The following is a 288,358-nucleotide window of genomic DNA, read 5'->3' as shown; positions in this document are numbered from 1 at the left end:
TGGAAAGCACAGAAATCCAAGCTTAATACTAATGGTAACAAGTATGATATTTTGATTGGGTTTTCTGTGCTTGTGAATATCAAGGAGCCCATATTATTTAAAAGTAGAGTCCTTCATTTTCTCTCATGTTAATAGCAGACGGTCGTAGCACAAACACAGTTCATCAAAGCTTTCTGTTGAGAGGAGCCATGTTAAAGCAATAGTGGGTCAAGCAGCAAACAGAGCCAAATTACACAAGGTGTTTTTGATCATGGCTTCTTTCTTGAGCAAAGAATGGCAACACATACATAGGATATCAGAGGTTGGAACAACCTTCCAATCGCAAAACTGAAATTCTGATCTGTTTAAGGTATTTTTTCTATAATTATGATAGTTCAAAAAATAATAATAATTATTATGATAGTTCACAAAATCAAAATCCAAACACCCAAATTTATGTCTGTATCTATGATATTTGGGAGCATATTTAGTATACCAGTGATAATAAAAACCAGGAACTCATAAATATGATTGTATTTAATAAAAATTTAAGCTATCTGGGTGTCTGGGTGGCACAGTCAGTTAAGCATCTAACTCTTGCTTTTCGGCTCAGGTCATGATCCTAGGGTCATGAGATCGAGCCCCGTGTTGGGGGCCACACTCAGCACAAGGTCTGCATGTGATTCTCTCTCTCTCCATCTCCCTCTGTCCCTCTCACTTGTGCACGCACACACTCTCTCTCTTTCCTCCCTTCTCAAAATAAGTTTTAAAAAAGCCTTAAAAATTAAAAAACTAAAAATAAGAGCTATAAATCAATATCAGTTATGCTAGAATACAGGTTTTATGAAAAACTATGATTATATCTCTTTTTTTCTTACTTCATTCAAATAATTTAAGCTTTTACTATATAAATTTATAATTTAGCTTCATAAAAGCAACAAATTAATTTCTTTTGTTTGGATTTCTGAAGTCTCTGTTTAAAGAGAAAACAAGTTGGTGCAAGCAATTTAACTCCATTTTTTCTCAAAATAGTAAAACCATTTTTCACCTACAGAATTTCAAGAGGATTCTCCTTATAGAGTTAACTCATCCTATGCAACTGCTCCCATCGACTTTGTAGCCAGTGACAATGTGACTATCTAAGTATTCTAATGATTCCTGATGGGAACCAAATTTAGCTACCGTTCAGCTTTTCACTATTCTGACACTTTATTTTGAATCAAAAATAAAAGTACAATCTGTTTTTCTGACCTGAGCAGACACAAATAATTCATAAGTTCAAAAAGCTAATTTTAATATTAAATATAAATATATACAGATACATATATTTAGTTTTTGTGTATATTCAGGTTGTCTTAAAAATAAGATGGAAAACAATCTGCAAGAATTGTTTCTTCTATCTGTTTTGATAAAGCTTGTAAATAACACTATACTCATGAAAAATTTCAATCGCATAAGGTTTCTAGTTTGACATTTAGGCAAGATAAAGGCTCCACATTCTTTACTAAATAGCTGAAAATTCCTTTCCACTTCTCAAAAGGATGGAAGGAAAGAAGGAAGCAAAAATGAATCTTATTACAAAAGCTAGCACAAATCAGTAAACTATTTAGGTAGTGTAATACTTCTGAGAGTAAACAGATATTGTAGAAAAAGAGGAGAGGCTATTGTTCAAAAATTAAGAGTCATAAGGAAGTTTACTTTCTTTGTCAATAAGTGTCTACAAAGTGGCTTCAATGTGCCAGACACTGTCCTAGAAGCTGGTGAAACAGCAATGAACCACATATATAAAATTTCTCTCATAATAGAGCTTGTATCCTACTGGGAAAGGCAGATAATTAACTATTTAAACCAATATAAAATGCAATGGTAGGGAGTAATAAAAGCTAGGAGAAAAAATAAGCAAGGCATGGGATAGTGAGATGTGGGCAAGGAGATTTTGGTGAGTAGGTTGGTCAAGGATGGCTTCCAGCAGAAGTGACCTGTCTCCAAAGACCTGGAAGATGGGGAGAGTGCCAGAGGAGCATCTAGCAGATCATTCCAGGAAGGGGAAAGAAGAAAACCAAGGTAGTGATTTTCTCTTGATCACTCACATATGATTCACATGCCAGCCTTCTCCAGCTCTTACTGACCCACTCAATTTTTATCAGCTTTTTAATAATAATTTCTTACTGAAGAATGGCTATGTTTTCAGTGCATTAAAATGTACATCATATAAATGTGCCCTCTTTTTAATAATGTTTATTTAAGGGAAAGGATCTTGGAGACAAAGCAGTTCATACTCTCATATTACAGATGTGGAAACTAAGTTCCAGAAAGGCTCTATGGTCTGCCTACTGTCACATAACTAGTGGATAGCAGAACCAGAAGTAAGTGTAAATCTTAGCCTGACACATCACAATCTCTCTTGCCTTATAGTTATTTGCATCTATCTCATTTCCTCAAATTGACTCTGAGTTTCCTAGGAATAAAGAAAAAAAAACATGTGTGTATATGTAAATGTATGCATATATACATATATATGTATATGGATATGGTCCAGAAGGATGCCTTTCATACAACTGTTTGGCAATTAATACCTCATGAACAAATATTCTTCTAAGTAAGCCATTTTTCAAAATCCCCTCAGATTTCTTTAAATCTTACATTATCTCTTTGGTAAACTTATTTTGTCTCTCTTACTGGAATTCTTCAAGAAACTGATAAGGATCTATTTCGCTTACTATTCTGTAAGTGCCGATAGGATTAAGCATGGTTCTTGCCAAATGGTTCATGATCTAAATTAGAAATAAAGATAGAATATAAACACAGAGGAATACAGTAACATGTTCATTTCATGCCTGGATAGTCCTGCTGAATAATATGTAATTTTGACAGTAAACCCTTAAGGAAGAAACTATATTTACTGTAGAGACCTGAACACGTCTTTGGCATGAAATAATCAATACTGCTAACTCCCTAAATTTAGGTAATATGCTCTCAATAAAACACACTGATCTTTGTTGATTGCTATATATGCTATTAATACACATTTTCTTACAAACAATATTAGGCTTACTATACTTATAACACATATAAATCCAAATTGGGGCTACAAAGGCTATTATCACTTGATCCCTATAATTTGTCAATAATAACAAAATACACTGTTATATGGCATGGGAATATATCACTGGGATAGTTGACAGTTGTTAAAGAAAGTTATTCCTAAAGTTGTTCTTCCTTTATACAAACAATATAAAAAATAATTAAATCCTTGCAGAAAGACAGCAATAAAAAAAAAAAAAAAATGACCTGGTTTCTGTGCCCAAGTTCCCAGTGCTCTGCAGAGCATAAGTTAAAAGTCTCAGCTTTTCCACCGTGCAATTCAGAGAATGTGGTGGGAACAGAATTTGAAGGCAACTCAGCTGGAAAATATCTTAGATGAAATATTTTTATCGAGCACTTTTCTCATGTGAATTTGCTTCTAGTTTGGTATATACCAGTCACCAGAACATGGCATTCATTTTACCTCATGTCTTGAGGATTTTTTTTTATTAATCAACAAACCGCCATATATGCCAGCAGCACAAAAGCAAAAAACAAAGCAACCATGTTTAACAGGAGCTATATCTGTTATAAGGTCAGTAGACAAGAGTCATATTTTAATATTCTCAAAGGTCGTGTCCTATGATAAAATAACAATGAGGAAAACTGCTTAAGGCTCTCTGCCCAGTTGGCTTTCTTCTCAAAATCAGATTCATTATTACCCCTAAGGATTCATTTCTATTTTTTAAAGATACATGTCAAGTTTGATAGCTTTTTATTCAAAGTGAATAATAACAACCTAAATATTAAAAGCATGTTTTCCCCCAGATGTGCTGATGTCTCAATAGGTTTGTTTTAATATCAAGGAAAAACAAAGCACACAAACTGCTTATCAAATTAACAGCCTGTAGAACTGACGTCCTGAAGAAAACAGCAGCCTATCTAGTAGGTGTCATCTGATCAAAAATATTTCATATATACAAAAAAAGAAAGTTAAGAGAACTGTATGAAAATATGATAGCCAGAAAAACAACCAATCTAGAAATTAACTCCTTAAATGATAAAACAAAATTAAATTAGTTATCTTGAACCCATTAAAAGTCTACATTCCAGAGCAGTGATTCTGAATTGCTCTCAAATTTCATTGTTCTGGGATAGGGGCCAGGTATCAAGATTTTTTTTTTTTTTAATTCCATAGGTGACTCTAATGTGCAGAGATGGGAATCAGTATACTATATTAACAAGAAAAACTAAAATAGAAAATGGGATCTAATTCCAAATAATTTCTCAGAATACAACCATAAAGCAAAAAGGAAAATAAAAAAGAGCCTTATAAATCTAATCCTGTTCATCCAAATCATCATTTAACTTTACTTAACACTGATCACCAACTAATCAGATCCAGTAGAGGTGAATCTTCCAAAGTGCAGCCAATACTATACCCTCCAGGCCCATCACAATCCCATAAACTCCCTCCCACAGAGTACTAAGGAATGTTTTTCTCTCATTTGTTGTTGTTCTATCTGGACTGTATCTGGCTTCAAAATTGCCAGAGATCACACAAGACACAAAAGAGATGGTCGTTCTACACTTATTTATGATGATGATGCTGGTACAGTCTTAGAAGCCCTTCCTAGAAGATTAGCCTACAAAGAGGAGGTCGTCTCTGATGAAAATTTGTCACATTTTTTCAAAATTACTTGAGGTAAAGACTCCTGTGTTTTTCCAAAAACCCAGAATTTCTCATTATTTTAACAGTCACCAAGATTCAAAGATAGGCAGGGAAGAATGAATTAATCAAGATGTAGACTTTCACTTCTTTTTTTTCCATAGCTTTATTGAGGTATAATTAATGTGAAAAGTACATATTTGATGTATACAATTTGATGAGTTTGGACAAGTGTATATACCTATGATGCCATAATCAACGTAAAAAACCCATCCATCAGGATGCCTGGGTGGCTCAGCGGTTAAGCGTCTGTCTTCAGCTCAGGGTGTGATCCCAGGGTCTGGGATCGAGTCTTGCATCAGGCTTCTTGTGGAGAGCCTACTTCTCCCTCTGCCTATGTCTCTGCCTCTCTCTCTCTGTCATAAATAAATAAACCTTTAAAACAAAACAAAAACAACCATCCATAGCTTCCAAAAGTTTCCTTTGTCCCTTTGTTGTTGTTGTTGTTGTTGTTGTTGTTTTTGGGGGGGTGTTTGTTTTATAGTGAGTACTCTTAACATGAGCTCTATTCTCTTTATGAATTTTAAGTGCATTTTTAAATACCGTATGTTTGGGGATCCCTGGGTGGCTCAGCGGTTTGGCCCCTGCCTTTGGCCCGGGGTGTGATCCTGGGGTCCAGGGATCTAGTCCCGTGTCGGGCTCCCTGCATGGTGCCCGCTTCTCTCTTTGCCTCTCTCTCTCTCTCTCTCTCTTTCTCTCTCTCTCTGCCTATCATGAATAAATTTAAAAAAATCTTTTAAACAAAATAAATAAATAAATACATACATACATACATACATACATACATACCATATGTTTAACCATAGGCAATATGTTGAAGAACAGATCTCTAGAACTCATTCATCTTCTATAACTTTAATACCCCTTGAACAAGAATCCTCCATTTCCACTTCCCTTGGAAATCACCATTCTACTCTCTGCTTCTATGAGTTTGACTATCTTATATTCCTTCTCTAAGTGGCATCATGCAGTATTCGTCCTTTGACTGACTTATTTCACTTAGCATAATGTCTCCCAGATTTATCCATGTTGTCACAAATGATAGAATTCTTCTTTTTTAACGCTGAATATTATTCCATTGTATATTTTCCACATTTTCTTTACTCATTAATTCTTTAATGGATATTTGGATTATTTCCTTATTTACGCTATTGTGCATAATGGTACAATGAGCTTTGAAGTGCAGAAATCTCTTTGAGATTTCAATTATCTTGAATATATATATCCATAAGTGTAATTCCTAAATCACATGGTAGTTCTGTTTTTAATTTGGGGGACTACATCAAACTAAAAAGCTTCTGCAGAGTAAAAGAAACAATCAACTGAGGAAAAAAGGCAATCTACAAAATGGAAGAAAACATTTGCAGACCATATATCTGGTAAAGGATAAATATCTGAAATAATAGCAAAAAAGTTAACTCAATCGCAAAAAAATACGTAAACAAATTAAAAAATAACCTGATCAAAAATGGGCAAAAGACTCAAATAGACATTTTTAAAAGAGGACATACAGAAGGCCAACAGTGTATGAAAAGGTGCTCAACATCAGTAATCATTAGGGAAATGCAAATCAAAATCACAATAAAATAACATTACATCTGTAGGATGACTATTATCGCACGCACACACAGACATATACAAAAGGTAGCAAGTAAACAAATGTAGATGAGGTTGTAGAGAAATTGGAGTCCTTGTATACTGTTAGTGGGTCTATAAGATGGTGTAGCCACTATGAAAACAGATCTACACCTGATACCAATGAGCCTATAATTTCTCTATGTAGTCACAAAAAGAAAAGAAAAAGAGAAATAGACTGGGTCAGAACTTCATCCTTTAAACCTCATTTTAGAATTAGTAAATAATTCCCCTTCAATTTAGTCAGAAAACACATCGTCTGCTGTTATCCCTTTTCTACAAAGAAATAGGAATATTGTATTTTCATGATGGGGTCTATGTGGCTCATAAAGATACGTGTGTCAAAAACAGTCTTCAGAGAAAGATAACTGAACAGAAGGACACAAGAGGTGGGGGTGGGAATGAGAAGAAACCTTGATTTATATTTTTTGTCCATTTCCACATTGTAAAAACTTCCATCATGGCAGAGCTCAAGCTTCCCAATATGATGTCAACCAATTAACATAATTCTGAAAATGCAATAATTGGTTCTGGTGAGCCAATACATGGGGATTTCAGCACATTGCTGTGTATTAGTTTCCAGTTTGTTTTACCTAATTCTCCCTTGTATACATCCTAAAAGCTTGATCCTATTGAAGTAATCTTTCTCCACTCACAAATGCTAAAATATATTAAGATTATATTCTATGGGAAGACATGACTTGAAGGAGAAACTCTCCAGTCAAGATTCATACCCTTTATTTTATGCTACTTGCCCCATTTCTAGTCCCTCAGAGGAATCACATTTAGAATCTCATTCTTAAGATAAATTTGAACTTGGTCGTTTTAATTTGGACATAATATTGTGGTATTATATTGTGCAAAATGTTGTCAGATTTCTAATCCTAGCTTTGCAGGTCCAGGATTTTGTAGCCCTGAAGGAAAAATCGCAATGCCCATGCAATCTTCAGTAGATTGCTATTAATGAAGGAAGTATTCTCCGTCAAGCAGGGGCAATGTTACTATTAACAGTGGAAAGTGCAGGAATGACATTCCAGAATCTCTCATTAGGAATTAGAAAGGGCAGAAGGATATTTTGTAACATAAATTACAATACAGATCAATTATATGACCCTATGAAATTTAGCAATCAATAACCAAAAGTTTATTTATATAAATTACATAAATAAATATAAATTAAAAATCATATTTTAAAAAGATTTGTTTATTTGAGAGACAGAGTGTGAGTGCATGTGTGAGCAGGGGGAGGGGCAGAGGAAGAGGGAGAGAGAGAATCTTAAGTAAGCTCCATGCCCAGCGCAGACCCCACAATGGGCTTGATCTCACAACCCTGAGGTCATGACCTGAGCTAAAATCAAGAGTTGGAGGCTTAACTGACCGAGCCATCCAAGTGTACTAAAATAAAGCATATTTTTAACAAATTCTTTTTGAAGTCAGGGAGGAACTTCCATTTCCTTGGATGTTATATAAGTTAGCCCATTCTCAGTAGGTACTGGAGGAACACTAAGAGAAAAAGGAGATCAAGAAAGGACATTTAACATTTGTTAGTTGATGAGATCTGGTTGTGACTGGTCACTTTAGTTATCTTTTAATATATTCTTTGAGTCTCCTCAGGAGGGACATGAGAACTTAGGAGAGAGAGGTATTTTCCCCAAATTTTTAGATAATCTCTTGTCATTTGTCCCCTCCCAAACACATCTAGTCATAGATACTAGGAGAGCGTCACTCACCTAGTAAAAGAGGGAAAAAATACTGAGGGAGGAGAACCATTCTACTATACCTGGAACAGAGATGTATTCGTTGCAGGCTAATATAGGGCAAAACACAGTTATTAGATAAAGCAAAAACCTGATCTTATATTGGGTTTGGGGGAAGCACAGAGTCCAGAGATTGGCCAAGTTTTAAAAATGTGAGTATAAAGGTACTGGCTAACTTTCAGTGTGTTTAGTGATTGGCTAGCTTTCAGAAACATGGATACAAGCGCAAGGCTGCTGATTGTTTAGGAAGGGTGTACAACCAGTTTTGTGGTTCCTTGCTGACAACTTGGTACTAGAACCAAACAATTGCTTCTTGTACTTCCTTTCATGAACTTGAAGAACAGGAACACCTCAGTCTCAATCAGAACAGTGACTGTTTCAATCTATTATAGAATTTCTGACAAGTAATACTTTCCTATTACATTTTATAAGAAAATATGTTGTCTTAAGAAATAAATTTTTACCTCATTAATAAACACTAATTAGTATTTACTAATAGGATAATCCATTGTATTTTTGCAATTAATCATCAAATCTCTCATGTCTCAAATATGTGATTAAATCTAGCTTTAAACCTGAGAGAATAAGCCTGAATAACCAAAGTTAAAAATGTTAAAACATGGACTATTGCATTATTGCATGTGATAGCTTGAGGACTTTCGTCCGGTATTTATCTACACCAAAAATTGGAAATTTGGGAATCAGCTGGATCTGTTCAAAATCTGTCATTTACTAGATGTGTAGCTACAGAAAAATTAGTCACATTTTCTTCACTAAAAATAAAGATAGTAATAACTTTCAATGTTGTGAGAAGTATATATAGAAGAGATGTCTGCACTCACATACAATACATTGTTGAAATTATAACCAGAAATGGAATGTGAGAAAAGTAAATGATAATGTTCCATGTCACTGCATCTATAAGAGTTGTTGCTAAATAATGATGAGGATGTTAATAATAAAATTATGTAAATCCCAAATTATGTTTGGCAGTATATTTCTATCATTTTTATATATGATTTTATCTTTATTTTTTTCCCCAGGTTAGGTTGAGACAGAAGTTTTGCCACTTTCGGGACACTTAATAATTTCCTCCCATGTCTTAATTGTACTTAATTGATGAGACACAAATTTATTAAGACTAGTGATAGCATTTTCACTTTTCTATTTCCATAAGGCAGTTAGAGAAAAATATAAAATATTCAACTCATTGCACTAATTGCCAAAGACAGCAAGAGTGCCAAACTCAAATCACTGGCTAAGAGACAACACTGCCAATGCAATACTCAAAATATCCTTTTATCCACTCAGGTGTGGATGCTGCTGCAATTTGTTATGGAAGAGATACTGCACTTATATAGTAACTATTAGCTACATGGGGCTGTTTAAATTTAAAATAATTAACATCAAAACTTCAAATTCAATTTCTCACTAGCCATATTTCAAGTGATCAATAGTGACATGTGGCTAATGGCTGCCATATTGCACAGTGTGGAGAAAATTTCAAAAATCAGAAAGTGCAGTTGGATAGAGCTGACCTAGAGACTTTTCCTTGTGTAATGTTTGAAAATGTAAATATTTTCTGAAGCCTGTCAATTCTTCCCTCATTATTTTTCATCCCTTTCTATTCGCACAGCTATGACTTTCTGAGTTCAGGATCCTCACAATTAGCTATTGCAATAATCTGTTAAATGGTCTCACTGTTTTTAGTCTCTTCCCTAGCTAATACATCCTATAAACTAAAGCTGATTAATTTTTCCCAAACAATGTATTTTTCCCCATCCCAAACTTTCAGAGTCTTCACCTTAATCATGATATACGTGCTAAGTAAAAGTGTTCAGTTCGCAAGAATCTTCTATCAACTGGTTTATTTCCTTCTCCTATAAAGGGATTCCCAAACCTATGCAAGTCCTCAGTTTCATCACAATTATCAGTTCATTGTCCCCTAACTATCTTTTGCCCATTTCCACTTTTGCACAAGCTATATTTTTCTAACTGGAAATACTTATAGTTTCTATCCCACGTGCTTGAATGTTATGCCATCATCCTATCAAATCCAGTTTGTCTGATTATATCCATACTGCTGAACTTGACCACCTCATACTACCTCTATTAACCCATGTTGGTGATCTCTCCACTCTGTCTTTATTGACTATCATATTTTTCGATGTTCATCATAGCTGCTGTCCCTCATATTCAAGGAATTTACAATCTGTTTTCTAGAGAGAATTATATATCTATAAACGTAAACAAGACCTGTGGGAGGTTTTTGTTTTGTTTTGTTTGTTTTTTGTTTTTTTTGCCCCTAATCCTTCTGTGACTTCTGACCTCAGTAGCATACCCCTTAGTCTCTTACCCTGGGATCCTCTCATCCTGACTCACTATCTTCTTTTGCAGAGTCCTGTCTCCCCACCGTCTGCCACAAGTTTCATGAAATATATATATATATTTATTTATATATTTATATAAATTTATATATATATACATATATATAAATATGTATATATATATATACATATTAAAGATTTTATTTATTTATTCCTGAGAGACACAGAGAGAGAGGCAGAGACACAGGCAGAGGGAGAAGCAGGCTCTGGGCAGGGAGCCTGATGTGGGACTTGATCCTGGGACCCCAGGATCACACCCTGAGCCGAAAGCAGATACTCAACTGGTGAGCCAACTCAGGCATCCCATGAAGTATATTTTTTAAAGTAAGAGATTGAGATTTTATCTAGAAAAGGTAGAGAAAAGTGGTATTTCTTGAACATTAACACTGTCTTTTCACAAATGATTATTAGTTACATTTTATAAAGGAGGTTCAGAGAAGTTATGTAAATTTTTCTAGGTTCCAGCTAAGAAACGGTAGATCAGAAATTTTAAAAACTTTTAAAATCTTTTAACTCAAAGGCACATCTCCTTCAAGAAAGTGCCTATGCTTTTTCCTCCAGAGCCAATACTTTGAAAAGTACTCAAGGCATATAATCAAAAGTTATCTCTGTGATTTCTATCTTCCTCTGAACTTTTAAACATGATCACAACAGGAAATCCATCCCTGTCATTGGATTAAAAGTCAAGCAGTCCCCATGATTTTCTAGTCTCTTCTTGGTAACAGAAATTCCTATGGTCACTTTAATCCTTCACTAAGACATCACAATATTTAATCCAACAAATGAATGAACCCTTCAAACTTCATTCACAACTAAGACTCTTACACTGCTCTCCATCCAGCAGATGTGCCACCTGCCTTCAGGAATGAAATGTGGTTCATTTCTTCTCTCTTTCCCTCACTCGTCTTATCTTTCTCCCTTAATCAATAACTGCTGTTTCTTGACCTTCCAGGTTCAAATACCCAGTGGTAGGTAGGAGAGGTAAAAGACATAGAAAAGTTCTCAATGACTTTGCTGTCATGGAGAGACACCATGCTCTTCAGACCTTGCAGGATCATTCTCTCATGGGTGCTTTTGCAGATTCTTAGGAGACTTTCAGGCCAGACACCTACAAAAGTGATTCCCTTGACCAAGGCAGTGTCTCACCCACGACTGGCTGCCCCTAATCCTTCTGTGACTTCCGACCTAAGAGGCCTACCCCTTAGCCTCTTACTCTGAGATTCTCTCACCCTGATAAATCATCTTCTTTTGCAGAGTCCCATGTTTAAATGACTTCAGCTTGTGTTTTTACTGAATTTTCCCCATGGCTACAATTCATGAACCTTTGCCCCCTTAACAGAGGCATATACAGAAACTTTCCAGACCTGTTCCTTTTTCCTTAAAGGCTGCTTTAGGTTACTCAGGCATGAATCAGACATCAATCTACTCTCTTCTTAACTGTAAAAAACACGGAAACTGAACTTCTCTCAAAAGACTCCACTCACTCCTATATAGAAGAGAGGTGACACCATAGCACTTAGAGTTCTCTCCCAAACTCCCCTCACAAAATCCTAATCTCTCCCTTCTTTCTTGGTCCTCAACATAAGTTTCAGAGCAATCTCACTGATTCTCAGGCAAGGGGTCACTCTCATAATCCATTCTCAAATGTAGCCTCCAGTGTCTTCATGCCTCAGCCAAAGCTAAAAGAAGAATCTCGTTTTAACATCCTGTTACACATGTTAATGTGCAATTACCTCAGCCAGAACACAATCTCTGTTGTGGGTTATACACTGTATTGATCACAAAGTGGCAACTTATTTCTCTAAAATACCCATTTTCTATGTATCAACTCACTCTGCACCCATTCAGTCACCCAACTATTTTTTTCATGGCAACCTAATTTTTCTTTTTACTTTTTTCATCACTCTCTATATATTATATCTTCTAAGTACTTAATTATATTTTGTTTTAATTTTCATCTCAAGCATTATTCATGGCTTTCTTACTGTTTTCATGTTTCACTTTTTACCTGGATAATATTGTTCAATAATATTCCTCATCTCCACACATTTTGAGTCAGAAAAAAGGAAAAGTAGATATTGTTCTCTGCCTCTGATTTCAGATAAATTGCTAGTCTTATTGCAAGTAGTAATCTTCACTCATCCAGTTGTCTTTCACAAATAGAGCAAAGCAGAATCTGCTTCTAAGTTAAACAAAAAGCAGAAATCAGAATGTCAAATTATAATTGGCATATCCCAGACATAATCAATATTGCCTTTTGCAAGTTCCTCCCACAGTAAAAGCAAACCCTGGTTAGCGCTGGCCAAATCTTGACTAATTTGGCTTCAAGTTATTACCATACTTAATATCTCTGAATCAACAGTGATGACTAAGATAAAGTGAACTACAAGAAATGATCAGTCTTCATTGCAAAAACTTTTTCACTTTGTGCCAACTATTGCTGGTGCACCTGTTTTATGTTCAGAGTGGGAAGAAAATCAAAAAGACATGGCCAATTTTGAAAGAAACACAATGTTTTCAATGTCTCAAAATAGCTCAAATACATAGCATTGCTTCTACTACTTATTCAGGCTACAAGGCTGATTAAGCATATGTGTAAGGCAGCATGCAAATAAAAAGATTACCTACTCACATCACACCTTACTCTCCCAGGTCCCAGTTTCTTATCTAAGCATTGATACTGCACCAAGTAGAGGCAGAGAGAAACCAGTAATCCAAGGGGTTTTCAATGAGGTATACACAGGGAAGCAATATGAGAGGAATTCCAGCTTTCTGATACTGCATTTGTTAGGGACTCTAGAAATAATCTAAACCTATACCTGCTTTTTAGGGGCAGAACTTAAATTTTAGTTAAAGTAGATTGCATTGGTTAAGCTAACATAATAGTTCAATAAAGCCTCTGTGATCTAAATCCTAGAAAATTAAGGAGTGGATTTTATACTAACTAGAGTCAGATTTTTCCCAAAATTGTCATCCTAGAACCATGACAGGACTCAGAGATTGGTGATAAAAATGTATTTTTTTTTAGGATTTTATTTATTTATTCATAGAGACAGAGAGAGAGAGGCAGAGACACAGGCAGAGGGAGAAGCAGGCATCATACAGAGAGCCCGACGTGGGACTCGATCCAGGTTCTCCAGGATCACGCCCCGGGCTGCAGGCGGCGCTAAACCGCTGCGCCACCCGGGCTGCCCTAAAAATGTATTTTAAAGGATACTAAGTGAATAAGCCAATATCATTTGCCTAGAGAGCTCACAGAAGAAAAGTGGAAATGTGAAGAATCATGTTCTAGATTCATTTCTCAGTTTTGTGGGTCCCGCGGGTCCTCTCAGGGTTCAGGACAAAACGTGGGATTAGATACGTAGGGACAGTCTGAGACTTACATTTGTGCAGATCAGATATAGGCTGTGTGTGACAACATGAGAGTATGCACAATCACCAAGCATACCGGATGAGCACACTGTAATGACACTAAATATGACTCAAAACTGTGGGTAAATCCCTAGGAAGAAAAGATATCTACAGTTTTCATACAAATAACGAAAAATTCAAATCAAGTCAAAATTCAGAGTGTATGCCCAAGAAATATGGAATAGGAAGGGGTTAGAAGTCCAGATGGGTAAGGATCTACGTCCAAAGAAGATTTCAAGCACCCAGTAGCAGAATAGTGGAGAACATGACGATGCAATGCCTCCTTGCTGGGTGAATGCACATTATTTATATGGATTTTTCTCTATTGATCAAAAACGTCATTTCCCCTCATCTCCAAGGGAAATTTTTTAAATGAAATTGATATACTGACATTTTAAATAATCCACCAACATTTCCTAAAACTCTTAGGTCACTTTTTTGGGCAATTGATTCATAAACTAAATTTCAGATCAACTTCCTATACAATGGAATGCAAAAATACATTTCGTTTAAATATTGGGACAAAGTAACCAGGATACAACGATGAACAAACCATAGGATTTGCCTTACTAGAATTCATAGTGTGACAGTGAAAATACCCAAGCAATTAAAAATGTGATGAATGTTAGGAAATGAAAGCTATGGGAGTACCACGTGGAGAACTCAGCCTAATATACGGAATCAGAAAACATCTCCTAGACACACTGATATCGAACTGAGATTTGGAGACTAAGTCTACATTTACCAGGTGAAAATTTAAAAATATATGGGGGTATTTTGGACTGTCACCATGACTGAAGAGGCATGACTCAACTGACATTCATAGGAATTAACTGCCCAATAGCCAACTAACTCATGAGAAGAAATAACATATTATTGTTGTCTTCAGCCATTCAGTCTTGGGGTAATCTGTTCTTCTGCCTTCACATGGCCTAGTAAGGGGCTGATAAAGTAACAATGGTCTTCTGATCGTCCTAAGAAACTACTGACGGCAGAGTCTGATTTCTTATGCTTTTGCAGACTAAAAATTGTGAGTGCTCAAGAATGGATCAGGCATTTAAGTATTTTGTTGCCACAGTGATGGAGGGTGCTATTAGCATTTTGTGGATGGAGCCCAAAAATGCTGGACACCTTGGACCACAAGAAATTATTCAGCATCTCTTTTGACTTGAGAATATCATGCCAAATATTCAATTAGGTGAAAAATTTGAGCTTACAACTTAAGTTTCTTTTACATATAAACACAGCGTATACTTGACACAGTTTTTAGATCCACAACACTGGAGGAATGTAACTACTATGGAAAGTGAAAGAAGATTGCATTTTATTTTGTTTGAAAGCATACTTATAGTTGTTCATCATTCTGGAAAAATCACATCAGTGCACACCACTCATGGCGTCTGGGCTGCCAGTATAACACAACTGTGTCAGTTTGCATTAATATCATTAAATCCACAGCAATTCTTCAAATGGGAGCATATATCTGACTACTTCATTATGTCTTTTAGGATCACTTTGCCAGAACATTTACATATGGAAATACATACTATTTTAATATTAATCTTTTCATTTATTTCTCCTCTATGTAGAAATGGTCATATTATTGACTATTCGTGGATTTTGTTTCAGAAAAGTATAGATAACATTACCAAACAAATATTGTGAAAAAGAGAATTTTGTAAAAAGAGGACTATGCTCTCGGTCACTTGGATAGCTCAGTTATTTGAGCATCAGACTCTTGATTTTGGCTCAAATGATGATGATTGAGAGACCAAGTCCATGTTGGGCTCTAGGCTCTGTGAGGACTCTGCTTCAGAGTCTTTCTCTCTCCCTCTGCCCCTCCCACTGCTCTCTCTCTCTCTCTCTCTCCCAAGTAAATAAATAAATCTTTAAAAATAAATAAATAAACAGAGGACTAAGCTCTGAAGGAAAAATGTATCCACCATAGTCCATCAAATTCCTGTAAACATTTTTAAATGTTGGCATTTTAAAACAAGATGTTATCTTTGCATCAAGCTGATAGTTGCCCTATTCTTAGACAACTCCTTTAGAATGAGATATGAGTTAAATGTGCAATGTTTACAGCCAGTCATAATGCATACAGCTATTGAGTGCCATCCATGTGTCTCACAGCTTGAATGAATTTCTTAAGTTTGTCCCTATTTTCCCCCGAACCCAAAGACAGGCTTTCTTTGGTCATTATTGCAGCCCAATCTATTTTAGTCAGGGTTTCAACCAATTCTTCTATTGAATATCAAAATTGCCTTCTTTGAACAATTCAAACACGAATCAGCATCAGGACTGTACTCCATCCACACAAGTTCCCTGAATTAACCTTTCTCACTTTCCTCAAGTTATTTCATTTTCCATCTTTACTCACTGCTTTATCTATATATAGATTATTCCCATAAAATTCCAAAAGATATATTTCTTGTATGTTGAATTTTCCAGCACTCTTACAGTTTCTATACTACCATCTACAGTGCCATCTGAATCTTCAAATCTCTCCTGGTCACTAAATCTTAACTCAATGAATCCCTAAATCAGGTACCCATCTCCTGATTTTTGCCTTTTCCTACACAAACACTTGTAACCATCAGTCCACAATGAGTTCTATAAAATATTTTTGTCATTCAAGAATAAACGTGGGAGGGATCCCTGGGTGGCGCAGCGGTTTGGCGCCTGCCTTTGGCCCAGGGCGCGATCCTGGAGACCCGGGATCGAATCCCATGTCGGGCTCCCGGTGCATGGAGCCTGCTTCTCCCTCTGCCTGTGTCTCTGCCTCTCTCTCTCTCTCTCTCTGTGACTATCATAAATAAATAAAAATTTAAAAAAAAAGAAAAAAAAGAATAAACGTGGGATATTTTCCAAAACCTTAAGTTTTTGTGTAATTTAGGCAAATCACTTAACCTCTTTTGGCCTTAATATCCTGATATGTAAACTGAGGTTAATAAAAGGAAATTAATCTAGCAGAGTTATGAGAATTAAATGAATTAATACAGGTTCAGCAATTAAAACCGTGTTTACACATAGTAAGCACTATATAATATATTATTATTATTACATGCAATTTTGCAAGCTATATTTTACAGTCTAGTTTGGTGTTTAAAGGCAATAATTTTAACTATACTTAGTAAAACACACTAATTCCCACTTAATTAGAAAATGTGCTGATTACACAAATATAAACATGCACTATAAAATTCTAGAGTCCCCCAGGAGACAGAGAAAAATCTGGCCCATTTCCAAACAATTTGCTTCAATACCAGCAGCATGGGTGAGGCAGTCAGCAACAGTCACTAAGTAAGCCCTTGGCTGGACCTTGGCATTCACTGGGGTTTTGGTCCAACTAAGGCAGGGTAAGCCCTCCAATTTGGCAGCATCACATGTTTGCTCCAGGTTATAGGATGTGAAAAGTCATCCACTGGGCTTTCTAGAAGCTTTGGTCTCTTGGGGAAGATGGCCCACCATTTAAGCAGTTGTTCTGTGCATGCCAAATTACTATGAACTTTAAAGCCCAGAGAAGGTAAGAAATCAGCTTAAGGTCTTACCAGTATGAAAATTAATCAGGATAATGTTCAATTCTTCCCCTTAGCCTTCAAATCTGTGCTTTAATTAGACTGGTGAGGGGGAACCAGACAATAAGCTGAAACCAGTCATGAACCCCATTTCATTAAGCCCCTAGGAAACTTCCTTATTAATTGCCTACCCAACATGCCTTTCTTGACTGATAAGTTCATCCAGTTGTACAAAAGTCCAAATTAGAATTCTAATTGTATGGTTGAGGTCCTGACATCATGTGTAACATTTCACTCCAAGATTCTCAGGAAAGAGCCAGGTGTGTCCCAAGCAGTTAGTTTCAGAAGTTAAGATTGAGTGTGAGAAGGAAATATGAACACTGCAAAAGAACAGGACTTAAATCACCAGAAGAGTGATGGTTTAAAGAGGCGCTGGTTCCCATGTTCCCACCAGGGACACTAAGAGGATCTTGGCCTTCAGATAAAGGTGGGCTGTAGGGAGAGACAGAGGTATGGGTCACAACAAGAGCAGAGTAGCCAAGAGATAGTGGGTAACAGGCAACAGTCATGGATTTTTATAGCCATTGGGCAGGAGAAAGATGCTTTTCTAAGACTTTGGAAAGAAAAGTCAGGGCTTAGGCAGTAGAAGAAAGAAATATAAGAATTCAAAACACAATGAATGAGAGATTCTGTCTTCATACCCTTCCCTTTTCTCTTTCCCTCAGTGTCTCTCATTCCTTAACTGGCCATGATATAAAACTATTTTTATATGACTTGTGAAATGTATATTTATGCATCTTAATAGGAAATAGATTAAACTGCTTGAGCTTGGAGGTTTGGGGCTTTTCTTTCCTTTTTTGGGTAATGATCACTTGCCCTCCAGGAAAAAAAAAAGTAGCTACTTTGAGTAGCTACTTTGCTAAAGCAGTAAATTGTATAGCATAGTTACCAATTTTTTTAAAGGACATGCAATTTATCTGAAGAATTTAGTTGATTGAAGATGTGAATTAGCATACAGAAAACTCATCACTTGGATGGTTCACTCAATCATAGAGAGTTACAAAGTTACAGAAGCAAAATAATGATTTCATTGACAAGTCAAAAATATTATCTCTATTTCTTTCAATTGCTTATTTTCTTAACAAAGAGATTTCAAAACCATCCTTAGTGTGCTTTTATTCCCCTTTATGCGTCGCGCCATTTCTTAAAAGGATATTTATTAAACATTTTAAATGATATCACTTCCTATTTGTATGGGGTATTTGTTTTATAAGATGTTTTCATATCATGGCATTTGACAATCACCACAATTCTATAAAGGAGATAGAAAAGTCATTTTTTACTTGAATTCTATAGATAAGGAAATTCAGACTCAGAATATGTGACATTCCAAGCATTCATATTGTTATGATTGGTGGAGCTAATATTCAAGGAAGGATCTTCCAACTCTAAGTGTAGTTAGTGTATTTCCCCTATGCCACAGGACTTTAGTTAGAACGACCAACCAAGGGAGATCACAGTTGGAGCAAACGATTTACAACTATGCAAGAGATGAAGCCATGAGTAAAGAGAAAGTACAATACTTAGTTCTTATCTTTAAATAATATGTTTTCATGTCATTTAAATATATGCAAATCTAAATAGGAGAGACAACCAACCACTTTTCAAGGGTTATATTGACAGAATATAAGCAGTGCTTCTACTCAGAGAATACAGAAAATATTAACAGCAAAGTGGGGTCAGATAATCCCCACCAGTTCACACCCCAACATAACCAGACATATCCAGACTAGCTCACTGCAACCATGAAATCTCAAATTTCTTAAGTGAGACCTTATGTTAATACCCTGAGTGTCCTCAACTCTTCCAACTGTATACAATCTCCCCTACATTTAATATTTTTTAAGAAATTAAACTTATCTCACAATATGATGAATAAATAAATCCAGTCTCAAACCTACCTACTCCCCCAAACATCCTCAATGTTCCCTGCTACATTATTATTTTCCTGCTCACCCAACGGTGAAATATGGTCCACTTTTCCGTCAATTCTCCCTCGCCTCAAGTACCAATAATAAAAGGCAATAGTGAATAAAAGGCATTGTCCAAAGTATAGATTTTTAACTATAGATTAAGTGGACTGTGTCTGAAGATGGAAGGCAATATATGGAAGCATCATGCAAACCAAAAAATTAAAAATGTATTTCAGACATCCCTACCTCCTAAGTGCTTGTGCCAATCCATCAGAACAATTTCTTTTCCACAGGCAATATCTTCTCTTCAGGCCCTGGCCTCTGGTCATCTCATGGCACTCTCTCCCCTCTTGCTTTATAGCTACTGGTTTCCCCCCATCACTTGCCCATTACCCTCTCCCTCTTTGGAAGCCCTCTTTTTAAGCAGAGCCAGAGCCAGTGAGCCTTCCCTAGCAGACCACAACCTGAGACCTATCTTTTCATACTCAAATGGGCCAATTACTTGCTTTACTAAGAGTAAATAAATAAGTAAACATTAAAAATCTCTCCCAAAGTAAAAGCGTGATTAAAACTTTTGGAATAACTTAATTTTTCTCTCATCAGGAAAATCTTGATGTTTATCTTAGAAACTCCAGAATTTCTAGTAGAAATATTCTAGTCTACTCTATAAAATAACCATTTTTAATATAAAGTATTATATTAAGGGACTTTTCATCAAGTAAAATCAATACTCGGAATATATTCACAAATAGCAATTAAGACAAATACATGGGAAGTTACAGGAAAATAGGGTTTCGCTCAAAAAAAAAAATTAAAACACTCCCTAGAGTTATTTGAAGTCTCACAAGTGAAAGCCATGCTTTCACAAACTGGAAAATGTTAGAGACACTAGATAAAGACTTATGAGATGGGGCGTGGAGAGAAACATCCATTATGTAGAAAGTTGGACTCCACAGTCTCTAAAGTCCCTCCTAATCCTCAGAGTCTAGAGGCCTAATTTCAGTGCCAATCAGGGCAGGAGTCTCTGTACACTTGCAGCCCTGCCTGTGGTTTGTAGTGTATCTCTGTTGCTTGGTTCAAATTCTTTACTATGTCCTAATATTTGTACTTAATAGTCAAATGATAATAACAAAGCACATTACAAATTTCATAAAGAAAACATTTAGAAAGTTGTTTACACAACTAATCTGATTCATTGGTACATATAACCAAGACTTAGTTACATTTGTTATTATGAATAATACTTGGAGATAAAAAAATTTGTTCTAAATATAATCTTATCTAATTAAATATGTTAAGGATCACTAATTACATATATAGAGTTAAGGAAAAAAAGAAGGACAGTCTTCAAACATCTACATATCAGCTGACTCACACAGGAGAATAAATAACAAGCTCTGTATAGAATTTAGGAATTCAGGGTATGGAATCTATAATCTAGTGGAAACATCCTTATGCCATGTGCCTCATAAAATGCTTCCCAGAAGTCTTCTTTATATTATTCATAATTATATGGTGTATATTAGAATTATGCTAGGTAATACCAACAATTTTAATTAAGTGAACACTTACAGTTTTTGTTTCCTAACCCTGCAAATCAAGTAGCAATTATGAAATCTAGAGTATTCTGTATTCATATCCTTGACAATACAATGTGAAAATGGTCAGGTATCCAAACTGCTTTGAACTTCAGATAGTTTTCCCATAAGAAATTCAGATTTAAAAAAAAAAAAAAAGAAATTCAAATTATCCCCAAGCTTTATAAGCCAATTTTCTTTGGTATAGACCTATTTATTCAACCAACCAAAATTTACTGAGTATCTATTAAGTGATATATACCAAGTTAGAAACTAAGGATAAAAGACACTATTCCTAATAATACCATCAACAACAACAGATGATATTTGTTACACACACACGAAGTATGCACCAGGCAGAACTATGCATTTAATTTGCATTATCTTTTTTAATCAATAACCCATCATAACAGATTTAGAAACCAAAGTTTTCCTGGTCACACATTTGATTAGGAGGTCTGCATAACTCCAATGGCCACATTTCTAGCTACTATTCTATATACCGAGATACACAAAAAGATGAACCAACAGAGATAATACAATAAAATCATACAGTAGAGTCAAGCACACAATGTAAGAAAAATCTCCTAATTCAACCCAGGAAGGGGGTGACTGAGTCAGACACAGGAGCCATACAAGTGCTTATCAGAGACAATTTTTGAGCTGAGTCTAAAGGAATGATTTGGGGAATCCCTGGGTGGCGCAGCGGTTTAGCGCCTGCCTTTGGCCCAGGGCGCGATCCTGGAGACCCGGGATCAAATCCCACGTCGGGCTCTCGGTGCATGGAGCCTGCTTCTCCCTCTGCCTATGTCTCTGCCTCTCTCTCTCTCTGTGTGACTATCATAAATAAATAAAAAATAAAAAAAATAAAAAAAATAAAGTCTAAAAAATAAAAAAAAAATAAAGGAATGATTTGGAGATAGCCAGAAGATTGAGGATGAAGGGGAGAGGCAGGAAGAAGGAAGGGAATTTGAAAAGTCACAGAATTATGAAAGATCAGGTGTATGTTGGAATTCACATTTCAGTGTAACTTAAGTAGAAATGGCACGAGATGAAAAGAGACAAACAGGTAGCTAGGAGGCATCAGTCATTTATCAAAGACTTTGTCTGATTTGCCAATAGATTTTAATTGTATTTGAAGACAATAAAAAGTCAGCGAAGAATCTTAAGCAAACGAATGAAGTGATCAAATAACGCATTTAAGAAAAATCATTCTAACTGCTTTTTCTTTTTCTTTCCTTTTTTTTTAAAGTAGCCTCCACACCCAGCATGGAGCCCAACACAGGGCTTGAACTCACAATCCTAAGATCAAGACCTGAGCTAGTATCAAGAGTTGGACACTTAACCAACTGAGCCATCCAGGTGCCCCCATTCTAACTGCTTTAATTAGTCAATAGACACGGAGGAAAGCAGATGGATTCAAGAAATCAGTTTAGGGACCAGATGAGGGTGAGAAGAGAAAGAACAGAGGAGAACATTATAGATACTCAGTAAATTTTGGTTGATTGAATAAATAAATCTATACCAAGGAAAATTGGCTTATAAAGCTTGGGGATAATTGAATTTCTTATGGGAAAACTATCTGAAGTTCAAAGCAGTTTGGATACCTGACCATTTTCACATTGTATTGTCAATGTGAAAGGAGAACATTATAAAAATGTCCAGGTTCTGACTTAGTTAAATGGGTTAATGGAGGCACATTTGCTGCAATAATGAAGAAAGCAATAGACAACTATAGGGTAAAAGAGATGTTCTGTTCTGCTTTAGATTGTTGAGACCTAAGGTTGAAGATTTCAATTATTTTAAATTTAAATAAAGATTGAATCAAAATTCCTCAGCTTTTCACTCAGTGACCTCTCAAATTCAGAAATCAAAAGAGTAGAAACAGTGGCCTTTGGATGTCTAAACTTGAACCTCCTTTACACTTGGAGAACATAGAAAGGTGGAAGGAGAGGGACGAATATTGAGTTTCTCTCTATTGGCTTATATCCTATCAGCAAAGGAGGGAATCTGTTGTAAGTGGTACCAATGATCTCTGGTTGTGAACATGTGAATGAACACTAGAAACACTGGACCTAGGATTCCAAGGTGAAAGCAAACAGTGATGATATAGGGGTGGCTTGCTTAAAGATCTTACCTACTCAAGTAAATGTAACTGGGATATGAAAATTGAGCCAGAAGCTTCGGATTCTAAATCTCCTACCTTGATGGACAGATCCTTCTTATTACTATAGATAATTTTCCTCTGAGGTCTATTTCATCTCCAGTTTATAAATATTTTTGCTAATATCCTGTCTACCATCATCTTGCACGCTTTCAAGAGGTGGATTTGTGGTATACATGTACTTGACTAATAGAAACAGGGCTACAACTAGTACTTAATTAGAAGAAGATCATTCTTTAGGATACACAAATTATATAAGAGCAACACTTTGGACAGTGAATTATTAAATGTTCCCTAGCTGGGATAGACCAACTAGCAAATGGTACCCCCCGCCCTTCCTAGAGACAGACACAGTCTCCTAATAGGGTGTAGTTTCCAGTCCTCAGCCAGCCCTTCAGGAGAACATAACCAGACATGGAGGCCCTCAATCCAACTAACATCCCATGTTAGAATCTTTACAGGCAACAAAACACAATCAATATTTCACAGCCCCAGGGCCATTGCATTGCACAATGCCAGGGGATACCAAGCACACGGAAAAGTTGTGAGGGTCCCCCTGAAGTTGTTCCACATGGCTGCGTTGCATTGTATTTCTCATACAGTCATGTGGGTGGTTGGTGGGCTAGGGAATCTCTGACAAATGACACTTTTCTTGCAAACTCTTCCCTAATACACATCGTTTACCAGATATCTGATTTATCAATTCTACCTCTCGATTCAATATGTATTCAGTATTCATAATCTAATAATCAATTCAAAGTACATCTTGAATCCATGTCCTTCTCTCCATCTCCACCTTCTTATCAAGGCCCCATCCTCTCTCAGCTTTACCGCTGTTCTCATGTTTCTACTATTTTCCCTCCTCTGGTATATTTTCCACAAATAACCATAGTGATTTTCTTTCAAGAAAATTCTAGTCATGTCAACCCTTCTTAAAATTTTTCGATGGTTCTCTGTTTCTCTTAAAATAATATCCTCAATCCCATGTCAGCAAAGTCTCTGCGTGATCTCCTCATGCTCATGCTGTTAGCTTTCCCTGGAGTTCTCTTCTTTCCAACTTCCAACTGGCCACTCCTGCTAACTCTACAGGTGTCAACAGAAATGCCACTTCCTTAGAGAAGCTTCCTAACCTAAATCAAGTTCCATCATGAGGCAGTAATCCCTCATCTTCTCTTGTGCAATTTATGATTAAGTATGTATTTGTATCCTGGATTGAATGCAACTCCCAGGGTGTAAATGTTTACGGAGGGGGTAAGTGCTGCCAGGGCAAGAGCAGTGTCTGCTCTGCTAAACACTGGATCTACTCACTGTACTAGCCCACCCAGTGCCTGCTATTTTTGATGGATAACAGAGTGGATAATGGGCTCATTAGCCATTAACCCATCAGCCCATTGTTCCAAAACATTCACAGTAAGGATATATGGCCAATGACTGGAGTCTAGGGATCTCAAATATCCCTATGTATGGACAGGCCTTATGCCCAACCAAGTCAATTCCCAGCTACCCAGATGAAAAAAGAAAAGTCCATGTGAAGATGAGGGTAGTATTTGTAGCAGTGGTATTGAAGGTAGCAGTGATGTTGACAATGGTGATAAAGAGAAATCCTTATTTCCTACTCACCGTTTCCTGAACAATTTTAGTAACCTATTTTGATGTCAAACTTTATCACAGCCGAGTTCTAACTTCTAAGCATATAAACTACAGAACATAAAATCCTCCTCTTTGAGAACCATAGGCAGTTTTGACAATATATTTGAATTCATTAACCTCTTAACTCTGGTACAAGTCCATATTCACAAGTATGACAATGATTAAGTTAATGAGTTAATCATTCCCTTCTAGTTACAGTCTTTCTTAATTAGTTGATTTAAATTGGGGAGTGGGAGGAGGAAGGGAAAGAATCTTCTGTGGAGTCTATTTTCATAGTGCCAGATAAAATTTCTGAAGGCTTTTTTTTTGAAAGATTTAGAAATGTAGACATCTTTTCCATACCGTTTATGATTTTTTTAAGCTACCAAGTCCTACTAAGCCGATTATCATATTTTAGCAAAATAAATCACTTGGCAAGCACTTCTTACATGCCTGCCCTGCAGAGACCATACCCTTAAATCGGGCCCTCCAGGAAACACCAAGAGGTCAAGGGGTGTGACATGGGCTTTGCAAGCTTGCAAATTTCAAATTTGTTAGTCATCTAACCAAAAATTAAGGGCCATGGATCCGATTTTCAGGATCAGCTGCATCCCCTTATAGGGCCTTAGTTCACATGCACTAATCTGTTATGAGGTTTTAAAAAAAAAAAGAGTAAAAAAAATTTCCTCTTATGTCCCCACATAAATTGAAGCAAACCCCACAAATGCCCTATCATTATAATATGCAGACATTGTTCAAAAAATATTATCGGCATTTTAATTCCCCTTTCTCATTTATGATTTTAAGAGCTCTCTCAAGCAACCTTAAATAAATGCTAGATGAGTCTCAAATTTCCTCACTTCAATAATTGTTCTCTTATTGGTGCTCTTGTGAGTTTTTAAATATCTTTGCCCTTCCCCCTACATGGTGTACATAACTGGGATAATGCATGCTTATCCTGAACCTTGGGAGTTCAGGAGTCCTTATAAAATTTTATATCCCAGTGTCTATAGCAGAAAGAAGCAGAAAAGATGAGTTATTTAGTAAAAGAAAATGTAGCTAAAGAAGTTGGATGATCATACCAGAGATTCACTTGAGTGAAGTGATTTATACACACCTTCTCTTTCTACTTCTGCTCTCCTCCAGTCCCTAAGACATTTCTCACTTTTTGCATCTATGAGTCTATTTTACGTACCTCACGTAAGTGGAAGTATGCAGTAGTTGTCTTTCTGCAATGGGCTTATTTCACTTAGCATAATGTCCTCCAGTTTCACCCATGTCACATGAGCAGGATTTCCTTCTTCGTTAAAACTGAATAATAAAAGCAAAGAGTGGAATGGTGATTATCAGGGACTTGAGAGACGGGGAAATGGAGAGTTGTTCAACTGGTATGTAGTTTCACTTAGACAAGATGAATGAGCTCTAGAGATCTGCTATACAACACGTGCCGGTGGTTAATAATACTGTATTACTGTACAATTAAAAATTTGTTAAGTGGGCAGAGCTCATGTTAAGTGTTTTTACCACAAAAATAATAATTATTTAAATTTCTCACTTTCTCTCCCTCTCTTCCCCTTCATATATATTTTTTTTCTTCTTACTAATATGTTCACTTCTTAAGATAAAAATCTTACCAGGATGAATTGATTTTTTTTCTTTCTGCTACTTTTTAATCAAACTCAAAACATGCTTTGATTTAAATATTTTTAGGGTTTTTTTGTTTGGTTGGTTTTTGTTTTTGTTTTTGTTTTTTTACTATGCATTAGTCTCCAGGATCCAAAGAAATAAAAATGGGAACTCCATGACACTATCATCTGGAAACATTGGAAAGAGAATTTTTTCTTTAGAAGGTTTTTGAGAGATCATCTAATTGCTTATATATTTTTACAAATTTATCTTACTTTACAAATGAGAGTATTAAGGCCTCCCTGGGAGTGAACTGCTGTAATTCTCTTTAGTAAATTTAAGGATTATAATAAAGAAAGAAGGCTTTGTGAGGGCAGGAATTTATTGAAAACTGAATCCTTTTTCCAAAAGGCCAATGACCCCAGGACTTCTACGTGGGTCTACAGAGAGGTTTCAACCTTTGTTTGATTTCTACTTGGCTTACACATTGCTCCCTCCTCCCCATGCAGGGGGAATGGGGTCTCAGTGTAGCTCTGAGGTCCTTAATAGGACCAAGGAGAAGAAAAAGGGGGTATGTGGGAAAGAAAAGCAAGCCAAGCACTGACTTTGCACTGACTTTGCACTGACTTTCCTGTCATTTGGTTACTGATTTGCATTTTTTTCACATATTCTGAAAAACAAAGAATATAACAATTATATGTAAGAAATCAAGAACACTGTTCTGAAAAGTATTAACCTAACATTTTCCACTTTAATACAAAAGAACAATTTTATATTGCTTATATCTTTTACATTTATTCATATTATATTGATTCTAATCTTATTTTCACACTAGATTAGAAGCATCTCGAAGGCAAGCAACTTGACACAGGGCTTGTATATACTGCTTGGGCAAATTATAAGGCGCCAAATACACAGGTGCATGAATGCTGAAATGAACGTTAGTTCGTAAGCAGTTCATAAGAAGGAAATGTTTCCTATTGATTTTACCTGTATTCCAGTAATTAATTCAAAAATGCATTTACGAAATATTTTTGATAACTATACAAGTGTTTCTTGTTTATCTGTAATTTTCAAAGACTAAAAATTGCAGAGTATGATGATCCCAGTCTAACCTTGTGTGTGCCTACCTATGAGGTTATGTGTACATTTATTCATGCGTGTATGTGGGAGGAAATGTGTGTGTGTATAATATGTGTACAAATACACGAGAGAATGGAAGGAAAGAAGCATCTCTGAGCACCTGAGCAGCCACTTGGCTGAAGAGGACTACAGCCAGCATGGCTTCTTGCCCTTGAGATTAAACACTTAATCAGTGCCTGTCTTAACACTTGCAAATCAAAAAGCTATTGATTTGCAGCTTCCCTGCTTCAGAATGTGCTACTGGTCCAGAGAGTATCTGGCAAGTGGGAGAATCAGAGTGCAAGGCACTGAGGGAGAGGGTTGCTCCGCTCAAAAACAGGGCACAGGGCTTCCGTCTTCACGATGCATGTAAAGGAAAAGGAACAGCAGCAGGACAGAGAGTAGTATAAATGCATCCAATGTGATCAGACAAAGAAAAATAAGTCCCCAACAAATAACAATGTGCAACTATGAACTTGACTTGATGCAGCACGGGATAAAGAAATCATTTAACCATTATAAGTCCAACAGATCAATATTAAGCAGTCAATGTTTAAACTAAAAAGGGCATTTTTCAGACTGGTTTATGCAATTTGACAATTTCGCTTTCTAAATCAATTGGTTTAAGCAGATTGATCTATGTCACCACCCAAGTTCTTTCCACATGGATATAGTCTAAGAATGTTACAAGAATCTAAGAAAGCACATATGCAGAGTCATTTCATAGATGACTGACCAAAACTGAAATTTCCAACACTAGATAAAACAATTACAATTATGTGGATGGTGGTGGAAATTGTGTATGTAGTTTAAGGCTCTAAAACATAGGATACCTTCGATGTGTATCCAGTTTTGTTTTATTTTTAAAGATTTTATTTATTTATTCATGATAGACAGAGAGGCAGAGACATAGGCAGAGGGAGAAGCAGGCTCCCTGTGGGGAGCCTGATGCAGGACTTGATCCCAGGACCCTGGGGTCAGGACTTGAGCCGAATTAGACACTCAACCCCTGAGCCACCCAGGCATCCCTGAATCTAGGTTTATAAAGCTGCCCCCAGGCAGCCTTGCCCTAGAAGGTTCAGGGACAAGGTAGCAGAGACTCACTGAAGCATCTCCGGGCTATGAAAGGGGCTTTCAGGCCACAGCACTGTCGCGAGTTCTGAGAAGTCATTCCCAGGGAGAGGGACCACATTCGAAGAGGATTGACAGTTTAGAGTGAAAACAGCTTTCAAAGAGACTAATCTTATAAAGTCTTGCAAATGAATAAGGGCAACAGGAGTAGGTGTTCACCTGCCAGTCTCCGCCGTGCAAGATGAGAGCCTGTCTGCACTCACACATGTGCTGACTTAAAAAAAAAAAAAAATCACATAAAAAACAACATCTTTGCTTCGGAGACGTTTTTAACAAGTATTACAGAAAGAGCACCAGCTACCAAAAAGAGTTGCCAAGGCCAGAAGGAGCCATCAATCGAAACAGTTTACATTTCAAAGTTTTTCCAAGAAGAGTGAAAAACGTCTCCCTGCCTTGATGGAAAACAGAGGCGCTGTAGTAGTCTCTGCGCTGCCTTCCCGGGGAAAGCTTGCCTTCCCTAGAGAGGCCTTTTAACCTCAGCTTGGTACCTAGAGGTAGAGAGAAATAGAGGTGTCTGCCTCTCCTGGAGCTTATGCTCTGAACAGTTTACCAGCCAGTGGAATCAGGATGAAAATCTTCCTTTCATGAGTTTGATAAGAAAAAAGCCTAATTGCTCTTGGGCACTATTTGAGATAGTAGGTCACTTTTGCTTCTATACTCTACCTCCTGACATCACTTAACAAACAATTATACATATCTGCTTTGGAATGCTCCCCCCCACCCATCCCTGGAGATAATTCAGGAATTGACTCTTACTTATCTCAGCCTCTTTTACAAGGGAGGAAATGAATGCTAACAATGCTACATTTTAACCAGGGTGTACATTTTTTTGTTTGTCCCTTAAAAAAAAAAAAATTTTTTTTTTCAATTTGAAAGAAAAAGTATGCATGCTTTTCTGTGGCCCTGGGAAGAAAAAAGAACATTTCTTAAATTTAGTAATAATTTTCAAAAGGTACATAATCTAATGGATACTTTTGTTTTTAGATTTTAATTTTCTGCTTAATTTTTCCATGACATTACCAAACACCAAATCTAATTTCCTGAATCTATTAGAATAAATTCTGCATACTTTCATTTTTCGTTCTAGAAGCAGGTCAAATGGAAACACTAGTCTAAGAAAAAAAATTTAATTTCATAATTAAGACTTGGCGAAAGAAGATACAGTGAGAACCTTTTGTCATTGATTTGTGTCCCATGAAAATGGTTGTTTGTGCATCTCCCTCCCACACACAATATGCCAAAAATCCCTCCACTAGATCCAAATGTGTCACCACATTTCTTTGACCGGTAAGCAATTTGTACAACCATAAGGAGGACTCAAATGCCCTGATTGCCCAGAAGTATTGCCATGACTATTTTCTTAGATTGCAATAGAGGAGATTGAAAATGACCACATGACCATAGTCTCTTTTTGCACACACAATACATATGACGTTCATTATGATTAGAAAGGTCACAGTCACTTTCTTAGATTGACCTATTGATATAAATTACATAATATCACTGAAAAATATTACGAATTTCCATACCAACGTCCTTTGTAAATACCACTGGTTCTCAATGAACTCCTTCTGACCTCCTGGTCTGAGGCTGTCACCATATGATGTACATAATTCTCTCAACACTGATCCATTACTTCTGCTCAGTGTTGGGGGTCAGGCCAATAGTGTAAAGTCAAAGATAATTAGCAGCCCTATCAATAACCAGCTACAGAATTGCCGCCTAAGTGACAGGCCAGAAAAGCCAAGAAAAGAGGTAGCAATATAAAGTAGAAGAAAAGTGCTGGTACATTCTGTGGTTCGAGCAGCTGCTATGGACTATCAGCATCACCAGGAGACCTCATTGCATTAGCATAAATTCAAATGACAAATGCACAGTGCTATTCAGAGACTCATTAATTTGCAATGGGTGCAGTGCTCATGACATATTAGTGCAAAATTCAAATGTCTTTGTAGCGATGTGAATTTAGTTGTGAGACCAAAGTCGCTAAAATGAAAATGTGTGGCTTTTTTAGCAGTTTATTAAATTATGAACTGTGATGACTATATCCGTGCATCTTTTTAAGCAGATGAGGTCCAGCGTGCTCCAGCGGCAAATCGCATGGTTTGTGTTGATATTTTCCTGTCAGACAATTTCCAAGCAGCAGATAAGATCCTAGACTGTCTGCTTTGCTCTGCGGCGTGCGGACTGAGAGCTCCCCCTTCTGGACAAATGTCATGGCCACTCTAAAAGAATACAGGACCATTTATTGTCTTCTTTTTAGATCTTTTAACAACAGGTTTTGGATGCAAAGAATTTCAGTGACCGCCTAAAGCCAAAAGAAAATAAGTTGGTATCGTTTGTTGTAAAGGAGAGTAGGTGATAACTTTCTACAAAAATGAGAACGAGTCACCCTCAATTGAAGTTGGTCTTACATAATTTTATATGAAGCTACTCCAAGACCTCTCATTTACAGGCATCTTTTAAAAAATAATTGCCTGATTTATGTATATGAAGAATATATGCAAAAATATTAAAAATTGTCGTATTCATATCGCTTCCATGATACCATAAACAGCTTACAATTACTAAGCAATTGAAATTGCAATTGTAGAAAGAAAAAAGCATGCATATACATAGACAGAGCCTGTTAAACAAAGCTACCGAGTGTATATTGTACTCAGCTCTACTGAATGAGATTATGAACAGACACAGACAAGGAAAGCCAGATCATACCTGTGCCACTTGTGTCTGGTGGACTAATTTCTCTTTTTAACATAACAAATCTTCTACCCAATTATTTCAAGCCAGTCAAAGCAAATGTATCACTGTTATGCCTTTTAAAAATTGGCATCCAATATATACATAAAAAATGACTCAGAATAGTACGATAATGGGACAAAGGAGGTTAACTTTGTCTACAGCATTGACATAACTCAATTATATGAAATGTCAACACCTGCACTTCTCAATATCCAGAACTCATAATTTCTTAGAGCAGCCCTGAATCTTCATTTATATTATACAGATACTCACGTTCATAGTTAATACTTATAAAGACATACATTTGGCATTTTTCAGTAGAAGCTATAACTTTCCAAATGATGTGTCATACCTCTGCATAAATTAAAAAGCAGGTTACCGTTTGAAAACTGCTTTGAGGAGAAGTAAAAGATTTGCCCTTTGGCCATTTGAACTAACTAATCGCCACTAGGCTATCAAAAGTGTGCTTTTGCAGATCCTTTAGAAAAAATATGTTTATCACTTTCTAAACTTTGAATACATTATACCACGTAAAAAGGAGACTATGTCATCCTATTATTGCTTCTAGACTTAATTACGTACTCTCAGCACTCGATTTATGGTGAATTTGGGGAAAGCTATTCCACTAAAAGCTGTGTACTTTTAAATTACGTTTTATAATATCATTGATGCTTTGTGTCATCTTCAACAATTAAAAGTAAGATCATTGTAATCTATTCTACTTACTTGAAATTGAATTGGTCTTGAGTTATTTAGCAGGCTCATTTTATTTTACAGTAACTGCTACATGAAAGATACAGAGCTAATGAGGATTGAGAAGGATCGCTGTACATTAAACATGTGGAGAGAGCATGTAACTCAGCAATATCAAATTTGTCACTGTAGCTGGATGTCTAGGCACTGTTTTTCCCTTTTACGTTCCCTTTCACCAAGTAATTAGAATCCTAGACTCACAGAATGTTAGAGCTAGAAGGGCCATTGTTGATCATCTCTCATTTTGCAGACACAAGAAGCCGACTGAGAAAAGTTCAGCAAATTTACCAAGATCTAACAGCTAGAAAGTGATAGAATGGTGAAAAAAGCTCTGGTCTCTAGACATTCCTTCTTAAACTTTAGCACACAAAAGAATCACCTAGAGGGACTGTGAAAAGAGATTGCTGGGGCCCCTCCCAGAGTTTCTGATTCAGTACTTGGGGAAGGGGGGTTCTCATTTCTAGCAAGTTCCAGGTAATACTGCTGTTCTTCCTGGTCCAGTCATCACATCTTGAGATCTTAAGAACTACTGCTCTCTAAACCAGTTTTTTGTAAACTGCTGTTATCTTATTTCTAATAACTTCTCTAATCATGATAAGCAAAAACACACTCAAGAATACCTCATTACTTTTCTGTCATCTCTCTAGTAGAGGGCAGGGGTCATACCTACAGCGTAAAAAGTCTCGAAGGGCACAGGAAGGAAGAAAGAAAGAAAGAAAAAAAAAAAAAAAAAGAGATACCCAGAGCCAGAATAAAGCATTCAGGGACACTAAACACTGAAAAGATTACGTGGCCACTGAGATGAATCGCTATCCTTATCCAACCCATCTAAATCTCAAGGCAGAAAGCAATATTAAACCACACACAGTGTAAAAGAAGACAATCAAAGCCTTAAAGCATTAATATTCTCTCCCTCCCCCTTCCTCCCTCTCTCTCCTTCTCTCCCTCCCACCCCTACCCCCAGCCTCAAAGGCCTCTGTCACTTATACCCTAGCATCTCCTAGTGTATCTCTCAAGCTATTCTAAAGGCAGCTCCTTGTCTACATTTCTAAACTACCCTTTTTCATTATATCTTACCATGATCACTTGTATATTTTGTGAGTGTAAAATGATGTTTGAGCTGCAGTTTTCTTAAATTATGACAGAGTCTACTTAGAAGCCAAATGGAGGCAAGATGGCCTTATCTCCATTGCCTTCCCCGACGAGCTATCAATATTTATGCAAACACAGAAGTTTGCATTGTTTTCAGACTCTAAATAAAATAGCATTTACAGACCTCACGAAATCAAAGTGCAACTCATCATTACCTATATAATATTGTCAAATTTAGGTCACAAGAACCAGAAAGAAAGAGTTCCTGGATAAAGTAGACTTGAAATTGCCGGTGTCTGAAGAACCAGCTCAGAAGAACAGAAATATATTCAAGAGAAATTTCGCCCCGGCATTTGCTAGTTCCTTAGCCTACTGCACAGAATTCAACAAACCTGCTCAGCACTCTGGTCTCACAGTTGTAATATCATTGCCTTTTTTCCTAGTTTGGAAGATGACTATGATGAAGTTAATCATCAACAACATCAACAACAACATATATATATATATATATATTACATATATATATATATGTTTTTAAAATAGTGTCAGTTTGGAAAATGAAAGTGACCGATGATAGGAAAATATTTTAATTCTACATATAGCCTTTCTGTTCTCTCTGCCTTTTTTTATTACGGTATATAATTACCTCTTTTTTCATAAGATTTTAAGACTTACCTTTTATCAGTTCTAGAAACTTTTGAATTCATGGAATAGATCTTATCTCAATTCATACCATAAATACTGCATTTTTCCAAACATAAAGAGTCCTCCCCCAAAAAATAACATCCCTATTTCTAGAGTTCTTTAGTAAGTTATGACATTAAAAATCTGCTTTAAAATATTAAACTTCTACAGAAAATAAACTTTTCATTTCAAAATAATTTTCAAATATAGTTCCCAAGCAAATTTACTATGCTTTTGCCTTATATTTTCTACCATCGTCCCCATTTTTTCAGATAAGTCAACTAATCACAGAAAAATTAACATAAAGTTTCTCATGATTACAGGTGCACCCATGGTGTTGCTGAGCTTACTATATGCCTAGAGCAACATTTTATGTTCACCATCATTTCACCAGACCTTCTAGTAATACCCTCCTAATCTCAAATTCTTCCCCACTCAAGGTGCTTTCTTTTGCATTTCTTCTTCAGGTGTAGATAAAATAGACCTCCTGTTTACCACAATCCTTGAATGCTATGACATTTCTGAATTGTAACAAAACTTTTAATTTCCTCTGTCTAAATTAAGCTGAATTATTTAGTGTTTCAATCATCACTGTAAAAAAGTCATGAGTGGCAAAATGGAATTTGTTTATTTAGGACAAAAGACTATGAGAATATGATTCTTCTTTACAAGACAGTGAAATACTTATTCCTTCAAAAAAAACTCTGTCCTTTCAAAAAAATTTAAGTGAGATCAAGTATTGTAACTCAGAGGTTTTTTGGCAAAAACTTTATTAATGTAAATGGCTAAAATCTAGCCTCATGTGAATACTAAAGCAGATAAAATAGCAGTCTATTAATTCAGGTTATCTGCTCTACAACTGCATTTTTATTTATACCCTTTCATTTCAAAATATATGCGCATATACTATTTTTATCCCTCAGTAAAAATAAAGCCAGATATTTTCTGGTATATTAAGCAAGTCTTTTTACCTGTTTCTAAAATCTTCTCTCTGATATTTTTAAGACAGTTATCTTACACAGACTCTAGAAATGCAAAGGCAATAAAAATGAATCATTTTGTCTCAAGCAGGAACCTTTATTAATGAATATGTGAACATTCTCTGTACAATTTAATATGCTATACCCACCCATAAAATTCTACAAAGAAGTATATTTTTGTGCATAAGCTGATTGGTAAATTTGATTTTAATAAGAAATCAGTAAAATATGCATATTACAAATGAAGAGAGTACAGGTTCCTATCTGCCATTTATAGTAAGATCTTATATTTCAGAGCTTAATAATGAACCTCCCTGGGGAAGATTTAATAAAGCAGGTGCTCTGGTATTGCAGGCACTTTTGCTTTTCTGTCTCCCTTTTTATTTCCTACCCCCACGGGGGAAAAAATCTCAATAAGATTCATGACCCTGTTTATCAAGGATAAATCTAGTATAGTCTGGACTATATACCACCCAAGCTGACCCAGATCTCCAACCCAACCCACTGTTTGTCACTGCGTTTATAAAGCACAACGTGCCCTGTGAAATTATATGTTTAAGCATTCTCTCTCCATCCTTACCACAAGAAGTATAAAACCAGTTTAGAGTAACTGTCAATAGTACAGTGTTTCAAATTTTTAAAAATACAAGTTTTGGGGGGAGGGGGGAATAGATCTTAACTGTTCTTTTCTCCTACAGAACACTGAATGTCTAAAACATGTTCAATCCTGTTAATGCTTGTCAAATATTTCACAGTTCAGCTTTGTTCAGATTTCTTACTGACTATGAAAAATCAATTTGGTGGGATTCAGATTCTAGAGCTGGAAAAGACCTTAAATGACCTTGTTCTACCAAATCTATGGGTGAAAAACTGAGTCCAAGAAAAATAAGTGATTTGCCCAAGGTTTTGCAAAGAATCCAGTTTAAAACTCATGTCTACAAGACACCTAGTTCAGCATCCTTCTCATTGCTCATTTCATCTGATTTTTTTTCTTTAATAATTAAACAATTTCAAAAGGATATATAGTGTGATTTCACAATTAAGATACAGTAGTCACATTATATCCAGGATAGTGTAGAATTTTACTTGTGCAGAATTTCATTTGGTATTTAGTCATTATAGTCGAATAGTATCATTATCTTTCAATTACAGAGATCAATTCTATTCATTAGCAAAATAAAACGCTTGCAGAAGGTCCACATGAATTCCTCAAAGCTGCAATCTTCCTAATGTCAAAAGTGAAATACATTTCATAAAAAAAAAAAAAATTTAACAAAAGTATTTGAGGTTAAATCAAACTGTGCAATCCTCACTGACCTGAGTTATCACAGATCTACTTTAGAAAGTGTATTTCAAAGATCTGAAAAGGAGAATACATGCCATGACCAACTAATAATAGCCATTTCCCCCTATTTCATGGTTTTAGCAGTTTTTCCAAGAAAGATTAGGGTCACAGCATATTATAACATGACTAAAGCATTATAAGTATAGATTCAAGCTAAAATGACTTAGAGGCTACATAAAAGGAAGACTAGATTAATGTTTAAGCCTTACAAGAGGATTCTATCTACAGGTAAAAACAATGGCCCAAACAATATAGCTATTAAAGGTAGTGGCAATCCTATCAGGCTTTCTGAACTGACAGGCTTAATTGCTATGCAAGCAAACCCAGCCAGCTCAGCAGAGCGAACAGCAAAGAGATAACAATATTATCAATCTAAATTGATGCTAATATCCTCTCAATAAAACTATATTGGTGTATCTTGGAAGAAATCATTTACAAAAAAATATATTTATGTTCAATTATTATACAGTTGTCATATTAGAGTTTCTAAGATGATATGAACATTTCAGTCTTAAATTGTTAGAATATGTGAACCAAAATTATAGGCTTTGGCTTCCCAACATATTTTTTATTGTAGTTTTTTCTAAAGTAGTAATTGGTGATCTGCTCAGACTATAAAATGACCGACCATACTAATATCACAACTAGTTATGATCATGGTATAAAATAGGCTTGCAATAAATGGGATTTTTCCCCCACTAATAGGGACAAAAATTTAAAACCAAAAAAGTTGAAGGTGGCTACATTATGCTTTTATACATAAACCCTTTTCAATATAAGTCAACCCTTCAAAGTTTGGTTATGCAACATAAATATTACATTATCTCATTCTTCTTAGTAATAATTTGTTTCATGGGACACAATCCCTGGAATTCTAAATTAGTAGAAACTCAAGATGTTAGTTTGCTAATATAGTAGAAAGACTTTTTTGTGTCACACTGGACAAAGTGCAGTAGTAGTCAGGAAGCCTGCACAGTGTGCAAAGCAGGCAATTAGGTAAAACGGGCGATCAGGGGTGCAATGAGTTGTCAGTAAACAAGAGGAAGAACCATGTAAGAAATTAAGAGAACAGAAACAGATATAGCCTAATAAGTGAAAGAACCCTAAAAAGGATTAAAGAAAAGCCTGGCCTAGATACTAAACTTCTGAGGAAAAAGATAATACTGTTGTCTGATGGGAGGGGAAGGATGGTCGAGTGACTGTGGGATTCTCAATGGGCAGACACTGAAGCAACTCTGTGCCCAGCTATGGGGACTCAGAAGGGAAGAGTTGTGTATGTGATTAAAAAGAGGGGCACTGAGGATCCACTAAGGAACACTCAGAGTCCTCTTCCTTTGAAAGACCACATGGGTGAGCCCCAGCCATGTTTGCTGCAGCATGGACTAGCAGATGGAGAAAGTCTGAGGCTCAGCAGCAGCAGAACTCAGTGAAAAGCAAACTGATAGCAGTCAGGGACACAAAGCTGATGCAGGGAGCATCTGTATGCCTGAGTGCTGTTGGGGAGGGGCTTCCTTTTGTCTGCATAACCCCTAAAATTCTTAGATAAACATGTAAACTGGTTGGCCCCAATGCATGCCATTTTGTATTTCTAACCAATCTGACACATGGAGGCTTGAGCCAGTCCTAACTGAACCTAGCAAAGAAAAAGCTATGCATCAAGAGCCTGGAGGTTGGTTTACCCAAATTCTGTAAGTACCATAGTGTGCTGCTGTCTCTTCTACTTTAAAAATACCACAACTGACGGTAACTGCTACATATGCAGATGAAACTGAAAACTCCAGTCAATGACTTGATGGGTTCTGCATTTTTCACCCGAAAACTTAGTGTTTTGGATTATGATATTTACAAGTAAAGACTTTATGCCACAGAATGTGGTGGTGTTCCTACTCTTGCTCTCACACTTTGCTCTAGAAATAATTCCATGTTATTAGGGATGCTGATAGTCAAACTGTCCTGAATGCTACCATTACTTGGAAATTTCCAGCAATGCCCTGTTGTTTCATGAAATGTTGCTCAGCATTTTTCACTTATATTCACTTTTTAAGAAGAAAATAGAATCAAAAGAAATGCTTAGAGATATTTATGTCCACTTAATTTGACTTAGAGATCAAGGAAAAAATTTTAACCATGGAGTCTAAAAAATACTAGAATGTCTAGGAATGCAGCTTTCCATAGATAACTTTAAAGTAGAAAAATAACAGGCTATCTTGAACAGCTTAGATGTCTGTTTAAGGGCAAGCACCTAGAAAAGATAACTCTGTAAATTATTTTAATCCTCAGTGTCTCAAGTGACACATTTATGCATGTGCACTAAACCACAAATGTTACAAAGAACTCTAAAGTCCCACTCAATCATCACCCCAATCCAAATCCACTCCTAAGAGGTAAGCATTGTTACCAGTTACAAGTGTATTTCTCTAAACTATTTCTTATGCATTTATAAAGAATAAGTGTATAACTGCCTTTATACATATAATTAGTGCATTGGGATATATCTTTTTTTTTTTTTTTGCTTTTACACAAACAAAGAGAAGATACCCTTTAATTCTAGCATTGCATAATTTCATTAATTGTTCTGAGCAAAATAAAACATTTCCCCGGAGCTACCGGCCTGGAAGATAGAATTGCACTTTGCTCCTGAAATAACCTATTAGTAGGAGCATCCCTTGACTAAGGAGGACAAATCTGCTTTAGTAGCCCCATCATGTCCTCAGCAGCCCTCTGACAGTGTATATTTAGCTTCAGGCTCATCTACAAACTACGGATGTTATTCATAATCAGTATCCATTATAAAAATTTGTACCTGGTGAACCTCAAAGCAAGTTTCTGGATCACACACCCTTCTGGTCCAGGAACCCACTTTACTCATCTTTTATCGCCACTGCTTGTTAAATTTGCAATGCACACACGTACAAGCATGCAGCCATGGAGAGAATTAAACCCCACACTGTTGCTCCCTTGGGGAGAAAGGAAGGAAAGAAAAACAGGAAAGTCAATATTCAATATTTGCTGTGGTTATTTAAGTATATATACATTTGTGTGTTTCCCCTTGGAGGTTGCTTGATAGAGGATGGATTTACAGAAACTTTAAATAAGTAGGTCAATCGCTATAAGACACGCAGAGACTTAACTTTTTTTCCAACTCTATTATTTGGGGCTCTTTGATTTGAAATTAAAAGGCTTAAATAAATGCTTGGAAAGTATACTGGATGGCAGTATTTAGCAATCTTGTTTTCTTTACATAACGTAACACACTAATGGACTACATTTTTCTTTGCTTTTTGCCATTAACTCTGAAAATAAGCAAGTTACTGTCCAAATCAGAGCCAAAAACACCACAGGGTTTCTGGCTGCAAAGGGACACTTCATGCATAAATGTGGGAAAGGAAAAAGTTGATAAACAGCCAGTTGGGAAGTGTGAAGAGATTATTTTTATTTCATGGTGTTTTCAGTGTGTAGTATCTCAGATGTTCAAAAATATATCACTGTGCCTGAAAGTTTACAATCCCCATAGTAGATATTATCCAATGTAGTAGATGTGAAACACTTATAATGAGGACGCTCTCCTCTTGCTCTTCCTCTTTCTTTCTCTCCCTTTCTCTACTCCAAATCTAATAGGGTTAAAACGCAGCTTTGCAGAAAGCAAGCATAGGCACATTGGAATTTTAATGAATGGGTCCATGAGATGCGGTTCCTAAAAAAGTGAAACAGATGCTGCCCCTCTGCTGCTGTTCTCTCTCCCTGGTTATTTTTATTTCTTTGCCAGTCAAAAGAGTCTGGTACTTCAGGGTGATTTTCCTTTACTAACCATCCTCTTTCCAACATTGAACACCAAAGTATTATTGTCAGACCTCAAGGTTTGCAATCAGTGTTTTAACAAAATGGGGAGGGGGGGGAGCCCTAACAATTACAATCAGCATTCCACTGTTAATTCTGTAGGAAAAAAATTTATATAAATTATATATAAATTATGTATATATATGTATATATAAATGCACACACAAATGCCTACACACATATACAATATGACTAGCCTGGATCTCTGAAATGATAAAAATTAGTCATCTGACCAAAGTTCCAACCTTCAACATCTTTGCCAGGTTTCCAGTGTGTGGTACACATTTTCAGTCTATGTGAAACATTACCTCTGCTAGTTTTGCTCATTAGTTCATTGTTCTCATTGTCATTGCCTCTGATTATTTTATTAATTATGAGCTCAAATTTTTTATTATTATTTATAGTCTGTGCTACTTTTATAATAGAGAAAACATTTGAAATTTAATAAAGCAAAACTATAACTGACTTATTTAATCAATAAAGATGTGTTGCTTGGGAGCATAAATGAGAAGTTAATTTGTTTTGCAAAATAAATGCCACAATAAGGGAAAGACAAAAAATAGTCAAATTTCTCTTAAAATAAAGGACAAAATGGAGAATATTTCCATCTGATATCTTGGAATAAGGAAGAATGAAAATATAATCAATTGACCATTGTACAATCATACAATTACACAATATAAATAGGTGTATATGTCTACCTCCTAAAACAAAGCTATTTAAAAACAAAGAAATTATCACATATGAGCTCAAAAGTACTCACATCTATAGGATACATCTTTTGCACACACATAATCTGTTGAGGGAACATTCTGAAAGGCAGAGACTTAGAGCTTTTGTGAAGCTAGAAAACAATTTGAAACCACTGTCTAGTCATAATAGGTAGTGATTACCTGGGTAACTCCCCTAGATATCCCATGCCTGTTCATTAGTTGCAAACAAGAAAACTCAGGATAAAGCTTGTTACTTGCACCCTCCATCCAAAAGAAATCAAAGTATATTACAGTATTCCCAACTTAATTTTGGAAGCTAGTCAACCCTCTGTTTAAACTTCTTAAATAATATTGGTAAAATAGTAAAAAACACAGACTCCTATCTGTTAGCTTTCCAAAGACATGTGGTCCTTCTGTTCTTAAGCAAAGAAAGGGTTTATTTCTAGTAAATAAATTATTTCATAGGAAAATTTTTTTTCATAAAGATAAGAATAATACTTTTCAAAGGAGTAAGGGGGAAAAACCCAGTGTGCTTATACTACATGTCCGTTTCTTCTTATATTAGCAGCTTTCTATCAAAACAAGGGAATAACCTGTTCTGATGATATTAAAAGATCAGCCTCTGAAGGATAGTGGTGCTTGACAAATACAAAGTACAAAACAGTGATGCCTCCTTTTATAACTTGTGAAGTTTGGTAAATTCAAAATAAATCTAAGAAATATGATGGACTAAGGAGAGTGGGCGGGGGGGGCGGTGTTGGGGTCACTGGGTGACAGGCACTGAGGAGGCCCGAGCACTCGATGGTCACTTGACAGGGCATTTGATGGGATGAGCACTGGGTATTTTATACTATATGTTGGCAAATTGAACTTAAATAAAAACAAGTGAAAAAAAGAAATATGATGGACTCAGTAGCATCAGGAGAAGTGTTGGATGCAGAGAAAAGTCTTAACCGAAAACTCCCCCCAAATTTCCTATCTCATTTTATTTAATAAATAAATCAGTTGATGGAGTAAGGGGTTGGGTGTTAAGGCTTCCTTCTTGAGTCTGCTTAATTTAGAAATAACTAAGCAAATATGCTCCCATTATGTGTTAGATAGTGATATTCAGGGTGCCTGGGTGGTTCAGTCAGTTCGGTGTCTCTGGCTTCGGCTCAGGTCCTGGTCCCAGTGTGGCTCCCTGCTCAGTGGAGGTCTGCTTATCCCTCTCCCTCAACCCCTCCCCCACCATGCACACGGGGTCTCTCTCAGTCTCTCTCTTTCTTAAATAAATAAAATCTCCTTTTAAAAAAAGTGATATACATCTTCGGGTCTTAATCTTTTAAGGAAATGGTCTTATACATTGATGGCCACTCCCAAATCCCTGTCCTGGGTGACCTCTCAGAGCTGTCCTGCCCAGAAAATGAATTCCATGGTTTTTCAAAAATATTTAACAGAGAATTACCACATAACCCAACAATTCTACTCCTAAGTATGTATACCCCCCAAAACTGAAAACAGGTGTTCAAACAAAGACTTGTGTAAGAATGTTCATAACAACATTATTCAAAATAGCCAAAAGGTGGAAACACCCAAATGTCCATTAATAAAAAAAATAAACAAAATATGGTGTATCTGTACAATGCAATATTACTTACCCATGGAAGATAATGAAGCATTGATACATGCTACTACATGGACGGACCTTGAAAATATGATGTTAAGTGAAAAAAGTCAGACACAAAGGGGCCTCTATTGTGATCTCATTTATATGAAATATCCAGAAAAGGCAAATGCATAGAGACAGAACACAGTTTACTGATTGCCAGGGGCCAAGAACGGTGGGGAATGCAGACTGATTCCTTAATGTGTATGAGGCTTCCTCTTAGGGTCATAAAAAAATGTCCTATAACGAAATCATGATGATGGTTGCACAGCACTGAATGCTAAAAGACACTTAATTGTAAATGGTTAAAACGGTACATTTTATTTTATGTGAATTTTAGCTCAATTAAAACAAACAAACAAAAACTCAAACTAAACTCCAGTGCATGTGACCTGGCCCAGAAAGTCATCAGAATTGGTGTGTGCCTACCACAAGTGAGCTGGGCAGCCAAGATTCTTCACAGCAGCAAGGGAGATGCTGTTTTTAAATTGGGTAAAGTTTCCCCCTTGAAGCCTAAATAAACTTCCTTGAAATGTGGCCCTAAAGGCAAAAACCCTAACATGTTGACATTTATTAGTTTAACAGTATGCATTTTCAAGAGTCCTAGATTTTGGATTTTTTTTTTTTTTTAATTTAGCACTTTCTACCCTTCAGTTATTTGGCCATTAGACAAAAGAAAATTTTCAGAGGAAACAATGAATTGGCTTCCTTATGAGACAACCATATATCCAGTTTCCTGGAAGACTTCTAGTTTACATCTATTGACCTAGAAACTAATAGTAGTGTCCATACCACTTTCAAAACTGTTCCAGTCCGGCGGGTACATTAAATGGTCTCCCTACTTCACAGGGACCACTGTTAGGTTTCCCTGACTGATCTGTCCAACATGAGTCTTTTTCTGTGCCAGCTTTGATCAGTTCTCTGGCAAGTTAAATGTGATTTGTCTTAATATATGCATTCTGTTTGCCAAGGCATACATAGCATGTTTGGACAATATGGTCTCATTTCATGATCTTTTGCTCTTATTTTTTCTTCATATCCTATGGTAAAGCTAATCGTTTGTGGGAACCACAATGTTAGGAATGATGCCACAGCAAACTTTCCTTATAGCAATAGGATATACTTTTTAAAGTGGATTAACTAAAAAAAAGTCTTAATAAACTCAATTTGGGTAGACCCTAGTGTTACTATATGGTAGTGTTGGGCTAAATCTAGATGAAGTTTCACACAAGTCTATTTGATAGGATCAAGTCCTATAGTTGATTTCATAGTTGTCTTCCTATGCTTACTAACATGCCTTTAGGTAAAAAGTAATCATCTTTAAAAAAAAAAAAAAGATTTTATTTATTTATTCATGAGAGACACAGAAAGAGAGGCAGAGGGAGAAGCAGGCTCTATGCAGGGAGCCCGATGTGGGATTCCATCCCAGGACTCCAGGATCACACCCTGAGCCAAAGGCAAATGCTCAACCGCTGAGCCACCCAGGCGTCCCTCATCCTTCTTTTTTTATTTTTTTAACCTATGCAGAGTTTTAAAACCTATGTTCATACAAGATTAGATCAGAGAAGTAGGTGGGCTGAGAAGACAGGAATGGACTGATTTTGAAATTAGGTTACCAGTGAGCATATTAAATTTAATGCCTTCCTCCTAAACAACGCGATCTGCTTCTTATATCTACAAATTTCTTCTAGAAATTTAGTGACATAGTGATCACACACTTCAGTATTTTCTGTCAAGATCATCCTAAATAAAAATTAACCAGGCAGTATTTTAGTCGGCTTCCTTTGACTACAAGAGAGGTTGGCATAGGCCATTGTAAGAGCAAGAAAGTTTGCTGTGAGATTATTACCCAGGGACTTGAAGAAGCAGTTACTCTCTATGTCTGCCTCCCGTGGGCTAGGTGGTCATAATTACTGCCTTCTTTTGCCTATTCAGAATGTAAGCTCCCTAAAAACTTTGGTTTCATTATGGTCTACTCTGGCACTGACTTCACACCATCACATCCTTTCAGCTCTAGCTCTAGCTCTTACTTCTTTCCATTAGTTTAGGTCAAATAACTAAAAAGGAGAGTCTAATCGGTCCAATTCACCTTGTATTAGACCATGGCATAGGTCACTGGCTCCTCTCTAAGACAGCTGCCCCTATTTCAGATTCATTACCCTCTGACTATGCCCCCCAAAGCAAGATAAACTGTTTTGGCTAGAGAAGAAAGGTTGAGTCATGTAGTATAGTTAAAATCCTCACCACCGCCCTGTCAGCAGGGGTTTAGAGCAAGCCGGTTCCCTCAGAATGGGAGATTCCGTATGCCCAGAGCTTTTCTCTCATGTTTTCCTCACTCCCTCCAGCCCATCTCCATGAAAAGCTAGTCCTGGAAAAATGTTTTATCACCATTCCTGGTCAACCGATCTTAGACCCCATTCTTATTACCTCTAACTCTTAATTAGATATCAAATATTTCCAATATCAATAGTTAATGACAACTTGATCCTGCCCTCAGGAGATTACTTTTAAATTAGTGACTCCTCAGAGCTAATGGCAACATATTGAGAACCTCTCTATACTGTTAGAGAAATATTTAGAAACAAGAACTTCTGCCGAGCACCTTCCCAGCCCCCAATCACACTATATCTGCGTGTGTGCGTTTCACCAACTCAGATGTTCTTGCTTTTCCATTTCATTCAAACCAATACCCAATCAAGAGATGTTCTGCTTTATGTTTATCATTCCATAATTGTTTCAAGGCACAAAAACTAATAGTCTTATTTAAAGTCTTATTTTGAAAGTATTCTTCAATTATAAATACAAGGTGCATCCGGAAAGTCCTTTCTGGAAATTAAGGCAAGCCATCGATCAGGATGGAGGATAGGATCAAGCATACTGTGTATCTGTGCTCTCTGTTGCACAGTCTGTAAAGCAGTTTCTATGAAATTCTTAAAATTGAAAAATATCTACTATGGGACTACTTACTATAACATAGCGGTGCAAAATAATCTATTTCTTTTATAAAAGTGATCTCCCTGCCTTGGAAGAGCCTATCATGGGTATTCCCACCTTTACTCAGTTTCTCAAGTTGTCTAAATGAATACCTCATACAGAGACCAGGGAAAATAGCAAGTGGGCAGCCCTAAAAAGCTTCTCTGGACAGAAAAAAGAAAAAAAAAATCCCATAAAATTTAATGCGTTAAGAAAACATCTTTCCTATCTCTCTGGTCCCCTAAGCAAGCCTACAGAATTTTGTTGTTTGTCAATGCAGAGGACAATCAGGGACTGTAGCAGTAGTCAAGGTTCAGGAGTGAAGTGTAGGAAGCAGAGGGAGGCACCCAGAGCAAGTGCAGAAGATAAAGGCACACCTATCTTTAAGGAGCTGCGTCTTTAGGCTATCCTTTGTTCTTTCTGTTTTCCTAGGAAACTGCATTTTGGTTATGACACATGGAGAGGAAGCAAAGATATCAGACAAGGAAAAGGGGGGCAGGGGTAGATAAAGAGCCTGGCATTTCAGTATGTGAGGATTTTCCCATCTATAGGAAGTTAAAAAAAAAAAAAAAGTTTTCTCAAGGAAATTTAACACTTTCATACTATGATTAATGTATTAACACTTAAAAAAATAGTGATATAAACTGTAGCTAATTCTGTGCTGAAAATACTGTATTCAGGCACAAATCATGCAAAGAGTCCTCAAATGTACAATGAAATACATTCCTGGAAGAGGAGCCATCAATTACATGGTGCCACTAGATTAGATTTTTCAATAGAAGTAATGTCATAAGTGGGCGGAGGAACTTCGTCCCTGGCTAAAGACTGACGTCAAACATTTTATAGACTAGGCAGCAAAAAAGCTATTTAATCTCCCCAGTAAAATGTTTGTTTTAAAATTGTACAGATTAAAACCTTCTAAACTGTACTGAAATTGAACAGCACCCCGTTTTGAATTCCAGCTCTATCATTATCAAACTATATCATTTCAGTAAGTTTTACAGGGAAACTAAAGAGATCCCATGAAAAACTGCTTTTTTTGCTCCTTTACCTGGTTCTAGTTTTGCTAAAACCTACACTTCCACCCTACCACATGCCTTATAAAACTGATAACATATGTCCTCTTTGTAAAGGTCAAGGAGTTAATGATTTCTTTGGAGTCTTCCAGCACAATCGATAATATCTAAGGAGTGACTGGAGAGAGTCGTCAAGGACATTTTCTAAGACTACTGACTCACCATGACCCCTGCCTCCAGGGCATAAGTGACTTACGGAGGACACTTGAGCACTGGTCCTTGTTTTGGTCAGTTCCTAGAGGCCTGAGAGGACACACAAACCAGATCCCAATCCTCAATAAAAACCCCAGATCCCTTGGGACACCTGGGTGGCTCAGCAGTTGAGCATCTGCCTTCGGCTCAGGGCATGATCCCATGGTCCCCAAATCAAGTCCCACATCAGGCTCCCTGCATTGAACCTGCTTCTCCCTCTGCTTATGTCTCTGCCTGCCTCTCTCTTTCTGTCTCTCATGAATAAATAAATAAAATCTAAAAAAAAAAAAAAAAAAAAAAAAACACGGGCCCCAAACAAAGACAAGACTCATTTAGCTTTCCTTTCTGAGTCTCCCAGAGGCTCTGTCCATATCTACACTCTCTATATCTTCAGTAAACTCTGTTCTCACTTCCTCTCGGCTCGATTTTGATTTTTATTGTACCCAAAGCCAGGGACCCTCTTGGCTGGTCCTGTGGGACCTCCTCTGGGTCCCCAGACTGGACCTGCCTGCCTTAATCCTCTCAAACTCAGTTTTCTCATCTATAAAATTGGATTATAATGATACCTACCTCATGGAATAAGAATTTGGGATAAAATAAGCAATATATTTTCGTCTTCATTCCCGGGCTTCTGGCCAGAGCTCCTAAAACCCTTACAAGTCCTTCACTGAAAAAGGTGAAAGGAATATCTTTTGTTGTAATATTTGGTTTTTGTCCCTGGATTCTGATATGGCTAGCTGTAGAGGGATAGAGGTGAAAGGAATATCTTTTGTTATTTATAACAAAATCTTTTCAACCACACCTGAGTTTATGTTAATGAGGTGACGTTTGGAAAGCCCCTAAGAATGGGAAGGCTTATTGCCAGAGGAATCAACAATGGGATTAGAGGTTGGAACTTTCAGCCCCATCCCCCCAACATGCCTGTGAAGGAGAGGGGTTGGGGGAGTGAGAGACGTTAAGCACCAATTGCCGTGATTTAATTAGTTATATTTATTTAATAAAGCCTCTATCAAATCCCTGGCTAAAGGGGCTCAGAGAGCTTCCAAGTTGGTGAAACCATCAAGGTGCAAGGAGAGTGACCCACACAGAGAAGTTACTGAAGCTCCACAACCTTGCCACATATATTGTCTTATGCCATTTGGCTGTTCCTGGGTTGTATCTTTATTTTTTTTTTTAAAGATTTTATTTATTTATTTGAAAGAGAGAGAGAGAGAGAGTGCAAGCTGGGTGAGGAGCAGAGGAGAAGCCGACTCCCTGCTGCACAGGGAGCTGATGCAGGGTTCCCTCCCCAGACTTCTGGATCATGACCTGAGCTGAAGGCAGACACTTAACTGACTCAGCCACAGAGGCACCTCCTGAGTTGTATTTTTATAAAAACCAGTATTTTTATAATAAAGCACTTTCCCGAGTTCTGTGTGAACCGTTCTAGCAAATTATCAAACCCAAAGAAGGGGTTGCGGGAACCCCTGATTTATAGCAGGTCAGCCAGAACTACAGGTGACAATTTGGCAAGTGACATTGGTATCTCAAGCCGGGAGCACACACTCTTCTAGGACTGGGTCCTGAACCTGTGGGGCCTGCACTAATTCCAGTCAGTGTCAGAATTGGGTTAAATTGTAGGACACTCAGTTGGTATCCTCCAAGAAATGGAGAATTGCTTGGTTTATAAAAATCCATACATTGGGTGTCAGAAGTGTTATAAGAATAGAGGGGAGGAGTTTTCCTTCTATACGGTGTTTAAAAAAGAAACAATAGGTCCAAAATAGAGTGACTTGTGCTAAACCCTACATCAGCAACCAGGACTTAAAACCTAGCCTAATTGTAGTTTCAACTTCTCCCAAGATTGGAATTTTAAGCCTATAGTCCAGAATTCCCTGATCAATACTAGAGAGGAAATCTGCCTGATAGACCCATGCCCACTCCCTTTCCCAAAGGAAAGTGACCTTTCCTGAAATAATTCTACCTTCTGCTTATGACAGAATTTCCTTTCTCCTGACCCTTCTGCCTATAAAAGGCTTCTATTTTCTACAGATCCTCAGAGCTCCTTTCTACTTGCTCTAGATGGGATGCAACCCAATTGTTGAATAAAGCCAATTAGTTTTCAAATTTAATCAGTTAAATTTTTGTTTTTAGCAAGGGTATTATAAGAGTTAAATAATCTATGCAAAACACTTAGCAATGCCTAACAAACACTATGCATTTAATAAAAGTTAGTTGTTATTATTATCATGTGTACTTATTAAGAAACACGTTCCTGTCTTGACACTCAGCCTCTAAAACCATATCACATAGAGTCTTCCATACTTATTTCTGATATCCTTTTTTTTTTTTTTTTTTTTTCTGATATCACTTTTGTTCAGTCACTTAACAAGGCTTGAATCATACCTCTGGCTTCCAACAGCCTCACTGTACCCTCTTTCCCTGTAGCCATTATTTCAGCCCCCAACACTTAGTTGGGACCTGCCCAGATGAGCTATGCCTCCTGCACCAACCTTCCCAGCTCAGTGAAAGGATTTAGGTTACTGTAATTAATCATGTAAAGTTATATTTAAATAATCCAATATAAACGTATACAATACTATGTTCTCATATTTTTCCCTAATTTAATTCAATCTTGACTCTTCTCTTACTTCTATCTCATCAAAAACTGTTCCTTCCTGAGAACTTTTCATTTCAATAAAAAGCCCTCCCCCAAGTTCCCCAAATTCTAGAGGTCAAGTCCTCTTTTTTTCCACTCCCTAAATTCAATTCACTGCCAAGTTCTACCCCTGCAACTGTAAAATATATTCTGAATCCTTCTCCTTTTATCTGTATTATTAACATCTTTGTCCATTGGAGAGTCAGCATCAGTATCATCTGGGAACTTGTTGGATATTTCTTAGGTTCTGTCCCAGAAATACTGAATCAGACATCTGGTGGAGGGAAAGAGAGGAAGGGGCCTCAAACTTTGTTTTAATAGGCTCTCAGTGTGATTCTGATGAACACCCTGGACTGCAAACCACTGTTTCCAACAAAACCACCATCAGTTTCCAGTGTCAGGGTATGGGAACATTTTAACAGCCTCTTGAATCATCTCCCTGCTTCTCCGCTTGTTCCCCTACCATCCGTTTTCCTCACAGCAACAGGAATAAGATTTTTGACCTGAAATCTTCCAGTGATTTCTTATGTCCATTAAACTAAAATCTATTCCCCTTACTCTGGCTTACAAATTCCTACATGACCCAGCTACCTGCTTCTTCTCCAACCACATGCCCTCTATCTCTTTTGCTCTAGCAACAATGATCTTCTCTTTCCATAACTTAAACGTATCATGCTGGGCCTTTGTAAAAACTTGTTCCTTTGCTGGTATCATGCTTTTTGTTCAGGTCTCAGCTACAATGTTTCCTCCTCAGAAAGGTCTTCACACTAGTTCAAGCTTCTGGGGTCTAATAATTAGTCACTAACAGATAACCAACATTCATTCTCTACATATCACTTGCCATGATCTCATAGCTTTCTTGTTTCTTATTTTTAAATTCATTATCTTTCCTCTACTAGAGTAGGCTTCGAGTAAGGACTTTGTCCATGATGTTAACCTCCGTTCATCCATAAACCAGAACAATCATGGGCATATAGCAAATGTCTAATAAATAATTACTGAAATAATTAATTAATTGTAACAAAGCAGCAGAGGAAAAAATACTTCCAACAGTATCAGGGAATTTGGAAAGTCTTTGAGGAGACTGTGTCAAGTGACTAAAACGAAACAGAGTAGGACAATGGATCAAAACTAAGCTTTGGAGTAAGATCCAGCAGAGCTCAAATCCCAACTCCACCTCACAAGGTACAGGACCTGGAGAAAATTTCTATTTTTTAAAAAATATTTTATTTATTTATTCATGAGAGACACACAGAGACAGGCAGAGACATAGGCAGAGGGAGAGGCAGGCTCCCTGTGGGGAACCTGATATAGGATTTGATCCCAGAACTCTGGGAGCATGACCTCAACCACTGAGCCACCTATGTGCCCCAATTTCTATCTTTTTTTTTCCCTTCTCTTTTTACCTTTTCAACATCATCGCATCAGGGGTGCCATTGGGAATAGCTAAAACTATAGAATAGGAAACTTAGCACATGGTAAATATACAGTAATTATAACTTGGAACCTTACAGAAGATTTGGAGCTCCTTGAAAAATATGTTATATATTGCATATGATAGGAATGTTAATCAAAATGAAATAAAGGAAGAAATTTACCTATAATCTTGTTACCTCAAACAATTTCATCTTGTCATTTCCTTTTTATATACATAGAATATTTTTACATAATAAAAATCCTATAGTACAATCAATTTTGTAATTTCTTGACTTTTTGAAAACTCAATTCAGAGATGTCTCTTTTTCTGTCTCATTTTAAAATCTCCCTCAAGCAGGCAGAGAGAAGCGATCAAGTTGCTGGTCTTCCCTGCCTTTGAAGCCAAAACTTTTACTACCTTCTTGAACTGCAATCTCTACATTAGCGATTTCATCTTGCACTCTGATATTATGAATGTCATGTCTTTAAAATGCATGAGCCAACCTTTATTTCCACTAAAAGTTCCCAGCCTTTGATCATTTCCCATCCTTTTGTCTCAAAAATAACTGCTCCAGGTTTTGACTAGAATAGTGGTCAACTTACAGACACACATTTCTGTGTTTGATCATGAATCTACAAAATTAAAAGCCTTTGTTCTCATTGGAGCAGTGTTAGTAACAGGGAGAGGAATGAATCCTGGAGGCAGATGGAATCTGGAAGTCACAGTAGCATGATGACTATTATTGTTCCAGAGAAACCCTGAGTGCCATAGTTTTCAGGGTATTCTATTCGTGGTCATTCTAAGTACTGGGAAAGGAGATAGTGTAGTGAGAAAATCATTGTAAACTGATGAATTCTCAAAAGTGTTTAACGGGGAAATGTGAAAGTCTCCAAATTCATAATCTGTCTAAACAATATTAATCAAATGGTTGGTATGTCCATACAATATGTTAAGTGTTGGGGGAGATTATGATGATCAAAAATAAATAAATACATAAAACTGAAAACTAAATATGGTTCCTATCCCCATAAATTTATAACCTAGTGTATGAAACAATAATGAGCCCAAGAAACATACCAATAAACATAAATTTATAACTGAGATGACTACTGGAAAAAAAGACACATAGTGTTATAAGATCATTAAATAATTGGATCTCACCTAGATTTGGGGATAAGAAAGGCCTCTCTGAGTAGAAAGAATTTGAGCTAGATCTGAAAGTAGATGTTAACTAAATGCTTTGAGTTGGTAGGTGGGAATGAGTGTGCAGAACATTCCAGATAGAGAACAGCATTCACAAAGGCCCTGAATAAGGAGGAATAAGGCATGTTAAGGGATCTGATAGGATGGGGCACCTACGTGGCTCAGTCGGTTGAGCCTCTGCCGTCAGCTCAGGTCATGATCTCAGGGTCCTGAGATGGAGCCCCACGCCAGGCTCCCTTCTCAGCGGGGAGGTTCTTCTCCCTTTCTCTGTGCCTGCCCCTCCTCCTTCTTGTGCTGTCTTATTCTCTGTGTCAAATAAATAAATAAAAACTTAAAAAAAAAAAAAAGGAACTGATAGGAAATCAATATTATGACCAAAGCTGTTCAGAAGGTCAGCTGAAGCACACTGCCAGTCAAGGTTAGATATATGTGAACCAGTGATGGGATTCTAACTCACAAAGTCTGTTACTGGGCTTAAATAAGCTAAACGAGAACATCCTGGTAAAGTTCAGTGCATGGCACAAAATGAAGTGCCTTGTAAGTGCTCTCTATTATTATAATCATTTGTCATTAGCATGTCTACTGTTTATACATTAACTATTTTCCTTGTTTCTGCCACTGTATCAGGTCAGTTCAGGTTACAATTGTCCCTCACAAGGATCCCTGCAATAGCTTCCTTCAAATCCATTCTCCACACTAAATCTTCTCATTCCCACATGAAAGAATTTAGGGTTTCTACCTCTAGATATAGATGGAGATCTAGACAGAGATAGAGATGATAGAGATAGAGATAGAGAATATTGTTTTGGGATATGATATACTGCATGTAAAGATTACAAGATTAAAAGCCAGAAGTTATTTATACTGGCCAAAATGTATAGAAAATATAATGTCATTATTTCCTGAGACTGGTACAGAGGGTTTAAATTATAAATTTAAAATACTAGGTGGAATTAAAATATTCAGAGTAATTATAATTTTAACTAAGAATCATCTGTCAGGTACAAGCTGTAAATATCAAAACCTCAAATAGGGTAGCTAGGTAGATTGATAGGGTAAGGAAAATCACACACAGAGGGAAGATCTAGAGAGGCCAGGAAACCCTCACTGGATGCTCTCGTCACCTCAGAGGAGGACCAGCCTTTAGTAATATCCCTCCACAGTGAAGCTCCAAGAAAGTCACAGCTCTCTGCTCCTCTCAACCAATCTAAAACCCCAGCCCAAGTGTCTCCCTCACTTTCTGACCCAGGATTTTAACTTCCTGTCCAACAGGTAAGAGGTGAGGCTGGGAGGAGACAGAAAAGCAATAAAATGAACACTTGACGGACCCCAACGTGACATTTCTTCCTTTACTTTCAAATTACTCCTTCCTAGCCTCCAGGTAAATACCAACTATAACAAAGGAACCTAATCAGAGGACTCTTCAAAACCAAGAGAAGAACCAAAGTAACGGAGGACTTAAGTGATCCAGACCCTTCTAACGAGTCACCATTGCCTCAAGATAAAATCAAAAGGTCTCAGCACTCCATGTAGGGCCTCTTAAGATCTGTACATTCTGGTGCCTCCAACTTCACCTCTCATTACAACTGCACTCACAGAACTCCAAACAATCCTAATCATAGCTTTTAAAACTTCTTGAATAGACAACACTAGAGCCCACCTGTGGTCTTGGTGCAGATGTGCTGTTCTCTGCCTAGAATTTGTTTTCTCCAGATGAGAAATCATCTCCTATAAGAAGTCTGTCCTAGATGGCTTATCCTGGGATTTTGCGTCCCACCTAAATGCCCCATCTAAAAAAAAAACAAAACAAAACCGACCCCCCTAAACAAAAACAAAAACAAAAACTACCCAAAAAAACAGTACCCTTCTTTCTATGCTTATCATGCTGTATCCATTGCCCATTTAATTTTTGCCCCAACTAGATTGTCACTTCCATGAAAGAGAGAAAATAATATCCTCACTCATTTCTTTTTCCATTCATCTGCCAAATTGAGGACTTTCTTTATAGCAGTGAATGAATCCCGTCCTCTAGAGGCTTATGTGCTTCATTTAGCTTGTCTTTGTAACATGTAATAGAGAACCTAGTATATAGTAAACACTCAGTAAGTAGGCAGAGAGGAGAGTTTGGGTGGATAGCAGTTGTTCCTGATAGTGTTATTGATTGGGAAACCCCTGAGAACAACATTGCCTGGAGGATGAGAGTTGAGAACATTTACTTTGTTTGTAATATTTATTTATTTTTTGGTTACTGAAAAAGATATTCAGTATAGAGAATTTTAAAATATATATACTAATGAGCATGAAGCAGTAAGTAGAAAAACAGCTAAAACACACGAGGGTTTTATTAATATTTCAGTGTATTTCTTTACAGTATGATTCTGTCTGTGTATGTGTTAATGTAGGGGTATCCTTGTATGCATACTTTTTTTTTTAAGATTTTATTTATTTATTCATGAGAGACAGAGAGAGAGAGAGAGAGGCAGAGACACAGGTAGAGGGAGAAGTAGGCTCCATGCAGGGAGCCTGAAGTGGGACCCAATCCTGGGTCTCCAGGATCACACCCTGGGCCGAAGGCAGGTGCCAAACTGCTAAGCCACCCAGGGATCCCCATATGTATACTTTTAACAGCTTTATTGACATATAATTTATATACTGCTCACTTTGCCCTTTTATTTTATTTTTTTTTTTAAAGCTTTTTTTTTTTTATGATAGGCACACAGTGAGAGAGAGAGGCAGAGACACAGGCAGAGGGAGAAGCAGGCTCCATGCACCCGGAGCCCGATGTGGGATTCGATCCCGGGTCTCCAGGATCGCGCCCTGGACCAAAGGCAGGCGCCAAACCGCTGCGCCACCCAGGGATCCCCCACTTTGCCCTTTTAAAATGTGCAATTCATGTTTTTTAGTAAGTTCACAGTTATGTACCCATTACCACAATCAGTTTTAGAACATTTACTTCCTCCCCCACAGAAACCCCAATACCCTTTCATTAACAACCACTTCCTACTCCCTCCAGTGGCCCACCACCCAGCCCTAGCAACCATTGGCTACTTTCTGTATCTACAGATTTGCCTATCCTGGGCATTTCATATAAATAGATTTATACAATTTGTAGCTTTTATGACTTGCTTCTCACTTAATATGATGTTTTCAAAGCTCATCCAGGGTGTAGCATGTACTTCATTATGTGGATATACCATATTTTTTAAAAGATTTTATTTATTGGATATAGCATATTTTATTTATCCATCAATTAATGGACATTTGGGGGTTTTTTTCTACTTTTTGGCTATTAGAAATAATGCCACTGTAAATATTTATGGACAAAAGTTTGTGTGGATGTGTGTTTCTATTCCTCTTGGATACATACTGAGGAGCAGAATTGCGGGGCTATATGCTAACTCTGTGCTTAACATTTGGAGGAACTGCTGGCCTGTTTTCAAAGTAGCTACACCATTTTACATTCCCGCCAACATGTATGAGGGTTTCAATTTCTTCTATACTTTTTAAGTTAAGATCTTAGTGCATATGAAATTGTGCCCCATAGCGTTAATGAGGTTATAAGTGTCACCAGCAAGACCCCCACTGACCCCAGGCTTCTTCACAGGAATGTTAATCCTTTCTTTTAGAGGCAAACAGCTGGAAGAGCTCCTGCTGGCCTAAACCAGTTAGAGCTCAACCTGCACAGATGGACCATAAAGTGTCCAACAGTTACCTCTACCTCCTTCTAATGTTAAACTCTCTACCCAAGTTGAAGCATGGATATACATATAGGCATGTTTCCTAAGTACAACATGTGCAACCTTATGCCCATCTCTACATATAATGACAGAACTCCTTCCGGAATATTCATCCTAATCCCAACAAACAGAACCCCCTGGCCCTCCCTCCCTTGTTCTGGGAGTCAGGACTTTAGAAGTTATTCCCCATGATCTCTTTATTCACTGCACATAGTTCCCAACTCCACTGGTGTAGTCTCTATCTGTGACTTGCCAAGGAGCAAACTCTCATTAGTTGGGTTACACATAGTTTTGTGTCCTGCTTTACAAACTACACGAGTGCTTCTCTCTTTAAAAGAATTTCTTCTTCTTTTTTTTTTTTTTTTAAGATTTTATGTATTTATTTATCTACTGTGAGAGAGCTGGGGGTGGGGGCGGAGGGGGAGAGAATCTCAAGCAGACTCCTTGCTGAGCCCTATGCAGGGGCTCAATCTCATGACCCTGAGATGGTGACTTGAGCAGAAATCAAGAGTCAGATGCTTTTTTTTTTTTAATTTTTTTTTTTTTAATTTATTTATGATAGTCACAGAGAGAGAGAGAGAGAGGCAGAGACACAGGCAGAGGGAGAAGCAGGCTCCATGCACCGGGAGCCCGACGTGGGATTCGATCCCGGGTCTCCAGGATCGCGCCCTGGGCCAAAGGCAGGCGCCAAACCGCTGCGCCACCCAGGGATCCCAAGAGTCAGATGCTTAACTGACTGAGCCACCCAAGCGCCCCCTAAAAGAATTTCTTTTAAGGGTATATCAGTTGCTCAGGCTGCTGCAGCCAAGTACCATAGACTGGATGGCTTAAACAACAGAAATGTATTGTCTCACAGTTCTAGAGGCTAAAAAGCCTAAGATCAAGGTTCTGGCAGGGTTTGGTTTCTAGTAAGAACTCTTTCCCTGGCTTGCAAAGGGCTACCTTTCTGCTTTATCCTCAAGTGGCCTTTCCCCGGAGCACTTGTGAGAAAAGAGAGACATTTGGTCTCTCTTCCTCTTCTTATAAGTACACCAGCCTCAGATTACGGCTCCACCATTATGACCTTATTTAACCTTTACTACCTCCAAACAAAGTCACATTAGGGGTTAGGGCTTCAACATACAAATTTCAGGGGGGCAAAATTCAGTCCATAGTAATGGCTAAACAATAGTCTACTGAAAAATTCCATATGAAAATAATGCTCCAGGAGCAAGATACTAAAGTTAAGAAACTTTTTCCTTAAAATATATTATTTGCAAATTTCCTTTAAAATTCATTTTGTTGTGTTAGCTACATACCCTTCACGTCCAAGTGTGGATAAAAGTGTCTTTCTGAAATTTCTCACCTGCATCTACTTGCAATCTGGAAGAACAGACTTCACACTCTTTCAAAAGATATTTAAATTTTCTGTGTAGCTCAACTGTTGTTGTCTCTAACTCCATTTCTATGCTAAAGAAAATGATGCCTTTTACACCATTGAGAGCCTGAATAATCTTGAAAGTTTTCATATGAACTGATGAAGGAAAAGAGGCCATCCTAGAGTTAGCCTTATTGGAAGCTTCTACTAAGCAAAAAACTTTAGAATTCCAAAGAAAACTAATTGGAACCCTGAAGCAGATGGGAAAAGCAGAAATTTCAGAACACCTTTGTGACCTCATTACAAGCATAATGAAGGAGGAAACGATGGAGTTAATTAGAAAAGAGGCAAGAAAAAGATTAAATGAGAGTACAAAAACAACAAAATGTAACTCACAGAAAGGGAGGCATTCAGCAAGAAATAGAATATGCTGATCTCTGCAAAACTATTCAGAACCTAAGAAGATGGGAGCTAGAATCAAACAAAAGGAATATAAACCAGGTGGCCACTGAGGATGAAAAGTCTGTAGAAAATACAAAGGGCAGGCACCTGGGAAGAAACTGGCAGATATCTGCATCAAGCAAAAAATATAGCCCTAGTAGCCAGGGGAATTTAGCTGGTTATACAAGAGGAATCATTCTAAGTTGGGTGGCACTAATTGTGTACCTGTGTAGGTGATGGATAAAACTCATGAGTTTCTTAGCAGCCATAAAGAGACATTAGTCCACATTGGTCCTTTGCCACTTAAAACCATCTTAAACTATTGACATCTTTACTAATTTCCACTACGTGTAGAGACTGAAAATTACCTCTAAAGATCAATGATTATTTTCACAAGCAATATATGTCTTTCGGATATAGTCTGTAGACAGTAAATTTTAAAACTTGTTAATAAGGTGGCATTTTACACATGCAATTTGTCCATCTATCTACGACTCACATTTGTTTTGACAGCAGCAAAGAGATAGCGTCATAGTCCCAATTTCACTGCAAAAGTTTCTGATAAACATAGACTGCCATGCTTTATGATTCAAATATAATCATGTTCCTTGTGTAGACTGACGGTTTAGATTGTGAGGAATAAGAGAAGGGATCAGGGAATTACTCAGTTTATATGAGCCAAATTCTAGCAGGTTCAGCCCCAAATCTTGTTTCTGAATTATATAGATGCATTAGATATGATGAGTACACAGACTAGATATTTTCCACATATTTTTTATTTATATTTAAAATAATTCATATCTACATGCTGTGGTTGAATTGAACATGAAACCATGAGATATCATTTGCTATAATTCACCTTAATACCACAGCAGTAATAAATTTAAGGCTCCAGGTTTTCACTCATGCACTGCCCCAGGGATGTCCAAGCACCAAATTGAACTGGCCAGTCATTTTTGCTATACTTATCCAGCTCTGTGTATCCAGAATGTAGGATTTCTTCCAGCTCATGATTGATACATGAATAATGTAGAGGATACATTTCTCACATGTACCACATCTTTAAACCTCTCACAGCCACTACATTTTAAAGGTAAATGAAAAGTTAATGCTGCAAACTTCCTTTACAGTGTAAAGGAAGAACTGAAAATTTGAAATATAACCAGAGAAAAGGGTCAAATTATTTTGAATATGATTTTTGCAGAGTTGATTTTACTCGAGACAAAGGTAGTATCTTGTTGGAACTTATTTAAGAATTTATACCATGACAGTCTACATTACTTAACGCCATCATGACAATTGTTTCCTAGCAATTAGTATCTCCTAGAAAGTCAGAACCTCATTTTATCTAGTCCACAAATCTCTTTAATCACTCCACCTCCAAACCCTTCCAATTAACTGCCTGGCCAATTCCAAAGCTTAAAATTCCTAATTATTCTCTTCTGCTCTGAGACAGTAAACAATTTCTTTTAAAAAAAAAGTCAGATAGCAATATGGACTGGCTTCCACAAACTCCTACTATGTGTTTTTCCTGAATGGCTTTTAACTTCCAAGATTGCTACCACCGAATCAATAGCACCAGCTGTCCACATGTCAGCTCTGGAATCATTCCTGGCCCATCTTTTTTATAACCTCATCCTAATCTTTTTCAAGTTTTTTTTTTTTTTTTTTTTGTTAATAACTTTGGCTCCTTATGTAGATTTCTCTCTTGACTGGCCACTTGGATTTAAACTGTGTTTTGTTTTGGTGTGGGGGGTAGTTTTATGTTTTTTTTTTTTAAAGATCTATTTATTTTATTTTTAGAAAGAGGGAGAGAAAGAGAGCGGGGTGGGGGTGGGGAGAAGAGGGACAGGGAGAGCGAATCCTAAGCAGACTTGGTACTGAGCACAGAGCCCAAGGCAGAGCTTGATCCCACAACCCTGAGATCACAATCTGAGCAGAAACCAAGAGTTGGACGCTTAACCAACTCTGCCCCCAGGCGCTCCTAAACTGGATTTTCAACTGTAGTTATTTGATTTTGGCTTTGCTTTTTGATAAGCCACATTCAGTGCAAAATACACTATTTACTCTTTGAGGATAGGTCTTAGTCACCTTTAATTCCCCCACACAAAGATACCATTGCAGTCACTGAATGGTATCCTGACCCTATCACCTACCTGAAAGTTCCTACCTAACCTGGTGCTCCTTCTTGGCTCCTTCCAGGTGGGGATCCATTCCAAATATTTTTCTTTCTTTTTTTTTTTTTAAGTTTTTTTTTTTAAAGGTTTTATTTATTTATTCATGAGAGACACAGAGAGAGAGAGAGGCAGAGACACAGGCAGAGGGAGAAGCAGGCTCCACACAGGGAGCCCAACGTGGGACTTGATCCCAGGTCTCCGGGATCACGCCCTGGGCCAAAGTCAGGCGCCAAATCACTGAGCCACCCAGGGATCCCATTCCAAATATTTTTCAATCTTATTCAGGCCTCAACATTACTTGATAATCCTTTTCCAATTTCTGGTTTAATTTTATCATGTTTCCTTCTGTGTTCCTCCCAGCTTCTACCATTCTCCAGAGAGTTGCCAAACACTCTACTAGACTAGACACCCTACTCCACTAATCAGTCCAAAGTCATTCAACAATATAAAGGCTCTCACCTTCTTAACATTCTAGGGGCAAGAATCATTTTCTCAAGAGCTGAGTTTGGAATGTCCATCTGGAGCCCTAATACTTGATGCTACTTGCAGGATCCTTGCAAGAATGGCAAAAACAAGGTGGTCTCCAAACTTAAGGCCCCCCTCCCCCATCTGGAGTTCTGCTAGCTAAATTGGTTTTGTTTGAAATAGATGGAAAAACTTAATAAAGTGTGTAAAACATTGAGGTACAAAGAAGGAAAAAGGGGTTACTGATATCAAATTGAGCTCATGAAGATCTTGGAAAACATTTTAAACATTCATCAAACAAGGCCTGAAAGCCAGCATCAGTCTCTAGGAAAAGTATGAGTAAACAAGCAGCAGTGAGAACTGGGTATACCAGGATGACCGTGCAAATAGAGCAGGGTGGGGAATAAAGGCATGCCTCTCCTTTGGTGGAGCTGAGCTAGGTGACAGCAATGCAGGGTGATGACAGGGGTAGAATGAATAGGATTGACTGAGTCCAGAACAAAGTGTCAACAAGGCCTCTGCTCTCACAGCAGAGGGGAAGAGAGGAAATAAGCCCACATTATTAACAAATCCTGCTCCTTTTAAAATAAATCAGGAATTCTATTGTTATAAATTGAAACATAGTCTTACACATTTTATTCTTATTCTTATTCTAAATCAGAATTACAGGCATGAAGCAACTATGTTCTATATTATATATGAAAGTTTCATGGACATATTTGGCAGCAGGTGGAAGGCATAAGGGTACAATAATAACACCACCATTGTACCTATATAGTATTTTATCTCATGCTTTTGGACAAAATAGTTAATTTTAAAATAACAGTATATATGTATAGTATTTTGTTATATAATAACAAAGACTATAATACTATATACATATATAAAATCTCTCTCTATATATACATACATATGTATGTATATATTTATATATATAGTATAATAACCAATACTATAAAATGATATTTGTCTCCAAGCCTTCCACTAAAAGACCTATCATCTTCCTTTCACTTCTGGCTGGCTTCTAAGTTCTTCACACAACTCTTTGTGTGTGATTGGACTTTTAAGAGTACTTTTCTACTCAGTGAAGACCTTGCTCTGTGGTTCCTCTTTTCACTGCTTAAAAAGAGAAGCCATCCCTTTAGCCTCCGAGGCTACTGCTGCTTTTTGCTTCTCTACCTCCATTATCACCCCAGTATCAGTGTTCAGGAACATATTCTGCTCATTTATCTCATCCACTCTCAAAGCTTTCTCAATAGAACCAAAACTTCTATTGCACAGTCGCCTGAAAGCAACCAGGTAAACATCAGTTCACATTTTCAAATCTCAAATATTATGCAACGTGCAAGTAAATAGAGATTAGGGACCTGCTCATTCCAGCTTCCCTAGAGAACTACAGCAAAGAAAGACAGTCTGTATTGTAGGCAATCACTTAACTGTGTACTCAGGTACATAGATCATCACAGAGGAAAATTTTTTAAAAAGTTGATGGCACGCAAAGGCCACTGAATAGTCTACTGGGGTTATCTTTAGGTTCAAAACCTGTGGAAGGCAGATAAGTATGAAGATGGAGGAAGTAGTAATGGACAGGAAGGGATGAAGAGGAGGAGAAGGAAGAAAATAATGGTGTTCTTATTTGAAAATACATATGATACCACCTATATATAAATTGACTTAATGAAACGAAAAGTATATTTGGAAAACAACCACTGCTCAGTTAGAACCTAGATAACCACTTACCTTGATGGCTTATTTCATTCCCACAGTTGTCACTTTCCCCTAGCCATAGAGATACAGGTTGTCAAATAGAAGATACTGTAAGTTTACCTACGTGTCACTTAAGCTTTTAGCCATGTATAAATACTTGTGTTGTTCTACTTCTCTTCCAAGGCTGTAGTGCCTAATCAAACCTTGGTTTTCTGAGGGAAACCAGTGTTTAACAAATGTTTAAAGATTATAGAGTTAGTGATCCTTCAGAATGCAAAGTAATACAATTAGGATTCTTTTAAATGGTGCTGTACTACTCTTTCTGAGACTACAGACTATAACTTCATTTCTGTAAAACGTTTATAGTATATGTGTGTGTGTATATAACTTTCGAAATGTAACCATTTGATATTTTAAATTTCCTAATACTAAGCGTGAATCGATTTCAAGTAATAGAGTTCTTTTGCTTCAGCTAATTCTTTGGTCTCTGTCTTTAATGTCTTAGTGCCACATGATAAGTGCAATTCAAACTGAAATAGAGCTAGATAACACAGTATGATATAATTAGAAAACTCTTGTCCCTTGCAAATATAGCATAAATGTCTCTGAAAGAGTTAATGTAATTTCCAAAAATACCAAGCCAGGGACTATAGGAAAGCAGTGAGAAAACTGGTTCAATATGCTATTGATTTGTGGAATTCTTGAGTTCAGAGCAAGAGTTCCCCACTTGGTCTATATAGATCTAGGTATTCCTGGAACCAATATCCATAGTTCAGACACAGCTCACTAGAGATCCAGCAATCTCTAAACTTTGACTAAATTAATTGCAGGATGGTTTGGTTACAGATGCACAAACAATGGTGCCAATGTGCTCCTGTAAACCTTAGACCCTCCCATGCTAACCATCTTGCTGTGAAATGTCCAGATATACCCCAGGAGCAAAGTAAATAATGGGATTTAATAAAAGCAAATAAAGTTTAACATGTTTAACGTTTTGAATCCATTTCTTTCCCTAATATAGCAGCAGAAATTTAAAGCAAATGCTTTAATTGTGCATTTCCTCTGGCCAGTCTCATTCTAACATTAAAACAGTTCCTCCTACAACTGTGTCACTCCCACCTGCCAGTACTAATGTAGTTACAGGTCCAAATTTAAAGTATTATGGAAGTTGGTGTTCCTTTTCAATGTACATTTCTATATACAAACAGGAAGAAGTTAAGCCTAGACAAAAATCTGCATCTCTTAAGACATTTGTCCTTTTTGTTTTTTGAAGTATAATTAACATAGGACATTTTGTCTTAAGCATTTTCCTCACACTTCTTAATCTTCTTCATAAAATTGCTTTGTCAAATAAGAGCTGCTAAATTCTTAACAAAAATAGCAGAAGATTGTAAATAAATAAAGAACAGTTAAATAGTTCCTTGTTCCAAATTAATACATTTCTCATTATATTTTGTCAGTGTAGTTACAGCTTAACAGATATAAAAGGGCTCTCCGAAGCAGCAGTGTAAACAATAAATATTATCTAAAAATGAAACTCATTTTATTAGCTATTTAGGACTTTCTATTTCTTTTGGCTAATAAAGTGAATAATTCAAATATTACATTTGAAGCTGAATCATAAATCCATCAAAGAAGCTTATTTTCCTTAAATCCCAACTTCCAAAACATATGGAAAATTGCCTTAAGGTAGAGAAAGTTGTTGCCTTTATCACACTGTGCATCTAAATTCCCAAGATGATTGATTTAACGAGGTTTGCACATTAGAAAGCTTTTCCATTGTTACAATAAGAGGAAATCACAAGAAAGATTAATGCCCTCCCCATGGTGCCACTGTATTAAAATGTCTTTGAAATGTCTTCACTCCAGGAGCACTTCCTACTCATGCCAGTGCTTAGTAAAGATGGTCTCAGTGTAAAGAATTTATTAGCAATGGCGATGAAGCTGTTGTGCTGGAAATAAATACCTGTGACATGCTTACTTTCAGAGAGAAGTATAAGCCAGTCAGTTTCCAAACAAAATTTGATTTCATGGCTTGGTTACAAGGAGAGCACATCTCTGAGGTGCTTGCAAGTGAGGCCACCCACAGGTCTGCCATGGTATCTAGGATCTTGTCACAACAATGCAGTGTTAGCAAACGGGAGCTCAGCCGAGCAATCCTCCTATCACTTGGAAAGCTTCTCACACTTAGAACCTTCCTGGTGTTTTCTCTGAAGTGACAATGTTTTTCTTACCCTTACCTTCCCTCTTCTTCACAGACACAGAAGAAAAGAAAACATTTCAATCCACTCTTACAAATCACTGGGATGATGACATACACACATGAATCTGTCCCTTCCTACAGATTATATGTATATATACGATTATATAAAAGAGGTGACTTCAGAGAATAATTTTTTTGAAAACCTAATTAAGCCCTATATAGCATATGTAATCAATCATTCCACTAATAACATTAACAGGGCACCAATCATGTGCCTGGTATTGTGCTAAATGCTGGGATACACACATGAAACAATTTATGAACCAAGAAAATATTACTATTACATGAAGTAAAATAATAAAGCCCAAAGAGTGTAGCCCATAGAACAACAAAATAAGTTAGAAATATTGCAAAGCAACAGAATTGTGACGGACAGTTACTAAAATGTGCATGGCATAGAAAGACAACTGTTGGCACAGATCAAATATTAAATCACCAACCACAAAAGCAGGAAGGTTTCTATGTATCACTTCAGTCTTACTCCCTGGCATTCATGCATTTCTGTTTCTTTGCCTTGACTCATGCTCCCTTGGTTTGGAATGTTTTCTCTCCTCTTCATCAATCCAAGGGATGCTCTCCTTAAAGAGCCAGCTAAAACCCCACTTCCCCATGTGGCAACTCCAAACCCCAGCAACCTCTTTCTTCTGTGAATTCTTAATACTTTTCCTAATCTCCACCTTATATTTTGGCAAATGTCCTATACTGCTTGCTATTGTTTTCCTAGGTTAATTTTACAATCTTAACTACCTTGCAACTGTAACTTCTACCTCCCCACAATACTTATTACAGAAGTGAACACATTATTACATGCATTTAATAAATATCTGACAATTTGATTTGTGCCAGGATGGCCTGTTACCAAAAGGTTTCATGAGGTTACAAAAAAGTTGAGAATTACAGATTAGAAACATGTATTTACTCGCCACTTTGAAGTAAAACATGAAAACAATTATCAAAATATATAGAAAACTCAGACATTGAGGTACAAATAATAGAGAGGTAAGCATTTAATTAGGTCATCAGTTTCAAACAGTAAAGATAAGAATTATGAAAAATCCACAAACACATATAACAGGAACAAATATTAATGTGAGAATTCATAGCCTCTTTGCCTTACTCCAAAAATTCTAGCATTGCTTCCTGGACATCTGCTTCCCTTGCATTGGAAAAGTTAAGATATACTCTGTAGATTAACAGAGATCATGAGACTATTGGGCACAGAGGCAGAAGCAAGGAATCTATACACATGAGGCATTCGGGGAAAGAATTAAAGAGAGGATCAAGAGCAGGGCACTCGGGTGACGCAGTTGAGTAAGCAGCCAACTCTTGGTTTCAGCTCAGGTCAGGATCTCAGGGTCTGTGACATCCATCCCCATGTGGCTCCATGCTCTGTGGGGAGTCTGATTGAGATTCTCTCCCTCTCTTTCTGCCCCTCTCCCCCTCATCTCTCTAAAATAAATAAATATTAAAAAAAAAAAAAGAGAGAGAGAGAGAGAATCAAGAAAAAAGCTATTGGGGAAGCTGCTGGTAAGAGAGGTAGGGGTGAAAACAAAAATTAGGTTTTCAGTTCTATTCAGCTACTACTGAGCAGAAAGACTTGGAAAAGTTATTTAAACTCTTTAAATTACAGATTTCATGTTTGTAAAAATCAGAGTAGTAAAACCTAGCACACAGTGTTGTTGGGAGGATTAAATGAGTTCTTAGCCTATCATTGATTCTCATTAAATGGAGTAAATTTAACAATATTATTATCAATAGCAGGTTTTGAAATTTTGACTGATAATTATTTAAAAGAAAAAAATGTATAATTTATTCCTACTTGAAAATGTTTCATCTTACATATCAGTATATCCGTAGGCAAGTTATAAGAACTGGGCATAATTGGAGGAGTTAACTAGACCAGAGACTCATCCAGTGTGATGATAGTGCAGAGTGAAGCCAGGTGAGCTGGGCAGACAGTAAACTTTCCACACATCTCCTTTCTCTCTATTTTGCAGTTCACCTTTCCCTTTCTTTTCACTATTTCAACAAGCATTGTTGCCCTCTTCCTACTTAAATCCTACAGTCACCTAATCCTCTTTCCCTATATTTTTGCATGTTCTCTTTCATCTACTCTATTACCTACACATATTGCTCCTGGGACCACAGAAATGCAAAAATAAAAAGAAAAGTATTGACTTGATGGAACTGGAGGGTATTATGCTGAGTGAAGTAAGTCAGTCGGAGAAGGACAAACATTATATGTTCTCATTCATTTGGGGAATATAAATAATAGTGAAAGGGAAAATAAGGGAAGGGAGAAGAAATGTGTGGGAAATATCAGAAAGGGAGACAGAACGTAAAGACTGCTAACTCTGGGAAACGAACTAGGGGTGGTAGAAGGGGAGGAGGGCGGGGGGTGGGAGTGAATGGGTGACGGGCACTGGGTGTTATTCTGTATGTTAGTAAATTGAACACCAATAAAAAAAAAAAAAAAAAAGAAAAGTATTGACTTTCTGCATGTAATAAACTGAACCACATGAAATCATCATTTTGTAGGTAAAATCTAAACAAATAAACAGTATGTTTATAATAGTATGCCTACAACAAATATCTCCTAATGCTCTTACTATCTTGAGTTTGTGAAAAATGAAGATAACTTCACTTTGGTAACATTGCAAAGTCATGTTCAAAGTGTGGTGAAATTTCAGTTGGTTTTGAAAAACCTTAAAACTTCCTTGCATTTGGCCAAGATGTGACTACAATTTGTAAGCCAAATGCTTTTTCAAAAAATAAGCCATAAAAAACGGGTATGTGCGGATATACAGTTAGGATTCTTTGGTTTTAAGCAATAGAATGCAACTCTGGCTAACTTACGCCTAAAAAGTAATGCAAAGAAAGGTAAAGGATAGTTTATAGAATTTTTAAAAATCTGAACAATCAGTTCTTGGAAAAAAGAGAAGGTCAATCATGAGATCTCAGGAGCAGAAATTCATATTTAGAATCCTTAGGGCGTTCCTAAGAATGGTAAAACTCCACTTTAAAAAAAGTTAATAGAATTTATTGTTTTAAAGATTTATATATTTGAGAGAAAGAGAAAGAAAGAGAGCGCACAAGCACTCACACACACCAGAGCATGCAGAGGGAGAGAGAGACTTTTTTAAAAATATTTTTATGGTTTCAGTGTAATTAATATTCTGGGTACATCTTACCTGTTTCTTAAAGTATTTAAAACATTTAATACAATCTTAAAGTTTAGGCCTCTGATTTTAATGAAATGTTTAGTGTATTTAAATTTGAAATCAGTGGGTTTTTTTGTTTTGGTTTTATTTAAATTCAAATTAGTTTACATATAGTGGGATTTTTTTTTCTTATTTATTCTTTTATAGGGGTATTTTCCATAAGTTTCCCCCATTATCAGTGTCCCCCCCAGAATGATACATTTGTTACAATAGATGGATCTACGGTGACACATCATTTTCACCCAGAGTGCAGAGTTTACACGAGGTTTCACTCTTGGTATTGTCCATTCTATGAGTTTTGACAGACGTGCAATGACATGTATCCCCCATTCTGGTGTCATACAGTGTAGTGTCATTCCCCTAACAAATCCTCTGTTTTTCACCTATTTATCCCTCTTTCCACCAACCCCTAGCAAATAATCTATTATTATGACATGATCTTGGCTTTCCTCTGAACTCTCTCTCTCTCTCTCTCTCTCTCTCTCTCTATATATATATATATATATATATATATACTTTTTTCCCCTCAACTCTCAGAAAACCAACATAAAACACTCCTTTTCGTTAGACCTAATTTTCTTCCTACTCACATATTGCCCCATAATCAATCCCTTAATCTGATCTCTTATGACTTCACATATGTGAACAAACCAATGAGGAATCTGACCCTAGGTATTCAAGACATCACCCTCATATTGTATAGGAAAGATACAAACAAAATGTACTCATCCAGGCTTTTTAGGATTTGTTTTTTTCCACTAACCAGTTGTTGATGAATGGCACATTAGTGCAACACTGCCAGCTGAGATGCCATGTGGAAAAGAGTGAAAGAGGACCCAGGGATTTTGCTAATGTCACTCCCTCTTCATGCCCCTCGGCCCTGCTGTGGTGTGGGTATTTGTCTCCCTAGCGCCAGCTTCTGTTTACTAAGTGTGAGATGAAGGTTGAACATCAGCTAGTAAGGTCATTTGTCATCCTTAGGATGTGCCAATGAAATGACAGTGAAAGTTCCTTTCTCTTTGGTGAATTCTTCCCCCATTAATTGTATACATATGATCCAGCAAAATGCAATTTCTAGTGCCTTCTCTCAAATCTGTTCTTTCCTCAGAGTGAGATGTCTACAGATTTCTGGCCTTGTTTTGCAACATAGTCCCATTCACACAAATATTTTGGGGATATTAAAGCAAAATAAGCCACTAAAAAAAAATAGAATATAGCTAACTTGGGATAAAATCCTGTATTATGGAAATCTGAGCCATCTCTGCTAAAATTATCTTCCCAATGTTCTTCTATGCTTCAATCTCACACAGAGGTTTCAAATATTCACCAGGTACCTTGGGTAGCAAGACCTTGGGTATTGAAATCAACCCCAGGAAAGGTTTCAGGCTGTGGAATCTTAGAACAATGGCAGGCCATTGAAAAAGAAGGAAGTAACACAAGGTAAATTCACTATTACAAATTGCAATGGATTTGGTTAACATTAAAAATAGATTCAAAGAAACTAAAGAGTACTCAGAATACACAGGTAAAGGGTAAGGTTTATTTTAGTAAATTCAGTTAACTTGCTAGTGATCAAAAAACAAGCAGGTAACAATCCCATGCAGATAGACAGTAGTGTTCCACCTTACATTGTTATTGCCTACCCACTAGCAATTTATCTGCTTTTTCTTTACTAAAACCACCCAATTCACTCAAATATTAGGTCAGCCATGTTTTTCTCAAAAGACTGGGTTTGTGTGATTCAAGTCAATTTTGGTAATTTCATTTCCCTTGCAAGTGATTACTTTAAAAAAGGGCATGTGTTGCACAAGTGCAAATAAGAAGTAAGGAAAATTTTTGAAAATGGTTGATGGGTGGATTTCATCACTCTTGGGATGCCTGGGTGGCTTAGCAGTTGAGCACCTGCCTTTGGCCCAGGATGTGACCCTGGAGTCCCAGGATCAAGGCCCATGTTGGGCTCCCTGCATGGAGCCTGCTTCTCCCTCTGCCTATTTCTCTGCCACACTCTCTGTGTCTCTCATGAATAAACAAATAAAATCTTAAAAAAAAAAGAAAAGAAAAGAAATTCATCACTCTTAAAAAAGGAACGGGAGAAAGTAAAATATTAGGAAAAGAAAGTATAAAGCATGTATTCTCTCTCTCCTGAATTTTGAGTAACCGAATAGTTGATGAGGAAAAATTCTTTATTCAAGAATTCCAATTAATAAATACAACCATTAAGAGATAATGAAGCTAGGCAACAAGCATCAGTAGATGCCAAAATATTATGCAAAAGTTGACATGGAATTTTATAAAGAATGGAACTATTGACAGCTTCCAAATTCACAGATGAATCATAATATCACTAAAAGTAGAACCACCAGACATTATCTGTGCTCTGATTTGAACTTTTAGGAAGTATCCAGTATCACTTATGTAATATTCTTGGAAAACAAAACAAAAGTAAATCTAAATCTGTTAAAGTCTCTATATTTAAATGTCTAGTTTGGAAATATAAGGAAGAAGATCAAGTTAAATGCATCACCAGGAAGCAATCAGCCCAATCCAGAATATGGATAGTCTACAGGATAAATGACACAGATCCTTCAATAAAACAAATAGAAAGAGACAGTTAAAGACTAAATAGGCTTAGAGAAATATAACAACCAAGTTCAGTGCCTGGGCCTTATTTGAACACCTTTATTTTTTCTCTAGATAGTTGGGGAAAAATTGAACACAAATTAGTGTATAAATGATTTTAAGGAATTACTATGACTTTTATATGGAATAAAGACATTATAGTTAAGTAAAAATGTCCATATTTGCTAAATGCATGCTGAAATGTTTATAGGCAAAATATGTGATGCTTGATGTAATATACTTAAAAAAAGGAGAGGAAAGAAATAAATGAAACAGATTGGCAAAATGTCAGTAACAATTAATAAGTAACAAATGCTCTATTATTTCAGATAATTGTAAGGTGAGTTTCCTATTATTTGCAGCCAAAAATATCCTATGTCATCCTAAGTGTTACATAAAGTTATTATATTGCTGTTTTAAAAATTCTCTTTTTAATTAAACAAGTAATTGCACATTCATTGAAACAAGTGACTACACACTCTTTGAAAAGGAAAACAAACAATAGAAAAGAATATAGGGCACAGAGTTATTACTTCTCTTCATGGTCCTCCCAATCTCTTAGTCCTTATCAGATGTGACCACTAACACATTTTGATTTAAATGTCATTGGAATATCTGTACCTATGTTTGCCTAGATCATACCGCTTGTGAGGACTGCTTTGTGAGTCCCTGTGCCTGTGCATCTGTGTGTATCCTCGTGTGGGACATAATCCTTTTGGCACAAAGGACTTATCTTTTCATTCACCTATAATTATCTCCCCAAGTGGCTAATGTAGCACTAAAATTTCACCCGGCACTCAGTAAACAGTTGTTTATAGGTGATACTGATGTTAACAAGAATAACTAGGCTTATAAGAATTATTTCCAAACTGCACACAAATTGAACTCCGAGTCTGAAAACGCAGTATTGCACCTTCCCCATCCCCACAGAAAAATAACAATAGAACACAACCAAAGACACCAGCAGGTGTGCAACATGCAAATGGCAAGCATGGAAACTAAAGTGACTGACATTCTGAAGACATTTTCCAGCAAGATAAATTGTCAAAGCTGAGAACATTTGAACAGCAGGGCACAGCAAAGAGGCATTACATCTTCACATTTCAAGTCATTTGGCTGTGCACAGCAGAGTTACTTGTAAAACTTAGTAAAGAGAAATCTACATTAACTGTTGAGCCATCCATAGGACTGCATTTGGTTAGGAGAGAGGGCATATGTGCCCATCTGTTCCGGATCTAGCTACCTTCCCAACCTTCCCTCTCTTGTCATTTTTAGAATGTAAACATTTTGAATGTAGGGAGGAACTGGGTTCTGTGGTATGTTCTGAACAGTTTCCAGCACTTCGAGCACTTAGAACATTTTTAAGGAATAACAACATTTTGCATTGGACTGGAGGGAATAGAACTTCCCCTTCATTTGCTAAAATGAGAATATCTTTTATTCACCAAAAGCTGTTCTTTGGCTGACCAATTTAGTAAAAGAATAAAGAACTCCTCCTCTCATGCTTAGAAGAGACCTGTTCTTAAACAATGAAATGGTAATTCAAAGAGACATGTAGCAGCAGACAGCCAGTTTGTAAAAGTATTTCTCTGAACAAGAAACATAGTTGTGGAATGTAGATGCTCAGTTGGGCCCAGCCAGGGGTTCTGTTTTGAAAGGTTCATACTCTCTAGAGCAGAAGTAGGAAAAAAAGTGTGCAGTATTTGGCCAGTTGTTCATAAAAGGGACAGAAAACTTTTGATTCCACATGCCCAAGTTTCAAAAGGGGGAGTGGGTTGGCGTCAGTCTTGTAGAATCTTTAAGAAGTATTAGTAACCTGTTTCTTAAAAAGAAAATAAAAAATTTTTAAATCTCATTTGAATTTATCCTACAGATATCATTGCTGAAGTGTGAAACAGGTATAAAAATAAAGTATGTCATTATGCACTGTAATAGTGAAATATTGGAAACAGTATAAAAATCCACTAAGAGGGGACCAACCGAGTGACTTATACAGCATTTATATAGTGGAATACTACGTAGCTATAAAAAAGAATGGAAAAGTACTCTATATAGTCACAAAAGGATTTGAGTGCTACAATGCTAACCTTTAAGAAAAATACAGAATAATGTGTGTAATATAGTGACAGCTTTATGATAAAAAATGGTAAGTACCTGTATTTGTAGCAAGTATATGCATCAACAAAACTCTGTAAGGGCACATTTAGAAACCTCACAGTAACTACCTGGCAAAGAGTAGGACCAAGCATGTGAAAAAGGACTGGAGGGCTGCTTTTCATCATGTAGTTTTTCATAGTTTCTCATTTTGAATCACAGAGCTCTCAATAATTTTAATGAAGTTTCTTATAAACCTTTATTAAAATGTAAAATCAATTACAGACTAAATTTCTTCTTTAGAATGATTTTTTAAATATATTCTTCCAACTACTACAAAAGGAAGGCCATGCTGCCTCTCCTGATTGCCTCATAAAATAAAAAATAAAAAATAAATCAGAGCTAGTAAAAGGATTTAAGTGTACAATACACTATTTTTCCCTAGACAGCTGATAACCTGAATATATAAATATTTGAAATGGTGAGTTGCTAATGTAAAATGAAAGATGTAACCTCAGGGGTAGAACTGAATTCACAAGGGAATGACTACAATTTAGAGGAAGAAAAATACATATAGTCAGACTAATGCTGAAACCTCAATTGTGTCCACAGAGACTGTAAACAAGAAGTCTAGGTGAGTGACAAACATTATAAGATCTTCAACAATGAATGCTAGTTTATATGCTCCATTCCATTTATGTCAATAACACTTATATTTATGGAATATATAGATGGCCTCACCCAAAGGCCCTATTATCGTAGAAAATAAAAGTGTGGGATAAAGGGCAACTTTGCCCCTCGTCCCTGGTGAAAATAAATTGTTGAAGATACAACCTAGTCAAAGAATAAATGCCTAAAGGCCTCTGTTAAGAGTTTTAACTTAATTTCTGAAACCTTTTGTTGCATCTTTATTTTCTGTTATTTCTCAATTGTTTTGAAAATAAGTACCCATACTAGTAGGGGAAATAAGAGCTATATTAGGTTCTCTGTCAAGGCAATATGGATCCTTTTCCCTCAATAATAACACATAACAAAACAATTCGAGTACTATTGTTGCCTTCATTTCACTCTTTTATTTAAAAAATGTTTAAGAGGGGCACCTGGGTGGGTCAGCAGTTGAGCATCTGCCTTTGGCTCAGGTCATGATCCCAGGGTCCTGGGATCAAGTCTCACATCAGGCTCCCCATTGGGAGCCTGCTTCTCCTTCTGTTTATGTCTCTTCCTCTCTCTGTGTGTCTCTCATGAATAAATAAATAAAATCTTTTTTTAAAAAATTAAAAAATGTTTAAGAAAATCACCAATACTTTTTAATATTAATTAAATGAGAAATAAACCAATGTTACACTTCAAAATGCAATGAACATAAATGATAAACCAGTCAACATTACTGTATTTGCTATTTAATTTATAAGATACTAATTATAAATGTAAATCAGGATAATGGAGGTATAATGTTTTCTTAAGTGATAAATAATTACATATTGTGATTCATATAAAAATATTGCATTTAGGGGGATCCCTGGGTGGTTCAGCGGTTTAGCGCCTGCCTTTGGCCTAGGGCATGATCTCAGGGTCCCAGAATCGAGTCCCACATCAGGCTCCCTGTGTGGAGCCTGCTTCTCCCTCTGCTTGTGTCTCTGCCTTTCTCTTTCTCTCTCTCTCTCTGTGTTTCTCATGAATAAATAAATAAAATATTTTTAAAAATCTTGCATTTAAAAATGAAATCACTTTTTCAAATCAAGGAAAATATACTTGGGAAGATTGGAGCCTCTCCAAATGACACCTAGAAGCATAAACATGAGTTAATAATCTGAGCGTCACTTCAATTAAGTGTTTGTGAGGCGTCAGATGTACAAGAAACTATGGGGAAGAACAAGGGGAAAACATGCCTCAACAAATTATTGTTAAAAGATATTTTATTTCTATATATGATTTTGAGGTTTGTTTTAAATCAGTAATCTTTCCTAAAATCCAGACCACAGTATATCATTGAAATTTATACCCAAGTGGCTATTAATAGTTGCAACTTGAATTATAAAAGGCTCTTCAACAATTTGGGTATGCCGTACTGTGGACAAAACAAACAAAAATCCAAATACAAAAGTACAAGTGCAATCACTCATCTTAATATTTTGCTCTATGTCTCTAAATATCTGAAAGTAGAAGTAAAAACTCTTGAGGACTGGAAAGCTCTTAGAGGTTTCGGTAATCCAGCAATCCTTGACAGATGATCATTTACACTGGATAATTGGTGAGTGCTCTCAATGATGGGAAATTAACAGCCAACGGTTCCTTGCTGAATAGTTCTAATTCTTATTGGAAAGGTTTTCCGGTTCCAATAACTAGCCCCCATACCTTACACCAATTATTCCAAAGTAAACAACAAAAAATTCTCTTTCCCCAACATGGCAGCCTTTCAAATATTCAAACATTGCTGACATGTACCCAGGTTGTTTTTGGTTCCAAACCAAACACCTTCACATTATTCACGTGTTTTCTTATACTTTCCAGACTTTCTACCTTCTACCTTTCCCCTTTCTCTTTGATATTCTCGTATGTCAACATCCCTCCTAGTATGACACCTAAACCTGAATATAACACAAGTTTGGTCTAACTAGCAAACACTGCCCCAGGAAACGTCTCTCTCTTGATGGGGATCATGCCATGCCTCAACTAATGCAGCCTGTAATTATATGCCTTAGCAGTCAAAATGTATTTTCTTTGTCTCATATTGCATTTAGGATTAACCACAATGCTAATAAGGTCTTGGCAATATGATACTTTCTGACTATTTATATTATTTTAATAATCATAGGACTTAACATTAATATCTGCAAAATTTTATCTGATTGGTTTTATTCCATTTTTCCAATGAGTATTAATCTTGTTATCCAATATATTCACTGTACCTCAAAGTTTATTTTAATTGTATTTATAAGTTTGGGAACTGTTTCCAAAGCAGTAAAAAAATTAAATTAAATTTTTTTGCATTTAGTTCACAATTATATATAATCCCAGTTAATTGCATTATCATGTATTTCATTATCTGCTCAAAAAGCATATAATGAGCAATTGTCAAGTGAACAAGCCAGTCTCTACCATGGAATATTGCTGACCCATCAATTTAGCAATCCCTTAAGAGAAATGAAAATGGCATTACTTAGAAAGGACTTTTTGCTAGTGAATACATGCTGCCACCCAGAGATTATATTTCACATTTCTATGCATCATGTACAAACTTATTTCTTCACCAAAAAAAAAAAAAAAATCTACACATATGACCATAGAATTTGGAATGCAAATGTTCTGAAGTGTGAGATTTTCAAAAACCTAAACACTAATGAAATTACTAAGATCAATCGAAAGAAGGAATAGAATTCAAGGAGGATTGATTACTCAGTTCCAGTTATATTTGGATATCCTCTACCCAGTTCTATCTCCCGTGTAGTAATAACATAAGATATTCCAGAAAAGATAGGCTTCTTTTAAACATGAATCTTATTAATGTTATTCAAAGTTGCATGTGTGTTTGTTTAAACGGCTACTCTTCTGTCAACACTTTTTATCTTCTTGGCAAATAGAGGAAGATGCTAGTCACAAAGTACTCTTCTTTATGATAGTATCTATGGTGAGCAAATGAATGAACTAATAAACAAGAAAAAGATGGGAGAGAGGGAGTGAGAATTTTGTTTACTAACAAATTAGTCCTGGTTTTTTAAAGATTTTATTTATTTTTGAGAGAGAGAGAGAATCAATGAGCAGAGGGAAGGGCAGAAGGAAAGGGAGAAGCAGACTCCCTGGGGAACCTGATGTGGGACTCGATCCCAGGGTCCTGGGATCAGGACCTGAGCTGAAGGCAGATGCTTAACTGACTGAGCCACCCAATTGCCCCTACTAACAAATTAGTCCTGTAGCTCTCTCTCTCTCTCTCCCTCTCTCTCTCTTTTTAAGATTTTATTTATTTATTCATGAGAGATACACAGAGAGAGGCAGAGACATAGGCAGAGGGAGAAGCAGGCTCCCTGCAGGGAGCTCAATGCAGGACTCAATTCCAGGACCCTGCGATCACGACCTAAGCCAAAGACAGAGCTCAACCACTGAGCTACCCAGGCGTCCCTGTAGCTCTTTTTATTAGGGTATAAATGCTTTCCTTAAGTGGCTTATCTTGGGAGAGTGAATTCACTAAGGAGAGGGGCACAGAGGCAGTGAGAAAGAGGTATACCAATGACAAGACAATACCATCCAAATCTTTCACACAAGTTCTTGAACAGAGTTGGCTAACTTACTCCAAAAGAATTTTTAATTTTTAATAATGGGATATAAACCCTTTGAAATCTAGTCTGTGGATTATTTTTTTTAAGATTCTATTTTGTTTATTCATGAGAGACAGAGAGAGAGAGAGAGAGATAGGCAGAGGGAGAAGCAGGCTCCACGCAGGGAGCCTGACGTGGGACTTGATCCTGAGACTCCAAGATCATGCCCTGGGCTGACGGCAGGCGCCAAACTGCTGAGCCACCTAGTGATCCCCCAGTCTGTGGATTAATACAGAAACATCACAAGCCAGTTAAGAGACAGTGGTGTACCTATATGTAACATTTTAGAAGTCTTAATTAAAATTGTAAAAATGATAGAAATTATGCCTTCAATTATTTTTAAAAATATTCTTTTCTTAAAAATGATTTTAACAAAAGGCACTTCTTTTCCCCAGAGAAAAAAGTATACTTGAAATGAGTAGATTTCTGAAAAAAAAATAACTGAGTTCATGTAACTGTATAAGAAAACATTCATTATAGTACAGGTAGACTATTTAGAGATTAACTGGTCTAAAATGCCACATATTGTGAGATAAAGACAACTTGGTATCACAAAGCAACTCTATAAGGCAATCCAAAGATAAGGTTCAGAGATCATGGAAAAGTCTCAGTTTGACCTCTGCAGATTCTTTTCTTTAAAATTTCCTTTAGATTTTTTTTTTTTTTTTTTTTTTTTTGAGAGAGAGGGGGCAGAGATAATGAGAGAGATAGTAAGAGAGAACATGAGCGGGAAGGAGAGGGAGAAGCAGGCTCCCAGCTGAGCAGGGAGCCCAATTCAGGGCTCAATTAAAAAATTCCTTTAAATTTCCATTTTCATTGCAGCATATCTGCAAACTCTTGCTTTCCTTGTGGATGATGAAGCATGACACATCTAATTATTTCTCACAGAACAGTGGAAACTAAGATTTAGAACTATCGGAAAGATACCTGATATATTGGTTTTAAGGATATAAGAGTGAACTGGAGTTGGAATCTCTGGGGATGGAGCTTTCACATCTATATTTATAGAAAGTTCCAAGCATGCTTCTGAAGCGCAGCCAGGTTGGAAAAGCCTTCTACTACAGCGGATTGTAGGGAACTCCCTCATGGTTTAAATTAAGATTAACCCAGACTTTGAAACTACTCAAGTTGGGCTATTATGTTCTGATGTGATTGTTTGGAGCAAAGACACACCAGAAATATTCTAAGACTGGGGTTTCCTTAGAAAGAAGTGGAAGTGGGAAGATCCAGGGACAGGAGAGACCACCTAAGACAAGTGTGAGACTGGGATGGTGAAAATGTCTCTGCTCATGCTGGGCCTCACAGTTCAGAGTACAGGATCTTGGAGCATTAAGAGTAGAATGTGCTTTTAGCTATGGGATATGCTGAACTTCATTCGTGGAAGCCGACCAGGAGCTAGACTAGAAAGCACATGGGAATGGACAGGGCATTGACGACTTTACCTCCATTCCGTTAAAGGATCATGTGTGCGGGGAGTTTGCACAATATTGCCCAATTATCCTTCTATATCTTATTTGTGTGTGTGTGTGTGTGTGTGTGTTGGAGTTTGCTAAATTTTATTCTGCTTTAGGACACAGATTTTCAAGAAACTATAATCCAGATATCCTTTACACCTGGTACAAAAAAAGGGGGGCAGGAAAGTTTTATCTGTCATCTCTTTTTATTTGACGTCTTCTCCATCAATAGCTCAGGATGAAATGCAAGGGCTCGCACGTGCTCCAGGCCCTGATAGAAGCAAATGTGTGGAAACCAGCAACTGCTGCTACAGTGTTCAAATTTACATGGACCGTGGAGATGACTTTGCAGGTAGCGTCAGATTCAATGATGAGGCTACATTTCATGTAAACAAGAAGTGTATCACCATAATATTTGCATGTGTACACTGAAAACTAACATGCTGAAAAGAAACATGCAATATCCACAATATTTAATGATTTTTGTGCCATTTGATGCACAAAGTCCTTCAGACCCTTCTTTTTTGACTGATGGATCTCATGACTAAATGTGCCAATATCGTGCATTTTCCCATGGCTATAGGTAGCCTCTTTAACAATTTGCACAGATGTATCCTTAAGATTCCTATTGCTGGGTAAAAAGGAACAAGTCACCTCTTGTTAGATACTGCCAAATTCCTTCCTGAGAAGTTGTACCATTTTATACCTGCTTCCCCCAGTAATATAAGAAAGTGCCTATTCCTATACGCTTACTAACAGAGTGTATTACCAAACTTTTCTATGTTGATAATCTGATAGGTGGTACATGCACCTTGGTGCCATTTTAACCCATCTTTCACTTATGACTGAGATTGAGTATCTTCTCATATGTCTAAGGATCATGTGAAATTTTTCTTTCTGTGCTGTCTCTGTTCATGTCCTTGGCTTATTTTTCTATTGGGTTGGTGGTCTTTCACTTCTCAACTTCTAAGAATTTAAACATTCCCTAACGTAGCTTACAAATTTAATACCAAGTCCAATAAAAATGCCAATATATTTGTCTTTTTTCTGAAATAGACAAGAAAGGCTGTTTTTTTTGGGGGGGTTACATCTTGCTTGTTTATTTTTTTCTATAACTTGAGAAACAACTTGGGTTTCTATAAGTATATAGAACAACATATACAATTTGCATATTTCTTGTTAAGTTTTATCTAGGTACTGTATTTCATCTTTTTTCTTGCTGTTGTAAATGGGATATTATTTTTGATGATATCTTTTGACTCATTTTTTGTGTCTGTTAAGGCTATTCATGTATATTAATTTCATATCCTGTTAACTTTCTGAGCTTTGTTTGTAATCATTTTTAAATAGATTCTCTTGCAATTTTCCAGTTATTCATTCATAGATTGTCTTTTCTTTCCTATTCTTGTTTTAATTTTCTTCTTACTTACTGTGCTAGTTAACATTGCCAGTAAAATTTTAAATAGTTGTCATTGTCTTATTTCTGAGGCCAATGCTTCCTTATCATGTAAGATGTTGTGTTGGGGATGACACACAAATATGCACATATGTTTCTACATTTCTACATATATTTTATCTATTCATTGCCATTTTATTTTTTTATAAAGCAGAAATGGAGATTGAATTTTCTCAAATGTTTTTTTCAGCATTTATAGACATAATCATATGATTTTTCCCTTAATTCTTTTAAATTATAGTATTAAGCCATCCTCACTTTTCTGGAGTAAACCCCTACTTGGTCATGAAGTGTTCTTTTTAATGTATTATTGAATACTGTTTGCTTATATTTTATTGAATATCATTGCATCAATATTTAGAAGTAATATTGTTCTGTGGGGTTTTTTTGTCTTATGCAACTTAAGTGGTTTTGGTATCCATGTTAAACTCACTTCATAAATGAATTTGGATACATACATTCCTATGTTTTCTTTATTAAACTGGAACAGCTTAGGGCAGCCATGGTGGTGCAGCAGTTTAGCACCGCCTGCAGCCCAGGGTGTGATCCTGGAGACCCAGGATCGAGTCCCACGTCAGGCTCCTTACATGGAGCCTGCTTCTACCTCTGCCTGTGTCTGCCTCTCTCTCTCTCTCTCTGTCTCTCATGAATAAATAAATAAAATATTTTTTAAAAAATAAATAAACGGGAACAGCTTAAATAGCATAGAAAACATCTAGCCATATAATATTTTAACAGTTTGATAATTTTTCTATTTCCCCTAAACTCTTCTTCCCCCACCTTCTTTTCTTCCATCATCAAATTTAAGTCGATAATTATTTTTCATAATGCTTATTTTCAGAATCTTATATATGCTTACAATTCTACTACTTGATTTGTCACCTTAAAATGATATTACTCACTTCCCACTTATGACTTACAGAGCATTATTGGGCTTATTCTACTTTCTACTATCTGTACCCCCTCACCTCCCATTTTCCCTCAGGTGTTCCATTCTTACATCATCAAGGCATGTGACAATTGTACACCATTATTTCACCTTCATCCCTCTATATATTTGCTCTATTCTTGGTACTATATCTATGTATTTTTTACCACCAGTTATTGCTTCCTAGTTGGAAAAATGCATCTGCAAGTTCTTAAATGTTTTAGATTTTTTATCTGAAACTTCCACATGTGAAGGAGAGTTTGGCTAGATGTATATTTCTTGACTCCTACTTTTTTTCTTGAGTATTCAACCCTACAACAGTCTCTTAACATTGAATACATATTGAATATTGCTATTGAAAAGTCTGATATAACTTGATTTGACTTGGACTTCTTGCCTAGTTATCCAGAGGACTTATTATTATTGTTATTGTTGTTTTATTTATTTACTTTTAAGTAATCTCTACGACCAACTTGGTGCCCAAACTCACAAGCCCAAGATGAAGAGTTGTATGCTCCACTGACTGAGCTGGCTGGGTGCTCCCAGAGAATTATTTTTTTATTCTTTAAAGTACAATAATTTTATTAGCTTGTTTCCTTAGGTCTTCTTTATATTTGTTATGTTTTTTATTTGTTATATGTTTGTATATCTTCTTTGTCTTCTCTATCATTTTTCTCACTACCCTTTTTTGTGTTTTCGTCTTTTTTTCTTATTGTCTTCCCCATACCCTTATGTTCCTTGTGCTTTCTGTAATTAATTTGCATTTCTGAAATAATTGTATCTTTTTCTTTGGTTTCTTTCCTGAACTCTGTCAATTCCCATTTTCATCTTCCTATTTTCTGGCCATCTTTTCTCTAAGTTCCTTTATTTCTATTTCATGATATTTTTATAGCTGCAATTGTTTTATATACATATAGCATTCCTTTCTTCCATTGCTAAGCTCTGACTTTTCTTTCCTAATGACAACTTTGTGTGGATGTAGCAGTTTTACATTTTTACTCATAACTGAATATGTTTCTTTGTCCTGGAGAAGAGAGGTAAAGGTTGCTTTTCCAGTTTCTTAGCTCAAGGGATCTGCCCGTTGTTGTTGCTGTGACAGGTATATTCTTTAATGACTCCTAGGGCAACTTTCCACACTTCTCCCTGCTTCTTCTTGCCCCAACACCCACAGCAGTTCTCACTCAGGGAGGGCTCCCTCCTTTGGAGGGTGAATATTCGCCATTACATTTTGTGTTCTGCTTCTGCTATAAAAATCTCACTCCCAGTTCTGTCCTACAGCACCTGCCACCCTGCAACACCATTTGGTATCCCATGCTGTTCTTGTTTCATATGTTCTTCCCCAACTTATATTTTGTTTGGAGTTTATAGACCTTCCTAACTCTCCCAGTTTTACTGAAAGAGTAGAATGTGGGGTTGTAATTTTTGTTGTGGGCTCTTGTTTTTACCAGAACCCAGAATTCCTCTAGTATATATGTCAAATTATTATCTCCATTGTTCTTACCTTGTGTTATCCAGGAACCTTCAGTTAATTTTGATAAAACTCAGAACTAGGTCTCTGACAGATTGTAGAATGCTAAGAGAAGCATCTATGCTCATGTGTGGTATCAAATAAAGAGTGTGGAGGCTGCTCTTAGCCTAAGGATGGGCAGCCATCTGAGACTAGAGAAAGAATTCAGAGTAGAAGAAGGCTAGAGTCAGAGAGTGTATCTGCAATGTGGAAACAGCCAAAATAATACATGATGTGTTATTATCACTAATATTATTATTTAAGAAACTAGTAGGTAAAGTCAGGCACCCCTGCGAGTTCTTGTAGAGGAAAATAATAGTCACAGCAACGAGAGCTAATACAGAGTACCTGCTATGTGCCAAGAACTGTACTAAGTCCTTAATGTATATTAATTCATTTATCTCTCACAACACTACGAGATAGTTAGTGCTCTTATCTCTATTTTACAGATAATAAATTGAGACACATAAAGTATGAGTAATTTACAAAAGATCACACAGCTAGTGAATGGTAGAACTGGGATTCAAACCCAGTCTGCTCCAAATTCCATGCTCTTGACCACTGTGTGATCTGTATCTGTCAATCTTTTTGAAAAAAAAAAAAGAAAAGAAACAATAAGGCATCTTCAGGAAAGCTGATTTTTAGATGTGTCCAAAATAGAGAACTGTACTTCTTCAATTTTTTAGGATGCATACCTAAAGCTATCTCTAAGTGGTAATGTTATTGTGGCTGCAAGTGAGTAACAAGATAATAGGTCAGAGACTCTTCACTTCAGGTATATATATGTAGAATAAATACTACTCTGGTATTTTACAACCCAATGGTAAAAATTCAAATCTGGAAGATAGTCATTTAATTGAGAAAGTAAATGGTTTACTTCAAGATGGCAATGACTTGACGTGCTCCACATTTTAAATAGAAAACCCAGTTAATTTGGGGGGGCTCCTGGGGGGGGGCTCTAAGCATCTAACTCTTTAAAAAAAAAAGATTTCATTTATTTATTCATGAGAGACACACAGAGTGAGAGGCAGAGACAAAGGCAGAGGGAGAAGCAGGCTCCTCACAGGGAGCCCGATGTGGGACTCAATCCTGAACCTGGGGATCACAACCTGAGCAGAAGGCAGATGCTCAACCGCTGAGCCACCCAGGCATCCCTAAGCATCTGATCTTGATTTCAGCTCAGGTCATGATCTTAGGGTGATGAGATCAAGGCCCCCTATCCTTCCACAGGCTCCAATAATGATACTGGAGTCTGTTTCTTTCCTTCTTTCTCTCTCCTTCCATCTGCCCCTCCCCCCCAAAAGCGTGTGCTCTCTCTTTAAAATAATTAAATACATTTTTTAAAAATTTAATTTTAATTTTCTAACAACTGCCACGATCTTAACAACCACCATTGACTTATTAGCCTCACAGTCATCAGAAAGTATAGACTCTCATAGACTATTCAAGTTCTTGATCCCAAACCACTGATCTTTCTGAAAAAAAAAAAAAAAAAAATATATATATATATATATATACACACAAATGTGTATATACATACACACACACACACTTTCAGGAAAGCTGATTTCCCATCAACATTTTGAAATATTTTTATCAGAAATGCCTAAAAAATGGTTACTCTGATTCATATAATAAAATTTCCTAAAAATTTTTTGAGGAAACTCACAGTTTCAGAATTAAAAATTTCTGCTCACCAGAAAAACACCATTAAGAAAATGGCAAGACAATGGCTAGGAAAAAATATTTATAATACTTATATCTGAAAAATGATTCAGGATATGTAAAAACTCTTGTAAATAAACAGTAAGAAGATAAGCTAATAAAAATGGCCAAAAAATGTAAATACTACAGAGAAGATTTGCAAATGGTCAATAACAAAGTTTCTTTTAAGTGCTTAGCATTATTAATTTTTAGAGAAAAGTAAATTAAAAAACACAGTATCATTCCAAATAGACTGAAATAGCCAAAAAACTTTTTTAAATGATAATGCAAAATGTTGGCAAGGGATCAGAGCAACTAGAATTCTTATACCTTTCTCATAGGAGTATAAATGGTACAACTAGGTCGACAGTTACTTACAAAAGCAAACATATATCTATACTGTCATAGTGATTTCACCCCTATGTACTTACTCGAGAAATTAAAACAAATGTCCACACAAAGCCTTACATGGGGATATTTATAGCCAAAAACTGGGAAACAATCCACATATCCATCAACAGGAGAAAGAATAAATTATATTCATACAATGGAATACCATTTGGTAATAAAAAGGAATGACTTCTGAAACACACACAGCATGGATGAATCTTAAAAACATTACGTTGAACAAATGAAATAGGATACATAAGAATATCTATTGTGTGATTCCTTTTATCTAAAGTCCAAGAATAGGTGGTCTGTGGTGATAGATATCAGAAAGTGATTACCTCTTGAGGGTTGGGAGAGTGACTAGAAACAATCCTTATGGGGATCCTTTGGGGATAATCTAAATGTTTTAATCTTGATGTTTATACATGTGAATTCAATTATCAAACTCATCAAACAGAACACTTAATATCTCATTTTATATTTTATTTACATTAAATTTTATTTTACTTTTTATTATACTTTTTTTTTTTGGATGAGAAATATACCTCAACAAAAAAGGGGGACATTAACAATGGTTATTTTTCATTTATCTATCCAAAAACATTTTTTGAGTAAAGGTAGTATAATTATATACGATTTTAAAGTTTAGGCTTTTAATGATAAAATGCAATATATTTCCTGCCACTAAGGATCTTAAAGTTCATTATTATTTCTTTCTATTAAAAACAAGGGAAGACTTGTATCTGGAGTGATCCTTAAATTTTTTGGCTGGTAAGGAAAGAGCCTAAGTCCAGATTACTTCAAATAATAAGAATATTTATTGTGAGCATGCACATTCACATAGTCTCCAGAAAATCCAGAAGCAATCATGGAATAGACCTCTGGAATTTGGAACAGCTCAAAAACTGAAAGACTCAAACCACGTATGGGAGATAGCCTATCACCCCTTCAACAGAAGGGTTTTGTCGATCTCCTTCTGTTACTCACTTGTATGGGTATAGATGTATGTTTACAACTTCTGCTTCTTCCACTCTAGCTACCAAGCCAACTATCTCACTCTGTGCTGTAGTATGTCTTTTGCCTCCTGCTTATGATGCATGATTTCTGCTTGCTCATAGCTTACTCTCTAAGTGACAACTGCTTACTTCAGCTCACTTAGCCCTACTGCTGCTAATAAAATAATTCTTGTCTTCTCCATATATCTTCAGTAGGATGTACCCAGATAGAACATCTGAGTTGGCCTAAATAATCATCCATGTTTCTACACAACTTTTTTTCTTTTTTTTTTTTTTTAAGATTTTATTTATTTATTTGAGATAAAGCTCAGGAGAGAGCACAAGCGGGGGTATGGGACGCAGAGGGAGAGGGAGAACCAAGCTCTCTGCTGAGGGAGCCTGATGCAGGGCTTGATCCCAGGACCCAGGATCACCACCTGAGCCAAAGTCAGATGCATAACTGACTAAGCCACCCAGGCATCCCATGAAACAGAACTTTCACGCAAAGTTACCTCATAGGCCATTCACTGGACAGCCTGTAGGCTAGCTGCACTGAGCTAGTTGCTCTTCCTTGGGTCAACAAGCTTGACATAAAGATAACATAGGCAATACTATCATAGCAAGATACAGGCAAGAAACTATATATGGCTTTTCCTTCAACAGAGGGTTTCTTAGGAGCAGAGCAATCTCCTTTATTTTTTTTTTAAGATCGTATTTATTTATTAATGAGAGACACAGAGAGAGAGAGGCAGAGACACAGGCAGAGGGACAAACAGGCTCCATGCAGGGAGCCTGACATGGGACTTGATCCCAGGTCTCCAGGATTCCAGGTCCGGCTGAAGGCGGTGCTAAACTGCTGAGCCACCCAGACTGCCCTTATTTACTCTTTTGATTCTCATACACTCTATGAAGTAAGGAAGAGACATATGTGGAATAAGTCAGTTGTTCAATGCCAAATATCTGCTAAATGCCAGAGGTGGGGGTTTGATCATAAGCAGCCTAGCTCCAAAGTCTGTTTTAACCACTATGTTGTTTGGCATCTTTGTAGCTATTTACCAATTTACTAAGATAGAATCTAGTTTGAAAATGGAGGGCTTATTTTGTTTTGTCCTGTTTTTTTTTTTGTTTGTTTTTTGTTTTTTTTTTTTAAGTAAGCTCTACACCCAACATGGAGCTTGAACTCACAACCTAGCAACCAAGAGTCACATGATCCACTGACTGAGTCAGCCAGGTACTACTGATGACAATTTTAAAGAAGATAACAAAACCCTACTCTCAAAAATGACTACTTCCATGGAAATGACTTGATTAAAACTGGTAAGAAGCCACTAGGAAAGTGGCTCTTTAATTATTACTTTGAGAATAACATCTAAGTGACTCTATATCTGAAGGGGAAAAAAAAACCCACAGGCTCCATTCCTGATACTCTCTGAATATTAGTGATGCGAGAGAACCTTCTTCACCTGTAAAGTGGAAAATAGATACAAACAAGAACCAAAGTCAGACCCACAAGGCAGCAGCTGTTCACTCACCAGCAACATATGCACCTAGGAAACACCTCCCCTCCCCTCATCTTACCTTACATTGTTATACAGCACCTAATGATTTTCAAAGCATCTCTACTCCTATTTTGAGCTTATGTAGACTCACTAAAGTAGGTGGGCCTTTTCATCCACATTTCCAGATTATTATGCACAGGTGCCCAGAGGCTAAGTGATAGTGCAAGGCCACATAAAAAGTTAAATAGTGAGAAGGGATGAAGACACAGGGTTTCCTGTCCCCAGATGCAGTATTTTCCCCACAGTATATCACTAACGGACATGTGAGTGACAACCCAAGTGCTTTCACATAATAGAACAATGGGACAACTTGGCCAGGCTTTCCAGGTTAGGTCCTAAGATCAATAAGTCAGACCCCTAAAAATACCACCCTACATACATGGCAGTTCATCACTTCTGATTTCTTATCCAGCAAAGATTATAATTCATTTGGTTTTCTGTGCATTTGCCTTTTGAAGCCATCCATCTATTCACCCAGTCAGTAATAACTGGATATTACGAGAAATGTTAAGTTTGTTAACCAAATGTACACTTAAGTTTTCATGGGGGCAAATAAAAGACTCACATGGGTTAAAATAACTCAATTTCCACTACAAGTACATCCCAAAACATTAAAATCAGTTGTCCTAAACCAACACAAATGATCCACCTATATGATATTTAGGTATAACACAACATTTTACTAATAGTCTATTTTTACAAAAGCGTGTTTTAAAAATGAATTAAATAATTCTATGATTTCTAAATTATGAACAAAAACACTGTTTAAATTTCCCAAGAAATTTATCACTCATTAGGAAATAATGCATTTGTTTTGAAAATCAAACTGCATTTGATCAAGACTTTATGGATTCAAATAATTCATTCAGGAAATACATCCCCAACATAGTTTCTTTGTATGCAGCAAATACTTTCTAAAGTTCTCACTCATTCAGTTACTTATTCATTCAAAAACAGTCACTGAGTACCTGTTCTGAACTATGCTTGACACTAGGGATACAACAGTGACAAAAAAACAAATTTAAAAAAATCCTTGCCCTCTTGGAGATAGCAGTGGGGGAGGAGGCAAGCCAAATGATAATAAACAGAATGAGACAGTAAAATTTATGGTATATTAGATGGTGATGAATGCTAAGAAAAAAATAAGAAAGAGAAACCAGATAGAAGAAGCTGCATTTAAATAGGGTGGCCAACACATCCTAGTTTGCGTGAGACTGAGTTTTAAAACTCAAAGACCTACGTCCTAAGAATCTTCAGTCTTAGGCAAAACAGAACACTTTGTCGCTTTAAATCTACAGTGAGTGGGGCCACCTGGGTGGCTCAGTTGATTAAGCTTCTGACTCTTGATTTTGTCTCAGGTCATGATCTAGGGGTCATGGCATCGGTCCCCTCCCCACATTGAGCTCCCCACTCAGCGGGGAGTCTGCTTGGGATTCTCTCTTCTCCCTCTGCCCCTCCCTGACTCAGGTGCACAAGTGCTTGCTCTCTCTCTCTCAAACAAATAAATCTTTAAAATCAATCAATCTATAGTGAGTGGTCAGAGGAGGCATACTATGAAGATATTATTTGATTAAAAAACACATTCCAAAAAAAAAAAAAAAAAACACATTCCAGTAGAGGAAACAAAAATGCAAAAAAGGCTGAGGCAAGAACAGGCCTAGCTTATCTGAGCAAGAGCAAGAGCAAGGACCAGTGTGGTGGGAAGTGGTGTAAGCAAGACATGAGAAAAGCAAAAGAAAAATGAAACTATGACCCAACAAAGTGCTTCAGGGAAATGCTCAGTTTCCTCAGAAGGATGAGGGAATATTGTCAATACTGCTACTCCTTACCAGGAAGAAACCTGTCGTGGATCCTGGTTGTTCCAGTTCTGACTTGTGGGACTTCTGGGGAAACCAAGGAGCAGAAAGGGACAAGGAGAATATTTGAGGAAGTGGAAAAAAATGAGCCCAGTCCCAGGGTAAAAGATTCCTCCCACAGATACATCTTCCTCAAGGAAGTTTCAGGTTAAATCCTTGGATGTGCCTGTGTATTTATCCCATCTCTTCATTTCTTCCTCTCTAATCCTGTTCAACTAGGCTCCTTCTGTTTGTTGACAATTCAGGGTTTTAAAGTTAGTACTACCACCAGGCATTCCTGCTAATGGAAGAAATCCAAATTCTATTTGGCCACGAATACAATTACACCCACAGAAGTATATTTTTGCTCCCAGCTCCAGTCTTCTTTTTGCCAGGTAGATAATTTATACAGAGCTAGAAAAAGATTGCTTAGGGGCAAATGACACAATATACTTGCCACAGATAGATACAGCACCATCTCAGAGACCAAGACACTAAGCAGTTCGCTTAACTTTTCAACTCCCATTTCAGCATCCTTTTTCATTTAAATGGAGTGGATATTTCTTTACCGTCTACTAGTTCCAGAAGGGTGTCACGAGGACATCTTTAAATGCTTTAAACTACCCAAGATGAAAGATACTTTAGGAGGAGTATGCGATGCTGTCACTGAGTCTTCCTTCTCAGTAGCCCTATTTATGTGTCTCTCTTTTTTATTTTCAACAAACATAATCATGAAGTACACCCATTGTCTGCATACTTGGCAAATTGGCTAACTATGAATTTGTGTGCTACTTCAGGTGTTTCATCCATATTTATTGATATTCATCAAATAAGCAGGAGTAGTGATGTCGCCTGTTGGCTCTTTTTTTTTCCTGCTGCTCTAGTTGCAGACGAATTAAATTGTCTCTCAGATGTTATCAGCAGCTGTCAAAAAGCATACCTTACTCAAAAATCTGTTTTGTATTCAGAAAGCATGAAATCGCACAAGTCACTCCAGCAGCAAATTCGATAGTTATCTATAGCTGTTTATTGAAGGCCAACTATGTGTCAATCACCAACTTCTTAAGATTGTATCTGGGGGCATTCCCAGGAATGGGTAACCAGCATATGAGATAAATGATTTCAAAGACGCCCAACAATAATCCTTCCCCTTAATGTATTTTCCTAAACAATTACACTCTAAATAATGTAAGACGGCCCATTAATAGTCTCCAGGCCTTGAGTGGAGGCTTCACAAATAAATGAAGCCCAAACACCCTCAAAAGAGGGATGGAGGGATCCCTGGGTGGCGCAGCGGTTTAGCGCCTGCCTTTGGCCCAGGGCGCGATCCTGGAGACCCGGGATCGAGTCCCACGTCGGGCTCCCGGTGCATGGAGCCTGCTTCTCCCTCTGCCTGTGTCTCTGCCTCTCTCTCTCTCTCTGTGACTATCATGAATAAATAAAAAAAATTAAAAAAAAAAAAAAAAGAGGGATGGATTTAGACTTGGAGGAGGGGGAATTAGAGGATAAAAGCAAAAGTATAAGAAATGCACATGAGGGACATTGAACTGCGTATGTCAGAAATGTAAAATCTGCCTAACAGGAAAATGAAGAGCAAAAATGAAAATACTGTATTTGAAAGGGCACTTTTTTAAGGTACCTTAAGTCATTCAATTTCTACAAATTCACAACTGCTACTTTGCAAGAGTTCCTAATCCAGCAAATGTGTACTCTCTAGAAATTACTCATTATGAATATTAATATAATATTAATATAAACATAGTAGGTTTTGTTGTTGTTCCACTCTCTTTTTTCTTTTATTTTCTTTGTGTTTTGTTTTGTCCCCTTTCCTTGGAAAAAATAAAATAAAAGAGGGACGCCTGGATGTCTCAGCAGTTGAGCATCTGCCTTTGGCTCAGGGCGTGATCCTGGGGTCCTGGGATGGAGTCCCACATCGGGGTCCCTGCATGGAGCCTGCTTCTCCCTCTGCCTGTGTCTCTGCCTCTCTCTCTGTGTCTCTCATGAATAAATAAATAAAATCTTTAAAAAAATAAATTAAAAAAATAAATGAGAGGAAAGTAAAATGTTTTACTAGAGCACATACACACACACACACACACACACACACACAAACATACACTAAGGAAAAAAGTTTGAATTTCTGAACTCATTTGTCCACTAGAAATAAGGAGCAATTCATTTAACTTTCATATATATTGATCTCCTAATCTATAAAATGGTTATAATATCACCATCCTTCTCTTATCACAGAGCTACTTTATCATGTGAGATAACACACACAAAAGCACTCTGAAAAATATGTCGCTATGCAAATATTAGGTGGAAATCATTATTTTTCTTGTAATTAAACTATTAATTTTATGCTCCCTTCTGTTCATCAAAGGTTGCCCTGAACCAACTTGCAAAAAGAAACCTTTTGTGTTTGCATATATAGTTGCTTTCTGTCACTTCCATAAGAGCATATGCTTAGGTTTGTCCAGCCTCTGGCAAGCACATCACTCCACCCTGTGTAGCCAGAGGGAAAGAATAGTCCTGAATAAAAAATAATGGTCAAACATTCAATTGACATAAATTTCTTCTGGTTCAGGCACTATTTGTCATGATGAGAAGCAACAAGGCTACGCTTGTATAGGAAGTTCAAAAGGAAAATTAAGAGAAAAGAAAAAGAAAAACCTGAGCAATCATTGCATATTTTTCCTTTGAGGGAACATTCCTCAGTCTGTGTTTCAAGAAGGTATTTTTGTTAAGGATTTTTTTTTTTTTTTTTGTAGATTTCCCAATATGTAACCTTATAATGATGTAACCTGCATCTCTATAAATTATATAGCATGTGTCAGAATCAAATGCTCTTAAAATATTATCAAAGGTTGCTAAATATATTTTGCACATTCCTTCCTAACTCTATGTTATACAGTAATTGATACAGAGCCCACAAAACATCTAAAAATACTTTTACAGCAAAATAAATGCCTGCAATTTCTTTCTACTCTATGGTAAACGTGGACCACAAAAACCAATATAGAAATTCAAAAGTACAATTCAGGAAGCAAAGGAAAGGAAAGATAAAACAGTGGTCTCCGCAACTCAAGGTTTACTTCATCTCCCCCCCTAATTACCAAACTACACATGGTTGAAAGGGAATCCATTAGAATTATGACCTTTTTTCCCCAAAGATATGGAAGTATTTTTTTCTCTGGTCAGGAGACCAAATTTGAATTAAACAAATATGAAGGAACAGCAAACAACGTGGTTGGACACACTGTTGTTTTTCTATCCCACATCCACTGCCCCTTTCTCCTTCCTAACAGAAAGATGATTTTTCTTAAGTATCCACGCCTCCTCTCCATGACTCAAGGGAGGATACCCTGATTTGTCACCAACTTTAAGGGTACTTATCCATGGAGCAAATGAAAAATTGTGTAATTCTCAAAACTGCTTTGAGCCCAGGGTAAGACATGTCCTCAATTACACCAGACTAAAGTGAACCACTTGGTTCCATACCTGAGGCAGATCTCACTCTAGCCTGCTCAATGTGAACAAGAAATCATATAGCTCTGATGGCCCTGATGGTAACCATAAGGGAGAAATAGGAAAAAGATGAAGCTGGTGCCACATATGCCAGAACACACAAGAAGAAAGAACCTGGATCGTCAATGACTTGACACCAGGAACTGTATGACAAAAGCCTGCCTTACTCTTGACTTGCCAATTCTATAAAATAAATTACATAACTGTTTAACCAATTTAGGTTGGATTTGTTGTTGTTACTTGCGGCCAAATACATTGTAATTATTCCTTTTAAACATTCTTTTATTCATGCAGCTTCTTAATGAGTATAGCTGTTAGGTAGGTACAAGCAAGGGCAAACATGCACGCTTACATTCATTGTATTATATGCAAGTAAGGAGTCCAGCTAGTTGCTCTTACTAGGGGAGCAGTCAACAGTGAAAAGGCTTCATGTGTCTCCATATGAAAGTATCCACTTTAGCACTTGCACAAAGCAAATAGTCACTCTTCCCTGCTAGGAGTAATTTAAAACACCATTCCCATCACCGATGTACAAGAAGTATTTATGTACAGGAAATCTAATCATTTTAAGAGTGTACAAGCTATTTCATCAGGGAAGAGTCTTTTCATTCTTCCTCTGTATCTGATTTAGCTCTTCAGGTTTTAATTTCACTGCCTCTTCTCCTGGGAAAGACCTTGACCCATGATGACTAACCTAAATGCACTTCTTTGACATGATATGCCCATTTTTGAGAATGATATGTTCCCATAGCATTCCCAATTTACCCCAAACCCCACTCTCTATTATATGGCAATTACCTATTTGTTTATTTGTACTCTCCACTAGCAAGTAAGAATCCCTAAGGCTGGGATGGCATCTAATTGACTATTACATCCATAGTATCTAACACAATGCCTACTCATCATAGGTGCTTAATAAGTATTTGCAGAATGAACACTGGCCCAAAATGCTTTGAATAGAACAAGACAGAGAGCTGCAGCATAATATAGCCATTCCTTTTAGATTTAATAGGATGGAGCGCCTGGTTGGCTCAGTCGGTAGAGCATGCAATGTTTCATCTTGGGGCTGTGAGTTAGAGCACTGCGTGGGTATAGAGATTACTTAAAAATAAAATCTTTTTAAAAAAGATTTATTTATTTATTTGAGAGAGAGAGAGAGCGGGGGGAGGGGCAGAAGAAGAGAGGAATCTCAAGCAAACTCTCTGCTGAGCATGGAGCTGTCATTGCAAGGTTTGATCTCATGACCCTGAGGTCATGATCTGAGCCAAAACCATGAGTCGGATGCTTAACTGATCGAGCCACCCAGGTGCCTCAAAAATAAAGTCTTTTTTTTTAAGATTTTATTTATTTATTCATGAGAGACAGAGAGACAGAGAGAGGCAGAGACACAGGCAGAGTGAGAAGCAGGCTCCATGCAGGAAGCCTGACATAGGACTCAATCCTGGATTTCCAGGGTTACACCCTGGGCTGAAGGTGGCACTAAACCTCTGAGTCACCCGGGCTGCCTCAAAAATAAAATCTTAAAAAAAAAAAAAAAAAGATAGAAAATTAAGTGAGAAATATTTTGGAAAAAGTAAAATTTCCAAAAGACTTTAAGGTAAATTTATCAATTTGTAATTGTATATTTCAAAAATTTTAATAAAGGTTCTGCTGCAAGAAAATAAATAAATCTTATGCTATAAAATATGGAAGAAAGAAAAACCAGGTTTACAGCAGAGAAAATGCCTTTATCCACATTGTCTAGAGCTATCACCAGTTTCTTAATGAGAAGGAACTAAACATGGAGATTAGAACTCATTTTATGTCCTTTATAGTTTGTTGTTCTTAAATACAGCTATACAGTTCAGCCATTTTTAACAATTTTGTAGGGTTCATAAATAAAGGTCCAGATTAAAGGATCCTTTCAAATAGTTTTGATATAGTCAAATCCTACTTGGCTGTTTTACCCTAAAGACTGTTGCCCAGAAATGATGATTTCTATTATGAATGAAGCTTTTAATAATTATTATCTTTTTAAATTTTAATCACTAGTAACATTACTCTGGGTGCATATAATTCTAGAGGTCAATTACTATTTAAAATGGATAAAAGGACTACTAAAACTATTTTATTACACTATAATTTTGGTATCAAATAATTACAAAAACTCAAGCTTCACTAGAACTTGGAAATCTCTTCAAAACACTTTTCCAATAGAAGACTTTGTTAAAAATAAAACTTGTATTATGCCATTAGAAAATGTCAAAATTTTAATAATATAAATTGTAGCAGAAGGCTTTCATTTTGCCTAATTAGAGCAAAGAAATTTGTTTTGTTTTTAAAGTAATATTTTTATTCATAAACAGCAACACCCCAAAGAGGCCATAAAGGGTGTGAAGAGCAGATTTTATGAGAGATAAAGCAGAATAGTCATACTAGATTTCCAGAGTATTTGCATTTGGTTTTTATTTGATGCCTATTTATACTTATGTGATAGCAAGATTTTCCAATTTTATTTCTGTTGAAAGATAATGATTTTAGCTGCACACCTCAAGATGACACCTATAGAAGTTTTAAGGTGCCCTTAATATGGATTCTCCAGGTATAATTTATTAAAAGCAAACAAAGTAGATTAACTGAATTTCTTTGGAAGGTTATCATTTCTATTCATAAACGTTTCCTGAAAACCTGTTGTAGTTACTACTCAGCTCCTGCGTGGGTGCAGGGGAGTTGAAGAGGTGGTATTTAAAATACTTTCATCTTGCTTCCTAGCACCTAGATTCTTGCCTTTCACCAATAGAAAGAACGATCAAGAGATGTAAGGAGAGAGGACAAAGTCAGTGACCAAAGCTAGCTTCATAAATGCTAGGGCCCCTTTGGGCCTCTTATAACCATATGAAGGGTTCTGGTTCACTTTTATTGAGCATGTAGCCACTTAAATCTGAGCTTGTTAATTGGGACAGCCTATTCTGTTATTTCATTGGTGGTTGACGGGTTGATTTTTGTTGCTGAGGAAAGAAAGATATTATTCCCTAGACTACTATTTGTATTACTAGTTTGTTGCTATACTAGTATGTTTCTCTTAGATAGTGACTGTTCTTGTATGCCACATTAATACTACCTCCAAATATATTATATTTGTGTCTCAGTCTCATGCTCTAGTTTTCTGCCTCACTTCTCTTCTCCAATCCTATTCCCCTATGGGAAGTCACTTTTGAAAAAAATAGCTAATAATATTAAAAATGAAATTTTACACCCTACAATTATATGCATCCTGTTTTTGAAAAGAAGACTAGATAGGAAAGAAATCCAAAACCACCAATAGATTGTACCTACATAGCAGAGTTGAAATAAGAGATATATGACTACCAAGCTGACTAACTTGAGAGAGACTAAGTAAAGTTCCAAGAAGGAAGGTATTTGGAGCCTAAATTTTTGTGAAACTACATTTCACAGTGCACCACATAGACCAAAAAGCTTATGTTAAGTGAAGAGAAGTGGAAATATTAGAAACCTGACATATGAAAGGGAGAAAGGTAAAAGTTAGTTACAATCCAGAGATTAAATGGGAGGAAGGTGGCACTGAGAACAGTGAGAAAGAAATCTGAGAAATCAGAAATGCTGCTGTCCAATCCCAATCTCTTCTATAGTAGGCATAAAGGAAAAGTAGATAGTAAAGGGGAACTAAAGAAAGAGTTTATTTAAGAGAAGAAGAATGTTATCATCAAAAGTGGAAAAGTTAATAAAGGGAAAAATTAAGTAAAGTGGGAGTGCAAATTATAAAAATAATTGCATGAGATCTTGAATATTTACTTACACATACATATATGAAATATCTATTTAACAAACTGAATGCAGAACAATGGAGAACACATTGGGGCCCCTTTATGGAGTGGAAGTCAGTCTTAGGATCACACCTCCCTATGCTTGCTAAGACATTAATGTCAAAACCTAATATTGATATTAAATAAATCACTGAGTCTTTGCTAAAGTCTATAATATATACCTAGAAATAATTTTCTAAAGATGTGTGGATAAATGTGAATACTCATAATAGTGTGCTGTGAGTACTACTATAAGCACTTTTTCCTTTTTTGATATTTCAATATCCAGCAGTGTGTAATTATATAATGTCAACCTGTTATGTTTGAAAATAATACCCCCACAGGGGTTGGCTTATATCACAAGATCTTTGAATATGAATGTGGTTATAAGAATTTTCCTTTTGATTATACCTATGTTGAGGTAGATTGTTGCTATAGGTTATGGTAATAATACTTCACATTTTATAGCCTTTTCATCCAAGGATTTGGGAGATGCTGCTAAAAATAGGAGAGCTAAAATTCAATAACTAGAAAACCTAAAGTTGTGGTTCTTTACTTATTGTGGAACATTTTTGCTTACAAAAAAGTAAGATTATTTTTTTACTATTTTTTCAAATTTTTCTTTGGTAACACTGAAGAAGATTATGCTAATATAAATGTAGAGGCAATTATAAGAAACATACATAATGAATTAGAATATATATAATTGAAGAAAAATTTATATCTAAAGCAAAGAAAAGATAAGCAGTTAAAAATTGCTTTGAACACTAATGAAAATATGCTATATTTAAAAGTAAGATGACACAAGTGAGCTTCTTTTTTATAATTGCTTTCTTGGGAATATAACTGGACCCATGTTTGCAAAACAGTAGACTATGTCTTGAGTGTTAGGCTAATTCACCACTTGGAATTAAATGTACAACTACTCATAAATATAATCCATTGAGCAAATCCATGATGCAAATGGCAGCTCATCTTTAATACAAAGAGTAGACCAAAGAGAAGGACTAGCAGAGGAAGAATATGATTTAGCTTGTCAAGACACAAAAAAATATTGCACGAGTGTTGTAAGTACATTCATGTGTAATGAAAATAATGAGGCTAGGGTATTATACTACTTTAAGGAAAAATATTTATGATATTTAATATCAACTACTGTGCATCTCAGACTGAAACGGATAGTATATGTAAGGGACACTTGGGTGGCTCAGAGGTTGGGCACCTGCCTTCAGCTCGGCCGTGATCCCAGGATTCGGGATCAAGTCCCATATCGGGCTCCCTGCGGGGAGCCTGCTTCTCCCTCTGCCTGTGTCTCTACCTCTCTCTCAGTCTGTGTCTCTCCTGAACAAACAAAGAAATCTTTAAAAAAATAATAACATATTAAAGTGGTAGAAATTCAGAGTATCTCAGGATGGTTTGAAATTGAATTCATGTTTCAAATTCCATTGTTTATTCATTCGATAAATATTTAAAGAGGCCTATTGTGATCCAGGCACTGGACTAAGGGCTGGGGAGAAAGCCAAAAGTTAGGCAGATGAGGTCACTGCCTTCATGGACCTAACAGTCCAGAAAAGAAGACAGATCCCAAGAAAGCAAGTGCTGTGAGAGCCATGAAAAGAAATGCAGGAGCCATGAGAGTATTGAACAGAATGGCTGTGGGAGAGAGCTGTGTAACATAAGCCATGAAAGATTGAGTAAGAGTTAGGGCTTAGCAAGGTAGAAGCACAAAGGGTAAGAGGAGGAAGAAGGACGCTTCCTGAGAGAGGGACCAAGGATTCTGAGGCAAGAAATAGCATGACAAATCAGGATAAGCCAGGAGTCTTCAAATGCACAGTCAGCACCAGCTGGGCAGTAGGCATGTTGGTTCACTGATCTATCATCCTAGTGCCTAGCACAAAGTAGTCAGTCAATTAATATTCGCCAAATAATATTTGGTTGAAGGATAGATGACTAAGAGAAAATCAGCACGAAATAGCTCTAGAGTTAATAAGGGCCAGACATGCAGGACCTCATAGAAATATTAAGAATATTTAATTTGGGAGCACTTGGGTGGCTCAGTCAGTTAGGCATCTGATTCTTGATTTTGCTTAGATCTTGATCTTGGAGTCCTGGTTGGAGCCCCACATTGGTCTCTGCACTAGGTGTAGAGCCAGAAGAAGAAGAAGAAGAAGAAGAAGAAGAAGAAGAAGAAGAAGAAGGAGGAGGAGGAGGAGGAGGAGGAGGAGGAGGAGGAGGAGGAGAGGAGGAGGGGAGAAAAAGAAGAAGGAGGAAGAGAAAAAGAAGAATGTTTAATTTTATCCTAAAATGGGAAATCACTGAAGGTCCTGTGCTGGGTAGTAGCATATCCAGAAAGATGGATATCCAGAAAGTAGCATATCCAGAAATATTATCATATTTCATCAACTCTAAGATGTCATTTTATATATACATATGACTTACTTAAAAAAACAAATACTAATTAAACTACAGATATAAAATCAGTTGTAAGACTTATCCCGATTTCAAAGAAATCCAAATATTTAAAAAGTATGTATCGCATATAATGAAAAATAACATGTGGAGAATGGATTAAAAGTGGGAAACCATGGGTACAGAGCAACTAGTTAGAAGGGTACTATCATGGCTGCTTCAGTGACTCAGGGTATTGCAGAAGTGTAAGAATGGACCATAATTGGGATGCCTGGGTGGCTCAGTGGTTGAGCGTCTTGCCTTTGGCTCAGGGCCTGATCCCAGGATTCGGGATTGAGTCCCACATCGGTCTCCCTTCATGTAGCTTGCTTCTCCCTCTGCCTCTGTCTCTGCCTCTGTCTCTGTGTGTCGCTCATGAATAAATAAATAAAATCTTAAAAAAAAAAAAAGAATGGACCATAATAATGGTAGGTTGGAGAAAAATGAAAGAAGGAAAGCTATTCAGGAAGTAGAACTGTGAGCATTTGTAATAGCTGAGTATTAGAGTGAGAAAGTCGAAGGCATTGGGAGGATTGTTAATTGAACTGGAAACATTAATATGGATACTATGAAGTAAAATCTGGCCTAGAGATATAAATTTGATTTATCAGCATATTGATCATGAACTATATGCTCATGAGAACTTTGCTCATCATAGCAAAGAGATTTTTTTTCTAGGGCAGCAGTTTTTAACCAGGGCCATGACTCCAGCTACATTACTGAGTTTGGGGTGGAAACGATCATGATGGAAGACAATAAAACAAATCAAAATATTCTTGACCTAATACAAGAGAAAGAAATGAGGGTCTGATGAAAGCATCATCAGTGGAATGGAAAGAGGGTTCAAATTGCACAGATATCATAAAGATGGTTCAAATTGCACAGATATCATATCATAAAGGTCTGGGACTTAGTGACTATTTTGGCTGTGTAGGCTGTGAAAGCAGAACCCTTCACAGGTTTCCGGGTAGCACAGTGCCATTAACTATAATAAGGAAAAAGAAGAAGAAAGAAGAAGCTTGCACAGAAGACAATGAGTTCCAGTTTAATGCCGGTTAGTAGTTGACTCTGACGTATAGAACATCCAGATAAAGATGTTCTATATGTCAATTTTAGTGTTCAAACAAAAACAAAAACAAACAAACCTACAAACAAAACTGGGGACATTCTGATCTACCCATTTTGTTCAAGAAGAGGTATCATCACAATATCTGAGAGTTTAAGCTCTACACTTAAATGGACTTGAAGCCAGTCTTGGCTCCAGTGGCTACTGGGTAAGAGACCTTGGGCTAGACACTTGACATCTCTAGGCCTTGATTTCCTCACTGGTACACTGAGGATAATATTTAGCTTCTAAAGGTGTTTTGCAAATTAAGTAAGATACAAAAATATTTAGAACAGTGTGTGGCATGTATAAGCATTTGATAAATTGCAGCCATTTTATTATCTGTTTTGGTGTGGAACAATTTTGTCCAATGTCGATAACTGTATTTATTTTTGTCATTCTTACTTCAAATATGTATTGGACCCTTCTCTGTGGGAGATACTGGTAATTATCTGCTTCTACTATATCTCTCATCCCTTATTCTAATTATCTGAGTTACTAGCTGCTATTCCTCATTTTTTTCATCTTCTTTGTATTCTTTGATGTTTTACCTTCCAGTCTGGGTTAAAATATCAGCAAGACCTCACATGCATGTCAGCAAAGAATCATACAAACTTTCTTCCTAATAGACCAAATTAAAGGATATAAGGAAGACAGACATAATTCAAGGTAGAGAGAACCCAAGTTTGGATCAAAAACTTCTATCTCTGCATGGGTTATGTATTCAAAGAGAAAAGCAGGGGCACTTGAGTGGCTCAGTCAGTTAAGTGTCTGCCTTCAGCTCAGGTCACCACCCCAGGGTCCTGGGATCGAGTCCTACACTGGGCTCCCTGCTCAGCAGAGAGTCTGATTCCCCCTCTCCTCCTTGGTCCTGCTCTCCCTCACAGTCTCTGTTGCTATCTCTCTCTCTCTCAAATAAATAAATAAAATCTTTTTTTAGAAAGAAAAGTAATCTCAACATCAGAGAGAGTCAGTTCCTCAAAATGATTTAAATCTCTTTTTCTGCTACTATTGGGGGGAAATTGCATCATTAATTTGTTATTCTTTTTTTCTAACATTTGTAATTTTAATACCAACTTGTACCTTTCTTCCTCAGGGATTTATTCCTCTTTGCTACTATTTTGTTATCATTAAAAGGTTCTGAAAGAAAGTCAGTTTGAAGCTATTCTTGCTTATGCTTTTATTTTCTCTACTTGGTTCTAACACTAGTTTTTAAATTCTGACCCAGAGTTGCCTGTTGGAAACTGCCACTGTTAAAGAAGAGGTCACCATGATTTATAATAGATCTAGATATATATTCTTTTGTGCTCTCTAGATTTCCCTTTGCTTACTTGTTTTGGAAAATTCTACAATCTGTCTCTAATTGCTAGTTGATCACTTACTCAGCTAGAACTTCACTACTTTACTTTAAAACTGTTTCCTTTTTAAAAAAATATTTATTTATTCATGAGAGACACACAAAGAGAGGCAGAGACATAGGCAGAGGGAGAAGGAGGCTCCCTGTGGCGACCTCAATGTGGGACTCGATCCCAGGATCTCAGGATCACGACATGAGCCAAAGGCAGATGCTCAACCCCTGAGCCACCCAGGTGCCAATAAAATTGTTTCCTTTTATTTATTTAATTTTTATCTTCCTCTGGTCTGTGTATGCTTGTAGAGTACTAAGAAAAATATCCTAAATATCAATATCCTGGTTTAAAAAGATTCCCATGTCAGAGCCACCTGTTGTTTCTTTGCCCATAGCAGACAACCCAGGATCCCATGTGGAATGGGAAATCTCTCATCAGTTCCTTCACTAAAGAACACACACTCCAGAATTAAAACACAAACATATATTTCCCGTATTTAGAAACAACATTTACTGGGCATATTTTTATGTGTCAGCATGGCACTCCTTTGTCAAATGTAAGAGCCTGTAATCCAGTTGGGAGAGAAAAAATACCATGGAATAGTTCAGAGGTCACCACAAACACACACAATATGAAGTGCAAATTTGAAGGGACAGTAGATAAGCTGAGTATACAAGTCACTCAAAGGGAATACAGAGCAAGTAACTGTTTCTGATCTAACAGGGTGAAAGAGAGTTCCTAAGGAGTAGAAGTTTTTAAAGTAAGTTCATCTGTTAAGAATTTAACAAACGAAAGTAATTTTGGTTCTTTCAAAAACAGGCAATGAAGTGGATGTTTCAGAGTTCCAAGAGATACAGAAACCAATGGAATAGTTTGAGACCCATTTTATTCTCAATGCGAATAATATTATACAACATCAGATGCTTTCTTTTTTTTTTTTTAATTTTTTTTTTATTTATTTATGACAGTCACACAGAGAGAGAGAGAGAGGCAGAGACACAGGCAGAGGGAGAAGCAGGCTCCATGCACCGGGAGCCCGATGTGGGATTCGATCCCGGGTCTCCAGGATCGCGCCCTGGGCCAAAGGCAGGCGCCAAACCGCTGCGCCACCCAGGGATCCCCCACATCAGATGCTTTCATATTGGTTTCAGTTCTCTGATTATCTGGATATTTTTCCTGCAAATGTTTAGCAGATAACTGCCCTACCTCTTAAAAGGGACAGAGGCACAGACAAAGAGGTTTTGCCTGAAAGTAGGTGACAACATCAAAAAGAAAATATGGTCCTTTATAACTCTCATGGAACAAAAATGTTTAGAAGTGATAGCAGCTCATCATAACTCCATTTCCTCATGTGAAATTGCCCCATAGGCAGGGCCTTCTCCATGCTTTAGTAGGAATATGAAAGTGAAGCTGGTATGATCTTTAAATGGATTTTCTTACAGAAATTCTCCAAGCAATATATGTTATATTTGTTACAAAATGTTTAAATTATCTTCTGAAAAAGATCTTACTTTTTTCCTTTTTTTTTTTTTAAGTAAATCATTAATTGTGTGGTGAATACAAGGGGAAATTTTTATTAAGGGTCAAAGATATATTGAGACGAACCAAAGGGAATTCTGGAAAGCCCCCCAAAAAACAAAATAAGAAACTTCCCAGAAATTTTCAGACTTTAGGTAAAAGCATAACATGAGGGTTAAACAAGAAACTTTATTCTCTATGAAAGAAAATGGAAATAGTCTATTGGAGAGAATAATCTTGACTTAGAGAAGTCTCAATTAGAAAATAATTTGTCCATAATGCAGTATTAGTAATTTCAAGCATAATGAAAACTATATTAGTAAAATTACATTAGATTTTGAAAATTTATAATTCATTATAGAGTGATAAGAATATAAGAATTTACTGCTAAATAGAGAAGGCAAAGATGTGTTGCAAAAATTCCTATTTCACACACACAAAAAAATTCCTATTTCACAAATCAGTTAGTTTTGAAAAGAACTGGGTTTCTTCATGCTTGTGAGTAAAACCTAAAATTTGAAGTAAAAAAATACAAAAAACAAAAAACCCCACCTCATTACAAAATGAGGGCTTTCATGACAGAATTTTAGTTCTAATTTTATCATTTACTTTGTTCCTTTAGTATTTTTTTCTTTTTTTCCCTAAGATTTATTTGTTTATTTTTAGAAAGAGTGAGGGAGTTTAGAAGGAGAGAGCACATCTCGGTCTGCATGCTGAGCACGGAGCCCAATGCAGAGCATAATCCCAGGACTCTGAGATCATAACCTCAGCCAAAACCAAGATTCAATGCTCAACTGACTGAGCCATCCACCCCACTATTTTCTTTATGTATATTAATCCTTGCTATGGAAATTTGTTATGATATATACAAAGCACCTAAAGCATCCTGTTAAGTAAAATGGATTAAACAATTAAACACACCTATTCTCTGGTCCTTCCCCAAAACTCTGTATTAAACAACAACAACAACAAAACAAAACAAAACAAAAAAACACACATGCACAAGGAGAAAAAAAACAAATTTTAAGTATAAATCCTCAAGGACAACAAAAATGAGATGAAAGAGAAGAATGTAGGAGACAAGAGATGACAAGATAAGATTAAAAGCTGAAAAGCAAATGGATAAAAGGTAAGTGTCTCAAATATCAGAAAAAGCTGAAACTAAGTCTACAATCTAATTGTGCCACAGAGCTTGAAAAGCCTCAAGAACTAGCAGCATCCAGTATTTCTGAAACTGGGTATACAATGGGACTGCAAGTAAAATTATAGACAAATCTCTCATCCATTTGTTCAGAAGGCTGAAGTTTACTCTGTGGAGACGATAAACTAGGGAGGTTTTGAATCCAGGGACAGATTACAGCTCAAGGTATGGGGAAGGTATCAAGTTGATAACAGGGGCAGTGAGTGGAAGTTTACATTAGAACAACTCCATCCTCTACTTGCCTCTAAGAACACCAGCAACCATACCTACCCCAAATCCCAAGACATAAGATTAAAGATTTTCTGAATTAGTTCAAGGAAAAAACACATAGAAATAGAAACTCAAGAGAAAGAAATTAAACATCAAAGGATCCATCTAAGAGATTTGATATCAAAATATCAGGAATTGTTGAAAGAAAAAAAAAAAACAAGCTAAAATGGAAGGAGATAAATTATTAAAGAATTAATGCAAAAAATGTGAAATACTGAAAGTCAGGATTTGCAAATTAAAATCTGGGTGAGAGATGCCTGGCTGACTTAGTGGCTAAGCATCTGCTTTTAGCTCAGGTCATGATCTCAGAATCCCAGGATTCAGTCCCACATCAGGTTCCCCACAGGGGGCCTGCTTCTCCCTCTGCCTGTGGGTCTGCCTTTCTCTGTATTTCAAATAAATAAATAAATAAATAAATAAATAAATAAATAAATAAAATCTTTATTAAAACTTTTAACCCAGATTTGTTTCGTTTTTATTTTTTAAAAAGTTTATTTATTTATTTATTTATTTATTTGAGAGAGAGGGACAGGGGCAGGGAGAGGAGGGGGAGAGAGAATTTCAAACAGACTTCCCACTGAATGTGCAGCCCAATGTAGGCCTCGATCCCACAACCCTGAGATCATGACCTGAGCCAAAATAAATAGTTGGACACTTAACCAACTGAGCCACATAGGTACCCCAAAACAGTTCTTTGAAGGCATTGAAAACAACTAAGGCAGCCAGGATTTCAAGAACTAAGATCATAGAGAAAGAGAAATGCGCTGAAGTGAATCTTATATTCACTGATGGTCCTCAGAGCATTTGTTCATTTGTATTGTGTGGTTTTGAAGCTGAACAAAAAGGTTTGGTCCGGAGTTTGTTGTTAGTTTCAATGGTTTGGGGAGACCCAAATTCAAGTTCAGGGATGGCCAGGCTTCCAAAAATTGAGGACCCAATATCTTAAAAAAAAGGGGACCACACGGGGAAGTAAACTTGACATTCCCTGGAACTTTTTTTCCTTAAGGTATTCGTAGATTCTTAAATTTGCATTATTAGAAGCTAAGAAACCAAGCAAAAATCTGCAGTTATAACCTAAAAATGAGAAAGAGTATTTAACTGACCACAGTGTCAAGAAGACAAAAATTGGAGTTCAAAGCCCAAGAAGGATAAGAGATCTTGAAAAACACTTCCAGACTTTTAGCCAAGACCCCCAAAAGGAAATACTCTAGGAGCAAGAACAGGCTGGAAATAGACTATTTCCAAATGCATAAAGGTGATCCATCCCTCCTCCCATTGCCTGCTAAAGAAGAGAAAATTCTCTCTGGAAAAAGATAAAAATCATCCAGAACCTCTATAAGTTTTAATTTACAATGTCCAGCATTAAGTCAAAAATCACCAGGCATGAAAGGAAGACAAAAATGACTAAAAACAAAGGGAAAAAAAGAAAACAGAAACAGATCCACAGGTAGTTTAGGTATTATAGTTACCAAATGGACTTAAAACAGCTATAATAATATTCAAGGAAATCAATGGCAAGATGAAGAATCTCATCAGAACTATCTAGATTAAAAAGAATCTGATAAAAATTTAGAACTAAAAAATAAAATAACTCAGAATAAGAAATCAGTAGATGGGTATAGTAACAGATTGGACAAGCAAAGGAAAGGATTAATGAATAAGAAAATAGTTCATTAGAAAAAAAAAATCCAAACTAAAACATAAAGAGAATAAAAGAACAGAAAAGTCAGAAAAAGCATTAAGAGTTAAGCAGGGCACAGTAAAAAGGTGTAACAGGTTTAAAATTGAAATCTCAAAAAAAAAAAAAAAAGGAAATCTCATGATGACAGTTATGGGGCAGGTCTATATAGCAACTAGTACATATTAGAACAGAGCAGAGCTCTCAAGAAGAGATATTTCTAACACATAGTGAATACAATGGTCACCCAAAGTATTAGAATTCAGTTCTGTCACAGAATTGGATGATGGATTAGTGATAGTTACATAGAAAATTTTGAAAAAAGAAAAGGAAATTTTTTATTTCAGAGAAAACATGTTATATCAGAAAGAAAATGAAATATAATATATGGTTCAGTATGCATAATGTTATATGCTCGTAATAATAAACAAATGTTGACTTAAGTAAAACTTACAGAATTTTACTAAAAGGATGAGAAAGGAGAGATATTTCTGTGTTGAAAGCATGGGATACAAGAGAGTTAACCCATAATTTTCTAGAGCAGAAAGTCAACAAATAATATTTAAAACTGACAAATCAAAAGTAACAATAAAAGCTGTAATTTAGATATATGGAAGCAAATTTTTTTTTAAACAGTTAAAAATAATTAAAAGTAGTTGCCTCTGGAGAGAAGGAATTCATAGAGAAGAGAAATAAAACAGGGGCAGCTATTTTTTTTTTTAAGTCTTGAAGTATTGTTTGCTATCTTAAGCATATACAAGTATGACTTTAAAAAGAAAAAAAATTAGGGTGCCTGGTGGCTCAGGGACATGAACATCTGACTCTTGATTTCTGCTCAGGTCATGATCTCAGGGTCATGAGATCGAGCCCCATGTTAGGCTCTGCACTTAGCATGAGTCTGATTTGGATTCTCTCTCCCTCTCCCCCTTCTCTTTCCCCTGCTTACACTCTCTATCTCCCTTTAAAATAAATAAATAAAATCTTTTTATTTTTTTATTTTTATTTTTATTTTTTTAATTTTTTTTCTTTATTTATGATAGTCACACAGAGAGAGAGAGAGAGAGAGGCAGAGACACAGGCAGAGGGAGAAGCAGGCTCCATGCACCGGGAGCCCGATGTGGGATTTGATCCCGGGTTTCCAGGATCACGCCCTGGGCCAAAGACAGGCGCCAAACCACTGCGCCACCCAGGGATCCCAAAATCTTTTTAAAAATTAAAAAAAAAGATTACAATACAAATATCATCAAGATAAAAAGATAAAGCACCTAATAAAATGACTGCTATATAGTAGGCAATCCATAAATATTTGTTATATAAATTATACAATCTCAGGGAATGTGGTAAAAGGTAAGTAATCTACATTTGTGGAGTTCAGGATTCTTCTGGAAGAACGAAGCATTTTCTGAAATTATGCCCCTTTGTATTCCCTGAGTGTGTCTTCTGCCCCCATTTGCTGGAGTCTCTCCTGATAACTATGTAGCAGTACTGTCCTGCCTCAGAGCAGAGCAGAGTAAGCAGCTGCCTACACAAGGCTATTTGGTAACAGTAAATTGTCACATGCTTATAAACTAATAATATGAACTGTCATAGGCCTAGATTCTTCAATTTGTCCAAGTTCATAGAGGTTGGTTACTAACCAAATTGTGAGGTCAATTAGCTTTCTTCCTTTGATTATTAAACCCTAGAGAAACTTCAAGTCCTGATTTGATCATGCTAAGTGGTTCAGATTGTGGTGGCAAGCAAGAAATCCTCTATGTTAAAAAGTTGGAATAGTTTATCCCTCCTCCTCCCCCCACTAAACAACAACAACAGAAACCCATAACAGTCACATTTCACCTCCAAGTCACAATAGGGTCTGTTTAGGTGATCATATATCTAAGAAATGACATTTATAGTGTGGCTATTTACAGCTTCAAGTAGCACAAGCAAACCTGATAAGAACCTGGAGAAATAAAACTAGTATATAGCAGAGGCTCAATGTTAGGATGGATGGATGGAAGGACCAGTATTGACTCAGAGGACAAAATAAAGCACACAGCAACTTAATCTTAGACATGTCGAGTCTGAAAACATGAAGTTAGGCAATACCTCATATACTCCTTCCTCCCCAATTTTGGGTCCAAACAGGGTTATCTTATACCGTCACAGATCTCAAAGTTGGAAGGGATATCAGAAGATCATTTTATTCTCTTTAACAGGTGAAGAAACAAAAGCTTTAATAAGTCAAGGTAAAGGGAAATTCTGGGAAGATGGTGGTGGGTGGTGACAGTGGGGTAGTTTTAAATCACCTCAAATTCTGTCATAAGAACAGAAAAATAGTTAAGACAACAAAACTAAAAATCCACAAACAAATATCTAAAATAAAATGGGTAATAAGATATTCTTTTGAATCTCCAAATCAAATAGTTGGTAATAAAACATCAACAGTTAAACAATCAGTGTAGAGTTAGCATTTCTGTGTAAGGAACCAGAGGGATGTCTTGACACCTGAGGACAACAAATCCCCCAAATCACTGGGGGAAAGTGATGCAGACCAAGATTAAGAGTTTGTCCTACAAAAATAAAATTGTTGCTTTAGAGATGTATGTTGATTTAATTGATATCACAGAAGATTCATATACTGTAGTCTGTAGATTATGTTCAGGAAATCTGAGTATTTGTAAATCATCAGGTTATACCAGTCCATTAGTTGGCAGTTTTTAAAAATTGCTAAGAAAATAAGTAACAACCTGAAAGACTCTGTGTGTGTGTGTGTGTGTGTGTGTGTGTGTGTAACCTTATCTATAACAATGTATCAATATTTTTATATAATCTTTCCTTCAGACTATTAGTTTTGTACTCTTTTGGCACCAAAGCAAATAATTCTAGAAAATCACTATATTTTAATTTTAAAATCATTTGGAACTATGAAATTGACCTTTAAAAATACTAATGTTTCAGGTAAGTGCTCAGGTATCCTTTTAGCATCAGGAATACATGTTCTCATCTTGCTAATATCAAAACTGTTATTTTCCTCTCAAAATGCATGAGAAGACCGTCCAGTATACATTGATATGGTGCCCCGAGGATGTCTCTATTTATAATGTGGGGTATCTCATGAACAATTCTGGTTCCAGGCAATAGTGCTCCAAGGCAGAACAGAGTGGTCTGTCCCAAGTGAGTTTCTTAGGTGGCCCCCTATGATGCAAATTGGGCTGCCCTCAAGGCACCCTATAAATTTATTATAAAAATCTAAAATAAAAAAAACACAAAATAACAAAAAAGTTTGTCTTAACTAAAATGGAAACTATTCCCCTGAACTCAGTGTAACTTTAAAATAGAGCAGAGCAACAGTTACTCTAAGAAACAATAGAAGAGTCCTCTAGAACTATTTTATTAGGAAATTCCATTTTATCAGGAAGAAGTCTGTTGTTAGGAAGAAGCACTCTAGCACTGGTATCTTGTCTATAACTCTGAGAGAAAAAAAATTCCAATTTTAAGTTGCTAAAGTGACTATGGTGCCCTATGTGCTTTGTAATCATTAATCATTTGCAATCAATCATTATGTTGCATTGTGGTTAGACTTTAGCATTAGCATTGTTGCAGTTTACTGTGCCCAGAATTTGTTTTAAAAACCTTCTTATGGAAATCCCTGGATGGCTTAGTGGTTTGGCGCCTGCCTTTGGCCCAGGGCACTATCCTGGAGTCCCGGAATCGAGTTCCGTGTGAGGCTCCCTGCATGGAGCCTGCTTCTCCCTCCTCCTGTGTCTCTGCCTCTCTCTCTCTCTCTATGTCTATCATGAATAAATAATTAAAATATTTAAAAAAAAAAAAAAAAGAAAAACCTTCTTATCACTTACTTTGATGTCTCCAGAAATATATATTGGCAAGAACTAGTGAATAGTTAAATCAAAATCTTAAACTACCTTTTAAACTCTAGTTATGTGAGACATCTGCTTCTGGTCATGATTGAGTTAACACAGAATCTTCCACCTTAAACAATGAGAAAATCTGACAAAAATATAGGAAAGAATTATTTTTAGACATTGAGCGACAAGCAGCACAGGAGTGTGGTCCCTAAGAAAAGGCACAGTGTGAGCTCTACCATTGTTCCAGCTTACTCCCTGAGGGCAGTTTCCAGTTTTCAGAAAGAGAAGGAAACCCTAATGGAGCCTTGTGGTCTTGCTCAGTTGAAGAGACAGAAGTTGAAATTCAGGGAAGCCAAGACAGGTAGAATTTTCAGAGCAAAGTACCAGAGAGGAGGGAGCTACACAGATAAGAGATTTCCAGAGCTCTGTGGAGGATTTCCCACAGCCCCCACTGATGTGTGCAAGAGAAGATAGTACCTTTGACCAAATAAAGCAGCAGCAGAAAGCAGTAGGCCAATTTCCACTCCTACAGGACCAGAAATTGTGCCTGCCCCTACCAACCAGAGTGGGAAGACCTCAGTATACAGGAAACCTGAGGAAGTATCTTCAGATTACACTGCCTTTGTTGCAGAGCCAAATTAGCCCTAGATTAAAGGCTGTTCAGGATCTGCCTAATAAAGCTTAAAACTCAGCCAAGACAAAATACAAAATATCCTATTTATAGAAATACCAAAAAATTTAGCACTCAAAAACAAAAGCACAATATCCAGTATCCAAGCAATAGTCACTACACATGAAAAAAAAAAAGGGATACACGAGAGATAATAGAGTTAGCTAATCACGAGTGTGATGAGAGAAATGAGGTGTTTTCTTTTAATGGAACTTTCAGAGATGAAAAATTAAGTACCTGAAATAATAAAACATATATATATATAATGATTAACAGCAAATTAGGAACTGCAAAAAGGGAAAAAGTGCATTTGAAGACCTGCAGTAGCAACTATCCAAAATGAAGCAGAGAGAAAAGAAAAAACTAGGGGAAAAGGTATCACTGACCCTCCAGATATAAAGTTGTCTGATATGTATATAATAAAAATCTAGGGGAAAGCCAAGAGTATGGAAGAGAGAAAAATACTTGAGAAAATAATGGCTAAAAAATCTCCCAAAGTTGGTAAATTATACTTATTTTTAAAATTCATAATATCTCTGAGAAAATTCTATTCTCCAATGATTGATAAACCTAACGCTTGACTTAGGGGAGACCAAAAGCCAGAAATTCAAAGCTAGTACTAAGAAAGTCAACACAATGTCTTAACTATTTTACCAAAAAAAAAAAAAAAAAAAAGAGAGAGAGAAAAAGAAAATAATTAACAGCCATAAAGAGTGAATTAAGGTTGAAATGTCATGTGGTATTTTAGCCTTAATTCTGAATTTCCTTGTTCTCATCGATCTAAATCAGGCCCTAATGATATTTAAATGAAGCTACTTGTAATTCCCATAATAGGCAAACAGAAGGGAGGTTAAAATAATTCTATTATTTCACAATGATGAAACAGATTGAATATTTCAATTATTCTACTTATTATAGTACACGTAGAACAATGCTCTGTAATCTGCTTCGATATATATAGGCTCTTTAACCACACACGGTGGGACTAATACAGTCAATTTGGTTGAGCTCCACTCGCTGATTCAGTGTTGGAATAAAGTACTTCACAGATTAGCTTAGTCTGCAGCACTTAAAGGTCAGGATTTATTGTAATGTAAATCACAAAGCAATTTTATCTTGACAGAGATTACATACTGTTACAATATTTCTCGCTGAATCTAGTGATGCGTGTGCTTTTTCTTTGCAACTGCTGTGCAAATTGGACCGTAGCCCAGAAAAGAAAAAGAGATGGCAGGCTGCTTTGGCTTTTTAGAAACAACTTAATTCTCTTCATTTTTCAAAGTTCCACAAGAAAAAAAAAAAAAAAAAAAACCTCTGAAGATACACATAAAATCATACATAAATACTTGTAAACCTTTATAAACTCTAAACTCCAATGCACACAGATATCTGTGAATGACCATCTATCAAATATTTTTATGTGTTTTAGAAAAAGTATAATTGCTAAGGGCTGACCTCTAATCATTCATACTCAAGTGTCTTGATACATTATCTAAATTGTCTCCATTTTAAGCAAACAAACAGAAAGAATAAGAAGCATTCATTTCTGATGAGAGAAATTACAAAGAAAAAGAAAACAGGGTAGAAACAAAGTGAGGTGAGGAGGATTAGGGAGGCCACTGCTGACAGTGGTCTTTGTAACAAATGCTGGGAGGTAGAAGGGCAACACCCTCCCAATTTTTCTGTTTCTTTGGAGCCTGCACTTCCAGAACAGACTGGGACCAGAAATGGGGAAAGACCTTTTTGATTACCAGGGAATTAAATGAGCTGTTCAAACAGTTCAAGGAGTTTTTATTCCTGGAATTCTCAAGACAAAGCAAACTGTTTCCCAACCTAATGTCTCTCAAAAAGTAAATATGAATAAAATGTCCCCACAAAGCTAAAATCAGTGTATTAAATTTTGCCAAGTGTTGTCAATTGTTCATAGATAGTTTACATTAATAATGTATAAAAATGATGGTGAAGCCAAAGACTTACCAGAAAACGTATCCAAGCCTAATCTTCAACTGCAATTACTCCATTTCTATTCTCCTCACCTGGACCACAAGTGGGCATCTTAACTCCAATTCTCACAAAGCACTTTTCCTGGAATGCAAGGTGATGTATTGTAATACTGTTTATCCCAACACGGAGTAGCTTGATCTTTCATCCTTCTGGCTTATCTGGTCAAGCAGGGCTTCCTGCCTGTCAGTCATGCCAGGTCAACCTTCCTATAACCGTAATCTCATTTTAGTTTGATTTACTTAATTGTTTTTCTTTAAATCAATCCAAATGTCGGTCTAAATAAACTTATTTAAAAAGTTTTACTTCCAAAATTATAGGTCTGGCTCAATAGTTTAGAAAAAATAATGTTTGCTGTATACCGCTTGAAATAGTCTCATGGGCCAACACCTGTTGTCCATGTAGCACATTTGGGGAAACACAAGCTACACAAAGAGTTGTGATTATAAGAGAGAAGCGATAGAAGTTCAACTTGTATGTGGGCAATAAATGATATTCGTATTCATAGAAGGCAGGCATCCCTGTCTACAATAATGTACACAGTTAGGCATTTGCCTGAAAATTCTCTCTACAGGAGACTAATCACACATCCTAGGTTGTTTGGGACAGTCCCCATTTTATCTGTGCTGTCCTGAAGTTCCTTCTTTCACTCTTGAAAGTGTCCTGGTTTGGATGATAACCAAAAGGGTGGAGCAAATCATCCCCAGAAAACCAGACAGTTGAAGATACTTTTTCATTGGCCACATTTTTGTCTTCAGCTCTTCTGTACATGTTATTTTATTTTATCTTACATGCCGCCCCTGTGAGTTGGCAGTATGTAAAAATTACAAATGGGGAGACAGGCTCAGAGAGCCTTAATGACTCGGGGTTTATGCAGTGGTTACAGGACACAGCTAGGATTCACGTCCAGGTCTCTGCTCCACATGGAGGGATCTTTTCTAGGGGATCAGGAGATGTGGGGGTGGAGGGAAGGAAAAGGGTATGGTTTGGGAGGCAGAAATATTCTGAGAGGGACGCCTGGGTGGCTCAGCGGTTGGGCTCGCCTCCCTCCGGCCCAGGGAGTGATCCTGGAGTCCTGGGATCAAGGTCCACATCGGGCTCCTGCATGGAGCCTGCTTCTCCCTCTGTCTGTGTCTCTGCCTCTCTCTGTGTGTGTCTCTTGTGAATAAATAAATAAAATCTAAAAAAAAAAAAAATATTCTGAGAAAAAAAACATTCCTTTTCATTGGATTTGAAGAGATTAGAGCAAGAAACAGACATGTCTGCAATCTTGCCACGTTCCCATTTTGAAAAACTCGTTTTCCCATAAAACTACATTATAAGTACTGGTTGGATTGCTAGGATCATAGTACTCGCTTCGGCAGAAAGCGAAAAGAAATGAAAGAAAGAGAAGAAAGAAAGAAAGAAAGAAAGAAAGAAAGAAAGAAAGGAAGGAAGGAAGGAAGGAAGGAAGGAAGGAAGGAAGGAAGGAAGGAAGGAAGGAAGAAAGAAAGAAAGAAAGAAAGAAAGAAAGAAAGAAAGAAAGAAAGAAAGAAGAGATAGGAAGGAAGGAAGGAAGGAAGGAAGGAAAAGGAAGGAAGGAAGGGAGGAAAGGAGGAAAGAAGGAAGAAAGAAAGATGCCAGGATTATAATCAACAGGCCTTGTGAATCAAATGGACTTTTGTGTTCTGCCTTGAAAATCTAACCAAACACTTAATCACCAGTTAAGTTTTAGAACTCAGTTTGCCTTTTTGATGCTGCAAAGAAAAGAGGGAGACGGAGGGAAAGGAGACACCCCTGCGTGAGAAGAGAGGAAGCAAAGGGCAGGACGCTGACACAACAGTCAGCCCGCCTCTGCGCCCCTCCCTCCTCCTGCACCAGGGCGCGCTGCCAGCACATCTCTCCCCCCAGCTCCCCTGGGGGAGGGCCAGAAGCTTTACATTACACCACTGGTTTACACCCTGAGAAACGTCGCGGGAGCTGCAAAATACACTTTGAAGCAACTTTCTAAAAGGCACATCTATATTTACCAATGTGTTCCACATGATTAAACTGTGAAATTTGTCTCCAGTTTGGCAATACCTTTGAGAGATGTTGTGCGGTTTAGGAAGAAAATGCCTGTGAAGTGCCTGAAGTCCCACGAAGGGAAAGCACCATACACATCCGAGGTGCTGTTACATGCCTCGGTGCTAAAGTGGTGCAACAGCAAATAGAATAGCGTAAGTTATGATGTCACAATGTTGTCATGCAACATCATACACAGTGAGATCAAGAAAAATCTGTTTTTGAAAGGCCTCTTTTCCCCTCCTCTTCTGCATGTTAAAGCATATGGTATCTGAAACTAGTTCACAGTGAACTTCATTTCTGCCGCTGCTGTAAATGAAGTATCTTCTCAGGCAGATGTCAGTGCTAAAAGTTTGGTGCTCATAAATACCAAATTTACATAAAATCTATACAGTTCTTTTTTCAAAAGTCTTTCTTGGTTGATGTAGGCTGATTGTCTAGGATACATAGGTCACTTTCTTCTTCCTGAACCGATTATACATTCCCAAATTCACTAATTTGAAAAACAATAATTATGAGTAGGGAACAATGACATTCCTTGAGGTCTCTCTGGTCGTAAATGTCATGTGCCAGGTTGAAAAGAGACAAAAAATTAGAAAGTCAACTCAGATATTCTTGGACTGATAATTTAGGCCTAGGATTCCAAATCCTAGAATCCTTATTCTTATAAGGATAAGAAATGAATCTTGCATGTATTCTATTCCCTGAAAATATCACCAAAATAATGTGTTCTTAAAGCAAACTTGAGTTTATTGCTTGCCACAGAAGTGAGGTCACTACTACGACAAGAATCTTGGTGTTTCAGAAGAGGAAAAGTAAAGATCAGATACGTTTAAGATTTGGAGTTTGTTTTAAGATGGATCTTTTGGTGTGAGAAGTGGGGCTTGATTATAGTTTAGGATTGGTACACATGGAAGGGGGAAGTTTGCAAAGGGGGCTTTCAAAACAATTCTTGAAGAGTAACCAGCTGTTTGATGTTGCTTTAATTTGAGTAGTCTAACATAGGTTTAAAAGGATTTTCAGGGGGCACCTGAGTGGCTCAGCGGTTCAGCATCTGCCTTCGGCTCAGAGCCTGATCCCAGGATCTGGGATTGAGTCCCTCATCGGGCTCCCTGCAAGGAGCCTGCTTCTCCCTCTGCCTGTGTCTCTGCCTCTCTCTCTCTCTCTCTCTCTCTCTCTGAGTCTTTCATGAATAAATAAATCTATAAATAAATAAATAAATAAATAAATAAATAAATAAATAAATAAAAGGATTTTCAGGGGGCGCCTGAGTGGCTCACTTGGTTAAACATCTGACTCTTGATTTCGGCTCTGGTCATGATCTCAGGGTCATGAGATCGAGCCCCACTTTGGGCTCTGAGCTCAGTGCAGAGTCTGCAGGAGATTCTCTCTACCTTTCCGTCTGTCCCTCCCTCCATTCGTGTTCACGTTTCTCTCTCTCTCTCTCTCTCTCTCTCTAGACCAATAAATCTTTTAAAAAAATGATTTTCAGGAACTTTCTGGAATTAACAGTAAAGTTATTAGCAACTTGATCTTCTCAGACAAGAACTTGCTGAAACAGTAAAATCAGGTTGATGAAAAGAGTGGGATTATAACACCACCTTAATGAAGCATCTCAATAGTAAAGTCTTATTAATGTAAGCCATAAACTGTTCCAGGTACAGATGGGCTGCATTTTCAATACATACAATGACTAGTGTTATTCAGATTCTACTGGAAAAACCCAGACACCAAGAGCAGCTGCTTTTTTGAAAAAAGGACCCACTTTAAACTACCAAAAGCCGGCAAAGTCTTCCTTTCAGATAACACCTAGCTTTACCTTGTGTCATTGATAACTATATTCAGACTGATTCATTTTTTTCTTAAAGAAGTTCTTGCCCTCCAAAAAGTCACAGTCAATTCTTGCCTTAGGGATTATTCCTTTCTTTAACACAATATCACATACCTCTATGTATACAACATAGTTTAACACTTTGGGGATAAACCTCAAGTTCTTAAGGATAAACCCTTCATTGTCATGGCCATAACAAAAATCCTGATCATATTTTTATACTTCTTAAAACTTTTTAGTAAGTCTTTTTTGTCTTCTAGATGACATCTAAACTTCTCAACATGCTTCTTGAACTTTATTTCTCTGTGTTCCTCTTTCATTCCACATCTAATGAGTACATACATAAATTCTATATGGCAATCTTATTAAACTACTTGCAATTTCAGAATATAACTGGCTCTGTCTTCCCTCACTGGAATGTCTTGTCCATGCATAGCTGTGTCTATCTTGTAATTAATTGTCCATTTATTTGCTAACCTGTTCTTCTTTGTCAGTAAACAACTTAAAGGTGAGTATTATGTCTTAGCATACTGTCTGGGAAAAAGAGGCCACTCAAGATATTTTTTCAAGAGACAGTCAATAAATGGACAGACCAAACCTTATGACTGTGAAAAGAAAGATCACAAAATGACAGGATCTCAAAATAAACATCTGATAGATCCTGAAAAATGAAGAATAATTTTCAAAGTGTTAGTTCCAAATCAAAAGTAAAATTTAAGAGAATTAAAATAAAGCTTGCACCAACCAGATTAATAAATGCATTCTGTTGTGAGGCTAGGGAAAGGCAAGCACTTTCATATATTACTGGTAAACCCTTTTGGAGGGGAATTTGGCAATATCTAACAAAACTACATGTGCATTTACCTTTTGACTCAGCTATTTCAGTTCTAGGAATTTACCCTGAAGATACACTTACAACAATAGAAAAATACATATGTACAGGGTTATTCATCACAGCATTGTTTATAATTCTGAAATATTAGAAACAATCCAAATGCCCATAAATAGAATAGTGATGAATAAACCATGCTACATCCATACACAGAATTATGCAGCTATAAAAAAAGAATAAGGAAGATCCTTATGCACTGATATGGAGTGATTTCCACCGATACATGGTTAAGAAAGGGCAGCAAAATGCAAAAAAAGTATCTGTGGCACTCTCTCATTCATGTAAGAAGAAGTAAAGGGAAATATAAGGAAATACACATGTATCTGCTAGTTTTAGCAAAAAGACACATGGAAAGGATACACCAGAAATGAATGAAATTGAGTAGTGAGTAGGAACAGAATGGAAGGGGGGCACTTGGGTGGCTCAGTGGTTGAGTGTCTGCCTTTGGCTCAGGTCATGATCCTGGAATCCTGGGATCGAGTCCCACATTGGGCTCCCTGCATGGAGCCCGCTTCTCCCTCTGCCTGTGTTCTCTGCCTCTGTGTGTGTGTGTGTGTGTGTGTCTCATGAATAAATAAAATCTTAAAAAAAAAAAAAAAAACAAGAATGAAAGGAATGGAGGAAAAGGAGCAAGTAGAATGGATAAATGGGATTATCTCTAAGTATATCTTTTTATATAATTCTGATTTTTAGAACAATGACATTGTTTCACATACATAAAATACAAACAAATGTTTAAAATCAACCAGGACTTGCAGAAAACCGAGAATGGAATATAAACAGCCACAAATGAGACCAACTATATTAGAAATTAATGATATAACCCTACTTAAGGGCACAAAGGAAAACTAACCTAAGTAACTTTAGATAAAAACATTTTTAATATATATTTTAATTCTAGAGACAAAAGAAACTGTACAGAAGTACTATACACTAATTAATAAATTATTCTGAAACTATATTCTAGGATTGAGCAAATAAACATACTGTGGACAATGAAAGCCAGGCATCTATTTTACAAATAATGAAAGGGGCTAGAGTGGATCCAGGGGTGTTGGATTAGAATTGGAGATATTGGTATAAACCACAGTTTTTATCATACAGAGAGATGGGGAAAGAGAGAGAGAGAGAGAGAGAGAGAGAGAATGTGTTTCCGTGTTATGTCCACTAATAGGGTTTAGAAGCAAGGACACCTGAGTAGTGATGAACACATCTAGCCCTCAGATCTTGATTTCTAAAGACATAAATAAAGGGAACCAGGACTTATTGGAGAAAAGGCTAATTCCAGGGCTAGAGAATTCAATATGGGCATGGAACATCTAATGGAACCAGAAAATATGGAAGTGTTCATATAGATAACACTCACACACATATACAAATCCTACAAAACCTAAATGAAATAAAAGAGGAAAATATACAAAATTTAAAAAAAATCACTGCTGAGGAGCACCTGACTGGCTTAGTTAGTGGAGCACACACTCTTGGTCTTGGGGTTGTGAGTTCAAGCCACACATTGGTGTAGGGAGCACTTACAAATAAAATAAATCTTAAAAAAATTACTGATGGCAAGGGAAAGTATGGAGAAAAATAAATATTCAAATAAGGTGCCTAAATTAATTCATTTAACCTTTCTTTGATTTTTTAATTTTACTTTGTCTAGGTATACAGATCCAGCTTCCCCATTCACTTATTAAAGGGTGTTTAGAATCAAAGCATAAGCAATTATTTATATCATGTACTCTAATACCATAAGCATGACAAAGGAAACATTCCATCTGCTTGATCATTTTAATCCTTCTTCTCTTTGCCTATTATGATCATTACAAAGAAAGATTAAATACTACATACTTCAATGCTATTCTCAAAAATAATTTCTAAAATAAAAAATAAGGTCCAGTTTTATGCTCATGAACTTACAATAGAGATTGGTAAGTAACTATAGACAGCATTCCTTTGCCTTCTCTGGGTTGTCCTGGAGATGGGAGGGGGGGGAAATGTAATTCTGGTTGCCAATACCAGCTTCAGGTAGATGTTTTTTTTCTTTTCTTTTCTTTTCTTTTTTTTAATGTAAAAGTTGACTACTCAGAGAATTGCATTACCATATATTCATGCTAATGGTGGGTATTATGACAATTACTCAGTTACTGCCTCAGTCAGCTCTTCTAAAGTTGCTTTTAATGTTATTTAAGTCTTCTATTTTTACTCACTTTTCCATCTGCTTTTTGTGTCTCTCTACTAGTGAATCCAAGACACCTGAGGACATAAAACTTAAAATTCTCTCTTTTGCACATCCTAAAGAATGGATCGGGGTACTAGCTTCAAGAAGATACAGTTTGAGTAAGAGTCTGCTCGGTGCCTTGCAACTTTGATATACCTCTCCATACAAAGAAGAGATAGATCAATATTACATACTGTGAATTTAAAGGAGAACCAATTAATCAGAAAAACACCTTTACTCATCTTCAAACTACTTATTAGAAAAAATTAAACACAAATAAATTGATAATCTGAAAATGGTAAGTACCATTAATCGAGTTAAATTAATCTAAATATGTTTTTATATTGGCCAGAATTTTTCTAAGAAAAAAGTAAACAAATATAAGCATCTATTTGTTTCATCCTTACAATAACTTTATAATGTAGTTATTATCCCATTTAACAGCTGATGCTCACAGAATTATTAAATTTGCTCACATTCACTTAGCTAGTAAGTGGGAGAAGTGGAATTCACAATTCAGTTTGATTTCAAATCCAATGATCTAACTATACCACATACACACACACACACACACACACACACACAATCACTTTGCTTTCGAAGCCAATGATTTTTCTAACTATACCCTCCCCAAACAGCCCTAATAAAACCTGAAAAAGATAAAAGCAAAATTGTTGACAAAATTTTAAATTTTGTTAAAACTAAAAACTGAGCATGAGAGGCAAAAAACAACCCTAGAAAGATAAAACCAACACAAACAGCACTGGACTAGAAGTAAGGAAACCTGGGTTCTCAACTTTTTCTCACACTATACCTCTCCACTCTTCTAATACCTATCTCATTAAAACCACTCATTAAATATTCATTGCCACACTGACTGTCTACCTAAGGGTACAAATAGCCTTTAAAACAGGGATCCCTGGGTGGCGCAGCGGTTTGGCGCCTGCCTTTGGCCCAGGGCGCGATCCTGGAGACCCGGGATCGAATCCCACATCGGGCTCCCGGCGCATGGAGCCTGCTTCTTCCTCTGCCTGTGTCTCTGCCTCTCTCTCTCTCTGTGTAACTATCATAAATAAATAAAAATTAAAAAAAAAAATAAAAAAAAAAAAATAAAAAATAAAACAAAATAAACCCACCATATTATAATAAAATTTCAATTAGCAAGAACAATTAGGAGATTGTTTGATATAATCTTTGATTAATCACGAATGACAAAATTCTTTTTGTAGATCCAAGTTTGCTATTGGACATCTGTTTTCTAAGCAGAGCAAATTTTATGGTACAGAAGAATTACTGGAGAACTTGCTATACTGCAGATTCTGGGGCTCTACCTTAAGAGATTCCACTTGAATTTGGTACGTATGAAAATAACTGGAGTGATTCTGACTCTGATCTTTAAGATGAAACTAAGAGTAATTACGTAATTAAGTAAAGGGTACAGAACATTAAAAAGCCTTTTTAAAATTTATATATTCATGATAGACAGAGAGAGAGAGAGAGAGAGAGAGAGGCAGAGACACAGGCATTGGGAGAAGCAGGCTCCATGCAGGGAGCCCAACGTGGGACTCGATCCCAGGAGCCCAGGACCAGCCCCCGCCCAAAGGCAGGCGCCAAACTGCTGAGCCACCCAGGGATCCCCAAAAAGCCTTTTTTGATGACAAGACTAGACAACACCTTAGCCATCATTCTGACCATTAATCATTTTTTTCTACATCTCTGATGTTAAAGACACAGAATCCTGGACCAAAATCTAAGAGCTGATAACCCTGGTTTTTACCTTTCTCCTCTAAGGAAAGTATATATAATTGAAGTTCTATTTGCCAACATATATTATAAAACCCAGTGCTCATCCCATCAAGTGCCCTTCTCAGTGCCCATCACCCAGTTACCCCATTTCCCCCCCACCTCCCCTTCTGCTACCCCTTTGTTTGTTTCCCAGAGTTAGAAGTCTCTCATGTTTTGTCACCCTCTCCAATTTTTCCCACTCATTTCCCCTCCTTTCCCTTACAAACCCTTCCACTATTGCTTTTCTTTTTTTTTAAGATTTATTTATTTATTCATGAGAGACTCAGAGAGAGAGAGGCAGAGACATAGGTAGAGGGAGAAGCAGGCTCCATGCAGGGAGCCCGACGTGGGACTCGATCCTGGGTCTCCAGGATCACGCAGTGGACTGAAGGCGGCGCTAAACTGCGGAGCTACCGGGCTGCCCCTCCACACAGTTTTCCAGAGTGGCTGTACCAGTTCATATTCCCACCAACAGTACAAGTACATATTTCCACATCCTCTCCAAAATTTGTTGTTTCCTGTCTTGTTAATTTTCGCCATTCTCACTGGTGTGAGGTGGTCTCTCATTGTGGTTTGCATTTGTATTTCCCTGATAGCAAGTGATGCGGAACATTTTCTCATGTGCTTGTTGGCAATGTGTAGGTCTTCTTTGGTGAAATTTCTGTTCATGTCTTCTGCCCATTTCATGGTTAGATTGTTTGTTTCTTGGTATTGAGTGTAATAAGCTCTTTACAGATCTTGGATACTAGCCCTTTATCTGATAGGTCATTTGCAAATCTCTTCTCCCATTCTGTAGGCTGTCTTTTAGTTTTGTTGACTGTTTCTTTTGCTGTGAAGAAGGTTTTTTATCCTGATTAACTCCCAATAGTTCATTTTTGCTTTTGTTCCCTTTGCCTTCATGGATGTATCTTGCAAGAAGTTGCTGTGGCCAAGTTCAAAAAGGGTGTTGCCTATGTTCTCCTCTAGGATTTTGGTGGATTCTTGTCTCACATTTAGATCTTTCATCCATTTTGAGTTTATCTTTGTGTCTGGTGTAAGAGAATGCTCTAGTTTCATTCTTCTGCACGTGGCTGTCCAATTTTCCCAGCACCATTTATTAAAGAGACTGTCCTTTTTCCAGTGGATAGTCTTTTCTGCTTTGTTGAATATGGTTGACCATAGAGTTGAAGGCCCATTTCTGGGTTCTCTATTCTGTTCCATTGATCTATGTGTCTGTTTTTGTGCCAATATCACATTGTCTTGATGATCACAGCTTTGAGGTACAGCTTGAAATCTGCCATTGTGATGCCTCCAGCTCTGGTTTTATTTCTCAATATTCCCCTGGCTATTCAGGGTCTTTTCTGCTTCGACACAAATCTTAAGATTATTTGTTCCAACTCTCTGAAGAAAGTCCATGGTATTTTGATAGGGATTGCATTGAACGTGTAAATTGCTCTGGGTAGCATTGACATTTTCACAATATTAATTCTTCCAGTCCATGAGCATGGAATATTTTTCCATCTCTTTGTGTCTTCCTCAATTTCTTTTGGAAGTGTTCTGTAGTTTTTAGGGTATAGATCCTTTACCTCTTTGGTTAGGTTTATTCCTAGGTATCTTATGCTTTTGGGTGCAATTGTAAATGGGATTGGTTCCTTAATTTCTCTTTCTTCAGTCTCATTGTTAGTGTATAGAAATGCCACTGATTTCTGGGCACTGATTTTGTATCCTGCCACACTGCCGAATTGCTGTATGAGTTCTAGAAATCTTGGGGTGGAGTCTTTTGGGTTTTCTATATAGAGTATCATGTCATTGGCAAAGAGGGAGAGTTTGACTTCTTCTTTGCCAATTTGAATGCCTTTTATGTCTTTTTGTTGTCTGATTGATGAGACTAGGACTTCTAGTACTATGTTGAATAGCGGTGGTGAGAATGGACATCCCTGTTCCTAATCTTAGGGGAAAAGCTCCCAGTATTTCCCCATTGAGTATGTTATTTGCTGTGGGCTTTTCGTAAATGGCTTTTAAGATGCTGAGGAATGTTCCCTCTATCCCTACACTCTGAAGAGTTTTGATCAGAAATGGATGCTGTATTTTGCCAAATGCTTTCTCTGCATATATTGAGAGGATCATATGGTTCTTGTTTTTTCTCTTGTTGATATGATCTATCACATTGGTTGCTTTACGAGTGTTGAACTAGCCTTGCATCCCAGGGATAAATCCCACTTGATCATGGTGAATAATCTTAATGTACTGTTGGATCCTATTTGCTAGTATCTTGTTGAGAATTTTTGCATCTGTGTTCATCAGGGATATTGATCTGTATTTCTCCTTTTTGGTGGGGTCTTCGTCTGGTTTTGGAATTAAAGTGATGCTGGCCTCATGGAACGAGTTTGTAAGTACTCCATCTCTTTCTGTCTTTCGGAACAGCTTTAGTAGAATAGGTGTGGTTTCTTCTTTAAACGTTTGATAGAATTCCCCTGGGAAGCCATCTGGCCCTGGACTTTTGTGTCTTAGAAGGTTTTTGATGACTGCTTCAATTTTCTCCCTGGTTATTGGCCTGTTCAGGTTTTCTATTTCTTCCTGTTCCAGTTTTGGTAGTTTGTGGTTTTCCAGAAATGTGTCCATTTCTTCTAGATTGCCTAATTTATTGGTGTATAGCTGCTCATAATATGTTTTTAAAATCATTTGTATTTCCTTGGTATTGGTTGTTATCTCTCCTTTTTCATTCGTGATTTTATTGAGTCTTTTCTCTCTTCTTTTTAATAAGGCTAGCTAATGGTTTATCTATCTTATTAATTCTTTCAAAGAACCAACTCCTGGTTTTGTTGATCTGTTCTACAGTTCTTCTGGTCTCTATTTCATTGAGTTCTGCTCAGATCTTTATTAACTCTCTTCTTCTGCTGGGTGTAGGTTTTATTTGCTGTTCTTTCTCCAGTTTCTTTAAGTGCAAGGTTAGCTTGTGTATTTGAGTTTTTTCCAGTTTTTTGAGGGAGGCTTATATTGTGATATATTTCCCTCTCAGGACTGCTTTTGCTATATCCCAAAGATTTTGAATGGTTGTATCTTCATTAGTTTCCATGAATCTTTTTAATTTTTCTCTAATCTACTGGTTGACTCTTTCATCTTTTAGCAGGATGCTCTTTAACCTCCATGTGTTTGAGTTTCTTCCAAATTTCTCTTTGTGACTGAGTTTCTAGTTTCAAAGCATTGTGGTTTGAAAATATGCAGGGGATAATCCCAATCTTTTTGTATCGGTTGAGACCTGATTTGTGACCCAGTATGTGGTCTATTCTGGAGAAAGTTCCACGTGCACTTGAGAAGAATGTGTATTCAGTTGTTTTCAGATGGAAAGTTCTGTATATATCTGTGAAAGCCATCTGGTCCAGTGTATCATTTAAGGACCTTGTTTCCTTGGTGATGTTTTGCTTAGAATATCTGTCATTTGCAGAAAATGCCATGTTGAAGTCTCCTATTATTAGTGTATTATTATGTAAGTATCTCTTTACTTTAGTTATTAATTGATTGATATTCTTAGCAGCTCTCACATTAGGGGGATAAATATTCATGATCATTAGGTCTTCTTGTGGGATAGACCTTTAAGTATGATATAGTGTCCCTCTTCATTTCTTACTACAGTCTTTAGCGTAAACTTTAATTTATCTGATATGAGGATTGTTACCCCAGCTTTCTTTTTAGCATCAATTTGAATGGTAAATAGTTCTCCACCCCTTCATTTTCAGGCTGGCAGTGTCCTTAGGTCTAAAATGAGTCTCTTGTAGAGAGCAAATAGATGGGTCTTGGTTTTTTATCCAGTCCAATACCCTGCGTCTTTTGATGGGATCATTTAGCCCATTCACATTCAGAGTTACTATTGAAAGATATGAATCTAGTGTCATCATAATACCTATTCAGTCCCTGTTTTTGTGGATTATTTCTTTGGGCTTCCCCTTTCTTTTACAGGGTCCCCCTTAATATTCATTGCAGAGCTGGTTTGGTGGTCATATATTCTTTCTGTTTCTGCCTATCTTGGAAGCTCTTTATCTCTCCTTTTATTCTGAATGAGAGCCTTCCTGGATAAAGTATTCTTGGCTGCATGTTCTTCTCATTTAGGACCCTGAATATATCCTGCCAGCACTTTCTGGCCTGCAAGGTCTCTGTGGAGAGGTCTGCTGTTAATCTGATATTTCTCCCCATAAGTTAAGAATCTCCTGTCTCTTGCTGCTTTAAGGATTTTCTCTTTATCTTTGGAATTTGCAAGTTACAATATTAAATGTCAAGGTGTTGAACGGTTTTTTATTGGTTTTCAGGGGGGTACCTCTCTATCCCCTGGATCTGAATGCCTGTTTCCTTCCCCAAATTAGGAAGGTTCCTAGCTATGATTTGTACAAATATACTTTGTGGTCCTCTCTGCCTCCTGGTGTCTTCTGAAACCCCAATTATACGTAGATTCTTCCTTCTCAGTGTATCATTTATTTCCCTTAACCTTTCCTCATGGTCTCTTAATTGTTTTTCTCTTTTTTCTTTCAGCTTCCTTCCTTACCATCAACTTGTCTTCTATGTCACTCACTGTTTCTTTTACCTTATTAACCTTAGCAGTTAGGACCTCCCGTTTGGATTGCATCCCACTTATTTTTTAAAAAAATTTTATTTATTTACGATAGTCACAGAGAGAGAGAGAGAGAGAGAGAGGCAGAGATGTAGGCAGAGGGAGAAGCAGGCTCCATGCACCGGGAGCCTGACGTGGGATTCAATCCCGGGTCTCCAGGATCGTGCCCCGAGCCAAAGGCAGGCGCTAAACCGCTGTGCCACCCAGGGATCCCCCTCACTTAACTTATTTTTAATTTTGTTCTGATTAGATCTAAATTCTGCAGTAATGAAGTCTCTAGTCTTTTATGCTTTTTTCCAGAGCCACCATTAGCTTTATAATTGTGCTTCTGAATTGGCTTTCTGAAATCGAATTGTAATCCATATTCTGTAACTCTGTGGCAGAGAGTACTGTTTCTGGTTCCTTCTTTAGTGGTGAGTTCTTCCTTCTAGTCATTTTGCTCAGTGCAGAGTAGCTGTGTGAGTGAGCTGAGTCAAAAATATCAACCACAACCTAAGTAAATTCCACCCTAGATGACACTGATGAGGTCAGAGACCAGAAAATGAAAAAGAAGATCAGAACAAAATAAAACAAAAGGACCACTAAAGTGAAAAATAAATTTTAAAACAAAGTAGTAAAAAATAAAAGGCAAAAATCCCAAAGAAGAAGAAAAAAGAAAAAGAATAAAAGAAAAAGGGGGATCCCTGGGTGGCTCAGTGGTTTAGTGCCTGCCTTCGTCCTGGGGCATGACCCTGGGGTCCCAGGATTGAGTCCCATGTCAGGCTCCCTGTGTGGAGCCTGCTTCTCCCTCTGCCTGTGTCTCTCATGAATGAATTAATGGAATCTTAAAAAAATAAATAAATAAAACAATAAAAAAGTAAAGAGGAAAAGAGAAAAAAGGAAAAAAATGGGGGGAGGACTAGGGGATGGGATGGTGGTGGTGAAGAAGTAGCAGTGGAGAGAGAATGTTGTCTACCTGAGGGTCCTAGAGGGTGATCCTCTTGGTTCTGAGGGTATTTTGTTCTGTATGTTAGAAGATGCTCAATCCCAAAATTATATAAAACAGCAATACTTACAGAAAGCCCCAACATTGACCCCAAAACATAAACAAGATAACAGAGGGGGGCAGAATGGGGAGGAAGAGAGAATATAATCTCACAGAAGAACCAGCATCATATTCCACTTGGTTCTGGATGCATGTTGGTCATGTTTTAGAAGGTATTAATGTCCACCATTGTACAACAAAATAAGGCAGGGGAAACCAAAACCAAAACAAAAAACCCCAAAACCCATATCTCATAGATCTCCCGAAATTAAATTGAATATGTTGAAGGGAATCAAGAAGTGAAAAATATATCTAAGACTTGTAGAAATATGAAAGTCGAAAAGGAAAAAAATTAAAAATGAAGAGCTGGTAAAATATTGTTGTTAAGGTGGGAAAAGAGAAAAAATATTGGAAAATTTTAGTCTGATACAAAAATGAATTGTGATGGAAAAAGGAGGGGAGAAAAGAATAGGGGATACCCTGGTTCTATATACTGTAAATCCCTCAACTTCCCCTGGAGCGTTCCAGCGCTGCTCAGTCAAGAACTTGCTCTTCCCCTGTCCTTCCAGCCGGTCTCTGGGGGGAGGGGCTGCTGTGCTGATGCTCAGGGGTATGCACCTGGGGAGATGCCCCCCCCTTGCCAGGTGCCGGCTCAGTGATAGCTGTTGACCCCCTGAGGCCCCTGTCCCCTGGCGCCCCGCTCAGTCCCAGGCACAGGGTGACACCAGGAGGAACAACCCCACTGTCTGCGGCCAGCCCTCCAGCCCTGGAGTCAGCTCCCCCAGTAACTCCCACAGCTCGCGGTCCGCAGGGGCCTGGGTGCTCCGGCTGTGGCGGGGCCGCTGACCTGCACAGCTCGCGGGTGCCCCATGGCAGGGGAGTCCTCCCTGCCTCGGCCTCCCTGCCTCCACCCACCCCGGGCGAACACAGGATCCTGGCTGTGTCCCCTCGGGGGCCCTGGGATCCCGGCCCTGTGCCGCTGGACCCGCTCCAGGCCACTTCTCTCCCCAGGGATCGGGGCTCATCCCCCCTCTACCCGGAGCACCCCCCACTTCTCCTGAGGCCCCAGGGCGCGCTCCAGCCCTTCACCGAGACCCCACGGGGTGGGTGCGCTCCCCCCGGCGCCCTCCTCCCCTGGTGACCCCGGGACTGGAGGCGTCACCCCCTCCTGGGTCCCCCCATCTCCCCGCTGTGCACTTTCCCTCCGGGAAGAATCCGGCGGATCGTTAAAGCCCCGGCATCCGGGGGGCTCTCCCGCCCGAGGCTCCCCCCAGCCCGGCTCCTCGGCCCGCCCCCTCGATGCTGTTTCATTTCTCCTTCTCCGCCCCCGACCTCGTCAGAGGCGAAGGCCCTTCCCGCTGCAGCTCCCGGTTCTCTGCTCACCTCCCAGGTGGAGCTCGTGGGTGCTCAGGGGGGTGGAAAGTTGCCCCGGGAGCGGGTGGGGGTGGGTGAGGCCCCTGTTCCTCCGCCAGCCTGCCCCGCCTCACGCAGAGAATCAGGAAAGTGTATGTTAAAACTTCAAACTGAGGTTAGTTGCCTTCTGGTAAATTGAGGTTTTGAAATTTTCATTAGTCAGAATTATCTGAGATGGTATACAAACTGAAAATTGGTATTATTAAAAACAATGTTCATGAAAAATCATTTCTCAGGATTTATCAAGAATGCATAGGCACAGTGCAAGCATTACACAGTGTGCACCAGACCCACTCTTTCCATCTTTCTATTTGAGTAGATCATAGGCTCAGCAATTCATGGTTACAACAAACAGTGCAGAATCAGTCGTCATGGTTGCTGATAGATATTTTAAGAATTAATCTATAAGTGGCAAAATTTAAAATATATATATTAAATAGCTGACACAAGAATTATTCTTCGAGAGAGAAAGAATTATATTAGTTTAGGAAAATATCCTGCTGACCCATTTAGATGGAAAAATTTAGGTCAGAAGGAAAAAGAAGAAAAGCAGGACTAAATTTCTTTGCATGAAAAAATGCAAGAAATTTGGAGAAGGGGGTGTTCCTTAAGAATGGAGGAATAATGAAGAAGGATAAAGAGAAACCATATAGCAAATACATTGAAAGTTACAAGAAATAGCCAAGTTGGATTTTTTGTTTTCCTTTAAACAGAACAGTGTTTAATGCAATTTAAAGCTGTCTGAGATATAAACTTTTTTTTATCTCTCCAAACATTCAGTGAAGTCTGCTATGCTCTAAATTAAGTGTACTTTTCATTTTAATGTCTTCTGAATTCTTCTATTTTTCACGTATACATTGACATTCATAAATAATGGAACAATAATATGCAAGTACCTTCTGAACTCTTTAACATTTAGTATCTCATTTAATCTTCAGAATAATTTTATAAAATAGGTACTGTTATTAAATCCATTTTACAGATGAAGAAGCTGAATTCTAGAGAGGCTAAATAACTTACCTAGAATGATATGCTAGTAAGGGATGTAGCCAGGATTCAAACGCCAGACCTCACGCTCTTAAACTTTACTAGTTCCAACTTATGTTCAGAGCTAAATGAGTTCATCCTTCCATAGATACACACATAAAATACATCCTAGTCTCTTTATTTAAATAGGATAGGAATATCAAAATATGAGGAATATTCAAAATATGGGTAATATTGTCATACTACTATCATTTTCAAAATATTTTGAAATCACAAAAAGTAAAAACTTAATAATAATAATCAATTTTGGCTATTGAATTCCCATCCAGTATTTCTACTTCTACCATATTATCATCCTTGAAGAGTTAATCACTGATTAGTTTATTATTATTTATTATTAATTAAGTAACAACTAATTATTAGTTAAGTACTAAAATATAATCTCTATACTAGTTTTTAAAATACAGCCATAAGTTTCTTAATACTCCTCCCTCCAAAAGGTGGAGGCTAATTCCGTTCCCCTGAAGGGTGGGCTGGACTGTGAGCCACCTAGGAAGTGGATCCTGTAGTCTCAGTCAAGCCTTCAAATGACTGCAGCCCTAACCTTGACTGCAACCTCATGAGAGACCTCAAGACAAATCCACCCAGCTAAGGCACTCCCCATTTCCTAGGCCCACAGAAACTATGTAAGATAGTAAATAATTATTGTTTTAAGTCATCTAAGTTTAGGATAATTTGTAGAGTAGCAATAGTTAATTAATACAGTCCCTATGTCAGTGATTATCAAAATGTGGTCCAAGACCAGCAGCATCAGCATTTCCTAGGTACTTGTTAAAAAATGCAAATTCTCAGGCTCCACACTAGACTTACTGAATCAGGACCTCTGGGGTTGAGGAGCAGCAATTTATATTCTAACAAACCCTCTAGATGGTTCTAATGAACACTCACACTAAAGTTTGAGAACCATTATGCTAAGCCTTCAGTAGTTTGACTAACAATTAATCTCAAACCTCCTTAATACCAGCCCCAACTCCTACTTCCCCAGAAATCTGTGTTTATTCTTGGAATATAGTATAATATTTTAGCATCAGATTGTAAACAAGCCTCTTTGTCATGACAAAATGTCAATTCTGAAAGGGTAGGACTGCCTATCTCCACATTGTGCCCAGCACACAGCAAATGTTCAATAAATATTAGTTGGATAAATATACAAATGACTAAATATATACCTTGCTTGGTAAAGAGTAAAGTGAAGTCTTATCTTTTTTCTTTTATCGTCACTTGAATTCTTTCAAAGTGACTTCAGCTAAGAACATCTGCTGTTATGGTATCCATGGAGGTGAGAGTACATAAAAGTATAGATTAAAATGACTAAGTAGTATATAAAAGTATAGATTAAAATGACTAAGACTAATTTCATCACATATGCTCACTTAGGTGGTTTGTGGAGTTGTCCAACACAAACTGATAATCCATCAATTATCAGTCATCAACAATATGATCCCCCAGTGGATACTTACAAGGGGCTGTTTGAATACCAAAAGAGGATTTGAGGAGCCTGGCAAATGCCAACATTTGCCTAGCATTGTTCTTATCATTCTTTTCTAAAACATGTATTATTAGAATATAGTAACTCCAGGTGCCTATAGGAATATATAAAAACTAACAGGTAGTGATAAGAAGCCCTCAAAATAAGATAACTTGCTGAGTTCATAACACTAATTCTATAGCATTTTTATATAGTTAAATGAAAAAAAAGTTATATTCAAATAATTTTGGGTTACAAAGTTAAACAACTTTCATTCCTACTGGACTTATCACAGCTTTTGAAATTCTAATGTGAAATGTGAGTTTCCAAGAGGTGAATGTAGTGAGCAAGCCTCGTACATACAGCAGAGGACCTTTTGGAAGAGCAGCTTATAAAGCTAATACTTCAGAAAACACTGCCCAAACGTAAATCTTTAACAATTTCTTTACTTACTTGAGTTTGAAATTTGAAATATATTGTTTGATTTATAAAGCATCTTTTCTAGTGATAGTTAAATCATTTAAATCACTATTTCATATAATTTCTATAAACTTTACTCAAAACCCATTCTCATCTCCATATGTTATTATATAGTCATTGATATTATGATTGTATACAAAGTAATTTTTTTATTATAAAGTACAATTTGGTTGTGAAAATGACATGCCCCAAATCACGTTTTCTCTTTATATTATTAATTTAAATAAAAACCATATAGAAATATTTTAATAGCTATAACAGCTCAAAGGAATAATTTTATGAAATGATTGTAATAGTTAAATCCTTTGAGGGTATACTACTAATCTAATTGTACTAATAATACACTAGGGCAATGATTTCCAACTATACTGTATTTCAACTTCTATCTGCAGCCTACACGTTATAGGTTGTCAGCCTCCTTCTGAGAGCAAATATGTCTTCCCCACCCAGAGATGAGTCATGGAACCAGTGTATTAGTCAGTAACCCATTGCCGTAGGCCATGATTAATTGGGCCAGATTTGGATACTACACTAAAGCTTATCCAATCAGATTCACTTTCCAGGAAGTTGTATTTAGGATTAAACCATTCTAATTTGTCTCTGCTGGTGGTAAAAACTGAGTCTATATAAATTTGGGAACTTTGGGGGTGACTATTTAGATGAAAAAGAAAAAATCAATCTGCAGAAAAAAACAATAAAACATATACACCAAACAAAGTGTGTATGATCTTAGAAAAGTGCTTCATAATTATCTATTTTATAATAGCATGCCTCTTGTTTATAACGGATACTTTGCAGATTTAACAAAGAAAGGCCCTTCAGTTTGCTCACAACTTACCTGAAATAAAACAATATGATTACAAAGTAGTAGGTAAACTGTGAGTCACAGAATTATACTTAGATACTTCTAGCTTAACATAAATAAAAATAAGTAAACAAATAAAAATACATTTGCCTAGCATTCTCCATTCTCCAAGGTCAAGGTTTCAAAGATCCTTTACCCACATCTAAAGCAATGGCTCTATTTTTGTAGATGGCTTTTGTGGCTGAGCCACAAAAGAACTCACACACTGCTCTCTGACCCTCTATGGGCAGATATGATTATAGGTAATGGGCCCTTTGTAAGGAAAAACTCACTTCTGTGTGCTTCTCCTTTACTCTCACACTGCTATCACACTCACAATACTTCTGACACCAGATGTGTGGAGTTTTTTTGTTTTGTTTTTTTTTTCCCTCACATCAAGCAGTTTTCTGTGACCCCAGCTGGGTGTCCTACAATTCAATTCAATTCTGACACTAACTAGAATTAGTGCAGACCCTGCAGGTTAAGTGGTCAGTCCTACAATACTGCCCCCAATTTTAGATGCCAATTTTAAGTAGTAGGTTTCCAGGTTGCCCACAACTTCCGTCCAACTTAGCTACAAAGTAGAGGTTCCCATGACCCCTCTCCTCAGATTCAATCATTTGCTAGAATAGCTCAAAGAATTCAGAGAAACATATAGGTCTACAAATATAATAAAGGATATGATAAAAGGATACAGATGAACAGATAAAGAGATACATAGGATAAGATCTGGGAAGGTCTCAAGCACAGGAGATTCGATCTCCATGAAGACATACCACCTTCCAGCAGAAATGTGTTCACCAATCTAGAATCTCCATGAACCCTCTACTATAGGGGTTGTTATAGAGGCTTCATCACATAGGTATGATGGAATATTACCTATTTCCAGCCTTTCTCCTATCTCTAAAGAATGAAGGGTAGTGCTGAAAGTCTCAAACTTTTAATCATGACTTGGTCTTTTTGGTGACCAGCCTCCACCCAGGAGCCTACCTGGAGTCAACTCATTAGAACAAGGCATTCCTATGACCCAGGAAATTCCAAGGACTTTAGGAGTTCTGTGTTGGCCATTCCTATTGCTCAGGAGATTACAAAGGTCTCTGTGTCAGAAACTAGGGTTAAAGATAAATGTTAGGACAAAAAGATTCTCCCAGCACCCCTATTTACAGGGGTTTCAAGAGCTGTGCGTCAGGAATGAGGGTGGGGGTTAGAGATCAATATATTTTTTATTACTTACAGCCATGCCAGAACAACTCCCACAATCTTATGAACTGCCTATGACTGATATGACCCACAGAGAAAGCTAAAGTTAAAACCTAGGACATTCTTTGCCCTAGAAGGGGTGGATATTGAAAGTATAAATGACTCAATGTCTGAGATTTCAACTCTTCCTGATTCATTAGAGTATGATAACCATTTGGGTTTTTTTTTTTTTTAAAATCAAACAATTCGTTTGAAAGACAAAATATTCAGTGAGTGATCTGTGGATGGAAATCTGTGTTAAGATATCTAAATATAATAATTTTTGTTTACCTTTCTCATTAGTTCAATGGGACTGCACTATGATATGAGAATTAACTTCTAAAATGTTGTTTTAGTAACTTAACACAACCTGTTTAATTCTTCCCACACTAAAGATGAAAGGGGGAACACAGGAGATTTCAATCCTATCACTAAGTCACTAAGAAACCCAGGCTGTAGAAACTCCATCTTAACACAGAGTTTCATGATCATCACAGCAAGGGAACACCATAGACAGCAGACAGGCCCTTACCCTTCCCACCTCTGGTTGACACGTAGCACTTCTGCTCAGATTTCATTAGCCAAAACATGTGACATAGTCCACCTAACTTCACAGGGGGTGAGACTTTCAATCCTTCTATTGCCTGGAAGTAGATTGGAATACTTGTGAATACATTACGACATATTTTGCATTTGAGCACCTGACAATTCACATTTCTTAGTAAGAAGCAGGAAAACACTCAGACTCATACAGTTTCCTCTCACTTAAAGTTCAATTCTGGCCCAAGTATTTCTACTCATACCCAGCACCTCAAGCATTTCTGAGCTAGCTTCTTATGATACAGAATTCACTATGGGATTCTAGGATTTTAGCACAGGCAGTAGCAATCTTTCAAAAATCAGGGGAAGACAATTTGTGTAAGTAAGGGAAAGAGTGAGGAGTTGAACATCTCCTATCTCTGAAGTTCATCAGTTTGACATCTTTAGAGTACAGGGGACTTAAAAAACTCTATAATTTAAAAAGCAATGTATGCTCAGAAATTTTTAAAAAGAAAAAAATTAAGACAATTAAAAGTACTCCTTTATACTAGCTGGAAATATCAACTTCTTATTATAGAGAATTTTAAAACATATGCAAAAGTATCTAAGTATTTAATAATGATGCAATGGGAATTCATCTGCATCAATATTTGTGCAAATCTCTATTTATCAGATTGGATTACCACAAATATATTAACAATCAAAAAGTGCAGAAAAATTTCAAGTCCTTAAAGCATATTGCTAACTTGTAAAATCCATGAGGTCAGGAACTATCTTATTTGCTGCTGGGTCAGCAGAGCCAGAGAAGTGACTAGCGCGTAGTAGACATTCACTAAGAATATGCCAAATGAATGAATGAATATCTTACCAAGGGGCTTTCCAAAATAAACTGTACTTTCAAGTACAATTATTCCCACAGAAAGTTAAGTCTATCACTTGTCACCATCTTGGTCTGATTATTTAACTAATTTATTTCTTCCTAATACTTAGTAAAGGAATGGGTATGTTTAATGAGAGTTATTTCCAGGTAAGTAGTAGATGGGAGAAGGATACAAATTTACCTTTCCCTCCAATTCCACTCAAAATTTCCCTGGGACTTTAGGATTCAATAATTTTTGTTAACTTTACAGCAAGAAAAAAATATATACTCAATAGGTTGAAAATATTTATATTTTCCTAAAGCCTGGGTAGGGAACAGGTGCTTATAGGTGAACATAAGTAATGAAAGTAACTGGTGTGTGTGTGTGTGTGTGTGTGTGTGTGTGTGCACATGCGCTTGCTAATGGCTACAAAAACACCAATTACATTTTGTCTTAGATTAAAAATTGTTCATTTTCTTCAAATTAATCCATATCCAAAATGCATATATTGCTTCCCACACAGTACTGTGATCCCAGAACAGTCTTTAACAAAATCTTTAGCCTGCCTGGCTCACTTTCTCTAATACAAACGAAGTATACATGTAGTAGTTTGTTATCGAGCTTCTCTATCTCAGTTCCTAAATTAAGGCCTTTCAGAGAGCTTTTAATAATATAGTCCCATGCTTCTAGAATTACAGGCAAAGTTAAAAATCATTCCTCCTTTGCCTTTCAACAAATTTCAGTTCTCTCCTCTGTGTGCATATAAATTCTATTAATGCTAATGGAGGCGATGCACGTGCATACGGCATGAAATATATCTCTAAATCACACTTTAATCTTTAGCTACATAACTCTGGCGCTTGTTCAAATGATACATGTGCCTCAAATACACTCTATATGTCTGTTATTTCTCATCTGAATATTAAAATTTATTCATGTATTTTGAGTAGCTATTACAACATTTTGGCCAAAAAAATCTCTTACTATTGTTGTACATGTGTTGAGTTTATTATTTTTTTTTTTAATTTTTTATTTATTTACGATAGTCACACAGAGAGAGAGAGAGAGAGAGGCAGAGACACAGGCAGAGGGAGGAGCAGGCTCCATGCACCAAGAGCCCGATGTGGGATTCGATCCCGGGTCTCCAGGATCGTGCCCTGGGCCAAAGACAGGCGCCAAACCGCTGCGCCACCCAGGGATCCCTGTACATGTGTTGAGTTTAAACTGAGTGCTAGATGAGACCATAAACATTCCTGATTTATTATTATGCAATTAGAATGTAAATTCGATTCCTGACCAGGTTATATTTATTTTTAAAAATGAAAATTTTCTGTTGTTTTCCACCTGGTTCAACATATGTAGTAAAAAGAAAACATAATGCAAACAAAATAAATATATGTAACCTGGTTGCTTGTTTCTGTACTGAATCATGGTTATCATTACATAATAAAAAAACATTTTAATGGGTGCATTAAAAAAAAAAAACTAGTTAAAGGACATCATATTTGGTTTATTTACAACAACAGTATTTTATTAACCACATTAACTTCTTAAAGTGACCAGCTAATTTTACATCATTTTTATGCAATCCTAATTAATGTTCATGTAACCGTATCATTAGCCCTTTCTCAAGAGGATCTCACATTTTTTATTTCATATTCCATTTTCCCGACAATTTTTCACCAAAAGGTGAAAAAAGGAAGACAATCCAAAAAAAAAAATAGAGCAAAGCCAAAATTCATATCATTTGAGCTGAGGATAAATAATAATTCTTCTTCATAACTGACCTCCTATTCTGGAGCCATATTCCTTTGGACAAGAGCAACTTGCCACTTAAATGTAATTCTGTCTATCTTCATCTTGAGCTGTGAATATTCAGTTAATGCAAAGTTCAAAGTCCTTGTCAGGATTGTTTTTCACCTTCCTTCAGTCATCTTCTTTCCCCTTCATCTTCCTGAGAAGAGTAAAGGCAGGTGAAGCTTTCATATTCTCAGGCTCTAGTTTAAGGGAGCTCCCCTGTAGTGCTGCAGGTTTTGTCAATCCTTTTGGATGCCTTCCCAAAAGACTCTGGCCTTAACCAAAGTCTTTAGGCATAAAATCCACCTTCTGCAAAAACTTCAGATTATATGGAATTTGCACATAATATCAGATCCTTCACCTAGCCTCATTCTTCACCCATCTAATCTCTTACACAATGAGTGACCCATTGGCTGTGGCTTCATCTCAATTTCAGGATTCCCTAAAAAACTTTCAATTTCTTTTTTTGTTTTTTAAGATTTCATTTATTTATTCATGAGAGACACACAAAGAGAGGCAGGGACATAAGCAGAGGGAGAAGCAGGCTCCCTGTGGGGAACCTGATGCGGTTCTGATCCCAGAACCCTAGGATCATGCCCTGAGCCAAAGGCAGACGCTCAACCACTGAGAGCCACTCAGGCATCCCAAAAACTTAAGATTTCCTAGGCTATCTTGAAAAAGTAGAATTAAGGGTCCCTTCACTAGGACTTTGGGTGTTTCTATCACCCTAATTTCCACAGTAACCCTCCCTAAATTTAAACCTCAATGTAGGGAACCAGAATATTAATCTCTGATTTACCAGCTACCTTTCTCTCTCTCCCCTTCCCAATGAAATAATTTTCTACTTCCTCTTCTTGTCACAACAGAACTATTGCTAAAGTATACATATCTTCCCTATTCCATGACATTTACCTTCTCCTCTCTTCTTCCTTGGTAAAATAATCCTGACTTTTTTCAAGTATGGGTCAGAGGTGTGTTTCAGAGGAACCTGAGCTTCTCTCCATCTTGAGTATTATTTGGATTAAGGGAACCCTGGTAATTCCATTACTCTGGCTTACTTAGTTTAGGAATGACATGCTATGCAATATGGTCACTGTGATGTAATGAGAATTGTGCTGGGGGTTTCTGGGAAAGGGTTCCTTTCTTAAAGAGGGATATGAATATGGATGTCTTTTCCTATACAGCCTTTGGATGTTTCTGAGGCATGAGATCTGGAACTGGTGAAGTCAGTTATCTTGTACCTAAGGAGAGAGTAGTCAACATAATACAAATTGCAGCTCAGAATAAGGATAGGAAACTCTGGTCCTTAATAATGTCATTGAGCCATTGAACTAGACACCCTACCCACTAATCAACCATCTCAAGGTTTCTTTTTATGTGTGAGAATATTTCTTCATGGTTAAACATTTCTAGTTGGCTTTCTATTACTAATTGATTATATCTTCCATATCAGAAGGGCCACAGGGAGACAAAACAGAGGCCAGATAAAGGAAACTATATGGAAATACAATATAAAAATATTATTCCCGTAACAAATATATAACGTCTCTTACCAAGTGCTGTAAGAACTATGTAGTATCACTTCACAATTCACTTTGAAGGGGCTCAACTACAAAAGAGTTATTGGTGAAATCAGGTTCCTACCCAGGAGCAATGAGTCCTAATCAGCTATTTGGACAGTACTGAGGCTGGACTAAATTTAGCCGGCATTCATAAAGAGTGCCCAAAGTGCCATTAATCCCCCTTTGATGGCATCTTTGATAGAACCCCAGATGTCCACAGTGCTTGAAAGAGAACTCCAGAGAGTTGTTAATCACTCAGATGAAAAAAGGCAGGAGGTAACTCTGATTTTTTCAGACACTGCCCTTCATTTTTTGGTCTGTACTTTTACCAAATTTAAGGAATTGATGAGTTCTACAAAGATTTCACTTAAAAAAACAACAAGACAAAAATCTCTCTTCCCTACTGTCATATCCTGCTTCCCAGAGGCTCTTTAAATTGAATCTTATGGTGTTCAATCCAATCTTTCAATAACGATAATCTATTTGTTTGCTAAGACTGATATAACAAAGTATCATAGCCTGGGTGGCTTACGTAACTCATTTATTTTCTCACAGTTTTAAAGGCTAGAAGATCCAAAATCAAAGTGTCAGCATGTTTGGTTTCTCCTAAGGCATTTCTCCTTGGCTTGCAGACATCCACCTTCTCTGTGTGCCATCTGTGAGAAGGAAATGCTGTGTCCACACATGGTCTTTTTTTCTGTGCCCATGCAGCCTTTGTGTATGTCACTGTATGTCTTAATCTCTTCTTCTTCTTTTTTTTTTTTTCTAAAGGTTTTATTTATCTATTCATGAGAGATGCATAGAGAGAGGCGGAGACACAGGCAGAGGGAGAAACAGGCTCCATGCAGGGAGCCTGATGTGGGACTTGATCCTGGGACTCCAGGATCACGCCCTGGACTGAAGGCAGGTGCTAAACCGCTGAGCCACCCAGGGATCTCCAATCTCTTCTTTTTATAAAGACACCAGTCAGATTAGATTGGGGCCCACCCTAAGAGTCTCATTTTGACATAATTACCTCTTTAAAGGCATGTGCCTGAATCTTCACATACAGTCACAATGTAAAGTACTGGAGCTTAGGGCTTCAACATATGAATTTATGGGGGCACACAGTTCAGTCCATAACAGATAACATAAAATGAAAATATTTATATAGTAGCTACTATATAAAGTATGTTGATGTTCTAAGCTCACATTTATATTATCCTCATAATAACTATGTGATACATAGTGTTATTATGATCTCTCTCTTACATATAAATACTGATGCACAGTAATTTGCCCAAGATCATACTTCTGGAAAGTAGCAGAGCTATGAATCAAACCTAGGTAGTCTGGACTCAGTTTATGCTCTTAATACTAAAGTTTGCTCCATTCTTACATTACTAGTTCTATCTATAGAAGATAAACATTTATTTTCTCTAATTCCACCATATATGCTTATATGAGCATATATACACATATATACAACACACATTTCCTTAATCCTCCCAATATTATTTCATAAATTTTGGTTAGATCAATATTCAATGTCTGCAGTTTATGATGTGTTTTTTTGGAGTCCAGCAATAAGGAACATTATTACTACTTTTTTTTTTGCATAGATTTTCATTTCCCTGGAATTAATAATGGTCTTGTTTTTACTTTTGTTTATTTAAACCCCAATTCTCTGAAAATTGTCAAATCTCTTCAATTTTTTATTCATATTAGGTATTCTAGTAATTTCATCTTCTTGAATAATTTCTGCCAGACTCTTCTTACCTGCTGCCATCTGAACTGGCCACTCTCTAAGCCTAGAGCACAGCTACCATCTTGGTATTGCCCTTAAATCCACATCAGAGATTCTGTTTTGCTTCTGTGTTGCTGGTTCTTTCATGGACATCAGATTTTTATGTTTATTATTTATACTCCCTCCTTTTAGGGAAGTATATCTTCCAGGAGCTTCCAGAAAAGACAAGTGAAGAGGTAAATATTTTGAGAACTTTTAGGTCTGCAAATGTTTTTATTCCACTTCACACTTCATTAATAGTTTAGCTAGGTATAAAGTATTACCCAGGAAGTCATTTTTCTTCACCATTTTAAACCTATTGATCTCCAGTCTTCAAGCTTCCAATGTGGTAAGAAGTCATCCTGATTTATAATACTTTTCATGTGGCCTACCTATTCTCTCTGGAAGTTTATAGAATCTTCTTTTTGCTCCTCAGTATTCTGAAATTTTGCTATGAGGTGTCCTATATACATAATTGGGCCAAGCACTCAACCTTGAAACGAGTTCTTAAGTTCTGTGAAACGTTATTGGATTATTTTACTGATGATTGCTTTCCCATTATCCTTCCCATGACACCCACTTCTGTTCTCTCCTTCTGAAACTTTTATTCAGATGCCAGATAATTAGAATGACCTTCAAAACATCTTTTCTTTCCTCTTTGTCTTTTTCTTCCACTTTCTGAGATTTTTCTCAACTTTATCTTCCAGCTTATGTACTCAATTCTTTTCACGTCTGCCATCATATATTTTCTTTAATTCCCAGAAGCTTTTTTATATTCTTTTAAGATTTCTTCTATGGTGTCTTGCTTTCTTTTTAATCTAATGGGTTTAGTATCTTATCTACCTGCAGTTATTAATCTTTTTCCCCCCACTTTTTTCTATTTATTTGTTTTGAATTCTGTTGTGAGCAGGGTTTCCTGAGACTGAGATTTAAAGGTGGATAGTTAACTGGGGAGTGCCTTCAAGAGCAGTACCTTTAAGTGACTAAGAAACTAAACTGTGATGCATTTGCAACAGCCGATCCCATAGGAAACTCTGGACCTGGGATGGCCTTTCAGAGGTGTTCCTGAGGCAAAGGAAACATATCTTTGTGCCCACAACTCAAATCCTGTATCTCAACCAGACTGGATATGGTCTGCTCTGGGGAAGAGATGGAAGCCCAGGATTAAGGAATACTCTACAGCCACTCAGCTGTGAGCCCTCAACTCAGCATAACAGCAGCTGGAGGAAAGAATGCCTCAGTCCTTGAAGGGCAGAAATGAGCAATGCAACACAGCATCTACTATACTCTTTATCTTTTATGATTAAAAACTCTCCTTGGTTACTTAGTAACCTTGTTTTTACATATTTAAAAGTGGAGGTACTAAAACGTTGTTTAAAAGCTCCTAGTTCATGCTAGCACTCATCAACCATGAGATTTACTGTAGGGTGTTTGGCTGGTCATTTCATTGGGTTCTCCAGATGTCTTTTCTCGTGACTGGTCGGATTTCATAATGAAGCATCTTCAGTGGAGATTGGATTTTAATCTGCACACCAAGTCAGAAAAGAGAGGCAAGGGAGAGGGTCTTGTTATTTGGTATACAAATGCTCAATTAATCACTTCGTTTTCATCAAGTTACTGTCCCTTTCCCCTCCTTCCCGGTACATTTCAATCCAGAGCGTTTTGTGGTGAGTTTTGTTTATTTTTTTTTGTTGTGTTGTTCCCCCCCACTCCAGAAGCTAAACCTGAAGATTGGGGAAGAGAATTTGCCTGGTCATGCAACTGAGGACTTAACTGCTTCTTAAAGAAGCTGCCAAGCAATCCTATTTATAGCCCCACCTTCAATCTCAATTCCAGAGATACCTGGGAAAGCTAATTCCTGAACCTCTTGGACAATCTGCAGTGTGAAAGCTTCTCAGCATTTCCATCAGCAAAGAATTTGGCTTTTTAGGTCTGCTGAGTCAGTACCATTCATTCACCTGCTTTCCAGCTTCCAAACATTTGCTCTTTCTTCCTCTTTGGTTCTTTGTCCTTTCAAGTGTATGCCATTTAAAAAAAAAAATCCCTTTATTGTCATCTTGGGGAGCAAAAGTGTGTCTTCTTAAGCTCTGGCTTATATATTCTCTTTCTCACTTTTAAAAATAGGTAAAATATTCTCATGGTTCTAAAGAAAATATGTCTACCTGTTCCTCAGCTATCCAGTTCCCCTTTTGCTTCCAATTCCAAGCAGGTGATCACTTTTTTAATCCTTTGTGTATCCTTCAAGAGCTTATGTACACAGAAAAATGAATATATTCTTATTCTTCCCTTTTTATGCATTATGTAACTTAAGACTATTTGGTACCTTGCAGTTTTCATTTAACATTGCTTGAAGCTCTTTGCATATCGGTATAAAGCTTGCTTGTTCTTCTTAACAGCTGTATAGTATTCTATTTAATCAACCTCCAACCAAAGGACATTTGCTTCCAATTTTTGTTATAATAAACCTATGAATAATCTTAAATATAATTTTACATGTGTACAAGTATATCCATAGGCTAAAGTTCAAAGAAGAAGTTGCTGAGCCAAGTGTTGTCTAGCATTTATAGTGTTGATAGATGTTATCAACTGCCCTCCATGGTAGTTGTACCAATTTTTAATCCCAACAGTGGAGAAATGTCTGGTTTATCTACTTGCCCCAAATCCCAGCATTTAACGGAGTTGATGAAATTGTATCTCAGTGCACTTTACCATGCATTTCTCTTAGTGTAAGTAAAACTTTTCATATGTCTAGGACACACTTTCATTTCATTTTGCTTAAGCCATATTCCTTTCTTCATAATGGAGAGTTAACACTTTTCTTTGGAGAGAAAAATGGTGTGTGTGTGTGTGTAAGCAGAAATTCAAAGGCATTATTACAACATTTGGAGCCAAGTGTATTATTATAGTATCTACAAAAAACATCTCTTACTATATCTAAAAAACCATGCGTTGATATTTACTAAGGACAATGGAAATTATTTGAAGGGTTATCTAGAGCAAGGTATTTCTCTTATAGAAAAGCATGTCTGACTAGAAGGCACACTAGCTCAAATTAGGAGCTCACTAGTCTAGGTTGAGGAAAGATGCTTAGAATAATGGTTAGTCCATATATAGGATGGTTAAAATAAGCTATGTTATTGTGGCAAAAATATTGGGGCAGAGTATAAGATATTACTCAAGTAATGTAATCACTCTTGGCCTTGATTTCCTGATCTGAAAAATGGGAATAGTATTATCTCCTCCACAGAATCTGTGAACTCTACTCACCACTGAGAATTATTACTGTAAATTACTTCTAATCAATAAAATTAAAAAGAAAGTAGTAATATGAGTCAGGTAAAAACAGCCAGAATATATAAGTGGAATTACTTGAACAATAAAAAATATTAGGAAATATTAAGAGATATTAGTATGAATAAGATATGAATATGAATAAGAATAAGTAAGAATAAGATAGTAACTGATGCTAAGAAAACATATATAATCAGAAAGCACAAAATAGAATGTCCTCACAACTAGAAGTGAAGCAAAAATACAGATTTCCCAATTTTGTGACTATAAAACTTATCCATTTTGTGATTATGAGTATTATAATATTCATATACTATATGAATGAAAACATTTCATAAAAAATGTAAGCCTTTAAGCCCTAGACAAAAGCAAGTAGTTGGTAATAAAATAAACTGAATTGGCAAAATTTAGGAACGTGTTTTGTGAAAAGAGTTTCTCTGCTTTTATGTAGGTTTATCCTATAGATATTTTGAATAAATTATTCTCAGCTAAAGACTGAATTTATATTTTCATTTTTAGTCATTCTAAAAAAAGGTTAACAAAAAACCCTCATAACTTATATCTCGATTTTTATATCTTAATATATAATTAAAAATAAAAATTATAAGATGTGAAATACCGCTATGTAAAATATAACATTTTTTCAAATGTATGTATACTTCTAAAAAAATGAAAATTATTGTCATGTAACTGACATGTGAAATGCATGTTCTTCCTCAGATTTAATTTTTTAGTTGCAGCAATAGGTCCCCCTGGTGGAGGCTGAAAATATATTTTGTCCTATTTTTCTCTCCAAACCACTACTCTAATTTGAACAGATTAAGTACATTCTTTCTTGAAAAAAATGCGTAAGGAAAGGTTTAAGAGAAGAATGGGCTGATTAAAGATGGAGGTTAGAAGGCCTCTGGTTTGACTGTTATCTGTTCTACATGTAAATCTGTAGATAATTACCAGAATTAAATTCATAATTACCAGAATCAAAACCCCTCCCCCGAAAAAGAACACCCTCAAAACAAAGATTCAGTTACTAGATTAACAAAATTGAATATGCAACACAATAATGGTTTCAAAAATTAGATTCATAGAGGGGCACCTAGGTGGCTCAGTCGATTAAGGGTCTGACTCTTGGTTTTGGCTCAGATTGTGATCTCAGGGTGGTACAATTGACTACCCGCCCCCTACCAATCTTCTGCATGGGATTCTCTCTCTCTCCTTGCCACTTGCACTCTCTTGCTCTCTCTAAAACGAATAAATGAATCTTTAAAAAAAAATTAAGATTTGTAGATTATGTGAATCTAGCTAATGATTCCTTGTATCGGTCTGTATCTATTAATGCATTCAAGGCAAATGGGTCCTTAGGCTCTAAAGCACCATCAGATGCAGGGATGAAACAGGTCTCAAAATGAAACTAGAACCAACTATTCCCAATCAATTCCATCAGTAGATACTAACCCACAATCACCTTAGAACAGTCTAGAACTCAGATTTCATTCTGTGCCCTTTTGAAAACTGAGGTCAAGCAGCATCAGTACCAGGGCAAAAATAGAAATTTAGAGGATTCTGTCTTTCTTTAGCTGTTCCCCACATGCTAGATATCCTGGATACTCCAGAACATCCAAGATCAGATTATAAGCCTATAAATCACTTGAACGCACAAACTGATAACTATTCAGCAGTCCTTTGCTATCAGTCTCTCTCTGCTACTCATTATTTTAACTCCTGCCTGGTTCTCTCACAGCACTCCTAAATTTCTGGCTTCCTTGAGGCCTAGGAACCACTGAGCAGCTACTGATATAGTATATTCCTCGATGCTTATTCCCTAAAATCCTAAACCACACTTCAGGATACGTCATACAATATAACAATCGTAGTTTCCTTTAATTTCATGTTTCTAGGTTTTCTTTAGAAAATAGAATATGGAGTATGTCATTAGGCAAATAAAGAGTATGTGAATTAACTAGCACTTCAGAAACTTCTACATGGATACTCTAAGTCGTATTCTAAATCACGCTCTCTTTTATCTTTCCGTCCTCACTCATCTTTAACCTTGGTCTGGATTCCTGGATCCAGTTTCTTGACTATGTAGGAATTTTAACTAGATTAACAACTCTAAGGCATAGCAAGGGATTGGCATTTTCCCTTTCCTACCGTGCTGGGACCTGGGGGAGGGGAGGGGAGTGCTGAAGAATGAGGAGGGGTTGCTATAGGTTCTGTCCCCACTTTAATGAGAGATACTTCTCAGTTAATTTAGCACTTCTCTAATCCCAGGGAGACAAGGGAAGAAAGGGAGAACAAACATGGTAAAAATGCAGCAATCTGTGATGGAAACATGTCTTGTCCAAAGTCTCTGGTGTGAATTAGCCACAGTTAATCTCAGGGTTCAAATGTACCTCCAAATAACTGAAGTTGACTTCAATTTATCTCTTCTTCCTTCTATGTGGTTTGTGATCTATTGTTTCCAACTTAATAATCTTATTGTATTTATCTAAGGAAATTTGCTATAGATCCTTCTATGGAAAAAGACGAAAAAAATTTTATAAAATAGAAACAAAGAACTTTCAGTAAAGATCTGCCTCTTTTTTTTTTTTAACATGAATTAATTTTTAGAAGTGAAGACCCTAATAGCTGATAAAAATCAAGATTAGTTTAAGATAAATTTAAAAATGTCCGTGACCATAATAGCTTAGTAGAAATTATGATTTTTAAGCTTATTTTGACCAAATGGAATTAGTTAACAGTATTATTTCGATGAAATGTTAACGGTATATGATTTATAGGTTTATAGAATTCTCTACTTTGAGATACCTCAGGCATATATTTCCTTCAAAAAGACTTAACACGAGATCCCTGGGTGGCGCAGCGGTTTGGCGCCTGCCTTTGGCCCAGGGTGCGATCCTGGAGACCCGGGATCGAATCCCACATCGGGCTCCCGGTGCATGGAGCCTGCTTCTCCCTCTGCCTGTGTCTCTGCGCCTCTCTCTCTCTCTGTGACTATCATAAATAAATAAAAATTTTAAAAAAAATTTATTAAAAAAAAAAAAAAAAGACTTAACACTTGGCTTACTTATCTGGTTATGAATACTCCAGAAACTAATGTGAGTTTAGAATTTACTCCCAAGCATATCCTAGCTACTTGGGTCTGGGTACACTCGAGAGTTCCCAAGAGGCCTTACAAATTCCAGAATTTCCAGGTTAAGATCGCAGAACTATACCACCTTGGCCCATAGTCCAATAATCCCAACTACAGGATAAGTATAATTATAACAATTTTTTTTAATTTTGCAATTCAAAAAACATTTTCATAATCTATTTTTCCAAAACCAACTGGATACTAAATTTTCTAATTTCTAATTTCCCGGTTTCATATTTTAATCTTTGCAATAGCAGTGAAACCAACCTGTTAGATTTGAAGTTTTCCTTCATAAAGAAAAATTTTAGAACTCAAATTTTGCTTCCCCCCCCCCCCCCCCCCGCTTTAAGTGAGTTGTTTTTATTGCCAGTGTTGAATAATGTCCCACTATCCCTTAGGACTTAGATTAACAACAATTATCTCCCGGCAAGACTGGTATAGAAAAGGTCCCCTGGAAAGTCTAGTTTAGGGCCAGCTATTTCAGGTTTAATTGAACATTTTATTTTAATGGAAAGTGAAAAAAGGAAAATGTAGATCTTGCTTAAAGTATGGTTAAGTCTACCTGCTTGGCAGGGACTTTAAATGCATGAACTTTCAAGACAAGCAAATGCGTATTTTCTAATGAAAGATTGCTCCTCAGTAGGCCAACCCCAAATCTTTAACCTGCTGTTAAATTTAAGGAGGTCCTCAATGATAGGGAATATGATTTGGAAATATTTTTATCACTTAGCATTTAGCTGATGTATGTTGAGTGATTTTTACTCTAAAGAGCCATCGATCAGGAGTAGGCCTGCATCAGTAAGTCAGCAGAATTTATGTTCTACAACAGTACACGTTACCTAGCTGTCAGGTTTACATGGACCTTTTGGAAGACCTCGGGGATATAGAGTCTATCCTAATGCCATACAGTGAAAATGATCGCTCTTTTCAGAGAACACAGTGGTGTGTTGGACAAATGTTACAAGCATATTAAAAGTAGAAATGTCGGACTCCAGGGATTCCATTAAGTATCCTTATTTCTTTCATTATAGAATAAAAACCCACTTTAAAATATTTTTAATTAAGTATAAAATGGAAGTAACCCTGCTGATCTTTGATTCTATAAAATGTCAGTAATCTTCCTAAAATTATCATATAACAAAAAAAATCTTACATATTCTCAGATTAGCACAAGACATACAGGTTTTCCAGAGTTCTGAAGAAAAGGGTAATTTGGATTTTTGTCGGTAATTAGATAATATTATTAATAGCTCACTTAATATTTAGAGTACACCTCTCAGAGGTAACTCTAACAAAAAATATATTATCAGGCAGCCTGGGTGCCTCAGTGGTTTAGCGCCACATTCAGCCCGGGGCATGATCCTGCAGACCCGGGATCGAGTCTCACGTTGGGCTCCTTGCATGGAGCCTGCTTCTCCCTCAGCCTGGGTCCCTGCCTCTGTGTGTCTCTCATGAATAAATAAAATCCGAGATTTGGTTTTCCTAGTTTTCTTTTTTAAAGATTTTATTTATTTATTAGAGACAGAGAGAAAGGCAGAGACGCAGGCAGAGGGAGAAGCAGGCTCCATGCAGGGAGCCCGACGTGGGACTCGATCCTGGGACTCCAGGATCACGCCCCGGGCTGAAGGCGGCGCTAAACCGCTGAGCCACCGGGGCTGCCCTGGTTTCCCTAGTTTTATATTTAATTTCATATATATAAATTTAACCAGTTCTATATTTCAATCTTGGATAAAGCTTTCAATGAATGCTTTAACTACAGGGCGACAGGTGACTGAATACAGAATCAGCAAACATAAACAAATTACCTATTTCAACTGAATATGGGGGAACCTAAGCTGCTTAATTAACCAAGATCCTCAAGACCTAAACTGTCATCCAGATGACTGCCATATTTCCAAAAATTCCTGCTTGCAACCCAAATCCTGAACATGGTTTTCCTTCTACTACTAAAATAACCTTTACTGACTCCTTCTTTGACCAATGCCTTCCATTAAGACCTAGAAGAGCTTTACCTTATATCAGCTTCAGATCCATAAACCCTCCTTTCCAGCTTGATGCCTCCCATACATCCTTTTACCAACCATACTCCTAAACCCAAGCTTCCTTCCATTTCCTAAGAATTTAAGAGTTTTTTTCTTCATTCAAGCAATTCCCCCCCCAAAAAAAATCTTCACAAGGGTAAATTGAAAAAAAATGTTTTCCTAAATTTTACTTTCAAAATGAGTCTTTTGAGTCTTCACTACTCAACATGTGCTTTCTCAATAATTAAGTGCTTGATATTCTATTTCCATTTAATATATTTTTCCCCAAACATCTAGTTTTTCAATATGTTGCCCCCCTAACTATAGACTAAGATTATTAGCTTCCAGAGGTATGGCAACAAACACTAACTCACATGGAATAACATAATACAATGAACACCAAGCTAGATTAAGCATAAGTGTTTAATCAGTGCTTTTGCTGCTGAGCTTCTGTAATCAATGTTTTTGCTGCTGAGCTTCTGAATTCTAGATATTCTCTTTTAAAGGTCTTATCCTTTACACCTTGAGATAGTATATAAAAGTCACTGTAAGGAGACAGTATAATCAAGTGGTTATGAGTAGGCTCATAAGTCAGAAAGCTTACGATTAAATTCCAATTCCAATTCATGTTACCTGGAACAAGTAACTTAAACTCTCTGAGCTTTTGATTTTTCTTGCATGTAGAAAAACGTTAATCCCACAGTATCCATCCCAGAAGGTTATTAGATTATATGTATATACCTATGTGTACACCTGGTACACAGCAGCACTTAATGTTCCTAATTTTTTAAAGACATTTCCTTTATAAAACTTAGCTGCACAGCATACAGTATTCATGCAAAAAAAAACAAATCTTTCTATACTTTCATCTAAGTGCAAAGGAAAAACAGGTAGAAACAATAACCTGGTTCCAAAGATGTAACATATGGCAAATTGTGCTGGTTAACTAAGCTATCTTTTTTTCCATAGCTCCAAACCACTAGTCTATGCTCAACTGCATAATATGGGGATTAGAACTGTGCAAACTACATTTCTCCTTTGCTGACTTTTTGTTAGCATCCCAACAAATGGGAGGACTAGAAGAGTGAAACAAAGGCAGAAGAGAAATTTTGCTATTTCCTGCTTATTTTTCCTGTCAAACTTTCCCAGGGCAAAAATTCATTCCAGTAGCAGCACTTGGTTCATCTCCAGTTTATCATTCCCCACCAGTACTAGCAGTACTCTCTCCTCAAATGTCCCTAAGTCCCTGCATTAAAGGACCTTTTCTCCATGCTTCTAATTTCTGGTAACCTCTATCTTTCATTCCCTTGGCTCTAGGCATGGTACTTGCTTTAGCTAAGTGTTCCCCTTCTGAATTTTTTCTTCTCCAGTATCAGATCAACCTATTGCTCATCTAGCCTATTAAAACATCTAGTTGTATCCTTTTTTTTTTTTTCAAGATGTATTTATTCATGAGAGATACAGAAAGGCAGAGACAGGAGAAGAGGCTCCATGCAAGGAGCCCGATGTGGGACTTGATCCCAGGACTCCAGGATCACAGCCTAAGCCGTAAGACAGCTGCTCAACCACTGAGCAACCCAGGCGTCCCTACTTGTACTCCTCTCATCTGAAATCTGACATTGATATTATTCAGAAAGGGGTAGCAATAAATTTTTTTTGCCTTTTATATAATGTCTTTATATATTACATAATTTAAATTTATTTAAAGTGATTTTAAAATTTTTGCCTTCTTCACAATGGTGTTCAGAACACTGTAAATAACTTTTTCTTTTTAAGAATACATCACTAGTAAATCCCCAAGAAAATTTACTTCCAGGGACTAGAATCAGATATGTGGGCACATTGATGTGGGCACATTAACTAAATCTGAAAGTCTTCCATAAAAGGCACATAGGTTCTTTAGAGAGTAGGCTCTGTTGTCGTAACAAAGGTGAAGGAAAAGATCTAAGCTGACAAATCCTAAACTATCAAAGCTTACCAAGACACCAGAAGAGCAATAAACTAGACAAGTTTAGCAAAAACCAACTATTTTCTTACATCATGAAATGCACTGCATGAAATAGAACTATAACGATAAATAAGACTAATACCCACCACCACCTTTCTTCTATTAAAGCAAATTCACTATTATTGCTATCTCTACCAGCTATTTTACTGGCCCTTCAACTCTACAGATACTGATTATTAACACTGAAAAAAATTATTCATACCCTTCTGCAGGAGGAAACTTCCACAAATATTAAGAAATGACGTGAGCACTTTTCCCTCAGCCCTCAGTAAAAAGAGAAGAAACAAAATTACTGGTATCCTTAAGAGTAAGTACTTATACATTAGGAATAAAGAAGTTATCTCTGTAAGTGAGAAAAAGTAGCTTGGATTTTTATTCCAATAAAGTGGCAGAAGACAAGAAAGCCTAGATTGATTGATTAAAATTTTATTTATTTATTCATGAGAGACACAGAGAGAGTCAGAGACAGGAGAAGCAGGCTCCATGCAAGGAGCCTGATGTGGGACTTGATCCTAGGACCCCGGCCGGGATCACGACCTGAAGCAAAGGCAAACGCTCAACCACTGAACCACTCAGGCATCCCAACCTAGATTTTTTGTATCTGTTTTAGTCTTTATTTTTTTTATTCTTTAATTTCCTGGAAATCAACATACTTTGTGATCAATACATAGAAGGCAATTCATCAGTAAGGGTGATAAAAATTTTTTAATTTCAAAGAATATTTGCTGCCCTGGATATTGTTACTACTGTGACACTTATTTCATATTCAAAATTAAATTTTAGTATGATGAGCAATTAGCTTACTTTCTACTTAACTATTTGAAATGGCATCATTGTTATGTTGTTCCCTACTGATTTGTTTGTAAAATTTCTAGTGGGTAATTCTTTATGTAATACTCTCAGAAGCACACATTTCAAGTGCCTCAAATTATTACTGTACTTTAAATTTAAAACAAGAAATCTAAAGAAAGATCACTGAAATAGACAACTTTCTTCCAGAGAGCCCATACCATCAGGAACCAGATTATTAGTGAAGGATCAGCAGAGGTACCAAATCTATCTCCCATAATCATTTGTTTCCCCCACTAACATACATTTCTGTAAGGCAGAGGAGCCCACTAATACCTGGAAATTCTGTCTCTACTGTTTCCTGGTGAATCATAGAATGTTCTTTTATACAGGTAAAACTATCTTAAATGATTTCTGTGGCTTAGTTTTCTACTTTCATCATTGTGACGTTTAATTGAGTGATAATTATTGTAACAGATCAAAATTCCAAAATTTCAATCTTTCACTTTGTCAAGAAACCAGATGATTCAAACTGTACTCAATTAGTTTAAGAGGGAAATATCCAGATTTAACTGTCATAACTTATGTTAAGACACCAGAAATGCTATAGAACATAATACATGAGGATAAATGGGTCTATATGCACATTTTCTCCTTCCAAACTGAAAGACATGACTCTTAAAAAAGGAATTATGCCTCAATTGAGTCGTCATCTTGTACTGAAACATGAAATGCTAAAGTTACAATGGAAAGATGTGCTATTCTATTGTTATTTGTATTTCAGTTTTTGTTTCTGAAACTAGTAGTATAAAGAGAAAAGATATAAGAAAGATACCACTGGTTATAGGTATTTGTAATTATAAGACAGAAAATTTACCATACTTTAAAATACTACTAAAATAAACATTTTATTAATGAAAGTCTGTAACGTGTACATCAAAACAAAAGTGACTGCTGATGCCGAATAAAAAACTTTCAGAGAATGTATACCACATGATTCAATTTTTTAAACTTTATATATATATAAAAGCTGTACTATAAATACAAAGTTAACCTATTAGAGTGCTAACAATACTGTTCATACAAAGAAACTTAACAGTAGTAAAATATGAATACATAAGACACTTATTTTTGGTCCTTTTGGAAAAAAAAGAACTAAGTTGGGTTTTTTTTCTTAACATGGCTCCAAGCACAAAAATAGAATATGAGATGAGAACTGCAACATTCTTAGTGTTTATCCTTGTAATTCTTTAAATGTCACCAGTCATAATAGCAATGAACTCCTCTTGATTTACTGTGGTAAGAAAGAAAATGTAAGTCAGAAATATAAATTTTTTTCACAGAACAATACTAGTATTTTATATTAAGTATCTTCAAATTCTACATTATGCAAAATTGTTAATAAACCAAGACATACTGTTTTGCTTTTACTTCTTTGATAGGAAGTTGATCATGTTTACTAAGTACAGCCTCATGAGTACAAATATGTAACATGTGACAAATATAAATTAATATTCTATAATATTACTGAAAAGACATGATTTAAGTTATAAAGAAGTCCCTCATAATCATAATATGTATATACACTTACAAAAATATTTTTAAAGCTTGACATTTTTAATTTCTTAAATGGTTAAATCTTCTTTATAATCTTTATTCTACTAGTTCATTTAGTAAATCCTTCATAAATAAGCTTAAATCTATCATGCATATATATTTGAATTCTTTTTTTTTTTTTGTATATTTGAATTCTAAAGGAAAATATATTAGATTTAAAAAGTCAAATTGCTTTTTGAACTTTTATACATTTAAAAGCCTACTAAAAAACCAAAAACATAAATAAAAAAAATTGAAACCAGCTCACCAGACTTCAAAGTATCTAGATACAAATTTAATCTTAATTAGCAAGGTAATATAGCAACTATACTACATGGATATAAATACAGAAATAATTACTCATAAAAGGCAAACTGTTAGTTTACCAAAACCATCAATAAAATTCAGTTGGAACTTACAGTTTATATAGTACAAGATTTAAGAAAGCAACCTAGAAATAGGTAACAATCTTATTAAATATAATTTTTTTTAAAGATTGTATTTATTTATTCATGAGAGACACAAAGAGAGAGGCAGAGACACAGGCAGAGGGAGAAGCAGGCCCCATGCAAGGAGCCCTACATGGGACTTGATCCTGGAATTCCAGGATCATGCTCCGGGCAGAAGGCAGGCACTAACCCGCTGAGCCACCCAGGGATCCCTAAATATAATTTTTTAAATGTATATATACATATACACACAAATTAATAGAGATGTTCAAAAAAGAATGTTTCTTTTTGGTAAAACAGGTGACTTCATGGGCTCCAAAACTTAACACATACCCTAACAATGCACAATTTATGAATGATCATTTTGATAATGATAACAAGAACAATGTAATGAGGAAAAAAGAAACCTGGGTTCCAGTCAGAGCTCTGAGACAGAACAGTTCTGTGTCTTAATTTCTTCATCTAAAAATACTGAACTACAAGATGATCTTTTATGTTGTTTCTACCTGGTAATAAACAGACACCAGGGTTCCTGTTCTATTGTATCTTGCAATTTAAATGAAGATATTAGGTGATATTATAAAATTATTTTTAGTTTTCTTAGCACAACAATGGCATGATAATTATGAAAGATAATATCCTTATTCTTAGCAGATGCATGCTAAAATGTTGGGAAGGTCAAGTTCATGATATATTTTTCAAATGATCCAGAAAAGAAATCTACTACAGACAAAGCAAATATAGTAAAATGCTAATTATTGAATCTAAGTAGAAGGTAGAAAGGTGTTCATTGTATTAAATTAACATTTTTTTCCTCTGTGTTTGAGAAGATTCATAAGGAAAAGCTAGAAAAAAATTAACCAATAAAAAAACATTGAGATAAATATGTACATCAAGAATGAAAAAAGTATACCGGTTCCAGAAACCACAAAGAAAATCAGTTTCAATAAATTATGTAAGTCATGTTTCATAACTGAAACAGAGAACTATTGCTGTATAACACAAAACATGATCTATTATTAAAAACCACATATCTGTGTTGAAAAACATCATAATGGGAAAAATCATTACTTCTGAGAAAAATTTATGTAAGAATAAATCTTGACTTGGGCTCTAAAATAAAAACAGGATTTGGTTTAACAGGAGGTGGAAAGAAAGCTAGGGTAGGAGAACACCATCAGCAATAGTTAAAAAAAAGAAAATAGTGTGAAAATAAACTTGAAGGAGTTAAGAATGAGATGTCCAGAAGCTGAAAATGAATCAGAATCCAAAGATTCCAATATTAAACATCTATAAGACACTATGACAGAGTAGAACAGAATATATAACCTGTAAACTTTCAATGATCTTACAAATTGTAGTAGTGATCTTTAACTTTGGCACTTAAACACATGTCTCAGTATGTTATGAAAGCTATGGCCCCTTTCTCTCCTACTTTAAAAAAGAAAAAAATAATAAGGGAAAGGAGAGGAACTGAGGGGGAAAAATTAGAGAGGGAGACAAACCATGGGAGACTAACTCAGAGAAATGAACAAAGGATTGTGGAAGGGGGGATGGGCAGGGGGTTGGGGTAACTGGGTGATGGGCACTGAGGAGGGCACTTGATGAGATGAGCATTGGGTGACATACTATATGTTGGCAAATCGAACTTCAATAAAAACAAATTAATAAGAAAATAAATTAAAAAGTACAAAATATATAAAAGTTTAAACAATCTCATCATTACACACTTTCATTTAAGAACCTGTGACTTAGTAAATCTAGACTGAGGTATCTAGACCAAAACAAGAAATAAAGTATGTTTTTAAGGAAAACAACATAAAGTAACCTCGAATGATTTGACTATAAATTATTTTAATAGCATAACAGAGCCATGATTAAATTATTCAAAATATGGAATACATGATTTGTTCCTTAAAGACCTAGAACATTTTTCTCTCAATCTGTAAAATTTCAATACTCAAATTTCAAAATTAAGTTTCATGTATCTACCTGAAACCACAAAAGTTAACTTTTCTTATATTTATGTATGAACACTTTAAAGTATTGTAGCAGTTAAACATATTTTAATCTATTCTATAATTTCCACAGCCTAAAAACAGATTACTTAAAACCAAAAAAGTAGAAAGCTGAAAGGAAGAATGTTGCTAAGGAAAGTAAATGAGCTCCTCAGGTACCAGTGAGCCTTTCAGACAATTAAGAAAACCTGTAATGCCTTTGTACATTTAGTTTCATAACCTTCTCTATCAATATTTATATCAAGTTCCTATATTTAATGTAGCACAATGCCTCCCTTTAAATAGGCACCTGATAAAATACTTACTGAATCAAACACTTCATTTTCCTCTACACCGTCTTTTAAAACAAAATTTTCATAAATCAATCATTCCATAGTGTATATCTGTCTTTTAAATAAATATTTTAATAAAGATCTTATTTCTTTGAGAGACAGAGAGCACTAGTGGGGGGAGGGGCAGAGGGTGAAGGAGAAACTGACTCTGCTGAGCAGGAAGCCCAACGTGGGGCTAGATTCCAGGACCCCGGGATCATGACCTGAGCTGAAGGCAGATGCTTAACGGACTGAGCCACCTAGACGTCCCCACTCTGGGTTTTTAAATGCTGCTTTTATTTTTTCAAAAGATTTGGGCAGCCCAGGTGGCTCAGCGGTTTGGCGCCACCCTCAGCCCAGGGCGTGATCCTGGAGACCCCGGATGAAGTCCCAGGTCGGGCTCCCTGCATGGAGCCTGCTTCTCCCTCTGCCTGTGTCTCTGCCTCTCTGTGTGTGTGTCTCTTGTGAATAAATAAATAAAATCTTAAAAAAAAAAAAAGATTTACTTTTATATATCTTGAGAGTGATAATGGGGAAGGGATTCATTCTTTCTGTATCATTGCCACAGCTCTATTTATATTTTACATTGTATCTTCCTCTCCTTTAACTCCTCATTCACCATATTTATTACTCTATATACACAATCTTTAAAAAATTTCATTGCTTCTAAATACTAAAGTGTGAAAAATTCATGAAGACAGAAGAATTACTAAAGTCTACAAAAAAGACAGTAAATACTATGATCTTTACTAGTTTAACATGTACAAAGAAAACAGGTTATATCTAAACCAAACTGCAGCCAAAAGTATCCAAATTAACAAGTTATTATAAAATGTGACTTGTGCTTTCTCAAAAAATGGGCAGTTTTTCATATAGCTGCAGAGATCCATATAAAGCAGTAGTCCAAAGCCAGACGAAATAGATTATAGCTCTCATTGTTTCTAAATATGAAAATGCCTTTCAAGAATAATTTCCTGGACTTGCCATAAGAGTTATACTTAGTATGCCTTGTTTACGAAGTAGATAATGTCAAATAGCTACTACAAATTCTGAATAAGTATTTTTATCAATTGCAAGAGCATTTACACATATAAATAAAAAATAGCAGTATATGTATTGTATACACTGGCAATACTATTATTCATATGGTCTACAGACAATATTTGATGCATACACCTAGACTACATGCAATACTTCAGGAGGACCCCACCCCCAGAAACTCACATCTCAGATTGGAAAGTATTAGATTAGTTGAACTTAATATAATAAGAACACCCTCTCCACACACAAAAAAGACAAATCTTAACAATAAAAGACTATGCATTACTGTATTTTATTTGTAATCAATCACTTGCAAAAATGAGAAAAAATGTTATCTGCCTATTGATCATTTGAATAAGTACAGTAGGATGCCCAAGCAACAGTTGTACAGTCACTTAATGTAAAGCAAGCATTGAAAACCAAAGAAATGTTTTAAAGATGCACTAAAATCTTCAAGCAATGGAGCACAGGTGTGAACTCAGAGATTCAAAAGCAGCAAACAAAGCAGACTAACAAGGGATGCGAGAAATGGGCACATTTTCTAGGCAGTTTCACATCAAATTTGAATTTAAGAGGCAGCTTCCTAATTGTTATTTTCTTCTAATGTCAAATGAGGCTAATAACCAAAATCTAATTTGCATGTGCCTAGTACAGGAAAAGAAAATAACTATCTTTTGACACAGGTAAAAGCCATTACTAAAGATTTATGAACTAGACATACCAAAATTCTCTATGCCACTGAAGATAGTACCCTTACAGAATGGAGTTGCTTTAAAGCTAGTTTAGGGCAACAGCCAACAACTGTGGAAGACACAAAAATTTTTAAAATATTAAGGGAGTGGATACTAAATCCAAATATTAGAGTGACATCTTAAGAAATCATTTAAATGTCCTCAAGTTTTAATCATCTTTGTTTTAAAATATAAATAAATCTATCAATACCATTTAAAGAACTAGTATTACAAAGTATTATAATGCTCAAATAATATTTATGTAACTATGAGAAAGTATAATAATGCACAATTCTAAAGGACAATCTACAAACCTGAACTAATACCTAGTCGCTACTGTCTCACCTCCTTATTAAAGCATGCCAGTATTTCCAAGGTAATATATGTATTATGTATATATATATAGTTGATACTGTATCAATATATAACTACTGTAACACATATTCCTGCTCAGGGCTTTAAATCAATAAACATCAGAACACTTACTATGTTCAAGAAAATGCAGGGGAATATAAACATAAGTTAAGATACAAAAAATGGAAAACAAGCTTCCATTTAAGCACCTTCAAATATCTTCCTTTAATACTTAGAACCACCCTGGAAGGTATCACCATTCTCATTTTAATAAATGGGAAGCCAAGACTTAGGAAACATTGAAAACTTGCACAACCTTACATAGCAACTACATAAGTGGTAGAGATTCAATTCGAATTCAGATCTCTATGATTCCAAAGCCTTAGGGCTTTCACACTATGATTCCATAGAGCTCTTATGGGACTTACAATATACTAGAGAGATACACATACATGTAACTAACAGAAGGCATTGCATAAAAGTGTCAAAATACTTTGTTCTTCTAAATGATTCACAGAGACCACTAGAAAAGGCTTTTGAGAAAAAGATGGGGTTTGAAATGATCCAGAGAGAAAGACGAACATTAATTAGCAGACAGAAATTGGCAATTAGAACATCTGAGGATTAAGGAATGGCATGACGAAAAAATGCACAGTATATACAAGTGTTTTCAGGATAGACTGTATTTGGTCAAAGTCTGTATGTGTGGGAGGTGAAGGTTAAAGGAGAAAAGTGGAAGACCACAGTGGAAAATAAAACCAGATAGTTAGGGCAGAACATATCTTAGAAAGCTTTGAAATTTACTCTGTAGGCACTGAAGAATCATTCAGCATTTGAAGAAGGTAATGACATCATCAAACCTGTTCTTTAGGAAAAGTTATCAATAGATTAAATTAGAGGGTAGAGTCCCACAGGCTTAGAGGGCAATTAGGAAGTTAGAGGAACCACATCTGCCTTCTTCATTGTGTAGCATCAGTTAGCACACAAGGCACGGTATCCAGCAGGCATTCAAGGAAATAATGAATGAGGCTATGATAAAATTCCTACAAAGAAATTAGGGCCTGAACTAGGGCGGCAGCAGTAAATAAAGATACAAAAAAAGATTCAAAACATTTAAAGGGTAGAACCAATAGAACTTACAGATTAGAAGTGTATGTAGGTTAACAAAGAAGGCATTAAAAACTGATAGTTTATTGAGTATCTGAAATTTTGGTGATGCTTCATCCTCGAAGAAAAGTACCTTCTTGGTACTCATATTACTGGAACCACATATTACAAACAGTACAGTTGGTTTTAAATCATTCTGAATTAAATTATGTGAAATGTTTATGCAAAAAGCCCATTACAAGAAGACATTTACACCAAACACAGACAGTCTGCAATGGGTCTTGAAAATCATTTGATTTTAGAAAAATTTACTATATGCATATATCAGGAATAATACCTGGAATATATGTTTTACCCAAAACTTACTTTCTCCATCACCATCTTTATCAAATTCTTCTATCATAGCCCGAAGTTCTTCATCACTCATGTTTTCACCCAATTCTCTGGCAACACGTCGCAAATTCCTCAAGCTTATTTTACCTGAATCATCATCATCAAACAGTTTAAATGCCTTTAATATTTCTTCATGTGGATCTCTTTCCAATATCCAGTCTGTCACTACAGTTAAAAAAATTGTTTTTAATTTAAAAACACTTTGTAATCACAAATGCATTCATCTGTTAAATCAACTAAGTATTAGATGAAAAGTTATGAATCTTTCAACATTTAGTTTGATAATAAACTGCCAAATCAGAGCCCAAGAAACCAAAAAGATAAACGTGAAATTACAAATATGAAATCCATATTTTAAAATTTAATCTTTACATTATCAACAATTCATCCTATTACAAGAGTAAGCAAAACTAACTCACATAAAGGCAAAATAAAACGGATTATATACCATATTTATTTAAGGTCTACTATTATCAAGAATTGTACTAGGCTCCACTGACAGCAAGCACAAAAGTCTAGGAGTTTGTTACTTAGTCGTAGAGATGATACGCCAACAAAACAATTAAGACTCGTTAGATAAGAAAAGTTGGATGGCTGAACTTAATAGTAACATTACTGTTCTCAAATTAAATTCAATTTAAAGGAAAAAAATCATGACAAATTAATAAAATGCACTGCCAAATTGATAAAGACACAATGTCAGATGAAAATTCCGCTGATATCTTCATGATTTAAGGAACTTCCTGGTTTTCCAAAACACAAAAACTAGTTTTCAAAAGGACCATGATTACAGTAATAAAGTCCCTCCACTGAAAAAAGAAAAAGAAAAGGTCTGGAAAGATATCCCAAAAGCTATGCCCATTTTGTTCAGCAAGATAACTCTCAGACAACTAAAAGTGAGAAATATCAGATCTCAATAGTAATAATGTATTTTGGTAGGCTAAGTGTAATAATATCTAATAATATAGTAAGCTTAAACAATATTTTCAGTCTTTAATCAATAGCCACAATAAAAAAATTTTTTTTCACAATAACAAAAATTAAAAAATTTGTGGTAGAAAATTTTTTAAGTTACTAGATCAAATTCTGAAAATATCTAAGTAAACATCTCTGAAGCAATTCCACATGCTAGTTGACTACTACAACAAAAATTATTTATGACTTTCACTGTGCCATTAAAAATAATTCAGTCTTGGTGAGGTTTATAGAATCATTAAAAACTTGCACCAGTGTTTGTAGATGGAAAGTACTGGAATGTTTAATGCACCCAAAAGGAAGAATACAATTCAAGCCCACAAAAAATTATTATTGTTTTGCTGCAGTGTCATCATATTTGGTTGAGTAAGCTTTATTTTTTGTTTATTTTTTTTAGATTTTATTTATTTATTCATGAGAGAGAGAGAGAGAGAGGCAGAGACACAGGCAGAGGGAGAAGTAGGCTCCATGCAGGGACCCTGACGTGAGACTCGATCCCGAGTCTCCAGGATCAGGCCCTGGGCTGAAGGCGGCGCTAAACCACTGAGCCACCAAAGCTGCCCCTTGAGTAAGCTTTAGAATAAGCACCTATTTGAGCTAATGTTAAATCGTCTACATATATATATTTAGTAGTTTTCTATTATCCATTAATTGTACCCAAAAAGTCTTTCAAGTAACTAATTGAAGTATATTACTATAAGTATGCAAATCACCAAAGCTCATAAATATTCAATCAAAAAGGAGTTGGCATATATACAGCCATAACACCAAAATAAAATACCATGCTTAACTCTATGGCTCATACTCAACTTATTTTGAATTTAGTCCCAACAAAAAAGCAGGACAAGGAAAAAAAAAGTGTTAAGAAATTTTCTTCACCAATTAAATAATTTACATGACAGGTGAACCAAAAAAGCAGCTTGCTGAAAGTATTAATGTACTTAAAGAAGCAACAGGGTGATGTGGGGAACAGATGGGGCTCCAAGATGTATAAATTCTTATCCCACTAGTGCTTTAATTGTGTTAGTTACTTCAGACTTATGTGTATATATAATCTTTTATCAATACTTTGCCTTAGAATACAACTTTTCTTGGGAATTATAAATACCCATCATTCTGGACAGCTAAAACATTGTAAATTTATGGTGACTCTCTTCCATGCTTTCATGCTCTACTCCTATTCCACAAAGTAGAATTTAATTACAAGAAATACACTTTTTTTCCCCAATGAAAATAAATCACTAGCATACAGTTAAGGTGTGTTCAACCTAATTCACAAATCTCTGTCCTTGTAATTGTTTTTAAAAAAACTTATTACCAGAATTATACTTCCTCAAAATAGTAGGACCTACACATTACAAAAATTACTTAAAAACATAGCACATTAAAAGTTTATCAAAAATCATTAAAAGTACTGCTAGAAATATAGCTTCAGGTGTATTTCTCACTGCCTTTTAGATTTTTTTTTTTTTAAAGATTTTATTTATTTATTCATGAGAGACAGAGAGAGAGAGGCAGAGACACAGGCAGAGGGAGAAGCAGGCTCCATGCAAGGAGCCCAACGTGGGACTCAATCCTGGGACTCCAGGATCACACCCTGGGCTAAAGGCAGGCACTAAACTGCTGAGCCACCCAGGGATCCCCGCCTTTTAGGGGTTTCTATCCTAAAATACAAGTTACTTTAAACTTAACTTTTTTTTAAAATAAAGTATCTTTAAAAACAAAAAGATTTATTCATTTATTCCTGAGAGACACACATTTATTCCTGAGAGAGGCAGAGACACAGGTAGAGGGAGAAGCAGGCTCTATGCAGGGAGCCCGATGTGGTACTCAATCCCAAGACCCCGTGATCACACCCTGGCCGAAGGCAGATGATGCTCAACCCCTGAGCCACCCAGGCATCCCTAAACTCAACATTTTGGAACCCAAACTCCTCCTACTATCACCAAGATAGTGTTTGATGCCCCACCTCCAAAAAAGATAACAGCACATTTAACAGATAGTCTCCCATATTTGAAGTCTGAACATTTTGAATCCCATAAACCTAATCAATGATTAATTACCAGAATACTGAGGATACTACCTTTTTTACTCTTAAATGTGTGTCTTTTCATTCTCACCACCCTCAGCATAAAAAGTCTATTATTTTCCTGTCTGCAGTCTCACTCCCCTGAAACCCATCTTTAATACCCTCAACAGTTACCTTTCTAAAATATATCATCTTCTCTTCCTCAGAAACTTAAAATGATCATCTGCTGACTAAAGTCCATGCTTGGGACGCCTGGGTGGCTCAGCGGCTGAGCATATGCTTTTGGCCCAGGGCATGATCCTGGAGTCCTGGATCGAGTCCCGCATCGGGCTCTGTGCATGGAGCCTGCTTCTCCCTCTGCCTGGGTCTCTGCCTCTCTCTCTGTGTGTCTCTCATGAATAAATAAATCTTTAAAGAAAATAAAGTCCAAGCTCTACATCTGATGCAAGACTTTACCTATTTGACCCAATCCTATCTTTCCATTTCCCTAACTTCGACAGTAAGAACTACCTGAAGTTTCTCAAACATACTATATACTTTTACTATACTGCTCTTTGTTGCTGTTTTCTTTGCCTGCAGTGTCTTTCTGTACTTGCTCCCACAATCTCAAGATAAAATGCTAGTCACATTCCCAAAGGCCCAAATTAAAAATCCCCTCTGCAAAGTCTTCTTCAATTGCTCGAGACCAGGAAATGACAATTCTTTTTTTGTTAAAGGCCAGATAGTAAATATTTTAGGTTTTGTGGAGAGTATAAGGTCTTTGACTCAACTACCTTATCTGCCAAGACAGCACAAAAGCAGTATAAAAGACGAGGTACTGTGGAAGCAAGAGCTGAATTTGGCCTAAGGGGTGTAGTTTGCCAACTCCTTCTCTAAACAAAATTATAATTTACCACAGAACATTATAGTTTGTTATTACCTACATTCAAATAGTAAGCTCCTTGAAAGAACCTTAGTAACTTTTAATTCCTCTCCCTCAACCCATTGAAGTACCTAATACCAAAAACTTCAGCAAATGTTTGTTAAATAAGCAAAGCAAAAACAATAATAAATATTCTTTTCTAAATAGGCAATGGAATGATTAGTTTGTGCCCAAAAAAAGAGGGAGTACAAATATCTAACTTATCTTGGTCTTATTTTGAAGGAGCAATTCCTAAAACGCCTTTGTTACTCACTAACCTCAAGCTGTCTAGATTCTTAAGTTACATTAAATATATTTTAATATTTTTTTCTAACAGTGGAAAAATTCTGGTTTAATATTAGACTTCCTCCAGAAATAGCTGTGGAACAGTATCCTTCAATAGTAATAGATAATACATAAAATTATGTATTAACCAGAATCAAATGTTCTGGTTCAGAGTTACTTGTTCCAAAGTATAAAATAGACACTCATTTGTGGTCAGTTATCATTGAAAAGTAATTAACAAATGGAGAAAATATACAGTTCTTGGCTGTTTGATTTCTAAACAGTAATAAATTTTTATTTGACTACTGGTATTTTCAATAGGTAGCCTTTAAGATAGCTAAAGTATGTGCTAAGTTGGTCAAAAGTTCTATCTTTCAAAGTCAGAGCAGATGTTTAGCCATGGTCATTTATTCTGGAAAGAACCCAGTATCAGCGGCTCCAATAATAACATAGAAAAATGAAGGGTAAGGAAAGGGTGAAGATGGCATGGGACTCTGACTTCAACTGCTAATAAAATCACATTTTAAAACTGTATTTACTTAAGATGTTATAATATGTTGCATAAAATCATTAATGACGATGATACAATGCCTAAAATAGCCTGCAACTATGAAAAAAATGTAATCAGAAAAACATGAATACAAGACTTTTTATGTTCAAGTGGATACATACACAATTATTTCCGGGTACTAAAGCAAAGTGAAACAAAGACAATTTTTTAAAGTAATAATAACAAATACTAAATAGTACTTACTATTATAGCTAGGACCCCTTCTAATAAACATTTGACATATTTTATGTATTAACTTATTTATTCCTCCCAAAAATCACAAGATACTACAACTATCCCACTATATATAGCTGCAAATGAGTCAGAGACAAGAAAAATGACCAAGTCATACAAAAACCAATATCTGAACCCAGGCAATTTGGTTCTAAAATGTCCATGATAAACCACTACATTGTATCAAATGTGCCTGAACTGTAGCTCTTTCCTAATAGTATCATTGCCACTATATCCTAATACCTGTTTCTATAAATTAACAATCTAAGTTGGAACTTGGACTAAGATCACTAACTGTAGAAGAACTTCAATAATGAAAGACTAAAAGAATAAAGATGGTTCCCTCCCCCTTCTCAAGTAAATAAGTCTACAGATTAGGAAAAACAACAACAATAACAACAATATGCTCCCCAAGAGATGAGCTGCCTTTCTAAACAGTTATTTCTTAATTTATAAAGTGGGGATATTCTGTGTTGTTCTTCCTTTCTCTTTTAGGTTTATCCTTTAATTTTCCTCTTCCTCACCTTGGTTTTGAGTTTTCAAATTAAAAAAATAAAACCAATGATTTAATGATATGAATCTATCTTTTCCAAACTCCCATTTGTTTTTGCTTTCTGTACTGCTTCATGCAGTACAATATTCATGCTGAATATTTACACAAAAGGTTTGTAACTGGATTTGTTTCTAAATTTTTAAAATATCTTAAAATAACTATATGCTTATATCATGACCCATATTAAGTATTACTGCTTTAGAAAATTAAACTCTGAATAGATGCACATTCTATGTATAATATTCTATGCAATATATTTAAATCATAATAACAAAGGCCTTGCCTTCCAGAATCTTCTATTCTAAAAAAGCTTGATATATGCTATAACTAATTCACTAAAATCAACTATATAAAAATTCAATCATATTAAGCTCATGACACATTATGCTTAGTTGGTTATTCTAAAATGTTTTCTCCTGCTTGAGTTTGCCAAATGCCTTTATTACAATCCTCTCCCCATTCTCAACTTTAAACAGATGACTTTATTCACTGAGATCAAGTCATACAGAATATGCAGCCCCTTATAAGCTTTGTCAACCTGAAGGCATGCACTTCATCTTCAGCCAAAGATACCAAATGCTATAGGTTTTCTCTTCTCCCACTCTGCCAACAAAAATCACACACCAGAATGGTCTTAGGAAATATTTTCCAAACAAAAGGATACCAAATTTTCTGTTTTAGTCTAAGAAAATAATTTTTTGATCACCTTTTTAGTTTTATCACATGATATAAACTTAGGAAGACATCATTCCACAAAAAGCTACATAATAGTTCCTTAATTAGAATCTTCAGAACAAAAGACAAAATGATAAATCCCATAGTGAAGCTGTAAATCTTATTTTTTTCTTTGAAAATAAGTAAGAAGAGTGCCCCCAAATCCCTATAATAATATCTACATTATACAGCAATGTTCAATAACAAAATTCCATAACCCAGAGAATTAAAAAAAAACTAATATTAACCAGATAATTTCCTAACAAGTGCTAATTACAAAGACTATTAAAATACACACCAACTTCATTAAAATCTTCAAAGGTGATTTTCCCTGTGGCTTCTCTGTCATAATCTTTAAGAATCTTCAGTACATCAGCTTTTTTTACATCAAACCCCAAGGCTCTCATTGCCACCTTTTGGATTAAAAGGGAAAAGCAAATTATAAAGCACTCTTTCAAAAGAAGTGACTTCCAATTCTTAAATAAGTTTTTACAACTTAAGAGATGTCAGCACATTAATAAAACATTTAAATCTTTTGCAAGTTTTATGTCTCTTAAAAAATCAAAGTGATAGCTTTTCTCCACTACTGAAATAGCAACTTTTTCATTTACATATCCTTTTTTATATGACAAACCAATCAAATGTTTATAAAATACACCATACAAGACTGACTTACTGTACAAATCATTTTAACAAATTATTTGTTCTCAAATGATTACCAAAATGAAAAAAAGTATAGCATAAATATTAAAAATGTATACAACAGAAGAGATAAAAAAATTAAAGTAAGAGTTATCATGAGACTCTACATGATTAGTTATTAAGTAAATAGTCCAGGCCCTGAGTTTAAAGAAAGAAAAGATCTTGTTACTATTAACAAAAAGGAGAGACAGGATACTGATTAAAGAAATCTTACTCGGAAAGGTTCCATTTGTTCCCTGATATATGGATGAAATAAAGTAGAAGAGCACTGAGAAAAGGATGACTGGCATTAAAACAGATACCATAATATATAGGCTTAAGGACAGTGAAGAGAGCAGCTTACCATACCTGAACCGGAAGAGCTCAGGTGGAAACAAGTCCTTAGCAATGAGAAAAGTAGGTAGTAGTAAAAGTGTGGGGAGTATTCAATAAAAATCAAAGGAATCTGAACTTTATGCAGTGTACAATGAGGAGCCACTAAAGGTTTACGAACAATGAATAATAGGAGGAAAGAGTCTTAGAAAGGTGAATCTAATGGTAGTATACAGAGCGAACCAGAAATGGAGAAAACATTTAAGAAGATCCAGGTATGAAGTAAGATCCCAAACCAAGATAATAACAATGGTAACAAATGGAAGAGACAGGGCAGCCCGGGTGTCTCAGCAGTTTAGCACCATCTTCAGCCCAGGGCGTGATCCTGAGAACCTGGGATCGAGTCTCAGTCGGGCTCCCTGCATGGAGCCTGCTTCTCTCCCTGTGCCTGTCTCTCTCTCTCTGTGTCTCTCATGAAAAAATAAATAAAATTAAAAAAAAAAAAAAAATGGGAGCTACCAAAATGTCGCCTTTCTCATGCTGAGTGTGAGATCTGTACTACCCTAAACTTTAATTTTCCCTCACATCTTTATAAATAATTCTAGGCCCTAAAGTTGACATTTTCCCCCATTAGCACTGCGTTGACATCAGACATCACTTATATTGTTTGCACTAGAGAAAGTATGTACAGAATGTATTACTAACGTGTTCCAATTAAAAGAACACTCTCACAATGTGAAAAAAGAATGAGTCATACACAAATGAAAAAAAAAAAAAAAACCCAGCAGTGGCAAAAATACAGTAAGAACTGTTTAAAACCTATAGTTTGAAATCTTTTTATTACATGAGTGAAAATAAGGCCCTACCATAGTAATATACTTTTATATTTAAAATACTATTCGCTTCACAGTGTGAAAAGGAAAGTCTAAAAAGATGCTAGTATTTAATTTTATTATAGCACTTAACTGTGAACATCTCAAATGGTTTCATATTTCCACAACCAGTTTAGTTAAAATACTTTAGATGGGTTATTTTAGCCAACTATAGAAAATGCAAACGATTTTAACAGAAAAATATACATTTTAAAGTACATTATTACCTTTAGTTCATGATAATCTATTGCTTCATCTTTGTCTGTGTCAAATAGTTCAAAAGCATCTTTAATTTCTTGTTTCTGTTCTTCAGAGAGTTCTCTTCTTTTTTTTCTCTTTGTTTTGTCTACTACAAGCTCATTTCTATGAAATGAGAAGAAAAGTCTATTCAGTCTACTTTAATTCTATTCTCCTACACATCTAGATAATTAAAATTTCAAAATGCGACAAAGAAATTAAACAAGGAAGAATTTTTTTAATTTCTAAAAAGGAATTATTTGAGAGAAAAATGAAATTTTTCTTCCCATGAGTCAAAGCCTTGCTCAATCCATAGTCTAAGCTGCTATAAATCTGCACTTTCCAAAACTGAAAAGTGTTACATGTTATTATAAGAAAAAAAGGACCTAACTTTCTTTCCTTCTGGCTTTGTATTTATTCTGATATTAATGTGGAAGAAATAACTGTGAATAAAAAAATTATTCATCACAGAAATCGCAACAAAACTAAAGCACTCCTACTTATTAACATTACTCTACAACATAGTATTAAACTAATCAAAGGAAAATTCATAATTGAGGATCATTGCATATTTGGCTTACTTTTGAGAGCATTTATAAGTTATCAAAATTACTACCAAAAAAAGCGTATCACTTAACAATTAACTTACAAAGTTTGTGGCATTGTGGGTTCAAAGTGATTTACAGTACACATTGCTAAGTTTGGGGCTTTATTTATAATTTCTTCCATTGATATTAACAAATCAACCGAAATACTGAAGTCTAAATATACCATGAAAATTAAAAGCCAAAACAAGAATGTTTGTGCTAATTTTCTATATTTTTTAAATTTCTTAAAAGGAATTATTTGAGAGAAAAATGAAATTTTTCTTCCATGAGTCAAAGCCTTGCTCACCCCATAGTGAAGAGTCCATGGTTTTCTAAATTTCACTTGTAAATTTAGATATAGCTTCTCCTAAATCCTGGAAATTTCTTGAAAGTAGATTTTATTTAAAAAGGCAGAAATGGGGATCCCTGGGTGGCCCAGCGGTTGAGCACCTGCCTTCAGTCCAGGGCGTGACCCTGGGGTCCCGGGATCGAGTCCCTGCACCGGGCTCCCTGCATTGGAGCTTGCTTCTCCATCTGCCTGTGTCTCTGCCTCTCTAACTCTCAAGAATAAATAAATGTTAAAAAAAAGGAAAAAAAAAAAAAAAAAAAAGCCAGGTATGTCTTAAGAGATACTCATCTTAGTGTTCCAAAATTTCGAATGGTGCCGCAACATCCGTACAAGAAGTTTGAAACCAATTTCCTAACACTTTGAAATGTAAAGCCTAGTTGATTTTATTTAATAAAAACACCTTACCTATTTGCCTGTGTTTTGCTTTCTAAAAACCTACCACAAAACCGTCAAGAGACAGACGATCAGAAGATGACCAGGAGACCTATAGTAATAAACAGAGCGGGGGGACAACCTTTCACAAGACACCTGACTTCGCGCGAACAGGGACCCCAGTCCCCGCGGTCACCTTCTCTGGACGGCCAGGTCAACAGCAGGACCCGCCACGGGGTCGAGGCAGGGCTGCCACCATCATCTCCCAACCCAAAGCCGCACCTGTTCAGAAAGGCGTAACCACCTTTTTTTTTTTTTTTTTTTTTTTTTTTAAGGTGCAACGTGTAAAAACATCTAGGTGCTGCTGCTGCTGGGGGCAACGAACGGGGTTAGAGATTGGAAGTCAATGAAAGATAAACAAAACTAAAAAAAAATTTTTTTTTTGAAAATCAATTAAAGTCATTTATATGGGTCGCCCGTTATATCTTAAAGCAGGGCCCCAGGATAAGAGCAAGGAAGAGTTTAAAGCTCTTTCCAAAATTTATAGCTCGGTCTGACGGCTGCAGGGGCTGCAGGGGCTGCAGGGGCTGCAGGGGCTGCAGGGGCTGCAGGGGCTGCAGGGGCTGCAGGGGCTGCAGGGGCTGCAGGGGCTGCAGGGGCCGGAGACCCGGAGGGCGGAGCTGAACCCAGGGAGGCTCCCCGGCCTGACTTCGCGGAGAAACACCGCGAGAAGAAGCATCGCGATATTTCACTCCCTCCTCGCAACTAGAAACCCATCTCCTCGGTGGTGCAAAGCCCGACGCGCTGATACAGACGCTAACGACCTCGGCACAAATGCACGGGACTCCTCACCTGCGGAGCACCAGGGCCCCCAGGGTGAGGAATCCGAGCCAGGAAGGCTGGCCGAGGCTCCTCGCCCTCATCCCAAAATGCATCCCCTTCCAGCTCGCCTCGGCCCAGCTACCTCCCTTCTACACACGCCAGCCCTGGGGCCCGCTGCGAGGTGTGGAGGGCATTGCGGCCTCCTCATTACCGACCTCAGAGCTAAACTCATTTTCTCTTCGGACAGAGACGTTCCCCTCGAGAACGACTTTAACGCCCTGCCCAAGGCAGCACGACTTCCACAAGCCGTTCAACAGACACCAACGACCTCAGCGGCCTCAAGGACCTCCCACAAGGTAGACGCTTCGGAGTCGGATTGGTTGACGTTGCTAACAGCCCGCCCATTGAGGCGGAAGCGTCCCTGGTCCTCTGCTCTCATTGGGCGTGCTTCGCGTCAATCAAAGAAGCCGCTCGTCCCTCTTCTTCTGCCCCTCCTCCCCGCCCTTTAGATTGGCTTGTTGAGGTTTCCCGGAATCCTTTGCGGAGCGAGGGTCCAGGTGTCTGCGTGGTAGTTTGGGCGGTAGGTGGCTGCACCTTGCCTCCCGCTGGGTGACCGCCGACGAGATGGACGGCTCCGGGGGGAGAAGGGAGGGAGGGAGGAGAGGCGCGCCGCGGGGCCAGCCTCCTTAGCCGAAGGGAGGGAGCGGCTGGGGAATGAGGCCTGCCGAATTTGACTGCGCTGTGTTCTAAAACCTTGGGTGGCCTGAGTCCATGGGGAGTTTGTTTAAAACGCAGATTTAAACGTCCCGTCCTCCCAATTCTGATTTTAGTAGGTATGAATTTGCATTTTTTTCCCCCTTACAATCCCACGTGCTTTTAAGGCAGGTGCTGTCGCTTATAGATTGTATATCTAATGGGTTGGATTATTAGGCTACTTACGGTAAAGCGGCACTTGACGGTACCTTAGCTCCCTTCTCCCTCCCTGAAGGGATCTGTTCTCTTGCATCCTTTGTTTTACAGGGTTGGAAGCTGCTTATACACGTTATATTATCTTAAGCTCCAAACTAAGTTCTTGAAGCTCACCTGGGTAATTTGTTTACTTGTTCATCACTCCTACTAGGCTTTCTTCAAGTGCAGGATGGTATCTTTCATTTAACGCGGATCCCAGTGCCTGATACGGTGCCTGATGCACAGGCGCTCAATGAATATTTGTTGCGTTGGGTGGGATCTTGCTGTGAAAACCCACAAATCACTGAACTAAGTTGTAACCCTTATAAAGGAGTGAAATAGCCTGAATATGGCGTTGAGGCAGGGTAAGGGGGAAGATGTATAAACACTATGGGCTATGTATAAAGGATATATATATATATATATATCCTCAACATATATATGTTTATATATGTTTTTATATATGTTTATATATAAATATGTTTATACGTATAAACATGTTTATATATTTAATACACATGTTTATGTTGGGATCCCTGGGTGGCGCAGCGGTTTGGCGCCTGCCTTTGGCCCAGGGCACGATCCTGGAGACCCGGGATCGAATCCCATGTCGGGCTCCCGGTGCATGGAGCCTGCTTCTCCCTCTGCCTATGTCTCTGCCTCTCTCTGTGTGTGACTATCATAAATAAATAAATATATATATATATGTTTATGTATATATTTATATATGTGTTTAGGTATATATTTTTATTATATAAACATATATATATATATGTTTAAAGAAGGGAGAGAACCAGTAGGACAGAAGAAAGTCTTCTTGAAGGATTTGGCCTATATGTTAGGCTTAGAAGGATGAACTAAATTTGGACAGGTAAAACTAGTATGATGGTGTAACTCTAAAAATTAAAGGTTAAAGGAAACCCCCCCCCAAAAAAAAAAAAAAACAAAATTAGAACACCTAACCTTTTAAAGTATTTCTATAAATCACTGTTGACTCGAAAAGGAAAGGTAATATTGCCACTAATACGGTTTTTGGTAGTTTAAAAGGAAGGTTGGGGCACCTGGCTGGATAAGTCTGTAGGGCATGCATCTCTCGATATCTGGGTTGTGAGTTCAAGCCCCACGTTGGGCATAAAGCTTATTTTAAAAAAATAACAAGAGGGAGGTTTACAAATTATTAAAGTACTTTATACGACTTCATGCTGCCAATGAATTTTAATATTGAAATGAAATAGTCACTTTCCAAGGGAAACAGATGACTCAAAAAAGATAGAAAACTGAATTAGGTCGATAACTATAGATAGAACTGAATGATAGGATGATGCCACAATTCCATGCTGTAAAATAAAAAGGCGTCCAACCCACTCAGAGTTCTGGGTGAGTTTAAAAATTCATGAGGAGCAGGCGCCTGGCTGGCTCAGTTGCAGGAGCATGCAACTCTTGATCTTGGGGTCGTGGATTCAAGCCCCACGTTGGCTGTAGAGATTACTTAAATAAAAAAGAAAAAAACACCAAACAACTTTGAATTCATAAAAATTCCCAAGGAACTAATTCTGGTGCTTTAAATTCAAAGTATGATGAAGAACTTAAATTTTGAAGCTTGCACAGAGAACATTTAAAGCATTTAATATCACTGACTGTATGCTCCATGATAAGAGGGTACATGTTGGGATGCCCGGGTGGCTTAGCAGTTAAGCGCCTGCTTTCGGCCCAGGTCGTGATCCTGGAGACTCAGGATTCAAGTCCCATGTCAGGCTTCCTGCATGGAGCCTGCTTCTCCCTCTGCCTGTGTCTCTGTCTCTGTCTCTGTCTCTCTCTTTCTCATGAATAAATAAACAAAATTTAAAAAAAGAGGGTGCATGTTACTCACCATTTTATAAGCTCATGTTTCATGTTCGCTATGAACATATGTGCAAAAATTTTAGATGTTGACAAAATCAATTTGGGATTGTCTTAAGGGAACATTTCACTATAACCAAATAGAGTTTATTTTTAAAATGCAAAGGGATGATTCAAAATACAAATCTGTATTAATTAATCATAATTCTGGATTAAGGAGATTAGCTAAACATCCAAAAAGAGACTCAAAAATACTCAAAATCTATTTCTAATAAAATATATGTTAATAAACCAGATATAGGAGGTACATTTTTAACATGAACAACATACTTCAAATATGCTAGTGTTTCTTAAACCTGGTAACTGCAACACTAGAACTTTATAGGATGTGGGCAAATAATTTGGGAAAATAGATTTTTAAGTGTTAAAATATTTTCAACAGGATATCTTTCCAAGGGAATGACAGGAAAGTTAATGCATCACTTCTACATAATTGGGAGAATTAGTGACATGTCCACTCCTTGCTACAAGGGAGGCTGGAAAAAGAAATTTCTAGCTGGGGACACCTGGGTGGCTCAGCAGTTGAGCATCTGCCTTTGGCTCAGGGCATGATCCCAGGATCCGGGATCAAGTCGCACATTGAGCCTGCTTTTCCCTCTGCCTGTGTGTCTGCCTCTCTCTGTCTCATGACTGGATAAATAAAATCTTAAAAAATAAAAAAGAATAAAAACTCTAGCTGAAAAACTGTGTGCTCTGCTAAAACTTGGGGTCAGATCATCTATTACTAAAGATAAGATAGAGGATTAACATCTCTGTCACAAACATCATTAAAAGTTATCAACACTCTCTAAAATTCTAATCAGTGATGTAATAAAAAAGAAAAAGAAGTGATATATAAGATAAACATCATGTATCAGACTATTAGAATTGAAAATAATTCAATAAAGTAGCTGATTTTCAGAAAAATTTGCAAAATCAACAAGCAAGTTAAAATAATAGCAGTATGAAATTCCTACAAATAAACTTAAAAAGAAATCTGTAGGATCAGTAGGTAGAAAATCACAAAATTTTACTAATGCACATAGATCCATAGATTTATCTGTAAGTTTAATCAAAATGAAAATTCTCCATTTTTAATTTTTTTAAAGACTTTATTTATTGAGAGGTCACATGCGCACACGAAGGGAGGGGCAGAGGAAGAGGGAGAAGCGGACTCCCCTCTGAGCAGGGAACCCAGTGTAGGGTTTGATCCTAGGTCCCTGAGATCATGACCTGAACTAAAGGCAGATGCTTAACAGACTGAGACACCCAAGCACCTCCATTTTTTCTTGAATAATAAAAATTATTCTAATGATCATCTCAAGGATAATTGGATAAAAATAAGTTACAAAATGGTGAAAAAGAATAGTAATACAAAAATCACTCTATAGGATATTAAAATGTATTTGCTACTATTGTAATCAAAATAGTAAGTCCAGAACCAGAGCCAAAAGTAGATAGAACTTGTGGTTTAAGAGGATAGTAGCATTAGTATTTGTTTAGTCTTGCTCCTGAAACCTTAATAAAACAATAGCTGAGAAATAATTTCCAATACTAAAGTGATCTGGAGAGCTAACATCAACAGAGAAGATATTTCAAAAAATATCTGAAAGATCGGGGCACCTGGGTGACTCAGTGATTGAGCATCTGCCTTTGGCTCAGGTTGTGATCCTTTGGTCCTGGAATGGAGTCCCTCATGAGGCTCCCAGCAGGGAGCCTGCCTCTCTCTCTGCCTATGTCTCTGCCTCGCTGTGTGCCTCTCATGAATAAATAAATAAAATCTTAAAAAAACATATATCTGAAAGATCCAAAGAGACATGGAAGCCTGTTGACAAATGAGACAGATCATCAAAGTCTCAACTCCTTAGAATTTCAGATGACCAAAGCGTCAGAGTTGATCTGCCTGACAGAGTCCCAGAGAGGCCCTAGGCTTAGAGTTGTCTGGCACAGAATGGGATGGAAATGAGAAGAGAGCCAAATGTAAAATTTAAAAGCTGTTTAGGAAACCATTGCACTCGAATTGTTTCAGATTCCCTGCCCCGGTATAGTCTCTCTTCACATCTATCTAGACTCCCATTCTTAAAAATGAAGAATCAAAAACTGTCAGAGATAAAAAGAAAATCAACAGCATGAAAGATAAACTAAGGAAAACCATTATCTAGGAAGACTCAGAGTCAGCTTAGGAAGCAAAACAAATTCATAATAATATTAAGTTTCCTAAGAGGTAGTCAAAAAATACTATTTTAGAGAACAGCATACTCTTGAGAGAGGAAAATTCTGAGAATAATGAAAGACTGTTGAAAATAAGCATATGATTGACAAAATCAAAAATTTAATAGAATGATGAGATAATTTAATTGAGGAAAAACTCCAGAACTTGGAGATTTCAAACAAAAACATGGAAAAATTGAAAAAAACATGGAGGATTCATCCTATAGATCCATCATATGACTAATAGGAATTCCAGAAACAGCAACAAATGGAGAAGAGGTAGAAAAATATCAAATAAATGAAGAAAATTTTCAGGAAACTGAAGATCAGTACAAGTTCTCAGATTGATAGTCCTATCCCACCTAGTACTGAGCAAACTAAAGTGGTAAAAGAAATTACATATCAGACATTTCAGAATATCAAAACTAAAAAGGTTAACTTTCAGGGACAATCTGCTCTCCTATAAAACAGTAATAATTGAACTAGCATCAGATTTCTCATCAGAAACATTAGATGCCGGAAAATAATAACTTCAAAATTATAAGGGAAAATTATTTTGAACTTAGCATTCCATTCCTTTGCAAGACAAAAACCAAATGTGAGAATGTGATAAGGATTTCAGAAAGTTCAATCATTGTATATACTTTGAGAGTTGTCCTCCAGATCACATAATCCAGAGGTACTCCAATATTGTCTATCACTCTTATTTTTATATAAATAACTATAACATAAATATGTAAGATTACATAGAGGATAATATAATTTTAAGAGTGTAGTATATACATATACTTACCATAATTAAAAAGAAAAACCCTCACAATGAAAACAAATGTGATAGTAAAACCAATAAAGAACAAAAAAAATGTCAAGATTTAAAAAAAAAGTAAAGGCAGGTGATTCAACCAGTTAAGCATCTGACTCGATTTCAGCTCAGGTCATGATCTTAGGGTTGTGAGATTGAGCCTTGCATCAGGCTCTGGGCTCAGTGGGGAGTCTGAGACTCTTCCTCTCCCCTTACCTACCCCCTCCTTCAAATAAATAAATAAATCTTTAAAAAAAATAATAAGCCAAATAATGAAATAGGAAAAATATTTGCAAAATAGAGGACAAGGGGTTATTTTTCATCATATAACAAACCTGTTTATTGTGCAGTCAGACCTTGACCTGTTCTAAATGGAAAGGAGTTTATTCTCTTTTTTCGCCAGTTGCTGCTTCAAGAATATTTTATCAAATTTTTTCTTTCCTGTTGCTTTATGTTTAGGGCATATGTTCTAGCTTCCTTTTCAGTCATTTCATGATTTTCATATTGATTATAGGAGTAAGTTCCATTTCTATAAGTATGATTTTCTCTCTGGTATTAAAATGTGCAATGTTGGGGTGCCTGGGTTGTCAGTTGAGCATCTCACTTCAGCTCAGGTTATGATGTAAGGATCCTGGGATAAAGCCCCGAGTCAGGCTCCCTGTCATTTGGGGAGTCTGCTTCTCCCTCTCCCTCTGCCTCAACTCATGCTTTCTCTCTCTCTCTCAAATAAATGAATAAAATATATTAAAAAAAAGTAATTAAGGTTAAATGAAATCATGAGAGGGGCTTTAGGGGCACCTGGGTGGGTCATTGGTTGAGCATCTGCCTTCAGCTCAGGTTGTGATCCTGGGGTCCTGGGATCCAGTCCCGCATCGAGCTCCCTGTGGGGATCCTGCTTCTCCCTCTGCCTATGTCTCTGCCTCTCTCTCGGTGTCTTTCATGAATAAATACATATAAAAATCTTTTAAAAAGAGAGGGGCTCTAATCTGACAGGAGTGATGTCCTTATAAGAAGTAGAAACACCAAAGGATGTACACCCACAGAATAAAGTCTATGTGAAGACAGAGGGAAAAGGCAGCTATCTGGATGCCAAGAAGAGGCTTCCAGAAAAACAAACCCAGGTGGCACCTTGTTCTTGAATTCCAGCCTCCAAAACTGTTAGAAAACAAATTCCTGTTGTTTACCCACCAAGTATGTGATATTTTATTATAGCAGACCTAGAAGACTAATACAATAAGAAAAAATTGACAAACTGTACTCTATGACAATGAAAATTTCTCTATGGCAAAACACTACATTAAGCAAAGTAAATAGGCAAACAAAAGCATGGAGTTAAGGTAAACGGTATTAAAAATCTTAGAATCATTGATTTGTGATGGAGAACTGTATCTTCATATATTTCCAAAGTAACACACAGCATGCATTTTCTGGTCCCAAGGGAGAAAATGTTAATTTTGCCACAGGGTGTCACCAATCTAATCTAATGGTCTAAGTTTGCATCACCAATTGGAGTATTACCAGATATTTTTGTCTGCCCATGTAATTCAATAGGAAGTACTCAATCTTAGATCTTTTATCCAATAATGTTTAACCTGAATTTAATTAAATCTTAAAATCTAATTTCTCATGTAGAGGAAATTTAGGGGATAGAAAAATCACTTTCAAAAAGAAAAAAAAGAAAAAGACACTGTGGGGAAACAATCAGACAAATCCAAAAAGTGATGCAGTCTATAGGACAACTGGCCATTCTCTTACAAATCAGTGCCTGAAAAAAGGGATTGATGTGGATTAATAGGGACTTAAAAGACATCACCCAGATAGAATGCTTTGTCCTGGACTGACGCATGGTTTGGACAAAGTAGCTATAAAAGGCATTTTGGAGACATTGACAATTTGAATATGGATAGGAATTAGATGTTACAAAGAAATTTCTATTTCATCAGGCATTTCAATAATACTTTGTCCATTTATGAAAATGTTATCCTTTTTAGAGGTGGAAACTAAAGTGGTTGAGGTGAAATGTTCAAAATGTCTCTAAAAAGGAAACTAAAGTGGTTGAGGTGAAATGTTCAAAATGTCTCTAAATTACTTTTTTTTTTAATTTTTTTTCTCTATTTTTTCTAAATTACTTTAATCAGCATATAAACATCGTCTTAATAACTTAAAAGGTACAATGATAAATTCTATGAAGAAAGTAAGAAGGAACAGTGAGAAAGGAGCTGACCATGGGTGGAGCACTATAGCATTGAGAAGGTCTGTGATAAAGTGACTTTTGAACTGTGACAGTGTAGGTCCTCTGAATTGGAGATAACAAGATAGGATCAGTCATAAAAGAGACTAGGAAACATCTGTGAAGGATAAAGGTGCGGTACGCAGAAGACAGGCGAGTCTTCAAACATCAGTACTGTCCTGAAACCTGGAAAAGGAAAGCAGGAAGGAAGGATGACTGGGTGGGAAGAGCTTCAGGGTACAGTGAGGCTGTGAGAATATTTTAAGTCAATGAGGAGACCCAGAGGAAAAATGGCTGTGTTGAAGAGTCCTGTGTTAGGCAGGAATAGATGAGCTCTAGTATTTGTTCTGTACTCCGTCGTCAGCTAGACTCAGCTCAGCATAAACGTGGCCTGAGTGTGAGTAGATCAGAAAACATGGCAGCTGAAAGGCGCTAATGATGCTCCTCACAAAGGAAGATCTGACCCATACACCTTCCTTACTGTTTCACAATCCTTCCAAAAGCCAGAAAGGACAGTATACCAAAAAGAGGAAATGGCAAAAGCAAAGGCCCTGTGTTAGGAACGGTGTTGGCATAATCATGGAAAGGAAAGAATTCAGTAAGTATGAGGTATGACGAGAAGGGCAGAACATTCCAAGAAGTCGGATTGATAAGTAGAGTCCTAATTACATAGAGAGTCTAGTAGTTTATGATGAGGGATACATTTTATTTCAAGTGTAATAGAAATCCATCAGCAGGTTTTAAGCAGTGAATCATTGTGTTCTGATTTAGGTTTTAGAGGCAAACTTCCTGAAACATGAATCTATATTCACAGCATCCATTTCCTCATATCTCATTTTCTTTCAACCCACAGCAAATCTGACTTATATTCACCTCTCTACTGGAAGTGCTTTTACTAGGTCACCAAAGACTTCTTAATTGCTCAGTTCAGTTGCTTCTCTTCAGTTCTCATCATGTTGTCCCCTGGGTTGTATCTGCATATTGACCACTCCTTAAAATTGCTCTCATGGCTGCTTTTTACTACTCCTTCATAGTTTCCTTTGATGGCTTTTCTTTATCCACTCCCTAATTGTTTGTTTGTATTCAGAATGACGTTCTTAATACTTTAATGCTATTTTTAAGCATTCTCGCCTCCTAAATTTCAACAATCACCACATAGTGAAGACTCCAAAAATTCTTCGGTTTTTTCCACTAACCCTCAACTCTCAATCTTTAAACCTAGATTTCCACTTGTGTCATGCATTTCCATCATAATGAAAAAGAATATACCAAAACAAAGATAATTATCTTCTTCTAAAATATTTATGTATTCTCCATCCTGGGTAATGGCATTACAGTGAATAACATTAAACTCATCACTATTGTCAAAGCATAACTTTCAAATTTTAAATATATGATTATTATACAAATAAATAATATTTTTAAAAAGATTTTATTTATTTATTTGACCGAGAGAGCAAGCACAAACAAGAGGAGCAGCAGAAGGAGAGGGAGAAGCAGACTATCAGCAAGCAGGGAGCTTGACATAGACCTTGATCCAGAACCTTGAGATCATAACCTGAGCCGAAATCAAGAGTTGGGCACTTAACTGGCTGAGCCACCCAGGCATCCCTCAGATCTATTTAACTTTTTACTCAGGAAACCAGCAAGATGATAAAGCTGGTTCACAGAAAAAAATAGAAAAACCCAGTATACCTAGGCAGTCACAAAAGACAAACTGAAATAAGTTGGCTAAATTACAATGTCATACAAGTTAATGTCCTACAAGTCAAAATAAACTATAGCCTTTGGAGTTGCATTCTCTACTAGACAAAAATGTTTTGTATCTCTAGAGGGCAAGAATCTATAAGTTAACATTTTACACAGTCTTTGCTGTAATCAGTAGCAACTAAAAAAGGTAAACCTCCTAGAGAATTAAATTATCATTGGGTGGAACTATTAAGCAATATTCCAGAATAATATACAGCCATCCTTTGGCATAATTTCCAAGTTTCAAATAGTTTTTCTTAAACTTTTATATGATCCCACATCACCATGTGGAGCTATATTTTAAAGGCAAATCTGATTCCTATGCCTATGTTTCCCTATGAAAAATGTGAATAGTAGACAAATTCAAGTAGTGCATAGAAATGAGAAGGAGTAAGATTAGAGAAAAGGCTTCTGATTTTCAAACTCAGTAAATCACAATAATTAAGAGAGTATGACATTGGAGAAAGTGGAAAAATACATCAATAGAGTAGATCTACTCTAGTCTGTTGATTCATTATAAAAACCCCAATGGAAAAAGACCTTAGAATAAATAGAGATATCACACAAAAAAGGAATAAACATGATTCCTACCTCCCACCAACACAAAAATTAACTTGAGATGGATGATAGACTTCTATGTGAAAGAAAAATGTAGGATAATATCTCCGTGACTTTGAGGCAGATAAGATTTCTTAAACAGGACTTAAAAAGCATTTATCATTAAAATAAAAAACGACAAACTGACATCCTCAGAATTAAAAATTTCTGCTCATCAAAGACACCATTTGAAAGTAAAAAGACAAGCCATGGAGTGGAAGAAAACATTTACGGTACGTATATCTGACAAAACATTACAACTCAATTATAAAAAGACTGAAAGCCCAGTAAGAATGTTGGATAAAAGATTCGAATAAGCAGTTTGCCAAAGTGGATATCTAAATGACCAATAAGCATATGAAAAGATGTTCAACATCATTAGTTATCAGGAAAATACAATTTAAAACCACAATGAATATTATTGCAAATACACCAAAATGGCTAATATTAAAATAAATTTAAAAAAATTTTAAAAGACTAATAATATCAAATGGTAGAAAAGGATATGGACCAACTCTCAAAAATTGCTGATAGGAATATAAAACGATACATCTACTTTGTAAGATTGTCTATCTCTACTAATGTTAAAACATTCACTTATCTTGTGACACAGTAATTTCACTCCTAGGTATATATCCAAGGGTAGTGGTATGTTCCTCCAGAAAAACTTTCACAAGAATGTTTGTTGCAGCTTTATCCATAATAACTCCATACTGGAAATAGCCCAAATTTCCATTAACATGTAAAAGGACAAACAAATAGAAGTATACTCATATAAAGAAATACTACCAGTGATAAAACACACACACACACACACACACACACACCCCAAACTAATAGTAACATTGACAATAAGATTGATATTCATGGATGTTGTTTTTAGGGAAATAACTCAGATACAAAAGAATACATGCTAATGAGTATGTTATACCCAATCCATTTATATAAAGTTCAACAACTAGCAGAACTAAATGTTTATAGTTTTCAGAATAGTGGTTACCTCTGGGCAGGCAGGGATGGGGTGGTAGTGGTGTTATATACTGCAAAAGAACATAAAAGAACTTTAGATAGTGTTAGAAATGCTCTATATCTTGATCTGCATGGTGATTTCAAGAGTGCATTAAAAAATCATCTTTGTACTTAAAATTAATTCACTTTATGCATTTTACTAGGTTGGTTATCTATCAAAAATATTAGTTTCTCACAAGGCTTTTCATTGCAGTTTTTGCAAAGTTAAGGAAAAATAGTCTAAGACTATAAAAGGCTAAGGGATGATGAAGCAGTGAGAATTAACTTCACTTTAAAGAAATTTGTGAAGAGAAGCATAATATTAAGGAATTAATAAAGATAACAAGTAAAAGAAAGTTGTTTAAAATTCTTTTAGAATAGGGAATGCTTTATTCAGGGAGAAGAAGCCAGTGGAGAGGTATAGGTTGAAGCTGGGAGTGAAAGAGGAGAAGGGAAAGTTGATAAGACTAGATATCTTGGAGTGAAAAATGAGGAATTATCTAAATAAAGAGAAGGAAGATTAAGCAAAGAAGGAGAAGTAGGATGAAGAAATTAAAGGCCTGTAAAATAGAAGATGACTTAGGGAGTTTCACAGACTTTGTCTCAGTCTCCTTAGGAAAATATAAAGTAAGGGCATCCACTAAAAGTCAGGAGCTGGGGGGAAAGGATAACAGGAAATAGAGTAGAGGGCTTGATGAAGCCAATTACTTTTTCATTAGCTTTGAAATCTGGGCAACATCTTTACTTCTTGAGTTTCCTCATCCCTATGATAGGGATTCCACTCACTTTACATTTATAGGAAGATTAAATAAGCTAAAGTGTATAAAGTATTCACATAAGATAATCAATGAATACTAGTTCTCCTTTAAAAAGGACTATAGTTGCTGAAAATTACCCTCCACAAATAGCTTGAAAAATAGAATAATCTGGAGTCAGAATAAAAGACCCAGTGTAGATAAGGAACCTAGTTACTTCCTTAACATCTGTGGAGGCTAGGGCAAATGAAGCCTCATACCTTATGTAAAAATATTTTAAAGTTATAAATCAAGCTAATAAGATGTTAAATAAAATATGTTCTATCCTCCTACTTTGACAAATATAGCTCCATAATGACCTGAGGTCTAGGTTTGAAATTAGAATCTGATTCTTGGTGTTCCACACTGAATCCTGGTAATGTGAGAAGAGCCAGACTAAGCTGGCCTTTTCTTTCTTCTTCCCCCAGTAAAAGGGGCCTTTGGTGTAGGTGGATACTCCAGCCTGAAAATCCGAGCTCCATTCTCACCTTTGGCAAAGAGCAGCCATTTGGCCACCATTAAGCTTGGGTTGTGTACTCCAATGGCATTGTTCTTGCATTCAGCTCAAAATACTTATGTCAAACAGGCATGTTTTGAGGTAGCATATTTTGCTGCCCTTCAGGTGAATATATCTCTTGAGGTGCCTGGGACTGTTCATCTCATGTAAATGCAGCATAGTAGGGCCAGAGTGGGTTCCAAAGCATGAGGCTCTGAGCAGAGGACTCTTGTGCCCAGAACTGAAAACCTTATAGTGAGTCACATTCAAGTCTAGGATTATGCATATTTCCTGCTTCCAGCAGTGAATACAGGTAGACTGTAATATTGTTGACTAGAAAGAGCAAAATATTCAAGACAAAAATATGCTAAAAAATATAATGAAAATGAAGTAGAATCTGTAAGTCCTTATTAAGAGACTGCTTTCCACTTAAAAAGTAAGCCATCTAGCCTTTTTAATTATTTTGTTGGATTGAAAGCTTTCCTATGAAGCATTGCATAAAACTGAAAATGATTTGTTAATCTCAGATCTCTTCTTCAAATCAAAATATTTAGTAACCAGCCGTGGTCTGGTAACCAGCTTTTGTGAGCTTTGGTTAAAGATAAAATCTCATAACCTCTTTTGTCTGGCTTTACATTTCTTAAAACCAAACAAGTTGTATTTAGATATTTGTGTTTATAGATTCATAGGATGTCTTTGAATCCAAATGGTGTTCTTATCACAACAGCCAAAAACAAAGGGTTTTGTATTTTTTTGATGAATTCTCATTAGTAATGAGGCACTAAGCATGCTCCTGAATACAATGTAGAGGTGAAAATTAATAGGGTTATTTTTAGCTACCACCTACATGCTATAGGCAGAAAACATCAAGAGCAAGAGGGAAATAATGGTTCTTTTAGTTTAATAAATCATAATATTCCTGAAAAATTCTTCCTCCTAAAATTGGTGCATCTAATTATATAAAGTGATTACTGTGGCAACAGCTTAGATATGAAGAGAAAGAGAAAGAGAGAGAGAGAGAGAGAGGGAGGAGGGAGACCGAGAGGGAGGGAGAATAAATTAGGCTATTAAACAAAAGGAAAAAAAAGTATTTTGACTAAAGAGCAAAATGTGGGAACTGCTGACTAGAAGAGAAAGGAAACGTTGAAAAAGTTCTGTTTAGGGCTTAAACCAGTCAATATCTCAACATTAAAGTACAGGTAAATTTTGTAAATGGAGATAAAAGAAACTAAGAATCATAACAGTGTCTTTCATAGGAGAGGGTGAGGAAATATGTACTTATTTCTAAATTATATAATAAACTGCAAGTGAAAATTTGATAGACTATAAAATGCTATGTACAATAAGAAAGCTAAAGATTACATGTTACATATTATAATATTAATGTATTATATGTTATATAATATAGAATGTATAATATGTTTCTATATTATAACAGAACCCAAAATATGGCTGACCCTTGAATAACACAGGTTTGAACGGTGGGGGTCCACTTATATGGGAGGTTTTTAAAAATAAATACAATATATACCATAAATGTGTTTTCTCTTCCTTATGGTTTTTTTTAAAAATATTTTATTTATTTATCCATGGAGACATAGAGAGGCAGAGGCAGAGCTCCCTGCAAGGAGACTGATGTGGGACTTGATCCCAGAACCCCGGGATTATGACCTGAGCCAAATCAGATGCTCAACCACTGAGCCACCTAGGTGCCCCTCGTTATGGTTTTTTAATACCATTTTCTTTTCTCTAGCATATTTTATTGTAAGAATACAGTGTATAATACATATAACATATAAAATATGTGTTAAGAGATTGTTTATGTTGGTAAGGCTTCTGGTCAAGAGAAGGTCAACTTAATTATTAGTAGTTAAGTTTTGGAGGACTTGAAAGTTATATGTTGATTTTCAACTGCGCAGCAGTGGGAGGGATGGCAGTGCCCCTAACTCCTGTGTTGTTCAGGCATCAGCTGTATATAAGACGGATCACATAAAAAGATCTACAAATATCTTGTAAACATATGACTTGTTCAGCGTCTTTAAAAAATAAGGAAAATGCTCAAGTAAACTGTAATGAGATACCTGTCTTCACTTGCTGGATTCACAAAGATCTAAGTTTGGAATTACAAACTTACTATGGAGAATAGCAGGAAGAGTCTTCCTTAATCATTGTTTCTAGTTAGTTAATTTGGGGCAACCTTTTTGGAGAGCCTTGGAGATCATATGTATCGAAATTAAAATATACTTTGAACTAGCACTTATACTTCTCAGAAATTGTTCTGTAGATATACTTGTATATAAAGTATGTGCAAAGCTATTCATTACAGCTTATAAAAGAAAAAGATTGGTTCTCATGGAATCACCGTGAAGAATAAAATTTGAGCTTTTTAACCCAAATCACAGCTGGCCCATAGTAGAGCTGCTTTTGTGAACTGAGCAGCCCCCACAGAGTGTTGATGCAAACTGGTTGCATGTCACTACCTTGGTAGAAAACAAGAAGGCTCCCTTGGTAGTAATTGCACATGATGTGGATCCTGTTGAGTTGGTTATAACTTCCTGCCTGCCCTATGTTATAAGATGGGGGTTCCCTATTGCATTGTCAAGGTGAAAGCCAGGCTGGGGCATCAGGTCCACAACAAGACCTGTACTACTGTCACTGTCACTGTTAACTCGGAAGACAAAAGAGCTCTGGCTAAACTGGTGGAAGCTATGAGGACCAATTACAAAGACAGTTATGATGAGATGCACTATCACTGGGAAGGCAATATCCTGGGTCCAAAGTCAGTGGTTTGCATTGCCACATTGGAAAAGGCAAAGGCTGAAAAACAGGCTGCCAAATGGGCTAAGTGTATGCTATTGGATTTTCTGTACAGAAAAGTAATAAAAAGTTCTCTTTCAAAAAAAGAGAAAGATTGGAAAAATATTGTCCATGAACAGAAAACAGGTTAATACATTAACTTACATCCATAGCATGGAATTATTATAAACTTGTTAAAAAGATTAAGATAGATCTGTAGAGGTCACCTGGGTGGCTCAGTTGTTGAGCCTCTGCCTTTGGCTCAGGTCGTGATCCTGGGGTCTGGAGATTGAGTCTCGCATTGGGGCCCCCCGCAGGGAGTCTGTTTCTCTCTCTGCCTATGTCTCTGCCTCTCTCTGTGTGTCTCTCATGAATGGATAGATAAAATCTTTCTAAAAAGACATCTGTAGATACTAATATGTAATATTTTTTGAATGTATCATTAAGAATAACCAGGGAGGAAATTGAAGCAGTCATCAAAAACCTCCCAAGACACAAAAGTCCAGGGCCAGATGGCTTCCCTGGGGAATTCTATCAAACGTTTAAAGAAGAAACCATACCTATTCTACTAAAGCTGTTTGAAAAGATAGAAAGAGATGGAGTACTTCCAAACTCGTTCTATGAGGCCAGCATCACCTTAATTCCAAAACCAGACAAAGACCCCACCAAAAAGAAGAATTATAGACCAATATCCCTGATGAACATGGATGCAAAAATTCTCAACAAGATACTAGCCAATAGGATCCAACAGTACATTAAGAAGATTATTCACCATGACCAAGTAGGATTTATCCCCGGGATGCAAGGCTGGTTCAACACTCGTAAAACAATCAATGTGATTCATCATATCAGCAAGAGAATAAACAAGAACCATATGATCCTTTCAATAGATGCAGAGAAAGCATTTGACAAAATACAGCATCCATTCCTGATCAAAACTCTTCAGAGTGTAGGGATAGAGGGAACATTCCTCAACATCTTAAAAGCCATCTACGAAAAGCCCACAGCAAATATCATTCTCAATGGGGAAGCACTGGGAGCCTTTCCCCTAAGATCAGGAAGAATACAGGGATGTCCACTCTCACCACTGCTATTCAACATAGTACTGGAAGTCCTAGCCTCAGCAATCAGACAACAAAAAGACATAAAAGGCATTCAAATTGGCAGAGAAGAAGTCAAACTCTCCCTCTTTGCCAATGACATGATACTCTACATAGAAAACCCAAAAGACTCCACCCCAAGATTGCTAGAACTCATACAGCAATTTGGCAGCATGGCAGATACAAAATCAATGCCCAGAAGTCAGTGGCATTTCTATACACTAACAATGAGACTGAAGAAAGAGAAATTAAGGAACCAATCCCATTGACAATTGCACCCAAAAGCATAAGATACCTAGGAATAAACCTAACCAAAGAGGTAAAGGATCTATACCCTAAAAACTATCGAACACTTCTGAAAGAAATTGAGGAAGACACAAAGAGATGGAAAAATATTCCATGCTCATGGATTGGAAGAATTAATATTGTGAAAATGTCAATGTTACCCAGGGCAACCTACACGTTTAATGCAATCCCTATCAAAATACTATGGACTTTCTTCAGAGAGTTAGAACAAATTGTTTTAAGATTTGTGTGGAATCAGAAAAGACCCGAATAGCCAGGGGAATTTTAAAAAAGAAAACCATATCTGGGGGCATCACAATGCCAGATTTCAGGTTGTACTACAAAGCTGTGGTCATCAAGACAGTGTGGTACTGGCACAAAAACAGACACATAGATCAATGGAACAGAATAGAGAACCCAGAAGTGGACCCTCAACTTTATGGTCAACTAATATTCGATAAAGGAGGAAAGACTATCCATTGGAAGAAAGTCTCTTCAATAAATGGTGCTGGGAAAATTGGACATCCACATGCAGAAGAATGAAACTAGACCACTCCCTTGCATCATACACAAAGATAAACTCAAAATGGATGAAAGATCTAAATGTGAGACAAGATTCCATCAAAATCCTAGAGAAGAATACAGACAACACCCTTTTTGAACTCGGCCACAGTAACTTCTTGCAAGATAAATCCACGAAGGCAAAAGAAACAAAAGCAAAAATGAACTATTGGGACTTCATCAAGATAAGAAGCTTTTGCACAGCAAAGGATATAGTCAGCAAAACTAAAAGACAACCTACAGAATGGGAGAAGATATTTGCAAATGACGTATCAGATAAAGGTCTAGTTTCCAAGATCTATAAAGAACTTATTAAACTCAACAGCAAAGAAACCAACAATCCAATCATGAAATGGGCAAAAGACATGAAGAGAAATCTCACAGAGGAAGACATAGACATGGCCAACATGCACATGAGAAAGTGCTCTGCATCACTGGCCATCAGGGAAATACAAATCAAAACCACAATGAGATACCACCTCACACCAGTGAGAATGGGGAAAATTAACAAGGCAGGAAATCACAAATGGAGAGGATGCGGAGGAATGGGAACCCTCTTGCACTGTTGGTGGGAATGTGAACTGGTGCAGCCACTCTGGAAAACTGTGTGGAGGTTCCTCAAAGAGTTAAAAATAGATCTGCCTTACAATCCAGCAATTGCACTGCTGGGGATTTACCCCAAAGATACAGAAGCAATGAAACGCCGGGACACCTGCACCCCGATGTTTCTAGCAGCAATGGCCACGATAGCCAAACTGTGGAAGGAGCCTCTGTGTCCATCGAAAGATGAATGGATAAAGAAGATGTGGTTTATGTATACAATGGAATATTCCTCAGCCATTAGAAACGAGAAATACCCACCATTTGCTTCGACGTGGATGGAACTGGAGGGTATGATGCTGAGTGAAATAAGTCAATCAGAGAAGGACAAACATTATATGGTCTCATTCATTTGGGGAATATAAATAATAGTGAAAGGGAATAAAGGGGAAAGGAGAAAAAATAAGTGGGAAATATCAGAAAGGGAGACAGAACATGGAAGACTCCTAACTCTGGGAAACGAACTAGGGGTGGTGGAAGGGGAAGAGGGTGGGGGGTGGGGGTGACTGGGTGGCGGGCACTGAGGTGGGCACTTGACGGGATGAGCACTGGGTGTTATTTTGTATGTTGGCAAATGAACACCAATAAAAAATAAATTTATTATTAAAAAATAATATATCATTAAGTGAGATAAAACAAAGTTCAGACCAGTATAGATAACATACTATCAATATGAGTTTAAAATAATAATAATGAGAGATTACAGCCACTTCATAATGTCAATCCTTTTCAGCCAAAAACTACTAGAAATACCTGTAGTTAAACAAGTTGCATTTTTATTTTGGGGTTTTTTTTCCTCCTTCAAACATCATGAGGGAACTCTCTTAGAGTGTAAAGAAGAACTTGGCTTTGGTTGGATGATTTTGAGGGGTCCAAGGAAGTAGGGGAAACTATATGGTTGGAAATCTTAACAAATTTTGTTATAGGGAGGGCACCCTTTAGGAAGATAAAGCTATAATTTCATGACATCTAGGTTCCCCACCTGGTCTTTGCTGGCATTAGTGAGGGTGGGGCCATAGTTTCTTTTACAGTAAATTGGTTATTTTCTAAAAGTTTGCTGTCTTAATGAGGCTTCCCTTTTCCTGGTCCTTTGGCTCAAGGGAACAGCTTTTGCTGAGTCTTTTTCTGTAGAAGCCTATTGGTATTTCCAGGTAACAGGAACCTTTTGGGAGAATAATCTCACTGAAAAAGCCAGACTGTAGTGGGCTGAGAAAGAGATGACCAGGGGCCTCCTACCAGGTAAAGAAGACCTACAGGAGGTATACTTAAATGTTTAATTTTGTTGCTAACATTCCAAAACCATGAACAAAGAACAAAATCTTTTGATTTCTGGCTTCCTTAAGGAAACCAACATTTAGTATCACAGATGCTGTACCCCTTTACAACCAAGGCATTGCTGTCCCCTTTCTGTGGGATTTGAGCTCTCTCTCCTTTTTGCCATAGTCCTCTTCACTCATTATTTTATTGCAAATGTACTGCTTCATTTTGTGAATTATGGCCTATGAGTATTTGAGTTCATTTATATACTAATGATATTCAACCTGGAGTGTTATGACACTCTAGCGTGGGTCTGATAAGTGAGAGAAAAAGGCATAGAGTCATAGAACTCAATGTGATTTGTCCACCACATGTTGAGAACTATAGTCCAAACCACCTCTGTGGCAATTAATTCTATATTCTATGCCTATTGTAATGTCTCATGCAGAGTTTTCTTGTTCTATAAGTGCTAAGTGCCATATGAATGAGTGGTGTGAGAATAAATGCTCAGGGATTCAGAGGAGGGCACAATTATTTCTGCAGTCATTAAGACAAAGAATTTTTTAAAAGTTGGGTCAAAATTTTATAAGAGAAGAGAAATAATTCCAGATGGGAGGAAAAAAAGAAAAAAACATGAGCTTAGGAAAGTACAAAATATGTGTAAGGAGTGGGAAAGTGGACTAGTATATGTGAAGCTTACTCTCCTTATCTAAGAAACTCTAAAAAAAAAAAAAAAAAAAAAAAAGAAACTCTAACTCAGGATTTGATAGAATCACAGAAATGCTAAAACTAGAAAGGAACTTGCAGATCAAATTACTTGAAACCCTTCTTCTCATAGACAGCAACCAAGGTTTTGAGAAGTTGGGTGATTTGCTTGATGGCACATAGCTAATTCGTAAAGGAATTGAGATTAGATCTTCGGATTTCTAATGTTCTTTCTTCTATGTTTCCCTTCAATGTGGGTTATTTACATTATTGGGAAGGAGAGGAAATTATAAGCTATATACAGCTGAGTTCTGGATATGTTATTTTTAATGACCTCAAGTAGCAGTTGCCCTTTTCCTTTCATTACTCACTCACACTTCAAATTCTCAATCAGGAATTAAATTTATAAAAGTGCCCAGGAAACCTGACACATAGAGCAAAGGGTTAAAAATAGTTGATCTAGGGGCATCTGGCTGGCTCAGTCTTTGGAGTTGGTGATTCGTGGTAAGTTTGAACCCCACATTGGGTTTAGAGATTACTTAAAATCTTTAAAAAAAGAAAGACTCATGTATTTATTTTAGAGAGAAAGAGAGTGCAAGTGTGGGGAGGGGCAGACAGAGAGGGAAGAGAATCTCAAGGAAACTCCTCACTGAATGCAGAACCGCATGCGGAGCTCCATCCTCACCACCCTGAGACCGTGACCTAACTGAAATTGAGAGTTAGACATTTAACAGACTGAGCCACCCAGGCACCCCAATTTTTAAAGATTTATTTATCTATTTGAGAGAGGCAAGGGGAGGGGCAGGGGGAGAGAATTTCAAGCAGACTACCTGCTGAGCATGGAGCATCACTTGGGGCTTAATCCCACAACCCTAACAGCATGACCTGAGCCAAAATCAAGAGTTGAATGCTTAACCAACTGTGCCACCCAGGCACCCCAAATTTTTTTAAAGATTTATTTATTTAAATAAAACATTTATTTTAAATAAAATCTTAAAAAAAAAAAGAGTAGTTGATCTATCATACCACTTTCTGCCATTATGTCATTACATTTGATTTCATTCAAAAGTGACCTGCCCAACTTCTAAATTATTCACAACTACCACGCTCCGAGAAGGAGAGGAAACATTCTAGCAGGCAAGTCTCAGGCTCAGCCTTTATAATAATAAAGATTGGAATCTGAAAACAAAGGTCTCAAAGTCGTCTAAAAGAGCTTGACATACTACCTCTGGCTTTCACTCCACAGTTGGTGGTGCCTGGTTTACACTTTAGAATTTGAAACTGATGATATAGCATAGTATTGAAACCACAGGCTTTGGATTTGAATCCAGGCTATAGCATTTAGCAGCTAAGTGATGTGGATAATTTATTTAACCCCTCCAAACCTCAGTTTGCACATATATCAAATGGTGTCATTGTGTTGTCAGAACTGAGTACCTCAATTCAGGTTTCCCCCAAAGTAGACTCTGAGACAAGGATTTGGATTCAAATAGTTTATTTGGGAGATGACCCAGGAAACATGCAGAGGGTGTGACAAAGTGAGACAAGAAAAGGAATCCTACGGGATCCTCCACCACCTAGGAACTAGGAAGAGAAGGTAACCCCAACCTCCATTCCTCATTGGTTGAGGGTTGCTCCTGGGTTATTATTTCATGGACACTTCTGGCTTACCTTGAGCACAAGTCAGGCACACTGCAGGGCCCAAGGAAAGCCCTCACACAGAAAAGTTCACAGCTTGAAGTAAGAAAGAAGCATTGGGTTTTCACAGGAACCATCCACCAAGGCTCTAGGTGATTTCTGGAGGGTGCTAAGGGAGCATGAGCAAAGCATGAGCAGCATCTTCTATAGTGTTAGAGTGTGTTTGTCATAGTAGCAAGAGCAGTCTTCCCAATTAAAAAGAGGAAACACTATTACCAAGAAGATGAGAGGAGTAGAATCAAACCAGAAACCCAGAGTCAGACTTCACATTATCCTCTTCCTCCCATCCTCCACCTTTTATCCCTATCTCATCAATTTAATTACTTTAACAATCTTTCCCTTCTCTCTTCATCCCAGCAACACTACCTGAAAGCAGGCATATCACATTTCTTGCTTGAATTATCACTACAGTCTCTTAACTGGCTTTCCTGCCAGTCATACTTTCTTGCTCCACTTTGACTCCCACTCAACCCATCCACTAGGTACTCTGAGAATGCTTTTTCTAAAACCCAACTCTGATGCAGTCATCCTCTACTTCACTACTTCAGATACTTCAGTGATTCACCATTTATTTCTGGGTAAAATTAAAATGAAAGAAAGAAAAAAAAAAGATTCTTCATGGTCTAACCCTGTTTACTTCCCCATTCCCATATCCCCTGTGCCTCACTCTCAACTTCCAAATCCCAGCCAAATATAAGAAACCTTCTTTGGTGCCTCATGTATACCACATTTCTCACTGTTCAGTGCCATTTTCCATGCTCTTCCCTATCTTTCATCACGTAGAAAGTACCAGTTTTCATTCAGAAACTCAAGGATATTTAACTTTCAGTATTGGTGTGCATCAGTGATCAAATAACATATCTGCATCTCTCTCAAAACTTACCATTCACAGGAGTGCCTGGGTGGCTCAGTTGGTTAAGCATTGGACTCTTAGTTTTGGCTCAGGTCATGCTCTCAGGGTTATGGGATTGAGCCCCACCTTGGGCTTTGCACTCAGCGTGGAGTATGATAGAGATTATCTCCCACTCCCTCTCTCTCTCTGCTCCTCCCCCTGCTTGCATTCTCTCTCTCAAATAAATAAATAAAATCTTTTTTTTAAAAAAACCAACAGCTTACGACTTGCAGGGTACCTGGGTGTCTGAGTTGGTTAAGCATCTAACTTTTGATTCCAGCTCAAGCCATTATCTCAAGGTCATGAGATAGAAACCTGCATAGAGCTCTCTCTCTCTCTCTCTCTCTCTCTCTCACACACACACACACACACACACAAAACAAAAACAAGAAACTTAGCACTTGCATTATAAATGTCGATTTATTTTCTGTTACAAATTAGACTGGTATTCTTCATAATCAAAATACTGACCCTCTGCATTCTTAACAAGTTCCCAAGCTAATTTATATTCCCACTAAAGTCTACGAATCATTTTATTATATTAAGAGCTTCCTAAGGGGAAAAACTTTCTTTTTTCTCTTTAATTCTAGTGCCTAATATAGTACCTAGCATGTAGTTGGTATTCAATAAATAACTCCTGGGCCCCTGGGTGGCTCAGTGGTAGAGTGTGTGCCTTCAGCTCAGGTCATGATCCCGCATCGGGCTCCCCATAGGGAGCCTGCTTCTCCCTCTGCCTGTGTCTCTGCCTCTCTCTCTGTGTCTCTCATGAATAAATAAATAAAATCTTAAAAAAAGAAAAACAAAATAGGGCAGCCCCGGTGGCACAGCGGTTTAGTGCCGCCTGCAGCCCAGGGCATGATCCTGGAGACCCCAGATCGAGTCCCACATCAGGTTCCCTGCATGGAGCCTGCTTCTCCCTCTGCCTGTGTCTCTGCCTCTCTCTCTCTCTTTCTCTCTCTCAATGAATAAATAAATAAATCTTTAAAAAATTAAAAAAAACCAAAATAAATAACTTCTGAATTAATTACTACAAGTGTTTAAGTTTTGAGTTATTTCTGCCCTTTCACAGAGACTTTATCTGGTTGCCACCTATGGTAATAAGACTCACTAAAAAATCATTCCTTGTGCCAATGGTATTAGAAATTGGAAATCCCCTTGGTCATCTGCCAATCCTCTAGTTAAGTGACTATTAAATCTGACCTGCTGTTCTGCTTTTTCACCCTTGATTGCCTTTAAACCATTTCCATCAAAAGTGTTTAGTCTTACTAGTTTTGTTAACAAAGTCTAGAAGAATGATTCTCAAACCTACATATGTCAGAAAGACCTGGAGAGTTGTTAACAATAGAGACGACTGAACCCCAATCACACAGATTCTAATTCAGTATTTTAGAGAGAAAAGGCAAAGTTCTCTCCTTATAGTAAGATCTTGGAGATAAAAAATTATCCCCTGTAAAAAATAGATCTACATATTCTATAAATAGAGAAAAGGTTGACATTTCTACAAACTGATAGACACTTATGTTTTATTTCCTCCAAAGAAATACTGTGGTCCGTTTTGAAGCTAGTTACTAGCACACTTTACAAATAGCTCTTGAAGTTTAGAATTACTGTATTTTGCCTTGATTGGCTTATCTAGTAACTTAATGTACCAAAAGGAAATCCAGTGGCTAATTTTCTTCTTTCACTTTTGGTAGATATAAAGATAGATTGCATACTTATCAAAGTTAGCCAAGGAATTCAGAGTATGATCATACAGTTTGGTTCCCATGTGCTCACATGACACTCTTCCTGCGCACAACCTTCCTACTAGATGACAAAATCAAATCTTGCTCTAAACTTTGAATCTATTCTTATTTTCCAGAACAACCACAGCAGGATCTGTAATAACCTGAACCCTTGACAACAACAAGGGGACGCGGTGCTTCAGGATAGGGTGAATATGCATAGTAATATGCCTTCTTTCTCCTTACCTCTCACACTCTGCCCCAGGGTGGCATGGCAGTCAGAGCCATGAACATTTTCAGAACAGATGATTTATCATTTTATACAGGGATTATAAACTGAGTCTATCTGTCCCTCTGTCTGTCTAGTTTATTGTCTCCCCTCTAGACTTTTATATCTACTCCAGAAGATGTCATGAAAAGACATTCTTTATCTTATTTGTCCCTGGTTGGGATGTATTCCATCAGGTCCTGTCTTGATCAATGATGAGAAAGGAGCTCTCCTCTGCTAAATTCGGCATAAGCCATTATGGTCCCCAGAGTGTAAAAATGCTTTACATGTGGAGTCAAAATACTCAGAATTTTTTTAGTTTCTTTTTGATGATACCTGGGTACATGATCATCTGAAAATACAAGGGGAACCTGGGAAAATCCCTATAACAGCCAGATGAAGTCAGAGTATTTTTTGTGAACTATAGTCTCTCATACTGGTATTAGAAATTAAATAGTTCTGTAATACAGTAGAGCAATCTCGTTTTACACAGACTTAAAAAATATACCAATACAGAAAATAGATAATAATATCTGTGGATTTTTCTATCTGTACTGTAAAAATTCTGATGGACTTATAATTCTTATACATTTAAATGTCAAAGTTTTTTTGGATTGGAGAGTTTTATAGAAATAGATTTCTTATTTTATAATCAAAGTCAATGCTAATATTTTATTTTATGGAATATCTTTCCAAAGCTAATTTTGCTATAATGGAATATTAAATAAAAGCAAAGGATTTTGGTATAAGAACCTAGCTTTAGACCATGTATAATATATACCAATTTATTTTAAACTGTACTTTTTAAAAGCTTGATACGAACTATTAATTTGATTACTTGATTTTATGATTTGATTTAGGCTGTTTAACAAGTTCTTCAGTGAAACATTGTCTTTTATATATATTTGCTCCAATTATGACAGCATCTTTGCCTGTTCTAATTCATATCCTATTGAGCTTAATAAATGAGAAATATAACCTGAAAAGAAAAAAAGAGTGGCCAAGTCCGAAACCTTAATTTCAAAAAGTGTATTAATCATTGCTTTCTAAAAACTAATGCTTTTTCATTTAGCACCACATAAAGAATTAATGGAAACTTTGAGAAAAATTTTTACTGAATTTCTTCAACTAAACCACTAGATGGCAATATCTTTGTTTCTTTGTGTTTCCCCTAGACAAATGGCTCTTGAAGAAAAACACTGTCAAATGTTTTAAAGCTCTGACCTCAGCTACCAAATTGCTGTTCTTAAATTTTAAAGAAAGATAACTACAGAGGAGAAAACTCCAGTCCAGTTAAAGAGTACTTTATTGTGTTCGGGTTGTAATGAATTAACATCCTTTGCTAATAAATAGAGAAGTCTCTGGGTCGCCCAGGTGGAAGAGGATCACTCTGCTTCACTTTGGAACACACAAGCTTCAAGAGTCTAGGCTTGTAAGGAGACCAGATACAGAAACACCACTGAAACAGCACCCTCAAATCAGTCTTCATTACTTTCCACTAATTTTTTTCATTTCTTAACTAATTTTACCATCTCTAAAATTTCTTTTTCTTCTTTATGGATTAAAAAACACAGCCAAAGTTGGAAGGTAGAGTGTGAGGGCAGATAAACCTTCTGGGGGAGATTCCTTTACCACAGATAACTTTACATACTGAAGTAGAAACTATAGTCACTATATTCAAAATATCCTTTTTACTTCAAGATTATTACCTCTAGTTTTTGTGTAATTTAAGTTTACATATTTAGTAACCTGAGTTTCTTTTTCATTTGGAACTATTGAAATATAATCAAAATGTCAGGTGTTTAACTGCTAAGGTATTCAAAAAGAAACAAATACTTTTTACTCCACAAAAATATAAAATCAAGACATGTGAAAGATTTTTTTAAAGATGTATTTATTTTAGAGGGAGAATAATAAACTGGTTGATAAGCTATAGAGCAATAAAATTTAATACTTATGGTAATCTTTTCTACAAGAAGAAATGAATTTTGCATCTACAAGGCAAAAAAATTTATTTTCATTGCTGTATACAATAATTATTTTCATTACTATTAGTTTTATATAAATTAATTTCTACTGTATTGAAATGTAAAACAGCCTCCTCAATAGAAAGTGATCAAAGATATACAACTTTCTATAATCTGATAATCTCCAGAGGATCTGCAAAACTCAGTAATCTCTTCTGCTCCTATCCAAGTAATCAACATTTTTTCCAAATATTACCATTTTTAAAAATAGTTATGTTGTGGGCAATACTGGTTAAAGAAAGAACCATAGTATTCCATGTGTTGCAATATTAGGGCAAACCACAAGGAGGCATTTTTTTTTTTCCAGTAGATTTCCTGCACAAATAGTTACAAGGGCCAGTGGTTAAATCAGGAACACTGTTGTTAAGATTTGGAATAAACTCATTAGCAAACAGTGGGGTCTTTAATTCTAGAAGTAGATGTCAGAGGAAGAGAGCAAAGAATTGTTCCTAAATTAAAGGAAAATAGAAATGACTTATCTGACTTTACTCACTATTTTGTGACGTGCTGCCACAAAATATTATCAAATGTGGAGATGTGTTCCAATTACTCCAGAGATAGATTTGAAAAAAGGTAAGAGAATACAGTACATCTCATGAACTAAGTAAAAAATATCAAGGCTTGCAAGCACAAATGTCTATAAGGGTAAGGCAGATAAAAATGAGGAAAGCAGGGGGGCATATAAAACAGCAAACAGTAGGAGAACTATGACATACTGAGAAGCTTATGCCCCATGTAAAGCAAGAGACTACTATTTGGACCCAAAAATTGCTGCTATATGGAGATAAAGATCCCAAAAGGCAGATTTCAGATTTTTTTTTGAAGAGAAACCAAAAAATCAAATTGTTATATGGATTCTCCTGATTTTTTTTAGATGCTGACCACTTAATAAATATATAAGTAAATACATACATACATAAATACATGAATAAACATGATGTGTTTTTTTTCTTCCTCTCCCCCCAAAAATTTCCCTAAGAGAATTTTATAGAATATCTCTCCTATTTGAAGTCTGCTGAAGGGGCAAGTTCTGAGAAGAGTGTGATTGGAGAAGTAGTGGCTAGAATTGAAGTACAGTGATGAGCAGGTAAACAGTAAGTATGTGCAAACTGTATACCTGTGAGCCAGCTGGGAAACAATAGAAATGGGTTCCTTTGGGGACTTGGACATCTCATAACTTCAGGAAAACTCGAGCTTCAAAGACCAGTTATGTTACTTTTTCCAGTCCCAGTGCAGCAGTGCTGAGTTCACTGAATGGATCAATAAATATTTGCTGCTTGAGTTATCATTCAGATAACAAGTCAACTGGAAGGATCAATATAACAGCATTAATTGTCAACTTTTTTGGTAATTTAGACACTATGTATGTACTGTCTTAATTTCCTAAAATCAGTGGGAAATGGAAGATGTGAATGATTTTTTAACATATTTCAGTGCAGAACTGGATATATACTATCTATAGCATGCTTTACTCCTTTATCCCCTAAGGATGTCACAAAACTTTAATAATGTGTATTTTAACTGACCCGGGCTTCTGTAAGGACTTATATTAGATCTCTACCCCCACCACAGCCTATTGGTCCACTTGGAGATACCTGACCTAAACTGAACCAATCAGATTCTTTTTCTTGAAACTTTTGGATACAGCTACGGAGCCAATGAATGAGAAGATGCTAAATACTCAACTGAAAGATCAGGGGTGGACCTACAAAGGAGAGCAAATCAAAACTAAGTGCAAGATAATTTATAGGGGAGCAGAGATGCCACAAGTAAACTCAGAAGCACAGAGAGAAGCAGAGGCCAGATGAAAGGAAAAGCTGGGTTTTTGAAATGGCCAGTTTTCTCCTTTAGATAAACCTTTCTTTACTGATGCTAATTTGAGTGTGTATTTGTTACTCCAAACACACAATTCATAAACACTGTCTACTAGTTGTGGCAGTGCCAGATGAAGGAAACTCATCTTTGGCAGACTGGAGAGACTTGTTAACATGACCTGAGGACACAGTGTGGTCTCCATGGTGATTCTTACAGCAGATTCCCCAGTGCTTTTTATCTATAACTCTGAAGGTAAATTGAAATGTTGCTAAAAAAGAAATGAAATAGAAGCTCAGAGTCAAACTGAGTTTTCCTTGGCATTTGCTATGTAATTCTCTCAACATATGTGTATTTCTATTAAAAATATCAAACTCTTGGTAACTGCTAGTCTTATATGTGAAGGTTGTAATTTTTGCAGTTTTAGCCATAGAAAAACATCATTTTATTATTTAAAAATTAGTCCATTTTATTGTCTACATAATGGCCAGGCTTTTCTTTTTACGATTTTATTTATTTGTTTGTTTGACAGAAAGAGAGAGAATGCGTGTATACAAGCAGGTGGAGTGGCAGGCAGAGGGAGAGAGAGAAGCAGACTCCTGCTGAGCAGGGAGCCCAAAGTGGGACTCGATCTCAGGACCCCGAGATCATAACCTTAGGTGAAGGCAGATGGTTAACTGGCTGAGCCACTCAGTCACCCCTGGTCAGGCATTTTTAAAAGCTTTAAATAACCTATATAACTCAATGGAAACAAATCACCTCAATATAAATATATTCTTGATTCCTTGATCAATGACTCAGTTATTTTTCTTTCTTTTCCTCATTGTATGTCATTTTTTTACAATAGCTCACCATAATATCTATCTGGCTTAATAATATAGAACACATTCCCAATATTTTTGTGTATTCATTTGTTTATTATCACAATATTTACTTTAGTAGGAGGTATTTTGTAAGTATTAAATAACTAAGAATTAAAGGAAATGATAAAAGATGCATATATAAGCACAAAACAGTTTTTTTCCCTAAGTTTTGTTTATTTAAGTAATCTCTACACCCCATGTAGGATTTGAACTCATGACCCTGAGATCCAGAGTCACATGCTTTCCAACTGAGCCAGTTGGGCTCCATTAAAAGTTTTCTATAAACATTTTTTCAAGTCTTATACTAGCAAGTAGCTTTATAATTATATCTAACTATACCAACTAAGTGGACAGTTATGTTATACATAATTAAATTTCATTATGTTATTTTGCTATGAACCAGCAATAAGAAGAAATAGACTCTTCAGTTTCTCTATGTCTAGTAATAAGCTTCCCTGTACATTAGTTTCAACTATCAGTAAAACATATAAGTATTAAGTGATATTGAGCTGGAAAGTACTATTGAAACCAGTGTTTTAAGGGAAATTCTTTTTTTTTTTTTTAAGAGTTTATTTATTATTTCATGAGAGACACAGAGAGAGAGGCAGAGACATAGGCAGAAGGAGAAGCAGGCTCCCTGCAGGGAGCCTGGTGCGGGCTCAATCCCAGGACTCTGGGATCATGACCTGAGCCAAAAGCAGATACTCAACTACTGAGCCATCTAGGTGCCCCATAGGGAAATTATTCTAATGATAGTGCTCAGGATTAGTTATTAATATTAACATTGCACATAAGAATCCAATCATTCGGAATAATTAGGCTCACATATTGAATAATTCTAGCCTACTCAAGATTGGCCTGAAATAGCGTTCTGTTGGCTTCCTCAGTTATTCATTTGATATATTACTGAGCACCTGTCTTCAGCATGTTTGTCTTATCCAAAGAGCAACAAGGGGCGAATGGGACAGGAATTGGGTGAACTGGGGTAGAGTGTAGAAGAGATTAGAGAGGGAAAGGGATGAGACTGGAAACGTCTTATAAAACTATATAGACCATCATAAGGGTTTAACTTTTATTTGGGATGAGGGGAAAAAATTGTTGAAGGTTTTGGGTAGAGGAGTGATATGACCCACCGTGTGAAGTTTAAAAGGTCACTTGGGATCCTTGTTGGGAATACACCGTGGGGAGTCAAGGGAGGAGAAGGGAAACCAGGAAGAATCTGGTTGTTGCAGTAATTCAGGTGACATTTGATAGGAGCTGGGGCCAGGGTAATAGTGGTGGAGATAATGAGAAATACTCAAACTCTGAATCTGAAACTAGATTTTTGAAGGCAGAGCTAATAGGACTTGTCATAAGTGGCATATATCGGTTAGGAATATCAGTTCTTCATTGGTGATTAAGAAAAGAAATATACCTAGAGTGTTTATTTGTTTAATGCAAAGTAATTCCAGAAGAAAGCCATCCATCCAGTGGTGATATGGTAGCTCTCTATAGTTATCAGGAACTCAAGTTCCTTCTCATTTTCTGCTTTACCACTGTTACACCATAGTTTTCTTTCTCAAGGGCATAGATGACTGAGGCCTTTTTCATGACTGGAAAAGAGAGGAAGGCGGAGAAGTAAAAAATGTCTTCTATTCAGCTAAGTTGAATCTTTAAAGCAGCCTTTCCATAAGTCCTACACGACATTTTGACTTACAGATTTAGCTAGAATTTAGTCACAAGGCCAGCCCTACCCTAGAAGGAATGTCTGGGAAATGTAGTCTTTCAAGTGAGAACATTATTACTGCCCCCACCCCAAAACCCTGCTGTTCCATTACTAAGGAAAATAGGAAGAATGGATACTGGTGCTAACTAGCACCCTCTGCCACATGGCTGTGAACTAATTTGAAAGGTCAAAGTTGACCAGAAGGAAAGGACTTTTACCCTTTCTATGCCATGGGCATCTTTAGCTCTCCACTGAAGCTTATGACTTGCCTTCTCAAAATACTGTTTTAAGTATATGGAGTGATGCATAAGATTACAAAGGCAGTGAATTATATTGAAATATCATTATCAAAATAATAAAACTTGTGATAAATATATGTACTTCTTCATAGTTCCTATAATTCAGAGCAATGATAAATACTAAAGATATTTCGAGATCTCTGTAACAACTGTAATGTAATATAAAAATATCTGTGATTTTTGTTGGTAACTAAGTCACAGATACTACCAACACTATTGTGGTTGATTACCTGTAATAATAATCCAAAGAAATACTAAATTTCAGTTGTACATTAGTGGTATGATAGATGTAATTTTTTCCATTCAAGTTTATAGATTCCTTGATCCCTTGAACCTTCATTAACCCAAAGGTAAGGACCACTTTTCAAAAGATTTCAGTCTGTGCAACCAGCAGGACATGGATGGAATTATTGAGATTTGAAAGAAAAAAAAAATCCAGAGTTCATCTTCAGATATGTTGAATTTGAGAGGTCTATGTTATTAGTTAGGACTGGATTCAATAAAAGTAACAGGAAGATCCAAACCACTAATGGCTTAAAATAGCATTAACATATAAAAGCCTGACACAGATGATCCAGAGTTGATATGATGGTCCCACGGTGTCAGTTACCCAGGATCCTTCTGTCTTGTTGTTCCACCATGCGTTTTTTGGTTTCTAAGTTCCCCCTATGGACTCTGCAGTCATTGTGTCCATTGTAAATGCCTACAGCAGAATTCTTGCAAGGAGTAAATATTTGTTGAATGAATACGATAGAGATTCAAATGCAATCATCTTCCAAGAAGTAACAGTGCAGGTTTTAAGAGGGAGTAAGATTTTTAAGAAAGAGGGATCCCTGGGTGGCTCAGCAGTTTAGCGCCGCCTTCAGCCCAGGGCCTGATCCTGGAAACCCGGGATTGAATTCCATGTCGGGCTCCCTGCATGGAGCCTGCTTCTCCCTCTGCCTGTGTGTGTCTCTGCCTTTCTCTCTGTGTCTCTCATGAATAAATAAAATCTTAAAAAAACACTATTTGGCAATTAGCCAAAAATATTAAAAAAAAAAAAAGATTTTTAAGAAAGAGAATAGCTCTGTGTGTGTGTTTGTATGTGTGTGTGTGTGTAAAATCATGTATATTTGAGATTTTTTTCTTAAAAACCCAATTTTATACCTAAAAGCATGTGTGTATACATATATATAGTCACATGCACACCACACACACAGAGAAGGGCCCACATTTAGAAGAGCTCTATACTTGGTTTAATACTCTACGATTGCCAACTAGCAATTCTTCATAATTTCTGAACAAGAGACCCCACAAATTATATTTTAATATCAGTTTGGAACCTTAGATGGTCTTCACATTGTACTTTGTCCCCTAGAGAAAACAAAGTCAGATAAAATTGAGTGAATGGTCCTAGAATATCAGGAGTGAGTTGGTAAAATTGCAGGTTTTAGCTCCCACAAAAAATCTCAGTTCCCATCAAATAACATATATTTAACATATGCATATAAAATTATTCAACATAAGCCTTATAGGTACCTAAAAATAACCATATATTGTGACTTGATGGAATCTAGAATAATACTGCTTTACTGTATTTACTATTTTTACTATAATTCAAAACAAGAATTTAACTCTTGTACTTGTCAGAAAAAGCTCTTAAGTGAAATTCCAAGTCTTGAGATTATTCTATCTCGGATGGATGGATGATAGCAAGAAATAAAGTTTAAAAAGAACTTGGCAGTAAGACAGAGGCTGATGGCAGATTTAAAAAAAAAAGGATTTTGAGAGATTGTATCACGAGGAATGCAACTGATTGTTCTAGTTGCATTTATCAGCTACCCTTCCATCAATCAAACATAGGCTGCTCTTCATCCTCCAAACCAGTCAAAGTGACTCACTAGCAGTTCTGAAGCATGATTGGAGAACTGGTTTGGACTGCGTCTAAATACAGAAGAGGAGTGGGGCACTGGGTGGCTCAACTGATTGAGCCTCAGACTCTTGATTTTGACTCAGGTCACGATTTCAGGGTGGTGAGATCAGGCTCTGCACTGAGTGCTCTGTGGGGAGTCTGCTTCTCTCCTCCTTTCCCTCTGCCCCCCACTTCCAAGCACATGCACCCCCCTTTAAAATAAATAAATAAATCTTTTTTAAAAACCCAGAATATGAGAGACTAACTTGTCACTTGTTGCAAAGGATTTTTAAATTTAAAAATATGTTGAGGGCAGCCCGGGGGGCTCAGCGGTTTAGCGCTGCCTTCAGCCCAGGGCCTGATCCTGGAGTCAGGGATCGAGTCCTACATCGGGCTCCCTGCATGGGGCCTGCTTCTCCCTCTGCCTGTGTCTCTGTCTCTGTCTCTCTCTCTCTCTCTGTGTCTCTCATGAACAAATAAATAAAATTTTTTTAAATAAAAATATGTTGATTATTCCAATCCAAAAGACCCAGGTTATCTTGGAAAGGGTAGGGGAAATAATATGGGTTAACAAATGTATTAATTAAAGTTACCTAAGTTGACATTCAAAATATAAATATAATAATATTTCTAACAACAGTTCTTAACCCTCTTCCAAGAATCACATTAACCAATGAAACTTTTAAACACTGAGATATCTAGGCTTTTAAAATTACAGATCCCCAGATATATTGTTTAATTAGCTTATGTGCATCCCAGGCATTCATATGTTTAAACATTCCTACATGAGTCAGATGTTCAGTCAAGGCTGAGAATTGTTATTTCTCTGTTTTCTATATAAAGAAATTAAAATATCAGTCTACTTTTTTTCTACCACACAAATACCTCTGGATTGTTTTTTGTTGTTGTTTTATTTTGTTCTGATTTTAAGTTGGAGGATAGGTCTGTGATTATCTGACTTAAACTTTAAACTTAACGGCAAACTTGGAATTCATTTTTGTTGAGTCCTGGGATTATGTAAAAAAGATAGGCAGTCACTTGCAGAATAATGCAGAAATCAACATATGTTGAGCTGATTCACATGGTTTTATTTCTGTTTTTAATTAATTAATTAATTAACTTATTTATTTATTTATTTTTGAGAGAGCGAGCACAAGCAGGGGTGAAGGGCAGAGGGAGAAGCAGACTCCCCATCCAGCAGGGAAACAGATATGGGGCTGGATCCCAGGCCCCTGAGATCAGGGCCCCAGCCAAAGGCAGCCCTTAACTGACTGAGCCACCCAGGTACCCTGATTCACATGATTTTAAAGAAGCCTTGTGTGGCATAGCATGCTCCAGGGTGAGTAGCAGCAGGACTTTATTTAATAGTAGTGAAAGGAACTTTCATGCAGTGCAAGGAAAGCCACGTCTAAGTTCAGCTAACTGGACACCTTGGGAAATAAGGCATTCTGGATGGCAGTTTTCTGGCTAACTGGATGATCTTTCCTTGAAGCGCCAAAATCTACTTTAACCATTTGGAATGTAAATAGTTGTAAATTGTGTTATATATTTGCTGTTTTTCTAAGAAATTTCTTGAATATAATCCTTTGTTGATAGTATAGAATCTTTATCAGAGTAATCAGTCAAGAAATTGTAGTGAAAGTTGGAAGTGGTCAAGTTTTATCCAAGGTCAGTATCCAAGTTATCCAAGGTCAGTAGAACTTGACTTTCTAACTTGAAGGCCCAGACTCATTCTAATCATGGCTGTTAAAAGATAAAGGGTGGCATGTTAAAATTTTTTAAGAGTTTGGGCAAAAATCAATTCTACTAAAGCAGCATCCAATCTAGCAGATAGAAAGGAGCTTTGAGGAGCTGTACAAAATCAAAGACTTATAGCCAGAAGCTAGTGGGAACAAGGAAGTTATACTAGACAAAAAAACAGATTAGTTATTCCAAAGTTACTTTTCTTTAGCAGATGGCAGAGGTTTCTCAGGGAAATTACCTAACAAGTACTGATCAGGTAATTGCTGATTGATTGGTTTAAGATTCCCTTTCTGGGAAAACCAAAACTGTAATTAGGTTAAGTCTCAGTTTGGTGACATGGGGCTTAGCATAAATGACTCCATTTTTAGGTTGTTGTCTAGTTTTTAGCATGGCCCAGAGCCATGATCATATAGGATTAAACTTATAAGATGTTTACTGGGGGGAGGGTGGTGTAAGAATGCCAAATTTGATTATGATTCTCCCATATTTTTCAGTATCACTGTAAATATTGGTGTAATGACAACTAGCACATTTTTCCTAATTTTCAAGCTTCAAGGGAAGCCAGATAAAAATTAGAAACAAATTATAGCTTTATCCTGAGAAATCTTTATAACTGAGACTCAAAATTAACCATCAAAACTAAAATTTTCTCTGTTTATGGAGAGTATACAATAATGATTGAGTGTGGGCTTTAGAACCAAACTACCTAGAATTTGATCCTGGTTCATTTATCTGTAAACTCTGTTTATAGATAGCTGCTAACAAAGGTGTGGAGGGAGGCAAGCTATTAATAGTACTTGCTTTATAGTACCTTGTTGTGAGTAGCAAATAATATAAGTGAAACAAAACAGTGTTAGTCATATGAAAAGTATTGTAAAGCAGGCCAGTATGAGAATAAGTCATATTAAAGGATAATTTTCAGAGATGGCTAAAATAATGGCTCCAATATAGATATAAAATGAACATATGTCAAAGATTATATTTAACTTATTCTTTTTTTTTAAGTTTATTTAAGTAATCTCTATACCCAATGTGAGGTTTAAACTCATGACCATGAGATCAAGAGTTGCATGCTCTTCCATCTGAGCCAGCCAAGTACGCCTATTTAACTTATTTTTAATGAGAGAACTAGGAAAATGTCACAACTGTTTAAAAGGAGAATTCAAAAAACAGAGATATCTGTAGACCAAAAATATTGAAATGAATTTGTAGAGGGACATAAAACTTGCTTTTTATGATAAATGTCCCTATTCTCCTTCTGCCAGAAAGAATTCATTTGCATGTCTATAGACAATAATTTCATGCATTGTTATTTACTCTTCCTTTTTTTAAAAAAAAAAGATTTTATTTATTCATGAGAAACAGAGAGAGAGAGAGAGAGAGAGAGAGAGAGGCAGAGACACAGGCAGAGGGAGAAGCAGGCTCCATGCAAGGAGCCTGATGTGGGACTCGATCCCAAGACCGCAGGATCACACCCTGGGCCCAAGGCAGGCGCTAAACCGCTGAGCCACCCAGGGATCCCCTGCTATTTACTCTTCCAAGGCAAGGAAACTAAACCCGAGAAATTCTCCGACTTGCATTTCAATAAACAGTATCCATTAATTTGGGAGAATCTCTCCTTCTTGAAGTATCCAAAATATCCTAATGTTTCTGGTCTGCCAGGAAACAAATTTCTTACCACTTGTAAGTCTGAAACTGTCTTGGTTCCTCCAGGTTACTGTTACAAAAATACTATAGACTAGATGGCTTATAAACAGCAGTAATGTATTACAATTCTGGAAGCTGAGAAGTCTAAGATCAAGGCAGATTCCATGTCTGGTGAAGCCCTTCTTCTTGGTTCATAGACAATCACCCTTTCACAGTGTCCTTGCAAGGCAGAAGGGATGAGGGAACTCTCTGAAAGCTCTTTTGTATGGCCATTCATCTCATTCATACAGATTCTGCTCTCATGACCTAATCACCTCCCAAAGTCTCCATCTCAAATACCAGCATGTTAGGGATTAGGTTTCAACATACAAACTTTGGGGGACCCAAACTTCATTCTATAGCAGAGACTGTGCAAGACAGGCACAGGCCGGCTTTCCTGAAGGGACTCAGTAGGCAATGGGTGCACAAGTAAGGGTAGTTTTAATTCCCAAAAAGGGGCCTATAATATCTAATTAAATGAGTTCCATTCTTAAATATGACATTGTAGTGCCTCATTAATGATTTTTCCAATTACATCCTAACAAAAAGGGGGACAGATTCTCACTGAAACCATGCAAATAACTATAGTACCTTGCAAAATACGTGTATCATTAAGAGTGTCTGAATGTTGGGGCTGGGTGTGGTCAATGAGAAGCTGGTATCTTTTAAAATATTTTCAGTTTACAAAAAGTTTATTAAATTGCTGTGGACTACAGATAGCTTAAGAAGGAAAGAGAAGGGCCTCTTTATAGATCTAGAAAATAGAACATTAAGATAATGTCAACAATACTTTAAACAAATAACCACAATAAAAATTTCCCTTATCAGTTTTTTCAGTACTGTGTAAGAAATTCTTTTTCACTACATCTTGAAATGGCAATCTTGTGAAGCCATCTGCTTCTCAACAAAGGGTTCTAGAATCTTGACTTTAGTCCCCAGTATGCTCTGAAAGTGGTCCAAGTGATATCATGAAACGCCTATATCCAAGAGCCTGTTCTTTGAAGTGTCAATATAGTCTGAAGTAGCTGGCACATTCCTTTTCCATTGGGCTCTGAAATGATTCCTTCTTTGTTAAATACACACACGGAGGCCTGTAGCTGATTTGTTGTTTCAGGCCACCATAAGAATAAAACAAAACTATTCACAGATGAGAGACTTAAAATGGCTATGGCTAATGTATTACTAATAATTTTCAAATTTGAAAGGTCTAATGAGTACTCATAATAAGATAAATGTAACAAAGAAGTTGGCTGTTTCTATTGCATGTAAATCAAATAAAGCCATTTCCAAAAAATTGACAAAATGTCCTTAAGACAATGATTAAACCTATTTTCAGAGGTCAGTGAATGTTAAAACGGATCCATAAAAATAGATGATCATAAAAAACAAACAGAAAATAGATGATCATAATTTTGAAAAGAAAAAAAAATATTGAACTATAACATATAATCCTGAGAAATAATATACCTAGTATACCAGGAATATTAAATGACTGGATTCAGTATATCTGGCATAGGTCCTGGACATCTATATTTATTTATGTAAAACTCCATATCCATACCAGGTTGAAACCACTGGCCCATATAATACTAGATTCAAATTATAAAGTAAGACTTTGGCAAGAAGCATTTTTTTATTAAAGATTTTATTTATTTATTCATGAGAGCCACAGAGAGAGAGAGAGAGAGAGAGAGAGAGAGGCAGAGACACAGGCAGAGGCAGAAGCAGGCTGCATGCAGGGAGCCCAATGTGGGACTCAATCCCGGGTCTCCAGGATCACGCCCTGGGGTGAATGTGGTGCTAAACTGCTGAGCCACCCGGGCTGCCCAGCAAGAAGCATTTAAAAACATAACTGAAATTATGACTAAAAATATAATAATATAGTGTTGTCTTCTTTTACTAGGCAGCATACTGCCAGGTCCCTCATAAATACAGAAAAAGTCAATAGAATTATATTTTAGTCATTTTGATCAGTGTCTTAAGTTAAAACTCATAATGGGAAATGAGGCATTGGCAAATCCCGGGAACATCCCATGAAGTATATAAAAATTTAACCTCAGGAGAAATTAAGTGTCGTTTCTGATTGGACAACTCTTCTCTTGCAACTCATCACAAGTGACATCAAAAGAACCTGTGCTTTGCTCTGCTGCCTTGGCTGCCCTCTGTTCCATTTAGCCTCTCATGTCCCCAGCCACATACAAATATTTCTTTGAGTTCATAGAATTTTTAATAATAGTGAAAAAGTAGAAACAGCCCAAATGTCTATCAACTAATAAATGAATAATCAAACTGTGGTATATATGATCAAATATTATTTGGCAATAAAAAGAAATGAAATAGTGATACAGGCTACATGAGTGAACCCTGAAAACATACTGAATGAAATAAGCCAGACTCAAAAGACACATGCTGTGTCATTTCATTTATCTGAAATGGCTAGAAAAGGCAAATCCCTAGAGACAGAAAGTAGATTAGTGGTTACCTGAGCCTGGCAGGGAGAGAAAATTCAGAGAGATTGCCAGTGGGTACAACATTTCTTTTTGGGGTGATGTTCTGGAGTTAGATAGTGATGTTGGTTGCACATTTTAGTGAGTATACTTAAAACCACTGAATTGTACACTTTAACAGGGTAAATTTTATGGTACATAAATGATATCTTAATAATGGACATCTATTTTCTTTTCTTTTTAAAAAAATTATTTACGAGAGACACAGAGACATAGACAGAGGAAGAAGCAGGCTCCCTGCAAGGAGCCAAATGTGGGACTCGATCCCAGGGCCCTGAGATTGTGAACTGAGCCAAAGGCAGATGCTCAATCCCTAAGCCACCCATGTGCCCAATAAACATCTTTTTAAAAAGATAGTGTGGAGCAAAGGCAGTCAGTGTATCTGTTTGTCAGCTGCACAGAAGCATGAGAGACCTATGGAGAATTGTCTCCCACTGTTTCTATCCAAGTACATAGTATTTTTTTAAAACAGTTTTCCTTCTATGTGTTTTGAACCTATATATTCAAATATATATTCATATATATTTCTGATATGTTTACATATGTTTCCTTACATATTTTAAGTGTATGCCTAGATATTTAAAAAATATTCAAGTACATATTATTATTATTATAAATTATATATTTGAATTCATTTTTGTTCATATAAATAGAGACTATAGATTTTTAAAAGTCTTTTTTTTTTTAGAGGAGTTTTATGTTCATAATAAAATTGAGTAGAAGATAGGGATTTCCCATAGGCTCCCTGCCTCAGCATGCATAGCCTCTTTCATCATCAACATCCCCCATCAGAATGGAACATTTGTTACAATTAATAAGTCTACACTGACCTATCATAATCATCCAAAGTTCACAGCCTACATTAGGGTTTACTCTTGATGTACATTCTATGGGTTTGACAATTATACAATGACTTGTAACCATCATTATGTATTCCACCTATTTATCCCTTCCTCCAACCCCAACCCCAACTCCTAGCAACCACAGGTCTTAAAAAAAAAAAATTATTTATTATTTTAGAGAGAGAGAGTGCACAAACGAGTGCAGTAGGAAGAAACAGAGGGAGAGGGAGAGAGAGAATCCCAAGCAGACTCCCTGCTGAGCATGGAGCCCAACACAGGACTTGATCTCCTGACACTGACATGGTGACCTGAGCCAAAGTCAAGAATCAGAAGCTTAACCAACTGAACCACCCAGACCTCCCCACCCCCACAGGTCTTTTTACCATCTCTAATGTTTGCCTTTTCCAGAATATCATTATAGTTAGAATCATACAGCATGTAGTCTTTTCAGATTGGTATCTTTTACTTAGTACTAAGCATTTCTGTTTCCTCCATATCTTTTCATGACTTGATAGCTCATTTCTTTTTAGCACTGAATAATATTCCATTATCTAGATATAGTACAGTTTATCCATTCACCTATTTTTTTTAAAGATTTTATTTATTTATTCATAGAGACAGAGAGAGAGGCAGAGACACAGGTAGAGGGAGAAGCAGGCACCATACAGAGAGCCTGACGTGGGACTCGATCCCGGGTCTCCAGGATCACACCCTGGGCTGCAGGTGGCGCTAAACCGCTGAGCCACCAGGGCTGCCCTCCATTCACCTATTTAAGAACCTCTCAGTTGCTTATTTGCCACTGGTATGTCTTCTTTGGTGAAGACTATAGGTTTTTAATGTTGATGTCATATATTGCTATTTTGTTAAATTCTCTTACTGCTTTAAGTGTTTTTTTTTACCATTTATTTTCCTTTATTCTTTTGTTTTTCCATAAGTTGTTGGCTTTGGTGTATATTTTTAAACTTAAGAGTAGAACATTTTAGAGGTCTATGTGTAAGAGAGGCAAGGAACGGAGGCCCTACAATTGTGAACTGCGTTGTAAGGTGATTTCACTGGGCTCTTTCTTTGGGGATCCCAGATTCAGTATCATTAGGTCTTTTAGGTGTCAAATTTTTCTTTCTTCCTTCCTTCCTTCCTTCCTTCCTTCCTTCCTTCCTTCCTTCCTTCCTTCCTTCCTTCCTTCCTCCCTCCCTCCCTCCCTCCCTCCCTCCCTCCCTTCCTTCCTTCTCTTTTTCTTTCTTCTTTTCTTTTTGACAAGGACTGCACTGGAGCTAGACAACAATTTGTGGAGAATTGACATTTTAACAATGTTAAGACCTCTATAGATGTCAAATTTCTAAGAAAAGATCTTTCCATCTCTTGCCTGGAGGATAGAATTGCCAACATTCTTTGAGCTAGGTTAGAGGACTCTGGGAGTGTGAACTTTAAATATGTAAACTTTCACTGTACATAAACCTTTGCTAAATCCCTCTCTTTTCATCATAGGACCCCAGTTTAACAAGGTCTAGTTTCCTCTGAATAGAGATCCTGCCTTAGCTTTTCTACATAATAAACCTATAGTCAGGACCAGATTACAGTTTTGTGGGACCTGAAACATGCAATTTGGGGGTTTGGAGAGAAAGAATAAAAAATAATTTATCTTTGCAAATTAAAAAAAAAAATGACGATCTGAACATATTTCTTGGGCCCCTCTCAAGCCTTGGCAGGTGTCCATGCAAGTGCTACCCCCTAGCTACAGATTACTTAACTTCATGGTAAATCTAAAATAGCCTCCAATTTTACCCCCCAAGATGAGGGCGAGGAAATTGCTTAGTAGTGTAGTTAGGAAGGGATTTGGTGGTCTAAATTGCAGAGAATTTAAATAAAAAAGACCTTTACCACAACTCCTAGAAGTGCCTGGTACTTTCAGTTTATCAGCCTTTTGTCGGGGTGAAGGGGTGTTGTCTAAGATTGCTTCTTGGTTTCCGCATTCATTCTGTTTTCTTGGGTTTACCAAGTTAGTTTTTGTTCATCTATCAGCTTTTCAGGATCAGAATGTTGATGCCGTTGTCTTCTTTGCCATTCTTGATGTTTAGTTTTTACCAGTTAAAAAAAAAAAAGATTTTCTTGTCATTTTACTAAGTTTCAGAAAGGGGCAGAGGTAAAGGTGTATGCTCCATCTCCCATTCTGAACTCAAAATCAGAATGTGCCAAATCACACTCCAAAACTGCCCCCTTCCCAAGTGGCTGGAAGCATTTTATACTTTGAGCAGCACAGCATGAAAATATCCACTTACCCTTACCTTTGCCAGTATTCCATGTCCTCAAATTTTCCCTATCTGGTTACAGTGAACTGTCTGATGACTTATGCATTTTCCTGATTACTGCTGAGGTTCCGCATAATTCTGTGTGTTTATTGTCCTGTGTTTCCTCTTCTGTGACTAACCTGTTCATATAATTTACCCATTTTTGTAATAGGTAGTACTAAAGGGGAAAAGAACATGCCATCCCCAAATATGCCACTTTGGCATACTGATTGACCGTGAAGGCAAGTGGTAAAGGCAGATATAGGAAAGTCCCTCTGACTTTTCCCTCTCTAAAATGGGGCATACAATTTCCCATGAGAAAGGTGCCCTCCCTGGTATCGGGAACAAGAGAACATTCTTATCACTGGAGACAGGGAGCTGACACCAAGATTAATCTATATCAACAAACCTTCTAGAATAACCCTTGTCTTTCATTATTTTCCCTCGTCTATTTCCTAATCATTTTTCCACAGTTTATCAACCCTAGCCCAAACCCCCTTTTCCTGTCTCATCAGTCTCTACAGTTTATTGTTCTTTGTTTAAATGATATGCAAACTCTCAATCCTATCCACTTCTTTGGGTTTTTTCATTTCTTATATATATAAGCCTTTTACATACATGTAAAAATATTAAAATCCAATAAAAATTGTATGCTTTGCTCTCATTAATTTGTCTTTTTAAAGTTTAATCCTTGGGCCCAGCCATAGAACCTGAGGATAGAAGAAGGGTCTTTCTTCCCTTATAGTAATTGACCTTTTTCTTATTATTTGTAGGCATTCCTTATAGCTTTAAAAAAAATTTTTTTTTGCTGTTACACAATTTGTGATTATTTTCTTCTAATTTATCTTTTTCACTTTATGGCATCTGTGTTCTAGGACATTTTAAACTTTGATATAATCCTGCTTTTTGTTTCTATATAAAGATCTTCCCTATCGTAATCTCTTATCACGATTTAAATTTTCTTTTAATATACATGTGGTTCCATTTTTCAAATTTAGGTCTTTATTCCATTTGGAATTCATTTTTATGTTGTCGAGGGTCTTTTTACCCACAGTAACAATTGGGATACATTCTAGTTTATCTTTTATCCATTGATTTAAAATACCGGGGAGGTGGTTGGGGGATGGGGTAACTAGGTAACAGGCACTGAGGGGGGACACTTGATGGGATGAGTACTGGGTGTATACTACATGTTAGTTAGCAAATTGAATTTAAATTTTAAAAAATGTAAAAAATGCCATATTTATTAACTATTAAAAGTTTATATGGGCATTTTCAGTTTCTGGATTCCTTATGCTTATCCACAGAGTTGATATCTTATTTATTACACATTTTCAAAACTGCACTTCACCTAAGAAATATCCTTGTTAGAAATTAAATGGGAATTTGCTAATATTAGAAAAAAATACCAACTAGAGATTGAAATAAAACATCCACTTTAATATTTATCACACAAATGTTTACTTACACGTATCTGAAAATTATAAGACAATTTTTGCATGTCACAATTATATTACTATTCATATAAGAACTACACATAGTCATTTATTCAACTATATCAGGATAACACACAAGGTTTTTGTTTTTTTTAGACTTCTTAGTTAAAAGCAAACACCAAGGAAAATGAATTTCCAAAGATTAAGTTATTAACAATATAAATAAAAATTATTTCTAAATGTCTTACATTTTGACAACTTTGAATTATACTTACATACTCTTAGTTCCAAAACCATAAATTATAACACGGGTCACTGTCAGGGTGAAAATATATTTTTTTAAAGCTTCTTTTAAAATATGCTATTATTATGCTTAACATCACTTGATTTATTCTTGGCACATGTGGCATCTGGAAAAGTAAAAATACACTTTGCCAATTTTATGTTATTGTGCAGGTACAAGAGAAAGAGCACAGTTTGGGAGGCAGATAGACCTGTGTTCAATTACCAGCTTTGTTCAAAGTTATGTTGTGTGAGGCTGGTCAATTACTTCTTGGCACGGGGCCAGGATTAAACCAAATAATGCATATTTTAAAATGCATAGCATGGGCACTAAATGAATGATAGATCCTTTCCCCAATCTATTCATACTGAAACAAAAGCAAAATATCAGTCTTATGTTTTTGTCCAACTTGAAAAACTGAAAAAAAATTGGAAATTTAAAAATAAAATTAACCATGTTTTGAAAAATTGTACTTTCAAGAAATAAAGCCTTCATCAGGCTTAAATATTTCTCAATAAAACTTAGTGCCTACTATACCCTGATTTTTTTAAAAGTCCTAAAGTATGATAAAATGGTCAATGGTTAAGGACTTTTGGTTTTCTTTTGTGCTACTGATATAAAAATAATGGCTATATTTAAGGCTCATTAAGTGATTGTAGTTGCCCTGAACCAAATCTATATTCTTGATGTTGAACTATCAATTGAAACAGACCTACTGCCTTGAATGAGAATGCTCATTTGGTGGCAGGTGGCAGTACAGCTTGACTCATATATACAATCACAAACCCACCTTTCTCATGCTAAATACTTGGTGTTTGGATGATCTAAGATTCCTGAAAATTAAATTTAAATTGTCACAAGGAATAGCCTACTTCAGACAGCAATGCTTTCCATCCCTGTTCTTGGCTCTTCTTGTCCCCTACCCTGACTACCCAACAAATCATCTTTCCAAATCTGACTAAAAAACCTCTCCCTCAGGAATCTTTTCTTCACCAAACTCCACATCCCTCCATTTATGTCCCTGAAACTATTCTGTAATTTGTATTAGCTTCAACCTGCATATAATATTAGTCATGTTTTGTTTGCTTTCTACTTCCAGCTAAGATGTAGTCTCTTTGACTTTTTAAACTTCCACAGTGTTTAGCACAATACTGTGCATGTATGTATTTATGTGACTGTGTATATGCATATGGTGTGTGTGTGTGTGTGTGTGTGTGTGTTGAATGAATAAAAGACTAAAGAACCTGGGTGGGTATAGGGTGGGAACATTTACTAATTTTTCAGAAATAAAAATTTCCTAAACCTTCTTAAGACTAAAAAATCTGGTTTCCAAAGCTATCTCAGTTTGGGTTTGAACATGTCAATAATAAAAAAGGCAGTGAAAAACCTGTTTAAAAAACCTTTATGAAATATTCCAAAAGGCTTTTTAATAAATTATAAAGAGCACCAAACTAAAATATTTTACTAAATAGTGGGTAACCTTTCTTATAACTTTATAAATGTAGACTTTTTATTCAAGACAAAGAATACTGAACAGGAATAGGTGTTGTGAATCAGGATAAAAAAGGCAATTAATCTAAGTCAATATCTAATGTGTATTTTGCAATTCATCTGAAAAGCCTTCTGTGGTACACATGTATGTTATGGTAAGTAAAAGAATGATTTATATCAGGATGTTGTAGATCTCTATAGTTTTCTGATACTATAAAATATGATACATATAGTGAAGCTGCTATTTAACAAGAAAAATTTTGTTTATAATAGCTGTTAATATTAAAATAGGATATAATAAAAAATTATTTTCAATGTGTATATTTTCAAATTTGCCTGACAGTGTCCTTTTGAGAAATCTGACAATTTGTAATTAGATTACAGACATTTGAATTTCATTTTTATGATCGAAAATATTACACTCACATAACAAACAACGCTATATAGTAGCTTTTTACTGAAGCACTCTGCAATTTATATTTAAAGCTTTGCAATAAAACAAAATTCATTGTACTCTGTAAGTAAAATTATACAACATATAATACACACCATAATTACATTAAGAATAAATAAATGAAGCATAAAAACTCTGTGCCATAACAATGGATTATTTTAGCTGTCATTCTAAATATTAATTTTTATGTTTGTATTGAGTCCTAATGTATTTTAAACTCAAGAACCTTTATCTTTAAAGAATATACTCAAAATACCAAGTTTGGAGTATAAACATAAAATTTTATGCCTCTTTCTCTAGGTCACGTAGGAAATAAAATAAGACAAATGGAAGGCAAGGACAGTTCTTTCTGTTACTGCAAAATGCCTCTTTGCTTTCACATAGATTTCTGTGTCATTTCTGGAATATTACAAGATGACAAATATTACAAGACGAGAGCTTGGCAAATTATAAAGCTTATTTAAGTGATTTCTTATTTGGAAGAAAGGAAAAAATTTAAACAAAGAACTTTTGGCTTACTCATTCTCAATCTTTTTTTCGCTAATAAAGCACTTCTTGAAATGCTCACTATTAATCATTTTAAACAGCACAAAATGAATTTGATTAATTTACAGAATTCATCACAATAGGTCATCAGTATAGATACTAGGGTGAGGTCCTAGAATTTGTTACACGTAAGGCTAAACTCGCAAGAGATCGCATGGCAAAAGTAGAAACTTTGTGACATATCCCAGCTTTTGAAATATAGTTAGAAGCCAATCGAAAAAGCCTTTCAGCACCAAAGGTATTGAAGTGCCCAGGAAGCACCTTCTCTACCAGACCTCTGTCCACTAATTCTATCAGACGTTCACAGGTTCCAACATAGTCACTTATCCTGCTGTACGGGAGCCAGTCAATCAGTGATCCATCATACACGACGTCTCCACTGAAGAGAATCTTTCGGTCTTTGTCATGTAAGCAAATACTGCCCCTGGAGTGACCAGGCATGTGCATAACAGTGAGCTGTCTGTCACCAAGGTTGATCACATCCCCTACAAATGGAAACAGATTTTACAGATAAACATGTTGTATACTTGCTTCAATCACTTAAAGAATAAAAGAACATTAGATGGTTTCAAAGAGGTTGTAGGGAAGGATGACACTTAATTTTATTTCAAAAATACAGTATTTCTTAATGATTTAAAAATAAGTTGCCCATATTTCATTTCTATTGTTTGCTTGACTAGTGTTTGTCAAGTGAGTTATGTGAAACACTATTTCTGCAGGTTGTTAGGATACATAAAAAAAGGGAAGATGCTGTAGTCAAAGAGTTTTGGAAACCTTTCCTTCAAGGAAAATGAAGCAGCTTCTTTTTTTCTGCAAGGCTTCTGACAACTTTTTAATATGCTAATCTACATTGTAGATATACAGAAGGGAGATATGATTGTACCATTTCTCAAACTTATTTGACCACAAAACTAATTTTTCAGTAAATCCATGGTACCAGTGTCCTGATGACACAATTCATGAATGCTGCTCTTTGAGGTATGAGTGCAAAATTGCTGTTTCACTGCATTTAAATCAGTACTAATTTAAGTAAATCATCATAATCTTAAAGTTCCATATGGTTATCTTTAGTGCAAATATATATACATGCAGAAAAAAAAATCAAAGACATATAGTTAAAAAGTTAATAGGGGGGATGCCTGGGTGGCTCAGTGGTTGAGCATCTGCCTTCGGCTTAGGGTGTAATCCCGGGGTCCGGGATCAAGTCCCACATTGGGCTCCTTGCGGGGAGCCTACTTCTCCCCTGCCTATATCTCTGCCTCTCTCTGTGTCTCTCATGAATAAATAAATAAAATATTTTTTAAAAAGTTAATAGAGGAATTAAAACAGTGTAAAAATCAGAATTTGTTAAACCTAAAAAACAATAAAAGAGGAAAAGAGGGATAGATAAGAAATAAGGCATAGAAAACAAATAACAAAATGGCACACTTACATTCAACTATATCAATAATTACATTAAATGTTAATGAGATAAACATTCCAGTCAAAGGCAGAGATTATCAAAATAGATTTAAAAAGAAAGACATGGGGCGCCTAGATGGCTCATCGAGTAAGTGTCTGAATTCCATTCAGGTCATGATCTCTGAATCCTGGGATTGAGCCCCCTATCTGGCTCCCTGCTTAGCAGGGAACCTACCCTCCTCCCCCGCCATACACATGTGTGCACTGTCTCTCTCCCTCTCAAATAAATAAATAACATCTTGAAAAAATAGTAATAAAAAGCAAGATACATATGCAGTCTGTAAGAGAGGACCTATAAGGTCAAAGACAAAAAGAGGTTGAAAAAGTTATACCACATAAAGATTAATAAGAGATCTAGAGTGGCTATTTTAATATTAGACAAAATAAGGACTATTAGTATAGAAAAGAGGTATATTTTATTAGGATATACATTAAGTCAACACACTAAAACATTATGAATGTGCTTGTACCTAAAGTAGAGACTAAAATTCACAAAGCAAAAACTGATAGAACTGAAATAAGAATAAACAGTTCAAGAGTACCTGGGTAGCCTAGTCATTTAATCCTCTGACTCTTGATTTTGGCTAAGGTCAGGATCTCAAACTCATGAGATCGAGCCCCATGACAGCTTAGTGTGGAGTCAGTTTAGGACTCTCTCCCTTCCCTCTGCCTTTCCCCTAGAGCCTGCTCACACATGCTCTCTCAAATAAATATCTTTAACAAAAGAATAGGGGGGAAAAAACAAAAAAATAAAAAAAAAAAAAACAAAAGAATAGAGGATCTCTGGGTGGCTCAGTGGTTTAGTGCTTGCCTTCAGCCCAGGGCGTGATCCTGGAGTCCCGGGATCGAGTCCCACATCAGGCTCCCTGTATGGAGCCTGCTTCTCCCTCTGCCTGTGTCTCTGCCTCTCTCTCTCTGTGTGTGTGTGTCTCTCATGAATAAATAAATAAAATCTTAAAAAGAATAAACAGTTTAACAATTATCCTTAGAGATTTAAATATTCCTCTCTAAATAATTTGTAAAATAAATAAGTAGATAAATAGTAAGACTACAGAAAACATGAACAACACTATCAACCAACTTGACCTAAGTAACATATATAAAATTCTTTTTCTTAAAAGAGCATATATTCTTTTTACTGCACATGGGATATTCACTGGGGTATACAGTGAGGCCATCAATAAGTCTCAGAAAATATGAAAGGAATAAAATCATAAAAATATGTTGTTTAACTACAACATAATCAAATGAGAAATTAGTAACAAACATAAATATGGGAAATACCCAGATATGCACAAAGTAAGCATCACGATTCTATATAACTTATGGATCAAGGATGAAATCCCAAAGGAGATTAGAAAATCTCTTGAATTGAATGAAAATAAAAATAAAATGTATCCAAATTTATGGGATGCAGCTAACACAGTGCTTAGAAAAAAATTTATTGCTTTCAATGCTTATTTATAAAGGGTTAACTGTTTAAAATCAGAGTTTCTAACTAAAGTTTCAATCTTAAGAAGTTAGGAAAAGGAGCAAATTAAGTACAAAGTAATTGAATGAAAAAAAATTAGAGAAAACACAAAGTTCAAAAATTAGGAAAGAAAGAAAGGGTATCACTATTACTCTAAGGAAATTAAAGGGAGTATATGGGAATGTTATGAATATCTTTAAGTCAACAAATTTGACAACTTAGTTAAAATAGATTCGAGAATGGTGAATAACTAACAAGACAGGAAACAACAAATGTTGGAGAGGATTTGGAGAAAGGGGAACCCTCTTGCACTGTTTTTGGGAATGAGAACTGGTTCAGCCACTCTGGAAAACTGTATGGAGGTTCCTCAAAGAGTTAAAAATAGATGTGCCCTACGACCCAGCAATTGCACTGCTGGGGATTTACCCCAAAGATTCAGATGCAGGAAATCTTGGCAGGACACCTGCACCCCAATGTTCATAGCAGCAATGTCCACAATAGCCAAACTGTGGAAGGAGCGTTGGTGTCTATCAACGGATGAATGGATAGAGAAGATGTGGTCTATGTATACAATGGAATATTACTCAGCCATCAGAAACTACGAATACCCACCAGTTGCTTCGATGTGGATGGAACTGGAGGGTGTTATGCTGAGTGAAGTGAGTCAATCGGAGAAGGACAAACATTATACGGTTTATTCATACAGGGAATATAAAAAATAGTGAAAGGGAATAAAGGGCAAAGGAGAGAAAATGAGTTGGAAATATCAGAAAGGGAGACAGAACATGAGAGACTCCTAACTCTGGGAAACGAACAAGGGGTAGCAGAAGGGGAAGTGGGCGGGGGGATGGGGTGACTGGGTGATAGGCACTGAGGGGGGCACTGGACGGGATGAGCACTGGATGTTATGCTATATGTTGGCAAATCGAACTCCAATAAAAATAAATAAATAAATAAATAAATAAATAAATAAATAAATAAATAAATAAATAAATATTCTTAAAGACAAATTACCTAAAGTGATTGAAGAAGAAATCGAAAATCTAAATAGACCTATATAAAGCAGAGAAATTGATTAATAATTTAAATCTCCCACAAAGAAAAGTCCAGGCTCAAAGATGGCTTCATTGGTCAATTGTGTCAATCACTCAAGACAGGGAAAGAATCTAGACTTTCAGAGTATCAATGAGGAGGGAAAGTTTTCAAATGCAATTTTAGACAAAGACAATGTAAAAAAAGAAAACTACAAAACAATATTCATAATGAAAGTAGTCTCAAAATCTATATCAAAATATTGGCCAATTAAATACAGCAATTTATAATAGAATAATGATCAAATGGGGTTTATCACAGATATGTAAATTTGGTTTGATGTCTGAAAATCAAGTAATGTAATATACTATATTAGTAAAATAAAAGAGAAATGCCATATGAACATTTCGATAGATGTGGCAAAGCATATGACAAAATCCAACCCTTACTAGTGATAAAACTCAGCAAACTAGAAAGAGAAGGAAAGGTCCTCAACTTGATAAAGGGCACCTATGAAAAACCTACAGCTAATATATCACTGAATAGAAACACTAAAGGTTTTCTTCCTAAGGTAAGAACAAGGCAAGGATGTTTACGTTTGCCATTTCTATTTAACATTACACTAAAGATTCTAGCCACTGCAGTAAGACAAGAAAAAGAGAATAAAGTCACACAGAGTTGGAAAAGAAGTAAATCTATCTTTATTCATAGATAAGATTTTTTTGTAGAAAATTCTAAGAAATGTACAAAAAAAGAGAATTAAAAGGCAAGTTTAACAATGTCACGGGGTACAAGATAAGATACAAAAATCAACTGTATTTCTATATATTACCAGTGAACAATCAAAAAATGAATTTAAAAGCCATTTCAGGGAACCCTGGGTGGCGCAGCGGTTTAGCGCCTGCCTTTGGCCCAGGGCGCGATCCTGGAGACCCGGGATCGAATCCCACGTCGGGCTCCCAGTGCATGGAGCCTGCTTCTCCCTCTGCCTGTGTCTCTGCCTCTCTCTCTGTGTGACTATCATAAATAAATAAAAATTAAAAAAAAATAAAAGCCATTTCATTCACAACAGCATCAAGAAGAATAAAATACTTAGGGAGGAAAATCTAATAAAAGATGTCTTTTATATCTATACACTGAAAAAGTATAAAAACACTATTAAGAGAAATTAAAGACCTAAATAAAAGGAGAGGGATGCCATGTCATTTAACTGGAAGCCTCAAAATTGCTAAGATGGTATTTAAATTTGATTTTTCCTATAGCTGCACTGTCCAATAGATCTTTCAGAGATTACTGAAATATTCTGTATCAACACTGTCCAATAGGGTAGCCACTAGCCTCTGGCTAATGGTACTTGAAATAAGTCAAATGCACTAGAATTTTAATTTTAATCAATCCTAAGTAACTCAAATTTGTATTTAGGTAAGTCTCATATGGCTAAGGGCTACTGTAATCATAAGTATAGATCTATAGGTTTAATATAATCTCAGTCAAAATCTTGACCTTTTTTGCAGAAATTGGAAATCTCAATTTAAAAGGTATATGAAAAAATGCAAATAAAAAAATAGAAAATCTTTGGATCTTGGGCTAGACATAGCTGCTAGATATGACACAAATAAAGCATAAAGAAAAATGACTAATTAAACTCATCCAAGTTATCAACATTCTTGCTTAAAAATATACCATTAAGAAAGCAAAAAGGCGAGATGCCTGGGTAGCTGAGCAGTTGAAAGTCTGCCTTCACTGAGGGGGTGAATCGGGTCCAGGGATGGAGTCCCGCATTGGGCTGCCTGTGAGAAGCCTGCTTCTCCCTCTGTCTGTGTCTCTGCCTCTCTCTGTGTCTCTCATGAATACATAAATAAAATCTTAAAAAAAAAAAAAAGAAAAAAAGCAAGGTATACATTGGGAGAAAATATTTGCAAAACATACGTCTGATAAAGGACTTGAATTCCAAATACATGAAGAATATTTATAACTCAAGAATAATACAAAGATAATTTTATTATTTTTTTTATTTTTTAAAAGATTTTATGTATTCATGAGAGAGAGAGAGAGGCAGAGATACAGGCAGAGGGAGAAGCAGGCTCCATGCAGGGAGCCTGACGTGAGACTCAATCCTGGATCTCCAGGATCAGGCCCTGGACCCAACGTGGCACTAAATTGCTGAGCCACCCGGGCTGCCCAAAAGATAAAAATTTTTTAAAAGAAGAGATTTTAATAGACCTTTTAACAAGGAAGATATTTGAATAGCAAATAAGTACCTGAAAATATGCTCAAATTAATTAGTTATTAGGGAGATGCAAATTAAACCACAATGAAATATCACTACTTGCTCACTTGACTGGCTAACATAAAAACAGACTGACAAAATCAAGTGTTGACAAAGATGTGGAGAAACTGGAACTCTCATCCAGTTTGGGATGCATTTGGGAATGTAAAATGGTATAGCTACATTGACAAACAGGAACTTTCTTAAAAAATTAACGTCCACTTACCATAAGATCAGGAATTCCATTCTTAGGTATCTACCAAGGGAAATGAAAACATGCATCCACACAAGACTTGCATGCAGATGTTCATGGCAGCTTTATTAGTAACAGCCTGAAACCAAGGGTGCCTGGGTGTCTCAGCAGTTAAGCATCCAGCTATTGATTTTGGCTCAGGTCATGATCTTAGGGTTGTGAGATTGAGCCCTTCGTTGGGCTCTGCACTGGGCATGAAGCCTCTTAAGATTTTTTCTCTCCCTTTGTCCCACCACCGTACTCATACATGCACACAAGTCCTCTCTCTCTCTCAAATAAATGAAAGATTCAAATTTCCTTCAACAGGTGAGTAAATATGTTATATCCATAAATGGATTATTTCTGAGCAAGAGAAAGGAATGAATTATTAAAAGGTACAACATGGACAAATCTCCAAAACATCATTCCACATGAAAGAAGACAGACACAAAAGATCATATATGATTGAATTTGTAGAAACTTTTCAGAAAAAAAACAAAGAAACAAACAAAACACCATAGTGACAAAACAGTTCAGTGGGGCCAGGAGTGAGAACAGGGATTGTTCTGGTATTTTCTTGAATCGCAGTAATTATGTTAAGATGGATTCAGACACTCAACTTTTTCTGCATTCTAGTCATAAGGGGCCAGCCTCCTTTACAAGATAGTTGCTCTATATTTAAAGTGCCTCTGGGGAATCACAAACCACTGTCATTTATGTATGGTTGGCAAGTAAGGTAAGAAATTATAGCTAAGTTAGTGTAACATAATAGTTGTTGGAGATCGATTTTTTTGTAAGTGTATAGAAAGAAGGGGAGTGAGGGAAACCCTCCCAAAAAACAGCTGTAGCTAATTGGAATCTTACAGATCTTTCCAGGTGATATTCAAGATATTTAGCAAGGTAAGTCATAAGTGCCCACCTATCAAAATGGATACCAATTGTAAGCAGTTGATAAGGTCATGATGGCTAAATATCAGTAGATCTGCCATTACTCTGTGGCTTTATAAATGCCTCCCATATGCTTATAATGCTCACATATATAATTTCATCATGACTGCTCTTACAAGAATCAGAATTGCCTGTGAAATGTATTTATATATAAATGCCATATATAAATATATAATACACATTCATGAACAATATCTTTCCAAGCCCTCACCCTGACCCAGTTGTATCAGATTGCAGCCATACTAAACTTCTCTAGGCTTCTCAAATACCCTTTCCCATCTTGGTATTCCCCAACCTTTTACTTCATTTTTAATCAAAGAAATATATGTACATATTTCAATTAAGATATCCTAGAAGGGCTTAAAATATAAGAAAAAGTTACTTGCTCCATTCTGACTCTGTCTCCAATCCTGCTCCAAGAATCCACCACTTTTTAACAATTTTTCTTCTGGTAGCTGCCTCTACTGGATATACCCATCTCTAAATAATTTTTATATTTCATTTCTTGATTTACCAATTAGATACACTGTACTGATTTCATTCATGTATTACCATTTCTTGGTTTTTAAATTTTAGATGATATTGATTGACTTCCACTACGAAATACATGAATTTTTAGCTCTTTTACTCTTCATCTCTTGGAACTATGTATTTCTCATCCTCTCACCCTGCAAAAGAGTAATGATTTAACAGCTCCAATGTGGAGGTCTTTATGCCTGGCATAGTATCATTGTTCAAAGTATCATCTTTGCCATTATCCTGATGCTTCCTTCCAACTATCTCTTGTATTAAATCTCTTGTTTCCTGTATTTCATGTCTCCCTCTTGCTTTACTTCCTTATTTTGAAGGGAGTAACTAAGATAAAATTATTATTATTTTTTAAAGATTTTATTTATTTATTCATGATAGACACACATAAAGAGAGAGAGGCAGAGACATAGGCAGAGGAAGAAGCAGGCTCCATGCAGGGAGCCCGACGTGGGACTTGATCCCAGGATTCCAGGATCACGCCCTGGGCTGAAGGCAGGCACTTAAACCACTGAGCCACCCGGGCTGCCCAAGATAAAATTATATAGTAGTAACTTTCTAAGCAACAGCATGTGGGAAACAATCTTTTTGAGTATATGACTGTTAGTGAAATGGATGCAGAATTCTAAGCTGGAAATAAATTGTATTCAAATAAGGCATAGTTTTCCTTCTTTAGCTCCAAAGCCATTATGATCTGTGCAGATGACTTTTTTTTTTAAGATTTATTTATTTGAGAGAGAGAGAGAGAGAGAGAAGTATGTGTGGGGGGTGGTGACAGAGACAAGATAGAATCTCAAGCAGACTCCCCACTGAGCACGGAGCCTTACACAAGGCTTGATCCCAGGATCCTGAAATCATGACCTAAGCTGAAACGGAAGAGTTGGACACTTAACCGACAGAGCCACTCCAGGTGCCCCTGTATAAATGACTTTTTAAATTAAAATTTCTGGAAGTTTGATTCCAGTATTCTGCAATTTTACAATAATATGCCTTTGGTTGGGTGTGTTTTCATTCATGCTAGACACTCTGTGGGTTCTCTCAATCTGAAAATTTATGTCTCTTAATTATGGGATATTTTCATGAATAATCTGTTATGTTTTCTTTTCCCCCACTTTCTCTATTCCACTTGTGCTTCTTTTATTCCAATGTTGAATTTTCCAAACTGGTCCTCTCCTAGTCATCATTTTGCCTATCTGCTCTTTTCTTTTTAAGGTTTTCAACTTTATCTTCCAGTTCTTCTAAGAAACTTCTGCCATTTTAGGGGCATCTGGGTGGTTCAGTTGGTTAAGCAACTGACTATTGATTTCAGCTCAGATTATCATCTAAGGATCACGAGATCAACCCTCATGTTGAGCCCCACATCAGGCAGCGGGCAATTTCTGCTTCTCTCTCCTCTCTCTCTCCCTCTCCCTCCCTCACCCTCTGCCCCTCCCCCTGTCACAAGTATTTTCTCTCTGAAATAAATAAATCTAAAAAAAAAAAAAAAAAAGAAACTTCTGTCGTTTTAAATTCCAAGAGCTCGTGTGTGTGTGTGTGTGTGTGTGTGTGTGTGTGTGTGTGCACATACTGTTCTGTTGCTTATTTTTAAAGCTTCCTATTGGGCAGCCCCGGTGGCGCAGCGGTTTAGCGCCGTCTGAAGCCTGGGGTGTGATCTTGGAGACCCTGGATCGAGTCCCACGTCAGGCTTCCTTTAAGGAGTCTGCTTCTCCCTCTGCCTATGTCTCTGCCCCTCTCTCTCTGTCTCTATGAATAAATAAAATCTTAAAAAAAAATAAAGCATCCTATTATCTCTTGGATATCTTTTTTTTAAAGATTTTATTTATTTATTCTTTAGAGAGAGAGAGAGAGAGAGAGGCAGAGACACAGGCAGAGAGAGAAGCAGGCTCCATGCAGGGAGCCCGATGTGGGACTCAATCCGTGGTCTCCAAGATCAGGCCCTGGGCTGAAGGTGGTGCTAAACCACTGAGCCACCTGGGCTGCCGTCTCTTGGATATCTTGAATGCAATAGCTTCTGTTATCCCCTGATGCTATTAATGATAGTCTTCCGCTCTCACTAGCTTTATGCTGTGTATTTCAGTATTTGATCTCATGTTAGACGATTTTCTCAGATTTTTCATAATGCTTGGTTGCCTGTTTAAGAATGGGCATGAAAAGGCTGCTTAAAACACATGCATTGGAACTAGTTGACCAAGGCTTCACTGTAGAGACATCAAGCCAAAGACTGACTTAAGGATCATCATCTTAGTTTTTCCTCCAGGGCTGAATACATTTGCCAGATAAGATTCTTCCAATTTGCTACTTAGGGAGTAAAGATCTGGCTTTCATCCTTCTTGAAAACTAGTAGGAAACATTCTCTCTCTCTCTCTCTCTCTCTCTCTCTCTCACACACACACACACACACACACACATCTGTTTTCCATACTGAATTCTGAGCTCAAAGGTACTCAGCATCCTTCAATCAAGAAACTCCTCTGCTTTACTCTCCCCAGAGAACACACTAACCGAATGGGCATTCCAGAATTTTAACAGTTTCTTAAATGGTTTTCAACTAATTCTACTTATTTTAGTATTCTTTCCTTTGCCTCCACTAAGGTACCAGCTACTGCTAATTCCTGGGTCTTTTAAGGTTCCTGCAGTACAAACTGGATTGGCTCTTGATTTCCCCTCACTGTCAGGAGATAAAACTGCTGACTCAGTCATCACATTTACTCTCCAGCGTCTAAAATAATTCAATAGAGATTTATAGTTAAACAGACAAACCATGGTCCCTTTATTCTAGTCTTAGGTTTGGGATGGAGTCAAGATAGATGTGTTTTTCAATCTGCTACCTTTCTGGAATCGATTTTTTGTTTTTAACCTCCCCAAACGATTTAAGTCCACCTGTCATAACTGCGTAATTATCTTGGTGACTCAGGGCAAATTGTTTAAACATATATAATAGGGGACCAAATGTCTACAATTCATATCACTTGAATATTGTGAAAAACAGACAAAAAGATGTGTGCCCAGTGAAGAAGAAGGTGCTCTATTTACCTAAAGTTTATCTATCTTCTTATAGGAGGACACTATTTCACTATTAGTAGGGGGAGTTGTTTTTCCATCAAAGATGACATACTGGATGATGATCTCTCCTTGTCTCTCATAACCCAAAGTCAGCTTTTGGGTTATTATACAGTGCCCAGATTTATGCTGCCTTATGACAGGTGAACATCAAGTCATTAACTGTAATGTAATAAACTAATGACTTCAGCCTCCTTATGCTGTAACTAAAGCAATGACTTTATGTTGTTTGGGTGTGTGCTGTTCATGTGTGTGTGTAACTATGTATGAGTTTTTCATATAAATATTTTATATCTCCTTCAAGGCATTTGGATTATGATAACAGCAAGTTTTAGCAGGCCACACCATTCAGAAGAGAAAGGAAATTAATATTCCTGAAAAAGAGAAAATTAGATTCTACTTGAGAGGTGAGGCATTCTGCTTCTAATGAAAAACAACTTTTAATTTTAACACACTATTTTCAAGTTTAGGTGTTTGGTAAATATTAAGCTTTTTTTTCCACACCTGCAGAGGTGTAAAGCACCACACAAGTAGCTTGCCAGGCCTCCCTGCAGTTCCAAAATGCTATAATGCTACCACCATCAACTGGAATTTAGGAAACCTGGGTTCTAGTTCCAGCTCTCAAACTGACTATGTGACCTAGGCAGGATATTCAGGCCTGGTTGGACTCTTCATCTATAAAATAGTAATTCTTAAAATTCTTTCACAATTGGGATGGCTGGGTGGCTCAGCGGTTGAACCTCTGCCTTTGGCTCAGGGCATGATCCTGGAGTTGTGGGATCAAGTCCCACATCAGTCCCTGCATGGAGCCTGCTTCTCCCTCTGCCTGTGTCTCTGCCTCTCTCTATTTCTCTATTTATCATGAATAAATAAATAAAATCTTTAAAAACAAAAACAAACAAACATTCTTTCACAATTGATTTCCTATTGCTGGCACAGGAGCAAAAGTAAACAAATCAGAAATAATGTATTCATTCAGACCAGTTAATATATATTAAATACTAATGCAAACATTTTTTTTTTGGTCTCAGTGCTATAATTAATTTACTTTGAATACCTATCAAGTGCATGAAAATCCTATCTCTAAAAAGTATCAATTTTATCAAGAAATACAAGAAATACTGTGAATGTACTTTTCTTTCCCCTCAAATTGTCAGATAATGACTCCCACATAACCAGTCTTTTTTTTTTTTAATCTTTAGATATAATATTTTAATGAAAAGACTTTTTGGGTGGGGTGTGAGGGAGAGAATCTTGCTTTCTATTTTTTTTTTTTTATATTTCCAGTGATCAAGATCTTATTTATACAATAAACTGATTTTTGTAAAGATATTACATTATTTGTCATATTGGTCAGTCATAAAGTAGCCTTATTGTGCTGCAGCAACAGGATTTTTCTACCTCTTGGAGGAACGTTTTAATAAAATTGGTAATTAAAATGTGAAAAGAGGGGATCCCTGGGTGGCTCAGCAGTTTGGCACCTGCCTTCCGCCCAGGGTGTGATCCTGGAGTCCCCGGATCAAGTCCCACGTCCATCAAGTCCCACGTCGGGCTCCCTGCATGGAGCCTGCTTCTCCCTCTGCCTGTGTCTCTGCCTCTCTCTCTGTGTGTCTCTCATGAATAAATAAATAAAATCTTTAAAAAATAAATAAATAAATAAAATGGTTTCAAGATAAAAATGTGAGAAGGGGGTTTCACATCCTACTCAGAATTACCATAATATGTTTATGGGGTAGTATTTATGATGTACATGCTTTAATCCATTGCACCTTGGTTCAAATCCTAGCTTTTGTCACTATCATGCTCTGTGGACTCTCAGCAAGCCTATTTATTTATTTATGTATTTATTTATCTAAAAAAAATTTTTTTTGAAGATTTTATTTATTCATGAGAGAGAGAGAGAGAGAGAGAGAGAGAGAGGCAGAGAGAGAAGCAGGCCCCATGCAGGGAGCCCGTCGGGGGACTGGATCCCTGGTCTCCAGGGTCAGGCCCTGGGCCAAAGGGAGCGCTAAACCACTGGGCCACCGGGGCTGCCCTCGGCAAGCCATTTAATTAGGGGTCAGCCACCTCGCTTCAAACGTGCTGTGAAGATAAAATGAAATCAACAAAGCATTCTAAAAAAGAAAAGAAGGAAATTAATATACAAATATTGCTCTTGTGGCTAATTACCTCAATTGTAAGTGCCTGCTTGGGATTGAGAGGGCTGGGGCCCTACTCTTACATTTTATCCCATTAGTTTCTCTCCGATCCGCATCTCGTCTTTTATTACAGAGCCCAAGGCTCTCCATGCATCAGACCACATACTTCACTATCACCGGAAATAACCTTCTTATTGATTTTTCTCAGGCCTTGCTCGAAACCAGACCATATATCGTCATCCTGTAAGAATCACATATTCTACTTTTTTACGTTCGCTATCAAGCTTTTCTCTAATGAGGCGACATCAAGGACAGAAACCCATGTGGAAGACGAGGCTGCACGAGCAGACTGGAACCGCTGCTCTCCAAGGGCTTTCTGAACCTACAGGTGGGCATCGCTCATGCCCAGCGGCGACCACCGACGTAGCCCGTGAAGTCAGCCGTTCTCGAAAGCACAGAGCATGTCGTGAACTCTATCAAGAGTCATTTCTTAAAAGTCTTTTCGCTAGAAAAAGCTCCTGGAAACCAGACCGGTGTTCAGAGAAAAGAATGGGACCTCCCTAGTCGCAAGCCCCTGTGAGGTTACCAGTGTACCCGACGCAAGAAACTGGCTGGGGGGTCAACAGTGGCGGGGTTTCCTCGATGTGACAAGGAGCCAACCTAGGGCTGCAGCATGCATCCGTCCCGGCCTAGGGCTGCAGCAAAGCATCCCTCCCAGCTTAGGGCTGCAGCATGCATCCCTCCCAGCCTAGGGCTGCAGCACGCATCCCTCCCAGTTTAGGGCTGCAGCACGCATCCCTCCCGGCCTAGGCCTGCAGCACGCATCCCTCCCAGCCTAGGGCTGCAGCAGCACGCATCCCTCCCGCCCTGAGCAAGCGCGCGCCCGAGGGCCCTTTACCGTCTTGCAGGACGAGGCTGGGCTGCACCGCCTGCACCCGGAACTGCCTGGCCCTCCAGCCGGGGCTGGGCGCCCGCACCACCTCGCTGTCAGACAGCCAGGTCACCGTCTCAAAGTTGTCCCCGCGAGCCAGCGCCTCGGCCTCGGCGTGATGCACCGCCACCCGGTCGAACTGGTAGAGGCCCCCGGAGTGGTCGAAGTGCACGTGGGTGGCCACGGCCAGCAGGGGCCGGCCCGCCGCGTCCCCCCCGGCCCCGAGGTCCTGCAGGAGGCCGGCGGAGTGCAGGTACTCCGGGAGGCTGCGCAGCCCCAGGCCCGTGTCGATCACCACGTCTTGCTCGGAACCGCGCACCAGCCAGATGTTGGCGCGGTTGCCGGACTCGTAGAAGCGCTCCTGGATCCAGAAGATGCCGTCGCCCAGGGACTTGTGGGCGTACCACTCGAGCGCGGACATGCTGGGCAGGGGTGCGGCCGCGCGGGCGCCAGGCGCTGCGGCGGCGCGGGGCGGTCGGCCCGCAGCCCGGGGGGAGGCGCAGAGACGCGGCCCGCAGCGCCCGCCCGCACCCGCGGCCGCTGGCAGCGCTGACGCCGGGGCCCTGCCGCAGAGCGGAGGCGACCGGAGGCCGCGTCCTCACCCGGGCGGCCTGACTGCGGGGCAGGCGCCAGGTGCTCCCGCCCACCGCGCGCCGCGAAGCTCCCCCTGCCGGCGCCGAAAGAGTCAGGCGAGGCCGGCGGGGCGGGTACGGCGCCTGCCAGGGGCTAAAAAGCCTCTCGCCCAGTGGGCGGGGCCGGCGCGGGCGGGGCGGGGCGGGGCGGGGCGGGCCGGGCCGGGCCGGGCCGGGCTGGGCGGCCGCGTGGAGGGCGGGGCGCGCTGCTCCCGAGGTGGCTCCGGCCTCCGGGCGCCCGCGCCGGGCTCGCACCCCTTCCCTGCCGCCCGGCGCCTCGGCTGCACCCGGTTGCCCCAGGCTCGGGGCTTAGTGAGCAGGTAACGGGGGGAGCCCTTGAGGGCTTGGGAGGAGGTGGAGAGGGCGCGGGGAGGAGGCGGCGGAGGTCCGGGCTGGCGAGCCCCTCCAGCGGTTCTGGATTGAGGGGCGTCGGGGGATGGCTTTACCTTTCCTTCTCCTGTAATGTCTTCAAAGTCTTAGAAAACCGTCCTTTCCCCTTCCCGGGACTGCTTGCAGCGAGTTACCTAGAAGGGGATTTAGGCTCCCTCACTGATGCTAGATTTTTTTTTTTTTTTCCCCAATCTGGTGGCTCTGGGATCGTGGCTCAGGCACGAGTCCCTGCCGCAGACTTGCTGCCTGAGGACACACCACCCGGTACGTTGCCTTAACTCATGGCACTTTGCCCTGTATCGTGGGGACAGGATTTGTTCATAACATTTTTCTGATCTTCCAAAAAAAAAAAAAAAATGAGATTAATGAGATTCTGTATTCCTACCCCCTAGCCTCCATTTTTTTCTTTTTCTTTTTCTTTTTTTTTCTTTTTTTTTTTTTTTGGTTAGTTTGTTCACTCTTGAAAGAGAGCAAAGGAAGTTGTTAGAGAGGCTCAACTAAGTAAAGGTGGAGGCAGTCGCACCTCGTGAGACCAGGAAACGTGCATAATGTCTGGGCGTGGCCCAGCCAGCCTCAGAAATCACCCCCACTCTGAACACCAAATCCCTGTCCCCAACCAGCTACCTTCAGCTACTGAAACACCGAGTTAGGCTTCAAAATTTCCCTTGAGAAGTTGACTAACCTCCCTCCTCAGCCAGGAAAAAAAATTATAAAGATACCCATGAGATAGCATCATACAAAATAATTAGGAAAACCCTTATTGTGGCAGCTACTAATAAGCCTTCATAGGAGAGATGTACTGTCTTCCCTTACACTCCTAAAGATGCAGCTTTTCTGAATATTTTCCTAATCTAGTTAGAATCTCTGCAGTCACTCTGTGCAGGGCTATCCTTACATGCAAAGTCCTGAACTAGATGATGTGTGAGAATAGAACTGGGTGGGGGCAAAAAAAAAAAAAAAAAAAAAAGTTGTGATCTGGATTCTCAAGAATTTGAGGGAAGATAATATCTATGTGCAAATATTTGCAATGTAAAGCAATATGGGATCTATACCACAGAGGAAGTAAAAACTAGATGCTATAAGGATACAAACGGAAAGGATTGTTGAAGAGTGGTATTTGAGCAGGACTTAAAACACCAATGTTTATTAGGATGCTCTCAACCGGGAAGTACAGAGCTTTCTGTAATTTGGGTATTTTTCCTTTAGAAAGAGGGGGGAACCATTGCAGGAGAAATGGAGGGGTATCCTTTCTAGGCAGTGAGCTCAGCAATAATGTGCCCAGTATTTATTGGACTTTTGCCAGGCTCTGGTTAGTGGTAGAGCATGAAAATGTGAAAAAGTCTTCCTTCATATTTACAGATTCTTCTGCTTGTATGACACTTCCCCCTGGCTGGCTGTCCCTTCTTAGTTCTCAGTGTGGCCTTTCCATTTCCTGTGCTAGACTATGAGCTCCATGAGAGCAGAAGCTTTGTTTTCCCAGTATGTAGAAGATGGTCTGACGCAGAGGGTGCTTAATAAATACTTGTTAAATGGATAATGGGAGAGCTTCCTGGGAAAACAGACAAGACCTGACAATTACAGCACAATTTCAAAAAGGATAATAAAAGCAGTGTAGTACTTGGGAAACAGGGAAGGAGAGACCCACCTCCATGTTGGGTGGAGAAAATGGTCACAGAAAAGTATCGTTTGCACAGCATCTTAAATGATGCTGGCACTTGCTCAGGTGGATATGAGAGGAAGGCATTCCAGACAGAAGGAATGCTACATGCAAGAGCTGGTGTAGCAGAGTTGAGAGTGTGTAGAGTATGGTGTGCAGGGGGCCAGAGGCAGAAATTCAGACTCAGAGCTTTGTTAGTTAAGGAGAATGACACATCAAGGTTCATGTTCTAGAAAGATGATTGAAGAGTAGATTGAAAGGGGGAGTCTGACCATGGGAATATATTTGTTCTATGTTAGAGATCCAGGTGAGAGCTGATAAAGGCCTGAACAAAAGCAGGTGAAGGAAGGACAGGCAACATGTAAGAGAGATACAGCCAATAGTTCTTCTATTGATGAGGGGATTGAGGAGGTCAGTGTGACTATCGGATTCTGATTGGGGCAATTGAGGTGTCATTCATCAGGAAAGATAACTGTGACCTGGCTTTCATTGCCTTCCCGCAGCTTCCATACCTACTTACATCTGCTTGTACATTTATTCACCTAGCTAATATCTGCAAGGGACAGTGTGAGATGTGGAAGACAATACATTTAGGCCACAGCATAAGTCATAAAATGTTAGTGCTATGAGGAATTTTAGGGATTAGCTCAGGCTCTGCCACAAGGTTGTCTTTGTAGTTGATTAGAATAGGCTTTGCATTTCAGCTCTTGGATGCTTGAACTACACCCATCACACTATCTCAGAACAGTTCCGAATAGGAATTTTCAGGAGACATTCCAAAATGGAAGATGATGCTTCTGACTTTGCACTTTTAAATTCAGTCAATTTTGCTGCTACTAATTGGCTTCTTTGTAAATATTAAAGTCATCTGTGGGATTAAAAAAGTCTTCAACTAGCCTGAACCTGTGTTTCAGGTAGTATAATGCAGATGAATGAACAAGGGAAAGGTACCTGAGGCTTTAACCCAGTTCTGGCTTTGTTAGGAATTACCTGTGTGTCTTTAGGCAGTCAGCTAGCCTCTCAGGGCTTTACTTTCCTCTTTTATAAACTGTAAAGTATAATCTGAAGCAGTGATTCTTAATTTGGGCTACATGTTATAATCTCTGGGAATGCTTTAAAAAGTCCTAATGCAAAAAAAAAAAAAAAAAAAAAAAAGTCCTAATGCCTAAAGCCTATCTCTAGAAATTGTGATTTTGTTATTTTTTGTTCTGGGGTGAAGCCTGAGTTTTGTTGTGTTTTCATTTTGTTTTTAAATTCTGATGATTCCAGTGTACATCCAGGTCTCCAACTTTATAGTTCTGGAAGTTTAAGAACAACAACAGTAATAATAGTAGGCTGACTGATTTGGGTAGATTTGCTCATGAAATCATATGACAGACAAAAAAAGAAAGAGCTTAACATTAATTGTAGAGCTGTTGCTATGTAGAGAGCACTATGCTAGACAGTGGGGAAATATAAAATCTCCACTGTTAATACAGCCAAAGAAATAAGCAAACAAAACATAAGTGGAGCTCATTCCCTTTAGGAAAGGCCCATTTCCCAAAAGAGGTACTGTCTCTGTTTCTTCCAGAATTAAAGAGGAGCAGGGTGTAACACCTCAATTTTTAAAAATCCATTTATTGTAACAGGAGGACCTTTATAAGAGCACAGTGGGATGAAATGACTGTTGTGGATTTTGAGGGGCTTAAACTGGATCTTAAGGTGAAAGGGGATACAGTCTGGAAGGGAGACAGAGGGAGCAGATTGCAGTGGAGAGAATGGTAAACAAGACATGATGATAGAAGGAGTCAGGAGGATAGGTGCAGCCATCTTAAAAGGGCCCTGAATTCTTGGGTAGGGAGTTTGGATTTAATTCTGTAGCCAAGAGGGAAGATGAGAAGAGTAGCATCATCAGAACCATGCCTTAAGACTAATAATATGGAAGAATGAATTAAAATAAATAAAAGAACAAGGGATACCACAAAACTTGCAGTCAGTCAAAAGGGAGGTAGAAGGGTTTACCCTGGAGTATGGTAGAGGAAATGAAATTGCAGGGACGCTTGGAAGGAAGAATTAGCTGTTAGATTTGATAGGAAGGGTGGAACAGAGTGAGGAATCAATACTGATGCACTTCTTCATATCATCAAGTGTTGGTGACTGGGAAAGAACATACCGCAGGTAGGCATATAGGGACGTAATACCTAAAAGGCGAGCTAGTTGGTGTATGCAGAAGGTGATCTCAGTATCTTAAGTTTAAAGAACTTTCAAAATATTCTTTTGATAGTGAGAACATGGACTGAAATTCAAGATAAAGGTCAGTGCTGGAGATAACAGTATGGGACAGGTCATCAAACCCTGAGTGTGGATGTGTTTTTTGAAGACCAAAAAGAGCAGAAGACCAAAGATTGGATCTCAAGGAAATCCATACTTAGGAGCTTTAAGCAGAGAAGTAGACCAAAAAGAAAGTCAGTGGGGTAGAAAAACCTGGAGGGTTTTTGTTTGTTTGTTTTTCTGAGGTCTTTTTTTGTTTTTTGTTTTTTAAGTAGGCTCCACACCCAGCATGGAACCCATCGCTGGGCTTGAACTCACAACCCTGAGATCAAGAACTAATTTAAGATCAAGAGTTGGATGCTTAGCTGTCTGGGCCACCTAGCTTGTCCCAAAACCTGGAGTTTTAATAAAGCCTAGGAAAGAGGGACTGACAAAAGGGAGGAGGCAGCAGTGAGCCCTGTGCTTTGGAAGTCTAAGAGCATGACAAAAGGCCAGTGTATTTGACCGGTGGAGACCAGTGGGGATCACTGGGGCCTTTGCATTTCAGCATCTTTGTGAATGTAGTTCCCATCACAAGTAAGGTAAAAGCCAAACCCCTACACAGCTCACGCAGGGCCCCACAAGATCTGGCCTTGCCCCACCTCTCCTTGCCCCTCATCCTCACTGGTGACATGGGTTTTTTGTTCCTCAGACACCCCTAGCATGTGACTTCTTCCTCTGCACCTGCTCTTCCTTCTCTCTGTAGCCATCTCTGTCTCAACCCTCCCTCCTGTGGCTCACAGGCCTCTTCCAGCATGCTACTCAGATTTATCCTCCACACAAAGCCCTTCCTTGTGTGAAAAGCCACACCATATCCCTTTGTTATTCTCTATCCCCTTACCATGATTTCTTTTTTATTCAGGGCTGTACTGATGATTTTCTAGGGCTGCTATCACATTTTACCACAAACTGGGTGGCTTAAAACAACAGATGCTTATTCCCTCGCAGTTCTGGAGGCCCGAAGTCTGGAATCCTGGCGAAACCAAGGTGTCGGTAGGGTTCATTCTTTCTGGAGGCTCAGAGGGAAGATTTGCGCTGTCTCTCCTAGCTCGTATGTGCCCTGGCACTGTTGGGCGTACCTGACTTGCAGCTGCAGCCGTGTAGTCTCTGCCTTGATCTTCACATGGTGCTTTCCCTGTGTGTGTGTGTCTCTCTGCCCGCATTTCCCTCTCAGAAGGACACCTGTCATGGATCCGTCTGAGGATCAACTATGACCTCATCTTAATGTGATTCCACCTGCAAAGACTTAATTTTTTTATTTTTTAAAGATTTTATTTATTCATGAGAGACACAGAAAGAAGCAGACACAGGCAGAGGGACAAGCAGGCTCCCCACAAGGAGCCCGATGTGAGACTCGATCCCGGATCCCGGGGTCACCCCGTGAGCCAAAGGCAGACGCTCAACCGCTGAGCCACTCAGGCATCCCAAAGACTTTATTTCTGGGTAAGAAAGGTCACATTCTCAGGTACTGGGGTTTAGGAGTTCCAGCATATTTTTTTTTTGATGGGGGGGGACACAACTCAATCTACAACAAGAATATGTACTATTATGTTACACACTTATTTATGTGTTTGTGTTCTTTCAGGCACTGAAATATAAGCCCTTAGGACAGGGACACAGTTTTATTCGATGCTTTCTGGGTCCTGCCAGAGTGCCTAGAATGCTCAATATTGGTTGAATCAATGCCTCAGTGAAATTAGTCTCTCTGAAATAGACGAAGATTTGGATAACGAGGAAATAGGGAAAGTTGGTTAAAAAAAGCCCTTCATTCAAGAAGCTTAGGAGGTTGAAAAAAGAACAAGGCAGTGGTTGACTCAAAGGATTCCAAAGATTGAGGCTTAGGGCTCACCTGTGAGCCACTTTCCCTATGAGACAGTTACTAGAGTCTAAGAAATACCTCTCAGCTCTGCAAGAGAAGAAAAGGAATTTGTCAGCTTTTCTAGGTCCAGGAGAACTGACTTATAATAGTCAGACTAAAAAGAGATGAATCTGAGGCCAGAGTGCCATGTAATCATTAATGGGTGGCTCAAGAGCTAGGATTGACTTTCCTGCCAAGGGCAGTATATTCACTAATGATACCAATTTATGCACCCAAAGGTGCTTGATAAATATGGAAGTTTAGAGGCAGCAGAGTTCGATATTTCTCCAGGGATATTCTATCAAGTGATGGTAGCTGATGTACTCTCTTTTTGGGATGAGTTTTCCCAACTGTTTGTGAGAGCCACCTCCAAAGATTCTGGTGTAGACTTGAATACTTGGAGATGACTTGAGATTCGGTGTATTTAACAAGTTCTCCAGGTAATTCTCATGATCAGGCATTTTGGGAAATGTTACCTGGAATTGTTCTTAATCCTTAGTTAGTGGCAAATCCCAGCTTAGAATTAAGCCCAGTGGTCTCAACCGTGCCTACTGGGCTCCCACAATTCATTTCTTAGAATGAAGGTGTGTCTTTCTGCTCAGCAGTTGTCATACTTGGGAAATCTGCTTTCTGTGGGCTTAGTATATGCTTGAGTGACTCAGCAAATGAAACGCAGCCTTTTGATTATTCTCCCTCTCTTTTATTGGGGACAGATGGAAGGAGCTTGATTACTAAAATAAGTCCCTTTCCAATACAACTTGTGCTTCATTTGTAACTCAATAGTGAGTGACGGGAATTGAATCCTGATAGAATTCCAATTAGTAGATATAGAAAGAATGAATTTATAATCTGTAATGGAATAACGAATCTGGACCCTGATCACAAATGACTGCTAAAATCATTAGGTACAAACTGTTGGGGAAGTTTATACTAGATGAAACGGATTGACAGTACCCGAAACCACTGACCAGAGACCATCACTGAGAGAGACATTTTGCGTGCATCCTAATGTGATGCAGTAGGAAGAACAGAGCATCTCTTTCAAGTGTTGTTTCAAAATAACTAACTCAAATTTGAGCAAGCCTCTGGTCCACCTATTAGGAAAATACAGGGAATAGATGAATGTATTAAACCACATTTCATGTATTCAGTTGTTCAGATTCAGAAATAAGAGAATGTACAGCCTTGCTACTTCCAAACTGTGGACTGCAACCAGCGACATCGATAGCTCCAGAGAGCTTGTTAGAAATGCAGATTCTCGGCCAGATGAATGAGAATCTGCATTTTAACGAGATTCTTGGATCATTCTTAATGTGCCTTAAATTTGGAGAAGCATTGTACTGGAAATGACCTCATGCTTTCAACAGACAATGGAAAGGAAAGAGAAAGAAGGGAACTGTTAAGTGATATGGGAGGATATATTACTGCTTTGTTGGGCCTGCAGGACTGAATGATGCCCAGTATTGTCAATGGGAAAAGAGATTTAGGGGATGTATTCTAATCATCACTACAGTCAAATGAAGGCTTGTAGTGGAAGAGCCTTGGTATGGGGATCCCTGTTAATATGCTGCTGACTTGGTTCTCACACTAGAATATAATCGTGTTTCAGACGATTCAGAAATTCAGTGCAGAACTTGAGTATGTGACATCTCTATTGTCCCCAAAGTTTGAAGAGTACAGGCTTGTCTTACCTTTAATCTATTTCAGATGTTTTTCTCTGAACTGCAGAAGTTTTGTTTTTGCCTGAACAAACTTCAGAGCCTCTTGAGCCTGTTCCCATTTCTAAAAGGACATTGGATTGGATCTCAAGGAGTCTGTCCAACACTCAATTTCTAGGATAAATAAATCATTTAAAAATCTCAAGTGTATATGACTAAGATAGTGTATGTGACTAAGGATAGTCATCAAATTGAATGAAAAACCAAGGCAGACTGTCTTCATCAGCCAGACCTTTCCTTGTCCACACTTTTCACATATGTCTAAGATCTTGATGCCAAATTACGGGGGGGAGGGTGAGGGGTGGGGGGGTGGAGAGAATTGCATCAGCTGGCTGTGCGGTGGTCCAGGCAGCACCTCCAAGGAGACCCTTTGAGCTGTTGACCCAGGGCGTAAGATGACGTAGTTGAGCCCATCCTCGTTTTACCTGCCAGGCATGACTAGATTGGTCTACCATATGTTTATTTCTTTACAAGTTTTACTTTCCAGAAGTATTTTAAATTGGCCATGCTACTTAAGGAGCAGAGTTTTATATTTTGCTTTAAAATGTTGGTTTCCTTTTTTATATGATGTCTTTCAGAATTTGCCCACTTTTCTGGTATAACTAATTCAGATGGCTGGGAATAAAGGACGTGGACGTGCAGCTTATACCTTTAATATTGAGGCAGTTGGATTTGGCAGAGGTGAAAAGTTACCTGATGTAGTATTGAAACCACCCCCACTATTTCCCGTAAGTACATTGGAAAGTGGACTTTTCAGGATTTGTTTTTTCGTGTTTCAAAGAAAATTACAATTCTATATAGGACTGAATATAGGATATCATTGTAATATTTAAATCTAAGAAAGTAAAAGAGAGTGTGATTGGCTGCTGCAGTTCTTACCTGAACCTCTTCTAATTTTAACACTGCTTTCTTAAAACGCAGAAAAAACTGTGTACACCTTTTCACAAATCTACTCAGTACTATGTGAACTAAGAAAGAATTCTTTTTTTCAATTCCTGCATCTTCTATTGCTATTTTTGATGTATTCCAACATCAAAATAATATTTCTGAAAGTCAGGCTAGGTTTTACAATGATCCCCAATGGACCTTACTCTACCAGACTTTCACTTAATGATTTTCTTCTCATCTTGTATCTATAGAATTTGATTTTGCTCCCTAGAATACCATTTGGTCTTTTATTCCCTACTCAACCTTTTTTTTTTTTTCTTCTTTCTCTATTTTTAAAAAGTCATTGTGAATTTTGTTGTTTCTCACAATCTAAGTGTTCCTACTGCATTTAGTGTTGCTTTTAAATTTAATAAGTATGCTGTAAACTTAATTGATGTAATGTTTAATCTAATGCTTTCACTTTGCATTTAGTTTAAAACATAAGCTTACACTTCCAGGTATGTATATGCTTCAGTATAAAAGAATGAAAAAAATCATAAATAACCAGATATCTCTCAATCCAAGAAGATTTCCCCTATTTCTTTTTTTTTTTTTTGGAAGTTCAGAGGCAGTTTTCTCGGCCAGATGAATGAGAATCTGCATTTTAACGAGATTCTTGGATCATTCTTAATATGCCTTAAATTTGGAGAAGCATTGTACTGGAAATGACCTCATGCTTTCAACAGACAATGGAAAGGAAAGAAGGGAACTGTTAAGGGATATGGAAGGATATATTACTACTTTGTTGGGCCTGGGCTGAAGGCGGCGCTAAACCGCTGAGCCACCCGGGCTGCCCAACTTTCCCCTATTTCAAAAGGGAAAAATCCCTTGTCAAAAGATATATGTAAGCTGGGACGCCTGGGTGGCTCAGCAGTTGAATGTCTGCCTTCAGCTCAGGTCATGATCCTAGAGTCCTGGGATTGAGTCCCACTACAGGCTCCCCACCAGGGAGCCTGCTTCTCCCTCTGCCTGTGTCTCTGCCTCTCTCTCTCTGTGTCTGTCAAGAATAAGTAATAAAAAAAAGATTTATGTAAGTATAGGACCCTGAACAAATGTATCTAGGGATGTAGGTATCATATATAGGGAGTGTCTATTTTTTGCTCTTGATATTTGCCTTTTTGATATTTAGTATAGCCTGAAACAATAATAAACATCTCATGTATAGGCGTACTGTCACTTTATACATTTATTTTTTTTTAAGATTTTATTTATTAAAATTTATAATTTTAGGCGTCCCTACATTGATTTCTTTTAAAATAAGCTATTCTCATATGTGAGGTTACTTCTAAACACTGGTAATATTAATACTTATTGTTGTTTTATACTTGGAATTAAATTGAATTCCTTGCTGCTGGCAAACTGGCTCTGTTTGATATGGCCTTGTTGATGTCTCTCTAACTTTTCCTATCGCAGTCCTTCTCTCTCCCTAGCCATCTTGGTCTCTGTGTTCTCTCAGACATTTTCCTCTGCTAGTTTTCCTGGCTGGAACCATCTATTTTCAAGTCTTTCTCTGATGGCTTCCTAATTTTATCCAGAGCTCTGCACAAGGTGACTTCTTGAGAGGTCATGTGTGCTTACCTTGTCTAGATTAGCTACCTTCAACCTTCATGTACTCAGTTGGTCACTCTTTCTTCTACCCAGCTTCATTGTTTTCATGCCACTTATCACTACCTGAAACTGTGTATTTCCTCACTATTTCCTTATATCTTGTGTTTTTCTTCCCTAGAATGTAAGTTCCATAAGGGTAAGAAGTATCTCTTATTGTCTAACCATGTTTGGATTATAGTAAGCACTTAATAAATAGTTGTAGAATTTTGAAAATGTACCCTATATTTAGCTCTGGTACTAGAAATGTCTTTTTTTTTTTTTTTTTTTTTTTTGAGAAATGTCTTTACTGAGACACCTGGGTGGCTCAGTGGTTGAGCGTCTGCCTTTGGCTCAGGTCATGATTCTGGGATTCTGGGATCAAGTCTCATATCGGGCTCCCCACAGGGAGTCTGCTTCTCCCTCTGCCTATGTCTCTGCCTCTCTCTGTGTGTCTCTCATGAATAAATAAATAAAAATCTTTATTAAAAAAAAAGTCTTTACTACATACCCTGAGGCCCCACTTTTTAATAAATATATATTTTTAAAATATATGTGCATATACATATATGTGTGTGTTTGTAATTCTTTAAAATTGAAGACTTAGAGGGGCACCTGAGTGGCTTGGTCACTTGGGCATGTGACTCTTGATTTCAGCTCAGGTCATGATCTCAGGGTCATGGGATCAAGCACCATTGTTCTCTCTTCTTCTCCCTCTGCCCCTTGCCTGCTTGTACATGCTCTCTCTCTCTCTCTTTCTCTACTGTCTTAAAAAAAAAAATGAAGATGTAGATTCAAAGCCCTGCTTTGTCATTTACATGTCATATGAGCTTATAGATTGTTTGCTTCACAATTTATTTATTGTTGAAGAGAAAATATTGATGATACTTTAAATGGGATCATGGATGTTGAATATTGAGGACATCCTGGTTAGCATAACCACTTGCTAAGTAATAGCTGCTACTTTTAATCTTTTTTTTTTTTTTTTTTAACTACTACTCCTATCAATACCACAGCTACTAATTGAGGTTAATAGGAAACTAAAGCAGTAGCTCTCATTTGGGTGGCTTAACTTCTAAAGTGTGTAATCACGGTCAACAGACGGTATAACAAAATAATTGGTGTGGTCAGTAGGAAAATTAAACAGCTTTCCTACCTCTAAAATCAGAGCAAAGTAGGAAATAAGCTAAAAGGTTAAAAAGATTACAAAAGCTCAACATCTTTTCAGTTGATTGTAAAACTTAGTGCCTGTAAAATGTAGTTTTTCAATAAAACTAACATTTTCCTGTTTATAGACAAAAAGGGATATTTAAAAAATTTATTTTAAAAAATTATCTCTTAAAAAGGATACAGATTATAAACCAGTGCCACTGAAAGCAGGAGAGGGTGAAGATTACATGCTGGCCTTGAAACAGGAGTTGAGAGAAACTATGAAAAGAATGCCTTATTATATAGAAACACCCGAAGAAAAACAAGGTGGGTATTGGACTCTTTGATTATATAGTTGAATGTATACAGATGAAACAATGTTTCATGGTCATTTAATGCTGATTGATTGATAGATTTACTTCAATCAGAAATTATCCACCACCTTGAAAAAGCATGCTTAATGTTGATTTAACAGAAAATGTATTTTAAACTTTTTAATACTTTATTTTTAAAATTACCTTTCAAGAGAAGTTTCATATGTTTGGTGAAAATGGTGAAAAACAAAAATATTAAAAAGTAAAAATCACCTGTATTGCTTATGTGTAGAGATCTACTATTAATATTTTATTGGGTATTCTAGATTTTTTCTTTTTATAAAATTGGATTCACAGTCCTTTTATCTTTCTTTTCTACCCAATAGCATGTTATTAGCATTTTCATATATCCTTAACATTCTTAGAAAATATTATTTTTAATGGCTATGTTGTATTTCACTGTGTGTGTGTGTGTATAAATATAGCATTATTAATTGTAAGTAGTTCTGATGTTAGATTTAAAGTGTTTTTTTGCTCATATATGTGTTACTATCCTTGTACATAAATCTTTATGTAAGTCTCTGATTATTTAGTATTTTGTTTGAAACTTTTAAAAGCCTTGACTGTATTTTTGCTTATGATTTGTATGTCAGATATAATAGGAAACATAAAGCATGTACTTATTGGTTATGCCAAGGACAGAGAAGAGAAATTACAATTGGAGAAGGCTTTATAGTCTCAGACAGGGAGTGGGAAGTGGTTTTAGAGGAAGAGAACCCATTCCTGAGTAGATATTAAGCACAGTAGATCTATATTGATTTTCAGTTTCTGCCCTCAGAGGTTGAAATTAGAGAGATCAATATCATCCTTGAGTTCCCCAAACAACATCATTAAAGCATGAGAAATTCATACAGTGTCATCTCATTCCATTAGTATTAAAAATGCATTCCATTTTCACTCTCTCTAAATGACTTAGAACTGGCTAAGAGTCAAAAAAGAAAGTCTTATATAGTAATATTATCTGTGCTTGTAATTATAAGAAGCATTTTAGACAGGATCGTTTAATTTATCAAACATAGCTGCTTGAAGTTGATATAATGGTTTTATAAGACATTTTTATCTCAAAAATACTGAATTCCTTTTTACTTTCATGATTATGTTGTATGCTTTTATCTGAGTTCACAAATGAAATTAAAGCACTTGTTTTAAAAATTTAAAAAAGTAAGATTAAATGAATTAATAAACATCCATTCTTAGTAGAAAAAATAATAGTATAGGGTATAATCTTATTAAAATTCGTGTTTTCTCTAGACCATGGAACAGATTTACTTAACTAAGTGTGGTCATTATTAAAGCATGGGTCTAATTTACAAGTATATCATATTTGAAAATATATCTGTGAGTCTTTTAGACAGGGACCTTAGGAACATAATTTTGTTGCTGCTTTGTGGTAATGGTTGGTTTGTATCTTAAGAGGCTCTTTATCTTTGATAACTGCACTAAGTATTTAAAAATACAAGGAATCTTTGTTTCTTTTTCTATATGGAGAAAATGTTTATGTAGATTTTTCCAAATTGAAACAAGACCTTCTCTTTCAAAATACTCATATTTACTTTTCTTTTCTGATGTTTTTTAAAAACTAGGTTAAAATGAAGTTTTTTAAAAGAGCATACATATATTTATGTGTGTTTGTAGGTTAATATATATATACACATATAATGTGTGTTTATGTATATACTCATATATGAAATGTTTACGTACTGTGCACACCATGAATGAGAAAGAATCAGCCAGACTGAACAAAATTATGCAACTGTCAGAGGGAGCTGTATTCTCGGTCATGTTGTATCACCGTTCCCTCATCAGCCTTCTCCTATCACCTACCACTTATGTACATCAGAAAGGAGATACTTAGGGACTAATGTAAAGAACTAAATAAGGTCTCAAGGCTTCCTCATTGTCAAGTGGCTAGTGGCTCAGGGCAGTGAGATCACAAAGAACTGAGGGCATAGAATAAAAATATTTCTTGTGATGTCACAATTTGTTTATAATATTTTTGGGTAGAATTATAGAAATTATTGGTGCTTTCTTTACAATGAAATTTATTTTTTTTAAGAAAAGATTTTACTTATTTATTCATGAGAGACACAGAGAGAGAGGCAGAAACAGGCTTTCCGCAGGGAGCCCGACATGGGACTTGATCCTGGGTCTCCAGGATCAGTCCCTGAGCCGAAGGCAGCGCTAAACCGCTGAGCCACCTGGGCTGCCCAAAGAATTTTTTTTAATGGAAAAAAAAAAAAAAAGGAAAGAAAACTCATTTTATCTTAACATTACCATATTGGCCCATTGGACTCTTATAAATCTAATATGTTCTGGAATATTAGTGATCTTATTTTTCCTTCATCCTTAAACATCTTACTATTTCATCAGTATAGATATTATTTCATCATTACTTGTGAATTATTCCCCCCATCCTGGAAGATAAAAGATTAAAATATCCAAAAAAAAAAAAAGGAAAAATGATGAAGTTGCATTGAAGGGTGGTGCAGTATTGAAATAAAGTCAGCACTATTACATTTTCTTTTAGTGTTTCTATTGTGTTGCACATAGTATTACATTAATTTTTAGGAAGCTATAAAAGAAGTCTAGAGAGACTCTTGTCTTCGTGGCTGTTTTGTTTGTGTTTTAGTTTTCATAGAATATAATTGAGATTTCAGAAGTGTTCATTTTCTGCCCATAATGGCAAAGAGAAGAAAATTGAGAGAGGAAGATGTTATACAATCACTAGACAAATCAGAATATGAATGTAGACGCAGTAGCTCTTTGGATGCTAACAATGATTGTGAAATTGATTGTGTAAGTGAAATCTCTGAGCTTCAGATGACAATATTCTAGATGAATTTTCTCAAACTCAAGAGTCAGTGGGTAAAGAATATATCTCTAAGAATAAAAAGGAAATATGGCATCCTCACACAATTAGTCCTTGAAAAGTGCCTCATCACATATTTTGTGATAAGAACATGGAATATCCTGTTTGTCAAAATGACGTGACCATATTTTTCTTTTTTATGATGTTTACATATCAAAAGTTATTTGATATAGTTTATAACTGGAGAAATGCTGAAGGCAAAGACAAAGATGATCAAGAGGAAATAGGTTATGTAGAAATGAAACAATTTGTTGGATTGATCATGTTAATTGGTAATTATAAATTTAATAATGAAAATGTTTTATAATTATAGACCAAAGAAGATGGCCGGGCCGTCCTCATTTCAACACAGCTGTGAGCCATCAAAGCTTTTTAAAGTATTACATTTTGAAGATGCGAATATAAGAAGAATTGGAAGCTAGAATCTATTAGAAATGTATTTCTAATCTAGAATCATTTTGATGCCTTTTTTGGTTATAGTCACTCTACTGGGTATAAAGTGGCATCTCCTTGTGATTTTGATTTGAATTTACAAAGTAGCTATGATGTTGAACATCTTATGTGCTTTTTACTATGCATATCTTTGGAGAAATGTCTGTTCAGATCCTTTGCCTCTTTTTAACTGGATTTCAGTAGTTGATTTTCAATATTGCTTATTTTTCTAGAAGCTTACTACTGAAGGTTAAATTTTTCCAAAATATACAATCTGTTGTGGAGAAAAATTTTAAATGCAAATCTGCCATTTGCATCGACTTCTTTTACCGATAAAAAGCTTGATAATGGGGCTTGAGAGCAGGGTGCCTGGGTGGCTCAAGTGTTTGCCTTTAGCTTGGGTCGTACGTAGTCTCGGGTCATGGTCTCGGGGTCCTGGAATTGAGTCCGACATCGGGCTCCCGGCTTGGCAGGGAGGCTACTTTCCCTTTCCCTCTGACCCTCCTCCCAACTTGTGCTCTCTCTGTCTCAAATAAATAAAACCTTGAAAAATAAGTAAATAAATAGCTTGAGATCAAGATTGAAGTCAAAATAGTTAAATACCTAGAAAAACTTGGTTTCTTGGTCTTACTGATCCACTATTTATTTTAGTTATCTTTGTTTAACACTATGGTCTTAGTATTATTTGGAATCATTTTCTTAACATGGAAGAGAAATCAGTACATATTTGGGCCTTGCTTTTTATGTTTTCATCTTTAGTATTAGTTTCCCTATTTCATGTCTATACTCCTCAACCACATTTTATGATGAACCATGTTTTTAGGCTATGGTACTATGGTGTTGCTTGCCAACTTACATTGCTAGGAAAGGGTTTGGGCCCCCATTGAGGGAGTTTCTTGTGGCAAAGTGAACAAAGCAGCAACAAGAACCACTCCATTTTGGGCAAGCACAGAAGGTCCCTGCAGAATTGTCAGTAGTTGGCATAGAATCTTGCAGCTTGTTCTTTCATAGCCCACCAACCTTACTTTCTCCTACCCTTTTCTCCATTCTCCTCAATGGGTTGTGAAGAGTAGCTCTTGAGAAGCCTGTGTTTTAATATGTGTATCAAGCACTGAAGTTGACCATACAGCTCTCCATCCTCACTTAGGTAGTTAATACATCCCAGTTACACAAGATTTGAAGAATGGAAGCTGGAGGCCAGTGTCACAAGACTTTCTTGCTCTTTTATGTAGGTGACTTACTGACCTGGCTTTGGGCTTTTGTGAATAATCTCAGAGATGAATCAGGTTATCTGATTTTAAAAACCATGATTAGGGGCAGCCCCGGTGGTGCAGCGGTTTAGCGCCGCCTGCAGCCTGGGGTGTGATCCTGGAGACCCGGGATCGAGTCCCATGTCGGGCTCCTTGCGTGGAGTCTGCTTCTCCCTCTGCCTGTGTCTCTGCCTGTGTCTCTCATGAATAAATAAATAAAATTTTTAAAAAAACAAAACAAAACAAAAAAACATGATTAGGGTTTAGGTTTCTGCTCACTCCCAGCTATTCATACCCAGTTGCTTCTTGCCACTTCCTTAAACATATAATATTTATTGAACTTTTCAATAGGTGTTTAGAAACACCTATTGAAATATATGTGTATAAATATAGGAGATTCCCTGTGTGTGAAATAAAAGATGTTATCTGGTGTTTTTAGTTATGGAATGGCTTAAATCCAGGCTTATTCTTGACTTTTCTAATGAACACTTTCTTATTTTTTTATAGATATTGAAAGATATAGTAAAAGATATATGAAGGTGTACAAAGAGGAGTGGATACCAGGTAATTATAAAACTGAAAATATTGGGCAGCCCAGGTAGCTCAGCGATTCAGTGATGCCTACAGCCCAGGGCATGATCTCGAAGACCCGGGATCAAGTCCCATGTCAGGCTCCCTCCATGGAGCCTGCTTCTCCCCCTGCTGTGTCTCTGCCTCTCTCTCTCTCTCTGATGAATAAATAAATAAAATCTTTAAAAAAAAACCCTGAAAATATTAAAATAATTTTTAAAGTTTATCTCCTTACTCCATATATTTTAGGGAAATTTTTCTTTTTTCACCATAGGAATTTTTGCTATAGGAAAGTAGGCTGGTTCTTTTCCTATAATTAATTAGTAATGCATATCTTTTGAAAACTAGGATGAAAAGATTTTTATATTTTAACAAGGAAGAGTTGAAGTGTTTTTGAAGTTTTAGAATACTCTTCTATAAAACAGGACTTGCTAAACCCGTTTGAGCTTTCCATTTCCATTTACTGCAATCATAATTTTAATCTACAGTACCAGTAATACTTCTGTGTTTGTGGGGGATTTTATAGCTTTTGAGGAGAAAACAAGTCTAGTTAAAGGATATTTTAAGCCAAGCTCATCGATCTTCCTTTCTTTCAAGCAGACATAGACTATTTTTATTTATTAAGATGCCTTTTCAATAAAACCATATCTAAGAGATTTTTTTTCAACATTCACAAATTTCCCTTAGACACAGGCAAGATGCAAGAGGTCAGAGAGATTTCATCCAGCTCTTTCCTTTTGTAGATTAAAAAAAAACTCGATAGAAATGGAGTGATTTATCAAGATGACTTGAACAGTAGTACTAGAACCCAGGTCTTCTCATTTTAACTCACTTCCCTTTGACTTCTCTGTCTTTGGTGTTTTGTGAAAACTGCATTTACGTAAGAACATAAATGGCATTTACAGCATTATTGCTTGCATGGGCTATAGTGGTCCTTTCAGTGTGGATCATTGAAAAGCTTGAGTTTCCCTTGAACACTCTCCAATCTCCTATTTCAGTTCTTTCATAGCTGCCACATCATAAATATTAATCTCCTGAAGGATTCTCTTTACATACATATTCATGATTATCTATTTTACTTATAAAAGCAGAAATAGGGCAGCCCGGGTGGCTCTTCGGTTTAGTGCCTGCCTTCAGCCTGGGGCGTGATCCTGGAGTCCAGGGATCGAGTCCCGTGTCGGACTCCCTGCATGGAGCCTGCTTCTCCCTCTGCCTGGGTCTCTGCCTCTCTCTGTGTATGTCTGATGAATAAATAAATAAAAATCTTTAAAATAAAAAAAAATAATAATAAATAAATAAATAAAAATAAAAGCAGAAGTATATCCAAAGCCAAATTTACTAGTTCAGGCTAAATAGCTTGAGATAGAAATGTTTTCTACAAAATACACTGAGTCTTTATTAGCAGGCAGTGTTGTGGTGTTTTTTTTTAGATTATTTATTTATTTATTCATGAGCGACACAGAGAGAGAGGCAGAGAGACACAGGCAGAGGGAGAAGCAGACTCCATGCAGGGAACCCAATGTGAGACTTGATCCCGGCACTCCGGGATCATGCCCTGGACGGAAGGCAGATGCTCAACCACTGAGCCACCTAGGCATCCCCAGGCACTGTTTGTTTGTTTATCTATCTACCTATCTATCATCTATCTATCTATCTATCTATCTATCTATCTATCTATCTATCTATCATTTTTATTATTTTTTTCCAGGCATTGTTTTTTAATCCATTTTCGTGTTGCTTCATTTTTCTGATTAATTCTGTGCTTAAAAAGGAAAAGAAAGTGAGGTGTCTGGGGGGCTCAGTCAGTTGAGCATCCTGCTCTTGGTTTTGGCTCAGGTCATGATCTCAGGGGTAGGACTGAGCCTCACATTCGGCTCTGCATTTAAAGGGGAATCCCTCTCCCTCTGCCCTTACTCCCACTCATACGTGTGCTCTCTCTCTCTCTCTAAAATGAATAAGTAAATCTTTTTAAAAAATTGAAAGAAAATGACAAATTAGAGGCATTATTTAGCTAATTCAGGAAAAAAAATTATAGTTGTTTTATTTAAGATGGAGAGTATAGGAGGAGGAGTAGAAGGAGAGGGGGAGAGGAAATCTCAGGCAGACTCCTCATGGGGCTCAATCTCAGGAGCTGAAATCAGGAGTCTGAGGTTCAAGTGATAGAGCCACGCAGGTGCCCCCAGGCAAAATTATTTATTAGAGAGAATTTACTTTTCCATAGCTATTTATATTTTTAGTTATAAAGTTTTTGCATAATTATTAGAATTATTTATTTAATTTTGCATGTGTTGGGATTGTGGTCATATATTTTAACTTGCCTTATTATATAAGAAATACATATCAACTATAGAAAACAAACAAAATACAGCATAGTCAAATAATAAATAATGCATAGGAAAAGCAGCTGCAATCCCAACACCCACTAAGAATTATTGTGATATTTGTTCCCAACCTGGAGGTTTCTCTACACAAATATTAGATATATAAAAATATTTACATGTTAAACCTGGGTGGCTCAGCAGTTGAGCATCTGCCTTTGGCTCAGGGCATGATCCCAAGGTCTGGGGATCGAGTCCTACATCAGGATCCCCTTGAGGAGCCTGCTTCTACCTCTGCCTGTGTCTCTGTCTCTCTCTGTGTGTCTCTTATGAATAAATAAATAAAATCTTAAAAAATATATATATATTTATATGGATTATTTTTCTTGTTATGAAAATTTCTGTATTTAAAATTGACTAGATAGGGGTGCCTGGGTAGTTCAGTTGGTTAAGCATCTGCCTTAGGCTCAGGTCATGGTCTCAGGTTCCTGGGATCAAGCCCCACGTTAGGCTCCCTGCTCTACTCCCTCTACTCATGTATGCTCTCTTTCTCTCCCTCTCAAATAAATAAATAAAATCTTAAAAAATAAATAAAATAAATAAATACTATGTAGCTGTTAAAAGAATGTTATAAAAATTTTATAGCACCATTTCAAAGTTGTTGTTTTTAGGTTTATTTATTTTTTTAATAATCTCTGCATTCAGCAGGGGGCTTGAACTCACAACCCCAGGATCAGAGTCACATGCTCTACTGCTGAGCCAGCCAGATGTCCCCCCAATTTTTTTTTAATGAACTCTTTCTTCTTCATAGGAGAAAATACATCTCTATTATCTTTTGATTCCCAGGCTCAGTACAGTCAGATATTAAGAAATTTTATTTTCATTGCAGAAGCAACTATCATGTCCTTTAAATTTTTTTAAAAAGATTTGTTTTTTTACTTGAGAGAGGGGTGGATAGAGGCAGAGGGAGAGAGAATCTTAAGCCCTGGGGCTTAATCTCACAACCTCAGATCATGATCCGAGCCAAAACCAAGAGTCCGATGCTTAACCTACTGTGCCATTGGGCACCCCTGTTATGTCCCTTATTATTTTTAAACTATTTTATTTATTTGAGGGAGAGAGGGGCAGAGAGAGAGCTAGAGCAAAGGAAAGAGCAAAGGAATAGGGACAAGCCGACTCCCTGCTGAGCGGGGAGCCCAACTCAGGGCTCTATCCCAGGACCCTAACATCTTGTCCTAAGCCTAAGTCAGATTTGCTTAACTTACTGAGCCACACAGGTGCCCCTTGTCATGTCCTTTAGTCATGTTGAGTGCCACTAACCCCTAGAAGAAATTACAATTTTTTTTCTTTTGTACGTGCAGATTGGAGAAGACTCCCAAGAGAAATGATGCCAAGGAAGAAGTGCAAAAAAGGTACATTGACTAATGTAATAATCTAGGTTAAAAAAGGTTATTTATTGCTCAAATTCTAATTATGGAATTATCAGTCTGAAGTTACACTCAGTGTTCTGAATGCTTTTTCTTAAGATACGTTTGGCATTTGGTTATTTCATTAAATCTTTTTGTTGTTGATTTTTGTTTTGTTTTTGTTTGGTTGTTTTTCCTTTCTTTAATTATGGAATTTTGATGTGTTAAGAAAGATTTTTCAAATATGCAGACATTTTTTCAATTTGAAATTTTGCATATTTGAAATTCTTTTAGTGGTTATACTGTCCATATTTTAAGGTTTTTTAAAAAAAGATTTTATTTATTTATCTGATAAAGAGAGAGAGCCAAAGAATGACAGGGAATGGCAGAAAGGGAGCGAGAAGCAGGCTCCCTGCTGAGCAGGGAGCTGGATGTGGTGCTGGATCCCAGGCTCCTAGGATCATGTCCTGAGCTGAAGGCAGACATTCAGCCAACTAAGCCACCCAGGCACCCCTATATTTTAAGTTTTTAACTAAAACATTCATAACTGGTAAAATTTGAGAACTGGTAGATTAGAACTTTATGTTGTACATAAAATACCAAAATGAAAGTTTCCAGCGTGTTATTCTTTCATAATTCCACTGAGTAAAAAGTTGTTGAGCAACTACTATTGCCAGACACTGTGCTAAAAGGAATAAAACAGTAAGCCAAGTGGGAATAATCCTTGCCCTAATGGGGCTTACCGTTCAATGGAGTAAAAATATTGACCAAAAACACAATGTCCTCATTGGGAGGTCAGGGGAGTTTTTTTGAGGAAATGGAATTGAAGTCCAGATTGAATGATGAGTAGGACTTGGGTGGGATGTGGTTGGTGGGAGAATGTTGGAGAAAGACCAGGTTTGTGAGGGGTAAGTCATGAGCAGTTTAAAGGTAATCTTTAAGGTTCCTTTGAAATATACAAATAGAAGTGTTGAGCATGTTGCTGGATACAGGGTGGGTGGGCCTCAAAATGGAGATGGTAGTGATCAGCATAGATACTATAATTCAAACTATCAGGAAGGAAGGATGAGATTATCTGGGGTAAAATTAGAGAATTAGAAGAAATGAGGGCCCAAGCCTAAACTTGGAGGAGTGCCAAAATCTAGTAGGCTCATAGAGGAGATTCAATCAGCAAAGAAAAGAGATGGAAAGAAAGAGGAGAGGAAAAGGAGAACCCAAGAGAGTGGAGTTGCAGAAGCAAAAATAAGCAAGAAGTAGAGACTATTTTAGGTCACGTGAGTGGCTCAGTTGGTTAAGTGTCTGCCTTCAGCTCAGGTCATGATCCCAGGGTCCTGGGATCGGGCCCCAAATAGGGCTTCCCTACTCAGTGGAAAGTCTGCTTCTCCCCCTGCTTGTGCTCTCTCTGTCAAATAAATAAATAAAATATTTAAATTTTAAAAAAAGAAGTAAAGTCTGTTTCAAAAGGTGATCAACAGTGTTAAAGGAGGTTACGCAAAATTGCTGTGAGGTCAAGTAAAATAAAGATTGGAAAATGTAAACCAATATTGACATGTTAATCATTGTTGACCTTGTGAGAGCTTTTTATTTTTTTTTTAAAGATTTTATTTATTTAGAGCATGCAAGTGGGGTTGGGGGAGAGGGATTCGTAAGGGTAGAATCCAGTTTGGAAGGGGTTAAACCGTAAATGGGAATTTAGGAAAAGGGGACAGCAAGCATAAGTGTTTGGGGAATTTGGATATAAAGAATAAAGAGAGAAAAAGGAAAGTAGCCAGAGAGGTTAATAGCAATGGGATTAGAAACTAAGAGAAGAAATTTCCCTCCCTTTTACCCCTCTCTGGTATTTTGTGTTTTGCTTTTTAATATACTTCATTTTCCAGAGCAGTTTTAGATTCATAGAACATTGAATGCATAAGTACGGATTTTCCATATACTCCCTGCCCCCACACATGCATAGCCTCCCCCACTGTTAACATCCCCCATCAGAGTGGTGCGTTTGTTGCAATCAGTGATCCTACCTTGACGTACTACATATGGTCTTACACAGAGACCATAGTTTACTTTGGGTTCACTCTTGGTATTATACATTTTGTGGGTTTGGGCAAATGTGTAATAACATGTGGCCACTGTTTGAGTATCAAACAGGGTACTTTACTGCTTTAAAAATTCTCTGCGTGGGCAGCCCGGGTGGCTCAGCGGTTTACCACCGCCTTCGGCCCAGGGCCTGATCCTGGAGACCCAGGGTCAGGTCCCACGTCGGGCTCCCTGCGTGGAGCCTGCTTCTCCCTCTCCCTCTGCCTGTGTCTCTGTCTCTCTGTTTCTCATGAATAAATAAATAAAATCTTTAAAAAATAAAAATTCTCTGTGCTCTGCCTTTTCATCCCTTCCTCCTCCTTACCCTTGGCAACCACTGATCTTTTTTACGGTCTCCATAGTTTTGCCTTTTCCAAAATGTCATATAGTTGGAAACATACAGTATGTAGCCTTTTCTGATTGGCTTCTTTTAGTTAGTAATATGCATCTAAGTTTCTTCCAGGACTTTTCATGGCAGACAGCTCATTTTTTTTTTTGTTAGTGGTAAATAATTCCATTGTCTGGCTGTGCCACAGTTTTATTTATCCATTTACCTACTGAAGGACATCATGAATGCTTCTAAGATTTGGCAATTATGGATAAAGTTACTATAAACATCTATTGTTGTGTGGGCATAAGTTTTCAACTTCTTTGGGTAAGTACCAAGGAGGATGATTGCTGGGCTGCATGGTAAGAATATGTTTAGTTTTGTAAGAAACCACCAAATTATCTTTCAAAGGCCCTCTGCCATTTTGCATCCCCCCTGGCAACCAGTGAGAGTTCTTGTTTTTATACATCCTGGCCAGGATTTGTTATTGTCATTGTTCTGGATTTTGGCCATTCTGAAAGGTGTGTAGTAGTAGCTCACTACTGGTTTAATTTGTGTTTCCCTGGTGACATGTGATGTGAAGCATCTTTGTGTACACCTACTTGCCATTTGTGTATCTTGTTTGGCAAGATATCTGTTACGGTCTTTGGCCCATTTTTTAATGTTTTTGTGTGTGTGTGTGTGTGTGTGTGTGTGTGTGTATGTGTACGAGCTTAGTGTTGAGTTTTAGGAATTCTTTGTAAATTTTGGATAACAGTCTATAGGAATAAACCCCTCTGGCTGCGAGTTTCTCCTTTTACTCTGATACTACTACCATATTCACAATATTTCTGACACCAGATGTGTGGAATTTTTTTCCCCGCAGCAAGCAGTTCTCTGCAACACCAGTTGTGTCTTAAAATTTAATTCAATTTCAGCAGCAACTGGAATTAATGCAGACCCCACAAGTTAAGGGTTCAGCCCCATAAGACTACTTCCCACTTCAGATGCCAATTTCAAGTAGTAGGTTCCCCACATTACCCACAACTTCTGTCTGACTTGGATACAGATCAGAATTTCCTATGACCCTCCTCCTCCCACTTGGATTTCATTTGCTAGAATAGCTCACAGAACTCAGGGAAACATTTCGGTTTACCAGTTTATTTAATGAAGGATATGATAAAGGATATAGATAAATGTCAGATGAAGAGATAGATAGGGCAAAGTCTAGAAGGGTTCCCCGCGCAGGAACTTGTGTCTCTGTGGAGCTTAGGTGCACCACCTTCCCAGTATGTAGATGTGTTTACCAGCCTGGAGACTTCAAATCCGTGTACTTTGGAGATTTTTGTAGAGGCTTCATCATATAGATTTGATCACTCATTAACTCAATCTCCTGTCCCTCTCCCCTTGCCCAGGGAATGTGGAATGGAGCTGAAAATTACAGTCTATTAATCATGTTTTTTTCTGTCTTTTGACCAACCTCCATCCTGAAGCTATTCAGGGGCCCACAAAGAGTTCCATTCTTAGATCAAAAGGCACTCCTATCACCCAGTAAATTCCAAGGGATTAGGAACTCTGGCAGGAACCAATTTCAAAGACTAAGTATTAAAACAAAACATGCTCCTAGTGTTCTTATCACTTTGGAAATTATAAGAGTTTTAGGAGTTCTGTGCCAGGAACCAGAAACAGAGACCAATATATATTTTTTCTATTATTTCACAGAATCCTTTATCAGATCTGTCTTTTGCAAATATTTTCTCCCAGTCTGTGGTTTGTTTTCTCATTCTCCTGACATTATCTTTAATAGGGTGGAATTTTTAGATTTTAATGAAGTCTAGCTTATCAGTTATTTCTTTCATAGACTGTGGCTTGCTTTGGCAGTGTATCTAAGAAGTCATCACCAAACCCAAGGTCATCTAGATTTTCTCCTATGTTATCCTTTAAGAGTTTTATAGTTTTGTGTTTTGCATTTAGGTTGTGATCCATTTTGAGTTCATCTTTGTGAAGGATGTAAGGATGTACCTAGATTTATTTTATGCAACACCATTTGTTGAAAAAACTATCTTTTCTCCATTGTACTGCCTTTGCTTCTCTTTCTATTTTTATATGGGTCTATTTCTGAGCCCTTTGTTCTGTTCCATTGACCTGTATTTATTCTTTCACCTTTACCACACAATCTTGATTACTGTAGCTTTAGAGTATGTTTTAAAGTCCAGTAATATCAGTCCTCCAATTTTGTTCTTTCCTTCAATATTGTGTTGGCTATTCTGGATCTTTTGCCTTTCCATACAAACATTAGGAACAGTTTGTTGATATTCTAAAATGACTTACTAGGATTTTGATTGAGTTTGCTTTGAATCCATAGATGAGGTTGGGAAGAACAATCATCTTGATAATACTGAGTCTTACTCTCCATGAACATGCAGTAGGTGTCCATTTATTTAGTCCTTTGATTTCATTCTTCAGAGTTTTGTGGTTTTCTTCTAGACTGTATACACATTTTGTTAGATTTATATCTAAGTATTTCATTTTGAGGCATGCTAATGTAAATAGTATTAGATTTTTTATTTCGAATTCTGCTTGTTCATTGTTGGTATACAGGAAAGCTATTGACCATTGTGTATTAACCTTGTAGCCTACAACCCTTCTATAATTGGTTATTAGTTTTCAGAGTTTTGGCTCATTCTTTCAGATTTTCTGCATAGATGATCATGTCATCTGTGAATGAAGACAGTTTTATTTCTTCCTTCTCAATCTGTTGAAAGCAGTGATATTAGGGAACTTTTTTACCTTGTTCCTAATCTTAGTGGGAAAGTGTCAAACTTCTCACCATTAAGTATGTTGTAGCTATAGGATTTTTTTGTAGCTGTCTTTTTTTTTTTTAAGGTTTTACTTAATATATTCATGAGAGACACAGAGAGAGAGAGAGAAAGAGGCAGAGGCAGAGGGAGAAGCAGGCTGCCCATGGGGAGCCTGATGTGGGACTCAATCCCTGGACCCCGGAATCACTACTTGAGCCAAAGGCATATGCTCAACCACTGAGCCACCCAGGCATCCCTGTAGGTGTTCTTTATCAGCTTTAGGAAATTCCCCTCTACTCCTTGTTTACTAAGAATTTTTTAGTCATGAATGGGTGTTTGATTTTGTCAAATGCTTTTACTGAATCTTTTGATAGGATCATGTGATTTTTTTTTTCCTTTAGCCTGTTAATGTGGTGGATTATGTTAATTGATTTTGGAAGGTTGAACCAGCCTTACATACCTATGATAAACCCTACTTAGTTGTGACATATTATTCTTTCCATACATTGTGGGATTGGATTTGGAAATATTTTATTGAAGATTTTCACTTATATTTTCATGAGAGGTACTAGTTTTCTATTTTGTTTCTTGTAATATTTGTCTGGTTTGGTATTAGGGTAATGTTGGCCTCATAGAATGAGTTAGGAAATGTTGCTTCATCTTGTGTCTTTTGAAAGAGAGGCCCCTCCCTTATTTAACAGCTTGAGTTACATTTTACATCTAATAAAATGCATATATCTGAAATATATAATTTGCTAAGTTCTGACATATTTATTTAAAGTGGAAATATTTTTATTTTGTTTCATCTCAGAACTACAATATATAAGAATATTTATTTATTATTATTTTTTAAAAAGATTTTATTTATTCATGACACAGAGAGGCAGAGGCAGAGGGAGAAGCAGGCTCCATGCAGGGAGCCCAATGTGGGACTCAATCCCAGGATACCAGGATCATGTCCTGGGCCAAAGGCAGGTGCTAAGCCGCTAAGCCACCAGGGATCCCCTATATATAAGAGTATTTAGCTTGCTTGAGTATAAAATATTATATTAAAAAACCCCAAAATATTGTATGTCGAGATATAATAGTTTATCTCCTGTCTTTATACCTTTGGCTTTTATTGGGCAAATATGTTATTTTTACAAACATGCATTAATGATACTGGTGGATCATGTCCTAGTGGATCACGAATTTGTAGCAGTCCTTAAAGAGTCAAAAAGAATGTGTCTGATTTGGAAAAATAAATGTTTTCAAATACATCCCACTGACTGCTCATCCCTGGAACTTTACATACACATTGATAATTAGGAGAAAGTCCAATGTGTCAGAATTTCCATTTGTGAAAAAATAAAGCAACAACCACAAAACTTTGTTTCCATTCTGAGCTTTTTTTTTGTACATTGTGTAATTTTTTGTGTTTTATTCTCGATAAGCTTATACTTTCTCTTTTGTTAAAATGACCTCCACTTCCATGAAAGTAAACAGTACCCAAAGAGCCAAAGCTGAAAAAAAGTTTGTTTCTTGAAGAACCAGCTATTGGCCGGTATTGAAAGAAACCAAAAAAATTTCAAATATATGCATGTATCTGGCTAAAGGTGGGGAAAAAATGCATGTTAATGTTTTGGGGTTAAAACAGTCTTTTAACAAATTTTGGTAATTTTTTTAAGATTTATTTATTTTAGAGAGAGCGAGAGACCACATGAGTTGGGAGAGGGGGAGGAGAAGGAGAGGGAGAGCAAGCATTTCAGCAGACGCTCCACTGAACACAGAGCCCAACACTGGGGTCTATCTCACAACCCTGAAATGATGACCTGAGTCAAAACCAAGAATTGAACACTCAACCTGCTGAGCCACCCAGGTGTCCCAACAAATTTTGGTAATTTGACACTTCTCTCCCAGTTATAGGTAAAAGAATTCATGATTCTATAAAACCAGATTGATAAGTAGCAAAAAATGCTTAGTGGCTCTTCGGCAACTGACTTTCTTACTTAAGAGATAAGTAGGGTTTATTTTTATTTGTATTTTTTTTTTATTTTTAAGATTTATTTATTAGCGAGAGAGAGCAAGAGGGAGGGAGGGGCAAAGGAAGAAAAAGAATCCTGAAGTAGACTTCCCACTGAGTTTGGAGACAACACAGGGCTCAGTCCCAGGACCCTGAACTGAAATCTAGAGTCAGCGGCTCAACCTGCTCAGCTACCCAGGCACCCCTAGAGATCGGTAGTTTTTAATAAGTTTATTTATCTGACCATGTTCTGTAACAGCCATTTAACAGACTTATGTGTTACGAAATTTAAATAATTCGACAAATGATTCTTAGAAAAAAAGACTTCATGATGTGAGTAAATTACATTCTTAGCTAATGTTTTCTGGCATCTGTATATGATACTACAGTTTATGTGCTTCAGTTCAGATTAAATAGCCCTTACTCTCAAGGGGAACAGAGAAAGTTACCCATGATTAAATGTCACCTTTCTTTAGAGCAAAACTTCAAATACATGTATGTTTGGGGTTCTGAGCTCAGTGACTCCATGAGGGGCAATTTGGTATAACACAGTAAATTGTAATTCCGTCACTTATGGGCCATCCACCACAATCTAGAAATTTCTTCTTCTATAGGTTAAATGTTAATCTTTAACAAAATTACATCTTTCTTAGCCATATTTCTCTCTGTTACCAAGTAATTTCTAGGTATTTAGTTTGATTTGGGGGAAGGACTATAATACTTTTTGATCACAGTGGGACAATTTTGTAGCTTATCCTAATGCCTTGGTAACTGACTGGCAGGATCTATATGTGAAATAACTCTCCATTCCATGCAGTTGTAGAATAGCTTCAAATGCATTATTTTTTTAATATGGCTTTAAAAATATCACAGAGCCATTAAAACATTTTATTTATATTGCTTTGAGTTTTCAGATCCATGTAACAGGTGTGTTGAGTTTAACCATTTTAATCTTCATTCCAAAGATGAGGCTTATGTTCCATGAGTATAACTTCTTCGTCATTTCTTTAACCATTGTCAAATGTGTATTTATTTGGCACTTGTTTTTTTTATTTTCCAAACCTGGTCCAATTGCCCTAGTTAAAGTACGCTGATCAGTGAACAGGAAGCCAGTATAAGATGATATATTTGTGAGAGTCTTTCGCTGGTCCCCTGGTGCTTCTATTGGACTTAAGTTTTTAGTATTTACGCCTTAATAACATTACTTGCCAGTACAAATTTTCAGTACTGGTAAAAAGATACCTGGTTACAGTGTTAGAAAACATTCTATGAAGTGATTATCATTTACTTCTTATCATGGAAAACTGGTGAGGCATACTGGTTTGTTATTCTTTAAGAAAATCAGTTCAGTCTGCAAACTCTGTGACTACCCACCATGACATATCACTATGCTACACAGAATATAAAGAGGCAAAGAAATAATGATAGACAGCTGCTATTATAGAAATAACGTGTTAACAGTGGTTTTACTTCAGCAGGCCCCAAATCCGAAAAGGCGAAAGATACAGGCAAAGGCACCTCGCTCACTAATACTGCAGATGTGTTGAAAAAAATCGAGGTAAGGTTTCCTTCTTGCTACACAAGCAAGCTGAAAAAGTGTCGTGCCTCCCTTCGCCTTTTTCAGTCTTTCCACCTTCTCTCACTTTTTAATATCCACCTTCTCTCACTTTTTAATAATACGTGGATTTGGCAGAGCCAAGCCCCGCACACAGGGCAACTGAACAGATTTGAACATTCTTAGCTGGGAGATGAAGAAGTCTCATCCTATCCTTCTTTTTTATTATTTTTTTAAAGGTTTTATTTATTTATTCATGAGAGACACACACACACACACAGAGAGAGAGAGAGAGAGAGAGAGGCAGAGACACAGGCAGAGGGAGAAGCAGGCTCCCTGCGGGGAGCCTGACGTGGGACTCGATCCTGGGTCTCCAGGATCACATCCTGAGCTGGAGGCAGACATTCAACTGCTGAGGCACCCAGGTGTCCCATGTATATGTACTTTTTTAAATGCTTTTTTTGTCTGTCTCATGGTAAGTGTAGAACATTCTATTGAGAAAAACACATTTTATGGAACTTACTTTTTACTTTCATTGCTGTCCATATTTCAAAAATAGAAAGGTAAAAAATCCTAAAGGTTAGTAAACTGAAAATTTACCCTCCCATCCCTGCCCATAACCATCCAGTTCCCCTCTTGACAATCAGTATTACCAATTCCTATTGATCTTTCAAAAACATTTTCTGCATAACAATACCAGATTTTTCTTTTTCAATGACAAAAGCTAGCATATTACACTCTTCTGCATTTTTATCACTTATAATCAGAGATGGTTCTAGTCTATATAGAGTTTGCTTCATTCTTTTTTTTTTTTTCCTTTTTTAGCTGCAGTATAAGAATGAACCCTAATTTATTTAACCAGTACCCTATTGGGCAGCCTGGGTGGCTCAGTGGTTTAGCACGCCTTCTGCCCAGGACCTGATTCTAGAGACCCGGGATCAAGTCCCACGTCAGTCTCCCTGGGTGGAGCCTGCTTCTCCCTCTGCCTGTGTCTCTGCCAATCTCTCTGTCTCTCATGAATAAATAAGTAAAATATTTTAAAAAGTAAAAGTAACCGGTACCCTATTGATGGGCATAATGTTCCATCTAGTGTTCTGCTATTATAAACAGTGCCATAGTGAAATCATATTAAATATGACATTTTACATATGTAGATTTCTTGAAGTGGGTTTCTTGGGTCAGTTGTTATATGTATTGGATAATATGGAAAAATATTGACAGATCATTCTCCATGGAGGTTATGCCAATTTATTCCCACTCTCTATGCATATATTACCTTGCATTGATGGTGATGATGATGATAATGATAGCAACTAGTGCTTATTGAGAACTTATGTACCAGGCTCTTTGATGAAAGCTATTTCTATACATTATGTCCTGAGGACTCCATAACAACAAAGAGAGGTGTGTATTATTTTTCCTTATTTATAGATGAGGAGGTCAAGGCTTTAAAACTTTTACTTGCCTGGTCAAGTTGGCACAGCTATATAGTAACAGAAACTCTTATTTTTGAGCTTTTTTTGGCCAGTACTTGAGCTGGAAGTAACATGTCTGAAAATAATACCAGGAGGGTATTGAAGGAATAGTGATAACGGTCAGGTGTAACTGTGGTGGAGTGATGATGCATGGGGTTGCAGAACTAGCCAACCTGTATTGATTGAACAGAGTCTTACTGTTTTTAAAGCTTCCCGGAAAGAAGTTGCTAAGATGACTTGTGCAATAAGGAAGATTGATCTGATGTGGTTTCTCATCAGAACAAATTGTGTTTCCCGATTTTCTACACTTGAACACCTTTTTCGTTTTGCACATTGTTAAAACTGGAGTTTTAAATCTGGAAATCTAAATGAGTTAGCTTTATTTTCTCTCAGTTAAAGAGCAAAATTAGCATCTCGCTGACTGTTATTGTTCTTCAGCAAAAGTAGTTGCAAGTTTTATTGTAATAAAACGTCTGTGGGTGGAGAGGAAGGGAACAGTCAAATCTCATGATTAATGTGTGAATAATCAGACAGCAGTAAACTAATATTTGAGCTTTTATCTGCTTGACTTAGAAGAAGCTGTCTCTACAGGGTGGCTGCTTATTATTTAAACTGGAAGAATTGTTCCCTCTCTATAAATTAACTGTTTGCAAAGTGTTTCCACGATGTGTTAATCACATTGTTCTGTAAGATAGTGCCAGTATATAGTTAAATCTCACAGAGAAGAAAATGGAGACTAATAAGTAGATAAGCCAAAACTAGTTGCTAAGTGCAAAAAGAAAAAAGTAATAAGACAATATGTGTGGCTCTGAGATCATTTTTTTTAATTGCATAAATCTGCTATGGTTAACTGATTTAAGTATTTTATGGATTTGATTTGGGTCTTTGTGATACAAATAAAGTTGTTTATTTAAAAATATTTGAGGTGACAGTAATGGAAATAAAGACTTCCTAGTCCTACAGAGCAGTGAATGATTTTTATATTTTGAAAACATATTCCATAACTGGTTAAATAAGTTTATTGTTAATTATGAAATAATAGCTAATAGGATTTTTCAGATACAGTATATACCTTGCACAGTGCATTTAAAGTGTACTTAATAAATACAGCACTATGATTCTCTTTTAACTACACAAAATTTGTGGGTTGTAGGCCTCTTTACTGCAATTTGATTAAAATAAAAAAGAAAAAAGTCCATATGTTAATATTGGTGTAGCATCATTCTGTGTGGGTATGTGTATGTATATATTTATAGACACTTTAGAAGATCTATAAACACTATTTTGTTTACTTGCAATTTCCCAAAGGGATTATCAGTTAGAAAAACTGCACACAGTATATTGTAGTAATAACTCATATAAGGCAGCATAGGTCAGTGTGAAGATAAATCATCTTATGTCTACATTACCTTGACTTTATTTGTTCTGCCTCAGTGGAGTGAAGTACGAAAGGTGAAACTTGAATTTTGGTTAGAAATTGAATCTATCTGATGTAGTGTTTTTATTGCCTTTGATCTCCTTAAATTCAAACTTGAATGTAATTAAAGAGATTTTAAAAATAAATATTTAAGAGCCAATAAAGGAATCGCGAAGTTGTAGTCACTCCAGATACAAAATGTGTTTTCTCTCTATATGTAGTCTACAAAGCAAATATAATAGGATGGAGCATTTGCAGCTATATGAACTAACGTTCTGATTATTGTTTAAGAATAATCATATCTTAGCTAAAGTGATCCTGTGCTTTAAGTATGAGTATTAATATATGAAATTATTGTTGTATCCACTCCTATAAAGCTTGTGGAATTCTCTCACTCGTGCAAATTAAGCATAGATCAATTTAGTGAATGGATAGTGACAGTAATGAAAACAGACCCTTTTTTATCAAAGGGAAAGAAATGTTGGTAGTCATAGAAATTTAAAGATGTAACTGTAAAGTTAAATTTGTTACGAGAAAGTAGCAGTGATTTTAACAGTGAATAAGTGAAGCCATCAAGCAATCAAGGTTTCCTAACAACATCTCTCTTTTGCCTCCTGAGTTGCTAGGAAGTGCTAATGTTGACAGTGGTTTTATTTTCTTTTTTTTTAAGATTTTATTTATTTTATTCGAGACAGAAAGAAAGAGAGTGAGCACACAGCTAGGGCTGGGAGCAGAGGGAGAGGAGAGGGAGAAGAGACTCCTGGCTGAGCAGGGAGCCTGATGTGGCGCTCTATCCCAGAACCCTGGGATCATGACCTGAGCCAAAGGTAGACGCTTAACCAACTGAGCCACTCAGGTGCCTGACAGTGGTTTTAACTGTTATTTGTTTGTTTTGTTTTTAGCAAAGATTAAAGTTTTAATCTCTTTCTCTTCAATCTGCCAGATATGTTAAGAAGTAAAAATTCCTGGAAATAAGTAAATAATGAAGGAGAACAGAGAGAAAGATGGGGATAATCTGCAAGCAGGATAATCCACACCAAATGATTATGTATTAATTGTTTTAAATGATCTCTCTTTGGGGCACCTGGGCGGCTCAGTGGTTGAGCATCTGCCTTTGGCTCTCAGGTTGTGATCCTGGGGTCCAAGGATCAAGTCCCATATCGGGCTCCTTGTGGGGATCCTGCTTCTCCCTCTACCTGTGTCTCTGCCTCTCTCTCTCTCTCTCTGTATATATCTCTCATGAATAAATAAATAAAATCTTTAAAAAAAAATTCTCTCTCTTATAAACTAAAACATAGGAGCAGGAGCACCTGGCAGGCTCAGTTGGTAGAGCATGGGACTCTGGATATTAGGGTTGTGAGTTCAAGTCCCAGGATGGGCATAGAAGTTAGTAAATAAATAAATAAATAAATAAATAAATAAATAAATAAATAAATAAAATTTTAAAATGTAGATATTTTTGAAATGTTACCGTTATATTTTCTTTTCTCCTTTCATATTGAAAAGATAACAAAGTAGCATTCTGAAAGTTTCTCTCTATAAACTAAATCAACATTTTAGAAGAAGGTAGGATAGAAACCATAAAAATAAGTCATTGTGCTTAGAGCCGATACCCAACAATACCTGAGACCTAATTATAAAGTAACAAAATCAATGAAAATACTAGTATAATGACAGGACAGAGAGTTCCTCCTTTCTTGAGTGAATTCACAGTTTCCTAGGTAGTGGTCTGGAGGATTAGAATAAGGTTATAGGTAACTGTTTTCTTGAGGCTAAGCAGGGAGGTCAAAGTGTAGTGGTTTCCATTTAAATTAATGAAGTTCATTTATACCAGGAATTGGAAAAGAGAGGTGATGGTGAAAAATCAGATGAGGAAAATGAAGAGAAAGAAGGAAGCAAAGAGAAAAGTAAAGAAGGTGATGAGGAGGAGGACGATGATGCTGCAGAACAAGAGGAATATGATGAAGAAGAGCAAGAAGAGGTAATGGTTTATTTGGGGTGGGTAACAAAGTTACAAAGTTTACGGATTATCTAATAAGGAATTGGATATATGTTATATAATTAAATTAACAAACCAAAACCAAGTCAATGGCAATGAAGGATATGTTATTATCCCTGGTATCAGTTCCTTAGTTCAAGAGAATTATTATAGCATTGAAATAATGATACCAAACTGAATATAGGAAGTGAGAATAAGTTGATAGGCAACCCTAAGTGGAAGTCCATAAGTGAAACAAATTGATAGATTATTTTAAGATTTATCTACATAAAAATTTAAATATGCCATTACTGTAATTAAGGACTTAGTCATTTAGGGTGTGAAGAGGAAATCCTTGGAATATCATCATGTTTCAAGCCCCAAAGTTCATATGGACCCTGCCAGAGAACAGTTATGATCTAACCTCAAGTATTTGACTGAGTTAGGACTTAGTAGTTTGGATTTGGGATTTCTAACTTCTAGAAACATGCATGGTGCATTTCAAAATAAGCTAGAGCAAATAAGGATATTTTTGAGCAGGGTAACTTTGTTGGTCACAGCATCTTTGGGACTTAGTAGATACCTCATGCAGTAACCCTAGTTTCTTTCTCCTTTCTTCTCCATGGCAGTGAACTTTGTCTTCACTCCATTTTAGCCTCTCACAGGACAATGAATCTTTACTTTACCTGAAACTGCTATAACTATGAAATCGTTATTATTCATTTACATTAAATTTGGTTTGTTTTAGAATTTACATTAGTGTAAAGGGAGAGGTACAGATCCATTTTTATCTATTTCCAAATGGCTAGCCAGCTGCTAACCTCATTTATTAAATAAATTGCTTTCTTCATTGATTTGAAATTCCCCTGTATCAGCTATTAGATTTCCCACTTCTATTTAGATATATTTCTGGGACCTGATTTTTGAACTATCACTCTGCTGTTCCAATTAACAGAAGCTTCTGATTATTTGTTAATGTTTCTAGGGAGAATTTTCCTGAGTATTCTTTATTCTTCCAGATAAGTTTTAAACATTTTAAAACTAAACATGTCTTATTGTCTCCAACTTTCTTTCCAGATCATTCACTTTTTTATCCCTGCACTCTGATGTGATTGAGACTGCCAGACCTCTGATTCTCTATTTCCTCTTTACTAGTTCCCTGTCTCAATTTCCTTCCCTAAGGGGCCTAGACCCTTGCTCACCCTTAAGTGCTTCCTTGCCATTACTCTCATCCCTTGTCCTCTCAGCACATCCTTGAGAACAAGGTAACCTTTGATCAATTCCACTGTCTCCCCTCCAAACCACCTATTGAACTTTTCTGAGGAGTCACAGAAACTGATGCCACAAAAACAATACTCACTAGCCACTGTTGGCTGGCTCACATGCTGGTTTCTCTGTTTCTCTTATCAAGTCATTTGTCTACATCAGTTTAGATCATCCCTTTTCTTCGTAATCCCTCTCCTTGACTGCCTTTCTTAGTAGATAATACCTTCATACAGAAAATGAAGCCATATAGAAGGAACTCCCCTAATTTCATGTCATCTGCCTTCAAACTAAATGTCTTTCTTCCTCCCCCTTCGTTTTCAGTGGAAGAAGTAGCCTTCATTTTATTTGGAGCTAATTGTCTGGCCTTTGGGGGATCTATAATCCTTATATCCCTTCCTTTTTTCATATTTTCAGGGTTTTTACCTACTACTTACTGCTTCCATTCATGCATTAAAATATGTTCATCTTTCATTATAAAGTATGTTGCCCACATTCTCTTCCAGGTGTCCTGGTATCTCCTGGAAAGCCGCTTAGCTGGCTTCACTTGCTCACTCCTCCCTACCCTCCTCCATTTAGTTCTTTTTAATGTGATTTCCATGTACATGCCATTGAAATTATTGCCACCAAGTTCACCAATAGACAAATTTTAGTCCTTATTTCACTTTTCTGCAACATTTAACACTGCTCACAACTTCATTATTAAAATATTATTTCCTTTATTTAAATTCAACAGTTTAAGGCAATTATGGCATCAACTATATGCCAGGCATTGTGCTGCATGCCAAGACATAGGCAAACATTGTTCCTTTTCTTGCTTTTTGTGACACAACACTTCTTGTTTTTCTCCTATTTCTGGTACTTTTTCATGGTCTCTTTTGAGTTCTTCTCTTTCTAATCTTTAAATGTCAGTATTCTTCAGACTTCTTTGCTTGGATTTCCTTTTCTCTCTGCAATCTCCCTGACTGCATCCCTAGCCAAAATTTCAGTTGCCCTGTATATACACCTATTAGTCCTCATTTTTCTTCATTCACCGTATAATAATTGTACACCAAGCGTATGCTTGGAATTGTACTAGGCAAGGGAAATATCAAGATAGATACAGTTCTCTCATCAGGGATATGGGTATAGTGAGGAGACATACCAGAAAGGAGACCCTTACAATACATTGAATAATGCTATAGTGTAATATAGTAGAGGATGCCATAGGGGTACGTAAGAGGGGCACCAAGCTCCGTTTTAGTGATATGAAAAAGATATCTCACAGAAGACAGTCTGAAGACTTAATCAGATCAAGATGAGAAATGGATGGGAAGAGACTTGCAGATAGAGGAAAGAGCACGGAGAAGTTTTGCAGGTGATGAGAGTGTAGCCTAACAGTGTGGACCAGGTAAGTCAATGTGGCTGGACTAGAGAGTCCAAGTGGGAGTATGTGGAGATGTGAAGCGGAAGAGACAAATACAGGATCTTAAATACCAGGCTGAGCAATAGGACTTTATCCTGCGGGCTATGAGGAGCCTTTGGAGCCTTTGAAGGGTTTAAAGCAGTGGAGTGATTTTATCAAATATTTGTATATTAGAAACCTTGGTTGCTTGGATTGGAAGGAGCCATGGTTAAATCATGCTTGAAAGCTTGTTGCTATGAACCAGTGATTCTCAACCAAGGTATATTTGGTAATATCTGGAAACATTTTTGGTTGTCCCAACTGGTCTTAGGGGTTGTGCCATGCTATTGTCTTTGAGTAGGTAGTGGCCTGTTTTCTAGACAAGACTGGCTTTTGGAATGCTCTGTTTATAAAGTCTGCTTGAGGTCTAGTAATTTCAGAATTCCATGTTAGGCTTTAGCAGAGTACTAAGCACAGTTTATATAAATGTATTTCATTCAAAACAAACAAACAAAACCTTTCCACTTTAATAAAGGATATAGGTTTTGGGTATGAGGCTGGGTGAGAGATGGAGAGGGAAGCTCAGTTAAAGACTTTCTAGATTTAAAATCATCTTGGCCCTTTTTAGCAATTAATGAAAAATTCATATTAACTAACTTACTGGACATATTGAGAATTTGATAAGCATTATTTTTGAAGAGTAAATGGAACAAATTATCTATGTAACACCTCTATGTAAAATGAGAGAAATGCAGACTTTTTCTTTCTTCGGTCTTTTGAATAATGTAATTAAAGAAAAAAGCAAGGGTTCAAATGAAAGCCAAGAACCATTTAAGCCATCAGTTTCAAGAAGTTCTCACTTTGTACCTGCATCAAGATTATTAACATCATGAAATTACCTAAGGTGAATGACTGAACATACTTGGAGGTGCTCACATCTGAAGCATAAGTTGTATATGCTTGATTTGGAATAGTGAGGTAACCTTCCAATCTCATTTACAAGATGATCTCATTTGAACTCTCAGCCATGCCACCCCTCCTCTGTACACTAGCTCCAGGCTACAGCCAGGCTTCTAGATGTTACTGGATTTCTCGGCACCAGAGAAACCACGCCATCTTCCTAGAGATGCTATGGAAACTTACTGGATACAGAAACTTACAGTGTTTAGGGAAGACAAAGTAATGAAATCTACATCTGAATAATATATCTTGCATTATTTATATAAATTTATATATTAAAAAATCCCACCATGCAGATACTAAAAAAGCTGATATCCAGATGACCTTTTCAGAATAGTCTCTATTTCTTACTCTATCATAATTCCTGCTATAGAGAGCAGAGATGTAGAGATTAATTTTTTTATGGCAGATTTCAATGATGAATAAAAATCTAGTGATGAGTAAAATAAAAAAAACATAGACTTTATCACCCAGCTTTAACAATCATCAATTTATAGCCAGTCTTTCAACCACTCATTCATTCACCCAATCCACTCTCACTTCCATTCCCCATCCACCTTGGATTATTATAAAAAGCAAATCCTAGACATTGTATCATTTCATCCATAAATATTTCAGTGTGTATTAAAAAATTAGGGCTCTTTAACAACATCACACTATCATTATTACACCTAAGATGATGAATTTTTGTCTGAAAAAAGGTAATTTTCATTCCAATCAAAATCCAAATACAGCCCATACACTGCAGTTGGTTTTAAATTTCTAATCCACATCCAAAATGGATTTTTGAATTTTTGACAGAAAGCACAGAAATATCAGGAAGGAATCATTTACATGGATAAGTCTTCCCCAATCTTAATAATTAAGTTGTTCCCAGGTGCTTAGTTCTTCTTAACCTCAAGGAAACTGTGGGGCCCTCGATGGAATATGGCATTTTCTAGGTTTGATTTGGTGTCTGGAAGCCTGTTTTGTGATAGGAAGCAAAAATCCCTGTACTCGAGTTCAGTTACATGGCCTAATTGAAAACCTCCTTTCTGGTGTAGTTTAATGAACGTTAACATAAATTGGCTGTTTCTTGAGCGTCTGTACATTTGTTTGGAGTGTTTAGTGGTTTAGCTAACTAAACCCCATGTGCCATCCTACTAAGGTGTAAGGAATTCCAGGTGTCTATTCTACTAAAGTGTAACGGAAATTCCTGCATTTTCTCTTAACTAGTTGGTGCCTAAAAACAGTAGGAGGTAATGGCCTTGTGGCAAGCAGCACAGGTGGATGGGAGTGAAAACTAATGTTTTTTTTTAAGCACGAAATAGAGACTTTTTAAGGTCTGTTTTATTACCCAGACTTGATATTGATAAACTTAAAGGGATCGCCTACCTTATATTTTTTAATAATTATCTTACTACTCATTCATTTTAATGTTTACTGAAGAATAATATATCATTTCACTTAGGAAAATGACTACATTAATTCATACTTTGAAGATGGAGATGATTTTGGTGCAGACAGTGACGACAACATGGATGAAGCAACCTATTAAGCTATGAAATTTCTCCAAAAATATCTTTCTGATACCACTTCTGAACATTTGGACAGCCTTGTTTTCTATTTCTGATATTTTTGTTCTTGTTTTGTTGGACAAATATTTGCTGTCAAAATACTCAGAACCACTTAGAGTTTACATACTGGTTATCTTACCCATTAGTCTCTGATACTGTCCCATTCCTTTTCAACACCTCTGTCATCTTATGTATTCAGATGGATTTTTTTGGTATCATTTCGATTTCAATGTGCCTAGAGTTTTTGCATCTTTTAATCTGTGTATTCACATTTGGACAAATTATTCTTGTTGAACTCGATCTGTTGTAAAACTGTTACTAGTCATCATAGTGGATTTCTGTCATCTGAAAGTTGACTTCATACTGCACAGAGAGCACTTTAAAAACAAAGAAACTTGAAGCTAATTTTCTTTTACTTTTGCATGGGTACGTTCTGTGCTGCATTAGGACTACAGAAACCTGAGCTCTTAACAATTGCACATTTTATGAGAGTGGAAGTTTTGTGATCAAAAACAGACACACACAGGAAAATGCTGATCTGAATGGTATGGGTTTCCCAGCTCACATCTCAGCCCTTAACAAAAACCTGGGATGAATATTAACAAATACTTGAATTTGGAGCCAACTCAGTACCATATATTGATTAATCATCCCACTATAAGTTTGATATCTTTGAATAGTTGGGCTTATGAAAAATTAAGATATCTTATTTGTATTTTACCAAAGTGTAGAGAAAGTGCTAGTCATATAAATCTCACCGCAGAATGCACATGTTTGAAATCTGTGAGGTGTAGTTGCTATTACTAAATTTCACCAGGACTCCTAGTTATCCAGCCGATTTATATAACAATGCAAAATGCAACTCAGGTCATTTTAAAATTAAGATTAATTTTTCTTGTTTCAATTAAAAACTGGCTCCCTTGCCTTATGTTTTGGCAGGGAAAATACCTAAGACCCCCAGCCTCCAAAGACACACAATTGCCAAAGATTTTCAGTGGAATTTGTATTATATATTTTTTAATGATTTATTAGTATTACTTTCCAAAAAGAATAAAGAAAATAATTTTTCCCCTTTAGGAAGATACTACCCATCACCCTCTAATCTTGAGAATCAAAGCGGTAGATTCTATTTCTACCTTTACTATTAGTCTCAACTTGAAAATGAGCTTGGTTAAGTTTTCTGTGCCTTAGTTTCCCCACCTGTAAACTATTTCCTATAAAAATTGCTTACACACTAAACAAAATTTGCCATGTGTATTCATTGATACCTTAACAGAAATGATCGCTTAGTTTGGTTCTTGCCCTCTAAAAAAGATGTGGCCTTGTAAGTGACTGAAAACAAACTTTTGGAAAACTAACATGTTTTCCTCACAAAATATATTATAACCTGATTTTCCCATCTTATATTCTGGAGGGGAGGACTGAAGAAAATTTATATTGTCTTGGACCATTTTGTAACATGACTTTCTCAGGAAAAACATCACTTTCAATTTTAATACCTCCTCAGATAATTCAAGGTGGGTGTGAAGACCATTGTTAGTTCAGTGCTATATCAATCATATGTGCGTTACCTGTTGAAGTAAGCTTCTGGGGAATTTTAAATATTTTAAATGGAAAACATAAAAAGTCCATGTTAAAACAGCAATCTGCTGGACTTAAAAGGAGAAACTCAAATCAAGTTTCTAGTTGTGATGGGCAAATTACATCACTTAGGATTGTAAAGTAAGACATTGATGTTTTAGTCTCTTACCTCTTTAGTCTAATACCATTTAATTTATACAAACCTGATTTCAACGGCTCTGTTGACTTGCTTTAATATAAATCTGCAGATAACCCTGTGAATTGGTCAAATGCACTAAAGATCTAGGTATTTTTATTCCTAGCTCTCAATTTTGCCTCCAGTGTTAGTCCAGCAGATGGTAAGACAACCCATTTGGGCAAGGACTTGCTCCCAGGAGGCCCCAGCCATCTGCCTTAAGTGCAGGGTCTTCCCTCTTTGGAAGATCTTTTTTATAAGTTTAAAGTAGGCTAAACGGTGAAGACAGGGAGTATTTAAAGGTTGCTTTACCAGTATGAATCTTGTCTTTCTGGCTTAAAATCTCAGAGACTGTGAAGTTAGTTATTCCACAAGAAGGTAAACTTTAATGCAGAGATAGCCTCCTGTATATAAAAAAGTACTTGTTGGCGAAGTGTCTTTAAAATTGCTATATTAACAGGCAAAATTGTTTTGTTGCTTATTTTTCTGTTTACACATTAAATTCTTACAAAACAAAGTTGTGTCCTTTTGTTTTATACAAACATTATTTTGAACCTCCTTAAATACGCTTGAGAAAAGTAATTTTACCTAATAACTATTTATTGAGCAAGTATGACAGTTACCAAATACTCTTGAATAAACCACCCACAAAAGAAAACTCTAGGTGATTAAAGTCGTGTTTACAAATAAAGAGATTTGGCAGAAGTATAATATTAGTGTGATCATTAGTATCACAGACTTACAGTGGATACAAGAGAATGCAAAGAAATTTAGAGGATCTTGTTAACCTTTCCATTCCTACCACATTCAAATGTAGTGTCAATGGCTTTGCCTTAATATGCTTAAAGCCTCTGGAGTTAGTAAAAGCTTTTTATTAAAATAGGAGTTTAAATACAATTTTAAGGGGAAAAAGGATTACATCACAAATTCCTCCAATAAATAAAACTTCAAACAACTTTTTCAATTACTTTTGCTGCTGGTAATTTAAAAAAGTATCCTTGAAGTGGAAAGGTTGTTTCATGATAAAATTTACATATAGAGCATTTTGTTAAATGCCCGACCCACAACTTGCTAAGCAGCCATGAACCAAGCCTCATAAAGTCTTCCCTGATATCGAAGAACATCCAAAGAATATCAATCTGAAATCTGTCTTCATCTGTGTCCTATAAATAATCCAGTGGACTTTATTTCTGTATGACAAGGGGGAATTCTATTTACCTTACACAGTATCTCTACATAAAATAGTTTTTAGAAAAGAAAACATGTTTGCTTTTATTCAATTAAATTCACCAGCTTCCATTTTAGACTGAATAATAAAATAGAAACTTTATTATATTTGCATATCTTTTAAAATATGAAAAATAAGGGGCAGAAAGTTTTAAAAACCAGTTTTACAGATGTACATGCTAATAATGTTCTACAATTGCATTTTGATTTGTATAAAATACATCATACAAAAGATTTATAGTATTTGCATACATAAAAAGAATTAAATAAAGCATTCAGATATTTCTATTATCTAACAGTGCAATATGCACATACTTGGAAGAAAAATACTGATTTCCTGAGCAACGATGTTGTAATTCAAAATAAGAATGATACTCATCATAATGCACCATTTAAATACAGATTTCTAAAACCTCCACATTTACCCTGTAATGCTTTGACTGGATCCTGGCTTCATGATATTTCTGAAACACCCTTCATACTCCCATATAGGTAATTTTAGAAACAGATACCTTAAAAAGAACTAATTACTAAGTAGTGGTTCATTTAAAGAATTCTTGCTGAACAAGTGAGTACAGAAAAAGAAAAGCTTTAAAAAACAAAGTCCTTTGGAAAAGTTCATTTAATATCTTCTTTCTAATTCTAATACGGCCAGCAGACTGTATAATCTTTTAATCTGTCTTGAAAAACGAATTCCATACTTTTCTAGGAGTAGGATGGCAAAAACTTTAAACAGCATTCAACAGTTCAAAACAATCTTAACCATTTATACCCAGGTTTAAGAGAAATAATAATCTGTCCTAAAAATAGATTTTTCTTCATTTACAACTCCAATTTTTTAAACAAACCAAACAGAACGATTTGTTAGGATATATATAACATACATACCTTCTAATGTAAAGTGTCCAAGTAAATTCAAATAAGGGTTTCAACACAATTAAAACCCACAATATCAAATAATAACTTATTAAGTTTTACCAAGTCATCTGTATTTGCTATAAATTTTGATGTATACGAGTCGTTTTTAAAAGCTAAAATTATTCTAGAACTATTAAATGCTTAGGAAAATTTTTAAATGACCCTTAAAGATTAAATTCTAAAATTCTATATATATGACATATAGAATTATAAAGAATTCAAAGATATAGAGAAGGGAAACTGCCTGATTGTGTCATAAGGATATGTTAAATTTCCTTCAAGGAACAGACACTGCAAGACAGAAATGGTTTTAAATCAAGTACATAGTACACTTCACCACTTTAAGTCACTTACTTTGGAAATCAGACCTATCACAATTTCAAAGTAGCACTAGCAAAAAGGAATTACTGACTCTGTGTTTTCATCAATTTGATGTAAACAAAGTTCTAAATTCTACCCTAAAATAATCCATTTTTCTTCCCTAAAACTTGATTTTTCGGCAAGTGTAATAAATACAATGTAAACTGACCAAGGTAACACTGAGCATAGATTAGAAAGATCATACATTTTTTTTAAGAAACCAAGGCACATTAAAATAATTTTTTAAATTCCAAATTAAAAGAGTTACTCAAAAAATGATTTTGCTACAACTTCTATATTAACATTTTTCATTAATTGTCTAAGGTCCTCTAATACATGCAAGGGCTTTAATTCTTGACTTCTTTGTCCTGTCTTTTTATGATACTTTCCTCCTGAAAGTACATGAAAACCTCATTTACCATACTTATTCACTCCTCCCCCTTTTTAAAAATCAATATTGGAGTTGCAAATATAAAATGACTGGTCAAAACCTGAAACATTAAAAATTAGGAAATAATGCCCAGAAAATGAGGTGGTATTATATAACTTAAGATACATACTTTATTATACACAAAACAGACAATTCAGACTCCACCAAATCTTTCTTCTAATGAATCATTTTGGTTAACATTTTTAAAACACATACTTTATAAAACTAAATGATGGAAATCAGTAGGCAAATGATGCTTAGTTAGCCAAACTATGTCTGATCCCCGCAAATCTTAAGAAGTAGCACTATCAAGCCCTTTCAATTGATCCACACACCTCTGGCCTCTGTTCCCCAAATTAATGCTACAGTTCAGAGGGGAAAAAAAGGTCTAAGTTGGACATTTTCTCTTTGAAAACCAGGTTAACGGATCAAGAAATAATTTGTTACTGTTAATGCAAAAGGGCTCTTTCACCTTTGCTTTTGCTTATTAATCATTTTCTGCAACAGACCTGAGGCAGCCCATGAAAATCTGTTTTAATAAACTTATACTGTTGTGCTTGATAGTGAAGGTGGAGACGAACTTACACAGCATATGTTATGAATCCTGTTGGACCATATGAAATAATACTTAATTTTAATTCAATACTTAATTTTAATTCTAAAAATTGTATTAGCTTACGTAAAGCAATTATCATAAGGCATTAAATGTAATTAAGGCATGTTACTGCATGTAACACAGCAACAACTTATCACAGTATGTAAGGATTTATTTCCTAAATAATGCTAATTCGTCTAACACTTTTCATTAAAGAATTACAAAAGTGCTTTCAAATAACAGAGGCAAATATAATCACTTAAAAAACAGAAGCAGAGGCAGTGAGCTTTAAGAGACAAAGAATACTTTTAGGTCTTGACCCAATCCAGTGTTCTAGTGACCAAACGGCAACTTCTTAACTAGAATACATTATTTTGGGGACTTAAGCCAAAAAATAATTCCTTGGAAAATAAAACTTAAACATAACCAACCTTGAATAAGAAAAATGATGCATTTTCCAAGTTAAGAACTTCCTAGACCCATATTTAAATTCATTTCTGCTTTAAGCATTGATACAACAGATACATGGATTCACAACTCTCAATATCAACAACTAGCAACTGTAAGAATTTTATACTCAATTTGTAAATGGCTCCCCCAAAAGGGCGAAAAACAAAAGCATCTTCAATCTCCCTAACTTCTGCCCTTAAAGTGGTTATTGAATATAACTGATTCACCACACTCCAGATACACATGATCATTAACAATGTTATTATTATGAGCTAACTGCTATGTCTTGTGTTGAGCAGCAGGTGATTGAGAATCTTGACTATATAGTTTATGATCATGTTGGCCAAAGGGTATTCCTTTAGTTGGACCAATTCCATTTTCCATTTCTCTTTGTTGTGATGGAGGTGTCACTCCTGAATGCAAATGTGAAGAATCCATTGTTGAATGGTGACTAACATCCACTTTCGCTAAAATTTCATAATACAGTAAATAAAATACTGGCGTTATTATACCTACTATCAACATTATCACTACAGCTGTCCACCACCCTATTCCCCAGTCCGCTCCATAATAAGGATCCTTACGTTGAATGTTTTTGTTATCAGGTTCAAAACGTATCTGTTGTGCTGTTAAAGCAGATACCACCTCATTAAGATTCTCTTTTTTGGTGTCTGTACATTTTACTATTTGTTCTATGTCTCGGTCTACTTCTTTTAAAAAGTTATCAGCTGACTCACTGGAAGAAAGAGAATCATTAGGTGGCAAAATTTCCTGTTGTTCTGGAACATATTGAACAGATGAAGGACGTGAAGCCTGTCTTCCTTTTGGAGGATAAAGTGTTTCAGTCAATGAACTAAATTTTTTAACTGGAATTTTGATAGACCTAAGGGCAAAAAAGTCTTGATCGCTGATGAGATTGTTAACCCTCTTGATATCTGCTACCTGTTAAAAAAAAAAAAAAAGGCAACATTCAACTGAACTCTCCATCAAAATAGAGGTAGCAATAGTCATTTATCTTAGTTACTTTGGAAGGGAAAAAATAGTGGAGCTTAATTATTAGTAGTATTATCACACCCAGAGAGATTTTGTAGATAACAGTTCTACACCACTTTTGATCTACTAGTCTTAGGAAATCACTACTTACTTTTTACTATCACCCATGTATTATTAGCACTAATGGTAGGTATTTAAGTAGGTTGTGGGATCATTTGATATTTCTCTTTGTATATCATGCACAAATATCACACTTTCTATTGTTTTTAAACCATCTAGGAAGGAAGGATTACAAATATGTTCTTTCTTCCAGTCTGGCAATTAAAAGTGTAGGCAAATGTCAACTTACACTAAAACTACTGTATTTTATCAAAACTAAGATGCCATCAACTCTAAGATGTGCCATTATTTTACATATTGCTTAGGGGGGAAAAAACCAAAACACCAAATAATGAGGATGCCACCATTCCAATTTCAAGGATGTTAAAATGTTTGAAAAAACATGCACCTCAGGAATGATACTATAATTTATCTCCCTCACTTGTGTTGATAACATTTCCCCTAACTTCTCAGTGTTCATGCATTATTCAATTACCCCCAAGATCAGTCATTTTTTTCTAAGCTTTTTCTATATATTATATAATCTTCAACCTGTCTGTATATCCTATCCACCAGCCACTGTCAAGAGGGAGATCATGGGAGTGCTCCTCAATTACCAATTATAATGGTAGGCTCTCCCACCATCTTTAAGTGATTAGTCCCATTCATGATTTCTATCAATGGCTTAACCTAAGCCCTGATTATTTATCACCTGACTGATGTCAGAAAGGCAAAGTGAGTCTAGGATAAAACTTTTTTGGCTTGGTCAACTCAATGGATGATGCCATTTACTGAGATATGGAACACTCTGGAGGGAGAAAAGAAAATAAACGCAGACTTTATATATGCTGACTTTGAGGTGATTGAAATATCCAAGTGGGAGCTATCCAACAGACAGTTACAGGATGTTTGAAATTTAGAAGAATGATCTCAGGTAGAAATATAGATTTATGGATTGCCAGCAAAAATAGTAATTGAAACCACAAAAGTAGACAAGTTCACCAAAGAAGACTGGGAGAAAAAGGTGACATATAAAACATCTCTGAGAAATGTCAACATTTGAGGGATATATTGAATAAGAGAATTCATACCAGAGATTAAGAAAGAGTGGCCAAGGGGTGCCTGGCTGGTTTAGCAGGAGAGCATGTGACTCCTGATCTCAGGAGTTCGAGCCCCAAGCTGGATGTGGAGATTACTTTAAAATAAAATTAAAAAGAAAAAAAGAGTGGCCAAGAAACCAATATGACAGTAGTTAGAAGTATGGACTCTCTGGGTTTGAAGGATGGCTCTGACAACTTTCTAGCTATATGATCTGGGGCAAGTTGTTTAACCTCTCTGCAATTCAATTTCCATGTATGTAAAATGACCGTAATAACACTATCTACCAGATAGGGTTTTGCAAAGATTAATAAATTAAAATGTATGAACATTTAGAATAGTGATATATAGTGTGTTGTAATAACTCTAACATTTAGTATTTATATTTAATATATTACGTATAATTAAATATTACTAGCAGGAAAATAAAAAAGATGCAAAATCAAGGAGGCTGAAGAGGGCTTTTAGGAGGAAATGAATGATGAACTATCAACTGCAGATTCCTGATCACAAAGTCCACTGAAGAATGAGAGCGTTTCTGGTTTTTTGGTTTTTTGTTTTTTTTTTAAAGATTATTTATTTATTCCCGAGAGACGGAGACATAGGCAAAGGGAGAAGCAGGCTCCCCACAAGGAGCCGGATGTGGGACTCTAACCCAGGACCCTGGGACCACACCCTGAGCAGAAGGCAGCCTCAACTACAGAGCCACCCAGGCATCCTGAAGAATGAGAGTTCCTGTTGGAAAAATCAATTCCCTGGAAGTGTACGTGTGGAAGGAGGATGGAGGGAGGATTCAGAGTAACTATATGAGACAATAAGGAAAAAGGATGCTTTCAAATTTACAACCTCAAGACTTTTTTTCTTAGAGCAAATAAAGATTCGTTTGATAAACCCCAAAGTCTGACCCCATTCTCTTTAAATGTTCATTTGTTTGATATTGTCTATTCTATTAACTGCTTCATATTGTTTTTAAACCAGGCTTCCAACTTTTAGTAGTCTACCTAGGTTCTCACTCTGAATATCCCTGTTATTTTCTTTTATACTGACTTCCTTGTTGCATTCAGGATTCCAACCTTGAACTTTGTCCTCTTGTCACTGTTTTATGACATATGTTTATGACATATATGGCATTATGTTTAGTAACGTCTAATACTGAGTACTTATAAGTGGAATACAGCACTAAGTACTCTGAAGTGAAAAATCCTGGAGTGCCTGGGTGGCTCAGTAGGTTGCAAGCATCTGCCTTCAGCTTGCATCATAAACCCAGGAACCTGAGATCAAGCCTTGCATCAGGCTCCCTGCCCAGTGGGAAGCCTGCTTCTCTGTCTCCCAGCTGCTCCCCTTGCTTGTGCTCACGTGCTGTCAAATAAACAGAATCTTTAAAAAATAAATAGAGAAATCTTTTTGTAAGGTTCACCATTTTCGCTGGTTGAGCTCCTGGCAAAAGGGAGCACTGTTTAACTCCCTGTTATGTCAATTTTCCCTACTGTGGATAGTGCCTTCTTTTCTCTAATGGTAAGCTAACTGCCCTTTCATCATTCTTCATTTTCAACGAGGAACCAGCTAAAACATCTTGGGAATACCCCCAAATGATGTTCTGTAAATTTCTCTATACTTACTGCACATATTTTAGTCTAAGCCCTGATCAATCTTCACTTGAATCATTCCACTAACCGTCTCATTGGGTCCCCTCCAACTTGCCAGCAGGCTTCCCTACCATTTTGCAGCACTCTTTAAAACTCTGTAATGGTGTTCTTAACTACACAGATCAAATTTTTCCTCAGGTAACACAAAGTGCTTCTTCCCATCAGTCTATGCCACTCATTTCTGGAAAAATGAGTGGAAATCTATTAAATTTCCTCTGTTGTTCTTATTTTCTCCTATACCTTTCTCTTTATATACTCATACAGTTATATACTTTTTCTTGTTCACCTCATTTGAAATATGACCTATTTTTAATCATTGAGATGGCATTTCAAACTTGTATTCTTCTAAGATAATTTAAAAGGTTCATTAAAGGAAAACCTATGTCTTTCTCTAATAAAGCTATTGGACCACACTCTTCTCTTGGACCTCCACTTTGATAATTTTAGCCTTATCCCTAATTTTAAATCTTGATTACTTTCTATCAACTTTCTTAAACATTTTCTATAACTTATTTACTTTCTAAAGCACATTCTGTAACTTTTCTACAAACATGTATCACATGGTTATTTATGCTAAAAAATGAAATCAGATATACTAAGACCTCATAATAAATAGTGTTGCTATATGTGAACAAGTTGCAACCCCCCAATCTAGCTCTTATTACCTCATCAAGAAATGCATTCCAATAAAATATTTTATTAAATTTTTAAATAAATATATATCTGTTTTGATCAGCTGAATTGCAATAATTACCCTATTCAGAGAAAAATAATACACAAAACTTCATGGCCAGAGGAAATTTTTAAAAATTCAATTTAAATTTACATATATTGTAAATATTTACATATTTATTGTATAAATAAATGTATAAATATATGTTTCTATTGCAGAGAACTATGACAGATAACCAATAAAAGGCTTTCAAGTACAAAAATATAACACATCATGAAAGACTGGGGGGGGGAGGATAAAAATACTAATCAAGGAGAAAAAGGAATGATAAAAATTTCATGCTATTAAAAAAGTGCATATAGGGTGCCTGGGTGGCTCGGTGGGTTGAGCATCTGACTCTTGGTTTTGGCTCAGGTCAGGATCTCATGAGTCATGAGGTTGACCCCTTGTCTGGTTTCCCACTGGGCAGGGAGTCTGTTGGAAGGTTCTCGCTCTCCTACTCCCTCTGCCCCTCCCCCCACTCATGTACTCTAAAATAAATTCTTTCTTTAAAAGTACATTTAAAGAGTTTTCTAACGGTCATATTTTTAAATATCAATATTGACAACATTCTGGAAATTATATCCTTTAAATCATTAAAAAGTATTTAAGCTTCCTTTAAAATGTGTAAGGTGATACACAGTATGTACATTTCAAAATTCTGCTGGAAGTATGAGAAAAGAATGTTTGAAAAAATATTCTAACAATTTCCATATAAATGTGTTCACGTGAAAAGATTTCATGCTAAGGATGCAAGATGGACATAATGACATATATAAAATGGGTTTAATGTTACTGAAATAAAAATACACCTTTCCTTCTATCTATCAATTCTACTTTTGGGAATCTATTCCACAAAAATAAAGGTACCACCCTTTAAAGATAGAGCTGTGATGATATTCACCACACTATTCAAAACATGGGAGAAAATCCCGACTATGTTATAGAACAGCTTCATAATTATGATACGTTCATACCATGCAATATTATATAGCTACATAAAACATAAGTTAGATTTGTAAGACAATAAAGGGATGTCCATGATATACTAAGAAATGAAAAAGGCAACTTGAAGAGTAATAGACATAAAAATAAACCAATTTTTAAAAACAAAATCACCAATGCCCCAAGTGGTTTAAATATATGTAAATATTTATACTTATGTACGTATTTTACTTCTATAAAGCACAAAAAAAGGAATGAAATACCTTATATATATACGTATTTTACTTTTATACAGCACAAAAAAGGTATGAAAAGAAACACACCAAAGTGTATCATTTCAGGAGCTGAGGAAGAGAAAAACTTTTCCTTATGTATTTCTATATTCTCTTACAACTTGAGTAAGGAGGAGAGATAGCACAATTAGGTGTTTTTCAATACTGAAAACAGAATCAAGAATTTAATTACAGTAATCACTTAAAAATGTAAAAAGTAACATCTACCAACATAATACAGATTTCTATGGGAAAAAGGGGAAAAACAAGATAAAAGAGCACAAAACTTATTTGTTTGTGCTAATGAACAAATTATTTTGGACGGCATTATCCAAAATCAAATTAAGACTTACCGTACAACAGTACTGAAGGGCTATTGCATTTAAAGTATCTCCTTCCTGTATATCTTTTGTTAATACTATAATGTCATCAAGTCTATCTCTTGATGTACTTCTTCGGATTTTCTCTTTTCCTCTGGATCGAAGCTCATATACTTCAGCATCCTCCTCCAACACATCACTGTCTGTACAATTTCCAAATGCATGTACTTGACCACTTGAATGAACTCCTGGAAGAGGAAAACTACGGTTCTGATGTCTCCCTGCCATGTCAAAATCTGAGGAGGAAAGAAGGCAGAAAAAACTTTAGAATGTGCCTCATCCATTTAACTGAGTTACAAGAATCTTATATTCAGGACCCCTTTTTTAAAAAAAGAATGATTTTAGTTATTTAAAAATTTAGGTTGAAGTTTTACAGATGTTAAACTGCAATTAACATCTGACAGCAGAGACAATGGTACAGGAAGAAGAGGTAATTCATTCTTACAGACTATCCCAAAACATGGGGGTGATAAACATTTTCACAAAAGTAAATTGCTATTTTTTTAAGGTTAAAAAGCTAAGCTCCTTTATTCTGAATATGAATAAAATTAAGGAAATATTTTTGTATTATTAAAAACCTGTGATCATATACTACAATTTATAGTTCTGATGGACTCAAAGAATGTTTTATATGTACAAACACAACACTTTAATGAACCCGAATATCCTGGCTTGTTCTGCATTTTAAGTGCTTGTGGGATTGAAATATCTTTTTTATTACCTCCCTACCTCCCTGCATCACAATGACTTCAGTATTTTTTTTTACTTCAGTATTCATAATTAGTACAGTATGTGCCTTCATATAGGTCATAATTTTGCCCTCAACCAAGGATTCTTATTCCTTGGAAGCTTTTCACCAACCTCTATCAAAGTCCTTGTCCAACTCAATTTATGGTCCATAAAGACTGAACAAATTTTATGTCACTACATCCATTTCAGAAAAGACATTCTAAGACCAAGCACTGACTTAAGGGAAAGGCATACATCAATGAATACTTTTTGCTTACTGGCACAGGCACTCTCCACTCCCCTTCATCAAGCTGAACTGGTTCTCATTAAAAACAAATGTAACAAAAACATATAAAAACTAATTCCACATTCCCAGTGCTAGCTTCATATTAATTGTTCACATAAGAAAGGACCTAGATTGCTTTCAGTTATTGTTTTGAAAGATGGAAAGAAGTAGACAAGTAGTGAAAGGCATTTTGGACATAAAATGTCCAAATTAATTATGAATTAAGACTTCATACTGTGACTTAGACTGAAGAGAGGTAAGACATTAAGGATCATGCCAAGATTTCTGATTTGCATCACTGAGTAAATGGTGATGCCATTCTCTAAAATACCGTACACTGGAAGAAAAGCTGGAGGGGGGGGAGAGGCTGAACAATAAATCATAAATTCCTCTAATATAGCCCCAAAGAATACCAAATAGCCAAGTGGGCTATAGAGTCAAATTCAGAAAGGGTTAGAAATATAATTTCCTGGCTCATGTGCATTGGTAGAAACTGAAGCTGTGTGGGTATAGATGAGATTACCTAAATAAAGTATAGAATAAGAAGGGGTGAAGACAGCCTTGAAGAGTTGCTACATTTGGTATGTGAGTGAAGGAAAATCAGCCTGCAAAGAAGATAGAACAGGCTATTCAGAAGAGGAAGAAAGCATCAAAACAATGTGTCATGGAAGGCAAGCCCAAAGGGTGTCTTAAAGGACTTCGTTCAGTTGAAAATACTACAGACAAATACCAAGTGAAAAAGAAAACAAACACCCTTCAAAAGTCTGAATTTGTAATATGGATGACAACAGATTACATTCTGCATGTAGGCACATACATATATAATTAACGAACTATTTAATTCATTGAATTTATTGATTGTTGACTCCAACCCCTGAAAACCAGTTTCTAATCCTGCTCTACAGTAACACTGGATTGCTTTTAAAACCCACGGATTTCTATGAGGGTAACACAGACAACTAATAACTAATTATTAAGTAGACTATTTCACCCATCCGCACCCCCTCGGGTACTCTTACCGTGAACTGGGGTTCCTAAATTCACAGCCACCAAACTGAAGAAAGTTACCAACACTGTACATCTCTAAAGCAGTTTTAAGTCCTGATCACACCTATTCCTTCATGGAATTCTAAGTGACAAGTCTAACAAGTTTAAAGACTAAACTTGTTATCAACTTGTTATACCGTAATTCACAATGCTTTACTTTTAATTTTCAAGAAGTTGAAAAAGTATCTCCCCTTCACCTAAAATGGGTAATAGTTTTATTTCCACTTATTTAACCAGGTCTTTTCTATCTTGTGTTTTTAGTGTCGGAAATGTCTGTGAATCCTGTGCATTCGTAGGCAAAACTTTACAGTCATGTACATTTTTCTGGGGGGAAAGGGGGTTAATATTTGTTTTCCTGTTCTCAGAGGAGGGGTTTTATGATTTTAAAAATTTAAGAGCCATCTAATATACAGCAATTTGCACGTGGTTATACTGACACACGTAGGCTGCCCTTTTAGACTGTCTCCCTAATTATTCGTTCTTAGAATACCAAACTGGCTTGGAGTGGCTGAAATCCACTGAGCAATGCCCAAAAGCCATTTTACACATTTGCATCAAACTTTCTCCGTGGTGCACCGCTACATAATACTTAAAAGGCTAGCACTTCATCTCATCATCTCTTCACGCTCCTGTGTAATCAAATGCAAGCAGCGGAGCCCCACAAACTGGGTACCTTTCTCTGAATAACCAAAAACTGGCTGCGCCTCCGAGCGAAGCGGAAAAGCTAGATTCCGGCGCAAGCAGGTAATTACCTAAGCCAACCACACACAGGTTACAAAGGGCACAGTACTCAAGTCATCGGGCTCGATTTTCTTCAACCTGTCTTAATTCTCTTAGAGGTAGGAAAAAATGCACGAACTCTCTCTTCTGAAAACTGAGGGGGGGGGGGACCAACCCTGCATGCTGCCTAGATTTCCAAGCAGTCGCAAAAACTTACGCAATGGATACGTTGCTAAATAAAGCATCCATCAGCTCGCTCTGAACTGAGAGTGGCTTCCCACACACCTTCGTTATCTGCAGCGGCTGCTGCCGGGTGTTTCGCTTCGGTTTCCCTTAAGCAGAGAGCAATAAAGGGGCCGCAGGGCGCGAGCGGCCCCGCACCGCGATACCATCACAGGGGCTGCATCCGCCTGGGCCAATCCAGTTTTTAAAGACTTCACTTCCCGCTCCCCCGTCCTCCTCCACTGCACGCACCTAGGGGCCTTATTTCTGTCTACTCCTCGAGATGACCTCAGATTTTCATGTCACGCCGTGTATTCAGCATCAACAACACGTTGTGTGGGGAAAAGAAAGCGCTTAGGTTCCAAACGCGGCGACCCGGGAATCCGGCAGGTGGGAGGAGTCCTTCCTCCGGGCCTCAGTTTCCCCGAGAGTGTGACGAGGGGCTTCGGTGCGGCCGCGCCGCGAAGGTCGACCCCGCCCCGGGAGCCGAGCCCCGTGTGGCCGCCGCGGCTACACCTGCGGCCGCAGGCTCCGCGCCATCTCCCGCGAGAGCGCAGCGGGGGCCGGACCCCCCCCCCGCCCCCCGCCCCCCGCGACCTCTCGCCGCCATCTTTACCTGCTCCGTTAGCAGCGGGGACGCACCAGGGAGCCAGCTGCCAGGTCCGCCGCCGCGGCTCCAGACCCGGGCAGACTCATGACCGAGCCTCCGCCCGGGGCCGTCCCGCGTCCCCGGCCACCACCGCCGCCAACGTCTCCGCCTTCCGGGCCGTGCGCCGCCGCCACGTCCGCAAACCTGCCGTGCGTCATCGCGTCAAGTGGGCGGAGGTGGGAAGCGGTGGAGGAGGAGGGCGGAGGTGGGGAGGGGCGGGGAAGGAGGCAGAGGGAGGGGACGCGGGGCGAGGACCGGAGCCGGCGGGAGCTCCCCCAGCCTCGGGCTGCGCCGGGCGCGCAGGCGCACGGAGGCCGGCGGGGGCCCGACTTCCGGCCCCGCCCGCGTTTCCTCCCCGATGCCCCGCCCCTTCCGCCCCCGGGAGCGGCGCGGCGCGGCGGGCGGAGCCGGAGGGCTTCCCGGAGACCCCGGGGCGCGCGGGCTGCGCCTTTGTCCCTCGCCCCACTGACTGTCTAGGAAATACGCGGCCGCGGGGGGCCGGGAGGAGGGAGGTTCTTAAGGGCTTGACGGCGTTGTTGTACATCTCTTCCTGCTCTGCATCTGGAGGCTTCTGTAGAGTGGAGGACTGAGCCCCGCAGCTCGGTGTTGACATCCGTGTTTTGGCAAATTGCGCCTTGCTGCTTCTTCCTGTGGAAGCTTCTCGATGTGCGGAAGAGGCCACATACTGGAGAGAAGTCTGGCTGGCGGGGTAGGGTGGCTGCAGTCTTTGCGTTTATAGGCGAGGAGAGTGAGCCCCCTAGAGTCCGGCCCCGGGAGAGCTGGGCCCTCAGGCTTGCTCTTCCCCACGGACGCGACGCTTCTCTGCAGGCTGTTAGCTCACTTGGTTTTGAAAATTAACTGAAAGTCGCAAGTCTGTGAAACCAGTCTGTTAAATCGCAAAACTCACGACTTCGTACGTTAGTTTTCTCAAATTTACTAAAGGAGTACGATCATCTGTTTGAACCTACGTAAGTGACGTAAGGCGTTTTAGTGACGTAAGGCGTTTTAGTGACGTGCGCAGCGTTTCCCGATGTTGACGTCACAGACTTTGCAGACTTGGGTGACTGGCATCTTACGAGGATGTACAGGTTAGGCCCAAACAGCTGCAGGTGCAGGGTGCAGAGCGCTTGTTTTCGGAACGTCTGGGTTATTTATGCATCACGAATATTTATGCATTAGGAAGCTCTGTTTTAAATTACTTTCAAAGAGTTTGTTTTTGCTTGCTGGGAAAATGCCTTCCGCAAAGTTTAGGAATTCTGCACTGCAGTGTTTTTCTTTTATTTAAGGAGATAGGCACTGGGGTCCACAATGCTACAAAAAGAACTGCAGGAGAAGACTTTTTTTTTTTTTTTTTTAAGTTTGTTGGAGCTGTTCTGTGTGCTGTTGCCCTTGTGACACCCGTCTGTAACCATTTATCACGGAGACGTTTTCTCATCAGTAGACAAAAGATATATTCCCTACTTGATATGTAAGGCTTCAGCTGCCCAGCCTTCATGAATGTTAATGTGAATACAACCTTCTTTCTGCATGTAGGTTACTTTTCTTATTTTAATGTCAATAGGCAGTGGAATCCATGTGAGAGCCTGAGTGATACAATTTCAAGCATTTCTACAGCACTGCTACCTGTTTCCTTTCTATAAATATATTTTTTTCCAATATCTGCATGATCTTGAGTTGTTATTTATGTTTAACCAAAGGTGCGGTTATTGAACTTTTTATAAAAAGATAGTAATAGAACTGTATTTTATTATTAAAATATACAAAGGAGTCAGTTAGCCATGAATTTTGGCCAAGTTCCAAAAAGCTGGCTGGTAGGAACAAGTACTTTGTCTTTGAGAAAAAGGATGTCCCCAGAGCTCAGCAAAGCCAAAAGGGTTTTCAGTTTTTTTGAGATCACATCTGACACAGTTTTCATTAAAAGGCCATACATGAAAGAATATGTAGTTCCTAAGAACGTGTGTTTCTGTTACTAACTTTAAGGTTTTGTGATTTGCTCCAGAATAAAAACAGTATTGCAATGAGAGTATAAATTGATGCAACTGGCTAGGAGTGTTACTTGGCAATATCTATCAAATTAAAAATGTAATTGACTAAACTATTAAATGGTTAAGTAATCACCTTGGATTCACTTCGAGATTACATATGTATAAAATTTAATAGATATGTCCAGGAATGAAAGCGTTCCTACAGTAATACCCCCAAAACCTGAAAATATTCTAAATGGTCATCAATAGCGGACTAGATACTTCTTGTACATTTAAATGATGTAATGCTATGCTTTTAATGTTTAACGTCAAAAGAATGAAGTTAATCTGTACTTTCTGATTTATTTATTCATTTACCTAACAAATTTTTGTTAGTTGAAAAGTGTATGCAAACCCTGTATTCAAAGCAATGGGGACACGGTGCTTAAAAAGACAGTTTCCTTGCTCATAGAGCTTCCATGACTAGGCACATGGAAAAATCTCCCAAGTGTATTTTAAAGAGAAAAAGTAAGTTACATACATATAAGAGGTATGGTGTTGGGGATGCCTGGGTGGCTCAGTGGTTTGGCACCTGTCTTCAAGCCCAGGGCATGATCCTGGAGACCCAGGATCGAGTCCCACGTCAGGCTGGAGCCTGCCTCTCTCTCTCTCTCTGCCTCTCTCTATCTCACATTAATAAATAAATAAAAATATTTTTTAAAAAAAGTATGAGGTTGTTCCTTTGGACTAAAATTTTAAATATATCTCTCCCATCCCTACCCCTATACATTCATATATCTATGCAGGGAGATGCATTTAATTTTTCTTTCTGGAATATTACTAAAGGAATTTTGAACAGTGGTTGAAAAGAAGTAGATGTGTCAGGGGAATAAAGAGAAGACTCTGCCTTTTCTTCTTAGACCTCTCTGTATAGACCGAATTTTTATTACCACATGATTACTGAACATATTTCATTATTGAATAACTGGACTTGTTTTATCTACATTTAACCAATAGTCCACCATCCATCTCTTCCTAGTTACTCTTGAGTCTGTTTGTCCTTTTATATTCAAGTAGTGAGGGATCCCTGGGTGGCGCAGTGGTTTAGCGCCTGCCTTTGGCCCAGGGCGTGATCCTGGAGACCCGGGATCGATCCCACGTCGGGCTCCCGGTGCATGGAGCCTGCTTCTCCCTCTGCCTGTGTCTCTGCCTCTCTCTCTCTCTCTGTGACTATCATAAATAAATAAAAATTAAAAAAATATATATATATTCAAGTAGTGAGTGCCTGGAGAAAAGAAGCAAATCGAGTCCCTTGGAAAATGAAAGGATAACAGAACACTGAATTCTTTTTACATTTTTCTTGATTTCCCTCTGCCAGATTTCTTTCATCCATGCTCTTTTACTCTCTGCTCCT

The 288,358-nt window shown here is 36.9% G+C and overlaps 4 protein-coding genes and 1 long non-coding RNA gene across 12 annotated transcripts; 2 read left to right on the top strand and 3 right to left on the bottom strand.

Annotated features, from left to right (window-relative positions):
• The first annotated feature begins 113,389 nt into the window (after nt 1-113,389).
• On the top strand, nt 113,390-168,308 carry LOC140613907 (uncharacterized). The gene is made up of 4 exons (XR_012014827.1): nt 113,390-113,791; nt 118,599-118,875; nt 119,807-119,932; nt 168,230-168,308. It is a non-coding gene; the product is annotated as an uncharacterized lncRNA (long non-coding RNA).
• Nucleotides 149,844-169,089, bottom strand: CETN3 (centrin 3). Of its 2 annotated transcripts, XM_072792184.1 has the most exons (6): nt 168,932-169,089; nt 166,577-166,712; nt 164,762-164,876; nt 158,196-158,387; nt 156,359-156,438; nt 149,844-151,516 (listed from the first exon to the last, which is right to left on the bottom strand). In XM_072792184.1, the coding sequence occupies exons 1-5, from the start codon at nt 168,946-168,948 to the stop codon at nt 156,368-156,370; spliced, it is 531 nt and encodes a 176-aa protein (XP_072648285.1). In that variant the 5' UTR covers nt 168,949-169,089; the 3' UTR covers nt 149,844-151,516; nt 156,359-156,367. The 2 variants fall into 2 exon arrangements, with proteins under 2 accessions (XP_072648285.1, XP_072648292.1); XM_072792191.1 differs by lacking the exon at nt 156,359-156,438.
• On the top strand, nt 168,956-273,105 carry POLR3G (RNA polymerase III subunit G). 6 transcript variants are annotated; one of them, XM_072792152.1, is made up of 9 exons: nt 230,097-230,207; nt 235,492-235,666; nt 238,378-238,527; nt 241,657-241,786; nt 246,892-246,948; nt 250,634-250,684; nt 259,334-259,416; nt 264,140-264,286; nt 269,341-273,105. In XM_072792152.1, exons 3-9 carry the CDS (start codon nt 238,411-238,413, stop codon nt 269,425-269,427), a joined length of 672 nt encoding a protein of 223 aa, XP_072648253.1. In that variant the 5' UTR covers nt 230,097-230,207; nt 235,492-235,666; nt 238,378-238,410; the 3' UTR covers nt 269,428-273,105. The 6 variants fall into 6 exon arrangements, with proteins under 6 accessions (XP_072648261.1, XP_072648271.1, XP_072648247.1 ...); XM_072792160.1 differs by lacking the exons at nt 230,097-230,207; nt 235,492-235,666 and adding an exon at nt 168,956-169,072; XM_072792170.1 differs by lacking the exon at nt 235,492-235,666 and having other exon boundaries at nt 230,066-230,207; nt 259,337-259,416.
• MBLAC2 (metallo-beta-lactamase domain containing 2) lies at nt 212,395-229,896 on the bottom strand. Its single transcript, XM_072792132.1, has 2 exons — nt 229,223-229,896; nt 212,395-215,670 (listed from the first exon to the last, which is right to left on the bottom strand). Exons 1-2 carry the CDS (start codon nt 229,674-229,676, stop codon nt 215,285-215,287), a joined length of 840 nt encoding a protein of 279 aa, XP_072648233.1. The 5' UTR covers nt 229,677-229,896; the 3' UTR covers nt 212,395-215,284.
• Nucleotides 272,502-285,332, bottom strand: LYSMD3 (LysM domain containing 3). Of its 2 annotated transcripts, none has more exons than XM_072792119.1 (3): nt 284,948-285,332; nt 281,301-281,563; nt 272,502-276,124 (listed from the first exon to the last, which is right to left on the bottom strand). In XM_072792119.1, the coding sequence occupies exons 2-3, from the start codon at nt 281,553-281,555 to the stop codon at nt 275,462-275,464; spliced, it is 918 nt and encodes a 305-aa protein (XP_072648220.1). In that variant the 5' UTR covers nt 281,556-281,563; nt 284,948-285,332; the 3' UTR covers nt 272,502-275,461. The 2 variants fall into 2 exon arrangements, with proteins under 2 accessions (XP_072648220.1, XP_072648217.1); XM_072792116.1 differs by lacking the exon at nt 284,948-285,332 and adding an exon at nt 284,327-284,827.
• Between the last annotated feature and the right edge of the window lie 3,026 nt (nt 285,333-288,358).

This window comes from Canis lupus, chromosome 2, assembly GCF_048164855.1.
Source record: "Canis lupus baileyi chromosome 2, mCanLup2.hap1, whole genome shotgun sequence".
NCBI classification, from domain to species: domain Eukaryota; kingdom Metazoa; phylum Chordata; class Mammalia; order Carnivora; family Canidae; genus Canis; species Canis lupus.
This window is presented reverse-complemented; position numbering and strand designations above follow the sequence as displayed.

Excerpts from the sequence above, each read along its gene's own strand:
- CETN3 (XM_072792184.1), bottom strand. Across the intron at positions 158,388-164,761 it reads TGAAGATTTTAATGAAGTTG|TGACAGACTGGATATTGGAA; the intron begins GTGTGTATTTTA and ends TTTTAACTGTAG. Across the intron at positions 156,439-158,195 it reads TAAAGATGGTGATGGAGAAA|TTGTTGGCTGTTGCCCTAAA; the intron begins GTAAGTTTTGGG and ends TGTCTTCCACAG.
- MBLAC2 (XM_072792132.1), bottom strand. The coding sequence starts at position 229,676 with ATGTCCGCGCTCGAGTGGTACGCCCACAAGTCCCTGGGCGACGGCATC. Across the intron at positions 215,671-229,222 it reads CAGCCTCGTCCTGCAAGACG|GGGATGTGATCAACCTTGGT; the intron begins GTAAAGGGCCCT and ends TTCCATTTGTAG.
- POLR3G (XM_072792160.1), top strand. The coding sequence starts at position 238,411 with ATGGCTGGGAATAAAGGACGTGGACGTGCAGCTTATACCTTTAATATT. Across the intron at positions 241,787-246,891 it reads AACACCCGAAGAAAAACAAG|ATATTGAAAGATATAGTAAA; the intron begins GTGGGTATTGGA and ends ATTTTTTTATAG. Across the intron at positions 259,417-264,139 it reads ATGTGTTGAAAAAAATCGAG|GAATTGGAAAAGAGAGGTGA; the intron begins GTAAGGTTTCCT and ends CATTTATACCAG.
- LYSMD3 (XM_072792116.1), bottom strand. The coding sequence starts at position 284,354 with ATGCTTTATTTAGCAACGTATCCATTGC. Across the intron at positions 281,564-284,326 it reads TTTAGCAACGTATCCATTGC|ATTTTGACATGGCAGGGAGA; the intron begins GTAAGTTTTTGC and ends TTTCCTCCTCAG. Across the intron at positions 276,125-281,300 it reads CCCTTCAGTACTGTTGTACG|GTAGCAGATATCAAGAGGGT; the intron begins GTAAGTCTTAAT and ends TTTTTTTAACAG.